Source organism: Brienomyrus brachyistius, unplaced genomic scaffold (genome assembly GCF_023856365.1).
Source record: "Brienomyrus brachyistius isolate T26 unplaced genomic scaffold, BBRACH_0.4 scaffold68, whole genome shotgun sequence".
Taxonomy (NCBI): domain Eukaryota; kingdom Metazoa; phylum Chordata; class Actinopteri; order Osteoglossiformes; family Mormyridae; genus Brienomyrus; species Brienomyrus brachyistius.
Genome location: NW_026042343.1, coordinates 885,539 through 1,099,128, shown reverse-complemented (window position 1 = coordinate 1,099,128; position 213,590 = coordinate 885,539). Strand labels below are relative to the sequence as shown.

The 213,590-nt window shown below is 45.8% G+C and overlaps 7 protein-coding genes and 1 long non-coding RNA gene across 14 annotated transcripts; 6 read left to right on the top strand and 2 right to left on the bottom strand.

Moving 5' to 3' along the window:
* Positions 1 to 3,364: 3,364 nt before the first annotated feature.
* Positions 3,365 to 18,822, top strand: setd5 (SET domain containing 5). Its single transcript, XM_049002450.1, is given in 38 exon segments — positions 3,365 to 3,434; positions 3,436 to 3,458; positions 5,539 to 5,636; positions 6,375 to 6,424; positions 6,426 to 6,634; positions 6,722 to 6,741; positions 6,744 to 6,779; positions 6,870 to 7,057; positions 7,141 to 7,179; positions 7,268 to 7,285; positions 7,287 to 7,427; positions 7,429 to 7,506; positions 7,702 to 7,810; positions 7,813 to 7,868; positions 8,086 to 8,202; positions 8,294 to 8,403; positions 9,024 to 9,279; positions 9,430 to 9,445; positions 9,448 to 9,512; positions 9,970 to 10,209; positions 10,348 to 10,582; positions 10,585 to 10,679; positions 11,749 to 11,994; positions 12,112 to 12,223; positions 12,354 to 12,424; positions 12,427 to 12,618; positions 12,620 to 12,637; positions 13,795 to 13,813; positions 13,816 to 13,850; positions 13,980 to 13,986; positions 13,989 to 14,464; positions 14,984 to 15,073; positions 16,433 to 16,448; positions 16,451 to 16,502; positions 16,534 to 16,677; positions 16,957 to 17,296; positions 17,514 to 17,746; positions 17,748 to 18,822. Coding segments are annotated over 38 exon segments (4,728 nt in total). The 5' UTR covers positions 3,365 to 3,386; the 3' UTR covers positions 18,178 to 18,822.
* Positions 18,823 to 31,989: 13,167 nt separating this feature from the next.
* On the bottom strand, positions 31,990 to 61,447 carry lhfpl4a (LHFPL tetraspan subfamily member 4a). Of its 2 annotated transcripts, XM_049002447.1 has the most exons (4): positions 60,029 to 61,447; positions 40,553 to 40,789; positions 38,104 to 38,120; positions 31,990 to 33,840 (listed from the first exon to the last, which is right to left on the bottom strand). In XM_049002447.1, the coding sequence occupies exons 1-4, from the start codon at positions 60,432 to 60,434 to the stop codon at positions 33,787 to 33,789; spliced, it is 714 nt and encodes a 237-aa protein (XP_048858404.1). In that variant the 5' UTR covers positions 60,435 to 61,447; the 3' UTR covers positions 31,990 to 33,786. The 2 variants fall into 2 exon arrangements, with proteins under 2 accessions (XP_048858404.1, XP_048858405.1); XM_049002448.1 differs by lacking the exon at positions 38,104 to 38,120.
* A 2,268-nt stretch (positions 61,448 to 63,715) lies between these two features.
* mtmr14 (myotubularin related protein 14) lies at positions 63,716 to 82,218 on the top strand. Of its 2 annotated transcripts, XM_049002429.1 has the most exons (19): positions 63,716 to 65,047; positions 65,350 to 65,498; positions 66,188 to 66,296; positions 67,310 to 67,385; positions 70,064 to 70,124; positions 70,408 to 70,530; positions 71,871 to 71,944; positions 72,031 to 72,101; positions 72,286 to 72,360; positions 72,701 to 72,767; positions 72,931 to 73,016; positions 73,341 to 73,417; positions 75,081 to 75,117; positions 75,356 to 75,426; positions 75,620 to 75,678; positions 76,439 to 76,580; positions 76,882 to 77,058; positions 78,445 to 78,606; positions 79,816 to 82,218. In XM_049002429.1, the coding sequence occupies exons 1-19, from the start codon at positions 64,928 to 64,930 to the stop codon at positions 79,994 to 79,996; spliced, it is 1,917 nt and encodes a 638-aa protein (XP_048858386.1). In that variant the 5' UTR covers positions 63,716 to 64,927; the 3' UTR covers positions 79,997 to 82,218. The 2 variants fall into 2 exon arrangements, with proteins under 2 accessions (XP_048858386.1, XP_048858388.1); XM_049002431.1 differs by lacking the exon at positions 78,445 to 78,606 and having other exon boundaries at positions 63,723 to 65,047.
* A 48-nt stretch (positions 82,219 to 82,266) lies between these two features.
* Positions 82,267 to 129,857, top strand: LOC125725494 (copine-9-like). 2 transcript variants are annotated; one of them, XM_049002444.1, is made up of 20 exons: positions 82,267 to 82,696; positions 87,201 to 87,241; positions 96,944 to 96,990; positions 101,542 to 101,645; positions 102,548 to 102,587; positions 103,952 to 104,028; positions 113,958 to 114,021; positions 115,323 to 115,426; positions 115,798 to 115,902; positions 116,262 to 116,303; positions 116,857 to 116,932; positions 118,296 to 118,349; positions 118,431 to 118,492; positions 119,210 to 119,256; positions 119,506 to 119,687; positions 121,265 to 121,392; positions 123,890 to 123,992; positions 124,587 to 124,644; positions 125,716 to 125,789; positions 126,142 to 129,857. In XM_049002444.1, the coding sequence occupies exons 1-20, from the start codon at positions 82,620 to 82,622 to the stop codon at positions 126,322 to 126,324; spliced, it is 1,668 nt and encodes a 555-aa protein (XP_048858401.1). In that variant the 5' UTR covers positions 82,267 to 82,619; the 3' UTR covers positions 126,325 to 129,857. The 2 variants fall into 2 exon arrangements, with proteins under 2 accessions (XP_048858401.1, XP_048858400.1); XM_049002443.1 differs by lacking the exons at positions 82,267 to 82,696; positions 87,201 to 87,241; positions 96,944 to 96,990; ... (2 more) ...; positions 103,952 to 104,028; positions 113,958 to 114,021 and adding an exon at positions 114,213 to 114,238.
* Positions 129,858 to 130,152: 295 nt separating this feature from the next.
* Positions 130,153 to 139,467, top strand: si:dkey-156n14.3 (zinc finger protein ZXDC). Its single transcript, XM_049002421.1, has 10 exons — positions 130,153 to 132,102; positions 132,430 to 132,582; positions 133,569 to 133,647; positions 133,776 to 133,906; positions 133,989 to 134,156; positions 134,424 to 135,136; positions 135,261 to 135,345; positions 135,505 to 135,677; positions 137,698 to 137,799; positions 138,659 to 139,467. Exons 1-10 carry the CDS (start codon positions 130,164 to 130,166, stop codon positions 138,743 to 138,745), a joined length of 3,630 nt encoding a protein of 1,209 aa, XP_048858378.1. The 5' UTR covers positions 130,153 to 130,163; the 3' UTR covers positions 138,746 to 139,467.
* Positions 139,468 to 140,058: 591 nt separating this feature from the next.
* cfap100 (cilia and flagella associated protein 100) lies at positions 140,059 to 151,372 on the bottom strand. Of its 3 annotated transcripts, none has more exons than XM_049002433.1 (14): positions 151,265 to 151,372; positions 149,414 to 149,517; positions 148,031 to 148,223; positions 147,829 to 147,896; positions 145,254 to 145,417; positions 144,093 to 144,173; positions 143,795 to 143,955; positions 143,248 to 143,359; positions 143,061 to 143,103; positions 142,777 to 142,931; positions 142,472 to 142,607; positions 142,073 to 142,275; positions 141,482 to 141,575; positions 140,059 to 140,978 (listed from the first exon to the last, which is right to left on the bottom strand). In XM_049002433.1, the coding sequence occupies exons 2-14, from the start codon at positions 149,501 to 149,503 to the stop codon at positions 140,859 to 140,861; spliced, it is 1,620 nt and encodes a 539-aa protein (XP_048858390.1). In that variant the 5' UTR covers positions 149,504 to 149,517; positions 151,265 to 151,372; the 3' UTR covers positions 140,059 to 140,858. The 3 variants fall into 3 exon arrangements, with proteins under 3 accessions (XP_048858390.1, XP_048858392.1, XP_048858391.1); XM_049002435.1 differs by having other exon boundaries at positions 141,494 to 141,575; XM_049002434.1 differs by having other exon boundaries at positions 149,414 to 149,538; positions 151,265 to 151,365.
* A 4,701-nt stretch (positions 151,373 to 156,073) lies between these two features.
* LOC125725493 (Krueppel-like factor 15) lies at positions 156,074 to 165,442 on the top strand. 2 transcript variants are annotated; one of them, XM_049002441.1, is made up of 3 exons: positions 156,074 to 156,270; positions 158,204 to 159,505; positions 163,502 to 165,442. In XM_049002441.1, the coding sequence occupies exons 2-3, from the start codon at positions 158,364 to 158,366 to the stop codon at positions 163,668 to 163,670; spliced, it is 1,311 nt and encodes a 436-aa protein (XP_048858398.1). In that variant the 5' UTR covers positions 156,074 to 156,270; positions 158,204 to 158,363; the 3' UTR covers positions 163,671 to 165,442. The 2 variants fall into 2 exon arrangements, with proteins under 2 accessions (XP_048858398.1, XP_048858399.1); XM_049002442.1 differs by lacking the exon at positions 156,074 to 156,270 and adding an exon at positions 157,117 to 157,447.
* Positions 165,443 to 193,470: 28,028 nt separating this feature from the next.
* Positions 193,471 to 196,384, top strand: LOC125725504 (uncharacterized). The gene is made up of 3 exons (XR_007387510.1): positions 193,471 to 193,526; positions 193,838 to 193,936; positions 195,937 to 196,384. It is a non-coding gene; the product is annotated as an uncharacterized LOC125725504 (long non-coding RNA).
* The last annotated feature ends 17,206 nt before the right edge of the window (positions 196,385 to 213,590 follow it).

The window sequence follows — 213,590 nt, the reverse complement described above, 5'->3', positions numbered from 1 at the left end:
TTCAAATTCACTCGCTGCTTTTCCTGTAATATTTAAATCTGTCATTACATAATGTAGGACTTCTCCAATAGTCTCGCCACTGTCGGATTGGAGGGCAAGGAAGGGAAGAGCTCCCTCTCACCCTGCGTTCTGTTGAATCTGACGCTTTGTAAGAGTGACCTCATCACTCCACCGCCGGGCGACGTGGCGGTCATGCGCGGAGCTGCCGGGGTGGAACTAAGATCCTGCTGACCCCAGGGGGCCAGGCTAGCCCTGTCGGGTGACCCCCCCCTAACCCCCATTGCATTGACTCGGTGCTTCATTCAGATCACCTCTTTCCTGCAGGCACAGGGGTGGAAATGCCCCCAACACCCCCCACCACACACACATACACACACACTTTTTTTTTTTTTTTTTCTCACCTGGCCTCCCGCAGCTGCCAAGCCTTTCAGAAGGCAGAGGCTGGGTGGGTGTTTTGGGGGTGGGGGGTTAGCCTTGTGCTATTTATATTTATTTACTTTAGATGCCTGGTGAGTTATATACAGCCAGTTGTTCCCTCCCAGGGCGGCTCCCCGTCCTCTCTCTCCATGGCCGTTGTACAGGTTGTTTCAGGAGGAAGCGTGGCGGATATGAATAATTTAAGCCATTAAAAGGAGTCAAATTCTTTATCACACACGGCTACGTTTCCTCCCCCGGACGGCAGCAGGCGGCCTCCAGCATCTTGGGGCGGGGGGGGGGGGGGGGCGGGATTTTCCTGTCCTCCGCGTGTCTCATCCCTCGCAAAATGGCCTCTCTTACTACAGGAGTGTAGGCAGTGTGAGCCTGCTGGTAATCTGAGCCAGTTTTGCAGGGCTGTGGGGTCGGGGTAGGGGGGTGGGAGAGGCAGAGTCGATTCTTTTGGAATTCACCCTTCCATTCTCTTAGCCTGCCTGAAAAAAAAACACATCTTCTAGCTTATGAATACCAGTAGATCTGTCTAAATAAACACGGCTAGTTTGCTTTTATGCTTCTGAGAGGGAATTCTTCCTGGACACATTTCTAAAATTCTCACCCCACTCGTACGTTAAGCTTTTGATGCTAATTGCTTCTCCTTGTTTTACTGCAATTTCTAATTTGACAGTCTAAATTTGTTGGGAGGGGGAAAAGTATTTTGTTTTTTCCAAATACCTTTGTCACAGATCAGTCTATTCTCATGCACCTTTATGATCTCATCGTTTTGATCTGAAACCTAAAATGTTGCAGCGTAACAGTGTTCTGTTATCCTGTGCTTTTCTGTTGCGGTATGGTAGGCTCTTACATTTAATAAGGAGCACAAATTAATGAAATACTCTTAGCAGTTCAGTTTGTGTGTCTTCGCAAGCATTGTTATTAGAACAGAGTGGGGTTGAAGGGACTGTTCACCTTTTTAATGTATTAATCTTCGAGTAAAGTATCAGCGCATGCTTCTGTGTAATGTTTTTGTGTGTACGTGACTAGCAGGTCTGTGTTAGACAGGAGTCAGCCTGTCGAGGGAGGCAGGGGGGGAGGGGAAGAGCACAGTGCGTGGGTGTGGAAACTTGACATGCGCTCCCCCCACACCTAGACTGCAGTGAGCTATATAGTCTGCCGTCCCCTGAACACACCTTTAGCACTGTTACCTGACCATATGTAGCGTGTTAAGTTACCGCTGAAGCTTTGGGTGTGGGCAGTGGGCTGATGCTATTGAACGTAGACCCCCCACACAAGCTATAGACGTCAAAACAACCCCCGTGTTCTTATTTCTTCCTGGGGCAGCTTCCCAAGGGCTTCAGCTGCTCCGGGAGCAGATACAGACCATCGAGTTAAAGATTCTCCCTGTCGTGTGAGTCTCAGCCGTTTCCGTGGTCGAGTTCCGGCGAGATGTCGTCTGTGGTTTTCAGGAGCCCGTGCCGCCCTCCACATAACGTTTGACCCCAGCTGCCTAAAAATAACTCGACAAACATGTCGTAGACTCTACACAACCCGCTGTGAATCTTGAAGTAATCTCTTAAGCTAATGAAGCCTGGGGTTGCACTGTTGTGCAGGACGTCATTCGAATCGGAGGAAGGAATGCAAGGAGGTGTTTTTGAGTAGTTTTGTATGCGAGTTTAATGGCAAAAAATAAAATTGCTTTGCAGACTTGAGAAGAAATTCCAGTTTAGTGGATGAGCCACATTTGAACTAAAGATGAATTCATGGAAATTTACATTTGAATTGCCTGGACAATAAATAGCATGTGTGTGACCAGATTAAGAAAGACTTGCGCAAGTTGATATCTTCCATGAAAATGCATGAAAGCAAGGCCCCAAGCACCTTAAAGCAAATATGCTACTTGCATTATTTATAGATGCATTTTTGTGCGACATTTTAGATTTTGCGTGCCAGTCATATTAGGTCATCGTCCCCCGTATGTAAAATGCCATACCCTCCGTGCCGCGACAGAGAGCTCTCTTATATGTTATAAATTTGATCCGTCTTTGTGCGTACTGTTAGCTCTGAACCAAACCGGCGGAGGAGGAGGCAGCATGGGTCAGTATTCCGGCGCAGTCACACGACAGACAGCCCTGCCCAGAACAGGGTGACTCACAGCCTCGTGAGATGCTGCCCCCAGAGGCAGAGACCAGCATTACAGGCAGAGCGGAGTCTGGCACAGACGGCGCAGAGCAGCCCTCTCTGCCGCCGCCGCCACCGCCGGCACTTCCTGTTTTTCCTGCATAGGGCGTGTGGGGCCCAGAGGGTTACGTCAGCGTTTTTCAGATAACGTGGTGTACTGTGTCGGGGTTTCCCCCTCCATGAAATCTTGTTAGCGGCACCAGGGCTGTTTTACAATGTATGCGTTTTTTTTGTTTTTTGTTTTTTGTTTCCCCCCCCTCCTCCATCAGGGAGGCGGGTTCGGCCGTGATGCGGCCGCTAGCTGGAAGTTGTGGTGAGGCAGCGTGACGATCGCTCTGGCGCAGAGCCATGCCTGTACAGCACAGTGACAACCCCCACCCCTCCCCCCTGCCTCTGTGACTTTCGTTTATTTCCAGTCACATCATCGGCTCGAAGGGCTTCATGGCGTGTGAGTGCTGGTGAGCTCGTTGTACATGCGGCAGCTCGCTTCGTTAGCGTTCATCTCACAATGTGGCTTGCAGGGCTTGTTTTGCTCGCAGGCTGATTTCCTGCCATTAGCCGCTCTTGTTGTTCTGACACGCTGCAGGCTGCTAACCCAGACCCTGTCTCCATGTGCTTCCAGGTTCCCTCATGTCCTTAAGAAGCCTGCTGCGCAGTCGCGGCGCCCCACCCCTGGAGTGGTCTGTCGCAGCGATTCGGACCCCGTAATTCCCCCCCTCCCCCTCTCCCCCCCCACCCCCCCCCTCCCCCTCTCCTCCCCCCCTCTTCCCCCCCTCCGCGTCGCTGTGCTGGACGTCATGAGCATAGCAATCGCGCTGGGAGTCACCACACCTGAAACGTCCTACCACAGACATGGCTGCCGGATCAGAGTGAGTAGCGGGAGAAGGAAACCTTCATCCATCTGGGAATGTGGGGGGGGGGATACGACCAAAATGATGGAAGGATATTGGCAGAGGATGGAAAGCAATCAAGAAAAACTGGGAGTCACAAGCAAGTCGTAACATGTAAGCCAGGTTGGGTCCCGTGATATGAAATCTGTGAAGTTCTGAGTCTGTGCTTGGGAAGGTGTCATACTTGGGCGTTGGAAGAGTTCAGAGGTCATGTATGCTAAACTGTCTCCTAGCTGTTTAGGGATTTCAACAAAATTTAGTTTACTTCTTTTTTAAGATTGTGAAGTTCATAAAATTGAGTCACAGGTATTTCTGTCTGGAGGACAATCTAGCTTCACACGATTAATGTCGAAGAGGCAGAAGTGGAGAGAAGCTTGCAAAACGGCACCGATTTCACTGTTTCACTCTAGAGAATGCAGTAACTGATTCTGGGGAAATGTTTTTTCAGAGTGCCTTGGGGGTGGTGCTGTGGCAGATAGTAACTGGCGATGGATTACCAAGTCATGACACCTTTACCTGTGTGACTGCACCTAAAAAAGCACTTTTACCGCAATTGGTCTAAAACCTGTAATAATTGCTTGCAGGAAACCTGTCCTACTCAGTTTAGTATCTTCTCAGAAACCGAGAGCTTCTAAACATTCCTTCTCAGGCAAATGGTTTGTTCCCGTTGCCTTTGTATGGCAGTGGTCTGCTAGTAGCAGCTCATGAGAAGCTGTCAGGTCTCGTAGATAATCGCTGCCTTGGGAGTCCATTCAAGGTCAAGATGCTTAGGCACACAGCTGTTTAATTTGAAGCCTGTGAGCAAGATGAAATCCCCGCTGCTATCAGAATGATCAGGCCTGTAAGACTGCACACTGTCTTTCATCCACTTGTTGCGGTTAGTCCTGAGGTTACCTTGATGGTGGAAATGGTCATCGGATCTGGTCTGTTACCATGCAGCAAGGGGAGTTACCCGATAGCTGTGTCCTTGGGATGATCCAAATGGATACAGAGTACTGTTAGCTTTATTTTGTAGAGCATGTGTACGTTAGTGAAAGATGTTTAGTATAGAAGGTGGTCATTTTCACTGCACAGGTTGTATTTTGAAAAGTGATGCTTGTTGCATAATGTTGTGGTGGGAGTTGTTGTCTGCCCCCTGATTCATGCACTGAAGAGAGCGTAGGCTCTTCTAAAATCTGGGTGCATGGCTCCATCTAGTGGCTCGCATGCGTTTTCCATTTTGTGCAAAATGGTGATGTAGGAATAGGCACCGCCCATGTTGCAGTCATTCATGTCTTTTGACCCTATGGGTCTTGAAGGATCTCGGGTCTTAAAACCGGAGTGATTCAGATTTTCATTTTAAATGACCATTATTATTGTCAGTTCTTGTAGTGGTACCTCCTGAAACAGTGCTCTCTAGCTCTCTGAGGATCAGCTCCAACCCTCTGTCTTCTTTAGCACATGTAACCTGTATCTCTTTCCCATCAACAACATTTTGTGTGCCTGATTAAAGGGTTAACACGAGGCAGCAGGCTCACAGTACACTGAATGCTGCGATGGACCTTTGGTGCGATTATGGGCCTCGACAGGCACCCTGTGTTGTCAGAGGGCTCTTTACCCCATCTGCTGTTAAAAGCAGGGCTGTTAATAATAGCTTTTATGGTTTCCGGTTCACGATCAAGGTGCCCAACGAGGTGAGTAGGCTCCCTTTACAGCCCTCGTGAGAGGGTCTTTCGGTGCATCTCATTCACGTAGCCAATTCTGTAGCAGGCTGGTGTCAGGTAGCACAGTGGTTAAAGACTTTGGGTAACCTGAAGCCTGTCTGTGTGCATTCCTGGGGGGGGGGGGGGGTTGGGGGCTTGGGCAGTTGAGCACTTCGGCTCCAGTGAATAGTTGTGTGTACAGTTATAGAGCACAGTCCATATGGACGAAAACCAAGGCTGACTGTGGGGGGTGGGTTTGGTGTAATTGTAATGTAGCAGACACTTGTTCTTTCAGATTTTTGATTCAATTTTCTGTCCATTTATACTTAGTTCTACACTCCCCCCCCCCCACCCTCTTTTGCTCTGTATTCTTGCAGCCCTGAGTCAGTGGAAGCAAGCCCTGCCGTGAATGAGAAATATCCAAACCACAGCTGTGGGAGTGCTCAGAGCCATGGGTACCGAGGACTGCCCTACGCTGTGAGTACAGCCTTAGTCTCAAACCCCCACCACACCGACACCCTGTGAGTGAGGGTCCAGGTACGAGTGAATCCTCACGTTGGCATGCCTCGACTCCCCGTGTGAAGGACGCTCGCCTGGGTAAATCCTTTTGCTGCTGTTAAATTCAGTCAGAATCATAGCTCAGATTTACAGTGTGTCCTTGTCCTTCTCCTCCCTGCTTGGGTCAGAGGAGCTGCTGGTCGAGATGTGAAAAATGCTCAGCTGTTGCGGGAAAGCTTTAAGTGAATTTACTTAAATGAATCCTTTTGTTAGGCCCGCCTCGCTGGTCGCCCTCAACGTGACTGATTGCTGTTCGGTACGTCCAGCCAAACGCCTGTCCTTTTTTATTTTGCTTAATTTTCTGAAAGTTGTGTGCCCTTTCCCGAGTGATGTTTAACCTTCTTTTTCCCTGCTAAAGTATTTAAGCGGTGTGGTGATAGAATCGTGGATAAGGTCGGGAGTCAGGGCCCCAGTCGACACAGAATCGTGAGGGAGGTTTTTTGGGTGTGTGTTGTTGGGTCATGGGTGTTAGGGTGGTGCGCTGTGCCTCACATGCGTCTTAAGGTGCTGGTGGTAAGACAGGGCCGCGGCTGATCGTGACCATATTCAGCAACCTTTTAAAACCTCCAGTCTTATCAGGGCCATTGCATGATTCATCTTCTTCTCTTTTTTTTCTCTCTCTCTTTTTTTTTATGCCGGAACGATGCGGTTTCAACGATGCAACAGTCTCATGTTGTGTGTTGCCAGGATCACAATTATGGTGCACCCCCCGCCTCCGACCCCGCCCGCCTCCCCGGTCTCCCAGACGATCATCCCCCGCGTGGAGTTCAACGGCGTGCCGTGCTACGGCGACGCCAACGAGGACGACAACTCGGCCGACAGTGAGAGCTCCTCTGACGAGGAGCCGAGCGCGGCAGGCTGGTGCCACTGCAGCTTGACGCAGGATGGCTTCCTAATCAAATGCGACGGCTGCAGGTGTGAGGGCGGGACCCAAGTGCTCTTATATTAATTGCTAATTTTTAATTACTTCTTAATTAACACCCCTCTCCCCCGTCTCCTTAGGGGTTTAGACCGGAGGAAGGGGTTGATGGGCATCGGCGGAAAACAGAAAATGTGTCTGGTAAGTTTCCTTCTGGTAAGGAAGGTGAACCGGCTGGCAGACCTGGTCCCCATGACATGTTGTTCTCTTTGCCCCCCCCCCCCCCCGAAGCCGGCGAGAGCAGCGCCACAGAGAGCGGCGATGAGGAGGTATCTCCTTCCACGGTGTCCTACACTGCCACGCAGCACACGCCTACCAGCATCACCCTCACCGTCAACCGCGTCAAGCGCCCCAAGCCGAAGAAGAGGAAGAAGAGCACGGAAAAGGCGCGTGGGGCCCCCAAGCCCAAAAAGATCAAGGTGGGGAGGCCCCCACCCCAGACGTCTGGTGCTCTTCAATCTTCTTCCCCTTGGTTATTTAAAAATACCTGTCCTTCCTGCAGGCTTTCAGGGAGGGATCCAGGAAGTCCATGAGGATGAAGGTAAGTGCCACTCCAATGCGAATCAGCCCTGCTGCGCTGTCTGCAGACCCGTTCGGCCCCCCTCACCTTCCTCTTCTATGTGGTGCAGAATTCGACAATGGAAGCCCAGCACGCTGGACGAGAACACAGCCGAGGGCTGGGAGACCCGGATCCGCCAGTGGACGGACCAGTACGAGGAGGCCCTGGCCAATCAGTACAGCGCCGACGTACAGACTCTGCTCCAGCAGCACCGGGCTGAGGGCCGGGCCCCCCGCCGAGGCAGCCATGGACAACATCAACCGCACTGAACTGGCGTGCAACAACACTGTCATTGGGTCCCAGATGCAGGTTGGTTCCAGTGGAGGCTATTTCAGCTGCTTTCATACGCCGCTTGTGTCCTGTTTCCTTTCACGGGGACGACTAATTATTCATTAGTGGGTCTTAGATTTTATTGTGTTTTGGCAAAGGTGGGGGGGGAGCTTCTCCTGCACAGCCCATTTCCCTTTTGCATTCAGCAGTCGCGTCTCTCGCTCGGTCTCTCAGCTGCAGTTGGGGAGAGTCACTCGCGTCCAGAAGCACAGGAAGATCCTTCGCGCCGCCCGTGATTTGGAGACGGACACGCTGATTATCGAGTACCGGGGGAAAGTCATGCTGAGCAGCAGTTTGAGGTCAACGGGCACTTCTTTAAGAAGTAAGGGTTCATGTCCACTGTGATGTCAACCCGTCCTGATGCTGCTGATTTTAAAGCTTGGTATGGGCTTGCTATTGGTTAGCTACATGGTTCCAGATAAGTACAATGGTTCCAGATATTCCTAGACTTCACTTTGCAAAAGTATTGCTACATCAGGGGTGACCTCATGACTCCCACAGTCATAGTATGGCTGGTTAGGTGCTGATGACTCTGACTCTCCTGCCATGGATTCGCAGACCCTACCCTTCGTGCTCTTCTACTCAAAGTTCAACGAAGTGGAGATGTGCGTAGACGCCCGGACATTTGGCAACGACGCACGCTTCATCCGGAGGTCCTGTACGCCCAATGCCGAGGTGAGCGGCGTACTGCAGCCCCTCTCGAATGTGGACGGACCACATGACTGGCCTCTAGCACAACCCCACCTGACCCCCGGCTCCCCCGCAGGTCCGGCACATGATCGCCGAGGGCATGATTCACCTGTGTATCTATGCTGTGACTCGCATCTCCAAGGACTCAGAAGTCACCATTGGCTTCGACTACGAGTTCAGCAGCTGGTCAGTGTGCGTGCGGTGCGTGCGTGCGTGCGTGCGTGCGGTGCGTGCGTGCGGTGCGTGCGTGCGGCGGTGCGTGCGGTGCGGTGCGTGCGGTGCGGTGCGTGCGGTGCGGTGCGTGCGTGCGGTGCGGTGCGTGTGCGTGCGGTGCGTGCGGTGCGTGCGGTGCGTGCGTGCGGTGCGGTGCGTGTGGTGCGGTGCGTGCGGTGCGTGCAAAAACGAAAACTTGCAAAAGTCTCCTATTCTGTTGGGTTATTTATGGTTAAGGTTAGGATAGGGGTTAAGGTCGTCATGTTGGGATTAACAGTATTGCCCATAGAAATGAATGGTGAGCCCCCACAAGATATAATTAGAAACGCGTGCGTGCGTGCGTGCAGTGTTAAGTGACCGTAGTAGTAGTAGTAGTCGTGTGTTGTGTAGAAGTCATTGATCAAAAGTCTTGCCCACCCAACATTATGTTGCTAATACTAACGTTGGGCCAACACTAAAGATCTTAAGGTCAGCATGACATCACACTCGGTCCATAAATGCATTGTTTCTACAGTGGTTGCTACAGCACTTGTACTTTCGATGCACTGCCATCTTTACCTTGAACCCGCCTCTCCTCCTCCTCGTAACCGCAGCAACTATAAGGTGGACTGCGCCTGCCACAAAGGGAACCAGAACTGCCCCGTGCAGAAGCATAACCTGAACCCTATGGAGCAGCCTCTGCGCCCACCCTCCCTGCCTCCTCCCGAGACCCGGCGGCGGAAGGCCCGCCGGAAAGAGCTGGAGGCCGGGGTCCCGGGCACCGGGTCGGACGACAGCAGCCAGCTCCCCGAGGAGGCGGCGGATAGCAAGGATCGGCAGGGGGGAAGCACAGGGGTCAGCGATGCCGAGGTGTGTACGATACGTTATCTGGGCCTTGTGATTGGTTGGCCTCTTCTGTCATTTTTGCCTGCTGCAAACCGTCCTGATGGAGAGATTTTGCCCAGCGAGTCAACAGTTACAGCCCTACCATCCCGTTACATTCCTCTATCTGCTCTCTAGGAGGGGCTTTGCGATGGCTGAAGCCAGAGGAGGGGCAGGAGGCGGAGCTTGATGAGAACGGAAGTTCCATTCAAAGCAGACGGGTATGTTGGAAACGTCAAAGGGGAATGAATTTCTAAAGATGTCTTTAATGCATGATCAGGCCTAGTGGTGGTACACACAAGCTTTGTGACAATATTACCAGTAATTAACAATAACCATCAGGTATCCTGGTGTCGATGTCTGACAGTGACTAACCGCCACTGTTTAAAGACATGCCTATTGTTTTTCCATTTAAATCCTTGTTGGTTTCTAACAGAACCTTTGTAGCGTTAAATTAATTAACTTTAGATCGGTGGTACTCAAACTATTGTATGCAAAGGTATGGCTCACAATTGTCACCATTATTGTTTATTTCTTAATTGAAATATAGCGTATAATTTTTTTAGACCTTTCACAGCCTTACAAGCCACAGACACTAGAAACACCAACGTAAACATGACTTCCTGATATCGGGGATCCCCATTCACCGCTAATGCTTCCTTCTGCGTGCCGCCACAGACCCGTGAGGAGCGCAAGGCCGAGGCCGCAGCGCAGGTCTTCGACAACTTGGAGAAGAGGAGGAAGAGGAGCTCGCAGACGCAGGAGAGGTGCCACGGCGCGGCAGTTGGGCTGGGAGCAGAGGAGCCCAAGCAGGAAGCGGGAGGCGAGCTGGGGGATGGTGACTCCCCGCTGGCTGGGACGCCGCCCATGCAGAGCGCCGGTGTGGGCGTCAGCACGCGCCGCTCCTCCTACTTCACAGTGCGTGTGCCGTCGGACTTCCGTTGCTGGGGATCATTGTACATTTTCTCTCTGGGTCAAGAATGTCTGTTCTAATTGTGAGTGATTCTGAAGTGGCTCTTTATTAAATAGGTCCAATTTTCCCTCCCCCAACCACAGGAAGTACCTCCCCCTGAAGCAGAGAAGGCCCCAGCTGCCTCCAAGCCGGCCCCAGTTCGAACCTCCAAGCCCCGGCCCAAGAGCCGCATATCGCGGTACCGCTCTGGCTCATCCCAGCGGGCTCGGCGCCAGAGGCAAGCTCTGGCCCAGCAGGCCTCTGACCCGGGGCCCGGTGTTGCGGAGGAAGGTGTGGTGGGAGGATCAGGCGTGGATTTGGGAGTGGGGGACGGAGCGCTGATGGCGGGCACGCCGTCGACCCCGAGGGGCCTGGAGGAGCAGCGTCTGGGGTCTTAGGCAGCAAGTCAGGCCTTCGGTATCACAAGACCAAGAAGGTGAGGAGCTGCTTTGGGTTTTGTTCTGTTTTATCTTCCTAATCAAGATATGGAAAGTTTGAGGTTGAACGGCAAAAATTGATGGGGGTGGCGTCTCTGGGCGTAGAGAGGGTTCTCAGTATGGGACGCCGCTGGCAGTGCCCTGTAGGACAGCCCAGCACGAAGCTCTCCTGCTGGTCTCCCGCTGGTCCTCCCACCAGCTGTGATGGGGGTGGCGTCTCTGGGCGTAGAGAGGGTTCTCACTATGGGACGCCCGTGGCAGTGCCCTGTAGGACAGCCCAGCACGAAGCTCTCCTGCTGGTCTCCCGCTGGTCTCCTGCCAGCTGTGATGGGGGTGGCGTCTCTGGGCGTAGAGGGTTCTCACTATGGGACGCCCGTGGCAGTGCCCTGTAGGGCAGCCCAGCACGAAGCTCTCCTGCTGGTCTCCCCGCTGGTCTCCTGCCAGCTGTGATGGGGGTGGCGTCCTCTGGGCGTAGAGAGGGTTCTCACTATGGGACGCCCGTGGCAGTGCCCTGTAGGGCAGCCCAGCACGAAGCTCTCCTGCTGGTCTCCCGCTGGTCTCCTGCCAGCTGTGATGGGGGTGGCGTCTCTGGGCGTAGAGAGGGTTCTCACTATGGGACGCCCGTGGCAGTGCCCTGTAGGGCAGCCCAGCACGAAGCTCTCCCGCTGGTCTCCCCGCCAGCTGTGATGGGGGTGGCGTCTCTGGGCGTAGAGAGGGTTCTCACTATGGGACGCCCGTGGCAGTGCCCTGTAGGACAGCCAGCACGAAGCTCTCCTGCTGGTCTCCCGCTGGTCTCCTGCCAGCTCCAGCATCAGCCCTTAATCAGATTAGCTCTCATTCTGATCTTTTCACATTTTGGTGTAAAATCACAGCTTTCCTGGCATGTATTCTGGAGATATCAACCGGGCCAGTAAATCAGGTGGAAATGGGTCTGAATAAGAACCAGTGCATCCTCTGCCCAGCCTGGCAGTACATTCTGACGTATCTGTTTAGGCCCCCAGTAGACTTTTTTGTTTAGCATTTTGTTTGCTGCTCACAGTCTTACTGCTTTCGATCCCCCCCCTTCAGTACCTGGTGACGGAGTGGCTGAATGACAAGGTCCCCGAGAAGCCGGATAGCCCACTGTCTCGCCCCCTGCGCATCACCACAGACCCCACGGTGCTGGCCACCACGCTCAACATGCTACCGGGCCTTTCCCCCTCACCCCTTATCTGCACCACCCCCAAACACTACATTCGCTTCGGCTCCCCCTTTACCCCCGAGCGACGCCGACGTCCCGTCATCGTGGATGGATCCTATGGTTCCTTCAAGAAGGTGAGGCATATCCCCCCCCCCCGTTCATTTCTCAAAGTCAGATCCCAACCTGCAGGGGGCAGCGTAAGCTTCACATTGACTTCAAGTTCATGTCGAGCTCCCTTGTTTTTCCTTTAGCGGTGGATCAAGCAGGCGCAGGACGAAAGTCTATCCTCAGCACGGGACGAGGGCGAGACGCCGTCAGACGCTTCACACCAAAGCAGCTGCTCTTCCAGCGCCTTCACAGCTGGTATTTACTTTTCTTTTCTTAAAGTGCAGTTCAGCCTGCATTTGGCTCTGACAAGCTGCATGTTCACTGTTTGCTGTCCTGGGTGGTGCTAACGGGTCTCCATCTTCCTCCATTTCTATCCCCTTCGTAGAACTGACAGCACCTTTCAAGAAACGGAAATGGAAGTGCGGCTCGGAGCCGTCGCCCGCCGCTCACCCCCGCTTCTGCCCGGGTCCTCTGAAGGGCTGTTAAGGCCCCTCTCACCCATAACGCCGCCCCCAGTCCTGCCCTCTGACCCCCTGCATACGTTACTGTCCGAGCCCTGCCACCTCACCGTGGGGGCAGCCGACGAGCGACCCAACGGCTACAGCCGTCCGTATTCCCCCATCCAGTCCCCCCCCACCAGCCGCTGCAACCACCCCGCTGCAGTTTGAGGTAGGTGCTCTTTACCAAGCAGCTGTGCGTGTACATGTGTGCTGTAGAGCACTGTGGGTTCAGCTGGCAGCCATTCAGTGTATTATGGAATCGCGCTGTACTGAAAAATAAAAGGTGTCCTGTATGGATCCACGCAATTGCAGGATCTGTCCCATATTTCTGTACACATTGTCTACACCTTCTGAGCATATTCTACCACTGGAGCTCTTCCCTGTTGCCCGTTTGACCAGTCTGTGAGATTTTTGTATGCCGTAAACCAGTCGATAGTCAACAAAAGGTTGGAAACCCTTCATTTACAGTTCAAAGAAGATTGAATTCAGTGACACGGCGATACTCACTAGAACACGACTGGCAGGTATCTAAGAGACACCATGCGGGCTCCCGTGGTTTTGAGTCCCGAAGTTCTGCATGGACAGTTGGCAGCAGTGTTCACCAGCCTGTTCTACATCTGCTTAGAACAGGCCATTGTTTCCACATCATGCAGAACACTCACAGAATATGCGCTCTTGGCTGTTCAGGCTCCTAGCAGCCGTACCATCACTCATGCTGCCTGTATGACAGTGCTGCTATCGCATTCATCTCAGTACCACAGTTGTGTTCTGTGTAATCCATTATACTGTGCAATACTGTTGATCCTGATCATTGTCTTACAGTAATTCTACAACTCAACTCTCAACCTTGCTCAGGTGCAATGATCGTGCAATAATGATCATGCAGTGATCGTACTTTTATTCTGTGTTTTTGCATTTTTGCAATATGGATTTTTTTGTTTTAGCTCGTATCGTTTGTATGGAGGATTCTACAATATGATCCAAACTTCATCTTATTGTACTTGTGACAGTACTGATCTCTTGTATGTGGCTCAGCGAAGAGCCCCATTGCAGCTTAAAAGCCCGGATAAGGCTTCTGTCTGAGGATATGACCCACAGCTGTGAGTGTTTATAGCTCAGGAATGGCGATAAACTGGGAGGTGCCCTAATTTGGGCCGTTTCATGCCCACACGCCGCAGCCTGCCTTCTTAGACAGACGCCCATCACAGCAGATGTAACCCCCTTCTGCACTTCCCCTCACCCCTCTCAGTCACCTTTAACGCGCATCAAGCACGTCTCTTTCACTTGCGTTACTTAAAGCTAACGAGGCCGCCTCTCTGCCCACAGAACATCTCCTCTCCTGAAGCCTCCCAGTACACAGGCCAGAGTCTCTGTCGCCCGAGGTAATGGCCCATGCCCCAATTTCCCAGAATGCCTCTGTGTATCCTCTAAGAATAGATGCACATTTCCTCAAGCTGATAAATATGGATTTCTTATCCCCTCTCTTTCCGAATCATGCATGCTGCCTGCAGCCCTGTCTGCCAAGGAAATGGACGGACCCTGCACCATGCTGCCCGACCTACCCCTGCCCTCCGCCCTGGACAGCCCCGTGCCGCTGGAGGAGTGTCCCCATGGTGCCTCAGACCCATTTGGTGTGTCGGGACCAGCGGCACCGGCCGTACCCACAGACGCGGTGTTCAGCGCCAGGCCAGTGGAGGTCGCCATCAGGGAGCAGTCCTTCCGCAAGGAGTTCAACCTCATCTACGCCTGCTCCCCCCTCAACTCCAACCTGGGGGAGGGGCTGGGCGTCCGCACGGCCGGCGAGAGGCGGCCCTCCCAGTCGGAGGGCAGCTTCTCTCCAGCCGAACCCTTCTTCAGCTGCGCCGGTGGCCAGGGCGTTATCACGGAGGGCGGAGCAGGCTCGCTGTCGCCATACCCAGAGCCGCACTACAGCGGCTCTTACCCAGACAGTGGCACCCCCCCACATCCCGGCAACCCCCCACAGAAGAAAAGGCAAGCTCTCCCTCTTCCTTAGCTACCCCTCACTTAGCCCTAGAATGATGTAGCTGTCAGGACTTTGGAGGCATTAAAAGCCAATATTATTTAATTGGCCATATTTTCAAGTTATCATTTCAACTGCTTTGGGACGTAGGAATGGTCCGGAAACGGAAACCAAAAGCTAATCTGCAATGTGCTCCTTCTCCCGCACTGTCTTCGCCTGTGTGTTGTGTCTGAATTATGGAGGAATACTTTTCTCTGTCGAGGTCTGAATTTGTATGAAGCAGCTATGGTCATATGGTCAGAGACGGTTCAGGGTTGAAGCATCCACTGAGCGGAGTTCTGGTCAGCGCCGCTTTTGGCCCTGCGCAGTGACTCCCCGTTCATGACAGTGACCCCGGACAGCATAGGGAGCAGTAATCCCTCTGTGGCCACTGGGCCGTCCCCGTCGGTCACTCTGACCCTGAACGTCTGCTGACATTGTCCTGATACTTTTTGCAAAGTATTTTTTCCCCCCTTTTTTCCCCTAAGGCAGAAGGCCAACCTGCACACGATTAGTCTGCTGACAGGAAAGCCAGATTACCAGGCTTTATCTGTACCAAGTGAATACAAGACAGTACCAAATATGGTGAATATTTTCTAACTCACTATAGAAGTGTGCATGTCAGTATTGTTGCATCTGCATACTCTCCCCCTCCCAAAAAATACATCAACTATTAATATGCAAGTTGTTTTTTTTTTTGTGAAGTCCATGTTTCATTACAAGTATTTCCAGATAGTCACTTTTTTTTTTTGTTGCCATGACGACGTTCCATCATTGGGCTCGGTCAGGGTCCTTGTGGCCCGACCCAGTTTGGTCCGTTCCACTCCGTCCTACCATCTCTCAGCATCCATCTGACCCCAGCGAGCGAGGATGGATATAGCGCTTAGCTGTTGAGGGCCGTAGGGGTTGGCCACGCCCCCGCGAGGACTACCTCACCCCTATCACCTGACCGCCCATACAGCGGCAGACCTGCTCCACCCGTCATTTCCCCCTGTCTTGGTTTCCTGCTCGTCGCCAACCGTGTGTGGACACTGTGCGCGTGTGTGCCTGTGTGTGCCTGTGCTTGCTCGTGGTAAGCGTCCCTGTTGTGTCGTCGTTGGTCTTGACCATGTCCTGCTCCCTGTTGCTTGTGCTGCAGTTGTGCATTTGATAATAACCAAACCGCAGAAAGGCACTAATACCGGTGGGTTGGTGCGTGAATGGAGCAGAGGAGGACGTCGTCAGCCGTGGTGATGCGATGGCCACGGTCCCCTGCTTTCACTGGACTAGCTTATCCCTTCTGCAGAACAGTCGATTGATTATTGGCTTGTAGGCTTATCAGTTGAAACTTACCTCCCCTGTATTTGATCACTTATACAGTTAAATTAAAATTCATGTTTGGTTTTGACTATTGAAACTAAGAATGACAAATATGACTGAAAATGTGTCAGCTCCCCCCCCCCCCCCCCCCCCCACCCACCATTGCAGGCTTTTGTCCCAGTAGCGACCACGTCCTAGCACTGCGCTAACACTCAAGCATCCCACTGCCGCAGTGAACCTCATTTCCCTGTCCAGTCTGTCTCTTTCTCAGTCGCAGATTTGGCAGCACTGTTGCGAATTCCCTGGCTCGGGTATTTTCCTCATGCCCCCTGTGCACGGTATTTTTATATTCTGGTCCACGGAAGGATGTCGTTATCTTGAGCTTCCGGAGAAGATTCCAGAATGTTCCAGTCAGGACCTTATGGTGAAAGCTTCCAGTGAAATGTTTGTTGTCCAAAACACTCATTAGAAAACTGGTTTGTCCATCTGTGCCATCAGCACCAAATCATTTTATTACCCTCAATACAGTTTTAGCAGCAGCCTGAGTGCTTCAATCTGCCCCCCCAATCACTGTCACCCTCCATCCAGTGTAGCTTGAATCACACCTCCTAACTCTAAGGTTGTGTCTTCGTTTGGGGCCTCTAGGTTTCCCTGTTGGAGTACCGAAGCGCAAGCAGGGGGCGAAGGATCCGGACGGGGCAGCTGGAGGTGCAGAGCCCTCTAGTGGCCCTCGCTCAGCCCTACAGCCCCCATCCCCCCCCCCAGAGCTGCCTGTCCTCCCCAGTGCATGCTCCCATCCCCCACATGGAGGAGGTTAGCCCCCCGGACCACGGAACAACCTCCCAGCCCCTAGGGCATCAGTCTAGGGCCCAGGACAGCAGCAGCCACTGGTAAGACCTGCAGGCATTTTTTGACTGTTTACTGGAGTTTCCCAATCCGGTCCCTGGCGACCTACAGATAGTCTACGTTCACTGGGAGCTGGGAGGGAGCAAAAATGTGGACCAGCTGTGGGTCCTCGAGGACCAGACTGGGTAACACTGGTTAGCCTATTGCCCGGTAATCCAGCCAAACCGGTCCCTGATAGCACAGTTTCAGAGCTCCTCCTCTTCCAGAGTGGCTGCCTCACATGTAGCTTGTGAGCTTCTCATGTGATATTTCTTTCCTGTCAGGATGGTGCCCACATCAGTTGAGCGGCTGCGCGAGGGCCAGGGCGTCCTGGAGCGGGTGCTGAGGGGCGGCCTCAAGATGGAGCACGCCCTGAAGAGGACGGAGCCCCCGGCCAGGCCCGCCGAGGGCTGCCGGGACAAGGAGACTGGCACGGGACCTTGGGCCGGCAGCACGGACTGCCCTCAAAAGAGCTCCCCTGGGAGGTGGCCAAACGTGGCCGAGCCGCGCGCGTCGTCTGCCGTTGCGGATCTCCACGACGCTGACAACTACGATACCCAGACCGTCTCCCCCGCCAGGAGCCCCCAGAGATACAGTCACGGCTCTGCCCTCTACTCTCACCAGGTATTCCCATCACCTATGACCCCGGGGTCTGTTTTCTTTCTCCCAGACCATAATCCCCCCCCCCCCCCCCCCACCCCCCCCCCCCCCCCCCTTCCCCAGTCGTAAGATGGGATTTCATCCAGGATGACATTGCCTGGTAACTGAGCAGTAGGAAGCCGGATTGAAGCCGGTTATCCATCGGGTTCAGTCGGTCAGTCAGTGTTCGTGTTTGTTTCAGGTGCCGTCGATCGTGTTTGAGAGTCATCCGAAGACAGAGCCACCCCCCTCCTTCCTGCACCAGAGTGCGTCGTCGCCCTTCCGCGGCTCCTACAGCCCGTCTGCCCCCTCCCCCAGCCAGGCCTACTACTCACGTCTGACCTCGAACCCCCCACTCACTCAGGAACCCCCTCTACCGCAGCAGGTGCCCGCCCAGCTCGACGCCTTGCTACCCAGTCCAAGCCTCCCCCGTCGCCTCGTCATTCGACGCTGTCGTGTGTGGCTCCTCCCGCAAGACAGGGGGTGCTCCGCAACACCCTCACCAGCTCGGCGGTGGCGGGCCCTCTGGAATTGAGGGGTCCCAGTTTTATAGCGGGAGCCCCCTGAAATCCAGTCTGCTGAACAGTGCCCCCTGTGGGCTGGTCACTGCCACCCCCGCCGGCGTCCCCAGATCCCCCTCCCTCAGCCAGACTCTCCCAAAAACGGACGCATCGAGGCTATCCCAGCAGCCCGGGGTACGGACCTTAAGCCCAGACAGCCCTGGCCAAGCGGGGCCGCCCCCAGGAAGCAGGCTGCTGTCCGCCTCCAGTTCTCAGCACTATACGCAGCGCAGCGCCCCCGTTGGCCAGTTCCAACATAGGCAGATTTCTGGCTCAGGAGTAAGGACACAGTCAGGAAGTTACTGAGACTCGCACAGACTCCGGGGGGGGGGGGGGTCATAGAGCCCGAGGAGGGAGGACTTATCCGTCAAACCAGGACTCTTGTTTTCTTATCTTTTTCCCCCTCCTCTCTTTTTAGGGAAGCAGAAATTTGCCGTTCACATGGCAACACATGGGCCTCGTCTTTCAGAAATGCCAGACAAATGTAAATGGTCGTGCAACTTTAAGTTCTCCCTTACGTTATGGAGACCGTGTGCAGATAGGCGAGGTCGTGGAGAATCCAGACACGCCGCTTAGTACCTGTTCCCTTGGTACTTCAAACGATCATGACGGTTTTTTTTAAACCAAGCATAAGAAAATCAAAAATAGGTGGAACTGCAGATTCTGAGAGATCAGTCCTGCCATAGCAGAGGGTTTGTTTTAATTGTAAAATTGTGACAATACAAACAAAACTCTTTCGTACCATCCGTTGTGAAGATTCAGGGAGGGAACCGGACAAAGGAAATAGTTAATAATAATATTTGAGAAGACTGAGCTCCTGAGAAAATCATTCCATACAGTCCCCAGCCTCAGTCCCCAGCCTCAGTCCCCAGCCTCAGCCCCCAGCCTCAGCCCCCAGCCTCAGCCCCCAGCCTCAGTCCCCAGCCTCAGCCCCCAGCCTCAGCCCCCAGCCTCAGTCCCCAGCCTCAGCCCCCAGCCTCAGCCCCCAGCCTCAGTCCCCAGCCTCAGTCCCCAGCCTCAGCCCCCAGCCTCAGCCCCCAGCCTCAGCCCCCAGCCTCAGTCCCCAGCCTCAGCCCCCAGCCTCAGTCCCCAGCCTCAGCCCCCAGCCTCAGCCCCCAGCCTCAGTCCCCAGCCTCAGTCCCCAGCCTCAGTCCCCAGCCTCAGTCCCCAGCCTCAGCCCCCAGCCTCAGCCCCCAGCCTCAGCCCCCAGCCTCAGTCCCCAGCCTCAGCCCCCTCCCATAAATGACGCAAGACCTCTGGAGTCAGGATCTCTAATTGTTTTTTTTTGTTTTTTTTTTAAGTTGATCTTGTTTCACTTATAACAATTCTAGCCTTGGTATATTGTACTTGACTCATACAGATCTTATAATCCATGGTGCTGCAGTTTATTTTTTAATTTATTTTTTTACCCCATTATCCCTTTCTCCACACATAGTGAAGTCATTCAATCTATTTGTAATTGGAAATAGACTTTTGAAAACTGAATCTCAGTGATTATTGTTATTTTTTTAACAAACATTCAGTGTACAGGAATGCAGGGAGAGCAACAGAGGGTAAGTTGGGGGTGGGGGGGGGGGGGCTAAGGAGATTTTTTATTTTTTTTTTGTTTTTGGTAAATCCTTGAAGACTGAGGAATTATAAAAATCGAGTTAATTTTTTTTGTTTCGTTTTGCTCCCCTTGGACCAACTCCGCGTTCCCCACACCAGCCGACACACCAGCCGACACACCAGGACACTGCTGACGAATGTGGCGATGGGGAGAGCTGCTGTCTTTCCTTTTTTTAAAAAAAAAAAAAATGTAACAAAAAAAGTTTGTAAATGCAAGTGCTGCTTCAAGAACGTTTAATTTTCCACAGAATGCTGTACCTCTCGTTTTTATCTCTCAGCCGGTTTTGTTACCCGTCACGATGAACGAAACACAGCGAAGTCGCCAAGTCGCACAGCAGCCGTTGTGTAAGGACTAGAGACAGAAAACTGTCGGATGCGCACGGCTGTCCACGGGCCGAGTGCTCACATGGACCACCGATTCTCCTCCAGTGTGGACAAATACTCCCCCCCCCTCTGCTCAAGGAGGGGTGAGGACAGGATCTGCTGGGAAAGGTGGCTTCCGTTTCATACACGAGCTCCCCTCACCTGTCCGGGGTGGGATTTGCGGTTGACTGGACAAGTGGCGGATTGAGCACTCTCGTGACCTCTGACCTCTGACCTCTCCCCTGCCTCTCCTGCAGAAGACGGAAGGGTCTCACTCCTCACCTGAATGTTGTCATTGTGAGTCATGGCTGAAAAAAAACTTGTGACCCAAAATACCAGCACCTTAATTAAAAAAAAGCAAATGTTGTGTGCGACCATGTGTACTTTGTATAAAATGTGTTATATACTGTACGAAGAAAATATAGTACATTAAATTTGCAGTTTGCCGTTTCTTTTTGGCGCAGCTGAAGGGCCGGGACCGAATTCCACCACCAGTGATAAATTCCTAATGATTAAGGAAAAGCAGATTTTGAAACGGAACTGAGCTTCATATTTTTTTTCGTGCAATATAGTCGCACCTATTTGGAAAACGAAAGCAAGCAAGCTGCAATACGCTTTATTTTTGCGCGTGTTAATGCGTTTCAGGAATTACACTTAGGAGACATTTTTTTCAAAGGCTTCTGGTGTCTGATATAGTTTTAACTGAGCAGCAGGTAAGATTACAGGCTCCCTGTCTGCAGCCTGGGTACCTCTGGTCTATAAGTCTGTATTCATTAGCTCAAGTGAAGTTTCTTGGTCAGTGATGTTGAACAGAATTGCAGAGGATGATGCAAAGGTATGTAGTATTAATTCATTCCATAAGATGGGCAGCTAAGGTTCTTCAAACGTTTTTAAAAGCCACTCATTCAGCCAAGGCTACTGGTGGTCATGGTGTGTAAAATGTTCAGTTTATTTTTGGTGTTTTGGAACATTTGTACCTTGCAGAGGTACAGTCAACATCCCTGCTCACTGAGCCTCTGCGTGGTTTGCTTGTTTTAGATATATGACTGGGAGAATGGGTGACTAACCCAGAGGTCATAATGATTATCTTAGTCTGCATATCATGCCAAAGGATATCCTCTGGGATACATTGGACCTGACCAAAACATTGTACTTTGCTTTCAGCACTGTAGAGAAACTAATTTGTTCACGTACACTAACAGTACCTCGCAGAAATGGTGGTCCTGCCTTGTTGTGGGCAGGTACCAAGCCAAAGGGATCCGAAGGGGCGTGACACTTGTAATGACGTCCCATTTACTGGGTAACTTTTGATTGGTTGTTGGGTAAATTTGAGCCCAGAAGCCTGAAGGTCAAAGGTCAGGGGGCCGCCTAGAGGGAAAGAATGTGATCTTTCGTGTTGCCTCACTACTCAGTCCAGCTGTAGGCTCGACATTCTCACTCTGGGTTCACCCTGTACACAGCCCGGTATCCACACTCTGTCTGTACCCGCTGACATTTCTTAGGCCATGATGTGGGCTGCTTTGCTCTGTGGATTGAAAATGACATGTCACATATGTGCTTGTTTTTTGGATTGAGCCAAAACAACCTTAATGGACCGGCACTAAATCTCTATACATCTGCCTAAAATCTGCTCCGCTTCTATGGCAAGACTCCTTGGTCGTTTTGGCAGCCATAACCATTATGTGGGGAAGTGCCTTGACTCACGAGAGGAGTCAAGAGCCAGAGTTGTGGCAGTGTGACACTCCTCGCAGAGCCTGATGAAGGTCTTGCCAGGGCTGAACAGCCTGTCGCTGATGAGGCAGGTCGATTAAAAGGACAGATTTAAAACTGGAAAGGTGAAGCGAGCTGCTTGGAGTCCGCTGACGATGCAGGTGTATTAAAAGCATAGAACATTTCGTACGCCTCATCACCACAGGTAACCTACGCATCAGCCTGCTATAAAGTGCAATAACTACCAATTCTATTGTATATTAATAGTCCACTAATGTGTTGTTTTGGAAATAACAAAGATAGATAATACATTTTGCAATGAAAAATTCTCATGTATTGACAAAAGTTAAATGGAAGTTATCTGATACCTTGTGTTTCTTCCTGTTCACGTACAAATGTATGATGAGAGGTCAGTGTTTGGCGTCTTAGAAGTGAAAATACTGCTCAGCTAACTGCCAAGACTGGGATCACAGCCAACATGGTATCGCTTCACTCTGTCTGTAACCAGTCACATTACTTTGACCCAAAGTAGACCTGGCCACTAGGGGGAGTGCTCCTGCCATTCAGCATGCACAGCCTGTGGGGAAATTGAGGGCCTTTTATATATAGTGACAGAAGGCATTGAAATAGATGCTCTTGATTTGACACACAGCCACCCGAGCCCTCCTTTCAGAAGAGCCTCTCGAACCAGCGATCCGCTGGCTGAAGAGTCTTTCATGTCAGACGTCTGAATGTTGTCCAAAGCCCCACAAGGCCTGAAACACACACCCCAGAAGGGAAGCCAGAAAGATACTTGTGAGATGAGAGTTAAAGGAAACCAAGTTACCACGGCAGTGATTTGATCTTAAAAAGCTGTTTTAATACATAGCGAGCTCCTGAAATGCTCTTGCTGGTTTGAGTTTGGTTAGCTGTTTTTAATTAGAAACTTTAGTATTCACATTTTCAGTATACTGACTTTTAAATGGATGTTAAATGTAGCTTAATTCACTATATCAGTTTTAAGACTAAAATAACCCTTTCAATTAAATAATAATACGGATATGTTAAATGCTTAATTATACCGCATCATATAATTAAAAAAATATCATTTAAAACGTATAGTGGTATAGCCCTGATGCTTGTTTCAGAGAAAATGTATCAGGTGAAATTGCATCAAATTGAGATGGAGTTTTAAATTATTTTTATTTACACACAGTTTTTCCATGTTGGACGTGGAGGTATTTTCTTGTCTAGCAGATAAGGAGACTTGTTTGACTTACGGAATGTGCCAGATGACCGGTGTAGCTTCTTCAAACAACTTTCCTGTGAAAGACTGGCCTATTCAGGACCCCTGAGGTAGAACATGGGAGTATGTTCTTACCTCAGTGATGGGAGATGACTCCTTCAGCTCCTCCATCAATCCAGATGATCTGCGGAAGGAGACAGACCGCCCACAGCTTGGCCAACAGCCTGGGAGCAGATGCAAGGCTCACGCCTGTCATGCTGGTCCAAAGTCTTCACGTTGTCCTCACAGGATGGGACTGACTGACTTCTAAACCTCCTCCAGAACTTAATGTCTTGAGCTGAAGTTGTGTCTCTTACTTCTGTTTGAAGGCTCTTTTTGATGATCTGCAGCTCAGTCCTGGAAGTCAAGGTGTCTGTGCTGAAATGGAGCCTCTTCATTCCTCGCACGCTTTATAGGCCCCTAAACAGCTGCTTGCAGAATTCAAACAGCCAGAAAGTGTCTTACTTTCTCTTGTATCCCTAATGTTTTTCCATTGGCCTGTTACTCTGGCTATGGTGTAGACCGTCCCTGTTTCCCCCGACCTTCCTTGTGAGACGTCAAGGAAAAACGTTCCATAAATATTTTCACATTTTCTCTGTGTCATTTGGTTTTTATGAGCTAATATCCCCATCTGGGATGTGAAACATTGGCTCTAAATGATAGGCGTTCACCTGGAGGGAGGGGGGGGTTTTCTATGTACAGCCTGCAGTCTTGCTTTCACAAAGGCAGACTATAATATCAGTAGTGTGGGGACAGTCTTGCTTGTATGTGCCATCTTGGCTATATTCTCAACGACAACGAGAAAGAAGACATCTGTCGGGGTATGGATGGCACATGTTGTCGATCCAAACTGAGAGTTGCTTGTTTGGACGGGTGGTTCTCTGTGAGAGAGAGACGGCTTATATGGTAATGCCATTTCTCTGGGAAAATTCCAAATGTAAGACATATTCACTAGTGGTCTGTTTTGGATCCTTTATATAACAGCATTGTATTTACCGTATTTATTTTTCCATACTCTTGTGGGTGTCCTATGTTCCCTGTGTACATCCAAGCCCCCGGCGAGAATGTAGATACCCTGCTTGTTTTGCCTCGAGCTGCCGACAGCCTGCAGATGCACAGGTCGGCTTTTCCTGCGGGGGACGGCCGAGTCACGTTGGGGTCACGCCAACTGCGTTGTGCCTTTTTTCCGAGGCCAATGGGCCGATTGGCTACAGGGTGGAGCATGACAGGTGAGCACGTGGATTCGGGAGCTGTTGCCGTGGCGATGTGAGGCGTACACGGTTGCGAGACAGATTTCAGGTTTGTATTTGTCTTTTTCCCTGAGTGGGACGCTGGTTTTCAAACCCTATCTGACCACTATATCCAGTTACCCATCTCTATGATCAAACCAAGTGATCGATAATGATTTTCAGAACACTGTCCAGCCAGCAAGTTAGGTAAATAGGCGGAACTACTTTATGAAACTGATCGTCGCCTTTTCTACATCTCCTTCAGTCCATCTTTTTTTCAGCACCGTTTACCCTCTTTGAACATGGAGAAATTCACACCACCAGCCCACCTGTTTAGTAGCCATTGCCAAGTCCAGACTGTGTAGTACTGCTTGCTTCATCGGCATTGCCATCTCACACACTAGTAACTGTGTTTATTGCTCTCCTGATAAATACTAGCCGGTAGAAGGACCACACGGGTGCAGCTGAGAGGTCATTCTGATGGAAACCCACCACCAAAGAAATCCTCATGTGAGGTGAAAACCGGCGGATTTTCCACTGCTATTCCTCCAAGAAGATCTCTGCCAGGTTGCCCTGTGATATCCCTGGAACGATCGCATGGTCGAGGCTTCGTTGACTCTCTCTACGCCTGCTTGCAGAGGTCCGCTTTACCGCCTGATGGGCGCGAGACGACATGCTAGCCGGGTCCTGCCACCGCCCCAGTAGGACCCTGGCATCTTGGCTGAGGGACCTGCAGGCCTGGGGGGCTCTTTTCTGTCACTCTCCGCTGGGCCTGGCTGGACACGGTGGCGGTCTGGAAGTGGCCTTTGCAGGCAGGCGACAGGCTGTAGAGAAACCAGCCATCTGTGCTTCTTCTTTCCAGTCTCTGTGACATTCTGTGATTTTTTTTTCCTCCCTCTGCGACATGTTATCCCAGAATTATAAGCAAGCTTCGCTTTTTCGAGCTGCAGCGATAGTAGGAAGACGCAGGACTGATAGGAGATGTTGGATGCGGGGAGGGCAGGTGGTGAGTGTAATGGGCCGAGGTAATTCCCTGCTGTGTCTTTCCTTTTAGCCAAAGCCCTGGAGTTCCCCCAGGTGCTCTCCGGTACCTGCCCCAGCTAATCCCTGCCAAGCGTGACTCTGGACTAGAGGCGGCGCCGTTGAGGGAGGTTGGTTGCATTTTTTTTCCCCCATTACATGACCAATGTCGAAATTGCATATCAACATTTGCACAGTGCATAATTTTACCCCCCATTCATCCATTTTTTTTCTTCTTTTCTGTGGCTAAAAATAGAAGAGGGACAATTGATTCACTGAAGTGGAAAGGCTTGCATGGTGTGTCGTGTCGTGAGCATTTCCTATCTCGGTTTTCCATAAAAAACGGAAAGCTGCAGTCTCCTCCTCTCGTCATCTCCTCAACCCACATGACCTTGGAAATGTAATATAAATTTAAAATTCTTTTTGGTGTTTTTGGTACCTAGCATTTTATGGTTATTTGATTCATGCCAAAGAATTCTGGGATAGTGTTGTAGGAGCTGGATAACCTTGGTTATTTTATTTGTATGTGCAATACCAGTCAAAAGTTTGGAGTTACTTATTAGGATTTCTGGGTTTCTTTGCATCAATTATATATTTTTTTCCAAAAATATCTGAAAATAAAACACATGACATGAATCAAAACACAACAATGTTCAGGAAAACTGACAATTGCAACTAAATGTCCAACTCTGACACCGGCAAATCATCCCCAAGTTGCGGCACAGCCTCCTCCATGCTTGGAAGTGGGAATCACAAACGCAGAACTCATGGGCGCAGGTCCGAACTAAGCAAGAGTGCAGTGGCAGAGAAGCTGAGCGGTACTCAGCAGTGCATGCTACATACAGTGCTCACTGGAAATGGAAGTGCTCACTGGTGCATGCGGAAGAGGAACGGTGGGGGGGGGGGGGGGGGGGGAAGGCTGGATGGAGCTTTTACTAAAAGTAACCTGAGAGCTGGAAGGAAAATAACTGTGTTCCTGGAGGGAGGCTCCACAAAGCACCTGGCAGGGTTCTGGGTGTAGAAGGGGCTTCAAGTTCCCATGGGCTGGCAAGGCAGAGAGGCGGTGGCCACTGATAGCTGGTAGCTGTCCTCGAGAGGGTCTGTGATACAGAGAGTGTCAAGAGAAAACACTTCCCACATCGTCACTCTCCCTGTTTATCAGGAGTCCCTGGAAGGTTTCCCAGAAGCTGGACGATGGTTCCCCAGCCGCGTGCAGTGGACATTCCTCACACGCAGCGTTTTGCTCTTTACGGGAGCTGTCTGTCGGAGAGGTTCTGAAACCAGCATGGGGGAGTCCACAGCGGGGGCGGGGGCGCTGCCCTCACCTTTCGAATCCTGTCAACGAAATGCTTCCGATGGTTCCTTATATGTACATAATTCCGGCACTTGCTACTTTGTCAAGTACACCTGTTCAGCTGCTCCTTGAAGTAAATATCTAATCAGCCAATCATATGTGAGCAGCGCACAGTACGTAATATTGCAGATACAGGTCGGGAGCTTCAGTTATTGTTCACATCAAACACCAGAATGGGGTAAAAGGTGATTTAAGTGACTTTGAACGTGGCTGTTGGTGCCAGATGGGCTGGTCTGAGTACATCAGATACTGCTGATCTACTGGGATTTTCACGCACAACCATCTCGGGGTTCACTGAGAATGGGCCGGAAAAAATACATCCAGTGAGCAGCGGTTCCCTGGCCAAAAATACCTTCTTGTTGTCCAACACATCAAACCTTCAGAAGATCACAAAGGTTGTCAGTTCTGTCTGCTATGAACACGACGCTGAGGCTACAGTGGGTACGGACTCACCAAAACGGAACAATGGAAGACTGGAAAAATGCAGCTAATCAGACGAGGCCTGATTTCTGCCGTGACATTCGGATGTTAGCATGAAAGCATGGATCCATCCTGCCTTGCACCAACAATTCAGGCTGGAGGTGGTGGTCGTGTAATGGGGTGTGCGATTTTCTTGGCACACTTTGGGCCACTTAGCACTAATTGACCATCGTTTAAATGCTGCAGCCTGTAGTTGCTGACCGTGTTTGTCCCTTTATGACCACAGTGTACCCAGCTTCTAATGGCTAATTCCAGCGGGATAATGTACCGAGTCACAGAGTTCTTATCATCTCACACTGGGTTATTGAACATGACAATGAGGTCACTGAACTCAAATGGCCTCCACAGTCATCAGATCTCAGTTCAACAGAGAACCTATGGGAGGTGTTAAGACAGAAGATTCCGATCACAAAGGTGTAGCAGACAGCGACTGCGTGATGCTACCTTGTCAGCATGGACCTAGGTCTTTGAGGAATGTTCCGACCTGGTTCTAGCAAAGTGTACCAGCTAAAGTTGCCAGTGATTGTATATGTACATTTGGTTGAAGAACCCGGCTTTGCACTTTGTCACTTCTTAGATAAAGATGAAATCCAACAGGACAACAGCACTCTCTTGTTAATGACAGTCCATATTTCTATAAAAAGAGGGAGAAGGCGATCCCATTATAAATCATCATCATAATGTTGCATTCTTGTGATATTTAGCTTTTTACAGGATGACCAGGTGAACAGTTATTTGCAGGCACCCAGCAGTAGACCCCCACAACTGACATTGTTCTCTGCTCCTCGCTGGGCTCCATGTGTGGCTTTTGTCTCACGCTGATCCTTCTATCACAGCTCAGCGGTCATGTGATTATTCCTTCCATCTGCCACAGATGATGTGCACTATAGATTTCATGTTAGTTTATCTTTTCCAGCCTTGTCAGTTGTCATTATGTTTGTCACTGCACTTCATCCGTGTGGCGTGTGGTATGGTGTGATGCTGAAGGGGGGTATCAATACACACTTAAAGGTGGTTTTCTTACCTTTTATGCAGGTGGAGTTAGTTTTGACAGCTTGATGGGTCTGCAGCTCCTGGTTCATGGCCTGTTTAGAATTCTTCATTTCTTCATTTGCTTAAAGTGTTAAGGCATTTTATTAACTAAAGGCAGATTAAACTGTTTTTCATATATATACTGATTTGAATTTTTTTATCAGGGCCGCATGGTGGTACAGTGGTTAGCACTGTTGCCTCACACCTCTGGGACCCGGGTTCGAGTCTCCGCCTGGGTCACGTGTGTGGAGTTTGCATGTTCTCCCCATGTCGTCGTGGGGTTTCCTCCGGGTACTCCAGTTTCCCCCCACAGTCCAAAAACATGCTGAGGCTAATTGGAGTCGCTAAATTGCGCGTAGGAGTGCATGTGTGAGTGAATGGTGTGTGAGTGTGCCCTGCGATGGGCTGGCCCCCCATCCTGGGTTATTCCCTGCCTCGTGCCCATAGCTTCCGGGATAGGCTCCGGACCCCCCGCGACCCAGTAGGATAAGCGGTTTGGAAAATGGATGGATGGATGGATGGAATCTTTTATCAAATTACAAAACAGGATGCGGTTCATACTTTTATCCATTTATTTCTTCTTAAAAAAAAAAACAACAACGATGAACATGTGGTGACTGGCGATGTCGGCTTTGTTTGACGTCCAAGTGACAGTCTTGTACAGGCGTTTCTGTTTTGTGACAGAGACACTTAACAGCATCTCCTTCATAAATAATGACAGCAAAAAAATAAAATAAAATAGCACTTGATATACAACAAATAAATTAATAAAGTACAAATTCCACAGTTTTGTATTTCATTGGCGCGTCTGTGGGGGGAAAATTACCTCCAAAATGTTGGGTGATAAGGACAGACTCATGTTACAGAAACCCTCATACACATATAACATGAAAAAGATTTTAATAGCGGATAAACTGTACCGTGGAGTCAATTGGCCATATCTGATTAGCTCTCAGAGTATAATATCTATGGTATAAGAGAAAGGTCTAAAACATAGTGTGCTAAGAATGTGAGATACACGATTATCACGTTTCCCACACTCCCATGACCCAAATGTGCACCTGGTCGGCTGTCAGCTTGTAACACTTCACAAGGCCTGGACTGGAGCGATGCTGCTCTTTAGTGGCTGCGAAGCTTCAACCCACAGAATATTCAGTGCAGGCTTAGTAATATTGGCTAAAGCCAAGTAGTACTTCCTAAGTTTGCCAAAAAAAAAAAAGCTTTTGCTTCTCCCTTCGGGAGCTAAACCTGCTTCTGCTTTTGAGTCCAAGACCCCTGACTTCAAGCCTCAGTCACAATCTCTGAGAAAAACTTAACTCTCTAAGGATTTTTAACTGGCCCAGTGTTTCTGCTTTATGTAGCATCCCTTAAATGTTGGATAATACCTACAATTCATCAGTGTTGAGCTGATTGACAAGTGTGTTTCTTAAAAAAAGTGAGACACTCACTAAAAAGTTGTGGCGGAGATGTGGAGCTTCTTGAGTTACCGCAGAGATCGGCCAGGTGACAATTTTCCCCCACAAAACGGTATTTTTCGAAAACTCTTTTTTGTGAGGTTTAATTTACTTGGCATCTTTGTGGCGGCAGAATGAGTCAAGCAATCTCATATCAATTGTAGATGACATTTTGTAGCAAAACATTTAATTCAGCATAGCTTACATGTACAAAACAAAACAAATTTCGGTGATTAATAACTGCCTTAAGCACCTGCTTTTCCCGTTGGTGCACATCTCAAACCTGAACCAGCTCCGCCAGCTGAGTGGAGGCGGGGGTGCAGGACGTGCACCAGAGTCTGGTGACTGCAGTTACAGAGTTAAACGGCTTCATGTGTATGCAAGTTAAACTCTACATGTTTTTAACCCCCCCCCCCCCCCCCCCCACAGGAGCCTCAGGCCAACTACAAGACTGATAGCACTAAAATACTTGTTGCATTCAGCTGTTTTCCTGTTCCCTGTCATGCCTTTTGTTTTGTTTTTGTCTGCCCCTCCCTATCAAAATTGTTCATCCCATTTTTACCTGATCTCCAATAGCTCTGAAAAGGAAAATCTTTCCCCTAATGCATCTACTTGGTTTGTCTCTCACGGCTCAGTTTGCCTTCCCAAAATGCCCTCAAAACAGGTTTTCATTTCATTAAATTTCATTTCATTTCATTTCATTTCATTTCAAGTTTCACAGTTACATAATTTCTGAACAATAACAACACACATTTTCGACACAATGCTCTGTTGATTCTGGGTGGGCTGGTTTTCCCTGTGTATTATTTAAAAAAAAAATCTGAGAGATACAAACTTAACAAAACATTGAAGAAATTATACTTCAACATTATTTTAGAAAAACAAAATATGTTGGTGTGACTTTTTAAAAAAAAATTCCAGAAGTATTTTTCTTACAGTTGACAATAAAATAAGCAGAAGACAACTTTTGGGAAAACAGATTTGCATTGCATGTTTATGATAATCAAGTATGGGCCCTCGCCAGCAGTGTGCTTTTCGTATGGTGCAGGCTGTCTCAAGACTCTCCGTTTCGCCCCTGAATTGAAATCCTCTTCTCGTTTCGCAAATTCGCTGTTGCCTGAGTGAGGAGTCACCTCTAGACAGCAGTCTGAATGCCACAAACTCCACGGAAATGTTGTCAAGGAGAAGGAAAATGAGCACCATACTGAAGAGGTTGCCATCTTAGAAGGTGATGTTTAGTCTGTCTCCAGCTGACTATTCCCAGAATCCTTTGAAGGTGGACAGTTTTTATGGTTCTGTTGTCTTGTGCCCAGAAAAGTCAAAAATTCCCCTGACCCCCTCCCCCAGTAAATGGAAAAAGGTAACGATGTTTCCTGTTGATTTGAAATAGACATGTCACGACCTATGACAGGTTTTCATGTGACTTTGAGTCACTCAGCAGGCTGTTCCTGAGAGATGTTGGACCTCTGTCATCTCCCTCATGGAGCAAAGAAATTCACAACTAGAGCCCCATGTCACGAACCACGACAGTGGACAAGATCAGCTCCTGCTGCAGGAATTGCTAGAGATTATTTTGACAGGTGATTTACATTTGATTGAAAGTCCAATTATCTAGTTACAATAGAGACCCTTGATAATTTTCCTAATAAAAAACATCACCTTAAACGTTTAGTTTTACCACGATTAGGCAGTATCAATCTGAAGAACATTCAGATTTCCAAATGCTGTGAACTACAACTGTATTAATACTTTATACCAATGGTTGGGAATTTTAAGTAATCTGTTCACTGTGATTCTTACTTCACTGCCCTCTACGGTGATACAAAGGAGTAATACCACGTGTATTACTATATAAAACACTACGGACAGTAGGTACCATTATGAAATTTCTCGATTTTCTGGTAATTGTTTCCTGGACATAAATACATCATGTAAGATGATCGTGAGAAACCATCTCACCTAAGGCCCAGTTGAATTTAACAAAAAGAGAGTTCTGCATAGGCTTGGAGAATCTTACTTTAACACTACGCTAAGAATCTTAGCGACTTCGCATTTGATTATTTATGAAGTCTATGTTTCCCTCCTTACCGCCATTGATTTTCACATAAAATTGATTCCTATGCGACTCACTGACTCGTTAAAAATCTTTTTATGCTGCACCATTGTCTAATTTCAGATTTAATATAAACACATCATACGGCAAAGCTATTTTAGCGAGATTAAAACATTTTCCCTGTTTCTGCAGAGGGAGAGAAAAAAAATCAATTATAGGGATATCAAAAATGTATTTTTGTTGCACGTAGAGGAATTATGTCAAAATTAATTATTTGCTTGCTGCAATTAATGTGAAAATATAATGTTTTTAAAGTAGCATTTTATTCTTTTAACAGATACATACATCTATTTTTAAGACGTTCTGTTTTGACTCAATAATAAAGTATAATAGATAAGTCTTAAAATTATTTTCAACTTCTGAGAATTTCACTCTCTATGATAAATAAATAATTCATAAAAATAAATAACTACCCTCGTGACGGTAGTAGTAGTGGTGGTGGGGCTGGGGGGGGGGGGGGTCTACAAATAACTCTAATAAATGACCTGGTCTTTGGCAGAGATAGTCTCTGTAACATTTTAATGCAATCGGTTCCCCACATTGTTTGAATACAATCAGTTTCCTGAGATTATTTTATTTTCTGATCGCAAAACTGGAACTAAAAAATAAATTAAAATAACCGAGGTGTCTATTTTCACTTGATCAAGTTATATCGGTCATCCTTGAGATGATATTATAAAGTTCTCCCTAAAAGATCCACCTAAATTTTAAAACTACTTTTGAAAACCGTGTGATTAGCCTACACACTGACAAATGGCAAACTAATTTGTTGTTCCTAAAAATGTATACATTGTCTTAACGTTTAAACAAAGTTCTCATTTCTCCCCATACTTTTCTTCTAGTACTGAACGAAATGGAGTAACATGAGCTGGACAAAGACGGGTGTAAACGCATCACATAACATCCTCACCCTTGACTCACATTGCATTATATCCGAGAAAAAAACTGTCGTAACATCAATGCTGCCTTAAAATACTTGTTCAAAAAAGTGTCCAAAAAAACAAACAAAATGAAAATAAAAAGTGCATTGTCACGTCCTACACGAATGACCTGCAAGAATAAGATGTCACGGAGATGCCACACTATACTACTACAGTTCCAGACGGCACAGTGTTGTAACGGTGTGGGGCGGCCCGTCCGGGCTGCAGCTGAGACGGACTCGGTTGCTCGTAACTCCGATCGCAGGAGGACCGGGGCACCGCTTCTCCTGGCGGCCTGAGTAGGATGCAGCATGCAAGGGCTTCGCTCTCGCCGGGATAAGGACCGAAATTAAACGAAATGGATGAGTGCGACAGAAGAAGATCGATGCTGTTAGAAAAGGACTCGTTTCCCTCCTTTAATCTTCCCCGTAAAACACTTCGATGAAACGAAAGTTAATTTAAAGATCTTAATACGGGAATCAGCCGTGAGAATATATAGCCAAGCTGGGGTCTCGCAAGACCCCAGTACTGGCTCTCCGGTGCGCTGCACGGCTGCTTTGTAAGCTGGAGTCGGTAGATCCGACTGGTTAGGGGACGCCGGCCTGGACCGAGTGTTCTAACCCCACTGGCTCGCCGCAAAAGGGCGGAGGGACCCGAGCAGGTCACTAAGTGAGTTACCCTGTGGTTGGCGAAGTAGTGACCCTGTTTCCTCAAATGCGCTTTGTACATGTCAGTCCGTACTCCACACTCCCAGTCTTCATCAGCAGACCGCCCGTACAGACCAGAAGCGTTACTCAGCATGTCCTCTACTCTGTGCTGTCCTTCATCTTTTCCTTCGCTGTCAGCGTGTGTCGGTCACACGTTTCTGAAGTGGCAACCAGGTCGCCGTGCCTTGTCTGTAATGATAATTATGCGCAAAATAAGCTTGCTTTCCGTCTTCGTGTTCTTGGGTTTTTTTTTTTTTTTTTTGGAGAGCTGGGCATAACGCATTCATTACCGTAAATAAAACGAATCTTAAACGAGTATTAGAATACCGTGGCAATGCCATCGTGATTATTTTCGGTATTCAAAGTAAGAGCAGAAAGGTTTTGTTTTTTGTTATTTTCCACGGTTTGATTTTTCTAAAGCTGCAGTAGATTTTTTTTCCTGTACAAATTTGTTCAAATAAATGCATTTATGTATAATATTTTCTCTTTTTATACATATTTCATTCCAGTGGTATTTTACAAACAGCTGTATATATATCTTCAGGCTGAGGTTGGGTGTGTGTCCTGAAGGGGGTGGGGGGGGGGGAGGGGGGAGTGGGAGGAATGAAGGGAGAAGATGTTGGGTGTGACCAGATGAGAGGGGCCAGAGACAGGGATCTGCTCAGTGGAACCGCTGGACTCCAAATCGCTGGTCCTTGCTGTCTCGGATCTCAATCTGGAGAAACAAACGTAAGAGTGAGGTTAGAGTGGGTGAGAAACAGCGTGACACTTAATATGAAAAGGAAGCGGTGGAAGGAGCAGACTGCAAAAAAAGGAGAGAAGAGGAACAAGCTTGGGAAGATGTAGGATAATGGCAGGATTTCAAAATCAAAAGGGAACTTAGGTGTCTGTCATTGATTTACTTCAGGATGCGAGGGATTCTTTGGTCCTGTTGAAGGTAAAGTGCACTTTCAAGAATTTTAAGGATGATCAATCATTCTGTCGATACACCTCCAGGTTTAACAGAAGTGTCCCACTACAGTCTGTGAACTCTTTGCCACAATTAGGTCTTCGAACGTCTGAAACTGCAAGCCGCTGAAAACTTGGATGGCAAAAGGACACAAAACAGCCCAGCTGAACACAAAGAACACATTTACTGAAAGTTTGTTTCTGATGCGCAGTAATTATTGTCATACAAAGGAACCATGAGATGACAGCAGCTCTCTCTGCATTTTTTCTAATTTTGTTTGGGGGGTGGCTGTGGGTTTAGGCTGGTAATCTTGACAGTCCTTAGTTAAGAACATCTACAGGATTCTACATAAATATGGTCATTTATACATATCTGTGTATTAACTAATTTACCATTAAGCAATGCCCATCCATCCTTTGTAACTGCTCATCATATATATATTTTTATTTTATTTATTTATTTGTTTATTTTTTTTGGGGGGGGGGGGGGTCTGGAGCCTTACAGGTGCAAAGCCAGGAAACCAATCCAGTGTATAATACTACTCACTCACAAATGCACACCTATGGCCAACTTGGTAGCTCCAGTCATCCTCAGCATACTTTTGAACTGGAGCGTCTGCAGACTCCACACACATGGAATTCTGGTGGAGACCTGAACGCTTGTTCCAGAAGTGTGAAGCGACACTGCTAACCACTGCACCTCCATGCCGCCCCCAGTGCTAACCACTGCACCACCATGCCGCCCCCAGTGCTAACCACTGCACCACCATGCCGCCCCCAGTGCTAACCACTGCACCACCATGCCACCCCCAGTGCTAACCACTGCACCACCATGCCGCCCCCAGTGCTAACCACTGCACCACCATGCTGCCCCCAGTGCTAACCACTGCACCGCCTTACATTAAGCAATGGTTCAATACAATCTGACTTGAACTTTCAGTAGCCAGTTGAACGTTTTCCTGGCCTCTGTGTCCATACTCTGCATGCTGTGCTACTTGGGATGAATAAACTGGATGGATGGATGATACATGAATATTTATTATTATGGAAAGCACAATATAATTGATAGATGCTACAGACTATAGTTGCTGATTCTGCTGTTTTGTCTCCCATGTGCTTTATAAACCAGAACTGCACCATTTTTTTTCTTTTTGCACAGCTAGTTCCCCACTGCGACAGTGCATGTTTGCTGCCTGACCCCCTCCCCAAGGCATAGTACTCAACTTGACGTAAAAAGGACACAGACCTGGAGATAAGCGAAAGAGAAAATGCCGCCATTGCAGTCCTCGTCTCAGAGAGCTGCTTGCCCTGTGAATTGTCCCTGGTATAAAATATCCCCCCGTTTTCCACAGGGCCAGTTTATGTTCCTGCTGAAACAAGAGCGACTCTAAAACAGGACTGTCTGGCTTTTTCTGCATTCCACACTCGTCAAAGTTCTGAGAGGCTCCTGCTGATCTCCCACAGATGTGTCAGCTTCCAAAGGTCATTTTTTGGGCTGCATTTTACTCTTCAAAGCTTATCTCCCCTGCTTTTCATCCTTCCATTTTTTAGCTATATTCCACAAATGCTCCACGATTAACTTATATGACAAACTTTTACATTTAATCTCCAGACTGACCACCTGTCCTCAAGCAGGCAGTTCTGCAGCCTGAATTGGCAGCCAAATACACAAAAAGGTGTAATTTGCATCTCATGTATTTATTATTTGTATCTCTGGTCTTTAGATGCCACCTAAACAAAAGTACCCACAGTCATTTGAATATGCTGGGCACAGTTTGCAGTATGTGCCGAGTACCATAAAGGGCTGTCCAGGGAAAGTCAGTTTCTTCCAGTAATTATTTTTTATGACCAGTCGCACTGCGCAGTGTAACAGTTTCTGTTACATACAGGAAGTGACCTTGGTGCCCCCAAACCTAATAACTGCAGTTGTACTTTTCAAGGTAATCATCCCTAATTTAAGCCAAACTTATTCCCCTGGCAGCACAGGGCACAGGACTGGGGTACAAAATAAATGGGATGCCGGTCCATCACAGGGCACATGCATACACACACACACACACACACACACACACACACACACACACACACAAAGCCCCTTCTCGCAAAACGGGTATTCATCACGTTGTGGGGACATTGTGCCCCCATAAGGTAAGGTATACCCGCTCACACACACACAAACGCACGCGCTTTCTAGGGACCGTCCATTCATTTCTATGGGCAAAACCATAATCCCAGCTGTGACCTAAACCCCTATCCAGCCTGAACTTTAACCTTAAATACCCAAACAAAACTGAGGACTTATGGTATTTTTAGTTTTTTTGATTGCAGTCAAAACTGAGTTTTCCCTTGTGGGGACCGAAAAAATGGTCCCCATAGCATCAAGATAACGTGTTTTTATCACATTGTGGGGACATTTGGTCCCCACAGTGTAATATATACATGTCACCCACCCACACATGCACACACACACACACACACACACACTTCACTCTGGGATCAATTCATTCTAATTGTAATTCTCACTAAATGTCTTTGGACTCGAAGGAAATTAGAAAGTGAATCCCACAGAACACGAGGAGAATAAATCCACAATCACCTAGCAGAGGCAAGTGATACTACAGTTTTTTCATAAAAATTACATCTACATCATAATGAACAAAACTGCAGTATGTTCCTCAAGAACGCAATGTCCTGTTTTCATCGTTCTCATTCTAAATATATACATCTTTCAGACCAACCTCAACACTTCTATTAATACTGTCTTGGAAAACATCATTTACCTACCTTAATATATGTATGTCGCCCCTCACACTAATATGTCATAAAAAATAGCAGTTCTCAGCTTGTGGGAGTTTTACCTGCACAGAAATGTTCTGAGGGCAGAACAAAAAAATGAAAGAGATAACCAGAGAGGTAACCAATCAGATTGTAGAGGAGGTGGGTCCAAGCAATTAGATGTGGTGGGAACAAAATATCTGATTGGTTGGTCCTGCCTCCTCTAGTTGCTTGGATCCACCTCCTCTGAAATCTGATTGGTTATCGCAATCATTCATTTCGTGTAAGTAAAACTCCCATGAGCCATTCCTTACCAGATGGATGGCATGCTTTCCAGCTTCAGATGATTTTAATCTGTGGTACCAGACATACATTATGCATTATGTATATCATGTACATATATATATATATATATATATATATATATATATATATATATATATATATATATATATATATATATATATATATATAGTACATATAATACTGCATATAGGTTTGTGTATATATATATATATATTGTATATATAACATGTGTGTAATATACGTTATACATATACACCTTATACCTTATATATGCACATATATAATATATATAAATATATGTGTATACATTATATATATATACATATACACATACATATATGAAGCATCATGTGGAGTATATTGTGTGTGTATGTATATATACACATACACACATATTTTACTCTACATAATACTTCAGCTTTGGCACCTTTGAATGAGACCAGAAACTCTGTAAAGTTCTGGTGTTTCTCCTTGGGTTTTAGCACAGAGAAATCCTGCAAATGACGAACAGCGACAACCACCAAACTCTCATCTCGCCTCTTCCAGCTGCACTCTGCTTGGGAATCTGTTTCGCCTGAAGTATCTTTAGAAAAACATGCTGGCACCTTTCAGCCCCCACTAGATGTGGGGGGGGGTGTGTGTGTGTGTGTGTGTGTGTTCGGGGGAGTGGTGGCAGGAGCTAAAATCACTTTGGGTTCTTTGCAGAAAGTGGTCAGGCTTGTGAGACCAAAAGTCACCGTCTGACAAGTGCGGGGAAAAGGGCGAGAAGACGGCAGCTTTCCAGAAGGAAGGAGAAGAAGGAGAAAAGGAAGGAGAAGCAAGCATTAGCCAACCACAGGCTAATCCACCCGGAGGGCAGAAGCTGCAGCGAGTCAAGGAGGTGCCACAACACTGCCTGGACGACAGCCACAAAGCACAAAGCACAAAGCGCTCACGTAGGCTCACTTACCCTGGACACTGCAAAATCTGCAAAGACAGGACAGAGATTGGCATTCAGTTCATGTCCGCTCCTTGCGTCCTAAAGACATAAGCAATGTTCCGCGAGACGTTTTTCCTTTCCTGTTAAAATGCTTCATTTCGCTTTATCAGAAGATACATTGACAAAAACGAGCAACTGGAAAAGACGAACTTTAAGACGCTACTGACAATGGTATGAGATCCTCACATTTAACCACAATTCCCCAAACATGTGTCTGTGCACAAACATACGTACAGGGACATGCATGGTGGAAAATTAATCTTTAAATTATAACTAGAAACTTATACAGTACATCCCAAAAGCTTCATTTACTTGGAACGATATGTCGGCTGATAGCAAGTATATATCTCAGAATAATAAAAAAACAAGTAAGCATTTTTTGTTTTAAACTTGTATACAGGGGTGTCATAAAGGGGAGGGGGGGGGGGGGTGAGGATGATTCCAAGGGTCCCTGAGTGACAGTGACCCTAAAAAATCTGGAACATAATTGGATTGGTCTGGGTTGAGGCCCCGGTATCTTTAGCAGTGACCCTGCTTGTACATTGAAGTGGAAGTCAGTCTAAAGGACCAACGAGTGAAAAGCTGAAATAATAATAATAATAATAATAATAATAATAATAATAATAAGGCACCCTAGGCAAGCTTCACCACTGCTGCCACTCTGGTCACCTGCCTGTCTTGCCCTCGCCAAGATTTTCCCACTGTATTTAGGTCTAATCACAATGTATTTGTAAGACACAATGCATGAGTACATGAATTTTGCATTTGGGGTTCCCCCTGCATGTGTGGTTCTTCATGTGTGGTTCCCATTGCATGTGTGGTTCATCATACATAGTTCCCCCTGCACAGGTGGTTCATCATGTGTGATTCCCCCTGCACATGTACTTCTTCATGTGTGGTTACCTCTGCATGGGTGGTCCTGCATGGTTCCCCCTTCCCCAAGTGTAGTTTCCCCTGCACGTATAGTTTTTCATGTGTGGTTCTCCCTGCACATGTATTTCTTCGTGTGTGGTTACCCCTGCATGAGTGGTTCTAAATGCACGTGTGGTTCTTCATATGTGGTTCCCCTTGCTTGTGTGGTTCTTCATGTGTGGTTGCCCCTGCATGTGTGGTTCCCCCTGCATGAGTGGTTCCTCATGTATGGTTCCCCTTGTACGTGTGGTTCTTCATGTGTGGTTCCTTTTTAAATGCTGAACCCAGATTCGCTGAAGCCCTTTATGACTGTAAGTATTACATTATAGCATCAGTGGGAAACCCTGGTTCATTGAGATTATGCTGGTTATGACTTTGTCTGAGGCATTACCTACTTTAATTAAGTTTTTATTAGGAAGAGATGGAAGATCACATGGTACTGCAGGAATAAACTAATTGCTGACAGAACGGTAACCTAAAAATCTGCAGGCATTGTATCTCCTAGGAGAAGAGGATCCCTCACCTCTGCAACATAGCTATGATGCATTAAGGGGGAGCATGTATATCGGCAGAAGATCATTACCGATGTTGCGGTGGCAGACAATCAAAACAAAAATATCACTTGGTAACATCAGACCATCTTACAGAAAATGAAGGGGCTAGATCACTTGGTGAAGAACACAGTGAACTTTAATATTATTTTTAGGAAGAATGGCTTTCAGTCCTACTTTCTGTTTACAACATTCTGGGTGACTTTGATTGTACTAAATTGAAAAACGTCCTTCAAACACAGATGTGGACACAAAAAATGGAGTAAACACTGGACACAACCGATTCCTGAAAAGGAAGATGTAACAGTGCCAGTTGTTTTGGTGAAAGATGGGAATAGTTCTAATAATTCAAACATGGAAATGCAGTGATTAAGGGGGGGGGGGTCAAATAAAGCAGAGTTATCTTCAGCTAAATGCAGATGGAGATGTCATATCCCCCCCTGGTGGCACCCCTCAACCCCGGAAATCAGATGAATCAGAATTAACAAACACAACAAAAGAGAACTAAAAGACAGAGGTGATGTGAGCAGGTAAAGGCACGGCTGCAGAGCGCAGAGGCACTGGGGAGATCCTTCTGGAGGCTGAAATGTAACCATGGAAACTTCCTCAATAGAATCAGTGCGTATGAAGGAAGCATTTTTTTAAATATCCCCCCCAGACAATAAACGCTTCTCTCCTTCTCTCTGCTCACGGTATTCAGGCCTCTACCTCAGTACCTCTGACTTTACGAGGCACTGATGAGCTTAATGTAAGAAAAAAAAACAGTTTAATAAGAGTACTTCATAGCTCAGCTTGTCAATAACAACATCAGACCAGCTACATGCCAGACGAATCGGAACTTTGCCTAAATGCATTTAATGCCACTATGAGAAGGGCTTAAATTTTCCTGACTATTCGTTTGAAAGACAAAAATTAGCTTTTAGGCCAATGGGATGGCATGAAACAGCTTCCCTTACCTTTGTTGTCAGCTTTCATTTCGTCCTGCAGAAAGTCACTTTGCCGGTTGCCGAGGACAAAGGCCAGAAAGGACAGAATGAGCGCATCCAGGATGCCGATGATGGCCAGGATGTAGGCCCAGCGCACAGAGCAGTTTCCCAGGGTGTACTTCCCTGTCTCCTGCCCGCACATATCCCTCACCACTTCTGCATCCCAGCCATCCGGGAAGATCATGCATCCCAGGACAAGGCACACAGCTGAAAATGGGGAACAGCAAGGAGAAGAATATTACTGGCTAATTATGGGGACTAAGCCACAAGTAACTCATCGTACGCCCCAGTTCACATCACATTAAAAGCATTAGTCTGTATTTTTGTGAGGTATGAAAGGTCTGAATGTATGAAATGGAACATGGACACCATATGCAGCAGAGCTTCCCAACCCTGCTCTTGGAGACCTGCAGCTCTAATGTAACACACTTGATACACAGAGGCAGGTCCTTCAGTAGCATCTCAGCATTGGAGCCAGTAATGTGGCCGATGGGCCTGCTTCTCTGTATCAGGTGTGCTGATCCAGCTGCACCTACGCTCTGCAGGGTGGTAGGTCCCAGGAGCTGGGATGGGCAACCCTGATACATGGGATGGGAGTATCACTGGACCAGAGCTCTTCCTCGTCGTGGCTTGAATTTGCCGCGTTTTGCTTTAATTATCAAGGGAAACGCCACTGGAATTGCATGCATCACACACACAAGTCACACGACGTGCTGCTGCCTGCAGTAGCCGTCAATCTGTCACTGCCCTCTTTCGTCAATCGACCAATCAGATTTCGATCGGTGTAGCACTTTCTGCGAGTATGTTTTTTGCAGGTTTATGATTTACAGTAAGTTTTCCATAACGGAATTAAAACATGACAAAAAAAAATCAAAAATCGAAATGCATGCATTAGGAAAAACTGAAAATGACTCTCAGGCTCCCTTCAAAGAAGCTGATAATGTAACAATTCCTATAGAATGTAAAAATGCCAGCAATAATAATGAAGGGTACATACAATGGCTTTGTAATACCCGCGTCCCAGGGCATAGGGCACTGGACAGAAAAAGGGATACAGAGATGGACGCGAACAGAATGACTGTCAAAACATAAAACAAGAGTCCGTAAGGACAATAGCAATAGTTGTCTATCTTTACACCAAGGTAATTGTGGTATGAAAAGGACTGAGATCCAATTTTCCTTCCTGTGGATTTTCAGATGACTCACAAAAAGAACACAGGTGGGGTAGATGTGAGGCCTTGCTGTTCTGCAGCCCAGTGGACTGTAAATGGGTTTCAGTCCTGAGGAAGGCATTAGAGCAGAGGTTCCCAATACGGTCCTCGGGGACCCACAGACAGTGGACTGCCTGGACAGAAGCTCGGAGGGAGCATGAGCACGAACCGACTGCGGGTATCCGAGGGTTAGATTGGGAAGCACAGCATTAGAGGGTCCAGTGGATAGAAGAAAGATTGTAAAAACAAAGCGGAGAGGAGAGAATAAACGCCTACCGATGTATCCTAATCGGCAGAATTTTTATATCGATGTATTAATCTTGGCTACTATACATAGTAAACAGAAGGTTTGTACACATACTTAAATAGAGGCTAGACGCAATATTTTAAATGACCTATTAAATAAAAGAATAACAATATAAATGTGAGAATTATTGTGTTTCAAATGCAAAATTAATGCCATGTCCTCACTTGAAATATATTTTACTAATTTCCCACAAATAAAGGGCAAAATCTGTATGCAGTTTATTCATAAATGAAAAAACAACTGACATAAAACAAAAAGAATCGCATGCTTAAAAAAAATGGGCCTTGCGTTTCATATTGAGGTAGGTCTCTTTGATCTCCCCCTGGGGAGGATCGTGGTTGTGAGAGGGGGCTAAGATTGATTAATTATTGAAAATAGGAGAATTAGGGAGGTGGAGCAGATAAGAAAAAGGAGAGAGATGGACGAAGAAGTCGGCCAAACCCTGACTGTGTGTGTCTGACGAAAGCCCTGCCAGGACTGCAGTGTGATGGGTGGCTTGTAGTGTTTCTTTATATATGTGAGTTTGTCCAGCTCTGCACCTCTGTGTACGCGGGGTTCACTCTGAATGCTAACTCCTATCCACAGTAACAAACACACAGCTGGTTCCCCTCCACACTCCACCCGGCCAGCCCCAAACAGTCAACGCACAATGGCATACACCAGAAATCCCAGCAACTAACACTGGCGAGATGCTCCGTTCAGCTGGAGCCAACCTGGAAGCCTGGAAGCTAGCGTCACTGCAATGATATGGGAAAGTCTAGGAGAGAGAAACGTCTGTGAGCTTATCAGAAACCTGAGCTACATGCGTCAGGCTCTGAGTTGCTCCACTGGGATCTTCAACCTCAGCTCACGCATTCCAAATTTCCATTTCTTTTCCCATACAAACCCTACCTCAGAATCCCAAAAGTATCAACACGACATTGCAGATTCCATACTAATTAACTGCCATCTTCAGACTCCATTTTCATGATAGTATTGCTCCGGTACATCTATCTATTTAAAACACTTTTTTTTTTTCTTCAAGGATATGCATGCAAACCCTTCCATTAAAAATTCCTGGTTTGAATCATTAGGACTCTGGCACTTTCATAATGATCCCAAAGGAACCTTGAGAAAGTCAATAATAGGCAAAAAATGCACCAAGCTACAGTGAAGACTTTGCACAGATCTGCTGTAATGACCATAAATGGTGTTTCACATCCCATATTTTATTCAGGGGTCTGAATATATACATGCAGCCCCCCCCCACTTCAGTGTTATTTCTCTCAGGTCACAAGTTCAAAAAACACCACTTTTGTAAGCATCGATTTTTTTTTTTTAAATATATTTTGCCCTTTATTTGGATTTGAATCTCATCTCCCACTTTGATGTGAAGGTTTAGAAGTTTCCCTCAGACCACACTGCAGTGGGGCTGAAGGACATCTTCGGCATATGACATGCAAAGCATCCACCGTACGGTTCTGCGTTAACCACTTTTCAAACACTAGGCTGCATCTTCTGAAGATGGAGGCCCCTTTTCATGCACCAGATTGATGACGAAGGGCGACATCTCAACTGATTCTCCAAAACGGAAGGAAATGCTCCATGGAGGACTCGTGAGATGATACCTCACACCTTGTTATGCTACAAGCCATAGTTAGGGCAGTAAACGGTTCCTGGTTCTTTTGCCTCGATGAGGAAAAGTTCTTGAAGATGTCAGCCATGCTAACACAGTGTCCGTGGAGACAGGACGATTGTTGAAGTTTTAAAAACTCCCCCTTCACACGAAGGAAGAACCCTTTCGATAGATCCTCAGAGATTGCCTGATTTACCCGTGGAGGACAGAGCGGCTCAGCAAGGAGATAACCTCGGGACTTGTTCTCTTAGAGCTCATCAAATCCCTTCCCGACCTTGTCTGCCTGCTCTGTATATTTGGCCCCAGGTTGGAGATCAATGGGGCAGAGGTAGTCCCATATGAAAGCCATGACGCTTTGAAGTCGCAAGGCATTTTTTTTAACCTCAGTAGAACATTTCTAGGAGTGCAGTGATAACTTCAAAGACGGCTGCGACCTGGATGAGCAGACAGCCACAGACCCTCTGCTGCTTACATACAAGACTTGGCTCCCACTGCCAGCATCCTCCGTCTGTTTAAATCTCTTTACCCAGAAGCAGGATCATAGGCCCTCGTCTCTGGCCTGAAAAATGGCACGACCCTCAATTAGCTCTAATCCGCACCACCAGACCCGTGACCTCATTTGTGTTTCCTGGACAACTTTCTCTAATTAAACAGTGGAAATGCCAGCTTTTAATCTCTGTAAGCTTCTGCCCATCTATCTTGACCCAAAACAGTCAAAGCTGCAGCAAAAGTCTCGTCTTCCTTTTAAATAAATATAAAAAGCCATATTATCTGAGCTGATAGATATGAGATCATGATTTACAAATGACTTTTGGAGGAAATATTTCCATCGCTTGTTAAACCCTTTGTTTTTAGGTATTTAAAAATATTTTTTTACTTTTGTCCTTTCATTTTCTACTTCGGCTGTTTTTTATCTTTCATGCTTCAAAAGAAAGTATTTTACTTGATTTTAAAGAGTATTCAAAAACAATAATGAGGTTTAGCTATCTTAATAAAATCTCCAAAAAGTCTCCTGAATGCAGAAATAATTCTTTTTTTTTTGTTGAGTCTCTCCCTCTCTGGAGTTTTTACGAGCTGATTGTCTAGATTGTTTCTCACTAGATGTATATGTCTCCACCTTCGGCGTTTTCTTTAAAAAAAATAGAAAAGATATGAAACACGCATAGATGGAATTTGTCTCATATTACCCTCTTCCAAAAGGTCAGATCTGAACCATCTCTAGGGACAAAAAGACATCGATGGATGAAAGAATCCAACAAACGGAGGGTTAAGGTTTTGATGCAAGACCTCCTTACAAATCTCCCACAAGCTATAAAAAAAAACAAAAAACCATAGTTTGGTCCAAGAATAAACCTGCATATACATATAAAACGAAATATGTATCAGTTTTAGCTACATAAAATGTGTCACGGTGGCCCAGCAATTCGGAATCTTGCTTTACGTCTCCAGGACTGGGGGCTCAAATCTTATCCCCACTCTGTGTGTGAGCGTGCATGTTCTCCCCACTGCCAGCGAGGCTTCCCCCTGCAGCCCTAGGACATGCAGTCAGGCTCAAAATTGTCCAGTGTGTGTGACTGTGATGGACTGCCATTCTGTCCAGGCTGAAGCCATCCGGCATTTTTCATGAGAAGAAAGTCTTGGGGGTGACGGGGGGGGGGGGGCGGTAGTAAAGTATTGATTGTTTTCCTGACAACAGCTTTAGGTGCCCTTGAGAAATAGGGATTCCAGTGGCATTAATTATCTGTTGGCAGCATATGTGAGAAACAGACACAAATGATTCCGTCAGTGATTTATAATCCCATGTCAAAGCCAGACCCTTCCTGAAGAAACGTATATTTTGGTCCAATTAAAGGCAGAATTGTTTAGCAATCAGTGCAAAACCTAAAGTCAAGCGGGACTGTGAACCCCAGAAATAAAAACACATTGCAAAAATCACACATTGCATCCTGGGGAAAAAATCAGCAAAAATCGACGTTGCTGGCTTTGCTTTGTACCAGGGCCCTATGGAATGAAGGAAACCAGCTGAATTATCAGTTTAGCTGTTAATCATCGTTATTAGTAATAACAATAATAAAAACACATTGGTCGAAGGTGAGGGTTTGGCATGGAACCCCAATGTTACGTAGATGCCAGGGTGTAGTTTGGGCAGCATGGTCAGTCGTTGGGGCATGTGACAACGTTCTGGGCTGCCTGCCTTGCTGCCTGTGAAGCTCCTATTACCTGTGACAACGTTCTGGCCTGCCTTGCTGCCTGTGAAGCTCCTACTACCTGTGACAACCTTCTGGCCTGCCTGCCCTGCTGCCTGTGAAGTTCCTATTACCTGTGACAATGTTCTGGCTGCCTGCCTTGCTGCCTGTGGAGTTCCTACTACCTGTGAAGTCCTTCCTGCCTGCCCTACTGCCAGTGAAGCTCCTACTACCTGTGAAGTCCTTCCTGCCTGCCCTGCTGCCTGTGAAGCTCCTACTACCTGTGACAACCTTCTGGCTGCCTGCCCTGCTGCCTGTGAAGCTCCTATTACCTGTGACAACCTTCTGGCTGCCTGCCTTGCTGCCTGTGAAGTTCCTATTACCTGTGACAACCTTCTGGCTGCCTGCCCTGCTGCCTGTGAAGCTCCTATTACCTGTGACAACCTTCTGGCTGCCTGCCTTGCTGCCTGTGAAGCTCCTATTACCTGTGAAGTCCTTCCTGCGTGTCCTGCTGCCTGTGAAGCTCCTATTACCTGTGACAACCTTCTGGTTGCCTGCCCTGCTGCCTGTGAAGCTCCTATTACCTGTGACAACCTTCTGGCTGCCTGCCCTGCTGCCTGTGAAGCTCCTATTACCTGTGACAACCTTCTGGCTGCCTGCCTTGCTGCCTGTGATGCTCCTACTACCTGTGAAGTCCTTCCTGCCTGCCCTGCTGCCTGCCGTCACCTGCCCTCTGCATTTACACCCAAATTAAAAAAAAAATGGGAATTAGGTCTTTGCCATCTTGTTCATTTGACTCCCTCTACGGCCCCCTGGAGGATGGACTCCCCCTTTGAGTCTGGTTCCTCCCAAGGTTTCTTCCTTCTAGGGAGTTTTTCCTTGCCACTGTCACCTCTGGCTTTGCTCACTGGGGGCTTTCAGCAGGAATAATGTAAAGCGCTTTGAGACAATGTAATGTTGTGAAAAAGCGGCATACAAATGACCCGTCATTGTCATTACCTGTCATTGTCATTACCCGTCATTGTCATTACCTGTCATTGTCATTACTTGTCATTATTATTACCTGTCATTGTATAAATCATTGACTTTTGAATGTATATATAATGACCAACTGTCTTTTCTGTTATATTTGCGTATTGTTTATTTTCTTAAAAAAAGTAAAAAAAAAAAAAAAGCACCATACAAATAAATTTTTATTGAAATTGAGCTGAATATGTACTGGATGTAAAACATAATAGATGGATAGATGGATGGGTATCACATAATAATGGTGCTATACATACTATTTGTATCCCTTTGTAATCAAGTCCTTTGTTTACAAGTGAGACATTTTATGCTCATAATTATTCTCACTGCTTTATTTTTAGACAGCATATACCTTCACGGTGTTTGATTAACACATGGTGCTCAGACAGCATGCTGAACCTCCGGCGGCCTGTTTATGTGCAGTACAAGGTGAGGCAAAGAGCGTAGCGGTGGGGGGAGGGGAGGGGAGGGGAGGGGGGACACGAATGGGATCATCTACAAACTGAGCTCCCCTCCACAAAAATATAATGAAAACACATGGCAGACAGCGGAGGGCTGAGGTGGTGCTGAGGTGGCGCTGAGGGGGCGCTGAGGGGGCACTGAGGGGGCGCTGAGGGGGCACTGAGGGGGCACTGAGGGGGCGCTGAGGGGGTGCTGAGGGGGCACTGAGGGGGCGCTGAGGGGGCACTGAGGGGGCACTGAGGGGGCGCTGGGGGGGCACTGAGGGGGTGCTGAGGGGGCGCTGAGGGGGCACTGAGGGGGCGCTGAGGGGGCACTGAGGGGGCACTGAGGGGGCGCTGGGGGGGCACTGAGGGGGTGCTGAGGGGGCACTGAGGGGGTGCTGAGGGGGCACTGAGGGGGTGCTGAGGGGGCGCTGAGGGGGCACTGAGGGGGTGCTGAGGGGGCACTGAGGGGGTGCTGAGGGGGCGCTGAGGGGGCACTGAGGGGGCGCTGAGGGGGCACTGAGGGGGTGCTGAGGGGGCGCTGAGGGGGCACTGAGGGGGCGCTGAGGGGGCACTGAGGGGGCACTGAGGGGGCGCTGGGGGGGCACTGAGGGGGCACTGAGGGGGCACTGAGGGGGCGCTGGGGGGGCACTGAGGGGGCACTGAGGGGGCACTGTGTTCACCACATTGTATTATTTAATGCCGGTTCATCTATGACTCCCCTCATCTGCATCCTGGCCCAGGGTGTGATAAACCTGAACAGCAGGGCGGCGACTCTTCCCTGGGGCTGGAAAAAGTGAGCTCTCCACTCCATAATTTCAGTCCATTTTTGCTGCGGCTTAGCTACTTATAAGATAAAATCAAATTACTTTTAATGAGTTGCTAATTGAGAACAGCAAACTCATAAACCTTCCCCTTTCCCATCTGTACGGTCGGCTCCCAGCTTCCCTGAAACACCGACCTGTCGGCTCTGCAGTTCTCACATTCCCACATCAGATCTTCCAGTATAACACATACGGAACGTGCTCCTGCACTCTGGACCATTTCCTGCATGTCTTTGTGCATTTTTCTCCCCTGTATCAGTCTGGGACCCTTCCAACCACAGACCTTTATTACAAATTACTCTATGCAATCACTTTAAGTGGCAGATCAATAACATTAGGAGGGTTTATGTCTTAAACCACAAACACATTTGTAGTTGGCCGTTCCCTTGTCATTAACAGCACTTCTTCGAAAGCCGTGGCAATGGATAGCAGACCCGTCCAATGGACCTGTCCAAGCGGTACTGCAGGGCCAGGCTGGGCGGTAACACCCCCCAGGGGACCTGGATCACACCCCAGCCAAAGCGTCTGCTATGAGCCCATTTCTTTGTTACTGAACAGCATGAACGTCAGCAGAGTGTATTACACAGTGAAATGTAAAGCAGCAGGCACTCAGCCATTAAGTCAATGCATAGATCAATGAAAAGATATTTTATTTGGCATTTCATAAAGTCACTAATGGTTTATTTAGTACAGAGCAGAGGTGGCCAATCTTATCTGCAGAGCGCCAGTGTGTGTGCAGGTTTTTGGGGTAACCTTTAGGTCGGCTGTTCAAAACCCAGGTGTGAGGGATCTTCAGCCAATCAGTCCTCTAACTAGTAATCTAATTTGGGAGTTGCTGCAAAAACCAGCAAACACAGCGGCCCTTTCTGGGTAAGACTGGCCACCCCTGGTGTAAAGCTACAATGTAATGTATTTACCACAAAGGTTTATATTGCAAGAAGCTACTTTTATATTTATATTTTAAAAATGTGTATATGACAAGCCTATTTTGGTAACACTATGAATGCCATGTTTATAACAATCAATAAACACATTCATAACACATTATAATGCGTTCACAAAGCTTGCCAAACATTCCAATGCAACACAGCTGACTCGATCCCAACTATTTTGCATCATTTGAATTTGACAGTAAAGTAACGGTTTTTAGATATAGTATATACACATATAAAATCAACAGTATAAGCCTCATTGTCATGCCCTGCTCGTCGGCTCCTCCTGTGTGCCACGCCCCCTGATTACCCACGTGTTTTCTCCCGATTGTACCCAGCTGTATCTAGTTCATTTGCTCAGTCCTGTGTATTTCAGTCCGTGTCTTACCCGAGTCCTTTGTCCGTCATTGATGTTAGTCAGTGTCTGATGTCTCCTTCCCCGATTCCTGTTAATAAATCCCCGTTTGCCCCGAATCCTGCCTGCTTGCTTCCTGATTCCCCGCTTGCCCGCACGATCGCCGCTCTGCCCGCGATCTCCCGTGACACTCATGACTCTCAGTAGAAAATACTGTAATACTTCATTACTTAGTTCATTATTTGGCCGAAACTGTGTGGAATCAGAGCCCACAACAAACCCTTACAAGCACAGGAAGAACATGCAAGACCCACATGCAGGGCTGGAGGTGGGATTCGAAGCCACAACGTCCAGGTGTGAGGCCACAGGACTACCCAAAATGGGACACTGCTGACTATTACATATAGTATGAGAACTCATACAATAATTTCTGTGCTGCAAACATATAAAATAAGCACAAACTTTTCTACCACAAAAAAATATTTCAGTAGTAACAACTGTCTGAGAGTCCAGGAAATCTGGCCTTTCCTCTATGAGAACCAGTGCTCTTTGAAGTTACAAAATTAAATTAAGCGTGAGTTATACTAATGCTTGATAAAACACAAGCAATGACACAAGAGCCACACTAGTGCATATCTTTATCAGTGGAATGTTCACCTTAATCAAATTCATTGATTTTTCTGCTTAACCAACAGGAGGTTGGGAAATGTACCTCTGTCAAATTTAATTTACTCTTAAAAATTAACAAGAAACTATTGATTTGAGCTTTCGAATGACAGTATTGCGCTAACAATGGGCTTCTTAGTGGCTGAGTGGGGACTGCAGTACGGGTCGCTAACTCAGATTAAACTGTGGCAGGTGATAATAATGACAGTTCAATGCAATGCAGCCCTGAAATGACACTAAATAACACGGAAAGTACATTAGCCAGAGAAGCACATCTTTGGGGTAAGTCAGAATTTAGGCTTTTTTTTTGGGGGGGGGGGGTGTTGGGTTTTAAGCAAAAGCAAGTATTGATCGATGCACAACTAAGAGTGTGATTTAATTGGCAGGGAGGGACACTTGGAGACAAAAAGGTGGAGACAAAAAGTGGAGGAGGACAGAGTTTGGGAATGGAGGTGGAGATCAGCGGTGTTGCTGTGTAACTGCCACAGGGCATATATCTGGCCCACAGAGCTGCTTTTTCTGGCCCTGCCGATCATCAAAGTAAAATTCCACTTTTATGTTCAAATCTATGGAAAGGAACGGATTTTTTTTGTACCGATTTTTTCTTTGGATTAATAATAAATATATAAGTTGAATTAAACATGAAAAATGCACCGATTCTATGGATTCTTGCATGTGCTTTCAAAACAGGGGGGAAGCATCTCAATAAATCTACTATAAAAGTCTTTTACTGTTTGTATTTTAATGAAAATAATCATTAAACAATGGCCTGTGCTGACAGGGTGAATCTTGGCTACGGCCCCCCCATCGATCAGGCCTGATGTAGCGGGTCAGGTGATGGAAGGCAACTTCAGAACCAAAGAAAGTACAATTTACTGTGTCTCAATCAAACCGACTCAGTTGCTCTTTCTGTGGTGCAAAGTAAAATTTTGGTAACGATAAACCTAAAGAGTTTAGTAACGCCACAGACACGTCACATGGAGGGGGACGGAGTTCAGACTGACAAGCCACAAATGATGATGTCTGCCACCCTGTTCACACACACTAATGCCAAAGATGATCCTTCCAGGGATGCAAACCAGCAACAGTCTGGCTCACCAGTTAACCTAAAATATGATCATGGGGTGAAGCTAATCTCGACCAAAATTCCCATTCATAAAAAAACTGCCCCTGCAAAGCAAACATTAAGAGGATTTTCTTCACTGCTAAATGGGATCTGCATGAGTGAACCCTAATTTGCTATATGATTTGACGGTCATAGAACCTCGCATGGATTTTACGGCCATCGCCGCTTCTTCATACTACTCTCCCGTCCACCATTTATATCGGTAGTTTCATTCCCCGTCTCGCCACGACGCGGCAAATGGTCGTAAAACAAAAAGACAAAAAACAGATATGAAAATTAATCTTCATAAGGACACGGGGAATCGATGTCGAGGTCTCGTCCCAGTGCGCTGAAAGGGCAGGCCGGTACAAAAGGGCACCCCTTTCATCTGTTGCCAGCTGGTTGTTAGGGGCAACCTGGCCCTGGAATAATGTCGGATGTCTGCAGCGGCATCGACGCTCTCTGTCGCCTGTCCTGCCTGCTTTTCCTTCTCTCTGCCCTGACTCCCCTTAACGAGGCCTGTATCTATATCCACATATCGATAGATCTCCCATTAACATTCTCCAGCGTTTTCTGTTTTGGCTTAAGGAAGTCTGATCTGCATTCAGAGAGGACGTGCGACCGCCGTCCACAGAGTGCGTAGGATCCTGGCACTCAGATACACTCAAGTGTTTAGTGAAGGTTGGACTGTACATTGGTGCGTGTAGCGCATGTTCACCCATCGCTTAGTGTGCTCCCTCATCAGAGGGCTCAGAGGTACACGAGGAGACACAGCACTTAAGGACAAGGGACGCATGTCTCTTAACTAAAATGGGCTCATCTGATCCATTCTTGAACAAAATTCTTGAATTGCCTCAGTAACTAGATGTAAAATGCTGTTGTCAATATAAGCATTAGTTAAGAAGAATACAAAAGAGGCAATTAAAAAATCTGATTTTAGTGACACGCTGGTTCAGGGTGACCTTGCCCCTCCCCCTCCTAAATTATGTGTCTGTAAATGTTGTAGGTCACTCCGGGTCGCTCTCGGAAGAACACTCTACATCTGATATTACTCTTTCTGGCAGCTTCTCTTGCTGTCTTTGTATGAGGGTCATTTCATTTGCTCTTGTTTACAACTAAACCTCGATTTTTCGTTTCTGCTGTACTGTAGGTATGGCACGGTTCTCCTGGATGATTTTAAGAGTGTTTCTGACGGCTCTGTGCTGGCTGGTGTGTGAGTCGGTGAGTCGGTGATCTGTGCCTGTTCTATAAAACTGTGGGTTTGAGTAATTATATCATTGCTGGTCTCCTGAGCAAGGCCCTTAATCCCAACTGCTCTGGTGATTCCGGATGCTGGCTGAAGCTGTACTCTGACCCCAGAACTGGTCTGACCCATATATACATGTGTGTCTATGTTTCACGCGGAGAGCAAGATGGGCCATATGAAAACTACCCAAGTCCCCCACTGGACTCCCTCTCTCGCCCCAATCACTCACTGCAGCACAGTGATGTCACTCCAGAGAGAGCTCACCTCAACTGCAATCAGATAGGCCCCAGATTATCTGGAGAACAGAGGAAAACAGTCCTTTTCCTGTCACGCTGTCATTGGCGAGGGTCGGAGGTAGAGAAGAGACAAAGGGCAGAAATGTCTTTATGACAACATAGGTGATGAACACAGTGACACCTGACGGACTGCAGAGCAGACAGAGGGAACGTAACCAGGAGGACTGAGGCGTCCACTGTAAACAGGAAATGTCTGCCTCTTATTACACTGCAGGCTACACAATTATAGCGAGCATGCAACTGTCGCATGTTTGAGCGTTGTGTCCGATTGCACGCCGCTGTACTGCAACTCGGTACCGCTTTCAGAAAAGGCTGTTCCCTGCTCTCCTGAACACGCCTTCCTCTTTCCCCGGGGAGAGATCTGGATGCTCATGACGAGTCCCAGCCCTCAGTGGGCCGTGGGCGGGGGGGGGGCAGCGGAAGGCGGGCAGACGGCAGGGACAGGCGCTGAGGAGCAGGCTAGCCGGCAGACAGCGCCTCCCCGCAAGTGAGTGTTTAGGAGCTGGCCCGTGCTCTGGAGGAGAGCAGCTGTCTCTCTTCCTCCCCTGACTGGGAGCGTCTGCCGGGCCGTGCTGTCGCCTGGCACACGGTGTCGCCTCAGCGCGGGGCGCGCGAGCTGATTAAACCATCATCGCCACCCCGGCCGAGAGCTTTAGGCCGCCGTCCAATCCCATTAGACGGCTCCCTCTCCGTGGTCAGGGCACCGACGGCTCCCACCTGCCCCACTGTGCCGTAATAACGCCGGTACGGGTCATTTATCATCGGAGGGAAAACCCAGCGCTCACGCCACCGACTGCACAAAAACACAACATTTCCTAGGGTAGGAAGATCAGTCTCACTCCTCTAACCAGAGGGATGGTTTTCGGTTTCATTTTCGCCTGCACACTGGATAACGGATTAAGCTTTTCCTCTGTGCTGTGCGACTCCGCGTGGCGCAGGGTGGCACGCCGTGCCCACATGGGCATCAGCTATAGCAGATTTGGTGTGGGAGCAGCCTATGATTGTGTGGAGCCCCGCATGGCATCTGATTGGATATTGGGGGGAACATGACAGCCAAAGTGGCCAATGTGCTTGTAACTGGGGAAAGTGGGGTGGACATCTGAAGCAAAGTCACATGATAAGCTCATTCATTCACTTCACCTCACCTTTACTGCATGTTCCCCCCCCTTTGTATCAGACCATAAAAGAACTTAAACACTATTGTAGATCTTGTAGAACAGACTAAAAGCCTCACAGTGCCGTCCGATAACTTCGAGGCTGCATCCCTGCATCGACCTGCATTGCTGTCTGGCTGCACTTCTGGCTGCACTTCTGGCTGCACTTCTGGCTGCTGTCACACTGCTCTGCAAGTGACTTGCAGCAGAAACGCCTTTCCTCGCCTCAGACATTCTAGTTGTTCGCGTAATGAGGAGGGATGAAAGGGCATTTCTTTCACAGCTGAAAATGTTAATTTCTGAAACAAGAAAATGAATAAACTGGATATGCAGAGGAAGAGAAGAGGGAGCCTGGGAGAGATTGGGAAAGAAGTAACTCTCTGTTCCGACGGATTTAGAGCAAGGGCAAGCTCTGGCACCTAAACATTCACCTAACTCTTTATGTAACATACCAATTTTAGGAATTGACCAGGTGTTGCAATGAACACAAGGACACAGCCCACAGTTGTGGAGAACCAGCACTCATTGCCTAACTGATAATCTCACTCATCATCTATCTTACCTGTTAACACATTTGTAATATATAACTCAGTTAGATGCCAGTTATTGTGCCTCTGTACCTCCCTCCCCTCCCCATGCACACAGACAGAAACAGCGGGGGATTCGTGAGTCACGGAGCTACCAACGATGAGCCCTCACCTACACATCCCTGGAACAGAAGTCCTGAAATTAAGTCCAGCGCCATTGGAAACAATGACAGCCTGCTCTTCGTTGGCTTTTATTTACCTTATTTACCCGCAAAAGAACAGATTTGGGTTAAATCCCGATGGAGGCCCTACCATTGCCATCATTCCCATTTCAGCATTTCCCGCTTTTCCTTCCGAGGATGCATCTTCTCATCTGCATATTCCCAGCCGCTCTCAGTTACTCACTATCAAAGCTGCAATTTAGCATTTTTAAAATGGGCAGTGAATCCTTATACGGAGACCTTCTGTGAGCGGCTTTTATTCGCTGTTGATGTGTTCACTGCTGACTGGACTCAATACTATAGCAGCACTGACAAGAAAACAGACATGCAGTGAGCCCAGACAGCACAGCGAACGCGTTGGGTGGCATTCTGGCATGCGCCCTCCCAGTATGGTGTTATGGAATGATTCCTTCTGTATAAGTTAGTGTTCTGGTGTCTGCACATATGTGTGTTTTGCATGAATCCCTACAAGCAAAGTAAAGACTGTAGATGGATTCAGTGGAAAAGGGGCAGTACTTCTATTTGAAGTATTTGATGATGGATACGATAGAAAACTAACACAACAAAAAACACAGTCATTCTTCTTCAGGTATGTTAACGTTACATCCATCAATCCATTTCCTGTAGCTGCTTGGCCTATTCAGGGTGGCAGGGGGGTCCGGAGCCTATCCCGAAGGCTACAGGCACAAATAACCCAGGGTGGGGTATCAACCCATCGCAGGGCACATTCACTCACCATTCAGTCACTCACACATGCACGCCTCTAGGCAATTTGGTAACTAAAATTAGCCTCAGCATGTTTCTGGACTGTTGGAGGAAGATCAGAGTACTTGCAGGAAACCCCACGACGACATGGGAAGAACATGTAAACTCCACAAACACAAAGCCCTGCTGGAGACTCGAACCCTCTTCGTGGGACTGTGAAGCGGCAGTGCTAAGCACTGCACCACAACACCACCCAGTTAGACATCACAGAAAATCACAGTTGCTCCTGCTCCAGTTTTGCCTTGTTCTTCATTTGACAATCATGCCAGCATCTGTTTTCTGTACTAACCTATAAAAACGGGAAAACATCAACATTCATATTTTGTTGAAGGCTATATTTTTTCCCTTCTGAATAGTGCCAAACCCCTTCAGGTTTAGCAGTTTCTCCCGCAGAGCTGCACGCCTCGCCCCACCCAACCAGCAACCCCTCCACACAGGGAACAGGACACAGCAGTCAACGCACATCAGACACCTTTGCATTCATCTCCATTCCCAGACCCCAGGGGCATCTCCACAATGTTTGAAGCAGCAGTATATGCTGAGCTGGTCAATCTCTGGCAGGACTTTGAAGGTCTAAACCAAATCGCAGAAAAAAATAAAAGCCCTTTGTTCTTGGCTAAAGATGTTCAGCCCTCATTAACCTGCTTGTATCTGTGACCCGTGTGGAGTTTTGGGTTTTTTGGGTGTTTCGATAAACCACTGGACGTTTCCAGCCTTTTTGCCATCAGTTCTTTCTGATACAGGGTGGCCATACAGTGAGACAGCAATGGTATCATGTAGCTAGTCTATGTTCAACGTGGTTCTTGTTATTACAATGAAATTATCAGTCCAAAAAATTACTTAATAAGGATTTTCTACTCTGCAGGTTAAACTGCTTAAGTATTTCAAGGGGCTCAAGGTCTGACTTTGTACATTTGTTGTACATTTGTTTAGAAGGGAAAGCATTATAGACATCAGCCCTGCGATGGTTTGGTGCCCCATCCTGGGTTGTTCCCTGCCTTGCACCCACGATCTCCAGGATTCCAGGCCCAAAAACCCTGAATAGGACAAGCGTTTGCAGAAAATGGATGGATTACACCTATTTAGGATGGGTTACATCTATTTAGTGAAAACTTTTATACAAAGCAACACACATTTTTGTGATACCGGGGTCAGCAAATCCCTGGAGTAGTTGGGGGTTAAGGGCCTTGGGCTGGGATTTGACCTGATGACCTTCTGGTGACCACAGCCCCAGCATCCTAATGTGCTAAGCCGCACAGCACTGACATCGGAATGTTCATTCACACTTCAGCAATTAGCAAATAAAGAATTCAAAAATAGTTGGTCCATAAGGTAAATGAAGATGAAGTAAATAATTTGGATTGTTCACACACAGATAAGTTCACAAAGTTATTTCATAAACAATGAGAGAAAATCTCCCTGCTGAAAGGTGGAGGAGTATAATCCACATTTTGGGGAAATGGGCCAAAACTGTGGCACAGAATGTCAGACTCTCGGACCCGACCTTTTCGGCAGCTGAGGAGAGAAACTCAATAAGCTTCGTGGGCATGTAGGAAAAGGGCAGGAGACTGACCGAGGCAGCAGGGTCCCCGGTGCTAGCCTTTCTCTAACGGCGATTTTCAAAAATAATATTCAGGGGAAAAAGAAAAGAAAACATTTACTGAACATTATGCATTTAAAGTGCTTGTGTGGCACTGAAATAACACGGTTTATGTGAAGGTTTCGGGGCTTGTGGCCGGGAATGGCCACTGCTACTCACAGATTTATGATACTGTTTAAAAACACCATTTACACATAAAAGTTACGAGACTCAAAATCTGTAGGACAGAAATCAAGTTGTGAAATTTAAGCATCCATCCCCTGCAAAACATACAGTCATTGCAGCTTCATTCTTATAGTCCAGAAATGCTCTCTTCAGCCCCGAAGATGGTGGCCCAGGCAGCTGCCTGTTTCCTAAGGGGTTGAATGGTCTTGGTTATGTTTGTGATTTCTCCATCCATCCATTCATTCACTCATCCATCCATATGTCCGTCCATCCATCCATTCATTCACCCATCCATCCATATGTCCGTCCATCCATCCATTCATTCACCCATCCATCCATCCATATGTCCGTCCATCCATTCATCCATCCATCCATCCATCCGTGAATCAATCCATCTGTCCATCCATCCATCCATCCATCCATCCATCCCAGGTATTACTTTTACATTTGCCCTGGCCCTGAGTGTGGAGATTAAGTATTCTCCCTCAATAGGACTTTCCTTTTACTCTGCTTTCCAAATATACATGGTTATGTGATTGTGAGTTGCCCTGCAATGGACTGGGATCCTGTCAAGAATGACCTCATACCGTGTACTTCCTGGCATAGGCTACCTGTTCAGTAAAACTGCACTAGGTATAAGCAGTTATGAAAAATCTATGTATGCAGACTTACTTCATCTTTCTATCTTATGAGGGAGGAGGTTAGTGAAGCAACAGCCCTGCCTGTTCAAACATATCAGGGAGGGGATGGAACAGCAAAGATGCCCTTTATTGGCCTATAGAGTCGATAAATCCCAGGATGCAACAATGCCGATCTCTCATGTGGCTCTAACTGGTGTTTGCCATCAACTCTTACTAGTTACTCTTTTGACATTTTCTGTTTCAGCATTTTCCGACCCTGATTACTCTCCATATGAAGCTGTGAGGCTGACAGGGAATCTACAAGAATTCTATTTTAACTACTTATTTTCATTCTGAGATGCACCCTGTGCTTTCATTTCCCAACAGCAAAAAAGCATAGATTACAGATTGCCATTGTCTGTCAAGAACAGGTGCAGAATCCTCCCTAGCTTTGCTGTCCTTCTGAGTAAAGTCTCACCTGAATTAACTGGCAGTGGAGAATGTTTATTTAAGCCCAATTAATTTGCACCTCATCTACTTAATTGGAAACTCGTGCAATCAGAAATCTGGACATATGAGGAGTGCAGCGTACAGACGTACCCCGGAACATTGGCCCAGTTCCAATAGCAGTTTTAGATCTTGGCTCTATGGAAGAACATCACATCCGACTAAGATGAACTCAGATGTGTTTCCACAGACATTTCTACAGAGGTGTCCAGCAGCAGTGCTCTGTCTAATGATATCACGGCTGTCTTCATTCATGAAAAGTTACTAAAAGTTCATCGTAATGTAGGATTCCCGCCATCACATTTTGACGTGTTAGCGGATTAGATCGCGTCACCTTGTCATAGTTTCACCTCTCTCACAAGACCAAGGTTAAAACACCACAGTGCATGTATAATTTAGTCACAAAAATACTATGTATGTACGAGCAGGCATAATAGATGGCAGTGTATTTAACTCAAACGAGCATAAAATGCTTACACACGTAAAAATATACCGACCGTAGTCTCTCGGGATTACTTGCATTGGGTCGAGCGACACCATTCTAAGTATTAATTTAATATATTAAACTACAGCATGAAATAACATGTGCCACAATTATTACATCGTTGAAGGGTGATTAAATGGTTTGCTATAAAGGTAACAGTCGTGGTTATTCTCATGCACGATTGCTAATAAGCGATGTATGCACGATTTCAGAGCGCATGTAGGTGGGAATGCAGGCGCTCCGCGCGCCGCACGCTCCGCGCGCCGGGGTCTCGCACCGATCACTCTCCATGCTACCGTGAAACCCCTCAAATTCGGGCTCAGCCCAGGTTACTACCTTCTTAAATTAAATTTAAATTTGGTGAAAATTATTTGTCGCATCTTCCAATTGTTCACGTTCAGTTTTCCAGATACTGAGTTTAATTTCATTGTTATCTGATAATATAACTTCCCTTATACAGCAGGCCAGAGGTAAGCAGTGGAGACCCCACTTAGCTTTGAAATGCCCATTTTTATTCCCAAACAAGATTTAATAAATGGAGAGGTTTTAGGCGATGGGGATTGTTCCTGTGATCAGTGACCAAGCGCCGGTTTTCGGCGTAAATCCTGCTCATTTAACGCAGGCTGGATAGTATTGGCGAGGAATGCTGCAGAAAACGCCGGAGATAACACGTCATTGTATTTTTCGCTTGTCAATTAATTAGTTTATCTTAAAAAGATTTAGTAATGTTTTTCACGACAAAACTCTAATGACACTGCGTTCTGTAGGTTTTTTTGTATTAAATGCTGCGACAAGATGGAGAGATTGCACCACATATATACTGTTTAAAATACATCAGATGTTTAATTGTAAAAAAAAAAAAAAAACACCATGATACAAAATTCAAGGTTTTACCAAATAAACCACGAGACGCTGCTCTGTCTCATGAATTCCACCCACAATAAACCGCACAAATCGTAATGTGGTGCTTGGACCGCTGAAGTATGTTTATATAGATATTTTTCCCCCTTAAATACGTGATGATGCGCAGATTTAAGGTTCGAGGCTGGAAGCTGTCCCAGCACATATGGAGCAGATGCCTGCTCACCCGTAAAGTGGACGAATGGCTGAATATCGGTCGCGTCTGAAACGGGCGAAAGGAGCGCAGGGGCAGTAAAGGCGATAACGGCGTTATCTGCGATGCCCGCTTACCGCACAGCAGCTGCATCCAGGCGCACGTCTTATAGACGGTGGCGGTGTTGCAGAAGAAGAACAGGGCGAAGCAAGCGATGCAGCCCAAGATGAGCACCATGGACAGCAGCACGAAGAAGGCGGCCGCTTTGAAAGCGCCGGAGGGGATCGAGCTGAAGTCGGAGAAGGTGCCGTGGCAGGTGAGCTCCCGGTTGGAATTGCCGTTGCCCACGCAGTAATGGAACAAGCCGAAGTAGCCGGCGTGTGGGGTATTTACACTGTCCCCGATCCAGTAGGGCTGAATAAATACCACCACATTTATGATGGCGAAACAGATCGTGAATATCGCCCAGAGTACTCCGATGGCCCTGGAGTTTCGCATGTAGTTGTCATGGTAGATCTTGGAGGCTTCTTGCGATGGCAGCATTTTTCCCTTAAATTCCCCTATATATTTCCCGGCGTTCTCCTCTTTATTGCCCCTATATCTTTACCAATGAGCTCACGAGAACGCGCGTGAGATAACAGGGTGCCTTAAAATAGGTTAAAATACCCAGATGTTTCCCTAATAACGTGAAGGTCAGTGCAGAGATTTTTTTTAAGACGGATAATTAAATCTAGTAATTCCGCCACGACTGATAGTGTTATACCTAAATAGTTAAAATAATTATATATATATATATATATAAACACGGAAAGTGATTCAACAGCGATGAGTAAAATCCCTTTACGATTCCCCTCCTCCTTTCAAAAGGCATACAATCCGCCGACTTGGCACACAGCACACATTGCAAATAAAAGATGCATTTCACGATAAAACCGACCAGAGCTTTTTTTTCCTATTAAGCCTAATGTGCAGATATAATCTACATGCTTTGCGTCCCATCAGAACCGACGCTGGCGGTGACGGACAGTAAGCGCTGCCGGGGATCGTTGATGAATCTTCGGCGAGCAGACGGAGATGGAGCCCACAGTGGGATCATTCGTGAGATCCTTGCCGCCAAAATCCTCTCCAAACGCAGGATATATCCTTTTTTATCGTGCATATAAGCGAGTCCCTTCGATGGATCAGTAGAAATACAGATGCAGATGCTGTGCCTGGTGTTGCGACCGAGGCTCCGAATCCATGGTTATATTTTTCGGTCCTCACTCGCTCTATCCGGTTCCCTCCCCTGCGCTTCTGCCCTCCTCGAGCAGTGTCGATGATGGCGCGTACACGCATTGGATATTGCAGGATTTTTTTTATAGCACCGTATCTCTCTTACTCCTTTTACAGTACGTCGCAATACTCATATAAAACACAGCTCATTGAACCTGAATTTCTGTATCGACTTACCATACTATTGACATTTTCCTTTTCTGTTTTCCCTCACCTCAAATTACAATCATATAAACAAAAGAATTACAGTAAATATATCAGATATCGAGGATCAGGACACAAGAGTATTGTGACTCACTGTAAAAAAAATATTATAAATCATATTATCTGGTTGGCATTGCGATCATAAATTAAGTTAGGGACTTTATTTTTCTCTCGGATGCACATATGTGTGAATACAAAGTAAAGGATATTCTGATGCAATGCGTTAAATTTCTAATAACTCAAAACAGTACCAGTGTTTTAAAGGTACGTTACAGAATGCACACAGTATATGTGATGATAATGTTGACACTTTGGATTTCCGAATTAAACTAAAGTATTGATAAATGTACATAGTAATATTTATCCGTGACATGCACCTGCCAATGCCGAATAGTAGGCAATGTAGGGGGAAGCTATTACAGAGCATGTTAGACCATGTCGCTGAATTCATGTTCACCTTATTATAAACCAATATCATAGTTGGCAGAGAGACTCAGGGGGTAGAGCTGTTATGTCACTCCTCCAGGGGTTGGAGTTTGAAACGCACCCCTGCTGTGTGTGTGTGTGTGTGTGTGTGTGTGTGTAATTTGCATGTTCTGATGTCACAAAGGGTTTTCTAGTTTCCAAAAATTTGCAGTTACCCAGAATGCAGTTATTAAAGTGCGACACCTTGTGCCCTGTGCTCCCTAGGGCAGATCCTCAAAGACCCTGTACAGGATAACTGGTTTGGAGATGGATGGATGGATGGATGGATGGATGGATTGATGCCATGCTGATGGTGCCATTTTGGCTCCAAAAAAAATACAATTTAAAAATTTCAACATCCTATAAAACCTTTTTGTCTTTACGCACCCCAGTCTACATAAAATACAGGAAAACAAAGGCAGCAAGTGATTTCTCCTGAAGTTCAATGACAAAAGGACACAGCTAAGGTTTGCAATGCTACCACATTGTTTCGGACACCTGTAATCTAGACAGATGACCTGGCTGGTATCAGAGGAGCAGCATACTTAATCAGTACAACACAACGTTTTGAGCCACATCGAATGGATAAGCAAACTGATAAGGCTGTTTATGAGTACAGGCTGAGTACCTTTAGTGATAAATGGTTCTCAGTTCACAAACCACAAATTCAAGCTATACTATCTATACTAATAATAACTCCAAATAAGATATTAAAACTATATAAAGCATATGTACAGATATCATACTAGGGGATTGGTTGATTAATGCAAATTACATTTTCCTTCCATCCATCTTCCATAACCAGTACAGAAGACATGTAGAACAGAGCCTGTATAAGGAAGTGCAGAAAACAAAGCAAGTGACATCACTTTGTTTAACATTTATTGTCTCACCGTAAAGCCAATAAACAAACCACAATCAGTTTAATAATATTCATGCAAAAGCACAAGCAAAAATTGCTTAAGGTACTTACACTGCGGACCATCATCACCAGCCGATACCCTAGCAAGACGCTTCTTTTGCTTATTTCAGTCTTTATATCTGCGTGTTGATTCCTCCATTTGCATTAACTGCTCATCCAGTTAGGGTCAGCGTGATACGGCGCACAACTGCATTTAAAACACTAATGTAGAACAGCAATTCAACTCCAGAGATGATGAAGATAACAGGACAGGAATGAGGGCCAAAAAATCAAAAGCAAAAGGAAAAAAACTTTCAAAGAGTAGATTTTTAGACCATTGAATATCTCAGGACTTTTGGGGAGTGCCGGACATATAGGGCTGTGTGTGTGTTGGATCTGAGACGAGGTTTGGGTCTGGGTGCTGAGACCCTAAGCAAGCAGTCATAGCTCAGCATTTCCATTTGGACTCAAGGTTAATGGAGCTATTCCATTAGCTAGGCTGGTATTGACCTCAGTGTCTGCACTGAGAGAAATGTCTGGAAAGGTATTATGTCACACTTCCATGGGTTTTCACAAATGGATGCTAATATTGATTAACCTTAATATAATAATAAAAAAAGCCGCCAGTTACATCTCCAGCCTTCTGTGGTAATCTCATTTACGTTTCCATCTACTGTACTTCGTTTTAAGACTTCAGTATCTCTTAGCCTTTAACTTACATAGATACAAAGGATATATATACTCTGTCTCATATATTTACTTTTTAACTGCTGTATGGTGCATGTTTAGTTGGACAGGAATCTTGCCACCGTAATACTGACAAGTCTGTTTTAAAGTACGCAGCATTTTTAAAGGGTTGGCTTACCAGAAGTAATTGGAATAAGTAAGTGAAATAATAATAAACAAAATATAGGAATATTGAAGCCCAACTCCTTTTTATTCACCACTACCACCATTCAACTTGTGCTTACTGCACACAGCACAAATATTTACTATTATAATACGATTGTCTGTTTTCCCATAAACTGACAAGCTTTTTGACGTCATCAACGCAAGTAGAAATTTTGTGGAATGGCGGAATATTTGTGCCAAAGGTCACAGGCAGAGTTCACACAGTTTAATCATTGTGAATTTCTAATCACAGATTTCATGCTAAATAAGTATTAAATCATTACTGATTGGTTTTTAAGCACATTTGCAAACAGAGGTTGATAGCTGAAAACACAGGACCTTCCGGAGAAGTTTTCTTTGCTTGTTTTGAAGCCAGCATTTGAATATAGGGTTGCTGTCTACATAACTACTGAATAACACTGAATATTTACGAAGTACCTCTACCACGTGGCATTACCCGGACTGTAATGCAGAAGTGCTTTAAAATGGCTTTATACTCAAAGACAATTATTGCATTTATTTATTATATTTTAACTCAAACGTAAAGTACAAATTAGTGCTGGTTAATGAAAAACCGGAAAGGCTGAGGAAATCTGTGCGGTGAGTGTAAGCGCTGTGTTTTGGCAGCAGTGTGTCACATGAGGAGGACATCTTGGGCCGTCAAATGCTCCCGATAACTTCCTGTTTACCACTTGTTCGCTGTCTTCAGCTAGAGCAATAAGACATTCCCGGAACTGCAGAATACTGATGATAAAAATTAAACATAAAGATGTTTCTAGCGGTTTGTTTCTCTGGGCTTTTGAATCTGTGGATGACATAATAGGGTCCAGCCGTTTTAAGGAGTGAGAAGTCCTGGTCGATTCCAATGGAAAGCGTGACTGGGCCGCCAATCCTCGGCGTTTCCTGAGCCGCTTCGGTGTAGAACCGGGGACGTCTTCACCCTGCTTCGACCGCCGGATTAACCTGTTCGTCAGCCACTCAGCATTGTTATTTTTAACCGGAATATCCTAAATATACTATGCTGAAGACTTTGGAAGGGGGGCCGTTGAGTGACGTTTGGTAACTTTTCCTTGGAAGTGATTAAAAGGCGTCTCTGTTAGCTGGCGGCTCTGCTAGCTCGATATCACTTCGGAGTGGGGTTGAACTCTCTGGTGCCCTGAATTCAGGACGGATACCCGGCTCCGGCCCCTTCAAGCGGGCGGTCAGGAAGAAACTGACCGGGAAGGGATGGCCTGGACGGTCGTCCCGACCCCAGGGAGCTGCGGTGTTTGAGAGGGGACGCGTCCGTCTAGAGGCCGCGGCCATGGCCGGGTCTCCCAGCACGTCGCTCGCTGGGATCTCTGGCAGGAAGGGCGACGAGATCGCCGACTTGATCGACTTGTTCTCGAAAACGCAATACCGGGCGAAAGAAGTCAGTCCCAGGGTGAGAGCATCTCACAGCCCCGGCGTGGCTCCGAGCGCCGATGACATTTAATCCGCAGTCCGTTCATCCACTGACTGTCGATCCATCTAATTCATTTAATGTGACGATCGATTAATTTTGTTAGAATATTCTAACTACCTCGCATTAATCGATTATAATACTTTCATACGATGCAGCATTACAGCACTTAATGGGCTGTGTGCGACTTATGTAGTCCAGCTGTCATATCCGTACAGGTGGAGATGGACAGCGTTAGTGTGTTTTTTCCCATTAAGTGTAATGCTTTTGACTGTTACGGTCAGGTGGAGCGGATTGAGAAGCGGTGCTTGGAGCTCTTTGGAAGGGACTACAGGTACAGCGTGATCCAGAACGTGAACGGGGAGGTCTGCGGCCACTACCCCCGGCAGATCGTCTTCCTGGAGTACGAGAGTGCGGAGCAGACTAAGGAGAGGTAGGTGCGCCTCTGCCACAGGAGCCTACCGATCGATATCTGACGGCAGCATCCTGGCAGCAGAAATTTTACATCAGGTGGAGCAATGCAGGGCTGCCTAGTCTGCTCAGCTGGCTGTCGTGAGATTTTCAATTCCAGACAATCCTTCACACCCATGTTACAGTTTATTACCGTGTAAATGGTCTGTAGGGTTTGCAAACTACCCCAACGCTTTCGTTGTAGCTAATTTTAGGTTTATAATGGAAAAAAAATGATGGATTTGCTGTAAGAAGGGAGTCTGAAAGCGTGAGTGTCACTGCAGATGTGTGAGAGCTGGCAATGCAAGTTTTTATATGCGGTGTCTGGACTAGGCACTTCTGAGCTCACAAAAGACATTTGGGTTATGAGCGGGAGCAATAAGTTTTTTAAATTACGAGTAATTTTTATGTAGCGGTGGGAATGTAGCCAATGACAACAGAGGAGTCTTAGGAAGTCAGTGTGTCACATGTGTTAACTGCTCTTCAGTTTTGCTTGGATATTTAAATTTTTAATTTTTCTTATATATTTTTAATGTGTCCTGTAAGTCAAATATGGAAGTATGATTAGCCATTGGGCTGTTTTGGTCACTAAGATGTTTAGTGTTTTGAGGCAAACAGGAAAGTCATCACGGGTTTAAGTTGCGTACGTGTCCTCTGTGCTGCTCTTGGCAGGTTTGAGAGCACGGTGCAGATCAGCAAACTGCAGGACCTGGTGAACCGCAGCAAGCTGGCCCGCTGTCGGGGAAGGTTTGTCTGCCCTGTCATCCTCTACAACGGCAAGGTGAGCTGGCCCATGTGACCTTCACCCTTTTTTATACACACCAATTCTGTTTTCAAATGGTACAAGACTTTTAGATGGGGGGGGGGTTTCCACCAAACCAAAGGTCAGCTGTAAGGTAGCGTTCTGGTTAAAAGCTAAGAAGGTTGACCCTGGGGGGAGGGGAGAGGTTCTCATGTCTCTCAGATGTCCTCCTTGGGTACTGATGCGTGGTACTGGCCCTTGACCACACCTGCGGTAATTCAGTATGGAAATGTTCCACGTCTCTCTGACTCAGACGCAGCTTTAGCAAAAATAGCCAAGTGACATTCCCTCCCGCCCCCCCAATCTGATTCATCAGCAATTATAAGCAAGCAACTATTATTGTTAACGACAATGTTGTTTTTAGGCATTTCTAAAAGTTTTTTTTAAATGAATATATTACCATATTTACGGACATTTTCAGGTAACTTTCAATGTTTCCATATCTGCGTATTATGCATAACACTGAGCTGAAAGCTTTTACAGATTCTACTATTATGCTAATCTTTGAAGAAATGGCTTTTTCCAGTCTGTAAATGTTAAGAGCGTCCCTAGCACAATGTGAAAAGCTCCCGAAATCAACTGTACACGATTCAAGTTTTTTTTTTTTGTTTGGGTCATAACTCACTGTTTGAGTAAGATAATTTTACAAGTTAAACTCTACATATTGCGACTCCCCCCTGCGAGACGCATCTAACATGCTTTGCGCATTACATGGGAACTGTGCAGGCAGATGTGATTCTGTGTTTCATTCATTTAAATTAGTTGAATTTTTCATGATTTAATTTACTGCCCTGCTTCTGAAATACATGTATTTCACAAGGCTACAGATAAGTTCATACTGTACATTGGAATTTTATATGTGTTCTCCTATGATGTCGTATTTCATGTTAATAAAAGAAATATACTCATCACACTATTTACTCTTGATAGGACCAATGACGCCTTGCTTTTATTGCAATCTTACTCAGACCGTTTGGTTCCTCTCTTTCTAGCACATCTGCCGCTCCTCCACTCTGGCTGGCTGGGGGGAGTTGTATGGTCGGACTGGCTATAACTACATTTTCTCAGGTGAGCATAATTACATGCTAATGTTGGACTTCCAGGAACAAACACTTGGCCATTAAGTTAACCCATTATTATAGCCAAGTTGGTGGCCAGTCCGAAGCACCATCTTTTATTCTCACAGTCTGTAGCTGACCGGTTATGCCTCACCCTTTCCTCTGTGCCTGAGTATCTTTACACCAATTAAAGGTGACTAAACTTAAGGTGTGTTTGAGAGAACATGCTAGACACTGAAATGAGAACAAACATTAAATATGAGAGGGAAATTGTAAACATTTCAGTGATTCGTTTATGAACAACTTAAATTTTTTGGACAGAAGTTATGTCATTAAATAGACTTCGATTATAAAGAGGATGTCCTTTGTTTTTTATAAAACTAGGACACAACAGAGACCTCTAGTGGTGGATTGTATAAAATTGCTCTATATTCTGGACTACCTCTTCAGTGTAAATTTGATTATTGTTGCATAAATATCAGTTGCTCATCTGGTGATGCTATATACTTTCGAATAATGATTTTAAGCACAGGTGATATTCAGATAATTTAATATATTTTTCTAATTGTACTTTAACACTTGGGGGATGGACAAGGGGTAGGCATGGGTTGGTTGGTTTGGAGTGATTTCACTTAATGTATTGATCTGTTGTCCATCCATCCATCCATCCATCCATCCATTCATCCATTCATTTTCCAAACCGCTTATCCTACTGGGTCGCGGGGGGTCCGGAGCCTATCCCGGAAGCAATGGGCACGAGGCAGGGAACAACCCAGGATGGGGGGCCAGCCCATCGCAGGGGGCACTCACACACCATTCACTCACACATGCACTGATCTGTTGTTCAGCTAATGAAAAATAAAGTTGTCCTCCGAAGAGGGAGTGGTGGTTGGGCATTAAAATAAAAAAGACAACTTGAGGTAATTTCCTGTTTGGTAAATGTACTGAATAGTTTGCAAATGATTCAAGCTTGGAAGTCGGTAAGACATTGTCAGTTTGTTTGATTCATTTATTAATAATATTTTATTAATATAGTTCAGAACAGAGACCTTGTTCTCATTCAGACTGAAAAACTTTGGACTTTTCCCCTGAATTCCGTACTCTGTTTCTTTAAATCACATTCAGTGGTGCTTTATGGTTTTTCTGACTGCTAGTGTATGAAAATCAGATTTTAACAGCCTATTTCGCATTCTTACAGTTGGTTATTTACAAATGTACAATAGAATCACAAAATGCATTCTGTTTAGTAAAGTTGTAAATCACCATTAATTGTAGTCAATCAAGGATAAATGACTCCTTTTCAAATGACCTCGACCACAGAGCCTGCTCCACAGGAGCTTTCGGGGAAAACGCTTATTCTTGAATGTGTATCCTAGCAACAAAGTTTCTCTGATGGCTTCTGACAGATGATCAGTCTGGGGCAGTGCTGTCTGAGGCTGCCGCCGGTTTGGCCGTCTGTATATCTGCATGTCAGCTTTCTGTTATAGTTTAAAAAGAAAACACTGGGATAAAACAGATTTTAATTCGTGAAAAATACTAGAAAGTTATATTGTCGTAAGACGTGAGTAGCATTGTTGGTATTGGTTAATGTACAAATGTAGCTATTTATGTAATAGTCTTCTTTAGTAAATGGCTGTTGTTTGTTTTACGCATATGTGACTGTAATGATCTGTTTGGCTTCTTTGCTGTACATAACATGAATTGTTTAATGGTTTTCTCCCATCTAATACATTACGTCTTAAAAATTAATAATGGCTGCCTGCAGATTGAGTCCAGGCAGACGGACGGGAGGCGGCCGGCGTGGCACCTTCCCCCTCAGCCGCGTCCTCGCTGCTCCATGCAGCGTCGTTCGCTTGGCACGCTGCGACCTACTCGTGTCCACCAGATGCTGAGAATTTAGATAAAAGAGGGTTTTGGCCAGTAACATTTGTCTTCCTTGCCAGGCACAGGGTGATGCTTCGTGTTTTATCTTTAAAATTTGGAATGAAATGTAAAACAAGAGACTGAGAATGAGTAATTTAATCCTTGTAATGTCCTCCTGCTTCACTCAACCTCCTGTTTTTTTATATAAAGATTTGTGGGTCTTGATTCCAGATTGGGTGGTCTTGATCTCAAATTTGTCATTCAGTCTGGCTGATGGTACAACTGTTGTACATGTACAACACAGAGTACTAGGTTACTGGCTTTTATTTAATGTAAACACAGTAGACTAAACACATATATAAAATAATACAGATGCTCCTCTACTTACGAACTTTCAACTTACGAACTTTCAGACATACTAAAAAAGCAGACTAAAAGTCCGAACTCTGGTCCTTGGACTCCCGTTTCCTGCCTGTAACATTTTTTTTTCTGCGTGCCAATTCCGTCTAGTGCGACTTCTGGCCGCTACTCCCGCCGCACAGCAGCGTAGCGTACAAACTCCCAGCATCCTTGTTCTTTGTATTTCCGTATACCCTTACAACGATGTTGAATAACGACTTGCGAACATTTCAAGTTACGAACGGCCGCTCGGAACGTAACTCATTCGTAAGTAGAGGAGCTTATGTATAAAGATATGGAACTGGTAATCTGTGTAGAAAGAGGACTATATTGTATGATTTCTAGACCCACATCCGGGGGGAGTGGAATGGCAGGCCTGTTGTGTTCCACTTGCCAAGGTGCTGCATCTCTCTCTCTTTTTTCCAGGGGGCTCTGATGACACTTTGGGGGAGCCAGAGGAGGTACCGGAGGATGACAGTGCAGTGCGGTGAGATGATTCTGTAAAATATTTAACTCAAATGGTAGATTTATAAATGATAATTGTTTTGCGGAATTGTGCAAATGAACATTTAGGTCATACGTAGATAATGTTGTGCAGACACAATGCTGGAGCCGATTACAGTCGTGTCGCAGTGTCATCTCTGTAAACCGACAGCGCGCTCGGCCCCGTGGCCCCGTGACAGTCGGCAGGCCTTCGCCGTGCCGTCGCGCGTCAGTGCGATTTCACACGCGTGACATGGCGTGACATGGCGTGATCTGGTGCGCCCCAGGAACGGCGAGTCGCAGCTCTTCGATAAAGTGCGGGGCCTGGACATCAAGCTCCTTCGCTACCTCTCAGTGCGCTACATCTGCGACCTCATGGTGGAGAACAAGAAGGTCAAGTTTGGCCTGAAGTAAGTGATGCGTTTCCGGGTCCCTCTTCCTGCATCCGGGCTCCTCTCTCCCCTCCTCCTCAAGGCTGATATATACTTCTGCTTCGACTCGACATCGCGAGCATGGCGAGCCTCACGCTACAGCCTGACGCACACCTTCCCAGAAATGTGACTGCCTGTTGTTTTTGTTTAAGAGTGGAGAAAGCGTACATCTCAGGTGCACTTACTGAAACTCAAGCGCTGTTTATATGTAGCATTAAATAACTCACCCCAGGCATTGTAGCAAAATGTCTATGCCACTTGCCTCCGTAAAATTTTATCATACTTCACAAGGAAGTAGTATTGACACTAAATTTAGAAGGGAAAACGTGTAAAAAGTGACTTTGTAGTGGCTCATGGTTTTTCCAGATTTATCTACAGGAAGTTTGGAGAAGCACAAATATAACCAGACCTCGATAAATGAATACATTAAATATTAGATGTTTTTTTATTTTTTTTTTTTTGGTTTCAGTTTCAGCAGTTGGATATATAGCAGGATGGGAAATCGATAAATGCAACATCCAAAACTATGCATCACCAAAGTTTGGCAGTGTAGGCCTGATGCAGAAGTATAGATCAGCCTTTCCTCTAATCTCACTCCCCTCTCCCCCCCCCCCCTTATCGTAATCCTGTTGCTTCCCTCCAGTTTTAACCCTTAATCCTGTTCTCTTCTCCCACCTGCTTAATGTAAGGCCTCTATCCTCTCTACGAGGCTTGGCCGGTATGACAGTATCACTGTATACCTTGGTATTTAGAAATCCCAAAGGTATTATTTTCAAAACAGTCCTTTGTGAAATCGATACGGAGATGCCGTATTGAGGCAATGTACTGTAGTGCACAGTGTTAGCTGGGGTCTCACTTAAGGTTTTGGAAAAAAAGAATGGCACATATGTGTAGGTTAATGTCACATGCACAAACGCACCATGAGCATGCGGGGCGTATGGGGCAGCTAGTGCGCGCGTCACAACGGATCGGGCGCCGACAGTGGTGTCACTAAACGAATGGGGATCCAAAAACAGCTGGTCTCCCTGATTCCTTAGCACTCTTCCACACTGATGGGCCTGCTTAGGCTCTTTCTGATTCCAGAGATTTCAGCAGTGCACATGATTTACGTTTTTTAATGTTTTTTTTAATATTGTCACATATCACATATTGGGGTGGAAACTCTAAGGTATGACGGTATGGTAAACCAAGTATCACCCAAGCCTGCTCTCTGCCCCCCCGGACAGTGTGGCCCCCACTCTCCCCCACCCCTCCCTTTGACTCCGATCCTGCCGTTTCCCTCCTCCTCATTTTGATCTCACGCTCTTCCTCTTCCCCAGTGTCACCTCCTCCGAGAAGGTGGACAAAGCCCAGCGCTACGCAGACTTCACCCTGATATCTGTGCCTTACCCAGGTGACGACGTTACGCCGTCCGCTTGGCTCCACTGCCGCCTCAGCATGTGCCTCTTTTCATTAGAGCTTCTGCCTTCTACTTTGCAGGCTGTGAATTTTTCAAGGAATACAAAGACAGGGATTATACCGCAGATGGGCTGGTCTTTAACTGGAACCAGGTATGGCGTCCTCTTGTATTATTATACAGCTACAGCTACCGGGAGACATTTTGGTGATTTCGAATTGGCTAAATAATATTGTTTTATGTTATAAGCTTAGAGTGTATTAAGCTTAGAGGAGCCCCCTTCTCTTCCTAGTCTGTTTGTTTTGACTGATCTTATCCTCTTTGCACTCAAACTTAAGGACTTTGTAGACGCTCCCTTGACAATCCCTGCTACCTTCACCAGGAACTTGAACATAGACTGGGGCGAATATCAGGTAGGCACTGGGAGGTTCCCACCTACTCTACAGCAACCGATGTGTCGTTGATATTTGGGCCAGGGCAGGAACGACATCTGGGGACTTTTTTTTCTTCATCTGTACTTCTGTTCTTAGTATCTGAACTGGTCTTTTGCAATGGAAGATGATGTAAAACGGATACATGAGAACACAAGTGAGGTCAAGCACGCATATTGAGAAAGACCCTCGGTTTGGTTTCTTTGTGCCAGAATGTTGCATTGGGTGCCCCTTGTATGATGTCATATGACACGATTCCTAAAGGTGATTTACTACGTGACTTCAGCCATTCAATTTCTATTCTGCTGTCCTCCTCCCCCAGTCTTGGGACCTGGTCCAGCAGACACAGAACTACCTGCAGCTGCTTATTCACATAATCAACAGTGATGGTGAGCAGCCCCACGGCCTCCTGGGAAACGAGTCATTTGCCCGTCGTATAAACCCCTCCGCGAGAGCAGTGGTCCCAAAGGCAGTTGACGTGTCTTATTTCGGTGAGGTCTGTGGTGCCGTGTCAAATCCATCTCAACTCCTGTGTCACCCCTTCACCTGCAGATGACAGTGGCCTCCTGGTGCACTGTATATCAGGCTGGGACCGGACACCTCTCTTTGTGTCCCTCTTAAGACTCTCCCTATGGGCAGTAAGTTCTCCATTGGATGTATTTTTGAATCTTTAATTCCTTCCCCTATCCCAATCTGAGGTAAATTGCCTTGAAGTGAATTTCACTTCATTGGGGTTGAGTTTCTACACACAAGTGTGCCCATCACCCAATCTATTGCCCAGCTCTTTTTCAAATTCCGTGAGCATCTTACAGAAGGGCATTTCTAACCTGGTGCTCAGTGACGTGTGTTTCTAACCTCGGCCCACCCTCCCTGGAATACCACGTTCAGAAGCTAAGTGGTGAGCGGAGAGCAAGACGCAAGCTTCTTCTTGTTGTGTATTTTTCATCAGTTTTATTTTGTAGGACGGCTTGATACATGCCAGCCTGGAGCCAGCTGAGATCCTGTATCTGACCACCGCCTATGACTGGTTCCTCTTTGGGTGAGGAGCCGGCTTTCCTCTTGTGTCATGTTTTGATTATCTTAAGGCACTCAAAGTGGCGAATGTGCTCTTCGATATTGTAACGGGAGCAAAAGGGCTTCCCTGGGGGTTTCACCTAATCATTCTGTCCATTATGCATTTAGTCCAGGCTGAAAAAAATGTGAGCAGATACTAGAGTTTTTTTTATTTCATTTCAAACCAGCTTCTGGGAACAGGTCCAGGGGATTTGGCTTAATTCCCCCCCCCCCCCCCCCCCATACACACACGATGCCCATTCCTGGGGATAAATTGGAATGTGATTAATTTGTCACTGACTCCTTGTAACCGCCTGCACAGGTTACTTGCTTTATTCAGCTCCATCTCTGCCGCTGGTCCGGAAGCGAAACCACTCACTTGACGTTTGGCCCGGTTTTAGTGGTGTGCCTCTCTGATGGCGTTTCATGACCTTTTGTGTTCTGGTTCTGCATTAATGATAAGCAGTTCTGAGTAAAACATCCATATAGGCAAGTGTGGCTCTGTACGTGTTCTCACATCCTCTTCAGGAACACTGGTGACCTTTGGCAGGAACTCTGACCCAGAACAAAAGGAGTGAAACTTTAACCAGAATTCGTACTTCTTGAGTTTAGATAGAAACCTGTTGTCATTCTACCATGTGGAGACCCCTGAAACGTCGTCTTTTAGGCTAAAGTAGATGCTTAAAGCTACTGCTGATCACACATCCAAGTTACGGAAGTTTTCATCGTTAATAGTAGAAGTTCGCCTCTTTCTTCTTATCTTTTAGTTTAGGTCTGATCCTAAATCAGGGCCTGATCTCCAACTCCGGTCCTGGAGAGCTGCTATCCAGTAGGTCTTCTGTCCCACTTGGCTTCTGATGAGCCACACCTGTTCCTGGTATTTACCTGAGAACCGGTGTGGCTCATCAAGCGCCAGGTAGGATAGAAAACCTACTGGACGGTAGCCCTCCAGGACCGGAGTTGGAGACCCCTGCCCTAAATGTTAAAGGCAGTTCTAGTCTAAATTTAGGTTACTTTTCATTTTATAGTGGTTGTATGATGCTCTGTGGATCAGGACTCCAGATCAGATCCCCTGGCTGCCAGAGTGTTGTCACTCTCAGGCTCTTGAGCAAGGTCTTTAACCCCTTTGGCTCCAGAGACTGACTGATTCTGCTTTCTCAGTTACGCTTCGCTTTGGATGACGCATCTGATAAATAAATGCGATGTAGTTGCATGCCATGCAGAAAATAAACAGGCAAGCGTTGCGGTTCTTCCAGCAAGCCCATGTTTGTTTATTTGTTGTGTGGCTTTATGTAGCCACTGGCTAATTAATCTATTATATATGAGTTATTGTGAAAGCCTGAAACGAGTGTCCCTAGAGATTGTATATAATCAAGTTTCTGCTCTGTATTGAATTGTCTGGGGTTGGGCTGCATTCTGAGAGAAGTTTCATTTGCGAAGACCAACGCTTGTATTGTTTAGATGGCTGTGTTTTGTTTTTGATTGAAATGTCTTGGCTTTTCAGGAGTTATTTTCGTTATTAGAAAAATAATGTAACCTTGCTGAATTAGCTACTGCATTGTTAAATAAAATCCCTGCATGCCTGTTTTTTTTGTTCCTTTTTTGATGCATTTGTGATTAACATCTGAACCCTGTTTCTGGTCCTGCAGACACATGTTGCCAGATCGACTCGGTAAAGGAGAGGAGGTAACTGGCCGGCATGTGTGTGCATGCATCTCTGTGTGCCTGTTTCTCGCTCCTTTAAATGATGAAATAAACGCAGGATTTGTGAAAGATACCAGCGTCTGCAGCCGTTGCAATTCTTGCACCACTGTGAATTTCAGCAGACACAATTTCCACTTTAATTGCGGAAAACTAGGGGGCAGTATTTCACATAGTTGGTCCTTTGTAAATTGATTTGATTTCCCTCTCTGTGTCCCGGCAGATATTCTTTTTTTGCTTCAATTTTTTGAAGCACATTGTCTCAGAGAAGTTTTCAGCTGTGAAGAAGCAGAGGTGAGTGTTTTCTGAGGGTCCAGGTATGATAAACGGGTAGTAGCTGGTTGTTCGCCTTGGATATTAAATTTAGGCCGTGCCTGCAACAAACGATAGAAGCGTCTAGACGACCTCACTGCAGTCTGTGTATAAAAAGTCCCTGAAACAGTTCGGTTCATTGCTTGATGTTAACACACAGCACTTCCCCTCCCAGGAGGAAGAACTCCCAGTTTAAAGACATGGAGTTCACTGTGGATGACCTCTGTCAGATGAGTAAGTTTACCCCTTTCCTGTCTTCAGTCTGCAGTATGTTTTTAATGGTTTTCCCAGTGGAAAAGTTGCCTTGCCCTCACGCTGCGGTAGGCACGTGTTTCAGTGTGGTCCTCAGTCATGCCTACAGGCAGCCGGGGGTGTGATGTCCCTGGGGCAGTATGAAGTGTTATTGGCTGTCTGTAAACAGAAATAATTATGATACTTGCCATCGTACAAGCACAGGCACATTCCTCATGTCCCATCTTGTCCGTCTTTGGGACACGCATATATTGCTGAGAGTAGAGCCTGAGGTTAGAGCCAGTGTTGGGGAAGTTACTCAGAAAAGTAATCGATTACAGACAGAGGTGAAAAGTTCAGGTCCAGAAAGTACAAATCCAGACCGGGGTTTGAGGTTAAAGAATCACAGAGCCAAAGCAATCAGCTGGTTGGTTGAAATAAAACCTCGGTCTGGATTTGTACTCTCTGGACCCGAGCTTCCCTCCCCTATCTGTAATCGATTACTTTTGTGAGCACCTTCCCCAACACCGATTGCAGCACAGTGTCTGCCACTTTTCCTACGCCTCTGGAACAGTTTTTGCTGTTAAAGACCTTACTGCAGAGCCACAAATTACTAAGGGCGTCTTCCCATGCAGGGTGTACCTCTGCCTTGTCTCCTTTGTTTCTCTTGACAGTTCAGACTCGGTGGTTCCCGTGTTTTTATTGATGCTAAGTTCCTCCTCATGCAGCTGATGGAGCCCCGTCGGTTTGTCTCTGCTTTCAGAGTCCCGGGACCGGGGCAGCCTAACTAGCCTCAGCAGCGGCTTCTCCCTCATCACGGAGGACTCTGTGGCCGCTGCCGCTTCCGGCGGTACCGCCGAGGTGTCCGACCCATTCTCCAGTGGACCCCTGGCGCCGATGCCCTGGTGAGCTTCCGTGTCGGCAGGAAAAAAGGAAATAAGGGTTTATGACGCCTGACTTAGTTCGTTTGTTTTTATGTATTATGCTGAAGCTGTAAAGACTCACAGGTGGCAAAGGGTCTTTGCTGTTGGACCTTGAGAAAAGATTAACCATCTTTTAAAGGTTAAGGGCCTTGCCCAGGGGCTCAGTGTTGAAGTCACTTGAACCGGCAACCTTCCATTGGTGGCCGTTGTGTCCTTATCCGCTGAGGCGAACGTAGCGGCTGAGTAATCGCACGCCTGCATGCCGGCTCCTTTGTGCTCACAGGAGAAAGGGCAGGACGTCCTCTCCTCAGACGGTCCTGTGGAACAAGCCCATCGCCCTGGATGAGAGGCTGCTGCATCCCGTCACCGACGGAAAGTCCTCCAGCTCCTCGTCTTCCAACCAGTCCGAGCAGGGCTTTCCACGGGCCGGGAGCAGCCCCCTGGCCGTGCCAGGCCGCAGGTAAGATGTCGACCTTCCCGTTGAGTTGTTGCGTGTGTGGCAGCTTACCTGACTCTAGCTGGGTGGCCCGGTGGCCTCGCTGTGGCTGTACTCAGAGTTTCGGAAGGGTGAACGGGAGGTAGGTGGTATGAAAAAGGCCTGCTGAGTGCTATTGGCACCAAGGTCTCGGGACTCTGCTGGCGAGTTCTGACAAGGGCTGTTTGGACCATCAGCGGTGCGCAGCAGGTGTGGGCGTTAGGCTGCCGGAGGCTGGTGCTCGATCTTCCTGCGGTGGGGCTGGTAGAGCGCTGGGATCTCCGCCTCGCATAACCGGCGAGCTCAGTGGGGCTGGTAGAGCGGTGGGATCTCCGCCTCGCATAACCGGCGAGCTCAGTGGGGCTGGTAGAGCGCTGGGATCTCTGCCTCGCATAACCGGCGAGCTCAGTGGGGCTGGTAGAGCGCTGGGATCTCCGCCTCGCATAACCGGCGAGCTCAGTGGGGCTGGTAGAGCGCTGGGATCTCCGCCTCGCATAACCGGCGAGCTCAGTGGGGCTGGTAGAGCGCTGGGATCTCCGCCTCGCATAACCGGCGAGCTCAGTGGGGCTGGTAGAGCGCTGGGATCTCCGCCTCGCATAACCGGCGAGCTCAGTGGGGCTGGTAGAGCGCTGGGATCTCCGCCTCGCATAACCGGCGAGCTCAGTGGGGCTGGTAGAGCGCTGGGATCTCCGCCTCGCATAACCGGCGAGCTCAGTGGGGCTGGTAGAGCGCTGGGATCTCCGCCTCGCATAACAGGGCTCCACTTCCTCCACTCTTTTCTCTTCTGGGTGACCGTGCTCATGCTTGGACTATAATTTCCGAGGTGGCCTGTAGGGATGCTTTTCCTGTGGTTGTGGGGCGGGGCCGCACCCGCGCCTGTTTTGGAGTGTAGGAGATCCCTACCGATCATGTAGTGAGTTTGACTTAAAAAGAAATTATGCTAAAGAGTGCATGTAGACCCAGAATAATCCTAACACTCATTGACAAAATAGGTTTATAGGTCAAAAGCAAAACTTCATGAAATGGTTGTATTGAAACTGTGCTAAACTAACAAAATTCAAGAGAACGAACACAACCTTCCCATCATCCTCCCTGTGTGTAATATTATGGATCTGATGTGGACAGTCAGTGAGCTGGTCAGTGACTCCAGCCCCGTTAGTTCTGCCCCGAGATCATTGACCGTCTGCCACAGACACACATGCAAAGACACAAACACACATATCAACACGCTGAACACGGCAGCCCCTCCTTAGCCCTGGCTTTGACCCCGTGGCCTTCCCTACCCCTGCCCCCTCCCCCTGACCCCCTGCGTGTCTGTGCTCCCCCCCCCCACCCCCGCCATTCTCCCTCCCTCTCTCTCTCGCCCTGCAGATCAGTGGGGGAGTATGCCCGCTCCGGTTCCTCGATCTCCACCGATTACGGGAGCTGGCAAATTGTGTCTGGCTGCGGAAGTATCCACGACCAGAACGCCCCCCACCCCACAGAGTCTCCCCTCCCCTTCAGCTTTCAGGATGAGGGACCCAATGGCCGGATGTGAGTCCCGGTGGGGCTGGGAGGGGCTGGGCGGGGCTGCAGTAGAGACCGTAGGTACATATAACACACAGAGGAATGTTAGCCCAGCGGGCGGCGTGTCCCGTGCAGCCCAAGGCCTGCCTCTCGCACTCTGTGTCCCAAGTGCCACTGAGTTGGCGTCAGGAATGAATCTGGTACTGCTGAGAGTGACGTGTCTGGTGAAGATTGCCCTGTGTGCATCCTGTGAGCTTAGCGCTGTGAGCTTAGCGCTGTGAGCTTAGCGCTGTACGCGGCGGTGGGAGGAACTGCTGCTCTCGTTCTGGGCTCCTGATGGTCTTTGCAGTCCTTGTGCTTTGCGGCACAGTCTCTTGCGTGTCAAAATTCAGTGGTGGAGGGGTGGGGGCTATATTTCCTCGTATTCATTTTGCATGATTGTTTTTCCAGATTAATTTCTGTCTGCGACAGCTGACTGATTGTAAAACAGCAGTTTTGTCTTGTTAAATGTCATTTTAATTGTTTCGTCGTCTGTTATGTTCCTTTTATGTAGCACTAGCAGACTTCCTGTCCCTACTTCTCATTTTATAAATATCTCATTTTCTCCTGCCCTTTTGCGCCCACCCCCCCCTCCTGGCCTCTGGATCCAGCATGGAGACCTAAGGCCCGGCTCAGATTCTGACTGATATAACAGTGATGTGGGGGGGGGGTGTTTAACTTCTAATTGGACATCAGGGCCATCAAAGCCTTTTTATCATCCATTTTTAATTTTGTCTTGAAAGGCTGACACCTCATTGGTAGGACTGTCTGTAATTGTGTTCTTAATGTGGACGTGAGCCCATCGGAAACAGCACTGAGGTCACAAGGCAATTAGCGATATTCGCCCTGTGCTTTTGAGAGTCAGCTATCGGCGGCAGAACCATGCCTTGGTGGAGGTACCAGCTGCACGGAAGTTTCTGTGCCGGCAGAGTTAGCATGAGGTCAGTACAGCCCTGCAGGGGCCGAGGTGCGGAACCTCACCAGTCAGTCTGCTGCCAGGAGGCGTCTGCACGTCGACTTTCATGGGCGATAATAATGTGACTGAAACAGGAAGTCGATTCATCTTCATAAGCCGTTATGGAGACCTGACATGGGTCCGTCTCCTGACTGTGAACCTGCCTACCATTCGCACACACTGACGTACGGAGAGACGCTGTTTCTGTTGTCTGCTGATGGTGGTCTTGTCCCCCCCCCCAGGTGCCCCTCTCCGCCTGAGCGGCAGGCTCGCTTGGAGGCCGTGCGGGAGATGTTCCTGGCGGCATACAGCTCCACGGTGGGGCTCAAGTCGGTTGCCCCCAGCCCCTCTGCCGCAATCTCCGGGCTGCTCGAGCAGTTTGCCCGCGGCGTGGGTCTGCGCGGCACCAACGCCATCGTCTGACCGTTTCCCGCCGGCAGAAACTCTCCCGGGCAGCGCCTGGCGCCTGCTCTCCCGGTGTGTCGGAGGGCCGCGGTGTGGTGGCCTCGTCATCGCTGGGAACCTCAGCCCGCTTCCCTTTCGCTGACGGACTCGGTGACAAGTGCCAAGCATCCAGGAGAAGCACCCCCCCCTTCCCTTTTAATTTTTTTTATTTTTTTAAGCACCGAGCTTGGTTGTCGGTCCTCAGATAGATAATTTTTTTTTTTTTTTTTATTCATACTATTGATGTTTTTTTTTTTTTTCTTTTCCTTTTTTCCCCTGTGAGCGGAAACGCCCCACAGAACCGGACGGCTCCGCAGGCCAGTGCAGTTGAAGTTCTGGGTCCCGTTTGAAGCGGCTCAAACCTGCGTCGGCTTCTGCGAGCGAAATTTAAACACTGCACTTTCCCCCTTCTTTCCGATTTTGTCGTCTTCCTGGGGAATTTAAACAATCTGGGAGGGTGGGTTGGTTCAAAGGCTTAAATTTAGTACTTAAATTTAGCGATATTACTTTTTTATGCTCTTTCAGTAGCTCATATTTTCCCTTTAGCTGAAAAAAAAAGATTAATTAGGCCATACAGAGTGGAAAAGTTTCCCACAACAGCTTACGCAGTATTAAGTGCTCACTGGAAGGTGACTGTCACACATCATTTTAATTTGCTCAGTTAGGAGTAAACATACACGCACACTGATTAATGATCTGTGATTTTGATATAAATGCGGTTGCAAATAGGACTGGATACTGGATAATCCTTAAGGTGATTCTCCAAAAGAGACTAATGAAATAAATACAAAAAACATGCTGATGAATTACAATGTAATTAGGACATTTATACATATTGTAATCTGATTTTTTTTTAAATGGTTTTAATTAGTTTAAGGCAACAAAAAGTATTTAAAACATTTTTTTTCCCAGATGCCTGAATCGCTACCGTGTCCACTTTGGGACATGGCTGAAGTGGTCTTTTCTCTGATTAAATGTTTGCTGGACTCTGCACTGGGGCCAGAGGGCAGTGGGGGGGGGGACTGGTACTGTATCTGGATTTTGTTCTCATTACCTTCAGAAAGTTCCTCATTCTGGTGACATGGGCTGCGGGGGGGGGGGGGGGGGGGGGGGGTGTCAGACAGCCTCGCTCTCTGGGCATTGCTTGCCTGGAAAGGTCAGTGGCCAGATGATGGGGGCCTGGCTGCCCCCCTACCCCAACCTTGTGTGGCGAGGGATGGATTTCAATTCTCTCAATCGCAACAGTGTTCATAACTTTTACTTGCACTCCTAGCCTCCTCCCCCGCACCCCCCCCCCCCCCAGGGAAAAAAAAACATAAATCAAACCCCAAAAAAACTAAATATTTCATATTACTAGTAGCCAATATAGCAGTTGCTCCTGTATGCAACAGTTGTCACTATAAATCCACCTGTGGCTGCATGACAATTTATATCCGATATCACTGGCCTTGGGTATCGACCATCAGCTGCCAGCTGGGGTGTGAGAACTCAGTCATGCAGCTGACATCTGCCTCTGGTCCGTCTCTGTCTGGCACGTTTTTTCTCATAATAACTCTGTGGTTTTTTTTTTCTTCACATGCATCTGTGGTTCCCAGCTCCAGCTCGCCCCGGTCTGGTTACCTCCCTGATGGACTGTCTCCATATTATTCTGCATCCGGATTGGCTCAGTCTCAATTCTACCCCCCCTTATTTCTTTGAGATGGCAGGGCAAAGGAGGTTTGCCCCCCCCCCCCTTGGTTCTGTTAAGTCTTAACTGTCCTTCCGTGATTAAAAAATTTATTAAAGTATCTAGGAGTCCGGATATAGAAGGAAAGGATTGTAAAGTTGCCATTAACCCTAGACATTATTAGACAGTAAGATGATATACAGAATCATACTCTGTAAACTGTATGAAACATCACACTAAATATCCCTTAAAATCTATAAATTCTATTTAAAATAAGCATTACAATGTAATATCTGGGGACAATTGCACATACTGTGTTTGTCTTACTTAAAACCATATCACATTCTGTATCCTTACATTTATGTTCTGTACAATAGGAATGTCACGTTTATTTTCTGTTTGTATGTTGAAATTAATTTTTATGGGTTCTCATTTGGCATTTTGTTTAACTTTTATCAGGGATAAAGTAGTTGAAGGAGAAAGGTAGGTGGTAGATTGGAAGTTGAAATAAAATACGAATATAATGATATGAAAATACGTCTGTTCCGTCCTTCATTTTCAGATCAGCGTACCTTCATACCCTTCTATGCTGTTCTTTTTTGTCTTCATTACATTTGAACGTCTTCGGGATGAACTTTTAAGACGCGGTTCGATTTCGGGCTGTTCTGTCCTCCGCGTCGGCGACAGTCGAGACTCTGGCTCCACCTGGCGGTAGCTTTGGGCAGCGCGGTTTGACTCGTCTGTCAGTTCGCCGGAGCGAAGCGCTCGAGGATCAGGAACGAAATCTGAAATACGAGGAGCTGCCCGCCTTGCTCACATGTACCTATCTGACCATTCCTCCGAATAGACTTCATTTTATTTCTGAACACGAATACATTATTTGTAATAAAATACAGTAGTTATCAGAACTTGAAATTCATTCGGAAAGGAATTATTATGGCGTCTATTGGAGACTTTGATCCGCTCCGCTCCAGCGTACCCGCAACTAAGATTGAAGTTACAGTTTCCTGCAGGTAAGTAAGATCATATGGCAATGGAGCACTTATTTAATATCTGCAGATCTTTAAGTGTGCTCAGTTCATGTACAACGGCACGGGCCTTATAAGTATTTGATTTGTTTTTAAAATATCATAGAGGGCAAATGAGACCAAGAACGAAGCACTTGTTTAGTATATTAATAATATGGGCCAGATTGTTTCTACAATGTTGACTTTGATTTCAATTGGGTTAGTTTTACCTTAAGTAGCGCTCAAATGCTTAGAAAGGTTTAGAAAAACCGAAACCCACATGGGTATAAGGGTATGTGCACGGCGTGCTATGAAAGCGGTGATGAAGCGCAATGAAACGCAACATTTAACGTTATGCTGCCGGGAGTGAACACGAATAGGAACGGTTTGGAACACGGTCAGGGAATGGCAGAACGCAAAAGTCGGTGAAACACTTTGTTTGGGATTTCTGAGAGGTGGAAGTTTATTTATAGATGGCATTCCTTTTCATATGAATGATCAAAGTGAATTACAGATGCGCAGTTGCATCGCTGTTTCCGAAGAGCAGACTATTTGTTCTCGTTTTACCTATATCAGTTTTTAACTATCAATTTCTGTTTATTAATAATAGACTCCAGCTTTGAACACACACACACACACACACACACACACACACACAAACACACAAACACGCGCGCGCAAAGAAATGTTCACATCTGAACCCCTTGCATCTTACCTTGCCTTAATTGCTGGGAGCTTTGTTATGTAAATTCGATTAGATTATAAATAATATCTGTAATTTTCTCTGAAGTGTGATTTTGTCTATATGTCTGACATCTAACGTTATAATAGCTAGTATAGGTTGTAATGGGCCTATCATTAAGTGTATTGTTAAAGACTTAAAAAATGCTTAAGGTGCAATTTCTTGGTCTTGATTATTGAGAAATAATTTTGTAGCCTGTGTGTGTGTGACAAAAAAAAACAGTTATTTTGACATTGTGGGGACGATTTTTCAGGTCCCCACAAAGATCTGTGAATGCAATCAAAAAAATAAAAATGCCAAAAGTCTTGTATTTTGTTTGGGTACTAATGGTTAATGTTAGGACTGGGTAGGGGTTAGGTCGTCATGTTGGGATTAGATTATTCCGAATAGAAATTAATGGAGAGTCCCCACAAAGATACAATCACAAACCGATGTGTGTGTGTGTGTGCGCGCGCGCGCGCTCTGCAGGAGACTGCCACGCTGACCAGAGCGTTCAGCTTATCAGCCATGTGACCTAAGACAGGCTTCAGGGTGATGGATGCATGCATAACTTTGATTTCCAGCATTAAATAATCAGTTCATTTATCTTGACTATAAAGGTGTTTGTTATTCATATTCATTATGCGGTCATACTTTCCGCTGTTTGTTGAATTGAAGTAATTTAAGTCCTAAGTTTTTTGGCTTTAAGACGCATTTCGAAGGGGTATTTGAAGAAACATCACGGGTGATGGGGAATTTACCTCCCACCCATCTTTTAAATACCTACATTTAAATCTGAAACCTGTTTTGCCTAATCATCTGCCGTTCCTACCTCTGAAATGCATTCTGTGCTGCTTGTTGTAATTCGTTTATTATGGCGCTGGAGCTGGGCACAGTATGAGGTTAATTTCCACTTCACTTACTCTGACGTGCGAACGTCCATTATTGAACACTTCAAAAAAGTCGCTAACCTGTAAAGTTCATTGTCTTTTGTAACCTTTATAAACCACCACGTCATCCAGACACCGCCGTCGTGGCGTTAATATGAGACGTATAGTCGCTTTTTGTGTGATCACTTAACTTAGGAGAAATGAAGCAGAACTTCTGCTTATACGATTCATCCTCAAGGCTGAGATCGTTGTGTTATGTTTCTCTTTTCCTTTTCTATGTCTTTGCTATTGATACATGGTCTGTGATCATATTTGGGGGGCTGGGGGGTAAAAGGTCGTCATGCGCCGCCTTTTCCGTATGGTGGGGTTTATTATTATAGTTTTGGGGAGCGGCTGTAGTGCGGGATCCCACGTGGTCTCGGGGTATATTAAAATGAAATGATTTATTTTAGCATAGCTCCCTGTGTAATGCATAGTTACTAAAGAGTATTTAATGAGGGGAAACCACCCCGTGGTAGATTAGCGTAGTATCATACCCGCAAACTGACACCCTGAGCTGCGGCTGCTGACTGAATTATGTCTTGTTCGTTTTTCCTTCGAGATGATTACAGTATGATTTCTATTCTGTTTTGTGATCCGTATCAGTAAACATTCTGTCTTCTGTTAGCACACGGTCACACGGTCTCGCTAATATTAATTCATTCTCAGCCTCTCTTGCCTGGTTTTTGCTGAGCTGTAGGACACAAGCTGGCTGCCCTCCAAACTTCTCGTATGGAAGGTTTGCTTTTCGCTGAAAGAACCGCGAACCAAAAATAGGCGAAGAAAAATCAGTTTTGAAATGTATTTAAGTGGACTTAAATATACAGTGAATATTCAGCAGCATTTTAAGGCTGTGGGGTTTCTAACCTGAAGTATCCCCTTGTTCCCTCCAGGGCTGGGGGGTTTGAATCCTGCCTCTAAGTTAGCATGTTCTCTCTGTGATGTGTCTATCCACTGGATAAATTGCACGTGTAAATGAATCTGGTTTGTACATGTATATGCCCTCTGATGGACTGGCTTTCTGTCTAAGGTGTATTCTCTCCCAGTGACATGTGCTGCATGAGATACACCATAGCCCCCCACCCCCTCCACCCTATTCCGGGTGAGAAATGGATGAACATGTTAGTATTGGCCTATTTGAATGATTTTTTTTTTTTATTAGGATGCAAACAGGTCATTTCATTCCCAAAGTTGTTGTTGTCGATTTCTGTCCAAGGCAGTGCAGAGGAAGTAGCTATGAGTTCATTCTTATGTTCTCGTTGGCTGCAGACGTTTACACGAATCAGACATGGCCATCAGCAATTGCGCCTTTCTCCCTTTGTCGCCTGTTTCCGCCACCGCAATAGCTGGACAGCTATAATCACACATTCCGGAACGCGGGCCGACTTCTCGAAGCTTATGCTGGGATCCTGCGAAGATCCACTGGATCCCTGAGCACTTTCCCCCTCTCTGTAAAGGTCCACTTAAAGTTGTCAAACATGATCCCCAGCCTTCTTAAAGGGGATCTTTTGAGAAGAAGATGTGGAGAATAATATTTGATGATTTGGTGTTAGGAAAATACAACACAAGTATCTGACCTAAGATTCCCTGTAAGAGGCATTGGAGACGTTCTTTGTTGGGCAAGGAGAGAATTACAATAGGAGAGGGAAGATGCCACAGGAGGGAGGTAGCTAACAGCCAGGACATCCGGCTGGGGCTGTTTCTCCATTGGATAGATGTGTACCCATCCATTTTGTGGGGGTTTTATACTTTGCATCACAACTTGAAGGTACAGAAATAAACTGTACAGAAAGTTCTGGTTAGCAGGAAACATGACAAGAGAAGGAATGCTGAAGATATCTGAAGTGGATGGGAGATGTTTGTGTAATTTTACTGCACGCAGGAAAAATCTTCATCTTTTTTCGTCTTGCTGCAAGATTAGTAGACCTATGTCCTTTATTAAAATAATAAAAAAAACAATAGTATTGTTGTTTCAATCAGATATACAGACACTTAACCACCTGCCTGTTTAACGATGATGTAAATTTAGGACCAGCCTATCATCCATCTTTACCAAATATGACTGGCCTATATTGCTAGGTGGTAACTACCTTTCCACAATCACAGGGAGATAATGCTAATTCAGTGTGAATCAGTTTCATGTTGAGATCCAATAAATTGTGCAACTAGGCATTCTGATCCACAATGTGCAAAGCCTAAGATTTTTAATGCAAATTTGAACCTTCATTTCAAGGTTCAGGTCATATGGTGACACAGTGGGTTGTTACCACATCAAGGCCGTGGGTTCGAGTCTGGCCCTGGGTCCCAAGGCTGAGTGACAATCATAGGTTTGGACTTGCAACCCGAGGTATTGTAACTAGAAAAATAATCTGCGTGTTGTTCAAGTATATTGGTCGTTCCACGTGACCTAGTGTGGGTTCCCTGGAATGTGTGGGTGTACACCCTGTATCTTGGGTCCATCTCACAGAGATCCGAAGTACATCAGTAGCTATCGTTGAAGGATGGATGCAGCAGCAGGACTGCATTTATGTAGCATATGAAATTTAACACTATCAAAGTGTTACCAGAAATGCTGGATAATCTTGTTGCTATAAACTGATGCCAGCAAGATGCCAACAACATGTAACTGGCCCGGCACTTTGTGTGACTTAAAGCTTCAGCTCGTTTTCATAGCTCTACTACACTTCTAACGTCTATGTATTATTTGTTTACTTTTAATTATTCTTGTATTTGGTGTGGTTGAATGTGTATGCACTTCAGTGCTTTCGCTCGACGTGACCGATATGTCGTGAATCGCGAGTCTGGCTTGTGGCAGCCATTTTGTGGTCACATGGTTTCTTCCTTCTTGTCGTTTCTGTAGGAACCTGCTGGACATGGACACGTTCTCCAAGTCAGATCCTGGTACGTGCCCCTTACTGTTGGTCGGGCTGTCACCACCCTCCAGCCTCCACTCGTTTAGTCTTCACGTTCGCACATCTGTGGATATCGTTGGTGATATTTTTGTCCCACTGCAGTCCTGTGATTTTCTCGGTTTGCTAGGACTATAGCAATTAAAAAATGTGACTTCAGGGTAATAATAAGGCATAGTTAAAATTAGAACATATTCTTAAGGGACTAGTCACAGTACATCTGTGGAAAGTATCTTAAGATGGTCTTACTGTAGCTTCAGCTCAACAGATAGAACCGTAAATACTTGTCACTATCTTCGGCTCCTTGGACTTTCATACCAGGGAATATGAAATGTGCGGTTGGGCAGTTACTGCAGCAGAAGAAGTTCTTGACAAGTGAAGACAGAGTGAAGACGATAACACAAAAAAAAAACGATGAGAAGAATCAGCTGTGTTTGGCTCTCTGCTGAAAATAAATGTGCTTTATTTGTGGAAGCTAGTCGAGCTTATAAAACGTTATGGGGCACTTGGGCTATTTTAATTAGGTCTGTTGCTCTTAATCGGGTTTAATGTCCTTTAGCACAACGGTTCTCCAAGATATTAGACTGGCATCCCACCCAGGGGGGCCCTTCACGTCGTTCTGCTTTGTGTCCTGTGCTGCATGACCCCCCCCCCCCCCACTCTCCCTGAGTGCCTGCACTGGACAGACAGTTATGGAACATGCTTGGATGAGTGATATACAGGCCTGGCTCTGACGTGGCAGTGCCCTGCTCCTACAAGCATCGTATCACATGGTACTGGAAGGGGCTGCCCGCCATGCAGGGGCAGGAAAGCGCTGGCTGATTTTTAAGGCCGGTAAATATTTATGCTAATCTGTTACTTTTAGAAGCATGTCAGAATAATTTATAAATGCTTCCAGCACTTGCTGACTGAAATAGAGGGGGAAGGAATGACAAGGAAAGGTAACGCTTTCTGACGGCCATGAAAAACAGGCGCAGGGTTACTGCACAAAGCCACTGGAATAGTATTAGTAAACCAATCAGTTGCATTTTACAATAATGGCAATAATTCATGCTTAGCATAACCATTCAGATATATCCAGTGTTTGAATATCCAGCCATTGATTATTCTGTGCCTTTGGCTCTTTATACTCTGACTGGTTGATTAGAAACAAAATCCTGGTCTGGATTTGTAGCTTCTGGACCTGAAATGCCCAACACTGGATATATAACTAAAAGAGTGTATAAGAGGAGGAAGACTATACATTGGGTATGTAGTGATCCCAGAAGCCTCAGTGGCCTGCTGTTGATGCCTTTAGAACGTTTGTTGAGCAGGTTCAGGTCCTCGCAGGTATGGAGTTATATATGACATCATATAGTGTGTTGGTTTATCTGCATGTAAGCTTCACTGTGGTTGTGTACAGTGATGCAGTGGTTCGTACACCTCTGGCATCAGGGCTTTGGGGTTCGCGTCCTTTCCCTGGCTTTCTCTGTACGTCACGCGCTCATGGCACTTTCTACAATCCTCCCGCTTCTTCCTGCACGGCGGTGGATCGAAATAATAGAATCAAACTACGGATTATTTTATCGTAAGTGAAACCAAAGAAGAGATACGCATCCCAGCGAAACTTTAGATCAGATGTTGTACTGGCGCTGCAGGCGCTGCATTTATTAGCTTATCAGCTGTGTTGTTCGATCATTTCGATTTGGTTCCATGCCACCCCCATAAATATAACTGGCTCCTGGTGGCCACTCCAATGAAAATCTTCTGTAGGCACCACTGTTATTGCACCCTTGTGAGTTATTGCCTCTGAATTGCCCTAAGTGTGGGGGACCTAAGTGTGGGGGACCTAAGTGTGGCCCTTTGCTTCCTGGGTACACTGCAGGTTCCCCATGTCACTGGCCTGGGCAGATGGCAGTGATCGAAGCACCACACAGGTGGGAGCTTCGAACGACCAAGCTGGTGAACCTTGACATGCGTTTGCCGGTTCTAGTCATGGTTCTGCTCCGTGGTTCTGCTCCATTAGCCATCACTCCCCAGAATGGAGGACTCGACTGACATATCTTCTGCTTCTACATCTCACCCACAATTCACAGTTAGGGGTTTCATCTGGTAGCCTCATCTGCATCTATAATTGGGTGCCTCTGCCTCATTTAGGGCCAGCTAAATGCGTTCTGCATTTGACAGTGGAGAGACACCAAATGTAATTCTGTGGTGTGAGAGGAGCTGGGATCGCGGTATGGTTTGTAAGTCGATTCCTGGAGAAATGGTAGAATATCAGCCAGTTACAGCATATCATCAAAATGGCGCCATAGTCTGCATACAGTATGTGTTTTGTGGTGACATGAAGGGTGAATTTACTGCAGAGAACGCGTTGGCATTTGTTACCTGCTCATCTCTACTCGTACCCTCAGGCATTCACCGGAATGAGGTGTAGGGATCCAGATTGTTGTTAAATGGGTAAAAATACTAGATAAATTCCTGGCAGATATATTGAGATAAATAATTTGACTCAAAAAAGCACAAATCTCCAGAAAACAACTGGAAGTCACTGTGGTTTACTTTGCCTCATGCTCTTCTTTCGTCTGGCTAAATTATTTAATCTGGAACATTTGGCTTTCTGTCGCAGTCAGATCTGTTTTGTTCCTGAGTTGTTGAGTCTGAGCACGTGGCATATTGCTGGTTCTCTGAGCACAGCTTGAGTTACTGTATCTCAGCCTGACGGTGCACTTATGAGATTATTATTTTAGTTACAATATAATGGATGTCAGTGCAAATGAATGTAGATGTGTGCTATCATTCAATGGGGTGAAAATAATCAGTGTGTACGTCTCGAAAGTCCCCTAAAAGAATGGTTTTTAAACATGTCAGATTGTGTGTGCTGGAAATACCGTATAGTGTATAGAATGATGTGCTGAATGGCCGCTGGGTTCTGGGAAAAATATGTTTCCTCTTCCGTAATCCTCTTTAAAAATTCAGCACACTGCCTGTGTCTGCTGTCCATATTGCTTATATAGTACGTGGTCGCAGCAGGCCTGGACTTGATCCCAGGAAGCACAGGACACGTATCAGGGGACATCCTCGTCTGTAGCTAGCCTGTACTCCACAGCTCTCCAGTCCCCTTAAAGATAGAGTCAGTCGGCTACCATCCTGTGTCAGACCTGTTCAGTAGACACAGACACGCTGAAAAAAGGTGTAAATCTACAGATTTATTACCAGGGTGACTCTCTGCTTGTGCATTTTGTGGGCCCCAAAACAATGTTAAATGACTACATGCTTTCACGTCACCCAGAAAATATTCCCTTGAAACTTGCTAATGATGGTGGAACCCCATCTTCAAAAGTGTGGCAGACATGAAGAATAATTTCAAAAGCTGTAACGTTGACAATGTGATGTTGCCCTGTCTGTATTCTGGATATAGTCTGGCTGTACTTCAGTGTACCACACTGTACTTTGGCTATACTCTTGATACCCTCTGGTTATACTCTGTACTCTGGCTGTGCCCAGGATACCCTCCTGCTCTACTCTGGCTATACACTGGATGCTCTCTTGCTATACTCTATGCTGTCACTGTACACTGGATGCCCTCTGGCTATACTCTGTACTGTGGCTGTACATTGGATGCCCTCTGGCTAAACTGTGTACTCTGGCTGTGCACTGGATGCCCTCTGACTAAACTGTGCACTCTGACTCTCAATAATTCCTGGAAATTAGGGTCAAATACTAGCAGTGCGATAGAGTTGCAATAGAACAGACCATTTGTGATGCACTTTTAAAGAGTAAGACGTTTAAAAAATCAGATTGTATATAATCAGTGCATGAATATCAAATTAGCATGTGCATTAAAGCATGTTAGTGGATTATTCCCCACTGAATCAGTGGATTTAGGGAATGTTAGCAGATAACAGATTAGGCTTGGATCCTGGATAAACGCGTAACATACGGACAGCCCATTAATTGTAAATTGGAGTATTAAAGATAAAGGCTTTGAAATGTGATTCATTCATTCATTCATTTTTGCAGTGGCAGTAGTTAAATATAATATTGCAGCAGGTGATTGTAGAGTGACAGACGGAGGTGGTGAAATGTTTGAGTAAACAGTAACATTTTTGTGGTATGTCGCTTTTGATATGGCTTTGGAGTGCAAATCTGAAACTTCTAAACATTAATAAACATTGCTTGAATGTTTTTGGGCTTTACCCATGTCTGCATTATGTTGCAGTTCAGCTGATTTTGGATCAGTGGTATATTATTTTTAATAAACTAAACATTAAGCTTCCTGATGGTGTGGTCTTTGTGAAAAAGTGTAAATGCAGTGTTTGAATATGATTACCTCACTTTTTTGTTGTTGTACTTTTTAGTTATAGTGAGATTTCTCACGCTGACCTGACCAAACATTTTCTTCTCTTTTCCATGTCACTGGGAAAACCACACATTAATGCTCCTACATCTGAGCCACTGGAGCATCGGCATGCAGCACAGCAAACTGCTGGAGACTATATGCAAGGGCAACATGGAGGAAAGGGCAGAGACAATATGCTTTATTAGTGATGAAGTCATTAAGATGCCCTCGGTTACCACGGAAACACTGAAACAGTTAGAACATTAATCTGATCTGAATTTTGAAACATTCTTTCCCTACTTCTCCCTATAAATATATCAATAATTAACAAAAGATAATTCAAAGCAATAAACACCAGCAACACAATCTTTAACCAAGGTAAGCTTGTCAACAAGGCAGGTAACCCTGGTTGTTAATAGCACCAAATGTAACTTTTCAGTAAACACACAGATGTAACTACATACATATGTGGGTGTGATATATAAATATTGTAAATCAATGCATTCATTCATTTCCAAAAATATCGCTGCTCAGTCTTTCTGTGTTTAATGCAATCAAAATGCCCGCAAAATGCTTCCTGGAACTGTCTGAATCTACATGAACCACATGACGATCAAGCATTTTTAACTTCCTTTGACGTGACTCTCTGACTGTTTGGATGCATTCTGACTGTGCCTTAACCATACTCTGGGTGCACACTGACTGTGCCTTAACCATACTCTGGGTGCACACTGACTGTGCTTTAACCATACTCTGGGTGCACACTGACTGTGCCTTAACCATACTCTGGGTGCACTCTGACTGTGCCTTAACCATACTCTGGGTGCACACTGACTGTGCCTTAACCATACTCTGGGTGGACACTGACTGTGCTTTAACCATACTCTGGGTGCACTCTGACTGTGCCTTAACCATACTCTGGGTGCACTCTGACTGTGCCTTAACCATACTCTGGGTGCACTCTGACTGTGCCTTAACCATACTCTGGGTGCACTCTGACTGTGCCTTAACCATACTCTGGGTGCACTCTGACTGTGCATTAACCATACTCTGGGTGCACTCTGACTGTGCCTTAACCATACTCTGGGTGCACTCTGACTGTGCCTTAACCATACTCTGGGTGCACTCTGACTGTGCATTAACCATACTCTGGGTGCACTCTGACTGTGCATTAACCATACTCTGGGTGCACTCTGGCTGTCCTGTGTGTTCTGGCTGTACTCTGCCTCACTCTGGATACTCTCTGCCTGTACAGTTGGGATTACCATACGGGAGATGAAGGAGTGAAAACAGGCTTAAACATCTTTCAGCTGTCTAGGGTGCCCAGTGCATATAATAGATTATTAGCATCTTTTGACATTCTTAACAATCTCAACTATTCAAATTATTGACCTATTGTGGTGGTGATGTTCATTAGTCCCATTTAATAAAGGGATAATAGGAAAAGAAGGACCCATGAAGTGCTCTTGAAAGAAATAATCAAAGTGATGTCATTCGTTCCTGCTGACCGTATGCTAACCACAAGTGATGTTTCAGGCAAAAATGTTTTATTTGTTTATTAATGTTTATGGTCATGTGGATACTGTAGTACCTTTGTGAAATTCCCTAATACTGGCACTGTGGAAAGAGGCGAGATGTCAGAGAGGTTGTGAGCTCTAATCCCCCCAGAACATTTAATAATACCTACCAGAGAGCTTTAAACACTGAGCCAAAAGTAATTAGAGCTGGTTGAATTCTCTCTCCGAACTGGAGACCAACCTTTGATTAGTCTGTAGTTATGAAGCTCCACTGCTTGGCTGATCTTGTTAAATGAGAGGAAATAGAATTTATTAAAAACAAATTAAGTCAGAAGGTCAGATTCCAACGTGTCTTGGGTTTCTCTGGTCTCCCAGCAAAATGGCAGCCGTTACCGGTAATAGGATGTGCCGGCATTGCAGTTTCGTGACTGGGGATGTACAATACTTTAGGAATTGAACTAGCTGACCCCAGTCCTACAGAATGTGTTGCTGTTCTCCACTGCTGAGTGGCTGGAAGTACGTTTGGCTGAATGTGATACAAGTAGGAAGTTTGCTGTGCGAATAGAGTAGAGTCAGGTGAGCACGGCAGTTTCTGGAGTGATGTTGACTGCTACCTCTGCCTCACTGACCCTCACATCCATCCTGACTCATTAGTTGTTGCTTTCTTACATGCACTCTCAAAATCATCTCTAATTTTTTTTATTTTTATTCTTTCCAAAATAGTATTTTTATATTCATAAACCTGTTCTCCCACGGCTCGCCCTCAGACGAGTGGTGATGTGTCTGGTTCTGTTTCCCGCCGAGCGCAGATGGTAAGATGTCAATTTATAAAACATGGGTTTGGTCCCCGCTGATCCAATGATGCTGCAACTAGGGCTTTTTATAGACACACCTTAGCTGCCATGAACATTTAAATTGTCCTAGATTAATGGGACTGGCTGTGCCTCGTACTCTGGGCGACCGCCTTGATTGGCCAGTTAGCAGTTATACATCCTCAGGGACTCAACCTCGCAGACTCGTTAATGTATTAATATGCAATAATAGGGCTTTTCTTGTGTGAAAGTTACATGTGTTGTGAGTCTTCTCTGCGTCAACATCATGGTCAGAAGGTCGCCAGTTTCAGCCACGTCTGCGGGTCCTTGACCGAAGCCCTTCACCCCCCAGCTCACTGGGTGCGGCTACAGGTGGCCGTCAATCATAGTCAGCTTGCGCTCACCTACAGAGAGCGAGTTGGGGGGAGGCGTAAAGAGAATTTCCCCGTGGGGATCAGTAACGTATGTATTATTAGCTGTCAGAGTGACGTCGTGCTGCTTCACTTGTCATGCTTAGACGCTCCCACGTCTACCGGATGAACAAATTCAAAAGCAAGCTGCAGCTCTTCCTCAATCATCTGGCTGGATGCGGACATCTCCTGTGCCGGCTCTCCGTGGTCGTGCTTTCAAAGTGTCTGCCCCTTGAGGGTAGAGTCCTAATTCGGGTCTCCCTTCAGAAGGCAAAATCACTGGGCTGGCATATCGGGAAAAACCTCCAAATCAGAGGGCTTTGTCTGTTTGGCCTCCCTGCAGGGGGCAGTAATGATCTGGACTGAGGTGTTTTTGGACATCAAACACAGAGGGGCAGACGAGTGCCCCATTGGTTGGCAGCGAGACTCTTTCATCTGCCAGTTCCTCACATCTCCCCTCCCCCCCCCCTCCCCCCCCCCCCCTCCCCTTGCCTCGCCCACCCCGGGTGTTTGTTGAGTAAAGGCAACACACCAGTAAAGACAACTGGCATTCTTTTATGGGTTGTTGATCTATAAAAGGGGGAAACCCTATTTTTTTTGTTATGGAACATTAACTTTAGACCATTTAGCTGCAGCAATTAGCAAATAGTGCCCATTTATTCCTAATGATCTGAATGTGCACACAGACCTGCTCTGAGAACTCTATCAAAAGTTTTAATTAGTTAGCAGTCTAGGTTGGGAAATCACCATCCGGCTGACTTGATTTAATGTACCCCCCCATGTCTTTTGGTCATTTGCCCATGGAATAAGGAGGGTTTCTGCACACCAGGGCTCAGGACCCCACAGAAGATTCTGAGACAAAAGCTGCATTAGCTCTGCTCCGGCTTCCTAACCATGATCTCACCCTGGATGGAGATACCATCCTCAGTCCTCCTCGCTCTTCTGCCTAACAGTCATCCTTTTATATTTTCTTATTTTTAAAAATGCTTTTCTTCTGTTACTGTGAATGGAACGGCCTGCGTTTAAGCCCACATGGTAGAATGTATCACATAAATGTCCATCAGCTCAACTTGCAAAAAGGCCGGCAGTCATCATGGGAACATTCTTCATCACAGTCCAGGGTAGAGGAACTGGAAATCTGAGTAAACGCCTATCTACTTGGGAGGGGAAAAACAAACACTTTCTCCGTGGTTTACGTTCGTTTCTGGCTCCTGCAAAATGTACGGGAGAATTAGTCTGTGCTGTCGGTCTTCTTTGTCTGGTCATAGATCCAGGGTCAAACACATATTTATTCTTCGTCTTTCCAGATCCTTATTTCCAATTCAGGACCATGGTGACCCAGGAACCTGTAACTGATGCTGTGAGTCTGAATCTAATGTCCTCCAGATCTCTGTCAGGAATGTAAAAGGCCATCATAGCAAGTTGAAACTTGCCGACTGCAAAATCCGACAATACTATAAACAATAAAAAAGCAATAATATTTCAAAACGATATTTTTTTTTCCACTTGCATTTCAAAGAGATTGACACAGAGATAAAAAAAAATCTGACTCAAAACCTAAGAAGCAAGCCAAAGATTCAGAACATATATCATGTTTGCAGTTTGGTGTCGAAATGTCTGTAATAATTCTTACATAATGGGATAATGGACCCTTTCCATTACTGTCTCTTCCATCAATTCTGTCTGAAAGCGTTTTAGCCACTGGCATTTTTACAGGTGCTCAAACCTTCTCAGTCGTTCAAAGATTCTTTTTCTGTTCCTCGGTAATCAAATGGTTTATTACATATTACGGATGACCACCTGTATCAATAAAAGCTTATTTGATTTATGTTGGATTTTATGTGAATCATGGTCAGGCATGATTATGAATTTCTGCCAAGCAGATTAGCATATTTGAATTTTATAGTTGCCTCTATTTTTTCACAAGTCATTAAAACTGAAATTGTGCATCTTTTCTGGTCCTGCTGTTCACAGCTCACCTGTTTCAGAACCTGGTACTTCAGGAGGGAGTGGGGGGGGGCGGGGGGGGGGGGGGGGGGAGTAGAGGTTGATTAGAGAAATAGCAGGAGAAATGCAGCCTGCAGCTGTGCCGCCCGGACCCCCACGGTGCACCGAGTGCCGTTGGCGTAATTAGCTGGGGGGGGGGGGGGGGGGACTCCTGCCGTACCGTGAGCTAAATAATGAGCCTAATGGGGTGGCATCAGCCACACTGGGGGGGGGGGGACACAGTTTGTGCTTCGAGTGAGGCATCTTCCTGTGGGGGTGTGCATGTATGTGTCACGGTTTGCTTTGGTTACTGTTGGAGTTCAGATGTGCCTGTTGGCTTTTTCTTCTCTCATTATCTTTACGCGTGAACATGTCTTCATAATCCCACGGCACACTTTTGTGGCTCTACACCTTCACAAGAATAATAAACCCTGGAAAGTGAACCTGGGGGGGTGTTATTTTTCTTTTTCTTATCAGCTTTCAAACTTTTTAGTGTAAATAATCATATATTGCACTGAAGTCAAAGCCTGTTCATCCCCGCAATGACGTGAAGGGCTTTGTGTGAATCTGTGTGCGTCTTTTTGATGAAGCACTCTTTCCTTTCCTGAGTTTTCATGTCTCTTTCCCCTCTTTCTCTCATTCTGCCAGTGGTCGTGCTTTATGTTCAGAGTATCGGCACAAAGGAGTGGAGGGAGGTGAGTGCAAAGGTCTTGCCACTGTTACCGTGTCTACATCGTGTTCGTAGTTTGCTCATTGTGTGTGTAGTGTGCGTTGGTGTTCAGTTCTGTGTTGTTTGGCTTCATGGATAATTAATAAAAGATCCTTCTGTTAAAGCTACTCAGTATTAACCAGTTACAAGATAAAAAAAATAAGGATCGAGTAGGAATTTTACCTGAACTTCCTGTTGCTTCCTTGTATGTTTCTTTGAAAAAGAGCAGTTATGTTTAAAGAAGGGCCTTACAGCCAGGGACCCAACAAAAATTTCTGTTGCTCTTTCACTGGAAGTAGAGAGCAAATCTGTATGAAACTTATGGCTGAACAGGTAGCAGTAAATTGTAGTACAAATTGGTAGATAAACCAAGCAGAGAGCTCATTATCCAGAGCAATAGCAGGAATATCGCAATAGATCTGTCTGTCTGCTCTAGTGTGGCTGTGTTTGGTAAACAGGATGTAGAAAAGTCTGCGCCTGAGTACTTTGGTGGTTTTCAGTGGGAACCGGAGCCACTAAAGCGAGAAAAGTGATACGCAGCAGCAGGTCAGCTAGTGAAGTGGCTGAGGTTTTTCCACTCTGTGAGATAACAGATTCTCGCTCAGGAGGGGCTCATGAAATATTCACTGAAAGAATCAGGCCTGCCGTCTCCATCTTGCAGCTTCTGCGCCCACGCTGATGCCGGGGAAGCCCCAATTTTCCGGCCGCATGCTCACCTCGAGTTCCAGCAGGCGATCGTCTGTTCAGCATCACCCGCCGTTTATGCTCTTTTATCGTGTTTAACCGGAGTTTTTGCCTGGGTAGAGGGGGCGCAAATAAAACAGGGTTTTTTATTACTCTGGAGGGACGAGTGTTCGGGAATAACCTGATAGCCAGGTGACTCATTATCTGCGAAAGATCAAATGACTGACCACGAATTAATTGCAGGATGCATAGTAATAATGTAAATATATGGATATATTAATGAAAGCCTTATTAATTACACAATAAAAATAATTATACTGTCCACAGATAACCTGCTACTGCAATGAAGTTTTTGTTGTGGTCTATGGCTCATCAAATGCTCATTCACACGCAATACGTAGTATACATACAAACTCATTTATCGGAAAGATTTTTAGCTACTAAATATTGTATTGAGTTCAGCTGTCTGTATTCTAATGCATTGGTCAGCCCGCTGGTTTGAGATTTTCAATTCTGTATGTATGTAAGTCTGTCTGTATGTAACAGTTTTATTACCTTGCAAATAGTCTGTATGGAGTGAAAACTATCCTAATGCTTTTTATGTAGCTAATTTTAGGTTAATAATGGAATAATACAGATTTGTCCCCAGATTTCTTGTGTGAGTGTGAGAGTCAGAAAGTGTGTCGTGCCAGATGTGTGAAGGTCGTGTCAGATGTGTGAAGGTCGTGCCAGATGTGTGAGGGTCACTCCAGATGTGTGAGGGTCACTCCAGATGTGTGAGGGTTACTCCAGTTGTGTGATAGGGTCGCGCCAGATGTGTGAGGGTCGCGCCAGATGTGTGAGGGTCGCGCCAGATGTGTGAGGGTCGCGCCAGATGTGTGAGGGCCGCGCCAGATGTGTGAGGGTCGCGCCAGATGTGTGAGGGTCGCGCCAGATGTGTGAGGGTCGCGCCAGATGTGTGAGGGTCGCGCCAGATGTGTGAGGGTCGCGCCAGATGTGTGAGGGTCGCGCCAGATGTGTGAGGGCCGCGCCAGATGTGTGAGGGTCGCGCCAGATGTGTGAGGGTCGCGCCAGATGTGTGAGGGTCGCGCCAGATGTGTGAGGGCTGTGCCAGATGTGTGAGGGTCGCGCCAGATGTGTGAGGGTCGCGCCAGATGTGTGAGGGCCGGCAGCCCTGAAGAGTAAGGGTACAGTAAGAGTAAGGGTACAGTAAGAGTAAGGGAAGTTACCCTCTGCTTTTCTCTCACCACTCCCCTTCTCTCTTTGGGGAGTCATGTTTAATTTGTCCTTTTTGCACCTATCAAAGGTGCACAGCCGTAACCCCGGTCGACAGGCAGGGTAAGGGCCTAGCGGGGTGCTACCGGAAAGGGAGGGGTGGTGGGGGGGGATGGAGAGTTTGGCAGATTGACCTGCTTACATGCTGCTTCAGAGCCGTGAAAACATCACTTATTGCCTCATGCATTTAAATGGCAGTTATTTTTATATCTTTTATATATAATGGAAAAGTTTCAAGTTATAAAGAAATAGACACCTTCTAAAGGATTTATAGGACAGCTTGTAGGGGGAAGCTGAAATAAGGCTGATGTTTTGGTCTCGGTGAGCTGATCGCTGTAAATCCTAACTTTGACCATGTGGGGCCATAATGTAGATCCACCACAGCATGGTGGAGGTGAGCCATGGCTAACCATAGCCGGCCTCAGCTCCATGCCAGAACACTGGAGCCAGTCCTCGTGGTTATGTGGTGCGTCCATGTTACTGCAAGGCACAGACAGAAAATCTCTGATTATTATTATGTATACAGTGAACAGTATTTCAGAGTTTTGTTGGAGAAAGTGACTGCTCGAAAGACTACCTCTGTGTGGTTCCACTGGACTGCTGTGCAGGACCACATAGCCTGCATGTGCCCTGGCAGAGACTATGAGAGAGTCTGTAGATATATGAAGGTTGCGTCTGTGTGCTGTTCCTTACCTGTATATATGCAGGGATGTGGTTGGGAGTGGATGTTAGCTTGCATCGTGCATCTTATCTCCATTCCTGGTTGTGGTTTTCATGGACAGAGCTGTGCATGTGGTTGGATGGACACGGAGGGCTGTAAAGGGCCTCATCTGACCTGAACCTCAAGCATGTTCTTCAGTGATTTGATGCCAAGTGTGAAGTGGCAGGGAAAATCAGCATCACTGAATCGGCCAGCTTGGTGCACTGGGGCCAGGGAAAGTGGTGGGAAGGTGAAAGGTGACGTCGGCATGAACTCCTCTGTTCTGCATTCAGAAAAGGTCTGGTGATGCCAACAATGACGATATTTAACTTTTCTTCGTCTAGGGCATTTTTCTTCATCTGTGATGGATGAACAGAATCTTCAGTAGTTTGAAGACTCTCCGCTTCTGTCAAGAAAATAACATGCATCATGGCATTGACAAAGTCCGAGCTGGACACTTAAGATGAACAGACCACCGTCTGCACAGACCCCTTCTACCGCATTAACACCACTGCGGTTGGCCAGAGACCTCAGCTACATCAGTGGCTTCATCTTCGTACGGTGTGATGTTAAATATATATAATAAGCACAGTTGCTGGACTGGAATGTCGAGCGAGAGATTAAGCAGATTTTCAGCATTAAAAAAAGAACGTAGGCACTGCAAAAAGAAAAAGCTTTGGGAGGTAATTGCATCGCTCGAGTGACGGACGGCGTTGCATAAAACCAGCATAAAACCCTCCCGACTGAAGAGCGTTCATTAGCCCCTGTCCAGAGTGCTTGACTGCGCGCATTGTGCACCTCTGTGGGAGGCAATATGAAAGCTAACCTCGTTTCTCGGAATTTGAAATTACAATGCGGCTCCCAGGCGCGGTGAACGAGATGAGCCAGATCCAGTTAGCTGCCTGTTATTCACCACAAACGACGTGCTCCTTAGGTTAATCTCACTGGCTGTTTTTGGGGAAGAAGATTATCCTGCATGTTTTGGCTGCGTCTCGATTCCGAGAGCCGTAATAAAGTTGTTAATGCAGATAGCTGTTTTGACTGCTGAATTCAGGCCTCATCTGTTTTGCTGACGCTGTGCCCTTCACTAATGTACTTAGCCGTAACTACTTCAGCACGTATAATGCCTATTGCATAAAGAATGAAAGTATACATAACAGCGCAGTGGAATGGCTAAGGGTCTGTAAAAGCTTATAGCAGTGGTCAGTTCTCTCATTAGCCACTTAGCAGGCACCAGAGGAGCCTCCTAGGCATTAATATGCAGTTTCATATAAGCTGCCCCTGCTGTTTTCACCTGTTATGATTCTGACACTTTCAAGGCGAATTCCGGCTGTTTTAGTGACGACTGAATCAAAGCACCCGGGAATTTCCCCAGATACCTCTACTTCCAGAGGCAAACTGTACGAGAATTTCTTTTCTCTTGTCACTGAAAAGCGTTTGTATTCACATATTAAACTTTATCCATGGATTTCTTACTTTTATTCCTTCGGCTTAAATAACGGGAGGGATGGGGGGGGGGAGGTTGTAATCCCCCCCCCCAATAATCTAAACCAGCTAATAGGACCCCCCCAACATTCATTTCTGCCCCTAAATGGGTGGAGACTTCAACACCCCTACCCCCAATATTCAAACCAAAGTTAGGCCCTTGGGTTAGTCCAAAACACATGAGAACTTTAACGACATAGATGCATTTGAGTGTTGAGTGTTGTCATCTCTCGTCATTTTTGTCTAAGTAGTATTTGTTTAATTAGATTTTGTTTAGTTTGCCTTGCCAGTGCAGCCAACGCTGATGCACTGATACACTGATTCCCAGCAAGGTCTACAGGGCTGTAAAACATCCCCCCCACTTGCTTTTCTGTTTTATTTTTGCCTGCTCAGTTCGGTAGAACGGAGGTGATTGAAAACACACTGAACCCCGATTTTGTGCGGAAATTCGTGCTGGATTTCTTCTTCGAGGAGAAGCAGAACCTGCGCTTTGACGTGTGAGTATGGAGATGCAGATGTGGTTTTCGCACGCGGTTCACGTACCCGTCCTGCTTCCCTCCATCACCACATTACACAGATTTGATGCAACAGCCCCATAACAGGTGTCTACAATAATTGAGATTGAGCAGATATACTGTGTCCTATTATAATGTAGTTAATTAAACCTCACTTCCTGAAATGAACTTGCTGTCTCCTTCATATAGTCTGATAAGTATATGAATCATGCTTGAAATGTTAAGCAAGCAAGGCTTTCTCTTTAAGAGATCAAAGATAATCAGATGTTTCCGTTATATTGTTCTAGGTTTACTGTATCTCTTACCACGACCTGATAGATTACCGTTTCCGTTATATTGTTCTAGGTTTACCGTATCTCTTACCACGACTCGATAGATTACCGTTTCCGTCATATTTTTCTAGGTTTACTGTATCTCTTACCGCGACTTGATAGATTTCTGTTTCCGTTATATTGTTCTAGGTTTACTGTATCTCTTACGACGACTCAATAGATTACCGTTTCCGTTATATTGTTCTAGGTTTACCATATCTCTTACCACGACTCGATAGATTACCGTTTCCGTTATATTGTTCTAGGTTTACCGTATCTCTTACCACGACTTGATAGATTTCCGGTTCCGTTATATTGTTCTAGGTTTACCGTATCTCTTACCACAACCTGCATGCAGAGTCCTAGCATAATCAGTGTATTTGACCCGTAATTCCTGGAGTTCACTGACCCAGATTTCTTTACCTGGTTATCTCCTGCCTGCAGGCTCCCATAGGTCTCAGTGGAACAGCTAATTTACTTTGTAGGGCAAAGTGTTAAATTTTAGTTTGTGTGTTAGTTACTGTATTTTATGATTATTTTACACAAATGTGTGTCTCCCCTAAATTTATACAGGTACAATGTGGATTCCAGAAGCTGTAATATTTCGAAACATGTAAGCACTTCTGCGTCTATGTGCGCTGCTCTTTTGTCTGTGTGTTTGTGTGTGTTCACACTACATATCTGCCAGTATTGCTCAGCGGCAGGACCGGCTGGAGAGTGCTATGGTACCCAAGCTAACGGTAACAGCCAGTGTGCAGTTCTGTCTGCTTAAGCCGACTGGCTCCCTCTGCTCCATGAGTGTTTTTCACCCAGAATTTGTCCCCTGCAGTCTCTCTTTGCTGGCCCTAAACGCTGGAACTGGATAGGTGCTTTGCTGTTTCGTAGAATGCATTTTGAAAAACGTCAGTTAAATTGACAATTAGAAACACTTTTAGCCAGTTAATGTCTTAGTAGGGGTTGTCATGCATTTATTACTGTTTTTCTCCTGGAAAAAGTATTTTTTTAAATAACACATTTTAATTTCCTTCTTCCTGCACCAATGTGGATAAACAGAAGGTTAGTATAATTTCCATATACTTCTTAATAGAATGATGTTATACACCAGGGATGCCTGATTATGGTAAAAAATAATGAAATTACGTATTTTACCTGTTGAATGGCTGTAGCATGATAAATGGTATATTTTGATGTATCGGTCAGTGGAATGTGGGGTCTGTCTGTGTCGGGGAAGCATTTATTGTCACGGTTAGACTATGACACAAAAGAAAATTCCTTGTTGTCTTCCGCTGTTTGTCAAATCGCTCCGATGTCACCAAAAGTTCAATTTAAGTGCTTCTGTCTCATCAAATTTCAAAGACCGTCTACTGCGGGATCTCTTGCCTGCTGCGTTTTGCTTGGTAATGACGCTCTTCTTTATTCACGCTGCTAAATTCTCCTGCAAACTGGTTTTTGAAGTGCTCCTCCATAGCGCTTTTTCCGAGCTCTCCCCCAAGGCTGCTGAGAGCCGTGCGGCTTCGGTGATGAAACCCTTTCGCTGTTTTCCTGGGAATATTCCGGGCCTCTTCCTTACCTAGACGTGAAAACTCCAAGGACTCATCTGGACAGTTTCCTGTCGCATTCTACTGTTCTTGGACCAACTATGCATATGGAGGACAGACCACTGCATGTGTTGATGAGCAATGAAATAACGTCCAGTAATATATGTGATATCAATGATGTAAGGATGCATTAATTATTGGGGAATTCCATATGGAGGTCCCTTTGATGTCACATCTAGAACACTGATAAAATGATATTTATTTCTAACATGTAAATTAACATGAATTTTGAGGATTTGTCAGTAACATGAAAAGATATGCAAACTGACACATTGATATTAAGGTTGTCTACGATCGGAGGCCTTTTGTTTGACAGTATGAGACTAAATGTCACATCAGTAATGCAGGAATTGTCCATAATTTTTCTTCTGTTTTTTAGGACTTCCTTGGACAGACATTTTGCACACTGGGGGAAATCATTGGCTCAACAGGTGGTCGTCTGGAGAAGACGCTCTCGTACGTGGTGCAGCCTCAGCATTTTCAATTCTTTCAGTTGGTGGTGGCTTTGCCATAGCATGTCTAGGTAATGACAAAGTCGGTGACTGCTGAGTGTATCTGATCAGTTCAAAGGTCGTCTCCTGCTGCAACTGACCAGAAACCAAGAGGCCGTCAGTAGCTTTGTCAGTTTTATTTCTTGCCGCTTGTTGCGTTTTCCGAAATTGATGAATCTCCTCTAAACTCGGTATTCATGGGAATGTGGGATTTTAAGGGAAACATGACATTTGGTGCATTTGATTTTGCTCATCAGTAGCTAATGCCCAACAGATTAGCTGCCATTAGTGTGTGATTTCATGAGTCCGCTGGTCTTAGGTGGACTGCCGTAATTTCAAGGGCGTATCTGATCTTTCTCCCTCGACTTCTCAACATTATATCTGGACCAGATGCTAATTACGACGTTAGCGAAGCTATGAGATAAAACAAAACATTAAACCATTTTAAAATGCTCAGAATAATGGCTATTGGGATTATTACCTTAAAACCATCTTGAATTTATATTAAACTCTTCTTTATGAGAGGTTATCCCTGGACATGTAGCATATGTCTTATAATCAGATCCCTCCTTTCTATGCTGTTTCCTTTCCCTACTCGCGACCACAACTGTTTATGCATTTCGGCAAGCTGGGTAATTCCTCACCCTTTGAATAACTGTTAACTTCCATTGGTTTATGTCATTAATAGGCAGGAGACATTGGTTCCCCCTTTGAAGGTTCCGGCTGTTATGACCTCAGGCAGCGCTGAAATTCTTAACAGTGTCTACAGTCTGATGAATAAATGTGCAAAAAGCTGTATTTTGAAATCTATATTTATCTTGAAAAGAAACTGTTCAGAAACTGTTATTCCTAAAGATACTAAAATAATATTCATTGCAATATTTTCTTTCACATAATGCTCCCATTACTTCATTGTGATTGAAAGGTGCGAAAACCTGCCATATGTATAATACCCCATGCAGGAGAGAACATATCCATACACAAAACGATTGGAAAAAAGAACCCTCCTATCTGCAGTAAATGCTGAAGAATTCTGCTATTGGCAAGTCTACTTCCAGTCACCGCTGAAGTCACACACCCAGTGGCAGGTGCAGTGATGGGCGCAGGCGGGCCGAGCTGAACCCACACAGACCTGCAGCACAAAGAGTCTTTACTACAGACGCCCCAGCACTAACGCCGACACTCCTCAGCTGTACCGGCGTTCTGCTTCAGTTATACACCTGCAGACTGAAATAACTAAAGAAGGACCAGGCGTGAGGTAGGACAGACAAACTGCGGCCCTTAAGATCCACCCTCGCACACTGCTGATCCGACAGGACCAGTCTGGGGGTGACTAGCTCCAGTTATGGCACCTCCATTAACATTTCAGCTGGGTGCCTCCTGGAGTTGTATCTCCTAAGGGGGTTGCAAGTTGTCCTGTTTTAAAAAAAAACACATAAAACTATGCACTTTTCACCTTGCTGGCAGGTTACTATGGCAACCAAGGAGATCTTTTACTCTTCTTCGATATCCACTTCTTGTACACGTCTGAATAACATAAGTGAGGAACTGCTGTACCAGTGCAGAACTGTAGTAGTTTAGGTCACTGGTCAGTCGTAATGTTTCTCCAAGACAACAAGACTTCCATCTCCCTCTTTCCCTTAATCAATAGAAAGAATTTAGCAAACCAGGTTTATGGGGCAAACAGCCGGAACAGCTGCATTGGTTTTGGTTTTGATTCCAGACGTTTCTGCATTCAGCACTAAACCTCTCCCTTCCGACTGCTCGAAAAAAATCCCTGGCTTATGAGGACATGGGTGTCGGTTGAGATCTGTTCCATCTGCAGAGCTCTGTTGATTGATGTGGCGAATATTTGCCTGATGGATTCACCCCATGAAGAAGCCATTGCCATGTGGATTTCTTGTGGGGTTTTGTTTTACTAAAATAAACAATCCCTGAATTCTAGTGGCAATCCTGTGAAAGTATCATCCTCACCACAAACTTTAAAAGGGACGGTAATATCTTTGAAATATATACAGTGATCGCAGAAGTATAGATCGCATACTGTATAAATAAAGATTTTTTTTTATAGTTTAAGCCTTAAAATACCCCTCCCAGGGGCGGCATGGTGGTGCAGTGGTTAGCACTGTTGCCTCACACCTCTGGGACCCGGGTTTGAGTCTCCGCCTGGGTCACATGTGTGTGGAGTTTGCATGTTCTCCCCATGTCGTTGTGGGGTTTCCTCCGGGTACTCCGGTTTCCCCCCACAGTCCAAAGACATGCTGAGGCTAATTGGAGTTGCTAAATTGCCTGTAGGTGTGCATGTGTGTGTGACTGGTGTGTGAGTGTGCCCTGCGATGGGCTGGCCCCCCATCCTGGGTTGTTCCCTTCCTCGTGCCCTTTGCTTCCGGGATAGGCTCCGGACCCCCCGCGACCCAGTAGGATAAGCGGTTTGGAAAATGGATGGATGGATGGATATATACTTCACAGAGAATTGTGATGCGTTGGGGAAAAATCTGCGATATAGCGGGGGGGGGGATCACTGTATCTCTATCCCCTGAAAAGGAGAGGTTGTTATGTCAGGGGAAAGAAGTTTGACTACAATGAAACTTTTATTGTGTTACAGGTACCAGTCCATCCTAATTTGGCAGTTTTCTAGCTTGTTCAACATTTATGAATTCTGGAGGTTTTTCTTAACTAAAACGTGGAGGAAACATTAGCCCTGTATTTGTTCCTGGGGCGCAGCTACTGGATGCAGATCTAACTGGTGCTTACTGAGATATATTTAATCATATTATGTTTGCATAATGGCACAATTTGACTGTTCTGTACTAAATAACAAAACCTAATTTGGCGTCCTGACTAAACAGCCGCTGCTGACTGTGACAATGACGCACTATTGGCAGTCATTTATTTTCTGCATCACCTGCTCTGAGTTACTAATTTAAGTGGAATTGAATTAGGCATTGATTCCTCCTTACTGGTAACTGGCACATAACATTGTCCGTCTTTGCTTTCCTGTGATATGCCTCTGATAAGAGTTTGATTAAATCCCGGCTCTTATTTCAAAGAATAAACAGGAACCTTTTAAGTGCATAATGTGTGGAATTTATTATTTTTTTCCGTTACCTGACTTTGCAAGAAGCCTCTTGTTTCCCTTGTAGATCTTGCATCCACGTTGCCATGGAGAGGCCTTGTTGGCGTGTGGGAGTGTGGTGGTGGAGTTCGAGCGATTATTTATTAGATGTGGGATATGCCATTCAGAGATATACCTAAACGCTGAGCAGAGTGAAGTAGTTTTCTGTGTGTGTGTGTGTGTTTGTGTGTGTGTGTGTGGGGGGGGAATTGTCTCAATATGTAACTTTCAGCAGCACTGCAGTCTCTTGCAGTCATGTGTGCTGCCCTCACGCTTGTTTTTCCCAGAACCAAAATGCAAATAGGATGGAGATGGTGTTGAAGAGGCCCGGAGTGGCAGGAAGTCACAGTACATTAGCTTAAATAAATTCTCTTTTTCAGCTCTCGTCCAGTACAGTAAGCAGACATCAGCAGTCTCTCCTCCACCCCCCCCCCGCACCCCCAGAGAATTATAGAGCAGTTTTTGTAATGATATATATGTATTTCGGTTGGCTGGTTTGTGTTTGAGAATCTTCTGTGGTCTCAGGCTATTCAAACAAACAGACATATTACTTTGTTGCAGAGTTTTTTCTCTTTTCTTTAGTGTATTGCCAGTGAAATTATACTGGTTAACAGTCGCATAAAAACACCCACGTAGGCCTTCATCAATATTCAAACTGCTTATCCAGTACAGAGCTGTGGGAAGGATCTGGTGCCTCTACCAGGGAACAGGGCAAGGGTGCACCCAGGGATGAATGCCAGTCCTTCACAGGGCAGGGTGCCCCCAGGGCAGGATGCCAGTCCTTCACAGGGCAAGGTGCACCCAGGGATGAATGCCAGTCCTTCACAGGGCAGGGTGCCCCCAGGGCAGGATGCCAGTCCTTCACAGGGCACAGACACACTGCGGCTCATTTAAGAACACCGGTTACCCTGACAAGTGATTTTTTTAGTGTCCAAGGAATGAGAATTCCGAGAGTAATGCAGTATGACACGGGAAGAACACGCAAAGGACATGTACACACACAGAATGGAGCAGGATTCACCCTGGGAGGTGTGAGGCCCCAGTTCCATGCACTGCACCCCACCTACGCGAGTCGGACTCATTAATACCCCTGCTGACACTATACCAGAATCTTCAGTTTACCAAACCCTCCAACACAAGGACCATTTGTAGAGGTATCAGGCAGGAAGATTAAGAAGTAAGTGTGGTGGACTGTTAATGGACCGCAGGAGTACCGGGTGTCGCTGCTTCTGATATCGTTCATCTGGAAACAGCCTGGCTATGATTACAGTGCCTCTCTCTCACACTTTCGCTTTCTGTCCATGTTCTGGTTTGTTTTTCTGTATCAGGGATATTTTTTCCAGTAAAAAAAAAAAGGTGATTTTTTTTAAATATAAAATGTGAAATAAATTGTCATAAATGTTGGTATTGCTGGATTTTGGATACTCACATTCTCAGTATTTCCATTGCATAATCATTCATTCCCCTGTGATGTGTTAGCACCCCATCCTGGGTTATTCCCTGCCTTGCACCTGTGGATTGGATGGATGGATGGATGGATGGATGGATGGATAATCATTCATTCCAATGAATTATTATTCCTGGGCAAAGAGCGATGGTCCGAGAGCCATAGCAGGTAACTGCCCGTCAAGTTCTTTACATTCTCTGAGAAACGGCCCTTCAGCGCGAAAAAGACTTAGGTGTGGATCTGCCCTGGCTCCGCTCCTCCTCCTCCGCTCACTGCCCACCCAGGGGGGGCATTTCCCAGATTCAGCATTTGTCATAGATTTTTTTTGGCACGTATTTGCTGAACCTCCTTAGATTTTTTTTCTCCCATTTAAGTTATTACTGTTATTGTCTTGGCCAGTTAAAGTGAGTCAGTTAATTGGCTGAAGTAAAACTGCTTATTGATTTATTTTTTTATCTTAAACTTCATTTTGAAGGAGATGGAAATGAAGAGCGGCTGTGACGCCTGTCGCTGTCGGAGGGGCTGCAATCAGCCGCCGTCCCTCCTTTCCAGGCCTTAGCCCCTCCCGCTGCCCCCCCCCCCCCCCCCCAGGCCCTTTTAAGCTTCTTTGGCAGCACGGGTTGCGCCCTCATGCCTTCCGGTAGCCGCCTCGGCTGTGTGGGCCGGGCAGAAATGCCCACGCTGACTCCTGAACTCCATCCTCCTGCAGTACCGCAAGGACGCGGCTGTGCTATTAAAGCACTGATATGATGTTTGTTGCAGGATGTTCAATATGTACATGAATTATAAGTGTGTTAGACCTGATTGTCAGAATGTCAGAGAAGGAGTGTGTGTGTGTGTGTGTGTCTGTGTGATGTATATTACATTGTGGGGACCAAATTTTGATGTTGTGGGGACCAACTTTTCAGTTCCCACAAGTGGAAACTCAATCTTATTAAAATCTGTGCAATCAAAAAAAAAAAAAAATAAATCTTGAATTTTGTTTAGTTAAGGTTAGAGATTTGTAGGGGTTAGTGACATCATTGTTTGCCCAAAGAAATGAATGGATGCTCCCTACAAAGATATGAATACAAACATTTGTGTGAGTGGGTGCATTGTGTGTGTGTGTGTGTGTGTGTGTGTGTGAGAGAGAGAGAGAGAGAGAGAGAGAGAGAGAGAGACAGAGAGTGTACCTTACCTTATGGGGACACAAAATGTCCCATTTTTTCCCTTATGTGGACCAGTTTCCTCAATTTAATAAAAATTTGTGACTGCAATGAAAAAATAAAAATGCAAAAATTCTATAAAAAATTCTAAATTGTATTTTCCTTGGTTGCTTATGGTTATGGTTAGGGCAGGGTGGGGGTTAAGGTTGTCATAGTTAGCGGTAGCATTTTCCCCATAGAAATGAATGAACGGACTCCATAAAGATATGTTTACCTGACATGCGTGAGTGTGTGTGTGTGATAGTGGTAGTGGGGGGGGGGGGGGGGTGGGGTTATGTTGGATGACTCAATACTCAATACTATCATTTATTCCAATATTTTTAGGGTCAAATCCATCCATCCATTCTCTGTACCCACTTGTCCTGTCCAGAGCCTTTCCCTTAAAGCACAGGACAGGGAATAACCTGGGATGGGGCGCCAACCAAATGCGTTAAATTCAGATATCACATTTATTTAGATATCACCCAGCTCTAATAATCTTGCAGACGTGACTGTAAGGGATGCATGAGGGAGACATGGCTGTGGCTTTCTCTGACTGGAAACCCAGGATCTGGCTGTCAGCTGACCCGGCCGCTCGAGGCAGGGTGCTAAGAGGAGACCACCGCACATGACAGCCAGGAAATATACGCTCACATGTGCATCGTCTCTCTGGTTGCTGCTGCCTGCCAGATGTCTGGGTCCATATTCAATTTAATATTTAATTTCAGGGGGAAATGGCAGCGGCATTGGGGACGTCTTGAAAGAGCTGTGTGAGAATGGGATTTAATCAACTCGTAAGCCTGCCGCTTCCTTCCTATTGGCTGGATGTCACCAGCCGTCCCGCCGTTGTGAAGCTGGCTGGCCGATTAGCCAACAGAAGCAAACGTAACTTCAGAGTAGCTTGTTAAAACGGGACACCGAGGGAATGACGTTATGAGGCATCTTTGCATCTAAGATGCCAGCAGCGAGATCAAAGTCTTCTTTATTTCAGGGAGAAAACAGAATCCCTCCCTAATGATACTCTTTCCTCTTTATCAGGCATGACTAATGGATTACCGAGACTAAAGTGCAACAGATGTCACATCCATTATTTATTCACTTCCTCAATGGTAATTCCCTGTATATATGTATCAGAGGGGTTAATCCCTGTGTCGAGAGTGGCTGGAGAGGGGAAGGAGTCCTGTAGCTTTGACATTTGCATGAAGATTAGAAGACCCCTTTCACACCTGTCCTAATCCTCAGTCTAGTGATGGGGGTGTCATGGGATATTGCAAGTTGCTAGTGTACTTGGGGAGGTCCCATCAATGGCAGGAAGGTGAATTTCTGTTACATCAGGGGCTGGGAGCACATACGAGGTGGGCCAAAAGTAGGTATACAGTTATTATTCATTCATTCATTCATTCATTCATTCATCTCACAAGCGTTTGTGGACATTGATGCTAACTGGGGTGTGTGTAGCTAAAGTGTGTCTCAGTGTCAGGGAGAGAATGTATCAGCATTGATGGAGGACGTGTGGAACACCTAACTGAAAAGGACTCAATCAATACTGTAAAATAAAAACCATATAGCTACTTTTAAAAATAACTTTGTAAAATAAAAACTTTTGGTCCACCCTATATATGTCTTTAGTAGAATAGAGACTTGGAAGTTAAGATGGTCATTAGTTTCACCATAACCTTCACACAATAGCTCGTTAATCCTCGACTGGACTCTTGGCAGCTACTACTAAGACGTATTTGTCAATCAAGACAGTTTTATTGCTCCTGAAGAGACTGGCAGTCAGAAATATGGGGACGCCAGCAGATAGTGGTGAGCGAATGACTTTCCAATGTCTTCGGATGACAAAAATTGCCACGTTCTTCAGTAGAAACAGCATGCCTAAGCTATTTTGAAGGACGACTCTTGTGCTTTGTCCAACATCTACATCCCTCGCTTTCCTTCCCGGGCGAAGAAACGTCATGATTTTTTGATGGGTTTCTTGCAGCTCACACTTGGCTGAGAAGTTCTCAGAAGGTACTGCGTGTACTTTCAATCGCACAAAATTTCGGGCACAAAACTCACAAAAATATGACACTTCTATATATCAGGACTTAATTAAGTCCATTAATCAAAATCCCAGCTTTGACATTTAAAGAATTTCATTATGTAAAACATAATAAATTGATGTATTTAATCTTGTCAGATCAGCTCCTGGCAATCGTCTTTATTTCTGACAGGACTTTGAGGGGCTCTCCTGTATAATACGCCTTTTTAAATTATTGCAGTATGTTGTAATTAAATTTTGCTTTGTTCCTCTGTAAATTTTGCAAGAGATCTAGAGGTTCTTGATCTAGAGGTTCTTGATCTAGAGGTTCTTGATCTAGAGGTTCTCTTGTCGAAATGACTTTCCTCCTTGAAAGCTCCTTACATACCCTTATGATGGCAGAGGTTCCCCCGAGGGGATGTTTGAGAACTTTAGTACCGTTCATCTAGCCATCCAACAAGATATCAGTAACTTTTTGGAGAACCAAAGAAATTCTTGTTAGTTTTTTAATTATTATTTATGTTACTGTTAATTTGCATGTGTTCTAATGTTACGTTGTGTTTTTTCTGAGCAGATATACACTTGCTACCCATATAGCTGTAGATAGCCTTAAACATTCTCTCACTGCAAATCATCCTATTAGCGAACCTTTATTTTCATGGACAATCCTGTATCTCCACTACTTTGAGCGTTTAGGCTGGTGTCATCCTAAGAGTGAATAGAAATAGTTTCTAGCAAATGGTCTTTCAAAGCTATTTTCGTGCACAAACCAAAGTCAATCAGCAGGTGATTCCTCTTGAGATATAGCTTTGAGATATAAGTTTCTTAAAGACAAATTGTTAGCCTTAACTGTTGGTATTACAACTGCAGTTTCCAGGGAGATCACCAACAGCCATGGCTGCATGAAGTCAACTAAACTCAGCCTCCCTTGCTGCTGTACCCCTCGCTAGCCTTTGTTTACCTTAGGATTTTTTAAAACTTTTATTTATAGCAGATTTAAAAAATTAATCTTATTGCTTCTAACTGGTGGAGACTGGGAATGTATGGTGGTTCTAAAACTGAAGACCATGAAACCTTTTTGGCAGATCACATAAGAAATTTTTGAGAATCTTTAGCTGTAATACAAAATGAATATTTCCCCTAATATTTACAGGTGGAGTGTAGGGTATTACCACTGTAACGTGTAATATTGACTGTTGCATGATGTGTAAGGAGCTCCGAGAAGCAGCAACTGTCCTGAACACAGGTCTGGTGAGAAGCTGATGTTCTGAGAAGTTTTTCTATGGATGCGTAACATGCTGGCCGGAGCTACATGGGCAGGTGTGAGTGGGAGGAGAACAAGGTGTGAAGACATCTGGTAAAAGATTGTGGACCACAAAAGAAAACAGTGTGATATATAAGATGAGTGGTGTGATGAGTGGAAAGGTTAGTGTTTAGTTAGTTAGTAGTTTAGTAAGGTTAGTGGCATGGTTTGGTTCTGGAATATGGCTACTGGAGACCCTATGGGAAACATATTGGAATATGGCTGCTGGAGATCCGATGGGGAACCTGATTTGGATTCATTAGATACAACATGCTTTTTGGTCCCATCTGGCTCTCTGATTAAGCATGTTTCCAAAATTGTTTTATTGGTTATTTAAAGATTTCCTTCAGAGGTCCATTGTCATCTGGATAATTTTAAAATAACAGTGGGGTCGGATTTTGGATGACAATGGGAAAGTTTGTACTGATTGTTGAATCGTAGTCTGAGTGCATACTGAAATTTTTAAAGTAAGGTCACAGCAAATTAATTATTTTTTTTGTTGTTGCAAACTAGTGTTCTGTGAGAGCGCAGTGAGAGGTTAAAACCTCACACCAAATGGTTTTTCTTAAAATCAGGCCTTGATTTTAGAAGAAAGAGGAGAAGATCCCCCTGTATGTTTGTTTTCTTCTTTTCACGGGACAAATGCTGGGACCTGCTGTGACACGGTGATTCCAGCAGTGGAGCAAAGATAGAGTAGAGGAGGAGGAACAGTCATTCTGTCCTGCGTCTTTTTTATTTTATTTTGACTGACTGCCATTCTGCATCTTTTGTAAAATGTAAACCATCTCCCTGTGTTTTTTTTTCTCTTCGTGCTCTTTTCAGGGGGATTCCAGGAAAGAGATGTGGGACTGTCATTCTGACTGCCGAGGAGCTCAGCAACTGCCGGGTCAGTATCACCTGTCCTTAGTTTGCCTACTTTTCTTCCTGCACGTGCTGCATTTCCGGACCTGCTGCGTGATAAAGGTAGTGAAGGGAAGAGAAGGAAGTGAAGATGCTGCTCCGGGAGACAGGAAAATCATTCTCTGCCTTTCAGAATCCCCTCGGCCGTTTGATGTCAGATTCACTCCCCTCCGTCTCCTTTTATCAGCATTTGATGCTGACGGGTGTGTCAAAATACGTTTCTTTTTTTAAATTATAAATGTATGTCACAGATAATAGGATTCCCCCCCCCTCTGTTCATATATTTATTATTACAGTTTTATGTTGGAAGCTCTACCCCTTCGGTTTTTTTAAATGCTCTTTGTTTATCCCGAAATGCTGTTGGAAATGCTAACTGACACGCGTGTAATCAAACAGAGGGAAATGCGATCTGTCCTCGCTCGGCTAAGTCTAAACCGTAAAAGTGGAATGTCTTTTCCAGTATTTTGGGCAAAGTTGAACTCTCCTTCTTTCAGCATGGGGGGGGGGGATTGCTGGCATATGTAAACCTTTGTCTGCCTGATGTCTTTAATCAGGCATTGTGTGTGGACAGCCTCTGAATGCCGTATGAGGGCAATGTCAAGAAGCAAGTGATGAGGGTGTAGCTTTTGATGAGGTGATTTTACTGTAATTCCCTGGTACTAGATCCCATAAAGCTGAGGTAGCTAAATCCCTGACAAATACAAATTACAACGTTGCAATGTACAAATGTCAAAATATGAGTAAATAGCGAATGTCAGATGTGTCCTGCTAGCTTGCCTCCAGCCCCCTGAGCCTCCATTCAGCTCTCAAACTTCACCTAGGTGGTCCGAACAGTACAATCAGCCGAATGAGGGTTTATTTGGTGTCATTACCTGATGGAACGCAGAGATAGTGATCAATTGCCATGGCAACCCGAAATCACCAAAAGTCAACCTTCAAGTTACTCATTCTTTATTTATTTATTTCTATATTGATTTCTGCAAAGTGGATGACCTGTTAAATTTTTATTCATTTAATTATTCGGCCAAGTGCTGTTCATATTTTATATGTTTTTTACTGAATTTAGTTTTTTTACAGTTTTTTTTTATAATGCATGTCTTCCTATTGATAACTCAACTCCTATTAGTTATATGTAAATTTGTCCCCAGCCATGTTCCACAGTCATGACTGCATCAGGTTTATAAAGTGCCTGTCGGATTAATACGTTAATTTTCAGGGTTGTTCTTTTTAGCCAGCGAATTACAGATGAAATACTTTCATAACTATTATTGTTTTTTCCCCTTCAAGGACCTTGCTACCATGCAGTTCTGTGCTAACAAGCTAGACAAGAAGGATTTCTTTGGAAAGTCTGACCCCTTCCTAGTGTTCTACCGCAGTAACGAGGATGGAACGTGGGTACAAATGAGAAACAGTGTTGTCACTCAGAGCTACATCCATACTCCACGTTCACCTCGTTCTTATGGGGGTTCCATGTATCCATTAAGTTCCATGTTATCATCAATGTTATATGTTCTTCCATGTGTTCTAGGTTCTAGCCAAACCTTGTGTTCTCCTCCTCCATATGGATATTCCATGTTCTAGCCACGTGTTTTATTCTCATCCTTATGGATGTTCCACATCCGAGCCAAGCTCCTTTCATCATCTTCTCCTCACCTTTATTTATTTCCCCATTTCAGTGACACCAGCAAGACTCTCTCTCTGTCTCCACTACTTGCGTTTTATATTAGTGTTCTAGTCTTGTTTTATCTGCCCCATGTTCCAGGTTCACCATCTGCCACAAGACTGAGGTCGTAAAGAACACGTTGAATCCAGTCTGGCAGCCCTTCACCATCCCGGTTCGGGCGCTGTGTAATGGCGACTACGACAGGTGAGCGCGACCCAAAAGTTGATGTGGGAGATTGGTAGTGCTGTGGAACTGTAGCATATGTTCTTTGGTATTTATCCCCATCCTGAGAGGTGTTTATGCTTGAGATGCTAGTAGGAGCTGTGTGCTCTTCAGCGTGTTGACAGTGGCCAGGTATTTTTTTGGAATCCGTTTGTGTGCCTCAAGGGACGGACCTGAACTACAGACTCTGAAGGCAATCCCATCAAATACACGAAAGGACAGATTTCAATCCAGTTCAGATGTTCTTCTTAATCCTCAGCAAAGGCAACTTTGCCATCTATCTGCTAAGAAGATAATCTGCCCCATGCTGCCTCTTGATTTCTTTCCTGTGTCCTTTTCAGAACAGTCAAGGTGGATGTTTATGACTGGGACAGAGATGGCAGGTATTTTTTAGTAAACATCCCGTTTGCTACCTCTTTGCAGTATTAGCAGAGCGAGCGCTCCACCCATTTTTCCTGGGGAAGCACCATCGGTGTCTTTCTGTGCCGTGGAGGTTCGTTCATTCACCTTTGACTTTAGTTCGCATTAAAATTTAAAACCTTTTCTCATTTCTGATGCTCAGAAATATAACTGCAGAATTCAAAGAAGCGCTTCATGGACAGTGCAAAACGGGCACTGAAATGTTAGTTTATTAATGAAGGTCTAATACAAGTACCATGACAATCCCATCCAGACCCATCCTTCAGCCCTCTAAACACTCTGTGTGTCCCCCACCAATCTATATGACATATGAAACTGCTTCTGTGAATAAGATGAGAAGCTGCTCAGTCTCTAAACCTAAAGTCTCTACATTTTTCCTCAATCAAAGAAGAAAATGGTTTGATGTGTTGATTACTGTCGAATGTTGGGAGCCTCAGAAAAGGAGGCGCTTGTGAATGTCACGCTGGTGTTCTTCTACGGTGACCAGGAGACCCTCTGTTCCTCTTCTCCTCCCAGCCATGACTTCATCGGAGAGTTCACCACCAGCTACAGAGAACTGTCTCGGGGTCAGAGCCAGTTTAATGTCTATGAGGTGAGAAGGTTTCATTTTCCCCATATGGTTGAATATTTTCAGGCCTTAAGTGACTGTGGGAAAAAATATATGCTATGTGCACATAAAAAATGCAGCGTGAAAGAGTGTCATTATTTACTACTTAAGTGTTTAATAGATAAGCACATTCTGTTTCAAATGCATTAAACACATTTAGTGTTGGCTATCTGGCACTAAACAGAATAATATAATTATGGGAAAAAGACACAGTATAAATAAGTGAGTGTTCACCCTGAAACAGGAAATAAAAAGCATTGCAGTTTTCATGGCTTGTTCTTCTAACACTGAAGTCAATCCTGACCCTAAAAGATTGATACGAGATAAAGCCTGAAAGGGAAAGCTGGGCTGCAACCGCTGAATTACTGACCATGTGACCCGAATGCTCAGCCAATCATCTGACTTCACTCTACCCCAGGACATCCATAAACGCTATTGAACTACACAAAGCATGCCCTATCACCTTTATGGAAAAAGGAAGCCTTTATCCCACTGGCATATTCGCCTGCTTCTGAGATGATATAACTCTAAATATTACATTTCAAATTCATCGCTATAGCGGGCAGAACGGTGGCGCAGTGTCACTGCAGCCACTGCAGGGCTTTAGTGTGTGTGTGGATTAGGGTTATATTACATTGTGGGGACCAAATATCATCCACAATTTAATAAAAACCTGTTTTTTTGACATTGTGGGGACCATCGTGGGAGCGGGTAGGGGTTAAGGTCGTCATGTTGGGATGAGAGTTTTCCCCATAGAAATGAATGGAGAGTCCCCACAAAGATATAATTACAAACTTCTGTGTGTGTCTGTGTCTGTGTGTGTCTGTGTATCTGTGTGTGTGTCTGTGTCTCTGTGTGTGTCTGTGTGTGTGTGTCTCTGTGTGTGTCTGTGTGTGTGTGTTTGTGTATCTGTGTGTGTCTGTGTGTGTCTGTGTCCATGTGTGTGTGTGTGTGTCTCTGTGTGTGTCTGTGTCCGTGTGTGTGTGTGTGTCTCTGTGTGTGTCTGTGTCCGTGTGTGTGTGTGTGTGTGTTCTCTCTGTGTTCACATGGATTTCCTCTGGATATTTCAGTTTCCTCCCACAATACAGAATGTGTGATTACGCATCTTTAAATTGTCCTTAGGTTGTGATTGTTTATGCAGTTGCATGTGTTTCCTGTGGTGACCTGGCATCCCATCCACGGTCCCTACCCCCCCCACCCCCCCCCCCCTCTGTTTCCTGGAATAGGCTGCAGGTTGTGTGTCACTCTGTGCCACATCAGTGGCTATGGAAGACGGATGGTTGGGTATTGCTACAGAAATATTTCTGGCACATTCATTCACTCATTCTTTTTTCTTATTCCCTGTCAGGTATTAAATCCGAAAAAGAAAAGCAAAAAGAAAAAATATATGAACTCTGGGACAGTAAGTAAGGTACAACGCTCTCCCTGGTCGTGGTAACACACCAAGCCCTTTTTAAGTGCCCGCTTTCTGCCCTGTGCCCAGGTCACGCTCCTGTCCTTCAAAGTGGAGTCTGAACACACCTTTGTGGACTACATTCGCGGAGGGTGAGGTGGGGGGGGGTCATGTCTAAGCCCAGCGATATCTGTGCAAGCTGTCATCTGACAATGCTAAGCTACCTGACATACACCACTGCCTCCCCCCCCGTGCCTGTCACTCTCAGAATCTGTGTCAGCCATTTCCCTAGATCTTTGTTCTCTGTGCCCCCCCCCCCCCGCCCCCCCCCTCCATGTGGCTCTGACCCTAGTCTTTCTTAACACCTGATTGGACAGAAGACATTTTCAAATTTAATTGCCAAATCAATATAATAATTAACCAGTGGACTAAAGAAAAACATTGATATGTTAATAGTAGTGAGAAGCTGTAGTATTATTATAAGTAGTACTGAGTGTTGTGTTTTGTTTTTATAACACGGCAGAGTACTTAAAGATTTTATGAATCGTGACTATAAAATACCAACATTTATTTGTGTATGAGCTGCAGCATTTGACCTGAAAACTTCGGCGCTATAATATTTATTGGTTCAGCATAGTTGGCCCATATAGATAAACTTGTTAATTAAACAGGGTCAGCCTAGAGGAACGAGGCCGAAGCAGAACTCGTGAACTTGGAGAGAATCTAGCTCAATGTTACCAGATCACCTCATAATACATAAATAGGTCACGCTCTCATCGCATTACAGGTAACATTATGCCAATAAAAGTCTTTCTAGGTGTCCTGTATGGCTGCACTGTGCTCTTAATAAAGCTATATGTTTCACACAGGACACAGCTGAACTTCACTGTGGCCATAGACTTCACTGCGTCTAATGGTAAGGGTTTGCACTGCTTTTGACTGTAAACTGTATTCTGCAGTTGTGACGCGTCATACAGCTGCAGTCGGTGTCAATTTTTATAAAACGAACCAGCAGGGCGGAGGTGGTGAATGGAGAAGTTGGAGGACTTGAATTTTTCTATTTATGCGGGAAATAAAATGAATGCATTTGAATGAATGTCATTGTGCTCTGGTGGATGCATTTGTCATGCAGTTGTGCATGTGTGTGTGTGCTGGGCTTTTGCAGGGAACCCCTCCCAGCCGACATCCCTGCACTACATGAACCCATACCAGCTGAACGCCTATGCCATGGCGCTCAAGGCTGTGGGGGAGATCATTCAGGACTACGACAGTGACAAGCTATTCCCCGCTTACGGCTTTGGTGCCAGGCTGCCCCCAAATGGCAAGATCTCTCATGCATTCCCCTTGGTAAGAAAAGGGTGTTTTTTTTTCTTTTTACATAGGAATGTGTGGAAATTAGAACTGATTGAAAGAGAGATAAACAATTGTGGGGTATATTAGAGACTCCAACAGCGAGACAGAATAATTATTTTGTTTTGTAATGAGAATAGAAAATGCAACAGACGATAAGAAACAATAGCATTCTGGCTGATCTCTGCAGGGGCTTCATCCCCTAACCTTCTGCATTCACCTCTTCATCTCAGCCGGCTCCTTTTAACTCTGGCAGTCGCTCCATTGTCTGTTATGATCAGCTGTTTGCTTATTTGCGCTACATTCCCGTCCACGCGTTTGGCACGATGTCCGGATTTAAAAGGGAGAGGGATGGAGACCAGCAGGATGGAGCCTGAGATTGCTACACTGCCACTTAGAAGGTGGAATGAGTAATTCCAGAAGGAACCGGCAGGCAGAGATTTCAGTGGAACCCCTGGGTGAATTCCTGCATTTTTCATGCGCAGGTAGTCGTTAACGCTGCAGTGCTGTTACCTTCCAGGGGCCGTTTCGGCAGAAATTAATTAAATCGGCAAGAACAAAATTAACTTAATATTATTTTGGGGAGAAGCTTCTCTTGAAGGCTGATAATGATTAGCAAATTATTATAGCAAATCACACATTAAATGAATGCTGAACTTTATATGTATAACCTATAACCCTCAAAGGGGAATAAGGGAGGGATGCAGAACCTTCTCACTGGAGGAGTAAGGAGTTTTCACAGCATGTAAGAACAAGTCGCTGCACAAGTTTGATACTGCCTGCATTTGTTCAATATGTCATTCACCTATACAGTCTAAATATATAATGCCTGCATTTATATACATAATCAGACATTTAATGCCTGTTTTACTTATTCATACACAAATAACACATTTTCTGATTCTTTGTTGAATTATTTTGCTGCTGGTGTTTATGAGAGTAAGACAAATGAAAATAAACAAAGTACATTCTGTTTTTTTTATTATTTGCTTGTCGGTTTGTTTATTTTACACGGTTTTCACAAGTTTATGTCTTTTTTATGCTTTCCTGGCATTTCAGGCTCAGCTGGGCTGATTTTTCTCTTGGCTCGTGTTTACCGCTTTTGTAATGTTACTGCCTCTTTAAGAGAACCCTCTTTGAAAAGCGTTCGATATCCTCAGTGTACTGGAATGGCTTCCACGCAGAGGTCAGGAATCTTACGCCCTTACGGCCGTGGTCCATTTCCATGTCAAACTTAACCCGAGACCCTTCCCTCCATTTTGCCTTTGCGCCCTTAAAAAATTGAGGCTGTTGCTTTAAAAACCTTTTCAATTAAGGTCCACCATGGCGTGACAAAGCTCAGGCTTCGTTATGCAACGTCGGTTTCCATTAATTAAAGCTGTTACCTGGAGGAGGCTTTCTGAAGCCTGGTGTCCTCTTTATTCATAGGTCCACGTGTTACCCTTTAAATTCTGAAATTTAATTTTAGTCAAACATAATCCCATTGAGGCATGGAAAACGAATTTGAAGTTGACCAGCATATAGACACTGTTAAAAAAAATGTATAATTAACACGTCTTCTCTGCCTTTTCCAGAACACCGACAGTGAGAACCCAAACTGTTTGGGGATCGAAGGAGTTTTAGAGGCTTATTTCGAGAGTCTCAGAACAGTACAGCTGTATGGACCAACCAACTTTGCTCCTGTCATCAACCAGGTGGCCAGGTGAGAGACGGTGGACCACCATGACCTGGAGGTGGTGGGATGGAGGAGAGGTGTGGTCCGTCACCATGGTTTCCAATGTACCCACAGGTTGATTTGCACCGAACTCTTCCTCAGATTTGCTGGATGGAGTGTGTGTCTCTATGAGTGAGGAGAGTGTGTCTGTCACGGCTGGGCCGTTGAAGCAAGACCCTTACCTCCTAAAAACAGTTGAACATGTTCTCTGACCGAAAGCATCGCTTAGCAGATCAAGTTTGGATTTATGAAACTCGTACATGCATCGTAATACGGTCACCTGACCCTAACAAACATCATAGCCTAGGCTAACCTACCTTAAACCTTAAACATGCTTAGAACACTTACATTAGCCTACAGTTGGGCAAAATCGTTAACACAGAACCTATTCCGTAATAAAGTGCTGAATATCTCGTGTAATTTATTGAATAATGTACTGAAATTGAAGAACAGAAAAGACAAAGCGTCTGTATTATTACTGCCGTTATTTGTCAACCTGAAAGAGAATCGGTTTCATGGCTGAGTAGGGGTGGCAGCACAGACGTCTAAGCCAGCGCTCACCGGCGCAGCTGCAGACCCCGAGCTCCTGACAGAGGCCCAGGGGTTCGCTGTGCTACTTGGTCCCCCTGGAGCACCACACCACACCCCCCCATCTGTCACGCTGAGCCAAGCTTCCCTCGGCCTGATTTCTATTTATCTGAAAGGTTCCCAGTTATAAGGAAATGATCACCTCCAACATGCCAGCGTGGCGTCCCTGACTGCGTCCTGATGCTTCTTGACGTACGATCGTACGATCTACACTTCATGCTCGCATTGATAACCACAGAGCTTGGTGGCCATCGGTCATCCTCAGCTCCTCAACTCCTATTCACTTGATCACAGTCAATATTCATATAATAAGTAACTACACCTGGAGGTTCAGGTGCTAATTATTGGACATTTTCTAACGCTTGTTGTACTGTGGCCTGTCACAGTTTCTGTAGGGTTGTGCAGCCATCGTCCCCACATAATTTTTTGCTCTAGCAATGTATACAGATTGTGATTAAGGTGTGGAAACATTCAGCGTCCAGTTTTCCTGATGTTCCCAGAATGTTATCGCAGTACTACCACTGGTAATACAACTAAGGATTGAAACAAATAGCAAGCATGCTACAGCAGTGAGTAGCACTGTGGTTTTGTATTCCTAAGAATACAAAAAAAATCAGTATTATAAAGCTTTAACACACCAGGATTATTAACTCACGACCTTATGAAGGAAAATCCATTTCAGTGGATAATCGGTGCTTGAGAGAGTACAGGAAGTGACACAGATGCACATGTACGCTTCGCACGAACGGCACGTTAATCAGCATTCCCCGCAGTTTGATGCGGTCTTCTTGGAGGATGATTCAGTGAGATGCTCATGGGTCTCGTCCCATCATCCTGTCTCGCGGCAGGCTGGAACGCCAACCGTCCTTGACTGCGCTGACTCCATCCCGCTGTGCCTCTCATTACCCGCCATTACCCATCATTACCTGCTGCCAGAAAGACAACCTGTTCTGCCAAAGTGTGGCATATCTGCACAGCCTAAAGTTCTGGGAAATTCTTACATTTGCATATTTGTCTAATTTGTATTTTTGCAACTTCAAGCGTACAGCTGGCTCCAGTATACTAATGAGATTTTGTGCCACACTTCAAGGGATTTAATTATCTTAAGATATTTCTTAAATATATATCAAATAAATTGGACTTGCATCGCTTACCAATATAACTCAGAGATTTTCTGGCTCAAATCCATGAGACTGACATCCTGTCCTGAGTGTCCCATGCATATGTGGTAATACTGCAGAGGTTCCATACTTACCACAGCACTCTACTGGATAAGCTATGGATGGAAGGATGGATGGATGGATGGATGGATGAGTGGGTTGATAATAATTGATGTTTATGGAAAAAATTCAATTAAACTAAACCAGCTTTTCTTTTATTCCACTCTGCTCAAGGTCACCTGACTGAAAATGAACAAAGAATGACCTTTAAATTAACGAAGGACATTATTAATTCTGTCTCAACTGTTGCAATAATTGGCCATCAAAACTACCGCCGTGTCAAGCACACTTTTCTCAGTAGCTTCTAATCTTGTGAACTTCTCTTCCAGCTGGAAAAGGCAGCCAACACAACTTTTGTCAGTTTTTTCGGTTATCAGATCTGTCATTCAGAGAAAAGCAGTTTCCTGTTTGGGAAACTTATGCTAAGATTAGCGATCCTGCTCTATTAGATTAGATTAGATGAATTTTATTGAGCCCAATGGGAAATTCTTCATCACAGGTATGCTACAGGCTAGGTAAAACCCACACTAATGCTAGCATTCTCTCTTTATTAGTCTTATGCTGTGGGTTGGGAATCCCATGCTAATGTTAGTATATATCCTTTATGACTGCAGTGCCGCAGGCTGGTTAAATCTGCGCTAATGTTAGCGTGTCCACTTCGTTGTGATCTGCTGCAGGGCGGCCGCCGGCATGACAGATGGATCTCAGTACTTTGTCCTGCTTATGATCACGGACGGCGTCATTTCTGACATGGTGCAGACCAAGGAGGCTGTGGTCAACGTGAGGTTTATCCGCTACTGGTGGTGTCTCAAGTTGTTCGATTAATTGTAAATGTAATGATTATGTGATTGATCAGTTAGGTACACTAAGAACTTTACATGTATGAAGACGGAGGCAGGTTTTGAAGGTGTGAGATCTGTCACATCCTGTCACTCCCACTGTTTCCTCTTTTCAGGGTTTATGTTTTCCCCCAAAATCAGAACAGTAGTCATTCTGTACCTTATATCCCACGGTTTGTTCTACAGCACAGATAACCAGCCTTGTTTGTTTAGTCTTCCAAGATGGCATAGCGAACAGATTTCATATCAGTATTTACAGTTAGACCATAGACCAATCAACCACTGGTAGACATTTTTAGATACCCCAACACACAATGCTTTGGAATTTCATTCTTGAGACATGGAGGGATGGGACAGTGTTATTTTTTATGAAGCATCTCCATTTTAATACAGCTCTTACTAATAGACTTCTTAGACAAACCACACATGCAGTTGTTATACCTTCAGAAACCAGCATATTCTTTTGTTACTCCATCCATGTGACTAAATGGCATCATTCTTCTCGCAGTTCTGTTTATGGAATCTCTCTCTACAGGCTTCTGCGTTGCCCATGTCCATCATCATAGTGGGTGTTGGCCCAGCTGAGTTTGATGGTGAGCAAATCCTCCTCACCGGTTCATCCCATTTAACATTTCGCTGTGTTTAAACTTTGATAGAAACAGAGGTGGTTACGTGACCATTAATGAGCTTCTGCATGCTCTCGCTGAGGTCAGATTTTCTTAACTTCGATCTTAGAAGGATCACTACGTGTCCGAAATCCTGAGGGCCATCCCTGTCTTGACCACTGGGCTAATGCTTGCCTCCTGACATGAAGGTGGCTCTGTGGTCATACTTTGGACCACTGTTACCTCCCTTATGAACATAATGGATTTGGTGGAGTCGATAGCGAAAGGGCCTGGAGATCTCAGGCTTTGTGCCACAGATCCACCAGCGTGTTTGAGGAGACTCCCCAACCACGCTGAGCGAGGGACTTCTGTGCCATCTGTCTTTTGGACGACTCTACAGTCCACCTTGGCACTTACGCTGTCAGGATTCATGAAAGTTGCAGGTGCAGTGACACTGAAGGGCACTCTGGAAGAAGCACTGGGCTCCGCTCTTTACTTTTAATAAAATGTTCTTTCCTGCACTCTGGCTGAGTCTTCACGGGCTTTCTTGATGCATGGAAATGAGCTTGCAACATGCATCCTTATTAGGTCCGCTGGAGTCAAGTTGTAATTGAAATCAGCAAGGAAATTACTTGAGCCAGAAGTCTCCCGGATTTATTTTTAAACTCAGTTTTCTTGGCTTTTGTGAATTAATGTTTTGCATGGTGTTTCCGTGATGCAATAGAGGTGTAGTTTAAAAGTTTCTAAATGACACAGGACAACTCAAGACCATACAACTTTTCTTTGCAAGGAACTGTTAATCATTTTAGCTTTAGTAGATGAGTGACAATTCTGGAGTTAATGCCATTGTACTTCTGTCATTGACACACCTAAAGTTCTCCATCCCATAGCAATCTTACTGCTATTATTATTTTCCTTATACTAGGCGGGAAATGTCAACTGCGTGTCTCACACGGCCGGTTGACCTGCAACTTATAATCACTTTTGTGTGCAGGTGTAACTCGTGCTTGACATGACGTACTGAAAGCAGGTGACTTACAGTCCCTTCTGTTCACACAGCAATGGAGGAGCTGGATGGCGATGATGTCAGAGTGTCCTCTAGGGGGCGCCTGGCTGAGAGAGACATTGTGCAGGTACTCTTATCCTCTACTGCAGTGTTTCATAGACCCCTAATTTGGCGAAAGCTACAGACTCCCTCCCAAAAATGTGCACATAAGCACATCAACTCAGTTTTGCGTGCAATGAATATATTTTATTGAACTTTGTCCCGTACACTCATACAGTGCATGACATGCAGAAAACACGAATGAATAAACGATGTGACTAGAAAGGAACATAACTGTTCATTTTTAACCTGACCATCACGGGCTCCCTAAGACCCACTGACCCCATGGATCCCAGGTTAAGAACCCCTGAGTCTATCACTTCTTCCGTTTAATTGCATATCCTGAGTTTAACCAAAAGTGCACCCCCTCCCTGTTGTAGTTTGTGCCATTCCGCGACTACATCGACCCGGCAGGGAACCAGGTTCTGAGCATGGCGGGTCTGGCTAAAGACGTGCTGGCGGAGATCCCTGAGCAGCTCCTATCCTTCATGAAGTCGAGGGGAGTGGAGCCCCGTCCCGCCCCAGCTACAAGCACAGCCCCCCCACCGCACACGCGGCCCTGATCAGACGAGAAGAAGGAACGGACTGCCACCAAAATGATTTCCTGCCCAACCCCCCCCCCCCCCTGCGCTTCTGCTTTCTCGTACCCATAAAATTGTCTTGCGTCAAAGATAACCATAGTGTGCAAACATATCGTCGCATATCTACTACCTAGACCCACAAGCGACTCATATTAACCATTACGAAACCAAAGCTAGCTGACCTGCAGCCCTATGGCCAAATGCTAAACTACATCTTATGTGATCAGATCATACTATTCCAATATAGGGATTTCTAGACCTTTGCAGTAAAAATGAAATAAATATCAGGTGTTTCCTCACCCTTCTTATCTTCCTGGACGTTATCAGTCATCACTGGTATTATTCGACAGTGACTAGTCTGGGTAAGATCAGTACCGGCAGTTTACTAATGCTGTTATATTAGTTTTCTTGACGTCGTTTTGATTGACAAAAGGCAGTTGACTAAAGGGAGGGACCGTTCACCGCACCGTAACACTGACCCAGTAAGATGCATGCGAAGGGTCAGGCTAGTTCTCTGTTACTCTCCAGGGACTCGAGGATGTTGTTGTTGGGTATTTTTTAAGAAAAAGAAGGTACCCAAGCAGAACCTGGGAGGGGTGTTCATTAGTGTGTCTTCCCCCACCCCCACACTGCGAGGGCGTGATCACCTGCTGAATTGCAAATCCCTGCCTGAGCGCACACCCCCAGCCGACTGAGCGAGGCAGAGGAGCACACAGCTGCCGTAGAAGACCTCCCCGAGGGGGGGGTACAGCTGAGCGCTACCCCGCTATGTGGGGGTGTGTCTCCATGCTTCCAGGGCGAGGATGATCATCAGTGTAAATACGACACCCGCTTTCAAAGACATTCATGCGAAGCAAACATACAAATATACAGACACACATGATATATTCTACGTTGTGTGTGTGGGTGTTAATCATTTTAAATATTTTATTTTTGTAAATCATACCTTGAAGATATAAAGTAATGGTCAAAGAAGAACAATTTTTAAAAATTGGATCTTTTGGAATTATTCAATTATGGTATTAAAGATTTAATTAGTTCTCTCCCCTTATTATTATTGGCCAGTATTAAATTTGAATGGCAGCACAACTCTTCCTAATGTCACCATTAAAAAATAACTAATCAACACCAAAATTTAAGTACGTGGCATCAGTCTTAAACTATGCATCGTCCAAATAGACTTTTCTGCATTCATTCCCTGATTCTCTCTTCTGGGCTCATGTGATCGTTTGAACAGCACATCAATGAATGATTATTGGATTTGGGAAATGCTGGAGAGGTTGAAAAGGGCTCCAGTGCCCCCTAGTGGAGACACAAATTCATAATCTCAAATGTAGACTCGCTTTAAAAATCCTTTCACAAAGTAAGAATGCCAAACATTCAAGACCACGCTTTATTAGATGAAGCCTTTATTATCTTCTGATAGCTGATTTTCATTTTAGATTTGTCCTTGCATATAAAACGTGTTTCTTGAATATTAGCATTGCAGTGCTGTGGACTGTCACATACTGTATCAGCCCTCCCCCCAACTTTTACCAGTAAAAGAGAAAAAGTAGTTATTACAGTATGTGCCTGTCAGACAGACATGGCACATGCCATCTTACGTTTTGGTCCGTAGGTTACATGGTTGAAGTTAATGCTGGGTGTTACATTAATATTGCAGTCCATCTGTATAACTCAAGGCCTGTGATTTTCAGGGTAGTAAATGCCACACTATCACTGGGTTTAAAGTTTTTTGTAACAATCAACAGAATAAGTTGTTGAAAGGTGAATGAATTGATTAACACTGCCAGTTTTTGTGTCTTTTGTCTCTGGTGTCTGGCAGTACTTCCTGGGTTTCTGGTGTCCCGAAATTTTAAGCTACACCTTCTCCTGCTCACTGTGTGAAAGATGGGGCATACATTTTACAAATCGTGGTTATTATATTTTGCACATGTCTGTGGTTTAACTTTTCAAAGGGTCACAGCCGGATGTCACGGGCTTACAATGTGGCCCTTAACCGCTCATCTTTCCCTTAAAACAAGTTACACCACGTGAGGCAGCTATTTCCACATGACGTCTGAAAAAGTTAAAGGAAATGGACCTGATATGAAGTTTGTAATCTGTGGCCTTATTTTATTTTCTACGTGTCTGTTTTGGAGGAACTAGAGTTCTTTTGCAAATACGTTTTTGGTGTGTGTGTGTGGTTTTTTTTGTTCATTCTTTCATTTATTCATTCATTCACTCGTTCGTTAGTTATGGGGACTGAATGCAGTTACTTCCATGCGCTCTGGAGTTTCTATTACTGCTTGGGCTGCGGCTGAATCGTTAAATCCGTCTTTTGTTGGGCAGATAACACGGTTCGCAATGCATGGATGAAAATGACAGACCGCTTCGCACTATCACCTTTTCCACTGTGATCGTTACACATCAGTGAAATACCAAGAAAATACGGTATAGGCTATGTGAATTTATAGACGCATAACGTAAAAAGCTTTATATTAAAAAAAAAAAAACACGTGTGGAAGGTTTCAACTGCAGTGAATGTTAATTACAGGACATTATTTTGTTGTTTATGCTCATTCTCGTGTATATATTTATAGTAACTGCCATTTTAGTATATAAAGTTAATGTAACGTAGTTTGCTACGGATAGTATTTTTGAAGAAAAATGGTTTACGCCTATATATTTAACTAAGATAACATAGAAACGATCATACGCGCCATGTGCAATTTGTGTCTGTAGCGATGTTTAGACGTACGTGTTACTGAAATGTCTTAAGGTAGATCATAAAATCCATTATAAGCAGTGGTTTGTGTGCTGTAAAGGTTAATAATGCCCATTTAATCCGTTGCAAATCTACTTCGTTTCGCTACGTTGTTGACACGCAGAACACAGCTGAAACTGTCACATCTATACATGCGGTGTTACATTCCCCAGGCTTTATCCTATCAATTAAACTTTTGGAAAAAACAATTCAACGAAATTGCGTAAGAAAACCATCGACATTAAGTACGCTTTGTCTACATATATGATTATATCAATATAAGAGCCTTTTTGAGATTTTTTTGTCGGATTTTCTATATATTGTGGCAAATAATTTGGAAAGAACATTCCAGTGGCTCAACGTTGCCAATTTGCAGCTTCCTTCTATGAATGTAAAGATACCAGGCAATATTAAAGCACTTTAAACGGAACAATGGTGTCTTCTTTTATCTACTTTAAATCTGTTCATTTCCTGGATGACTAGTCGGCAAATATATCGTGCAGTCTCCTTGTTTAAGGTATATTCGGACGAAAGAAAAAGCCAAATAAGGCACGATTTGTTAGGATCATCTATCTTTATTATGTAACAAGATTTACTGCGGCAAAAATGAAAAGCTTCCATTACGATTCTGGAAAATATATAACTGACAAAATGTTACTTATGGAATTTAAATACACACAATATTGTTTTCATCGTAATGCCCCGTAAAGTTGCCCCCTTGGGAGTAGTATGTTCGTGATCTATTATTTACCTCCAGTGGTGGAAATTTCAGCTCCAGAAAGTAAAAATCCAGGCCAGAATTTTGTTTCAACCAACCAATTGCGTATGAAGAGTTACTGTCACGGTCTGGATTTATACTTTCTGGACCTGAAATTTCCACTTCTGTTTACCTGGTATGTATGTGGCTTTGGACAAAGGCATGTAAATAAATGCAGCCCGAGTGGCGATCCGTTCCGTGCGCGGCGCTCCATGTCGCGATTCACACGTGGCCCGACGCCGGGCCCCGCGTAGTGGATCCTATTACACATTTGCGAAGGGCGGGCCTTTTATGTGTTGCCGCTACAGGGATACCAAGATGGAAATCCAGGGGCTCAGCGCGGCCCAAAACCTACAGCGCCAACATGGCGTCTCCTGTCGGGCGGACTTGTCCCGACCTGGAAGGCGGACCGGAGCGTCGTGCCGCACGACCCCGAGTGACATTGGAGCAGCGGACGGTCTGGTGTTACACGAACCGGAGAGCGACGACAACAATAGTGGTAGCCGGCCTGGGACGTCCCCTTTTCTGCTGCAGGAAAATGGCAGCGGTGGAGGCCCGCCCGCGCCCGAGAGGAGTAATAAGAACAACACGGGGGCGCGATGCGTAGACGCCGGGCTCGGCCTCCTGGTTGGCCTAAGAGGGAAGGGGGTCGGGAGGCATAGGCCGCGTCGGGGCTGCCCGGATACCGGGAAGAGGTGCGGGCTGGAGCATGGGGAGGGCGGTTTGCAAATGGCGTTTCCCGTCGACCTGCAGCAGGGGAGCCAGCAGCGGCCTCGGTGTCAGCCGGACAGGAACCCCGGGTTGGAGGAGTCGGCCGCAGGTCCGAGGGCCGTCACGGGCTGCAGTGCGCACATCGATGGCGGGGCCGAGGAAGAGCTTTTCGTGGTTTTCAACGTCGCCCGGGGAGGCGAGGGAGTGGCGAGCAAGGAGGCGGACTCCCCCGACGCTGTCCGCAGCGCCGCTGCCGAGGTGCAGGACGCTTCCGGGCGGGTGCGGCCGGGTGTCAGCTCCGTACACCTGCCGCCCAGAAACGCCAGGAAGTCCCGCCCGACCGGCGCTCCGCCGCGCTCACGTCCCGTGGGGAGATGCGATGTCGGGGTGACACCACTGCGGCGGGGGCCGGAGCCCGAAACTGGGGAAGGAGACGATGACGGAGACGGCGGAGCGATGGCGAGCAGGTGCAGTGCAGAGCGGGACGGTTCCGAGGGGGATGCGGGCGCGATCGAGCGAATCCATACTGGGCAACCTGGTCGGTCCGCGGCCGGCGACAGCGCCCCCTTCGTCGAGGCCTTGCCGCTCAGCGACGGCGGCTCAGCTCATCTTTCGGGCGGCTGCATCGCCACTGGGAGCGCGAACGTTACGCAGTCGGACGACGCGTTTTCGGGCACTATAACTATTAACAACCAAAGTATAGTAGTGACGATTGAGAACGGGGTCCTCACTCTGGCTGCGCCTTCGGAGGGTCACAGCCAGAGGGAGGACTGCTCCAGCCTGTTCAGCCTGAAGGAGCACCTTGGGCTGAAGGAACACCAGGATGTCGTGCTGATCAGCTATGACGGTACCACAAAACCCGCGGGGAGGAACGGAAATGCGACTATGGGCTGCGTGCAGTATGAGGAATCCAGGACTTGTCTGAATGTGAGCGATCCGGGCTTGGCTTTAGAGGAGGACTGCTCGTTTTCAGACCCTGGGTCTGTATTGGCTGATGTACATGGGTCCAAAGAGGACGGCGCGTTCTGTGCGCTGGCTCAGGGAGATGCGGTGGACTCGGGTTCGAAGGACGGGGCGCACGGTGAACTGATGGCGTGTGATGGCCTGCCATCTACCAAACTGGAGGGCTGCGCCGGGATGGTGCCAAAAAAAGGTGCCCCGGCCTCGTATCGCTGCCCGCAGTCGGACTGCGGCCGGACCTTTGATGCCAAGCACAAGCTGAAGATGCACGTGCTGTCGCACGCCGAGGACCAGCGGCCCTTCAAGTGCCCAGTGGAGGGCTGCGGCTGGTCGTTCACCACCTCCTATAAGCTGAAGCGCCACCTGCAGTCGCATGACAAGGCGCGGCCATTCGCCTGCGAGTGGGAGAACTGCGGCCGCCGCTTCACCACGGTGTACAACCTGAAGGCGCATGCCCGGGCGCATGGCCGGGAGGGTGCCTTCGTGTGCAGCACGTGCAGCGAGCGCTTCCGCAGCGCCGCCCGCCTCGGCAGCCACCAGAGGAGCCACTTCGAACCCGAACGGCCGCACAGATGCGAGTTCCCTGGTACTTTTCCTCCCTAAAATAAATGCATGGATTTTATGTGTATTTTGTCCGCAGTCCTAGGTGTCTCCTGCAGAGGGGGCCATGGAGCTTATCCTAGTTAGCATAAGGCTCAAAGCAGGGGCGTGCCCTAAAGGTAATGCCAGTCCATAACAGGGCACAGGCACAGACAGTTTAGAGATGCACCATATCACCTAACTGCTTGTCTTTGGACTGCTAGAGGAAACGGTGCTGGGTAATTCCTGTTCAGTTGCTTGTTCTCAGCTTCATGGCCTTGTTGATGTTTTCAGATTTTTCTGACGGCTGTGGAAACCTCTCTGTCTTCCCCAGGCTGCGAGAAGACCTTCATCACCTTCAGCGCTCTGTTCTCCCACAACCGCACACATTTCCGGGAGACGGGCCAGTTCATTTGTAACTACCCCGGGTGTGACAAGCGTTATGACAAGGCCTGTCGCCTCAAGATCCACCTGCGCAGTCACACAGGTACTAGGGGATGTCTTGTAAAGGCCCCTCGGATGCCACATTGGGGGTAGTAGTATGACTTTGGGTATGTCTGAAATCACATACTAACACGGTAGGTACTGAATTTCATCAGAAGTCTACTACTCAACCGTTAATGTAGTACACATATGCATGCACATGGACACGCCCTGGTTGCCGTCTTGCTTATTGAGCTGGGTGTCTTCCAGCATAGCTAGACTCCCATGAAAATTTAAAAATAAAAATTCAAATAAAAAATTATGTAACTGGGCATTGTTCTCTACTTAAATTTGTTAGAGACGGCACTTACTCCGCCATCTTGAAAAAAAATTCTGAGCAAGCAACGTTCCTCGCTGTCCCAGTGGCCTTGTCTAGCATAGTGATAGCACAGTGTTTGCCTGTCAGACTGGGCCTCGGATAGCACAGTGTTTGCCTGCCAGACTGGGCCTCGGATAGCACAGTGTTTGCCTGTCAGACTGGGCCTCGGATAGCACAGTGTCCATCTGTTGCACAATTTTGCAGAATGTAGTGCCGTACAGTATCGTTTGCTTACTGCCTCATTCATACTGAAGATTTGGACATACTTATCACTATACGTACTACGTTTTGCCTACTACATAGCAGACACGTATGTGATTTTGGTCACACCCTTCATGTAGCTACTTCACTTGCAGTGTTTGCATTGATTGATGCCTACAAGTGGGCTGTACCTTGACACGCACTTTGCATTGCTTGGAATCTACAAGTGTTCATTGTATCAGTAGTGAAATGTGTTGTGATTCTGTGAAAAAGACCGTTTGGGTGAATAAAGCTCTGAATGCCAATCTAATTATGAAAAACTGTGAAAATACTTAGGAGTGTGAATAACACAAATGGAAATTGGTGTTGCAGTACATTTTGCCAAAGGATGTGTGGTTATTATCAAGAAAGGGTGTCTGCTTTGGTTGTCCTCTGAGAAGCCCCCCCCCCCCCCTGTGCGCCCTCTGCAGGCGAGAGGCCGTTTGTCTGCGACTCTGAGGGCTGCGGCTGGTCCTTCACTAGCATGTCCAAGCTGCTCCGTCATAAGAGGTGAGACACCAGGGTGGTGGGATGTGGGAGGGGGGGTGTTTCCACTTTCAGGATAGTGTCCGAGTCCCGGTTCGGACAGACCACTCCGGCGCCGTATCTGAACTCTCCCCCCCCCCAAACCCCCACAGGAAACACGAGGACGACCGGCGCTTCATCTGTCAGCAGGAGGGCTGCGGCAAGTCCTTCACGAGGGCGGAGCACCTGAAGGGGCACAGCATCACCCACCTGGGCACCAAGCCCTTCGAGTGTCCCGTGGAAGGTGGGTCCGCGCCGCGTGGGGGGCTCCTGTGTGCCTCGGCACTGTACCGGGCTGACCGGCTAAGCGTGGGCCCTGTCTGCAGGCTGCACCGCCAAGTTCTCCGCACGCAGCAGCCTCTACATCCACTCCAAGAAGCACCAGGTGGACAGACCCCTGCGCTCGCGCTGCCCCGTCTCCAGCTGCAGCAAGTGCTTCTCCTCCCGCGGCAGCCTGAAGAGTCACATGATGAAGCACCACAACCTCAGCCCTGGTCAGTGACCCCCCCCCTCCCCGTTGTCTCTATCCCTGAGTCTGGGTCAGTGCTCCATATTATTTTTTTATACTGAATATACAGACCATAAAGTTGGGGTTAAGACTCCCGTGATCAGTAGGTGGCTGGTTCAAATCCCCAGTTCGGCACACTGATGCTGCTGTTGGGCCTTTGAGCGCCAGCGTAAGGGGCGCTGCACACTGACTGACTCTTTCACTATTTCACAGCTCTAAATGATATTTATATAGTTTCATTTCTGGCCCACAGACCTGCTCAGTCAGCTGGAGATGTCCACCTCACTCACCCCAAGCAGCGAGCTCACAAGCACCGGCCCGGCTGCCGGTGACATGGACCTGGGCTCCCTCTTCTCCGGCGGGGGCACAGGGGTGGCCGGGGTGCCGGGGACAGGGGGGGCGTCCGCCCTCACCATGGACATGTCTCTCGTCAGCTCGGGCATCCTGACCATTGACGCGGCCTCTGTGAGTGCCACGCTGGGTGGTGCTGGGGGGGCCCTGGCCCAGGCGGTGGACCCCCTGATACTGGCGGCGGGGGCAGAGGTCGGCCCGGCGGGGTTTGACGCGGGTGCTGGCAGCGTGCTTCCCCAGGGCGCCCTGAACCTGGAAGACGTGCAGACGGTGAATCCCGAGGCCCTGGGCTCCTTGGCCGCCCTGGCTCTGCGTCCCCCCACCGGCTCCGAACACTTGCACGCCTTGAGCTCGACCAGCGCGCTGGCGTCGGACCCCCCCGCGCCGCTCGCCCCCTCAAGCAGTTTGGCGACATCTTCCGGGTCTGGGCTCCTCTCAGCCGCCTCCGAGCCGGACCAGAGTGGCCGGGGAGGGGCTCTCCTGGGCGGCACCGACGTTCTAAGTCAGCAAGAGGGCAGCAAGGTGGTGACGCAGTTTGTGTTCCCCGGCCATGGCGGCAGCTTCAGCGCTCAGAAGGACCCTGAGCTCCACGCCGTGCCGGCCTGCTCCTTCCTGGTGAGCACGACTGACCCCAACAAGGGCGCCCGGTCGAGTTCTTTCATACGCTCCTTTGATTTCCTTTAAGAGCTGGTGTTTCGTCGGATTTACCTGCCGTCTCCCTTTTCCGCCCCGTGTTCAGGAGAGTGGCGGTTCGGCGCGCACGGATTACAGAGCCATCCAGCTGGCCAAGAAGAAGAAGCAGAAGGGCCCGGCAGGCGCTCCAGGTAACCATGGAGACGCGGGTCCGAATTTAGCTGCATTTTTAAACATGCCGTGTGCTGGATTTGGCCCACTTTATATGCCGAATTTGGCAGCTCTCCGATTCCCACAGTCCCCCTTTTTTGCTTGAAGTTTATATTTGTTTCCTGACCTGTTTTCTGCAGGTTCCAGTGTGGGACAGAGGAAGACTAAAGGAGGGAAAGGGGGAGGGAGCTCTGTAATGCCAGGGGCCCCGGCTGGGGGCCGCTTCAGCGAGAGCGTGGCCTCGGCCAGCGGGGGGCTCACCCTGAGAGACCCCGTCACTGGGGCTCAGTATGTGCAGATACAGCTCCTTCAGGTGAGCAGGACTTGTGGGATGTGAGATCACGTGAGCAGCTTTGGTGCCGGTTCACTTGTGACGTGATGCCACACGAGGAGCTACATTAGCACCTCCCTCGGAAGCTATCACTCGGTGTTCCACTGTAAAGCATCGCAGAATAAAATGAGTCCGTTACCGTGGAGGAGGTTTGATAAATGGACGTTCATATTAAATTAGGCTCTCCTGGGTTTGGGGTATGAACTTTCAGACTTTGTCAGTGGCCAGAGAAGAAAGCAGTTCATGTATTTCTGGCACTTTGCACTGGCAGACAGGAACCGACCCGTTCCCAAGCTGTACCGCAGAGAGAGACTAGTTACGGCACGGTTCCACCTTGCTTTGGTTTTCCACTGCAGAAGGGTCAACTCGGTAAAGGCGTTGTCCATCCATCCATTTTCCAAACCTACTGGGTTCACTTATCCTACTGGGTCGCGGGGGATCCGGAGCCTATCCCGGAAGCAATGGGCACGAGGCAGGGAACAACCCAGGATGGGGGGTCAGCCCATCGCAGGGCACACTCACACACCAGTCACTCGCACACATGCACACCTATGGCCAATTTAGCAACTCCAGTTAGCCTCGGCATGTTTTTGGACTGTGGGGGGAAACCGGAGTACCCGGAGGAAACCCCACGATGACATGGGGAGAACATGCAAACTCCACACACATGTGACCCAGGTGGAGATTCGAACCCGGGTCCCAGAGGTGTGAGGCAACAGTGCTCACCACTGCGCCAGCATGCCGCCCCCAGTGCTCACCACTGCGCCAGCATGCCGCCCCCAGTGCTCACCACTGCGCCAGCATGCCGCCCCCAGTGCTCACCACTGCGCCAGCATGCCGCCCCCAGTGCTCACCACTGCGCCAGCATGCCGCCCCCAGTGCTCACCACTGCGCCAGCATGCCGCCCCGGTAACGGTGTTGTCAGCTTTGGAAAGCAACAGCGACATAAAACCGCTGTGATGCTCATTTACTGTTCACACAATACTAAGTGTAAATCATCATTTTTACTGTGCACTAACTTCCAGTGCCACGTCTGAGTATCACTGTGTTGTGCGAGCATGACCCACTAGCGGAATTAGCATTTGCATTACAAATCTATTCCGTTCAGCTGTTCTGTAATACTATAAGAAGGTTGTTGTAGATTTTCAAGTTCTGGGTTTTTGGGAATGCATGAATACATCGCAATGTCTGCTACTAGTAGTAATTACATAATTGCATAATAATTACAGTTGCATAATCTTTGTCTGTACAAACAACATAGAACAATAGGTAATCAGTTAATTCAGTGTTATGTAATCATAATGCACACACCCAATAAACAAGTGCGAAAGGAGGAAATTAAGTGCTGGGCACATTTGGTGAAGGTGATTTTGTAAGGGGGGTTTAAAAAGTATGACGGTGCTTTTTCCTTGTTGGGTGTGCAGGCACCCTGGTTACATGAAGCTGTCACACTAATTTCCATCATTTCGCTAATAAAAACATTTTTTTTTTACCGGTTTTGAGGTATAGACTCATTTTCCTGTTTGGACCTATGGTGTAGGTGGGACATTTGGAAATATACTTTTTTCTTCCACAGAATAATGTACAGAATATATGTCTCTTCCTTCAGATAGTCCATGCGCAGAACACCGCTATCTCTGTGCATTTTGAGCAATCAGATGGTCACACTGCCTGCTAGGGGGGTCATGTCAGCTTGGGTACGGCCTGCATGCTTTACAGTGGAAAACCGCCAGTTCATGCTTCAGCTCGGCTATTGGTAGCAGTGGAAAAGCACCAATAGCTCACCCCGTTTCTGGGTCCAAGAATGAGTGCGCCTCATGGTAGCTTTGGTATGGAAAATCGGTGGCCAATTTGGCAGAATATCTGGGGTCCAGCCATGTCTTTGTGTGGCCCTGTACAGCAGGTGCTCGGGACACTTGGTTTGTCAGATTTCACGTTTTCACGTTGGGTCTGGTGCCAATCCTGCCGGTACCTCTAACCTCCTCCGCTCCCCGTCACCCAGGACGACCCATCGGGCGATGGAGATTTGGCCTTCCAGCTCAGCTCTCAGACCTCCAGCTCCCACTCTCAGCTCACGGTCGACCTGCCTGTCAACATCTTGCAGGTAACCGGCATGACTCCTCAAACGGAAGGACCCGTCAAACTGGTGCTGCGTCGCGTGGGTCTTTCGTATTTGGTCATTGTACTAAACAGCATGTGCTTCCATTTCCAAAGTGACATTAACAAAGCAGAAATCATCACAGCTTTTATTACACCGCAGCAATTTATTAAAATTTTTTAATATTTATTTCTGTAGTATCACAATATTTTGTTGTATACAATACGGACGCTTCTCTACTTACATATGTGCTTTAAGACTCATTTGTAAGTCGCTCTGGCTAAGGGCGTCTGCCAAATGCTGTAAATGTAAATGTACAAATGAATTGCGTTCCAAACGGTCGTTCGGAACCTGAAATGTTCGTAAGTTGTCATTCAACATCATTTTAAGGTTATACGCGAGTACAGAGAACTAGGATGCTGGGAGTTTGCACGCTACGCTGCTGCGCGGCCGGAGTAGCGGCCAGAAGTCGTACTAGACGGAATTGGCGCGCAGAAAAAAAAAATGTTGCTGACAGGAAACAGGAGCCCAATGAACAGTTTGGACTTAGTCCTCTTCGTTCGTAAGTTGAACGCTTGTTAGTAGAGGAGCGTCTGTGTTTTGTCTGTATACTGTGTACTTTTTCTATCTGCATTACATTTAGTTTGTTTGCACCGTGTCTGTCTGTGCACTACGTTGTTGGTGATGTATACCCCAGAATTTCCCACTGGGATTATAAAGTCCATCGTAATCTTAATCTGAACTGTACAGCTGGAGCCAGTAAATGCAGCTAGGATGAGTGCCTAGTAAGGGAGGGATTCCCTGACTGTGTGGTTCAACACCCCTTGGCAGGACTGTGCATTAAGTGTCTGTGGTGCCCATGCAGGAGCCCCCTGTCACGGCGGAGGACGACACCGGCTCTGAAACCTCGCAGTTCACCGGAAGTACCATTAACCTGCAAGACCTGGAGTGAGGCAGGCCCAGACGGAACCGGTGCAGGAAGCCGTTTAAAGGGCCGGCAGCGTGCCCAGTCTCGCTGATCTCCAGATGGTGGACTTTCAGCCTGGATTTGATGACTAATTCAACGGTTCTTTTTGGTGTTTTTGCTTTTAAAGAGGATATTTTCCAAAAGAAAATAATTTCTAAAATGATCTTTTTGATAAGGCCTGTGTTTATATGAATTTATACCTACTGGGTGGGGTTGACTAGCCTTTAGCATTATGTAAACATTTTGCATTTTTCATTTGGAAAAATAAATGTGCAGTGGAAAAAAGGCTTTTTTTAAAATGCATATTTACGTTAAATATTTCATATTGCAGGGAAAAGGTCCTTTTGATTGTTGAGCTTAAATCTGTCTGTTTCCGGACCGTTAAATAATTAACACACGTGGTATTTTGTTTACCGGGCTCTTTTTTTTTTTTTTTTAACACAGTCCTACATCCTCGCTTCTGACTACTCAGAAGACAAATTCTTTATATTTGTGGTTTTTTTATTTATTTTTTTCTATTTGGTAGCCTCTGAAAATCCTAGCTCAGATGTTTTGTGTTTTTTTTATGTCATGTCTATAAGACTAAAAATCCACTTCATTTTGTATGTATCTGTATATCTATCTATCGTTTCCTTATTTATTAGGTTTGGTTTAACAGAATGGGGGCGGGACAATAAAACAGTGAATAAAATGGAGGTGAAGCACAACCAGTACACTGTGGCTGCTGTCTGACGACGACCTGTGCTGAATGTGGGCTAACGCCACTTAAGCTGCGGAGAGTAGATAAATAACACTGGCCATTAACACCAAAGAGGTTACACTGATTGGGAGTACGCCGTGGATTCAGTGAAATGTCTGGCTATTCTATAATAACAATACGATGACCTTACCAGCCCTTAAGACCCTGAAATAATAGTGTCCCATTTGTGATTACTTTGAATCTTTCAGTGGCTCTCTGTGCCCATCTCGACATGGTCTCTGCTCCCTATGGTATGTGTTTGTTAGTCTTGTTAGGCCGCTGGTAGTGAATCGCATGTCTGTTATGCAGTATCTGAATGCTGGGCTGTTAAAAGCATTCGGTTTCCAGTATTTGTGAAAGATACTGTATCTTCTTTTTACTTAGTATTATTCTTCTAGTGGTAAATATATCAGGATTTAAACATTTTGATATTGGCCCTTGATATACAGTGACTTTTCCATCTTGATGACTTGCGATTTCATAATTTCTCTAAAATGAGTCACACAGCAAGTGGCTTCCTGCCTCAATTTGCACATTTCAAGGAAATCTGGGGAAAAAATAGTTTTCAAACATTATTTTCCAGGTGCAGGTCACATGTTACAGAGGGAAAACATCCACTGATAGAACCTGCTGATATTCACATTCCACCGTTTTACACAAGTCATTTTTAAATAATCATTTGATAGCAACAGCGAATGTCTGTATCACGTCTGTGTTGCTTTGGGAGGTGAGTATTAACAGGATACATGTGCTTTTGTGCAAAATTTTTGTAGTATTTTCCACCCTGGCAGTAAAAATAGGTGCAATAAAGTGCCGGTTCTTAATAATCAAGTCATATTCTGTTCAACAATAATTATTTTTATATTGTTTCAAGAATAAAATGTACTGTGGTGGCATAAGGGACATATACTCTCCTGGAAAAGTCCATTATAGTCTAACCCTCACATTTTCTGATTACTATGTGTACGTCTCTAAAAGGATGCAATGCCTTCACGGCCTGTGTATGAATAATATATCCATAACTGTTCTATTTTGTGTCCCAGAGCTTGACCAATATGTATTCCTACTTGTTAAGCATGTGACTATTCTCACAGAATGCTAAAAACATGAAAAACATCTTTTTTTTTTTGCCAAAATGTTACCAGATAACAGGAAATACTTGTATGAAACATTTTTGGGCAAGATCTAAAAGTAATTATTGTTCTACAAGCTAACAATCGTATTCAAAAGCTGAAAGGTACAAAATGTATTCATATCTGTTGCCCATTTGTCATGTTCACTGATGATGTTTCCCCGTTTGAAGATGCAGGTACTACCAGCACCCCAGTGATCGGTAAGATCTGATCATCCATGTCCCCTTCAGCTCATGGTGAAGAAGTACAGATACTCCTCTTTCTCCTTGTCTGTTACTTCTGCAACTGTGCTCTCCTTTGTTTTGAATGCTGGGGGCTGAGAGCGGAACATCAGCTTCCTTCCAGTCTGAAAAGTAATGTGTGTTACTGTTAAAAGCCAGCCACCAGTAAAAAGGCCCTTTAAGGCAGCGGTATTAGCATCTAAACTGCAGTTTGATGGCTGTAGAGCAGCGATTCTAAAACTCCTTCCTCAGGGACCCCCACCTCATCCACATATTCCTCCGCCAGCACACCTGATGAATGCTTGATGACCTGAACTGGTTGTACAGGTCCTGGAATGTGAGGAAATTGTGGAACAGCTGGGAATCTAGGAAGGGTTTGAGAACCTCGTCTGTGTGTTATGAAAGACCCTAATGTAAAGTGAGCTGTGGGGGGGGGGGGGGGGTGTAATTGCCAAGGTATGAGGTGCTCCAGTGGTTGTTCACAGAGAGGGAAGGTGCTTCACAGATCAGGAGTGTTATGGATCGAACCCCCCAAGAAAGCTGGCCAGTAAACAGCAGGATTCGGCACCCCCTCCTTTAGCAACATAACAGGCTTTATGATCCGAGCCCATGTGTGCGGAGGCCTCACGGTTTTCTTTACGGCTGCCTGTGACCTCTCCATGGCTCTGCGCATGCATTCCTCCTGATGCCGCTGCTTCTGCTGAAGCTTATCCTCTCTAAGCCTGAAGGAACAGCAGAATCCGTCAACTCAAGTCGACACAGAATTCATATGGACACAGAGAACAGGATGAAGAGCACATCCCACAAAATGTTGATAGGGCAGATTTGCAGTTTACGTTTCAGCTCCCGCTTGTAAGGTTGAAAGAATAGCAGTCGCATCTACTCCAGGAAGCAGTGCTATCTTGTGTTTATCCCTATGGGGGCAGTGTGTGGCTCAGTGGGTTAGGACACTGTCCCTGTGATCAGAAGGTTGCTGGTTCAAATCCCAAAGTAGGTAGAGTGATTTCACTACTGGGCTATTGAGCAAGGCCTTTAATCCCCATTTGCTGCAGGGACTGTCTGACTCTACTTTCTTAAATATGTAAGCTGTTATGAATAAAAGCATTTGCTAAATAAATCAGTATGTAATTCCTGCATATATTTCACAATCCATTCAACACATTTTCACTGTTAAGGCATATAGACTCTCATCAGATACTGCTATTCCGATGTGACGTGCCTGAGTCTCCTCTCCTTCTCCTTGGCCCGTTCTGCTATGAGCACACGCTCCCGAGGGATGAGTTCTGTGGACTCCAGCAGCTCGCACAGTCGGCCCTCGATGGTTGTAAGCATGGCCAGCGGACTCAGGTTGGCCTCGCTGTCCCCCACGCAGCTTCGGTATACCTCTTCCACCTTAGACGTCAGTGACTCCAGTAGGGTATCCTGTGGGCCAATCAGGACACTTGGTTTCTGATAGGATTGTGTTTCAACCTACCAGCTGAGTATAAATAATCACAGTCACAGAGCACCAAACTGGCTGATTGAAACAAAATCTTGGTCTGGATTTTTAACATCTGGATCTAAAATGTCTCTGTCAGAGTGGTGTGCTACGATATCCCTCGGACACCCCAGGATCTACCTGGTCCTCTGCTTTGACGTTCCCAAAAGAAAATAGCTGGACTTTGAGCTCCATTTCAGCCGCTCGCTCCTTCTCCAGCTCAATGTTGCGTGTCATGGCATCAATCTGCTGAGTCAACTGCTCCTTCTCTTGTTCCCTGCGAAGAGTGATAAATGTTGGGATGCAACAGTCAGCACAATTCTTGATTGGCTCATGTTAAAAATTCAGGTGTTGCAATTTGCCGCCTCGGAATGAATTTTTTGGGTTGAATTAAACAGCATCTGGGTTTGTTTTTGGTACATCTGGGACGACTTCCCGAAGCTCACATCTTCTGGCGTGTGGCTTCCATGATCTGGGCATACTCCTCCAGTGCCTCCTCGGTCTCACGGGAGTTCTGTATCAGAGAGAGGTTCTGCTCTTCCAGCTCGTTCAGCAGGTCCAGGAGCTGCTCCGGGTTCGTGAAGTACAACACTGGGTCCTCCTGTAGGGGGTGCCAGAGAGCATACAAATGTGCAGCCCCAAAAGATGCATTTTAGTTTTTAGTGCCATTAGTGTAAATACATCCTGTGACTAAAATGTGGCACAGCTAAGACATTTAGCTAAATCTGACCTCGCAATCTGATGAGTCAGCGTCCTCGGTCTTTGACGTCATCCTCCGGAAAGAGATGAATGGACACAATAACACGAAAGAATTTTCAGTATGGCAACAAATGTCATGAAACACTTACGTCCCCCCCGTGACCCTTAATAGGACAAGTGATTTTAGAAGATGGGTGGATGGAGAGAGAACCACTTACAGCGTTTCTCCTTGATTTTTTGGGCTGGAGGACTTAAGACGGTGTCGGGATGGAGTCCTAGCTTCCCGGAGTGGAGGCAGCTCTCTCCTCGTAACGGAGACCTTGTCAGAACCTGCCATTGACAGAGAAGACGATAGAGGGGTCGTGTGTAAAAAACAGAATCACAAAAAATAACCATAGCGTGGTAGCAGCATGTGGCTCAGCAGGCTAAGCTGCAGTGACCAGAAGGTTGCTGGTTTGAGCCCTAGCCTTAGCAGAATAGTTACGTCTGTGGGCGCTTGAGCAAGATGGGGCGGGAAAAAAGAGAAATTCCCTGTGGGAATGAGTAAAGTATCACTATTCTATCCTATTCAACAGGAACAAAATCTGATATTGACACGAAGCAAAATGCTACTATACATCATCGCATAAATACTGAGTTTGGTTCTGTTTAATTGTTGATTACAGAGCAATGTCTACATTACACCCTGTAGAAGATTTATCAGTGGTGTCCTGCTTTTGTAAATATAACAATGTTTAGCTAATTTCTGTTCAGTGGCTGATTTACGCCCGCTTTTCTTCTCCCTGTCTTCTTCAGCAGACTGGGCTTCCCTCCTCTTCTCGCTCAGACCCCGCTGCTTCTCCAGCCACTCTGCGGGCACCAGCTTCTTCAGGAACCTCTTGTATGTCCTGTACTCCTCCAGGGTTTCATTGTATTTGGAAATGTCGCTGTGAAGCAACACACAAGCAGGGCGGAGGAGCGATGACAGAGAGAGGATCCCATAGGTGAGACATTTTCATTCCATCACCTTTGATGGTGAATCCCTAGATTTGGTGTTAATAACCATCTAACAACTGAATCTCACCTTTTAAGACTCGTGACTTTTGCTGTGATCTTCTTGATCTCAGATATTCTCTCCAGCTTGACTTTGGTTTCCTGTTCAGCACTGTTTACAATCAGGCAGATAAGAGAGTATGTAGGGTTTCTCTAATGCTCTACACCAATGTTTCCTCCATTCCGGTCCTCGGGGACCCCCAGACGGTTCACTTTGGCAGGGAGCAAAACCATAGGCCGTCTAGGGGTCCCTGAGGACTGGTATGAGAAACACTGCTGCACACCATGAACTAAGGCTTTCATCATTAGACTGTTTTCCCATCATTTTGTCAACTCAGTGCTACCCCCAAACCCCACCTCGATACACCCCTCCAGTCCATTCATTCCTAGCTTCCTTTCCCCTTTCCCTTCATTTGAGGGCTACTGGAAAAGCAGAGGGGCGGCATGGTGGTGCAGTGGTTAGCACTGTATGGGGCGGCATGGTGGTGCAGTGGTTAGCACTGTATGGGGCGGCATGGTGGTGCAGTGGTTAGCACTGTATGGGGCGGCATGGTGGTGCAGTGGTTAGCACTGTATGGGGCGGCATGGTGGTGCAGTGGTTAGCACTGTATGGGGCGGCATGGTGGTGCAGTGGTTAGCACTGTATGGGGCGGCTTGGTGGTGCAGTGGTTAGCACTGTATGGGGCGGCATGGTGGTGCAGTGGTTAGCACTGTATGGGGCGGCATGGTGGTGCAGTGGTTAGCACTGTATGGGGCGGCATGGTGGTGCAGTGGTTAGCACTGTTGCCCCACACCTCTGGGACCCGGGTTCGAATCTCCGCCTGGGTCACATGTGTGTGGAGTTTGCATGTTCTCCCCATGTCGTCGTGGGGTTTCCTCCGGGTACTCCGGGTTCCCCCCACAGTCCAAAAACATGCTGAGGCTAAATTGCCCATAGGAATGCATGTGTGAGTGAATGCATGTGTGAGTGAGTGTGCTCTGCGATGGGCTGGCCCCCCATCCTGGGTTGTTCCCTGCCTTGTGCCCATTGCTTCCAGGATAGGCTCCGAACCCCCCGCGACCCAGTAGGGTTAGCGGTTTGGAAAATGGATGGAGAAGCAGAGCCCTGCATGATGCTATCAACTGGAAAGACTGACATGTCTGTAGAAAAGCCTCAGGCAGGAGTTTTACACCAAATTTCTCTGTACTGTACATTTTTATGGCCTCCGCCGAGTTCCTGTTGATTTCCTGGAGGAAGCTGTCAAACATGAGAGCGTCCTCTTCCAGGAGCTTGCTGGCATGGGCCAGCTTTCTCTCCTCGGCCGTGGCAGCCTTCTCCAGCTTCTCCATCTCCTCTTGCTTAACCGCCAGGGAGTACTGGGAATGCCAGGAAGGGCAGAGAGGTCAGGCAGTGCCCTGGGAGCACAATGGCTGAGTGATCACTGTGTGCGCTCAGAATTCCACATATTTACCCCAGGGCTCTCACCAGAAAGGAATTCAGAAACATTACAGTATCTTCCTCCCTGTCTGGCCTGGATTAGCCGTATGGGCATTTAGGCATGACATCCTCGGGGGGGGGGGGGGGGGGGGGGGGGGGGGCATCAAGCAGAACAAATCCCACAAGCAGAGGTGGAAATTCAGGTCCAGAAAACAGATATCCAGACCAAGATTTTGTTTCAACCAGCCAGCCTGAGTATAAAGAATCTCAGTCACAGAGTCCTCAACTGCTTGGTTGAAACAAAACCTCGGTTTGGATTCGTACTTTCTGGACCTGAACTTTCCACCTCTGCCCCCCCGGTCTTATTCATAATTGTCTTTTAACAGCTCAATGCATAATATCAAATATATTTAATATGACTGTATATTGTTCTTTTGCTTATGGAACTCACTGAAAAGCCTGTGTAACGTTGTAAACCCGTGCTAGATGTATTTCTGAATTTCAGGAGCCACCAATCAGCTCCTTTTCTTTCTGACGTGACGTCATGTGTCCTGCCGCCCAGAGGCACCATATCCCCCTAATCCAGCCCCGCCCCCTGTCTGTTAGAACGGGCCCTGGCTCTTGTGGATGAGGGGAATTCTTGTGTTCCATGAGCTTTAGGAACAGCTACCGTAGCACACAGAGGGTGATTATTATGTTTGTCTGAAAATCCTTTGTATGTCGGACCTTGTTCTTAGGAAGGTGCTGGAGAAATCCTCATTAAAAAATCCTCCCTATCAAACTCAACACATACATTGATTCACCATCTTGCTCCAGATCTTCACAAACACCTTCTTGAAACTGCTGTCCACAGTGCAAGCAGAACCATGTTAAAAACATTTGTCGCAGTAGGTTTCAAAGTCTTCAAAATATTTTATTTATGAGGGTTGACTATGCACTCAAAACTGATGTAAAGTATATGACATTTGCCACTTGTCCCTGGACAACAAGTAATGTTTAATGTGATGGTCCTTTTTATGAGCCAACCACTAGGACAAAGGAGGAGATCGTATGATCAACAGGCTTACTGATGCCCTACGGAGAAGTACCCTCTAGTGGTGCTGAGGTGACCTTTGTTAGCTTCCTGACCCAAATGGTCCTGAGAAACAGCTGGGTGACAGAGAAAAAATTCCTTCCAAGCTCTACTGAGATGCCTAAAAGCCCCAAGACTTTTTCCTGCTACAAATACCTAAACCAAAAACTTCCTCAATGACTAGGCTAATAATCAGCCTAAATTAGATGACTGATGGTCAACAGCTGCCCTTGTTTCAGGGAAAATCCCAACCTCTTCTTCTTCTGGCTTCCTGCTCGACAACTGATGCGAATAAGACACCAGTTGATACCCGCAGCCCGGAGGGGCTGCTGTCGTTGCCTTCTTGCCCAGAACTTAAGCCTCTGCTGGCATGATGCCTGCTCACTGCACGCTGAAGAGAATACCTGGCACTGGAACGTCCTCACTACCCGCTACAGAAACTGGCACATCCACGTTGGCATAGTTTGCGGGGAGAAGCCCACGCAGCTGCCCCGCTACAGAGCCCTGAGCTGCTCACACTTACTTCCAGAGTAACAGGGCCAGTCATTCTGTAAAAAGAGAAAAGCTCCATTCATCTTAAACAACTGATTATCCAGTGCAGGATTGCAGTGAGTCTGGAGCTGATGCCAGGCAGTATATAAAACAAGGTAGGGAAACGTGCCAGGACTCTCTCACATGTGCAGTGGACACTGTGGAGATGCCCCTTCACTGGTAGAACACTGGTGCAAATATGGGAGGAACATGCAAACTCCAGAGTCAGATGTGGGATATGAAACCTCTCCCCATCCCTTGAGGTATGAGGTCCACACAGTTAACTTCTGATCCCTCATGCTTCCCCATTAGAGACGTTATCTATAAAAGCATTTTTCACTGTGAATCAACTTAAACTGTATGTATCTAAAAAACAGGCTTTGCTATGTTTTCCCATGGCGAATGTGGTTTCTTTTGAAACACTCATTTTATTTCTTGCTGTCTTAACAAACTTGGTAATAAGAGGGGACTTCGGTAGATGCCTTTTTCTATGAAGTCAGATGCTACCATCCTGGCTGCATTGATGAGACGTACTGCACCGTATCCATGAAATCAGAGGCTACAAAACTGAACACTTCCTCTGAAATTTCAGCCTCTCTGAAATCTGGGAGTTTCCCTTTCAGTGTTGCATCATCGCTGTATTTATATGTGTGCAAAATATTTTCAGTGTGCTTGTTCACTATGCGTCTCGAAGTATAAACATCCAGGCACACGTGCAGTGTCCTTAAAAGCGCTCATATTCCTCACCTCCAGCAGGATCATTTCCCTCTTCTTGGAGATAAACTCTCTAATGCTCTCTTTTTCAATATTGCGATCTGAGGAGAGACATCAGCAGAAGTTAGGGAATCTGGATGGTTTGGGTTTTGGCATTAGTGGGCCTCTGTGAATGTCCTTAGGATTCACACATGAGGAGGTGTGAGATGTTCGGAGATTCCAGGTGATGCCCCACCTTTCAGCATGGCGAGTTTCCCGACAGCGTTGTCCCTGAGCTCCAGGGCCTCTTCACCTGCACCTGCTGCCAGCTCCCCATCTTCATCCTCCCCCACCCTTAGTGCCCGCCTCAGCAGCGCCCGCTGGGCATTCATCCGCCCAGTGTAAGTGAGCTTCTCGTGCACCTTCTGGCTGCGTCGCTGCTCTCGCTCCTGTTTGGGGGGGGCGGAGTAACATAAAACTGCAGCCTGTGGATCCACAACCACTGAGCTGGTAATTAACGTGATCCACCCTATATGTACTGTACGCCAAAGGAACAGCTACAGTCCTGCATTGCTTACTGGCAAGGAGATGTTCTGAGAAATGTGTCATGAGTGTACTTACAGAAACCTAGATGGTATAGCCTACTACACCCCTAGGCTATATAGTATAGCCTAAATAATTATATAAAGTAGGCCTACAGTATAGTAAGTACATAAACTAGTAACATACTTGTTTATTATCATTATCAAATATCTTGTAATTTACATAATTGTGCTGTATTTTATACCTGGCAGTGCAGTACCTTTGTTTACACCAGCATTGCCACAAATACGTAAGTAATATCTTGCATTACAGCAGCTATGATGTTAGTAGACGATAAGAATTTTTCAGTTCCATAATCTTATCAGACCACCGTCATGTATGCAGTCCGTCGTTTGAATCATTGTTATAACTGGTGTAGTATTTCATGTGTATGCTGACCGATAATGAATTAAACTACTACTGAGATGCGTGTACTTGGCGCCAATTTTTCATATGCCATACCGTTCACACATTATTTTGACGGTATTTTGAAATTGCCAAAAAAAAAGGAATTCAGGGTCGTCAACTCCGTCAGCTGGCTAGAGTGAGATTTTTAATTCGAGACAAGTCTGCTCACACATTTACGTGCAAGTAACAGTTTTATTACCTTGTAAATAGTCTATAGGGTTTGCGACGTACCCCAATGCTTTTGATGTAGCTAATTTTAGGTGTATAATGGAATAATACAGATTTGCCGTGAGATTTCTTGCATGAGTCTGAAAGTGTGAGTGTCATTGCAGATGGGTGAGAGCTGGCAATCCTGGAGGTTTCAAAATATCAAGGCATACAGCAAATAGCATGGAATACCATATTACCATAATACCACCGTTATCTATTTCATGGGATAATGTGGAAGCTAAACATAAGGCTATATAACATACGACTAACATAAGACCTGCACTCCATAAGTGGCTATGGGGTCCGGTTAGAACAGATTTCATGTATATTCGACTAATTGTTTCAAACCAAAAATAAAATAAACCAAAAAATATATATTTAAAAAAAGCAGCACTGCTCAAAGTGATATTTTTGGAGAAGGGCGATTTCGCAAACCAACCGTCATTTTTTGTTGCTTTTCCTGGTTCAGCAGTAGGAAAATGTCGGAATCAGAGGGCAGTCTGAACGGGTTTCTCTCCGGCTGCTCCATGTCGCTCCCAGTATCTGCATATGATCAGATCTACACTGTAGGGTAACGTCTTCTGTTTTATCTAATCTAATAACTTACATTCTAAGAGAAACAGAGGTTCTTGTTTCGTGAATTTAAATGCATTTAAAATAGCCTGTAATATGATGTAGGGGAGTTTGTAACATTTTTACATTCTTGCGTGCACTTTGACGCTCTTAGAATCACATTCAAAATTTGAGACAAACTCCCAACACCTCTATTAAATGACACTGGTTTTTATCTCTGTACCACCAACAGACAATGAATGGTTTAGCCTCAAATGCATGGAGTGAAATGTTACAATCTACCCCATAGTCAGGGACAGCTGTAACTTGGGGGTTAACATAACAATAATAGCGTGCTTGCCTGCATGTGTGTGTGTGTAATGTTAGTCACCATCAGAATCACGGTGTTGACAGGTGTATTGAACACTTCCTGGGGTACAGGCTTGATGGCCCCACCTTGAACAGGGGAGGTGGGTGCGCGGCTTTTTTGAATGACCTCTCAATCAGCCAATAATAAAGCAGTGGTTCTCAATTGCAGTCCCTAGGACCCCTCGTGATTGGCTGATTGAGAGGTCATTCCAAAAACCCACATCCACAGCAAATCTCCACGGACCAGGTTCCCCACTCCTGCTCTATGCATTTCACACAATTTTCCTTTGACTTTGAAATGTTCCACACACACAATGTTGTTTGCACACAAAGTTTCCTGGGCCTGGTGGGCAGTTGGAAAATCACCGTTACAGCTATCCCAGACTGTGGTAGCCAGGAACAAGTTTACCTTGCAGCTAAGAGCAACAATATTAGCGCTCACAACTTATATAACAGATATTTGCGTAGGCACATAATAAAAATGATTTACGTTTTAAGTACAAAGCTTCTGAGATCGCAGAAACAAATGAAGTGAAAAGTTACTTTCTTACCCTTTTACTTTCTTATGTTCTGTTTTCCGTACAAATCTGAGTTACAGGTCGCTCCTTCTTAGCATGTGAATTAAAAACTAAATTGAGCATATGCAGTAGAGTTATGTTATATTATAATATGATTTGTACCTCGTTCCTGATGTGAGAAATAGACTTTGTTACAACTAACCCACGTTAAAATCATCCCCTGTCTCCCGTACAGTTATCATGATGCTCGTAAAATTATTCCGTGTAATATCTTGCCAGGCCTAATAGTAAATATAAACATTTAAATGTATATGTTTGACAAATTATTATATAAAATAGACTCAAATGCTGGTCGAGCCGTTCACTAAGAAAAATAAAACTTAAGTTAGCACAGAACTTCGATGTGGGAATGAAGATGGAACTAAATTCTACGTTGAGATAGGAGATTGACGAACGTCTCCCTCGGTCACTTTCAGCTGATATTTACGCTTCGAAGCAGGACATATATTTTTCTTGTACGAGCATTTACCGTGTATTTATTTCTGAATACTCTGCAAACACTGCAATAGGATTGCTCTAAAAAGTCCTCAAAGCCTACCTTTTCCCTCTCCGGAGACTTATCGAGAAGCCTGCCTACATCCCCCACCACAGTATTTATTGTCTTTATCGCAGTTTATGAAATTTATTAGCCCGTTGTCTAACTTTGCTGTTTATTCTGCCGCATTGACTGTTAACCGACTGCAGTGTGTCAAATAATGTACCTGGTTTGCCATTACAACAGATTTTTGTCCAACTGCTAATATATTTGTAAGAGATACACATGTATGTGTGTATATATGTAAAAGTCTTACCTATGCAAACTATGTATTGCTGTTCTTTCCCAGTACCTTCAAAGCGAACTCCTGTTCATCTCATATTATAATGGTTCTGACTTCGTTTGTATTAATTTCTTGTTTACGTTTCATTGCCATGGCAACGTTGTTTTTGCCGTTAGATGGCGCTCTTCTACAGACTAAAAGTCGAAAAGGGACATTTTTCACCAACTTCAGAATTTGCTGCAAAATACTTGACAGGATACGAATAATACGGTATTATACTATTACTTATGTATTCATTAATCACAAACTAAGCCTTAGTTATATACTGATCTCATGTTAATTAATCTTTAATGAATCGCGATTGTATCTCATGCAGTTACTATATTTGTTGCTATATCAGTGAATTCTCTAAACCATTGTGAACAACAGAAGGAACTACTGAAGGAGTAGCTGAAGGAACAAGTAATGAATACCACAAGTGAAATACTGATCTCATGTTTGTTCACCATTAATCAATCATGACGCATCTTTCATCTAAAGTAGCAACTATATTTGTTGATGTTTTGTTCGTAATTTGTACTTCAGTAATAACTGTGTTATTATTAAGAATTTGTGCCCCATCACGTATTGTGTTACCAGCAGACGTACTTAACAAACTGGGACAGACTGGGAAAGGAAAGTAGAACTGCTACATATGTCCCTATAATGCTATTGGATGGGGCAGTGGTGGCCTGATAGTTAAGGACGCCCACTTGTGATTGAAAGGCTGCTGGTTCAAATCCCCAACCAGCAAGGTACCACTGAGGTACCCTGAGCAAGGTACCACCCCCGAGCACTGCTCCCCGGGCGCTGAGTCAGCTGCCCGCCACTATGATGTCATGTGACATATGGGTTAAATGCAGAGGACACGTTTCATTGTTCTGTGCTGTGGCATGTCAACAATCACAATTAATTACTTTACTTAAAATTAAACAGGACACAAGCTGCATCAAATTAATGCAGCAATGCTAAAAAGAATTTGTTGGTCAACCACACCTTACACAATCACTGAGTTGAAATAATGCACCCTATTGTAAAGCCATTGAGTGTAGCTGAAGCATTAGGACCCAGTGGCCATGGGGACAGTAGTTTCCTAAGCCTTATGGAACCTGATGATGGACTCCAGCATCACTGCTACTTTTCTGCGTCATGCTCACCTCACTGCAAGGGCAATTCTCCCACTTGTGTGTATGCAGACTTCTTTGGCTTGACTTTTAGATAGCAATGAACTTGACCACAGATTTCACAATTCAGGTTTTAGATATTTAGAGGCTGATTTTCGCCACATAGAAAGACCCTCATCTTCACAGAATGGATGAAATTGTTAGCTTACAGTGTTAGGCAGTGGTGGCTTGATTTTTAGGCATGAACCCTTGTAATTGAAGGAATGCAGGTTCGAATCCCCGACCAGCAAGGCACCACGCCTGGGCACTGCTCCCCGGGTGCTGAATTAGCTGCCCCCTCCCTAATGTAGAGGACACTTTTTGCTGTGGTCTGTCAGCAATGACCACTGATCACTAAATTGACGAATTAAATACTGTGACCCTAACTGCAATATATGCATTACTTATACATGTGTGTACAGCGCATGTCCAATAGACGGGATGAACATTTTAAAGAAAAATGTGTACAAATGCAGAAGGTCATTAATATAATCAGTTCAATGCTTGCATTTTGCTATTTATTTGGATGCTACTGTATGGCTTGTATTGAATGCATAATTATTTGTTTTGCCAACTAGAGTTTAATGACAATATATGCAATGTAAGCAAATTAAACACTGGGGCCCCTGTTTTGAGAATTATCATTCATATTAATCTCCAGCAGCTGTACCATTCACACGTCATCTTGATGGTTGATAATATTTTTGTTGTTTCATCTGCCTTCTTGTCTTTTACTTGAACAGCCTAACAGTCGTCTTGTGGCTTTTCTTCTGTGCAGTTCACGCAAATCCTCATTGGTCACCTTTCCAAAACTCCACATTCTATCTCACCTCGGCCTGTATCCTTTCAAATCTGCTGGGGCATCATTAAAAAAACGTCTTTAAAAATTAAAATTGCATGTCTTCAAATCTGGCGTCATTCTTCAACGAACAGCTTCTCCCTTAACATGCAGAAATGATTACTGGAGGAAGCTGCCAGGACTCCCTTAGTTAAAACAATTGGAACTTAAATGTCAAGCTGCCAGTCTTTTATTTCCGATCAACACAGGGACTCTGAAAGGTAATTGGTAAATCACCAAAATGTAATATTACTCGTTTGAATAAACCGATTTGATCTATGTGGTGGGTGACGGAGGTTGCGTGGTCTCCCTGTGATTGCTTGGATCTCCAAATGGTCTCCCTGTGATTGCTTGGATCTCCACATGGTCTCCCTGTGATTGCTTGGATCTCCAAATGGTCTCCCTGTGATTGCTTGGATCTCCACATGGTCTCCCTGTGATTGCTTGGATCTCCACATGGTCTCCCTGTGATTGCTTGGATCTCCACATGGTCTCCCTGTGATTGCTTGGATCTCCACATGGTCTCCCTGTGATTGCTTGGATCTCCACATGGTCTCCCTGTGATTGCTTGGATCTCCAAATGGTCTCCCTGTGATTGCTTGGATCTCCACATGGTCTCCCTGTGATTGCTTGGATCTCCACATGGTCTCCCTGTGATTGCTTGGATCTCCACATGGTCTCCCTGTGATTGCTTGGATCTCCACATGGTCTCCCTGTGATTGCTTGGATCTCCACATGGTCTCCCTGTGATTGCTTGGATCTCCACATGGTCTCCCTGTGATTGCTTGGATCTCCACATGGTCTCCCTGTGATTGCTTGGATCTCCACATGGTCTCCCTGTGATTGCTTGGATCTCCTTCCGTCCAACTGATCTTATTGGTCAGAGTCACAGGGACTTAAAAACCAATCCATTAAAAATAGTAACTATTATTGATAAGACTGATGGCAGGTGAGCATGGTGCAGGACTATGGATGTTCTCTCCATGTTGCACGCGTCTCCTGGTCACTCTGATTTCCTCCTGCAGTCAAAAGAAATGCAATTAGGTGAACTGGTGTGTCTGAATATGCTGTGCATCCTGCCATGGTCTGAGATGCCATCAAGGGTTTCCCCTGCCTTGTGCCGCATGCTGTGTGGACGCCCCCAGGCGCCTCACAGCCCTACACTGGGTAAGCGCTGTGGGAAGTGGGCGGCTGAAAGCTGACGACATGAGAAATGTGTCTGATCACTTAAATGTGGCGAAAACTCAGTAAGAAGAAATACTTTCGTTTACACTGCAAAATGTTAATATTCACAGTCAGAATCACCTTTTATGCTGCCTGCTATAAATAAGCGTGATTTCTTTGGAAGGTCAAGAGCAAGGAAAAAAGACGGAATGATCCAGAAGCACGTGTTCTGCAGAGAAGTGGATAGAAATGCTTGAGATAGATTGGTTAGGATCTTTTTAATGTTGGGAGGCTAAAAATTAAAATATTAACATTTCAAATGTAAGAACTCACTGCAGCATTTTTTTATTTAATATTGCAACAATAAAAAAAAAGATCAAACATATGAAGCCTCTTTCTCTCTTCATTACTATATAAACAATAGCAATTTACTGTAGCACTTTTACAAGGCTTAAGAATAAGCGAGGTTGGCAAGGACAGAGCAGATCCACCAACACAAACAATGGCGTTGATGTCCTTACTGGCTACGAAAATAGCTGTCATCCCACCCCTACGCATTTACTAGTCTGACGCAACAGTCGCGTTCCAGTACATTTTAATAGACCGTGAGTTCCTCATTTAAGTATGAGTGAACTTTAATAGACTGAAAGCTTCCTGTTTAAGTCACAGTCCTGCTCTCTGCTCAACTTGACCCTGACCTTGTGATCATACCTCCTGATTTACCGATTGCAAAATAATCACCAGTAGGCCAAAGACATCTATTGAGCTGCTTATTTTCTCTTTCACTAACCTACAAAATTCGTTGAACAAATATGCAAAAAAAACATACATTTATAGCATATCTTATTGTTTTAGCAGTCAAGGAAACACAGTAAAAAACTGCTGAGAAACTAATGGAAATTAATTACCATTCAGGTAACAAAGTTTTCTCAATGTGCGCATGGTCCAGTTCGGTCGGTTATCCTTCATGTCATTGTGGTTCGTAGTTTTTTTTTCCTGTTCTTGGATCATGTCCCAAAAGTCATTCAGATAACGATTCTATCAATAAATAACTCTAGACACTCTTCGTCGACATTTTCAATCTCGATTCCTTATTTGGCGAGGTGGGTTGTCAACTCTGTATAAGATTTTTTTTTTGTTATTAAAAAAGAAGAAAAGGGAATTACGTTATTGACAACAATGTGTGACAGATGTTTATCTTCAGACCAACGCCAATTTTTATTTTGTCCCATTCTGCAATTTTGTTCTAAGAATATACTTTCGTCTCTGTTTTATATTTAGAATTTACCTTTATCTTAGTGTGCATTTTTGTGTCGAGAATGTACACATTCCATAAAGAAAACCAAGTAGACGTTTTTGTCTACAGTGTATGATATGATGCATGATATCACACACAGCGTTTATACAAACCGAGTTTACTCCCCGCTCTCAGGATCAAAACATTGTTGCTATGATCAAAACAAGTGGCGGAAAAAAGCCGACTGCTATTAAGACTGTGGGGGGGGGACGTGACAGGACTTATTTCGCTTGCAGGAGCACTGCGCAGGAACTTGTTCCAGTTGGCGAGGAGCGCGAGACCAGCCTCCGTGCGCCGCTGGCCAATGGCGTCTATGGCTGAGGACGAGCCTTCGGGAGCCTCCGCCTCGGCTTTATTCTTATAACACGCTCACCAGGAGTCATGTGATGGTAATATAGTACAACTACAGTACGGGGACGGAGCGCTTTCCAACACAGTAACTACCAGCCCGCCTCAAGGGCAATCGTACTTTATATATTTTCCTTGCTAAAACGACGGATTTAAAAGGGGGGATTATCATTTCTTGCTGACAAACCAGGTAAGACTAAATAAAGTGCTTTAATGCATCGGAATGGATTCTTGCATACGATCTGGGGTGTGTGGAACACCCTCCCCTCCTTCCCATGCAGGAGCATGCTGTGCATTGGACGAAAACATGTTTACGTTGTAGGGCTCAAGTACTGGATACTAGCTTACTCATGCGCTTGGCGGTGCAGTGTATTCAATTAGAGGGCGTGCATACATTTTTAACGTCGTGGAAGGACGCCAAAGAAATCTTGGAAATAATAGCCGAACCAGCGGCGTGAATAGTTACTGTAAAATCCACACTGTAAAAATGCGATCTGTTCGAACAGCGTGCGTGATTGTCTTGTACTTATTACATTACTGGGCTGTTACCACAATCAATATGCAATAAAAAAAACGACGAAACCTGAATTTATCTAACCGATATCCCTGTCGAGAAGAGAGACATAAATATACTTGATCCTGGCTATCATCTGACGTCCGATGACCGCCGCAGAAATAAAGCGTTTACATTCCTCGGTAAAAATAGATAGACGGATATTCAACTTTTTCCATTTAGCTGCGGCGAAAGATGATTATTCGCAACTGGGATGTACGGAAATAAACCAAACAGCACAAAAATGCACGAAGAAAGCAAACGTGTCCGTTTATGGCAAAAGGGGTATAATTGCACTTTGCACATGGTAAATCGGTGTGGAAATTGACGGTGGAGCGGAGTGCAGAATGTGCGGTGCATTAGGAGCGGATCCATGGTCCTGCCCGCTGCACGCTGTTGACAGTCACCAGAACGGGTTATTGTCGGTCATTTCCAAGCGGTGGGGCCGGGGAAGGGGAAGTCGGAACGGGGGTCGGGGGTGGGGACCACATTCTATAAACTGTCACAATCACAACCATTCATCGGCCTGATTTTTTCTACAATAGCTGTAATATTACAATCAGATCTGAACGCATAATAGCTGTCAGAAGACTAGGGGCGGACATTTCGGCAATCTTCGGATTACTTGCCGAAGTAGTTCGATTGTTCTTACCGTATGCACTGCGCTTTCAGAGATTTCATATATGTCTCGCTATTAAAACACAGCCTTTCAATTTGAATGACGCGTAAGGTGACGAACATGAAAAGAATGTTTTGTTCACGGCATGAGTCGACGTTTCTTTCCTTAAATGCGCTACAATGCAACATCCGGCAGGTAAGTAATGTTAGTAAATACAAGTAAAAGTAATGCTGTATTCGTGCTCTCCTCTTGACTCCGTGGTTCAGTATCAGCTTATGTGCTTGAAACGGGACCTCGACAGGCGTTAGCGTGCTTCTCGTAGTTGAAACCAAGTGCGTAAATTGCATATAACTTTTGTCAGGACTTAGAAATACCTGGTGGACGTTATCATTTCCAATTTAAAAATGTTGCAACGAGGTTTTTTCATACTGCCTTTTTAATGGAAAAAGTTCAAGTCAAATCACGTAATCTTTTACAAATTTTGAAACAGCAATTTATTTTGGAATACAGTACGAGTGGCCTGTCTGGTTAAAGGTGAGATCAATAAAGTCTTGTGGAGGGTATAAAGGGATCCTGATTCCCAACACCGGGGTAGCAGATTAATGTCAGGACCAGCGGTTTTATTTGCTTATTTTTTCTTTTCCAGCTTTGTATATAAACCATGGAACAGACTAGTGGCTAAACTTTTTACTACGAGGTAGCGGACCTATGGAATTAAACACGATATTAGATATAATGCAACATAGAACACAGAACTTTCCTGCCCTTTTCTATATGAGAAGTTTTTTTTTGTTCAAAACACACAGTTTCTATACAACAAGCTGATGTAAGGATACTCATCTCCTTTGTACAGCATCATAAATACCCGAAGACTTAATAATTGACGCATGCAGTGATTGACGGACAAAACAGTATTTTGTAATCTAACTTCTTTTTTTCTTTTTTTTATAGGAACGTCTGTGGATATAATTCTAGGAATTGAAGACGCATTTTTTCCAGCTGGATTCCGTGTGTTTCTGGAAGAAGACAGGGGAGTAAATTAATAGGCAAATATCATCGGTCAGGCACATAAACTGAAGGGGAAGGGCCATTTTATTTGGCCAAGCCAGGAATGGTGGATCACTTGCATGTGGGAGAGGAGACCTTCCTGCCTTTTGAAGGCTCCCCCGTGACATATAGCCTGTCAGACATGGTGACTGACACTGCGAGCTACCAGGTGCTGTCCCCGCCATTCTCTGAGGACGATCTGAGTGACTCGTCCAGCCCGCGCTCCTGTTCCAGCCCGGACTCCCAGGTTCTCAGCTCCAGCTATGGCAGCAGCTCTAGCGTCGAAAGCCAGGACAGCATCTTGGATTTCCTGCTCTCTCAGACCTCGCTGGGGAGCGTGTCCACCAGCCTCCCCTCCAGCTTCTCTTGGGAGTCACGCAGGGACTTGTGCTCCCAGTCCATGAAAGAGGAGCACTTCGACTTCCCTATCTTCTCAGCTGACCTCAAGGACCACGCTGAGCCGTTCCAGCCCACCCTAGAGGAGATCGAGGAGTTCCTAGAGGAGAACATGGAGGTGGTTACCATGAAACAGGAACCGGGTGAGGGAGAAGAGCTGGAACTGAGTGGTAAGCTCTCCATGCTGCCAGAGACCGGACCTCAGCAGTCAGGCCAAGCTGTGCCTGCTGCCAGCTCTGCTGTAAGTCCTAGCCTTGAACCCAAAAGCACGTGGCCCACAACAAACTCTAGTGCCGGTGCTTGCGACACCGTGATGAAGGAGCCTCCCAGCAAATCAGCTTCTGTTGACGAAGGGGGGTTGCCAGTTGTCCTGCAGATCCAGCCGGTTCAGATCAAACAAGAGCAGGGTCCCTCCACGGGCTCCGTGCTCCCAGCCCAGCCACCCTCTCCAGACATCAAGATCGCCCAGCTGCTGGTCAACATACAGGGCCAGACTTTCGCCCTGGTGCCCCAGCTGGTGCCCTCCACCAGCCTCAGCGTGTCGTCCAAGTTCGTGCGCATCGCGCCCGTGCCCATTGCCGCCAAGCCCATGGGCGTGGGGGAAGGAGGCGCTGCAGGCCAAGTGGCGGGACTCTTCTCCGCGGGCCAAAAGTTCCAGAAAAACCCAGTCGCGGACCTGATTAAAATGCACAAATGTTCATTCCCTGGCTGCACCAAGATGTACACCAAGAGCAGCCACCTGAAAGCCCACCTGCGGAGACACACGGGGGAGAAGCCCTTCGCCTGCACCTGGCCGGGTTGTGGATGGAGGTATGAACCTCATGCCAGGCTTCGATTTCATTCCTGGCAATTAATGTGATTAATGTAATTAACCTCTTCCAAAGAACCTCAGAATGCTTTTGCGTTGTAGACAACAGAATCTTAGCTCCGTTTATCATCACATATTATACAAACCACCAAAGATGCATCACATGGGAAGTTCTGCTAATTTTATTACTTACAGAGTAGACAACGACAGCACTGCTGTTCCTAGTAATTAGTCAATAAACTACCAAGCTACACCAACACAGTAATAATGTAAAGTAAGGCATGTTCTATCCGTGATAGTTTCTACAACGTGCCGTAATTGCGTGGGTGTGCTGGAATCCTGTGAACTTTGAAAGCCATGTCTTAAATTTACACCTGAGGGCCAACGGTGATCCCATTAAATGAAGTCACCGGGGTGCAGTGCCTCTTCTGGTGATGCCGGCCATTTTGGCTTTTTTTGTTTTCTTTCCAGTGCTTCTGCTCTGAAGCCTTCTTCTACAAAAGCAGTTAACCCTGGATTCAGGAGAGTCCGAAGGGGGCTTTAAGCTGCCAGTCATCTTGTGTCATGAACCTTGACCTGTACCCGTAGTGGTTAGGACATAAACCTCCGTATTAAATGTAGGTCCCTTCAAGTTGGCCATCCTGTGAACCTCAAATTAGCTGTTAGCCACATCCTGTGTAGTGGAAAGTTGAAAATGACCATAAATCCACATTTTGAATTAGTGTTTGGAAACGGTGTCAATTCCTCTTTACTGGTAACCATGACTCTTCCATACAGAAAATGCTTGATAATCAAAGGTAAGATACTGTGCAGATGGGAGTTAAAACAGATTATGTTCATAATCCAGAAGATCCTGGGGTCTAAATACCATTAATGCGTTGGGCTTCTTGTGAAAGCTTGTAGGCATGGTTCCCTCAGTTCTCAAAAATTTTCCCCATGGGCGATGAACGAAGCTATATCTTATCTTAGGCTCATCGAACACAGATGTGTACAATGACGAAAGTAACAGTCGAAGGGAAATAGGTGGTGTGTCTTTCATTTGTGCTCTCGGTTTTCCAGCAGTGTGATTCTCACGCCCTGGGTATGTTCAGGAAACAGCCCCAATAACGCCCACAGCTGTCGGCCTCCTTTAAATCCGCAGGCTCGGCCAGATTGGCTCAGGCCCGTGCACGCTCCATCAAGTGGCCGAGCCGGGTGCGAAAACCCTCTCCCCGCACTGGGCTACATGGAAAAAGGGGGAATGTTGTGGTTCTGCTTAGAATTCATCGCGATGACTCGCGCGTCCTTTCCAGGCCCTGCTGACCTGTAACAGCTATGGTCTGAAGATGACACGATCTGGAATTCACCCGGATATAAATAGACTCAGAGTTGCTTTCAACAGGTCTAATAAAGACAGCCCTAGAGCTGTTTATATGTGGTTGGTGACCACATCCACCAAACTCATTTCTCTCCTCTGTTTGGCTTCTATGCTGAAGTTATGTAACATCTAGCCAGAGTCCCTCTACTGTAACAAATCTCCTTGTGAGCATGTGCTCCTCAGCTAATGTTACTCGGCTGTTCTAGGGGCAGCGAAGTGAGGAAAAGTGAGGGGGAGGATGGTAGGGAGGGCTAGTCTGTGTGTATTTTGTGGGCTTATGTGTGCCTGCTTGATAAAAAGAGATGTTGAGGGACAACACCTGTTTGTTTGTGCGAGCGAGTGCGGCAGAGACTGAAAATGGGGCTGTGTGCTCAAGTGTATGTATGCTACTGATTACTGGTGAGATTAATGGACCATACATGTCAGGAGACCGTGAGTCTGCGTGTGCCTGAGAGGGAACCAGAAGGTTGATTTGCCTGCGCTGCGAGGTGTGTTTTTTGTACGTCGTGAAACCTCATTTACTCCTTGCGCACTTCGCTACCTGTGGCATGTTTACCTGAGGGAGCTCAGCCCCCTGGACACAGTGAGCCCCCTGTTTGGGCTCATGCCCGCCGCTATAATCTCTGCCTTTGTGAGGCCTGGGAGGGACAGCGGTTGCATACACACTCCGGGGCTCCCCGCAGCATGGCAGACTTGCGGGGGAAGTTCACAAGGCAAGCTGGGACAGAGGTCTTCGCGGCGGGGAGCCGCGGCAGCGAGAGCGATACACCCAGCCTGCTGGCACTTCCCGTACCACGTGCGTAAGGCCCTGCGGACGTTCTCAGCCTTCTCTCCCTCATTCATCCTGGCAATTCATGCATATTCGCTGGGACGAAGATCTTAGCAGCTAATTGGCCAGATGTCACCAAAATGGTAGCATTTACTGAGGTGTAACTTGAAGGGCTGTACAGTAACCATATAATAATATATAATAATGATTTATTCTTTTCATTCAGGCTAATATTTAATTCATAATTGTTTTTGGCCTTTGGAATGTATTATTAATGTTCTTACCAGTCAACATTCTGTATATCTGTTACACGTCAATATAGCATGTATTTTTTAACACCTCACAAGCCTTCAAACATTATGGGTGTCAGAGAAGCAGGGCTAATACAGCCTTTGAACGTTTTACAGACAAAGTGGTCTTGTCAAGTAACAAAGAACTGAGGCTCAGGAATTAAGGAAAGTGATTTTTTTTTGGGGGGGGGGGGGGGGGGGGCTGACAGAGGGAGGAGGGCTATTCTATAAATTTTTTTTTGCCCACAATTGCACTGGAGGGATCTGCCTGGAAAAACGAAACCAACAAAAGCTACCTACTGAATAGTTTCCATGACCCCCCCTTTGGAACGTTTGGTCAGGCGGTCTGATTGAAAATGAGTGGGAGTGGCTTGAAGTCTCTTAGCGCGGGTCTGACTCCCAGGCCTGGGAAAGAGAACGGGGCTAAAAAATTTAAAAAATCACATCAGCATTTGAAGCACGACAAAGGAGCAAAAACCCAGACGCCAAGAATCTCACATGTGCCTGCATCTCAGTCACAGCACAAGCGCTGGAAGAGTGTGGCATTTCGGTTTCTCCAGAAGTAGCTTCCAGGGAAACCCAGATCTGCTAAGTCCTTCAGTATGAGCGTGGATGTAGAGGATCTTCCTGTGCCTTTGAGATCTTCTCTTGAATTCGGAACTGAAACCCAGGTTTAACCAAAGGTGTAGCAAGCCTTAGCCTACAGAAGAATGTAACCCTATTTGGGCTGGACAGCGTTCATTGTGTTTTTTGTGATAACAGAGTATGGCCTGTTTAAACTACACCCTGCTTTTGACAGAACTAGCCCTTGCAATAGACTTTATCAAGCGCAACAATGCCCTTCTCCTGTTCACCATTGTTTGATCACGTTTGTGTACCTACTTGGGCATTTCTGTTTGTCCATTGTTAAATGTCAGATTGTCTGACCTCTTGATGCAGTTGTTTTCCTGTATTATTATGTAATGGTAATCCAGAGGATTCTATATATGGGCACCAGCAATCTTTGTGGTTGAGGAACGTGTCTTTCAGGTTTATGGAGAAATTTCATGGACGTCTTTTAAGCCCTGTGCCTTGTGAGGGAGGTTTGTTCCCAGAGTCCTTCAGGTGGGGTTCACTCTCTGTGGGGGCAAATAAAGCTATAAGAGGAAATCTGTAACCAGCATGGGCACAAGCTTGGAGGCTTATACTGTAGGATGGAGATCCGGAGAACTTCAGTGTGGGAGGTGTTTCCAGATAAAGACCTGGAGTTATTTCCGTGTGTTTCTGCTCAATTATAGGGCGCCCTCAGACATTAAGTCTAAATTGTTGATAATGGCAGTTGGTTGTGTTTTTTATAAATTTTTTTGGAGTGACGTGGGTGCAGAGTCGTCTTATTTTGGTGTGTGGTGAGGGGACCAGACGCAAATTTTCCAGTTCACATTCATATGCATATATATATATACATATGTGTGTGTGTGTGTGTGTGTGTGTGTGTTTCTAAAAAGATAAACACCTGAAAAGTGAATTCCACTCAGTCATGTGTGTGTTTTGTGTTCATCGACTGAGTGACTGACCAGATTCCTTTGCCGGTTGTGTTTGTCAGGTTCTCCCGTTCGGACGAGCTGTCCCGACACCGCCGATCCCACTCTGGAGTGAAGCCCTACCAGTGTCCCGTCTGTGAGAAGAAGTTTGCTCGAAGCGACCACTTGTCCAAACACATCAAAGTCCACCGCTTTCCTAGAAGTAGTCGGACAGTTCGCACCATCAACTGACCCATTGTGGATCTCTGGAGGACCGAAACCAATGGGATAGAGAGCCTTGTGTGTGTGTCTGTGTGTGTTTGCGTGTGTGTATTTCTGTTATAACTTATTTTGTTATGGGAAAACAAGCAAGAAAAATGCATTTGCGTTTGGTTCGGTTCCTGAAAGTAACGGTTGTCTTCTGTCTCGTTCGTTTCCTGTTAATGTTTTAAAATATCAGAGTATTTTATTTTTCGAAATAGGTTTTTGTATCACGTTTTTTCAGTACACGTGATTTTTATCGTGTTGCGTACAACCGCTTGTTGACATTCCTCACTTCATATGTCGTTTATAGCCGAAGAGGGTGGGATTTTTTTGAATACCAAACCATTTTAGCTTCTTTCTGTCTGTCTGTTTTGTTGTCCATCATTCATCGTTACGTGGAAATTATGATGGGGGGGGGGAGCGCGGGGATTCATGGTGCAGAGGCAGCCTAATAAGTTATGATAGACATCAGGGTGATGTCGCAATAAGCTAACGAGGATGTGAGGAGTTCTCATCGCAGGAAGAAAGCGAAACACGGCGCACTGATACTCATGAAGGTGGCCAGACACACTTACTGAAGCACAGCACACACTCTTAAGACTTAGTATGTTTCTATCTAAACCGCTAGGCCTTCTGATCAGTATTGAATGATTCATCGTTTTTTATTTTTTTGAGTGTGTGTGACAAACTCTCTTTGACTTTCGTGTCAGTGGCTTTTGAGCTGAAATTTGAGAAAAACAAAAGTGATATAAGATTAGCTTTAATGTACTACATTATTCTTATTTGGGGGTCAATAACTCAGTGGTCTTGATGATTTTTCTATAGTAAATATATGTTAAAGTGGAAAAACACTAAAATGATATGTATACTCTGTGACCAGGAACACATATGCCATAAGATATATAGACATGACTGTTATTATTATTATTATTATTATTATTATTATTATTATTAGGGGCCTTTAAACCAACGTTGGCTCCGGGTGAGCATTGAGATGGCATTCCTCATGATATCTCTGTCTCTGTATGTGCGTGTGTATGAACAGTTATACATATAGATGTATATACAATTTGTTTTGTTTTCTCTGAGTATTTCATGAAATTGAAAAATAAGCAAATACTTAAGGTTACTGTCTTATTGGCCAGCTCTGCTGACACATGATCTGCCTCAGTAAAAGCTCTTTACTGGAATGCCCATATATATTTTTTTTCCGTTCGTTTATTTGTTTATTTTGTTCATTTCTTTGTAACATAAGTGGCTATGTTATCGTCTGCTGCAGATGTGAAACTGGAAAGTGTGTGGTGCTGCCCCCCCCCCCCCCCCAACTCTTCCGCCTCCTGGCGTAATGTAACCAGGACAATAGCTGAGGAAAGAACGCTGAGCCCTTGTATTGTTGAGTGGCATGCCACTGCAAACAGGACACTTCTTCCAGCACTGCACTCTTGACCGGGAACACAGCTGGATGCAGAGAACACAGTACTGCTCCCATCCTGTAAAACATCTCGGAAGAAGTGAGAGGGAGGCGATGCCACCGCAGTGCATTCCTGCAATTTCAGCTGGACACTGTAAATCTTGTGTAAAAACTGGTGTTTATCACACTCTATGAATGTATGTAAATAGATCAAACTGTACATAGGTGCATCTATATGAGACAAAACTATTGTAATAACATCTTAATTCCATGATTGTGAAAATATATAAATATATCTATATTTTTTTGCTTTACATACAATACATTTCCAAATAAAAGGGAAAATACACGTTTTCTTGTGTGTCTGCAGTTACTGAGGTCATTCAGGAACAGCACCAACTGATGATCAATGATCAATGAGTATTAATAAAACATTATTCAAATACTGTAGCGTCACTGGGAATGTGCAGAGATGTAATGTGCACTACAGAAAGAAAAAAAAAAACGATCAAGGGGATCGATTCTGAGAGTTGCCCGAGTTTGGGATAATGAATGGTTCATTATATGCTGCCAATACTATGTAATGCACTTTACGCAGTACTTTAGGAAGTACTGAGTAGTTTCCACACAATAGTGGTAGCTTTGTTTGATTACGATTTCACAAGAAAATCACATTATGCCGTGGGCAGGGAATTGAATGTTCTCTGAGGAAACTTGCGCTTGTTTCTCAACTTGACCTAAAAATCACAACCTATCTATGCTGGGAGCTGTTCGTATTCATGTTTATATAACTGTCCAGCTACATGGATGCATTCTCTAACCCCTTTTCTTGGAAAGGCATGGATGCATCACACTAGTCCATCACAGGACACTTGCACAATCGCACACCAAGGGCGAGAGATGTCATTTCAGCCATACGCATGTCTTTGAACTGCTGGAGGAAGCTGTAAACTCTTATAAGACGGAGAGAGCTTTAACTGCACATGTGCTCAACTGGGCCTGGATTCAAACCCCCACCCTTGGTGGTGTGTGGCCAGCATCCCACCTCTGATGCATTTGGTTTATATGCGATATTGATATAACAAAGCATCACTGCCCACCACTGCTATTTCTGCTTAATTCTTCATTTTATTAGAAGGTAAACGTGTGAGAGGCCGCTGACTGTAAACTCTGGGAATGAGCCAAGCCTCAGCTGTCATCCAGCTCTCAGCAAACATGCCTGGCGCTCGCTGCATTCTCACCCCGGTAAACACCAGCAAGAAGAATAACTTTCTTGCTAGTTCTGGTCCAGTTCTCCTTTAAACCGCTGATAAATCGCATGCATTTCCACTGTGTACCATGTCTCTCCTTTACCGTTTCGAGAAGTAAACACCCGGCTGTTACTCCTGCAGAATTCTCTGCTGCAGAAGCCTGAGCTTAAATTAATTAGTGAGCCCTTCGGAGCTCTGAAACATCTTATGTTGGTTTCTTTCTTGAAAGAAAAGCTTGCAGTGCTGGCAGTGGCTACGGAGGAGCTCTGTATTAATCTGGGGGCCAAGATGTGGTCCATATGGAACAAATTTCAGTAGGAAGTGCAGTGCTTCTTTTCAGATGTCAGTTTTATTCCTATCTATGGAACTGTTCCCTTAGCTGCTGAGTCATCCAGTAAAAGGAGAGTAAAAGCCCAAATGCAGTTATGCATGAGGTGTTTGGGGGGGGGGGGGTAAATGGCCCAATTTTAAAACATGCCATCTTCGTGAGAGTGGGGGGGCTTCCAAAAGAAGCAAAGGAACTCTGTTCTGGGAAGTAGCCAAGAAAAGTGTCTCACTCATTCCCTTGGAGACCGGCCTGTGGCATTGTGTAGACTAGCTCAGATTTAAACGGCTGAGGTTACCGCAAATGGGCTCCCTTCCGGGGTCTTGGTGAGCGTCCAGGACCTACAGTGGATCATCTGAAAGGGACGAGGAATTCGGGAAGCTGAAGATCAGAACCACAGAGACGACAGACGTGGATTTAATAAGCGATTCGTATCTTAAGACGCTGGGATGACAGAGGCTGTGAATCACATGTCATGGAATACTTTTGCACACATTCCGAGCCGCTCGGCCAACCACAAAGCGAGTTTCTTGGAAGGGAAACACACACCACGTTCTGGGGCTGTGGATTGTGTCTACATAGTCGTGGAATGTAAGAAGCACTGGGGCATTTTTTAATACCCAAGAACAACATGCAGCACAGCAGTAAAACGGTGTGTGGGCTTGTGCGTGGTTCGAGGGGGGAGTATTGGGTAGCAGGGTAGGTTCAAAGCCTTCCTCAGGAGCTCCAGTTCATTCATACCTTTTCTTCATTTGGATAATCTCACCGGGCTTCAGGGTCAGGGTCGTCTATGGCTGTGTTTCCCAATCCGATCCTTGGGGACCCACAGACAGTTCACATTTTTGCTCTCTCCCAACTCCTGGTAGGGAAGGAGCAAATATGTGGATTTTCTGACAGGGAGCTCGGAGGGATCAAAAACGTGGACCGGCTACGGGTTCCCATGGACCGGACTGGGAGACACTGCTCTATGGTTCTGTGCCTTTCAAAAGAATCTGCTTCACAGTATAAACGCACATAACACAGGATGTGATCTCAGACAGGTCCTTGCCTTGTATTTTCAATTCATAGTAACGTTATTTTTCCTTGCTGCTTTGATCCTCAGAATGTCCATCCATGACTGAGAAACTTGACACCTTGAAAGCAAGATGTGCAAAGTGCATGGAGTATGGATGGTGCCTGTAAAGTCACATCCGATAGGTGGGATTGACACCTGTGTCTGTAAAGTCTCATCTGATAGGTGGGATTGACACCTGTGTCTGTAAAGTCACATCTGATAGGTGGGATTGACACCTGTGTCTCTACAGTCAGATCCGATGGGTTGAATTACATCTCTAGAACGAGCAAAAAATTCACTTTCTAGGGTTAAATGAAGGAGCTGAGTGATACTTGGCTGCTGTTACAGGAGATGTGACCTGAGGTAATGTATAACAACCAATGCTGACCTATGCAAACAGTTTTAACATATTTGACAACAACAAGCTGAGGTCGGGGCCTCAGAGGGAACCTACATCTGGGGTAGATTCAGACACAGGCTGGTCAGAGAAGGAGCAGGACCGGAGGGTTTGGATTTCTGGGTTTATGTCACAGCTGGGACGCTGATCCAGAACACAAAATAAGGTCATTAAGTGCCCTGGAAAGCACAGCGGACTGTATAAATGATTGCTGGTGCGTGTGGGGTGTCATATAACGTGCAGCTTAATTACACTGGGAAAGGCCATCCAGTAGTTCAAAAATACTCTCTTAAGTGTGTTTTACGACATTTTTTGTCCCATTTCATAGTGTAAAACTTTGCATATGAAGCATGTAACATTTTTTTGGTAAAATTGTTTAGCGTTTGCTGCGTCTTTGCTCTTCTTCCTGTCAAGCGATATCGTGGAGTCCTGAGCATTTTCTACGTACTAAACAGTCGTAGCGTTAGCGCATTAAATATTAACCCGAAGCACTTTACCCCTGTTATTTTTCTGCAGACATTCTGCGTTAACATTTAATAAATCCTTCACTACTCGACCTGGCAATAGGAAGCTGTTTTGGCTCCAGCCAATGAACATGCAGCCCACTCCCCAGGGACCCTGAGAGAGTCACTGAAGGCTGTGATGAGGCCATTTTGGAATAATCCTGGCACATAAGTATGGAAATGCAAACAATGTGCTGCGACAATTAATTTGCTTTGCTGCTTGATCAAGATCATCATATTTATGCGCATGCTTTGTCTGACAAAATTAATAGACATAATTTCTTTCAATGGGTATTAATTATGGTTTGCAATCAAAATAATTTTTTTTGTGCAGATTGCTCAGTGCAACATTTCCTCGATAAACGATGTCAAGCTGTCGTCCCACTCAAGGTCCTCCCAGTATGACATGACATAGATTAAGGGCTTATAAACGGTACAAAAGATGGGAAAGATGGATGGCTGCCGTGGTGAAAAAAAAAATCGACATTTCATTGATCTGATGCCGATTTTGAAATAGGCCAGACAGTGCAGCGTCACGCTGGCTAATTGATCATAGACCAGGGGACAGACTTACGCTTCAATTTTAACACCTGTTGCTCATATATTTAGGGTTTTTATTTTGTACGCGCTTCTACCAACGTTGCACAAAGCCAGCACCGATGTGGTACCGAGATGTTCCTCTTGTTAAATAACATTTTGCAACCAGTTATAACTCACCAAAAATAAAAAGTTTTATGTTAAGGGCGCGTTGCGACATGTTTGGTCCCCTGATGGGGCAGGGAAAGTCAGGCATGTTTTCATGCTGTAATCTAATAAAATTAGAAATCTTCAGTTTCCTTTCATGTAATTACTTTGAACTAGAATGACACAGTGAAACACAGTGGGGGAGGGGGCTGTGGGGGGGTTGTAATCATGATTAATAAAAGTAATCAAGTAATTGTAATGCAACTGAGACCCAGCTTGAATCGTCTGTTGAAAGGATAGATGTGGGTACAGTTTAAATGACGGTCCTTCTATGGATAAAAATAAATATTTTAGCCATAATCATTTTCTCCTAAAACTAAGGCGAAAAAAATAGTTAGAAATTGAGCTTGGATTTGGAAGCTAAGATGTTATTCTGAGTTAATTTTGCAACTGTTTCGTTGTAAATTATTGTAAAGGCTTTAGGACTAGGGGTGACCAGGTGTTGATTATAGGGTAGTACCCCCCCTTTTCAGCTAATCTCTGGGGGGGGGGGGTTTCAGAGATAGTGGGAATGGGGGCACCTGTGGAGTGGGGGGACAGGAGACCCGGCGGGCTCCGCACGACCCAATATATGCTGGGGAGCACCTGGGGGTGACTAATAGGAGGCTGAGTGGTGAGTAGCTAATGGACTGCGTTACGTTCTTCATCCTGGTGTGTGTTTGGCATGAGTTCCGGCTCTACGGGGTCCATTAAAGTTTTCTTTTACGTCATGCCTGTCACGTGATCATTACGCTATATGTAACCCTATATACTCCGTTTGAAAGCCGTTATTAGTGCTGCTGTTCTCTCCAAACCAAGTAATCCCATCTTCAGAAATGTTTTGAAATGTACAACGTTTTGTGCAAATCGCATGACATGATTGATTACTTGCTTTGTGTTGGATATGTCACGCAGACTGGAAATCCCACTCGAGTGGATGCGGTTTCTAATTTCTTCCATTTCCCATCAGGGGATCTTTTTCGTTATTTTATTGTATTTTTCACAGAGTACATTCTGCTCTTGGTTGGTTTCATTCATATTGTTTGATTGCTGTCTCAGTGATCCTAGACCCTGGGGACACAGGCCACAGAGCAGAGATGCACAGACCTGCATATGAACCCACAGACCTGCAGGTTAGAGGTCACTACTCTGACTGTTAGACCTGACTTGGTTTGATGGAGTGAGAGCATTAATATTTTAAATGGGCCTCATTATAGTCTCCTGGTTTTTCCTTTCCCTTTATAAAGTCTTAAGGCCCAGAGTACACATCAAAAGGAGCAACTGTCATCACAGAAAGCACTCTTCCCTAATCTGCCTAAAACACCCCATTGGAATTCCAACCCTTACTTCCTTTGCAAAGGTGAGGTTGCCTTGTAACACAATCATTATTAACTGCCTACCTTCAAATATGTGTCTGCAGACTGCAGGACAGTAGTGGAACATGTGGGGCAAGCTGACCAATCAGAGCACTTTGGACTCATCAGGGGTGGGGCTTAGAGCCCAAAGGAACATCCATTCATCCAATCATTTTCTGTACCCCCTTGTCCTATTCAGGGTTCGGGGGGGGGTCTGGAGCCAATCCTGGAGGCTATGGGCGCAAGATCCGGGGCGGGAACCCATCTCAGGGCTAACAGGCCATTTCAAACACTGTTAGATTGAACAGAAATATACAGTATGTGTTTTAGGCACAGTGACACATCTATATCTGTTCTAGCAGACCCCAAAAATAAAACTATGAACTGTGAAACGAAGCATGAAGAGCCCTTTTAACGCACTCCCAGCTGCCGTTACTCACCATACAAGTCATGATTGGTACACTTTCCTTAGTCAGAATCTTTATGATAATAAACAGACCCACACATTTTTAAAAAACATATTTTGAAGAGATTTAGTCTGTGATATGAAGAAGTCTTTGAGACTCATGTTGTCAAGTTGTATGTGTTATTACTAAAAAAATAGCATGTTTTTAAATGTGAACGGTTATAGAATGGGGAATATTCAAATGCATGCGAATAAGATTAAACATCTTTGTGTGTGTTTTGTGATAATAATAATAATAATAATAATAATAATAATAATAATAATACACTTTGATTTTCAATAATATATTACAATCCCAGAAATAAAAAAAAAACTTACTAGAGAATCATTTTAGTGTGTAATTAATTAAGTTGGAATGTGTATAGGATACTGGTTTGTTCTGCATAAAATATGCTGATCTAAGCAAAGGGTAAGTCTGAGGGGGTCTCGTAACGTTTTAGGTATAAAAATGTCAACTTAAATAAAAAAATTTGAACATAAACACCAAAATAACATGTGCTTTTCATAGACATGCCTTTCCGTTTAATGTGCCCTTATTTTAGTCTCCCGGAGTGTGTATAATTTATGCCCTTCATTATATTTGTTAGGTTTTCATTAATACTGGCATAAAAATGTTAAAAGGTCCACCACATGGGTACGGTCTTGGGCCCACAGCCTTCTGGAGTTTTTCGGCATTAAAATCTGGGTTGTATAATCCCTGTTCAGGGAACCTGGGGCCTGATTTCACGAACCTACAAAGGAGAAGCAGCGACCATTTAGCTGCCTGTTGACATCAGTAGCTTGAGCTACCCTACAACTGCAGCTTTCATTTGACTTCTGGTCTTGTGCCTCCATGAGAGCTGAGGAACTGGGAGCCATGCTGTTCGGAAAGTGGTGTGTTGTAGAGTCCCAGGCTGATTCTGTGTCAAATGAGCAGCGTTAGAATGGCTGTTTCGTGGTGTGATAGCTATCACCTTTGCCCTTAATTGAACAAGAACCAGTTTCTTGAAGTGTTTTAACTGTGCATTCCAGCAGGATTCAGATGTTGTCAGTTTCCTGTCTGTGTTTCAGAAAATCGTGGGCTGCCATGATCTCTGCCTGTGTGCAGGATGGTGCAATCCCTGACTCCGATAGATCCTGTTGTCTGGACTTGTCCTTCGTGTTACTGACCTTATGACAATGTCTGGTGACAGTGGGCTTCATCTACAGTCAATATTTGTGCAGGGAAAGGTAGGCAATGAGGTGTTTTCACGCTGCCCCCCCTGTTATTTGCCGCATCGATGACGTAAAAGATTGGAAGTTTTGTGGGGGGGTGTTTGCATACATCAGAGCACGCTGATCTGATAACATTCCCAAAGCTTCAAAGCATCCCTCCGAAAACTGGTTTGATGCAGAGTCGTGCTGAACTCATCTGTTGGGCTATACTGGGTATTTGTGCCTTTCATTCCGATATTTATTTTTTTAATGATCTTTTGGTTACTGGCAGTAGTCTTGAAACCACAGCTCCTGCCTGGCGTCACGGCTCACCCTCTGCTTCTCCAGTATTAACAAACATTTTAACAGTACGGCTGTCCAAATTTGTGTGCATAAACTTTAAGAGGGGAAAAAAAAACTCACCATTTTCCCACCGATTTTCTTGTGTTGTTTGTTGCAGTATTTTATAGAGGTAGGTGTGCCTCCCGCCTGCTTTTCATCATCTCTTCTTGTTGTACCAGTATTAGTCTCTTCTGTATTGTTCAGTTTCTGGCCGTATTTGAGGAATACTTATGGCCTCGACACAGAGGTGTAATCAGGCCTGCACAGAAAGCAGAACCACGGCGAGCTCCATGCCAATCAGCAGCAACTCTCAACACGCTGGGATCTGGTGAAGCTTCTAGAAAATTTGATTGTTATTCTCTTGTCGTCCTAGTGCCAAATTGCCTGTGTGGAATCTGACATTTTAATGCATGCTTTTTTTTTCCTGTGGAGTTTATATGTGTGTCTAAAAAACAGTACATAACCTGCATTATCATATTCCATCATTTGCATCCATCCATCTTCTAATGCAGTGTTTCCCAATCCGGTCCTTGGGGACCCACAGTCAGTCCATGTTTTTGCTCCCTCCGAGCCCCGTGTCAGACAGTCCATGTTTTTGCTCCCTCCGAGCCCCATGTCAGACAATGCACAAAACATGGACTGCCTGTGGGTCCCTGAGGAGCGGATTGGGAAACGCTGTTCTAACGGCTTATTGTAGTTACGCTCACAGGGGAACATGCAGTCAGCATGGGACACCAGGCTGGGGAAGCCCAGGACGGGACACCAGAGACACACATAGACTGGGGACTGTACTGCATCCTCATTCATTCCTATGGGCGTATCCCTTATGCTATGACAGGCTTAGCCCCCACGCAGCCCTAACCGTAACCATCAGTAACCAAACAAAACACAAGACTTTGTGGTGCTTATAGTTTTTTTATTGATTTGATTGTATAAAGAGCCCCCCTCCCCACACACACACACAAACACACAGAACATGCAGAACCCCCCCCCCCCCCCATACACAGAGTAAGAGCAGACTGTCTTGAAATTCCTCAATATCCACCATGCTGTTCATCCCTTGTTTTAATTGGAAATCGAGGAGTGAATACTGTCAGTAAACTGATACTGATAGTCTTCCAGCCACGACTACGTAGGTTTTTGCCACCGACTTATATCTGCTGAAATAGTTTGGTAGGTTAGTTTATTTTGAGACTGAGACCAGGCAGCCAAATGCTGTTACTTTGAGATGTTTCTCCTGGATGGCTGAGCTCAGAGAGTGCTGTACTCACTGCAGAGAGACAGAGAAGGAACGGCCCCATGCCCCCCCCCCCCCCCCACCACCGTTACGTAACAGGTCTTTAACATTTATTATTATTATTTTTGTGGTTTTGTGGTACAGGACTTCCCAGCAAATGGGTTAGGCCTTCCGTGGATTATCCCAGAGAAGGTCTGTGTGTGTGTGTGTGTGTGTGTGTGTGTGTGTGTGTGTGTGTGTGTGTGTGTGTGTGTGTGTGTGTGTGTGCGGTTCTGGGCTGGCCGCCCTGTTTGTTCTCCTAAACAGATGTTATTTGTAATAATACAGGCTGCACCTAGCAACGTTGCACACAGATGCTCGCTGCCCCCCTGCCGGAATGTCACCCTCTTGCTTTTTGGATCTTCGCAGACACTGCTTGTCGGACAGGTTGTCAGGGCAGAAAAATGGATGCATTAGCAGAGAATACAATCATGGAGGAAAGTGAACTGTGTTTATCGTGATGGTTCTTGCGGTTGATATAGTCGAATATCAGGAAAGGCACTAATATTTGTACTTTTATGGATGGCTACAGAGGTTAAATTGCAAGTATGAATGTAAATATTTATATGGTGAAAAAAAGGAAAAATCTGTATTTCAGTTGGGCGGCATGGTGGTGCAGTGGTTAGCACTGTTGCCTCACACCTCTGGGACCCGGGTTCGAGTTTCCGCCTGGGTCACATGTGTATGGAGTTTGCATGTTCTCCCCATGTCGTCGTGGGGTTTCCTCCGGCCTCCGGTTTCCCGCCACAGTCCAAAAACATGCTCAGGCTAATTGGACTTGCTAAATTGCCCGTAGGAATGCATGTGTGAGTGAATGGTGTGTGAGTGTGCCCTGTGATGGGCTGGCCCCCCATCCTGGGTTGTTCCCTGCCTCGTGCCCATTGCTTCCGGGATAGGCTCCGGACCCCCCGCGACCCAGTAGGACAAGCGGTTTGGAAAATGGATGGATGGATGTATTTCAGTTCAATGGGTTAGAATGCTGTGCCTGTCGTCAGAAGGTCACTGGTTCAAATCCTGAGGTTGGCAGAGTGATTTCACCATCGAGCCCTTGAGCAAGGCCTTAACCCCGGGTAAACTGCCGAATCTGCCTTCCCAAAATTTACATTACTTTGTTTCAAGAGTGTTTGCTAGATACGTTTTTGTATTGTAATTGAATACTTTATGTGCTTCTGAAATGAAAAAACTTAAGTATACTTATTTGTATGTATAAAAAGATATTTGGATGTTTCTTGTTTCCTCACATCCAGTTAGTTCATTTTTTTCTCACTCTGGGTACCAGTACTGACCTGCTGTTCCTTAGCATTTGCTTGCCGACGTTTTCCTAATGCGCATGAAATCCATCGTATCTCTACATGCAGTCATTTCTGCGACGGGATGCATGTGAGGAAAACACAAGCTTAGTTGTCCATCTTCCACATGAATTCTGGACAGTTTTACCAAAATCAAAATGCAGACCCTGCAAGTATCTGCCTTCTGCCGTGAGACGAAACTCTTTGGCAATGAGAGCCTGGTTCTGCCTTAAGTCCCTGGGCCCCGTCGAACCCGGGACGAGTGCCGAATTCTCCTGCTCGTTAACCGGGAGCACTGGGCCGCGCTCTGTCACTCCGGGAGACGCCACTGCAGCCCGGATGAGGTCTGCTTCAGGACAAAGGCTGCTTGTATTTCGCAGTGGCGCTGTTTTCTAAATATGGGTCGTGGCAAAAAAAACGGACCACGTCTGCCGCCTCTCGGCTTTCCCAGGCTGCCTGGAAGCCCTAATTGGATGCCGTGGGACTGGGCATGTGCGTGTGAAGATGGCACACGGGTCACATGACACACATCCGTGATGAGAGAGGAACCGGCGGAGGGTCAGAACTGACATGGGGGAAACTTACAAGCTCCAGTTCAGCTGACAAGGTGGCGTCCTGGATCCTTGGCATTCCTGTCCAAAGGAGGCCCGTGTCCGGTCTACTCCATCCCCTAGCTTGGTATATTGACCATAAATGCAGACACAGTTGCAAGTACCAGTTATATACAGCATAATGGAAGTCAGGCTAATTTAGAGACATCTCATCAGGTAAATTGAAATTTGCTACTGACTCCTGATTGTGTGTGTGTGGGCTGTGCAGAAACGGGCATCTTATGCCAAGTTGGGTGAGCTGAGGTAGTCCTGTAGCCCAGATAGAGGTATATTTACCAAGGAGTAACAGACGGACATGCTAGCATGCTACTTAACTTGACCTAGACTTGATTTGTCATTTAGAATTCAGTGGTCATTGTTGACACACCACAGCAAAATGTGTCCTCCGCATTTAACTCACATGCGATGTCATGGTACAGCAGGGGGCAGCTAATTCAGCGCCTGGGGAGCAGTGCTTGGGTGGTACCTTGTTGATTTGAACCTGCAGTCTTTAAATTACAGTTGTGCTTCCCTAAAGGTTAAGCCACCACTGCCCACATAGGATGCCCTGGGATTTGAACCCAGGATCTTTGGTACCAGAGGCGCAGATCAGAACCCTGCACTAATGATAGGTTAACAGGCCTTCCGTGTGGCGGGTGAGAAGTCGATCACTGAACCATCAATGTAGGCAATGCAGATGGAGCTGAGGCAGTGTGCAGCATTGAATCATGAACCCATTTATTTCTCAGGTTCTCAGCAAACTTTAGCCGGCCGTCCAGTCGGTTGGCAGCCTTTTGATTTTAGGAAAATAAAAAAAAAGAGGAACCTTCCATCAGTCGATATTTATCTCTCAGCCTGCAGTTTTGTCTGCTGGTGAATAAAAAAGTCTGATGTCTTTACAGTTTTCTGTACTTGCTTATGTTTGTTCTTTGAGCCTCATGTTACACTGGTCTTTGCTGGCCTTATGTGAGCTAATGATTACAGTGTCGAGACCGATGTTACGTAAATGAGACTGGAGAAATTACACATCTGCTGTAGCATCAGAAATGTGTCTGCCAGGATTTGACTCTTTTAATAGTTAATAGACTGTTTGCTCTTTGGTGCGTCATGAACGTTCCCTACAAATCGGATGTCACCTGCCTCCACGTGTAATTTTCAAAGTGGAGTGGTTAGGAATCTTTCTAAAACTGGTTCAAAGTGGCAGGAGATCGAGCAGATCTGAACGAGCGTTAGCATGTGTAGCACGTGCTTGGCTTACCTAAAACAGCTAGTTTGTTTATCGCTGCAAATGCCTAGTTTGATCTTGTCATATTTCAGTCTGGTGAAAGTTGCACGTGAACCAAGTCCGCTGCATATTTCTGCAGCTTAACTCCAGCACGAGTTAAACAAGAAACATATTAACGAGAAAAAGCCCTGATGTGAAAGCTGGGATAGGACATAGCAGGTAAGTTACGCACTGATGCGTGTTGCTATGAATGAAGCTGCAAGGTGAACCCAGCATCTCGAAAGTAAAGCTGGATGACGCTCATGCATTTACTCTGCTGAACACAGGATTTGAATCCACACTCTTCAATATACAGGCACGGACCCCAAATCGATGAGCTCCATGCTTCAGCATTCAGTGCAAAAGACTACTCCCTTTGGACCATCAGAATTCTCATACCCAGACGACCTGTAACACCGGGGTAGAAGCGCAGATGGCTGAGGCGAACCACATGCTTGGTGTCCTACATTGAAAACTGGTGCCACCATTCTGTGCTTAAAAGCGACCCAAGTAAGGTTTGCACTCCCCCCAACCGCAAAGCTGGTCTCCTTGAGCATTCCGTGTTCTGCTGAGACTGATTTTTCAAGGTCACCAAATCCATTAAGTGAGACCGTTGGAAGAACTCTGTGTTGCTTTTATACTCTGATTAGTGTGCGGGTAAAAGTGCTGAATTTCGGGGCTCGCCGTCGCGGTGACGATTGGCAAGCTGTGCCTGCCTTTGTCTTAAAATGTAGACGTTTGGTTTGGCCCTCATGAGGGAAAACTAATGACTTTTGCAGGTAATCCTTAGGTACTCCAGAAGGATCTTGGACAGGGATAATCCCACTAAATGTTAAGCATGTTCCATAAGCGCCAAAACCCAATTCAGGTTTTTCTGCGGTCAGGTGTAAATTCATGTGATCTCTTGCCTTTAAGAAAAATCCTGTCACCTTAGATAATATCCTACTTCAATCCCTGTGTCAAAAGGGCAGCTGACAGCTGTTGGCCGCCATCATGTCGGCGGTCTGGCACGCTGATGTCGGCCGGTGCGAAGCCGCTGTGAGCAGGTGGCAGAATGCGTCCAAGGTGAAATTCCGGTCGCATGTTCTGAGCTTCCCATCATGCCGTTGGATGAGGAATGCGTGTTCTGGGGCTCCCTCTCCCCGCAAACAAACCCCCTACATTGTTTGTAGAGCACCTCTCTGGAAACGTAAATCCCGGCTTAGTGTTCTGCTGGGAGGTTGTGCTCAGATTCGCTGTCCATAGCCTGTGCCGGTCTCTCTCCCTTGCTAAGAAGAACGGCAAAACCATGTCCCCCCCGGTGGCCCCCTGGCTTCGGCCAGCCATTGGCTGGATCTTTGATTTCTCATATCCCATTTCCACCTTCAGCAGCTCCTCTTCTGGGATGTTTCTTTCGTCAGCGTTGGCTTCATTATGGGCAGTTGTTTTGCTGGGTTCCGACCGCGGCCTCATCCCGACCTGCCAAGACCTGTGAGCCGGCGCAAAGGACTCCCTAGCGGGATAGAGAGTCTTCACTGCGCAGCGGCATTTTGAAAATAAGGGCCAGTTTGTTCCTGCGGTTCACGCTTTTCAGTCGATTTCATTCATTCATTTCACACTGTACCGTGGAACCTTCCAAGGAGAAGGGACAGACTGGAGCTGAATAATTTAACTTCTGATAGACACCAGCCCCGCTAAAAATGTACAGTTTCAGGGGAGTTGGAGGTCACCTGCAACTCAGTCCAGAATTACCATTCCGGTAAAGTACTTAGAATGCTGGAAATATTTAGCAACATTCTGACTGTAAAAAAAAAGCAAAAACATGACTTTTAAATTTTTTTTCTTTCTTGCATTGGATTGCCCCCCCCCCCCCCCCCCCCCCCGAGGTCAGTACTTTCCTTGCCATGGCATCCTGACTCATTGGACTAAGAATGCTTTAAAGTTGGCCTAAGTAGGACAGGGCCTGCCCCCCCCCTGACGACCCCCAGCTTTGTCAATGGCTCTACTGGGAAGCTTGTTGCTTGGCAGTTCTCCTTCAGTAAGAAAGCAGCAATGCATGAGTATGACTGGTGCCGATCCATGTTGGCATATCGGTACAATTTAAGCCTAGGAAGTTCAGCCTCAGCATATTGGGATCTGTGTCCGTCAGTCCTCTGTGTGTCCGCCGCCTTGGACCTGCCTGGGAATCTCTCCAAGGGCGTCCAACGGGCCGCCATTCAGAGCCTCTGTGTCTGCATCCCAGTCCTGCTGGCCTCTTGTTTTTGGTGACGGTTTAGACAAACAAAGTGAACCGCGGCGCCGGTCGGGGAACACACTCCCAAGGAATGTCGATATTTTGCAGGTTCCGAAAACGTTTCCGGAAGAGGTGGAGAGGACTTGGTCCTTGGGGAAAAAAGGATTTTTGGCGCATACGTTGTTATGTTTACACCGGAAATGGAACAGGAGCTCCAGACCACAGCAATGCACCTTGACGTCGGAGCTCCCAAGCCTGTTTTTCTTGCTTTGAGAAGTCTTCTCCGTGACGGGCTCCATGGTTCCCAGCGTGCTCATTTACTGCAGATGTCCCTTTTCTGCTTAAAACGTCAGTGCCACTGGAGGGGGGAGAGAGAGAGCCCAAATCCGCAGAGCATCAGGGGAAGAGGCACAAATGCCTTATTCTCTTCATATTGTGTCACTTACGTAAACTTGAATAAATTCTCACCTCATAAAGCACCACATGGATTTTCTGTTGCGTTTCGTGAGCTGGAAAATGCTGATTCTTACTCCAAAGTGGACTTTTCTTCTCCCTGACATCGCCTCGTACTCTCCACATGTCCATTCCGCCCGTCTGTCTCTTAGCCGGCAGTCTGCAGGTGACGTCCCTGGCTGGTGTAGTGGCTGTGCGAATGGGCAGGCCTCTGAAGCAGCGACAGGCTAGAAGCAGGCAGGCCTCTGAAGCAGCGACAGGCTAGAAGCAGGCAGGCCTCTGAAGCAGACAGGCTAGAAGCAGGCAGGCCTCTGAAGCAGGCAGGCCTCTGAAGCAGGCAGGCCTCTGAAGCAGCGACAGGCTAGAAGCAGGCAGGCCTCTGAAGCAGGCAGGCCTCTGAAGCAGCGACAGGCTAGAAGCAGGCAGGCCTCTGAAGCAGGCAGGCCTCTGAAGCAACGACAGGCTAGAAGCACCACCAGAAACTCCTCCTTCACCGCCCATCTGGATGACCCCATTCCCGCTGTTAAACTTCCCTGGGTGATGCATGCAGCAGGATGTCTGTGGAAGGAGGGAGGTTCCAGAATTCCCCGTTATCGCGGCTGCCCCTTTATCTAGTCAACCCATATATGGGGAAGCCATGGTGGAGAATCTCTGTTACGTTACCGCACCCCTGACAGTGCCCAGTAGCCAAAGGAACTGCTCCCATCTCTCTAATAACATGCCCACACCCTCCTGATTTCTCCCCTGGGCTGGATCAAGGCTATTTTCCCCCATTATTTTTACAGACATCAGATCATTTTACATCACAAGTTTAAACTTGATCCTCTTTCTACCAGGACTTGGTTCGACAGTTAGTACAAATCGCTGTGTGTAAACAGACCTCATCTTGTTGTGCAGTTATGTGTCATGAGCTCCGCATGTTTTATGTTAATAAAAAAATAACTTTTCCTAAAAGTTGGTGCATTGTTTTCTTTGGGGAGTAAATTGGATTATTGAGATATTCTGCACTTGTGTAATCTTTGTTTATGCTGCTAGGTGTTTGGCGTGATGCCAGTTCAACTTGAATATATGTTAGTTTTTTCAGTCTTATGGAGGATCATTGTGGATTATTTTATTTAAAAATAAACCTCATTTCGATTTAATAAGCAGGGGCGGCATGGTGGTGCAGTGGTTGCACTGTTGCCTCTCACCTCTGGGACCCGGGTTCGAGTCTCCGCCTGGGTCACATGTGTGCGGAGTTTGCATGTTCTCCCCATGTCGTCGTGGGGTTTCCTCTCCAGTTTCCCCCCCAAAGACATGCTGAGGATAACTAGACTTGCTAAATCACCCATAGGAATGCATGTGTGAGTGAATGCATGTGTGAGTGACTGGTGTGTGAGTGAATGCATGTGTGAGTGAATGCATGTGTGAGTGAATGGTGTGTGAGTGAATGCATGTGTGAGTGAATGGTGTGTGAGTGAATGCATGTGTGAGTGGATGGTGTGTGAGTGTGCCCTGCAATGGGCTGGCCCCCCATCCTGGGTTGTTCCCTGCCTCGTGCCCATTACTTCCAGGATAGGCTCCAGACCCCCTGCGATCAAGTAGGATAAGCGGTTTGAAAAATGGATGGATGGATTTAATAAGCCTCATTTAGATTAATTACTGTATGTCTTATTCTTCGTGTGACTGTGTGCTGTCATTAAACGTGATGCGTGTCTCCAGACCTGCCGTAGAAAAGTTCTGAGCGTGATCTGGAACTTTCCGGAACTTTGTCAACAGGACAAGTGGGAGCGTTACGGAGCTTTTGGTGGGGTGTCATGAGGTGGGATGGAGGGGTATCATGCCTATTGGAGATCATCTGGTCTTCACCTAGATAACACATGGCAACCATCAGGTGGTACCATGGGGATGAGCAACTCTTCCACATTTTCCGTGAGCAGTATCTGGCTTGTGGGCACACCTCTGTGTGCAGCGAGGCCCCGAGACAGCGGCGCATGTGTGGGCCGCATGCACATGCGTGCATGGATCAGACCATTACATGCAAAGTCGGTCACTGCAGTACTGCTGTCACTGACTCATGATGTAGGAACCACTAGCTCACATTTCTTGGGAGGTATTTATAACTCTAGTTTGGTGTTTAACTGGTCTAACTGGTATATATTTTCTTTTTCTGTGTGGTATTGGAATGCATCAATAGAGTGCTGGGTTCATCAGAATGTGGCCCCAAAATTGTCCCTATTTTGTTATTTTTTCCTCTGTTTTTTCCTTTCTTCCTCTGTTTTGTCTTCATCCACAAGCTCAGTTCAGACATGTCCTTGGTTTTCTGTTTGAAGCTCATAGCATAAAAAAAAAAAAATGACGGCAGTTTTTTCCGACAGTCACTCATGGCTCCTAGTCATACCTCGGTGTCACCCGATCCTTATGACAAACAGTGTTTCTCGCTTCTTAAGGACCTTACAGCAGCGCCTCTTTGAACGGTGAGATTCAAATGTGTTACAGCAGAATGGGGATAAAAGGAGACAAAAGTAAGTAAAGGAAATATATAAATGTAAATTTCATTTTCTTTAGCGGGGCTACGTTTTTTTTAAGCGTAAATCCATAAATCATTCTGTCATCAGTTGTACAGACCAACATGGCAAACTCATAACCCCTTGTTGCACCTGCAGTTGTTGGCAGTGTGGGAAAAATGGGGGGAAAAAGAAGTTCTTGAACGAAAGTCAAATATTTCCTACTCAGGTTAGACAAAAGGAAGAGTGTTTTAATATAAACGCTGAACTGAAAGTTCCCCTGAGGGCGAGCGGGGCAGATTTTCTGCCAGTTCACTCGACGTGGTTGAACTCGCAGCAACTGTGATTGGTAGTCAGGCACTGCCCGGCCATAATAATGGGAAGAGGTTTAATCCGATTGGCTACTGGCAATCACCAGTGCAGCTCTTCATGGCCAGTGCTCACAGATTGGACACAGCAGGGTCAAGAACTGCACACCATGAAACACAGCAGATAGTGTATTTCTAAGCCACAGTCATACTGTACTTGGATACCCAAAGCACTGTCATTCCCGACTAACCCCAAGACTGCATTTTCAGTTACAATACGAAAGCTGAATGACAGTCTTATGTTATTATTGGTTGCTGCAATATGCAAATTTTTTACTCTTTATTGGTATTCAGAGCAGTCAGGGATGTTACAACTATATAAAATTTTTTTGACAGCTAAAATGTTTAAAGTGTGACTATAATATGTGGCCTTGACTGGTCAAAGGATTATTGGGTTCCATCTGGAATTTTATGTCTATTAGAAAATGTTCTCATATAACACAACAGATTTAAACGTATATGAAAGTCTTACTTGGGGCCCAAAAATGGTCTTAATCCCAAGCGCTGGTATGAATCTGACAGATGGGTGTGGTAGAGTAGAAGTAACTCACCTGGGACACTGTGTATGATGCATGTCTGCCTCAGGTTAAATCCTTGTGTTCTGCTTCATGTGAAAATCTGCTGGTTTTATTTCAACCTTGATTTCCTGTCCTTTCCTGCTTTTACAGCCACTTTGTGTTTTTCTTGTTTTTATGTTTGAAACCTGCATTTTTGTATAATGGTCTTTGCTCTCACCAATAACAGATGCAAAAGTGAGGGCCTGGCATTGATGACGGATCAGCTAAAGGCTAAAGCTACTTCCATTGTTCACCAGAAAGCCACATCTGGGCCTACTAGTCAATCTGGAACAGCTTTGTAGGTGGAAAGAGCAGGAGTGAGACTCTGGAGTAAGAGAAAAGGACTCGAACTATCCCTGCCTTCCATTGTCATGGGCAGCAAGGTGGACACGTAATCAGCAGTTACCAGGGAACCGCGGGAAAAGCAGACATGGTTTTCATATCAAGAAAGATGACAGAAATGTAAGCAGAAGTGGTAAGAAGAGAAGGGAACTCATAGTTTCTGTCAGGGAACAATGGTGTAATCTAAAACACATCACTGTAGACTTAGGTATGAGACTGAGATATGGACATGCTAGCAATGGGACTGGTGATATTGCAGTATGTGCCGACAGAGTTTCTCGCACACTATCGTTAATGTTGCGTGCGGTCCTCGCCCTGCCAATGTCGTGGTGATAACCTAGATGATACTGTAGATCAATGTTTCCCAGTCCACTCCTCGGGGACCCACGGAAAGTCCCAGTTTGGAGCTGGGAGGGAGCAAAAACATGGACCAACTGTGGATCCACAAGGACTGGACTAGGGAACATTGTTCTAGGTGATGCTGAGATGATGCACATCCGCAGATCTCATAGGTCACTAGGGTTTGAATTATGCTCATTCTGTCATCCACTCTCGATCCATTCTCTCGATTCGTTAACTTCCCAGCAATGGAGTAAAAGACCATTGATTGCTTTTTTTCTCAAAGTGCAGAATGGAACCAAGATAATCACCAGCTACAATCAGTAATCAAGTGGTGGAAGGAGAACTTGGACTAGGCTGGTGGATTAAACATTTCTTCAGTCAATCTGACCCGCATGTACCAGGCCTGCGCTCTTTTAGCACCTTCAGCTCCAGGGTCTGAATTTCACAAGTTTCACCCGTCTGTGCCCGTCTTCGCAGCCCCCCCACTTTTTTCCCTCCTGCTACCGCTTCCCTCCCCCATGGCACAGAGGACACCACCCTCGAGACCCCGCTTCCCCCACCCCATGCATCCATTTGCACCAAGTAAGCAAAGACGCAGGGAAGCAGATGGGATTAGCTAAGGGTGCCCGGGGCATGTGCCAGCCAGTTGGGTGGCATTTTTCAAGACAAGTTCACCTTTTTTTTTGAGCTTGAAGGAGGTAGCACAGCTGGTGAAGACATCATGCCTAAGTGGGAGGTTGCCCATTACCCCTACAGATTATAAACTGCTCGATTTAATCTCACATAAAGCATATTGTATCGCTTAAATAGCTTAGAGCATTCTTCATGGGCTACCTGTTTCTTCTACAGTTCGCCCGCCATGTACGTTTAAGGGTAGATGCTGTTTAGACAGAAAAGGAAGTACAGTCAAGATCATGCTCTTCGATTCCTCTAGTGCTTTTGACTCCAGTGTCTCTGATGTGGAATGCGCTGAAGAGCATGTCACAGGTGCCTGTACAATTTCCTGGATCACAGACCAGATTGTGAGGCAGCACCGGAGCACCCTATGGAACCGTCCTGTCCCACTCTGCACACCCTCTACTGTAACCAGCTCCAAGGGGTGTCATCTACAGAAATGTTCTGGTGATTTCTCCATTATCAGGTGAATTGAGAATTGAGATGAAAGAAAATATTGGAGACCTACACAGAACTTTGTAACGTGGTGCTGTAAGATTTATCTGCACCTTGATATTGGTAAGAGAGAGGAGCTGGTGGTAGACTTCTCTCATGCCAGGGAAGCCAGTGAGACCAGTCACCATCCAGGGAGAGGTTGTGGAGGTGGCGTGGATTTAGAAAACACCTCAGGGTCCACTCAATGACACTGGAACGGCAACAGAGATGCTCTGTAAAAGGAAGGCTAGCGCAAGCTATTCTTTTTGAGAAGACCAAGTTATTGGGGATGTTCTACCAGTCTATAGTAGCCAGAGTAATTTCCAATGCTGTTGTCTGCTGGAGAACAATGACATGAGAAAGGTTGCAAAGCAACTAAACAGATTTGAAGGAGGCCTGGTTCTGCTATCGGTCTGACCCTAGACACTTCGTGGGCAGTTGCTGAATGGAGGATAATATCAGGACAGATGCTACCCATCCCCCACATGATAAACACCTTTTGCCATTGGCTGTTCCCATGGCAATGTGCCAAGAAGCACAGATCTATCTATCTCTTTATCTCTCTATCTGCGTCCGCGTAGCTGTCTATGTCAATTTTGCTTGTATTGTCCTTGCACAAATGCATCTCCAGGTTGGATCAGTAAAACATATCTATCAATAGTACGCAGGGTTGCCAACTCTCACACATCTGGTGTGAAACTCACGCTTTCAGTCTCTCACACTTATGCAAGAAATCTTACGGCAAATGCATATTATTCCATTATAAACCTAAAATGAGCTACATCAAAAGCACTGGGGCAGTTTGCGAAACCCTACAGACTATTTACAAGGTAATAAAACTGTTACATTCATGTAAATGCATAAGTATGTTTGTGCAGACTTGTCTCAAATTGAAAATCTCATGCCAATCAGCTGACCAGAGTTGGCAACCCCGAGTATTTGTTTGCTTGCATGAATTTCCTAATGTCATGTAAAATGAAAATGGATAAAGGAGTATAGACGGTTAATTGGGAATTGTATGAAAATGATAGCTGACCAGCAAATTATTCCAAATGATAATAAGCAAATAGATGCAAATTTTATTACTTGGTGTAACAAATTGTTTATTGGAGACAACAGCCCTAGTGTGTGAAAACATAGGATTTTGGCTTTGCTTATTAAGTTAGAAGAAAAAACATAATCTTATGTACCATTTTATGTATTCAGTTTAAGCAGCTGGGTGTTTTAAAATACATTTGCATCATGTCCCGGGCCACATGTTACATCGCTTCTTGGTCCACACTTTCGTGGAAAGAATAATCACACTGGAGAGTCTGGAGAGCTTAATCCATTGGCTTATTTTCAGTACATTTTGTACCGTTTGTTGTGTCTGTAAGTGTTTTAACGATCCATGTTATCATTCAAAGACTTGAGGGCTTTTTGGACTCCCACAGTGGGCAGAATCCTGCCATTGCAGCTCTTCTGACGTCATTAAAGGTTGCTAATAACACGGAAAATTGTATCATCTCCTGTTTGGCATTTTAACAACCGGTTTGAGGTCATTTTTCCAAGGGCTGTCCGAGCTTAGCAACTGCTCCTCCTGAGTTGCTGAAATTCCCAATAAATGCCGCTGATCTTCAGAAACAATACCTCTTAGTGTGCTTAATTACTTAATAAAGAATGCACCTGTAGCCAATTAATAAACTTTTCCATAATCATTTTCCATGAATAATGTTAATTATGGCCATGTCTATGACAGTCTTTTTATGTTTAATAATATTTTGTAATTAATGAAAATGTAGTATATTTATTTGGCATTTACTGCATCACTGAGTGTCTAAAAGGGCAGGATTATGCACATTCCTAACAAAAAATGCATTGAATATGTTTCCTTGACAAGCTTTACTGTTCAAACAAGCTTAACCACAACTGTATAAACAGACCTGCCCTCTCTTTTATTCTACAGATCTGCCACCTCTGCTTGTTAGTCTGTAAGGAAGCAACTCGTGGGAATCGGTTTCTTGATTTTTTATTTTTTTTTAATGTGCGAGTTCTAAGGCTTCTGTGATCATGATTCTCCAGATTATTGTTCTCAAAAGGGTGGGAGAAATGTCCCGGAGAAGGACAATTGAGCTCCAAGCAAAGTAAGATACCTTCCGTGTGCCAAGTAAAAAAGCATTAGCTTTGTACGCCCTTGAACTACTGCAAAGATGTGGGTCCCCCCCTGCCACTGCAGGTCTGTTCTGTCAGGAGAGTCTTGGGGGGGGGGGGGCATTTCTGTGCTTCCCACAAGCTGATGTTTCGCTGAGTTGGGGATACTCTGGGCCTTGGCGTAACTCCACCTGCGACTCACTGCACAGGTGTGCATGCGTGTGTCACATGCTCATGCTGCTTTGGGATTGTTGCCCGAACAAAATTGAATATTTTGGTCCTTTAAGCAAGGAGTTCCGGACCGGTGCCGCTGCTCTCCAGGTTTTGCAGAGTAGTTAGTTCATTTAAAAAAAAAAACTACTTGTTTTCAATTTATCACAGCCCTTCACATTTGTGCGTTCGCATCTGAAACATTTAAACGATTTAACTCTGCCAGTACTGCCCCCAACACCACCACGGCAACAGTTTTACCGCTCTGTGAAGTTTTTGTACGACGTGAACTGAAATGGCCGGGAACTCCTACTTTAAGTCTTTACTTTAATTGAGAGCATATGGGGTATTTTAAATGGCTTTTTGGTGCGCGTTGGTTCGGAAAATAAGCAGGTCAGCGACTGTTTGGTGTTTACATATGAACTGGCTGAGCACACGGATTGGGGTAAATGCTTTCGGTCTCGCCGCGATGGTGTGGCATTTTTGGATTTAGTGGGGTGTGAGACTAATGTGTTCGTAATGGTTAGTGTCACAGCACCCTGGGTCACACGGGACTTGCAGTGTTAGTCCAAGGACCTGCACATGTGTGTGGTTTTGTAATTGTTATATTGTGCATACCAGACCTCCCCACAATGTGATAAAAACCTGTAACTTTTTACCTTGTGGGGACAACATTTACAGTCCCCACGGGGATAACCTCAATTTCAAAAAAATCTATGAATGCAATTAAAAAACTGAAAATGCAAAAAATCTTGTATTTTGTTTGGTTACTTGTGGTTAAGGATTAGTTGGGATTACAGGGATTACAGTTATGCCCATAGAAATGAACAGAGAGTCCCCATAAAGATATGAATACATGGATTGTGTGTGTGTGTGCGTGTGTGTGATTATGCCGCTGGCTGCTGGGACAGGCTGACATGTCACACCATTACATAACTCACAGAAGCACTGAACCAACACGCCACAGAACTTAAGCCTTTGCCAGAGACTTATGATGACCGGGGGCTTTCAACGGGTGTGTATGTGTGGATTCTTTTTATATTACGTTGTGGGGACCAAATGTCCCTCATAATGTGATAAAACATTGTGGGGACCTTTTTCTGTTCCTCACAAAGAACTCTGAATGCAATCAAACAATTATAAATGCTAAAAGTCTCATATTTTGTTTGGTTATTTATAGTTAAGGTTAGGACTGGGTAGGGGCTAAGGTCGTCATGTTGGGGTTAAAGTTTTCCCCATAGAAATGAATGGAGAGTCCCCACAATGATATAATTACAAACCTGTGTGTGTGTGTGTGTGTGTGTGTGTGTGTGTGTGGCTGGCTGGGGCTTTGCTCTGTAATTCAGGGTCAGAAGGGTGCAGTTTTTCCCTTTTTGGCCCGAGTTACAGCTCCCAAACTGGAGTGATTACTTGAAATAAGCCGGATTGTCGTAGCCTTGCTTCTCCAAAGTGAAGTCATTGTTTGGGCTGTAAACTAACCCCTTTAAACATGTGGATTCAGATCTTAGCAAATCATATACCTGTTTACAAATGGATATTAATGAAGGTTTCTTGGCTTTATAAGCCTGTAACTGGCCATAACTTCATAACTCTGACCATTAACTCCTTAAACTCTCAGCTGCAAATAAATCCTGTAAAAAGATAATTACGTGTGAATAATTAAAGTGCGAATAATTATACCTCGTGAGCTCAGCTGAAGAAGGATTCATGACTTTTTGATCAGATCGGATTGTTACGTTTTTCCTTTTTTTGTGCTAAATAATTCCTGCGTGAATCTGAGTGATCTTGCACCGTCATGGCGCCCCCATCAGTGTGAGCTCGGCTTGTCAGCTGACGGAACGGCTGGCCCCGCTGTTGCTTTTGGTCTGGCACGCGCAGGTGTTTCCAGCGGCGTCCGTTTTATTGCTCGCACTTTTTTCAGCCGTGGCCCTGGCATGAGTTCTTTCCACTTGGCTGGCCACTGCGGGCCTGAGAACGGCCTCTGGCAGAGCCAGCTGAGCTCACAGCGCTTGGCGCTGCGGGAGGAATCCTTAGGGCTAAATATAGATGTTCCCTGGTGGTGTGATACGCTCGTGGTCATGCACCCCCACAACCCACCCTACCCTCACCCCCCAACGGCTGGGTTTCAGGAACGCTAAGGTGAAGAAACAGGGGAAGAATATATATATTTACATTTACTTTCACGGCAGACAGCTTTTCCCAAAGAGATGTGATCTTTTGGCTCTTTTACCCTACAATTTCGTGTTGTTTATCTCAAGGGTACAAGAGCAGCTCCCTTCCCGGGTCTTAGATCAGATTACGAATCCTGTGACCTTAACCACAATGCTATCTGGTATCCCTGGTCTCTCACACTTCATTTCCCACTGTATAGTTTCCAGTATAAGACCTAGAATCAATACTAACTTTGGTTATGTAAGCCGTAACACAGAGAATGTCACATGGCCCTAGTGAAAAATATGGATTTGGTTTGTATGTGTCATTGCTGTGATGAATGTCTGATGGGGTCTGATTTAAAGCAGCCGTCCTCCTTTCCTCTGCTCCGTTCGCCAGCGTCTGTTTCACACGGACTGTTAAAGCCATCGACAGTTTAAGTGCAGAGGAGTCAAGCCGCTATCAAGGTCCTACACGGCGCTCCAGTCCAGAATTAGTATGAGCGTGCGCTGGAACGCGGCAGCGGCGGCTGTCATCCCGGTCACAAGGCTCTCATGTCACCATGAAGGAGAGTGGCGAGGGTCCCGCAGGATTTAGTGAACACGATAGGGCGCCAAGTTTGGCCTAGGCTTCGGTGCAAAACTATAGGCCACAGTTGTTCCCGTTGGAAAAGCAGGTTTTGTTTTTTTCAAACTGCTTGGTGACCGATACAGCAGAAGCGTGTCCCCCTGAGGGAGAGGGACACACCTCACAAAAGCCTTTCAAGACTGGTCATGTGTTCTTCCTTGTTCCTGAATTCTGTAGTATTTTATATGTGCTGTATTTGTAAATGCTAAAGGGTTCATTTGACTATTGCTGGTCTTTGTCTGTTGGAAAAAAGCAGAACGATATCCCCATACCTGCCCTTGTCAGTTTTCTCCTGTTTCGTTTGAAAATGAAAAACACTGTGGGAGAGTGCACCTCTTCAGGTTTTTGGGTTTCCTGCTTCTACGGTTTATAAAATTGCACCACCACCTGTTACACCATCTGTGATACTCTCTTAATTAATATATATATTTATATATTTATTTTGAGCACATTAAGACATGGGAATGTTCATTCTTGTTAAATAGCTGTTAGCGTTTGGTTAGAAAGTTTGGGTAGAAATATGATCGATACATTTGAGAACATTTGAGAGATTTATAGAGACGTTCAGTTCTGGCCAAGAGGATCCTGCTTCCCTTTAGTTATCATTGATGTGGGTTTAAAAAGGGATTATAATTAATGCAAGATAAACAAACTTGTGCGGATGGCTTATCAAACGCCTGTTTACAATGCTGTCTGGGTTCATCGGAGGAGAACTTTGCGGCCATAGTTGTGGTGGGCATGGCAGAAATTATCAGTCAAAATGTACAAGAGGAATCGCAGGGGACCGAGCAGTGAGCCTTGAGGCATTCATGAGAAACAGAAATGATGGAGAGAAGTTCTCTTGTCAAATTCTTATACTTCTTTGGCGCAAATAGAAGTTCTTGGTGGAGATGCTTCTCATCTGTCTTTGTGGACAGAATGATCTGTCATCTGACTGTAGAGATCCAGAGGGAACAGAACAAAGGTGCAAACAAGTACATGTGGTTTAACAGCAATGGTGAGAAACACCAAGACTACTTCCCAAAGCCACAGTAACTTTCTTCAGCTGACTTGAGTGGCATGCAATGGTCACAGAAAATCACTGTTCTCTGAAAAAAGGATTAAGTTGTCACCAAAAAGTGAAATAATGCATTGTTTTGCAGTGTGGTTGTAATCATCTACAGGGTATAGATCAGGTGTTTGGTTCTGTCTGCTGGTTTTAAGGACCAAATGTTTGCAATTAGCCCTATGTCTTCCTTCTCAAACTGCAAATCTTTTTAATGTTTAAAAAGGAGGAGAATAACCCTTAATCGGTACAATGTGGAGTGCTAAGATGAGGGAGCAAAGGCAAGCCCTTTGAGGGAAGTGGTTGCAAAAGCTATTTGTGCCTTTTCGGGTCTGCTAAGGGTTTTCAAATGCTCTTTACACGAAAAAAAGAACTTCGGCCATTTTCTTAGCACGAGAAGGGAACAATAGTTGAATCCGCTCCAGTCAGCTTTCCTGCACAGCTCCGTTATGACATAGATGTTGCCTTTTCTTCTCTAACTACCTTTGCGTGCCATTTGTTTCTGTAGATACTGCTTTGCCTCTGGAGAGAGATATCTTCTTTCCCAACATATCAGAACCCAAACATGCTAAACAATGGCTGATTTATCAAGCGAAGGAGACCAGGCATTGTTTACATGGAGGCAATGGGCGTACAGATTGTAAATCCTTGTCATTTATATGGTTTTATGACGACGAGCCTGTGTACTAAGAGCATAAATTTATTATTTATTCTGTTGTCTGGATGGTATGCAGTAAGTTCTCGCTTGTTGGGAGGGGGGGGGGGAGTGTGTTACTGGTGTTTTGGTGGCGTTAAGAACTACAAGATGAGCAACAAACACAGAGAGCTGCTGTTGTCTAAGTGAGGAGAGGAACTGTAATGATCTTTCTAGATTATGGTCTTAAGGTGGCGCTTACAAGAAATGTGCGGTTTGGGAAAGACGATGCCGACTGGCAGGGCTGGGATGTGTCCCTGCTGTACAGAATGACTGCAGAGTGTCATAAAGTGAAAGACGCTGGAGAGGTAACGGTGGGGTGCAGGTGGGTGCAATGTAAAGTCACAATCCATCCGTTTGCAGCGATGCACTACTGGAGAGCCTGTCTGCAGTGTGAAGTGTGAGGCATGACGCAGATGGACCCATGCACAGCGACTGATGAGATTTCATGGCATTTCTTTGGTATCTGAAATAAAGCAAGAGCCCCCAGTTGAAATCCTGCTTAAGAAGAACCACACGGGACGCTGCGTTCGAACCTTCAGCCACGAGCAGTGAGTGCCGTCACTCAATCAGCTGAGCTCCACAAAGTGATTAGATGGGCCCAGGGGTGACCACACCAGCTATCTATCTATCTATTGTCGTGGTACAGGAGAAATAAAGTCCAACAGAGTTCAGCCTTTGCATATCCTACCCCGCTCTCCTTTGAGACTCACACAGATGTGAACAGGGGAGCTACTGCAGATTTTGGGCCCTCCCCTGTCGCTCAAGGGCCCTTGGAATCAGACTAACTTTCCCCCCCTTTACGGCGCCCCTGGATGAGAGCATACAGCCATTTATCCAGCCCCTGGTTAAGGGCCCAACTACGATCTGGTCATTCTGTCAATGCCAGGATTGAAGCCAAGAACCTTCCCGCCGCAGAGCCACACGCCACCAGCTGTACCTGTGCTCCGTGCGGCTCCTGTTCACAAACACACCTTCCAATATTAGACGCGCCAAACAGGTGCACCACCAGCCGGACGTGATCCTGTGCGGCCTTCCCGTCATGTGTGCGGGCGGCCATGTTGCTGCGGACACCTGGGGGTTTATTAATAGGCATGTTCTCCATGGCGCAGTCAATGAGAAACAGCAACATCCCTCTGATCTAAAAATGACACTGAATGGCTAATCACTGAGGCTAATGTTTGTAAGGTGGAGTCACTCCCAAAAGTGAACTGTAGCCTTTTCAAAACGTTTAAAATGGATATAAAGAGCAGCTTTATGCATCCGATACTTACATTTATCTAATCTTTTTTCTTAATTATATCTTATGCATCTCTTTTTAATCAAGGAAGTTATAACCCTAAGCACTTTATTTTTCTTAAGTATTTCCCACTTTTTCTGTCAAAACTAGCTATTAGTGTTTGATAATATCCTCAGCCCTATAGTATCTGTGCTGGGACATGGGGGGGTGACCTGCTTCAAGTGGGCCCGTCCATCGCCACATCTAAGCTATACTTCACTGTTATTCACTGTGTTAAGAGCCCGTCCAGTGCCACATCTGAGCCATGCTTCACTGTTATTCACTGTGTTTTGCTCTAGGTTGCTGCTTCACACTGGTTTAACATCACCGCACCATGAGTGGAAAACTGCTCTCACAGAGTGATAAGAACAAGCAAAGCAGGTGGGATTTACAGGGCATCAAGGACCTTCATGTAATGAAAGAGGATGTTACGATGCATCAGTAGGTAGCACAGTGGCCTGACGCTTCCAGTGGTTGAGGTTTAAATCCTGGCTCCCATTCTGTGTATATACCTGGAGTCTGCATGTTCCATGCGAGTTTCTTTTGGGTTCTGTTTTCCTCGTGCAGGGAAAAAAACTGCAGTTGGGTGAATTTGTCTCAAAACCAAACATAGTACGTGTGTGGGTGTGTTTGTCCTCTGCAATAGGTCCCATCCAGAGTGTCTCCTACATGCCGTGTATTTCCTATGGTAGGTTCCAGGCTGAAAATGATCCTTCACTGGACCAGCGGTCATGGAAGATGGAGTGATGGATATCCTGACAGAAGCACATGACAGCTTAACGGCCTAGAAGGTATCAGTGGGTGAAAATAGTCCCGCCCATTTTCCTGTCAAGTTAATGCTGATTGGTAGCACAGCCTGTTGGTAAACTGTGCTATTGGGCAGCTCTTTATTTAGTTATGCAACCACCTCGTCTGACAGCGCGCGGAAATGGTGTGCACAAGAATTTGGCGCTGCCCACAGGAATATTTTGATCGCAGTGGAGCCAGTGGACTCTGGGGAAGAAAATCAGAAGGAACATGTATATTTAGACTTTTGCTTTTTCAGTTTTTTTTTCTCCAGGCTGCGTAATTTGCGGTGGGTGTTTAAAACGGACCCTCTTAACAGCTCTGGCTCCGACTGGATGTTAAACAGACTGGTGTTGTGGGTAAAAATGGAGTGAATTAAAAAGGAAAAAAAAAACAAGAAAGTAAAAACATTCCCAGTGTTTTCACGACGTGAGTTCCACTTTATTGCCGCCATTACTGCGGATTGCCTTTCTTGGGCATCGCTGCCAGCGGCCTGGCCTGCGGTGGGGGGGGGGGGGCGCTGCGGATGGCACAGTCCTGCCAGCCTGCCCATGCTGAGGCTCTGCTGGCCCGCGTGAAGGTCGCCGATAGACGTGCTGTTTGCATATCACAGGCCAGCTCCACCATGGCGCCTGTTTGCATCATATCCCTGCCAACTGCACTATGTTTCCTGGACGGCTCCACCATGTTTTCGGACCATGCGGTCATATTGATGCTGTTAATCTTCTTGCTCTCCCATACCAGTGCTCCGTCAGGTGGTGGGACAACCATATCCTTCGCTCCAGTCTGCCCGAACATAGTAATACTGCTTCGCTCCCTATTAGTCTCATGTCCGCTTCTCATTGGGTTAATTAAACTGTGATTGACAACTTGCTATAGTCCCACCTACCAATCACTGCAGACTAAGGTGAGCCACCCTACGTGCTGAACAGAGGCCTTGGGTTCTCTAGGACCGCCTTGTTGGCTTAAAGGCCCCAGGACCACTGAGACCAGTCGATTCCAAAAATGCTAGCCGGGTGAAGGGGGGGGGGGGGGGGGTGTAATGTACATTACCAGCCTAACAGTCTCAGCCAACATAAACACTGTGCGATTATTCAGAAGTGCTAGTGACCAAAAATAAGGCAGCTTTTTCATTCCTGTTGCTCCCCAGAAATTTTTGGCAATAAAAAGCTATCTTTTGTGGATATATTTGACGCGGTGCCGTATCTGCCCTCAGCCGAGACTCTGCCCAGGTTGGATGCAAGACGCATCAAAAGAGCATAGTGTTCAGTCATGTTATTCCTGTACGCTCCACCAGCAGGCTGCTGTCCTGACGGTGTAGGAGCTAATTATGGAGCACTCACTGAAAGCTTGATGGGTTTGGTGGTAACATCAGGTTTTCCAGGTCAATGCTACTTAGAAAACCATTGGGAATGCGAGACATTTGCTACAAAATTAGAAACGTAACACTTAATATTTCACTATGAATCAGAGGCCAGTCCAGCAGATCCGTCGGGATTGTACAGTGTTGGCGATAAAGACTGAAGTGCGGGTGTGTGTAGGGGCAAAACAATGCTGAATGCTTGGTCTCAGCCTTCACCTGAAGGTCACTTCCTCTAACTATTGCCCTGAAGTGAACACCTTATGTTTATTTACAGACACGTTTGTCTAAAGCAACATGGAAGCAAGGAACAGAGAGCAGGTCAGCCAGGGTCTGTAAAGCAGCTAGTGTCAAGGGCCTTTTGGACACAGATCTGGACCAAACTGGGCCACGTGCAACGCAACACCCCATAAAGCCTGCGCCTGTCGCATCGTAAGAGTGATGCTGGTCAGGCCTGCTCTCTCCCCATTGATCCATAGTGGATATTGGAGATTGCAGATGAAAATTCAAAATCCCAGGAAACTGAGTGAAATGCATGCATACATACATCTCCCAATGGCTTGTGGTTGCCAGGGTGGCATCTATCTATCTATCTTCCTTTCATGAGGGCTCTCTCTCTCTCTCTCTCTCTCTCTCTCTCTCCAGGGAGGCCATTGACACCGGAGCAAAGCCAGAGTCCTCACAAAAGGGGGTAGCTGCTAATCATCGCTCACACTTCCTCTTCCACACTTCTGGATCAGAAAGTGGCTCGATTTGCAAATTGGGGACAGAAGCTGCCAGCGATGACGCCCCGCGCCCCTTTTCCCAAATCGCACCAAGCTGTCTAGCAGGGACACTAAACGCCAGGAATCACAGGCTCCTGGATATCAACAGCAACTGATGCTATTCATTTAGTCCTTGCAGGTTATTTAACCACCTCCTCCTTCCCGCCCAAGTTGTGTGTTACATTACCAATTATGAACAGAAACGCCTACTGTTTACTGTGAAATGAGTGAAATTGCATTCCCCCCTGCCCCCACGGGAATTTCAGCATGGCGTAGACCCCCTCCCTTCACGAAATCCCACTCACAGATATCGGTTTTGCGTGGCTGTGCCTACGCAGCAGGATTTATTGCCGCGATGCATCACTTTCTTCTGAAATGTAGGTGACATTTGCAGATAACAGACGCTCGCTGCTCAGCATCCTGGTGGTTTTCGGTTTCTAGTTGTTCCTCTAAAGTCATCATGTTCAGCTTTAGCACAGTAGACATTAATGTCCCCTCTGCATGAAATCGCTCAATAAATTTGTCTCTGTGGTTATCTTATCCAACAGGAAAGGCAGCGTGGCGCTGGAGAACTGTCTGTCTGCCTGCCTGTCTATCTCTGCCGGTCTGTGGGCAGAGGGCGATTCAGAGTTAATCACCCTGGTCCTTTGTCCTATCGGACGCATGTCTAAATCGTCATAGAGCCAGCACCGCAACTCCAGTTAGACGGTCAAAGTGATTCTGTCAGATGGCCTCTATTAATGTTCAGGCCAGCAGCTGGTAAAAATGTGTCCCGATGGGGATTACAGAGCATTTAATGTTTAACGGTAATGTGTCAGTCTCACAGGATTCGGGCTCCATAAAGTCCTCATTTAACCGCTAACAATACAGCCATCTTCTCAACCGTGAGCCTCCACGCGAACTCTCTGCCCTGCGTCTGAACAGCATAAATGAATAGCTTCATAAATATGCATTCGCAAATGCGAACTGACTGCCTTCTTGTTACACTTCACCTTAAAGACGACGGACGCCTTGGTACAGGGTTGAGGCCGTTCTGCCGTGATGCACTTAGGGGTCATTTACTTGCATGATCCCTTTTCGGTTCGGTTTTGCTCTCAGCAGCCTGGCGGTCAGTTATACATATTTATACTTACGGAAGACAAAGAAAGATTAATGAGTTTATTTCAAGGAGAGAGGAAAAAAAACAGCGACATTCTGATGGAAATAGCCCACTATATATTTCTGTCAGAGAGATTAGTTGCTCGGTTTGGTCTGTTTCTGCTCGGAAAAATCGTGCAGACACTTGGCGCATTGACTGCAGCATCTGCGGTATCAGGAAGGAGCTCAGAGCTCCTTTCAGCCATGTAGCTTATGTCCGTCCGCACACCCGCAAATGTGTCATGTCCAGTAAGGAATACTCCCCCCCCCACCCCATCCCCAATTGGCGCTGTCCTGGGGCTCCGCCCATCCATGCTGCTGGCCCTGTGACCACCTCAGTGACGCTCAACTCAACGCTCAAACGTAGAGAACCCGGCACCTCGATCCGGATTAAACCGACCAGCTTCCCGGTGGCTAAGAAGCGCCTTTGTGCTCCAAGGTGCAGAGTTTTCCTAGCGGGTTTAACTCTAGTTAAGGGACCCGCAAACACATTAACACGTTCGAGTAGCATGGAGATGAAAAGAGTCCTACGTGTACTTCACGGTACAGTTCGGTGTGTGTCAAAGGCACTCCTCACAATTCACACGGCGCCCACAGTTGCTGGGAAAAGGGCTGCACAGATGCCTTTTTATGAGATAAACCTGACTGGAGTGTATTATATAATCCCGCTGGCTGTTTGAGTTGGTGTGGCTGCCGTTCGGCCGTGCCAGCGATGGTGCGCCTGGCTGGGGCCCTGCACCCAGAAGGAGCCCTCTGTCCCACGGCCAGCCAACCATGAGTCAGCATTGTGGTGATTGATAGGCCTGCTGTCCCGGCCTGTGTGATAGAGACACTATCATTGGCCGTCACATTCAGACCGACTGGACAATAGCATGGCTCATTTGCAGCGTGGTTTTTTGCTGCCCTGATGCCAGTGTTTGCACCCACAAACCCCTCTATTGTCCCTCGGTGGCTTTTTCACACTTAGCCGTTTCACCAATGCAACATCGGCGAATTATTTTTTAGTGTTTAAATACTCCACAGCAGACAGTAATAATCATTTGGCAGAATAAATGACCAAAAATGTTAGAGGAGGACAGAGACGCTAGAGATGTTTGGTTGAATCTTCAACTGAATCCTGAATCTGAATCTTTACCTGTGAATCTTCTTGAACTGTTGCTTAAAAAAAAAACTTCTCTTAAAACTGCCTTATACAACTGGTTTGGTGATGAAGTGTTTGAATGAATCAACGGTGCGTCTTGTGTTAATATTTGCATTGGAAATCCATTTCAGGGTGCAGATTGGGCATTAGCGATTGCTAACAGGGTCTGCTGCATTAGATTTGTGGTGTTTGTGATACTTTTCTGGTGTCCGTGAGCGTTCCCTGTCCAGCGGGGGAAGGTTGAAACTCTCCTGGGCTCAGAACTCATCTAAAGGACCCAGGCCGAGGTCAGAACAGCACCCCGTGCTGTGGGGAAGTGATCGAGTGGGCCTGAACTGGGGCGCCGCCTATTAAATAGAAACACGTGGAGCGGCCGGCCCCTGATGAGGCCCAGATGTGCAGTGGGGACTCGTTTGCAGCCCTGGAGCCAGGCTCAGCCAGAGTCGTTTAGTGGTTTTTATCGTTCCGCTGCTTGTTACTGTGCTGATCAAAAACGCAGAAGAATAAGCATGTGCGTATAATAACAGTCAGTATATAGTGATAACAGCATCCATTTTAACTGGAGCTGCTTCGGAGGGTGACGCTGAGCTCACACAGCAAACACACACACACACACACACACACACACACACAGGTCAGCAGGGCAGTTTAGCGACAGCGGTCCAGCGAAGCCTCGTGTCTTTGGACTAGGTGAGGAAAGCAGAGTATTTAAAGGAGAGCCGCCCAAACACACCGGGCAGGAATGACAACCACAGCCTCGAAGGCGTGAGGACGGAGCTACCCAGTGGGCCCCTGCAACACCCTGCAGTAATGAGCGTAATCATTTATTTTTATTTTTATGCGTAATAACCGACTCGGGCTCATGTGTTTTTGGTTCTGATAGCTCTGCGAGTCGCTGAAAAGCCGAACGCTCCAGTCTCACGTGCGTCATGTTCTGCCATAACGAGTTCCCGTAACTTCGGTGAAAAGGGCTAGTTTTTATTCAATGTAATAAAGAATAAATAATACGTTTTGCATATTTATCGTACATGTAAAAAATTTCGTACTTTGTTGGACAGGTTATGGGGAGGGTGAAAACAAGAATTTGTTTGATGCAAACTTAACAGTATGAATTCGGAAAAACAGGGTCAAACCATCAGTAAAAGCCCCATTCTCCGGTTCTGGTGCAATTAAGACAGTGTGAAATCGTAATTAGGTGTGAGTCAGGCACAGTGCGTGTCACCAACCAGAGCAGAGATCGACATATCGAGCAAACTCTGTCCAAAACTAAGGGGGAAAACGTTCTACCTCAAATGCAAAGAATCTGGGATCCTTTCGTAACGAACACCAAAGACGGCCGTGAATACGACTGGACTCACAGAGGGATGTGGGGCGTTAATACTGTCACTTAACTTACAGTCTTAATTAAGACTGAAGGCTTCGTTGGTAACAGAGATCCCCTGTGAATCAGCCTGGAGGCACTTGGGGCTCCGGATTCTCCTTTAGTCAAGGGAGCAGCTGTCATTGATGAAGCTCAGACTTCCGATGGTAAAACTGGTGTAAACTTTTACTCCAATGGATGCAATATTTGCTGTGTTCATATGAGTATTTGTAACAGTATGAGTATCATGTCCTGTATGTGGCATTTTTGCGAAGACCCCTGCATGCAGTTGGAGGGGGGGGTGGCACATTGGTCACAGTTGGAATGTAGAGCCTCTCGTTCCATCCATTCCGATCCCAATGGGAATCTGAAATCCGCTTTCCCGCCATTCCCCAAACCGTACCCAGGTGTGCCTAGTGGTGGCAGCAGTCCAAGTTTGTTACCCCCACAGCCATTTTTACCTTTTCGCCCCGCAGTAGGGGAGGGCGTGTTTGCCTCCGACTTGGCCGGCTTGTTTGACTGACTTATGGTGTGACTTGGCAGCTCCCGGTCCGTGCAGGTTGCAGCAAACACAAAATAGTTAAGCAGAAGGAGGGAATCGGTGAGCTTGTGTTTCAGGATTAACTCTGTCGGGTTTGGCCTGTACAGCTGCTGTGTGATTCTTGTCTGGTTCTCTGGTTCTTTGCGGCCCTACGCCTCCAGGGTTCTGGGTTTGGTTCTGTTGTACTCTTCATTCTGCCACGCAAATAATTGTGAATCGGTGATGTAAAATTGCCTGTGTGCATCTTGTACTTCCTGGGATAGATTCCAAGCTCATGGTGAACGAATGTTTATATATAATATGGATGAATGTCAATAAAGAACTGCTGATATAATTTTCCAAAACCAATTAATTCCCAGCTACTTGATCAATAAGCATTGTGTATTTTTAACGACTGGATTGTCGGCTTGCTTTGCTGCACTCTCGCCTGCGGGTGATATGCCTAAGCAACCTGCCGGTTGTCCCCCCCCCCCCACCAAAAAGTGCCTCCCTGTTTGTGACACGTCAGCTCCCTGGTATTCTCCATGCCTGTGAGCCAGAGAAGGTGGGGGTGCCGCAGCCCATGGACAATGGCTGGGACCTGCCATTCCAAAGTGGCGTGTAACAATGCGAGGTGATGATGTGGGGGGTGTGTGCACTGTACCCCAGGGCAGTTGTTTCGCAGGTCTTAGCTTGCAGCTGCTGCTAGCTTAGCAGAAACGCTGTTGCGATCGCCTTGGGTCACTTGATGTCGCTGACGCAGTCAGGCCACTGGGCAGGGTTGTCCTGCACATGGCCGTGTTCCGGCGGTGGCTTTCCAGGTGCCCTTTACTGTATTACAGTCGACTCTGGTGCCCTTTAGCGAGGCTGATGTACCAGGTTGCATGAGTACCTGTCAGCAGACCACAGCTGTAGCCCTGACTGGGGGGTTAGTGGGCATCCGCTGGCAATGTTCACTTTTACATGGTTCACTTTTCCGAAAACCATCCATCATTCAGCTGCTTGTCTTGGACAGGGTCACAACATACGATGCACTCTGGACAGGATGCTAGTCCATCATGGGGCACACACACACGCACGCACGCACGCACACACACACACACACACAAGCTGGTGTACCTATGTCTAAATGGGGACCGTCCATTCATTTCTATGGAAAAAACCCTAATCCCAGGAAATGGTCCCCATAAGGGAAAATATATATATATATATATATATATATATATATATATATATGTATAAACCCTGTCTTGATTAAGTTATGTTTTTGCGGAACTACTTCTGTCTTGTTTTTCCATAACCGTAAAAAAAATAAATAAAGACCCATCTCCTTGTAAAAGCTGAAACGTGAGCTTGGAACTTTCTCTCATTAGCATTCCTGCACTGTGTGAAACTCGGACCACGGCCGAGGCGGCTGCTTTTGAATAAAACGATGAAACAGTATCTTCTCTGGAACTCCGGCAGAGTGTTACGGCCCCCGTGCACACAGGCTTCATGCTCCTGCGTGACGCATCCGCGTGAAACCACCCCCACAGCCGTCGTCAATCGCTCTTGTTCACTATGGTTGGATCCAATTAGCAGGGAAAGCCTGTGATCGGAATTCTGATCGACATAGTGGCCTGGCCTTACTCCATACAGTGTGTTGCACTTGACAATGGGAACACACTGCAAATCACTGTGTGACAATCAGTCACAAAATCGCTACTAGTGACATGAGCAATGATGGTTTGAAACCTGTGGCCAGAGCAATGACTTTACCCCATAAATTTGTTTACCCCCCCTTTCCCACAGGATATATGTGGGTCACGTGTCATTGAACAATGGGACTGTTCTGCTAGTGTAGCACAAGCTAAAACCCTGGGCTCCTTTAAATCAGAGCTAGATTCAAGATTTTAACATCTCTGAGCTATTAGTTAAGTTCTCCCCAAACGAGTTTGATGGGCCGAATGGCCTCCCCTCATTTGTAAACTTCTTCTGTAGCAAGGTCCTGATTGACACCAAAGCCTTGATTCTCGCAGTAATCACTGCGATTAGAAAGTAATTAGATCGTTTGAGGGGTGGGGTGTATCGGCATGTCTGCGTGCACGTTATCAGGACAAACTCTGAAAAAAACTCAAAGGCAGATTTGTATCTGTCACAGACGTGTATGTCGTTGTTGTGGTGGAATGTGACTCACTCATATGTCCTGACATTGTGACGGAGCAGCTTTGTACTGGGTAGTTAAACCCGTGTGTGTATGTGTGTCTCTATAATGCTTTTTGTGTTCTGCAGCAACTTCACTGCAACACAATGAAAGCAATAAAGTATCTGGTATCAGGGCTGGTCTTTTATGTTACCAAAAAACACTTGCCAGCTTTTCTTCAATTTATCGAAATCTGCTTGCCTGCTCTGTTCTTGTTGTTCCATCTGTCTGTTTCGCGCTGTTCAGGGCTGTAAAATGTCTCCTGAGGTAAGATTCACGGCTGCTTTCCTGCCCCCCCCCCCTTTTTTTTATAAACGCCGGATTCCTGTCTTGTGTGTCTTCCAAGCCAAAGCGCCACTTAAAAACCAGAAGAAGGGAAATAAAAATGTGCTGCAGATTGCCAAGGTCCAAGGCCGCTGCCCGATGGGTCCGAGGCCAGAGTGAACCCGCGAGGTGGCCTTGCTGCAGGGCCGAGGACCAACCCTACACCGGGAGCTGTGGGGAGGGTGCAGGCGTTGCGATCCGCGCTGCTTTTCTGGTCTGTCTTACCGTGTTATGCAACCAGGAGAGGGCTGAGCTCTTCATTCCAGGGTGGTAGGATGCTTAAAAGCTTTTCAGGACGCAAGGTGTGTGTGTGCCTGTGTACGCCTGTCTCTGCCTTTCAATACTCTCTAATCATAACAGAATTAATGGTGGCAGTTCCCGGCCTGTCACCGTAAGGGCTGCCGTTAGTTATTCTCTTCACTTTGTCTGACTTTTTGCCCTAACCTTTGAAACGTACTTATGTGTTGGTATGAGAGTCCCGTGAATAAGATGGGAGCCGTCAGTTTCATTTGATTTATAAAATTCTGTGTTTGGTATTTTTCTGCAGTGCAACTTGGCCTTTTGTTGCAGTTAATTACTTTTAATTACTTGATAAAGGAACGGGGATTTACTGAGGAAGTGTCATGTGATGAGAAGCTGTGCTGTTTCCCAGAAAACGTGCATGCACACATGCACCCACACGCACACGCATGCACGCACACACAGACACAGGCAGACACACAGGCAGACACACACACACACACACACACACACGCACACACACACACTCAGGCAGACACACAGGCACACACACACACACACACACACATGCACGCACACACACACAGACAGACAGACACACACACACACACATAACTGCTCCCTAACAATCCCGTATTGACCCCCCAAGGCTCTTGGCACCTCCCTCGGTGGCTTTCACGTGTCATTGGAGTCGGGTTACATTTTTCAGCCCAAATGGTGCACGATTCCAGAGGCCCACACCACAGCCAGGTGAAATAAACTAGGAATTTAGTGGATAAACAGATGGGGAAGGTTCCTGCCTGGTCAGGTGTCACTTGATGACGTCAAGAACAAAGTTCCTCCATTCCAGAATTAAAGGGAATCCTCTTTCCCGTGGACTGAAGGCTGCTGGTTTGAATCCCAGGAGGGTTTTTTCTCTTGTACTTTTGTATCCAAGGTTGTTCCTTTGGTCAGATAGATCGTTTCTTTAGTGTTATGTTTTCAAGGAAGAGTTCTGTCACAGGTGTAGTAAAGCCAGAATGAAGATACCTTTAGAGGGACATCTTGGTCTCGGTGGTGTGGTCCAACACGTCTCCCTCCAAAGGCTGTGGGCTTTGTTAGTCACCACCCCCCAAAGCAAAGAAAGTCACCTAACAGCCACAAAGAAAGCTGATAGCATGTCGTATGGTTTCCAAGGAACCCTAGGGGCCAAGATACCACCTTCTGAAACGTTTAGCAGTGTGCTGTTGTTATAGGCAAGCAGCCGGGGCTTATAATCTCCTACTGATCGTAGATGGCAGTTTGTACACACTATACACAATATAATATAAATTAATTAAATAACATCATAAGAATACCGGGGCACTCAATGGCTTATCAAGTAGTGCAGCCTTACAGCTGGAGGGTTGTAGGTTTGATTCCTGCCTCGGCATGTGGAGTTTGCATTTGTTTCTGCAGGTCTGCTCCCGGTTGAAAAAATGTGTGGTTTTAGTGAATTGGTGTCTGAAATGCTCGTCATGCGTGAGCCCAGAGACGGGCTGATGTCGGTGTTGTTTGATGGCAGTTTCATCTGTTTGGAATGAATTCAGTCAAGATTAAACCACCTTGAACGCTAAAGATTTAAAGAGTTTAGAATCACCCGAGGTAGGAAAATCTCGGTTTTCTGTAACAACACTTGTCCCAATTTATGTACTTCACTGCTGTTAACGCTTCTGTAAGCTTGTTAACACTATCGGTGCACAAAGCCTATTCTGGTTCAGGTTCTGATTTTGATTCACCGCTGGGCTCAGGACTTGAGACCCCCATTGACCAGAAATCAAGCTTAAAGCATCCCAGAAGTGAACCCGATTGGCCAATCAGAGTGTGTATTGCGGGGGGATTAGGGAGAGGGCCTCTCTGATCATGCGGTTTGCATGCGGCTTGCATTCATTTTGCGGGGGATTAGGGGGAGAGCATCTCTGATCATGCGGTTTGCATGCGTTTTGCGGGGGGATTAGAGAGAGGGCCTCTCTGATCATGCGGTTTGCATGCGGTTTGCATTCATTTTGCGGGGGATTAGGGGGAGGGCATCTCTGATCATGCGGTTTGCATGCGTTTTGCGGGGGGATTAGGGGGAGGGCCTCTCTGATCATGCGGTTTGCATGCGGTTTGCATTCATTTTGCGGGGGATTAGGGGGAGGGCATCTCTGATCATGCGGTTTGCATGCGGTTTGCATTCATTTTGCGGGGGATTAGGGGGAGGGCATCTCTGATCATGCGGTTTGCATGCGGTTTGCATTCATTTTGCGGGGGATTAGGGGGAGGGCATCTCTGATCATGCGGTTTGCATGCGTGTTGCAGGGGATTAGGGGGAGGGCATCTCTGATCATGCGATTTGCATGCATTTTGCAGGGGATTAGAGAGAGAGCCTCTCTGATAATGCGGTTTGCATGCGTGTTGCGGGGGGATTAGGGAGAGGGCCTCTCTAATCATGCGGTTTGCATGCGTGTTGCGGGGGATTAGGGAGAGGGCCTCTCTGATCATGCGGTTTGCATGCGTGTTGCGGGGGATTAGGGAGAGGGCCTCTCTGATCATGCGGTTTGCATGCGTGTTGCGGGGGATTAGGGAGAGGGCCTCTCTGATCATGCGGTTTGCATGCGTGTTGCGGGGGATTAGGGAGAGGGCCTCTCTAATCATGCGGTTTGCATGCAGTTTGCTTCTTGTCATGCCGCAGCAGTTTCTTTGGTTCTTGCACATTCTGATTAATTCTCAGGCAAATATTTGTCTCCTTGGAACTGAACAAACACCAGCGTGGATTTGCAGCTTTTACAACCAATTTCAGACCATGAGGATAATCTTAATGTGACTTGTCAGTCTGGTTGTTCATTCTCGGTTATCTGATCCTTTGCGTCTCTGTCATGACTCTGCCCCCATGCAAACCGGTATGTGCATTTCTCTCACTTTTTAGGTGTCTACAAGAGATAGAGAAGGACAGACTTCTGGTAGGTGTGAGAATTGCAAAGTGGTCTTTTTGTTTCTGCAACTTAAGTGAAATTCTGCTGCTTATAGGCTGATTTATATTTCTGCAAATACGATCGCTATCTGCGCACCCACATACCCTATACCTTGAAAGGGCCGCTGTGTATGCAGATTTTTGTTACAACTCCCTAATTAGATAACTAATCAGAGGACTGATTGGCTGAAGAGTCCTCACACCTAGGTTTGAACAGCTGGCCTAAAGGTTACCCCAAAGACCTGCACACACCCTGGCCCTTTGCAGAAATGATTGCCCACCTCTGCTACACACCACCTCTCTCTGTAACTGGGTCCTGGTTAGTCAGGATCGGGAGCAACAACTCCAGCACCACCACGCTGAACACGGGAGCCCCACAGGGCTGTGTGCTCAGCCTCCTACTTTTCACGCTGCTGACCCACGACTGTGCAGCAATGCACAGCTCAAACCACACAATAAAGTTCGCCGATGACACAACTGTGGTGGGTCTGATCAACGGGAAAGATCAGGAAGCCTACAGAGAGGAGGTGCGACAGCTGACGGACTGGTGCAGAGCCAACAATCTTTCCCTGAACGTGGACAAAACGAAGGAGGTGGTTGTCGACTTCAGGAGGACACAGAGAGATCACTCCCCACTGAGCATCGGCGGCTCTTCAGTGGAGATCGTCCAGAGCACCAAGTTCCTTGGTGTCCACATCATGGAGAACCTCACGTGGACCCTCAACACCAGCTCCATTGCCAAGAAGGCCCAGCAGCGTCTCTACTTCCTGCGGAGACTGAGGAGAGCGCACCTTCCACCCCCAATCCTCACCATGTTTTACAGAGGGACCATAGAGAGCATTCTCTGCAGCTGCATCACAGCCTGGTATGGGAATTGCAACGTCTCGGCCCGCAGGACCCTACAGAGGATTGTGAGGACAGCCGCGAAGATCATTGGGGTCTCTCTCCCCTCTATTACAGACATCTACACCACACGCAGTATCCGCAAAGCCACCAGCATTGTGGATGACCCCACACACCCCTCACACACACTCTTCTCCTTCCTCCCGTCTAGCAAAAGGTTCCGTAGCATACGGGCCTCCACTGCCAGAATGGGGACCAGCTTCTTCCCTCTGGCCATCAGACTCCTGAACTGGAACTGAACACAATCCCCCCCCCCCACACACACACACACACACACACACACACACACACACACGTACATCTGTATATAGTATTTATTGTTATTTATTGCTTTCAACTCCTCTATACCACAGCATTTTTGCACAAATAACCCTCGCTGCTACCATACAGTAACTCCACTGTTAATTTGCACTGTATGTTGTCTTGTCTTGTCAATTTGTACTGTTATGCTTGTGTCCTGCCTGCACTTATGATGTTGCTCTGTCTTTGTCCTGCTCTGTGTTGCACCATGGTCTTGGAGGAACGTTATCTCATTTCTCTATATACTGTGTGTACAGTTCAAATGACAATAAGACCTACTTGACTTGACTTGACATAGCCTGTGCTGCAGCCCGACGCATGGTTGCCTAGAAATGTAACTACGAACGTCACTGGCATAACTACGGTGTGGCTTTGCCGTACGGATTACGTCGATTCTGCAGGGAAGTATAAATTAGTCTTTTCTTCTCATGTTTTTGTATGGATCCTTTTTACCTCGAAATTTCTCCCTGCTCATTTTCCAGGAAAAGGCAGTTGTGTTTCGGCATTAGAAGGAGGAAGACAGCTGTGCAGTGGGACACTGGCCATCTGGCTCACATGGTGTTTCTAGAACTCTGAAACTCTACTGGAGTGCAGTGTGTGGACTAAGGGACGTAGAGAGATGTTTGAATGCTTTGGTAAATGAAATAATATCTTAATTTCCGTTTGCACAGCTATAGGTATATTGCAATGCTTCATTTCATAAATTCTGTCTTGTGCTCCTTTAAAACAGAAGTGAGTGTGTGGCTTGCGGTAACAGTGAAGGGTCAGGCCATTTATCTGGAACCCTGGAACATGTTTTTTGTGGTGGGGGGGGAGTTAAGGGCTCTGTGAGATCACTCTGCTGACCCTGGGATTTGAACTGGTGACCTTCTGGTCACAGGCACAGAGGCATAACTCACTGAGATGTATTCTCCTCTCGCCATTATAACCACACTACAGCCAGAGTTTACAGTTATTATTTATTAATTCAAAATTATGAGCTTCATGTTGTCACTCATGTTGCAAACCAAGTGAAGTAAAGAATTTCCATCCATCCATCCATTTTCCAAACCGCTTATCCTGCTGGGTCGCGGGGGGTCCGGAGCCTATCCCGGAAGCAATGGGCACGAGGCAGGGAACAACCCAGGATGGGGGGCCAGCCCATCGCAGGGCACACTCACACACCAGTCACTCACACATGCACTCCTATGGGCAATTCAGTAACTCCAATTAGCCTCAGCATGTCTTTGGACTGTGGGGGGAAACCGGAGTACTCGGAGGAAACCCCACGACGACATGGGGAGAACATGCAAACTCCGCACACATGTGACCCAGGCGGAGACTCGAACCTGGGTGTAAAGAATTTCACTGGTTCTAATATTACATAAAAGGAGTCGATTATCTTAAGGTGTAGCTGCTCTGTTCCATTTGCTTCCTAAAGTGCCAGTCAAAAATGTAGAAAATGGGACACAGTCGCAGGAGCGAAAAACAGATGGTTCTGTTGTTCCGGTCCAGAATGAACGCCTTTTCAGAACAAGCTGACGTGTTTCTGAAAAGCAGACGTCTCACTGTGTTGCTTCTTGGTTTATGCTATTTTTGCTTCTGTAGCCCCCGTGTAACTAGTAGTAACTAGTTATTAGTATTATCCTTCTATTTAATTAATTAACAAGTTCTTGCTAAGAGGTTCATAGTGATTTACGGAGATTTATACTGATTTACACCTTTTTTGAATTGGAATTAAAAGAATAGGGGAAATAAAGCGAAATATTATGGAAAAACTGGAATTACTTCCAAAACCCTTTCAAACATGGAATTATACTCCTAGAAAGGTATCCATAAAAGTTCTGTGACAAATGTAATTAATATTTGTAATTATTATTATTATCATTGTTGTTGTTATTATTATTATTAATATATAAATAACTGGGGATTATGGATGTCAGCAGCTTGGGGGGGGGGGGGGGGTTCATGGTGACTGACACTGAGTGACACATGCTTGTGTCAGGACCCCAGGTGGTGCCAGTATAGCAGGTCACATCAGGACATGTCAGGGTCTGTTCTGTACTCTCAGGGGTACACAGCCCACAAGCTCCCTTATAAGGAAGGACAGGTGCAAATGCTCAGTTAGCAGCAGAGGAACCTGGGAGATGTAGTTAGTGAAAAGTGAAGTTTAGCAAAAATGTGGAATCTAAGATTGGGGCTGTAAGCTGCCCCCCTTCTTTCTGAGAATAACTTCGGCTCAAACTGTGAGTAATTAACACTGATTAGGTTGCAGAACTGGTCTTATGAATGAAAAGCAGACAATTGCACATGTCACGTGAAATATTTTATGTATTTATCATAATCTTAAGCCATTGGCAATCATGCGCAGTGTACATTCATATACTGTAATCCTTCTCCAGGCATGTGTTCCCAAAACTTTCTTGTAACGCCTTTACTTTACTGACAAATCTACAGAAATGGTCTGGATGTGGATTTTACAATGTTTTACTTTTGTTCTGTTATAATTTGGTGTTATGCTTCAGACTAAAGGTTGCATTAGTATCATTACTAATACAATCATTAGTATGGTGAGAAAGTGAATTAGAATCATGCATGTGTGTGTGTGTGTGTGTGTGTGTGCGTGTGTGTGTGTGTGTGCGTGTGTGTGTGTGTGTGTATGTGTGTGCGTGTGTGTGTGTGTGTGCGTGTGTGTGTGTGTGTGTGTGTGTGTGTGTGTGTGCGTGTGTGTGCGTGTGTGTGTGTGTGTATGTGCGTGTGTGTGTGTGTGTGTGTGTGTGTGTGTGTGTGTGTGTGCGTGTGTGTGTGTGTGTGTGTGTGTGTGCGTGTGTGTGCGTGTGTGTGTGTGTGTGTGTGATATCAAAGTCAGCTTCGAATGGAGTGGAAAAGCCAGCACCTCTGCACATGTGACCCGCCCCCCCCGAGCGCACGGGCGTGCCCGTGTATGGCGTTCCTCCGTCCGCACCCCCCACCACCGCCTTAAGAGGACGCACCTCGTGTTCCTCCGGCTGAGAGCTTGGTGCCGTGCCTATCCCGTTTCCAGAACCGTCCGTGTGACATCAGCATGTTAACCTCCCCCAGAGGCAGGTGACAAAGCAGACGCTGAAAATTGTTTCTTTCTAACACGCGGCTCCATTTAGCTTCCCAGCTATATTCTTCATCCATCATGCCACAGTCTGCGTCTTTACCTCCTCTCTTTTTTCCCCAGTTATCTCTTACCCTTATTACACACACCTCTTTTTGCCTAATTTCTGCTGCCTTATCTGACCATGAGACTGTACAAGTGATTAATGCTATTACCTTAGATTGGCCTTTTGAAACTGCTCCATGTATTACATTTAAGAACCCCCCCCCACCATATCAGCGTCAGCGTGGGTACACTCTGTCACCCTGCCAGTTCTCATAAGGGGCCCAGTGTGCTTTCTCCGGGCTGCGATTCGACTCTTTGCTATTTACTGCCCCTCCACACCCCATAATAATATTATGTCACAGTAAGAGGCTAAGGGTCTGTTGCTAAGCTGTCAAAATCTCCGAGGACAGTTAAGTGCCTGAGATATTTAGGATAACGATTTGGCCTTTGCCTGTTGCGCCCCATGTCCCTGTGTTAGTAACCATCTCTCCTTCCTGCTCGGGCCAGAGTTAAGTTAGTTATGCTCAGAAAGCTGACAGCAGGCCATTTTCATGTCTGCTAACAGACAAACTGGGCGATTTTATCAGCCCCCCCCCAGCATATTATCGTTTGGCCAAGTTGATCGATATACACAAAATGATTTCAAAGTCAAAGTACTGACAAATATATTGACAAGTATATTGACAAATAAAACTGACTTTCACTTTGATTTCGCTCGCTAAATATAACCTGTCATGCCAGCTGGGCCTGGTCACAATTATTACATCATCGCCTGATCGTAATTATTTGAGCTGACCGCGGTTATTTTGCATAACCCATAGAATTGTCTCCATCTGTATAAAATTAGTTGGATGAAACATCAATATCATGCTTCTATTAGTATTTCCATGCCATTTTCTGTCATGTAATGTTTGACAAGTACTTGTTTAATGACATCATCTCTTCGCGCTTCTTTGGATTCTTTGTGTTCAGTGTCTGTTTCATAAAAGTTCTGCAAAGCGCCTGCACTGATGTCCAAGTGCGTGTTTATGGGCCTTGTTAGGTACCCAATCCCGATGGGCCGACTGTGCACATCCCTCATGGCCGCTACTATTTAGTTGCAGCAGCAAAGTCAGTAGACTATCCCAATAGGACAAACAGCTAGAAAAATGTAAGTTACTTTGTTCAATTTGTATCCGCTGCCACTGATTTAGAGTGATATACAAATAGCAGAATGAACACAAAATACGACAAATTTTATATTTAAGTTTGATGTGAACTAAAGCTGTAGTTATATCAAAATACCATGTAACAGCACATTATGTAATAACTTGACAGAGTCAATGAGGACATTCATTTTAGTTATTACATAATGCACAATATTACATTTTCATCATCTAAAAGTGCAACTCCTGCATTATCTAATAACCACTGCTACATGTAATATGTTACAAAATGTGGGGAAATTTGTTATATATTGCATTATTACATTTTCATCATCAAAAAGTGCAACTCCCGCATTTTGTAATAACTATTGCCATATGCGATAATTTATTACAAAATGCAGGAAAATGTTTTACGTATTGCAGTCCATTACAAAATACGACGGATTATTACACAATGTGGGTATTCTTACATAATGAAGTGAAACTTTATTTGACACATTTTATCAAAGTTATTACGTAATGTGTTGTTACGCACCAACACTGATGGAAATATAAACAAAAATTTCATATATGGGATATATAAAATAATATAATATATATATATATATATAATGGGAAATAGATGACCAGAGCACTTAAAATGACAAGCAATGAAAACAGGTTTTTTAAAGTGGAATCATTAACACTATTAACACTAACACATTAATTCTATATCACTAAGCTGGATTTCTTGTTAGCTGGATAACTTGTCCGATTTAAGCTACGTCAGTTTTACCTTCGTTCACTTGTATTTAGCCCAGACTGCCTTAATTCCGATACGTTATCAGGCCTGATTTGCTGTAAATGTAGGCAATATGATTTGTCGTAATGTAACAACATGAACTGATCGTTGAGATGCGTGAGGTTCAAATCGGGTAGGTAGTACGGTTCAGGTAGCGACAACACCAGCTGTTTATCTCCAGGCGTTTACCTTTAGCATTTGCTATTTATCTCATATCTGGCCTATATATTTTTGTTTATGAAGCTTAAAAGGTAAATAGAAATGCAATTATTATGTTCTAGTGTCCAATGCTGTTTAATAGCTCTTCTTCATAAGGTACATGTGTATTACTGAAGTATGATTAGGAAAACCCTGTAATCTATAGGGGCTGGTAAGTGGCTCAGTGGGTTAAATCTGTGATTGGAAGATTGCCCGTTCAAGCCCTGGTCTCAGCAGAACAGTCACATGTCCATGGGCCCCTGCGCAAGGCCCCTAACCCCCAGCTATGGGGGTGCTGCACGTTGGCTGACCCTGCACTGTGACCCCTAAGGTAAGGAGAGCAGAGCGGGGTAGGTGAGAAGAACCCCAGTCTAGCTGTACCTGTATTTCTGCAAATGGCTAATAAAGAACTTATCGTTTAAGAGTGATATAACAGAAAAAGGCAATTAAATCATAAATTGCAATTAAGTGTATGACAGGTAGGGTGCCCCCCAGCCTCTGCCCTATGCAGCTTGGGACGGGACCCAGGCCACCATATGATAGGTGGTTAGTTGATGCATGGATAGAATAAAATGAAATGAACCCTTAAGGCTGTTTTACTGCCCTTGGTTATATTCATGCACGCACACATACACACACGATCCATGAAGGCATATCCTTAAGGGTCTCATGCATTTCTATGGGCATAACCCTGATCTTCCCTAAGAAAAGCCTAACCCCTACTCAGCCCTATCCTTAACCATAAGTAACCAATTTTATATTCAGATATTTTAATAACGTTGGGTTTTCCCTTGTGGGGACAGAAAATGTCCCTACATGGTAAAAAGCATGTTTTTATTACATTTTGGGGACATTTGGTCCCCACAATTCCCACTAAGACCTCCAGCTTCAATCTGGAGAACCACAAAACTGTCAGAGACTGAGGCTACCAGACTTTTGACATTTAACACGGATAAATAAGGAAGTTGTCATGTTTTTCTCCGCAGTACAGAGAGATTTATTCTAGCTTTTATTCTTGTTTCTGTCTATTATAGAAGAATCACTGATTTTTTCCTCTACTCCTGGACCTATGATAGCTACCCAGGGATTAATAATAAATAATAGACTATTTTTTTGTATGCTTGAATGTTCAATCTGGGGATCAATTAAAAAAATGTGCTTGAGCTATCTCTGAAAAACTTGCCATTTGATGGTACAGGAGCCCCTACTATATGTACATTTAGG

Bases quoted from the DNA above. Each gene is read 5' to 3' on its own strand.
- lhfpl4a (XM_049002447.1), bottom strand. From the start codon at position 60,434: ATGCTGCCATCGCAAGAAGCCTCCAAGATCTACCATGACAACTACATG. The intron at 40,790-60,028 runs GTAAGCGGGCAT...CCCCATTTTCAG, and splicing joins CTGGATGCAGCTGCTGTGCG to CTGTGTGCCTTGTCCTGGGA.
- mtmr14 (XM_049002429.1), top strand. From the start codon at position 64,928: ATGGCCGGGTCTCCCAGCACGTCGCTCGCTGGGATCTCTGGCAGGAAG. The intron at 70,125-70,407 runs GTGAGATGATTC...GGTGCGCCCCAG, and splicing joins GAGGATGACAGTGCAGTGCG to GAACGGCGAGTCGCAGCTCT. The intron at 70,531-71,870 runs GTAAGTGATGCG...CCTCTTCCCCAG, and splicing joins AAGGTCAAGTTTGGCCTGAA to TGTCACCTCCTCCGAGAAGG.
- LOC125725494 (XM_049002444.1), top strand. From the start codon at position 82,620: ATGGCGTCTATTGGAGACTTTGATCCGCTCCGCTCCAGCGTACCCGCA. The intron at 87,242-96,943 runs GTACGTGCCCCT...TCATTCTGCCAG, and splicing joins GTTCTCCAAGTCAGATCCTG to TGGTCGTGCTTTATGTTCAG. The intron at 101,646-102,547 runs GTGAGTATGGAG...AAATTTATACAG, and splicing joins CAGAACCTGCGCTTTGACGT to GTACAATGTGGATTCCAGAA.
- si:dkey-156n14.3 (XM_049002421.1), top strand. From the start codon at position 130,164: ATGGAAATCCAGGGGCTCAGCGCGGCCCAAAACCTACAGCGCCAACAT. The intron at 133,648-133,775 runs GTGAGACACCAG...AAACCCCCACAG, and splicing joins AAGCTGCTCCGTCATAAGAG to GAAACACGAGGACGACCGGC. The intron at 134,157-134,423 runs GTCAGTGACCCC...TCTGGCCCACAG, and splicing joins GCACCACAACCTCAGCCCTG to ACCTGCTCAGTCAGCTGGAG.
- cfap100 (XM_049002433.1), bottom strand. From the start codon at position 149,503: ATGGAGCAGCCGGAGAGAAACCCGTTCAGACTGCCCTCTGATTCCGAC. The intron at 144,174-145,253 runs GTACAGTACAGA...GATTGTAAACAG, and splicing joins TCGGCGGAGGCCATAAAAAT to TGCTGAACAGGAAACCAAAG. The intron at 143,104-143,247 runs GTAAGTGGTTCT...CTCTTTCCGGAG, and splicing joins AAAAATCAAGGAGAAACGCT to GATGACGTCAAAGACCGAGG.
- LOC125725493 (XM_049002441.1), top strand. From the start codon at position 158,364: ATGGTGGATCACTTGCATGTGGGAGAGGAGACCTTCCTGCCTTTTGAA. The intron at 159,506-163,501 runs GTATGAACCTCA...TGTGTTTGTCAG, and splicing joins TGGCCGGGTTGTGGATGGAG to GTTCTCCCGTTCGGACGAGC.